This window comes from Hibiscus syriacus, unplaced genomic scaffold, assembly GCF_006381635.1.
Source record: "Hibiscus syriacus cultivar Baekdansim isolate YM2019G1 unplaced genomic scaffold, ASM638163v2 tig00111693_pilon, whole genome shotgun sequence".
Classification (NCBI taxonomy): domain Eukaryota; kingdom Viridiplantae; phylum Streptophyta; class Magnoliopsida; order Malvales; family Malvaceae; genus Hibiscus; species Hibiscus syriacus.
This window is the reverse complement of record NW_024063156.1, coordinates 322,027-603,257: the sequence shown is the minus strand read 5'-3', so window position 1 is coordinate 603,257 and position 281,231 is coordinate 322,027. Positions and strand designations below refer to the sequence as shown.

The 281,231-nt window shown below is 34.9% G+C and overlaps 31 protein-coding genes, 3 long non-coding RNA genes, 2 other non-coding genes and 11 pseudogenes across 44 annotated transcripts; 20 read left to right on the top strand and 27 right to left on the bottom strand.

The window, feature by feature from the left end:
* Positions 1-11,799: 11,799 nt before the first annotated feature.
* LOC120167713 lies at positions 11,800-14,329 on the top strand. Its single transcript, XM_039176648.1, has 4 exons — positions 11,800-12,073; positions 12,152-12,249; positions 12,510-12,607; positions 14,137-14,329. The coding sequence occupies exons 1-4, from the start codon at positions 11,893-11,895 to the stop codon at positions 14,273-14,275; spliced, it is 516 nt and encodes a 171-aa protein (XP_039032579.1). The 5' UTR covers positions 11,800-11,892; the 3' UTR covers positions 14,276-14,329.
* A 720-nt stretch (positions 14,330-15,049) lies between these two features.
* Positions 15,050-18,473, bottom strand: LOC120167768 (annotated as a pseudogene).
* An 86-nt stretch (positions 18,474-18,559) lies between these two features.
* On the top strand, positions 18,560-21,847 carry LOC120167710 (annotated as a pseudogene).
* Positions 21,848-24,252: 2,405 nt separating this feature from the next.
* On the bottom strand, positions 24,253-25,909 carry LOC120167767 (probable serine/threonine-protein kinase PBL26). Its single transcript, XM_039176681.1, has 5 exons — positions 25,786-25,909; positions 25,521-25,693; positions 25,121-25,310; positions 24,648-25,039; positions 24,253-24,573 (listed from the first exon to the last, which is right to left on the bottom strand). Exons 1-5 carry the CDS (start codon positions 25,907-25,909, stop codon positions 24,253-24,255), a joined length of 1,200 nt encoding a protein of 399 aa, XP_039032612.1.
* A 3,298-nt stretch (positions 25,910-29,207) lies between these two features.
* Positions 29,208-38,169, top strand: LOC120167718. Its single transcript, XR_005520068.1, has 3 exons — positions 29,208-29,219; positions 34,127-34,136; positions 38,046-38,169. It is a non-coding gene; the product is annotated as an uncharacterized LOC120167718 (long non-coding RNA).
* LOC120167701 lies at positions 33,576-39,631 on the bottom strand. The gene is made up of 8 exons (XM_039176638.1): positions 39,263-39,631; positions 38,597-38,920; positions 38,194-38,413; positions 37,500-37,640; positions 37,287-37,411; positions 35,838-36,042; positions 34,998-35,251; positions 33,576-33,927 (listed from the first exon to the last, which is right to left on the bottom strand). The coding sequence occupies exons 1-8, from the start codon at positions 39,370-39,372 to the stop codon at positions 33,759-33,761; spliced, it is 1,548 nt and encodes a 515-aa protein (XP_039032569.1). The 5' UTR covers positions 39,373-39,631; the 3' UTR covers positions 33,576-33,758.
* Positions 39,632-41,607: 1,976 nt separating this feature from the next.
* Positions 41,608-42,315, top strand: LOC120167717. The gene is made up of 3 exons (XR_005520067.1): positions 41,608-41,638; positions 41,778-41,840; positions 42,182-42,315. It is a non-coding gene; the product is annotated as an uncharacterized LOC120167717 (long non-coding RNA).
* A 604-nt stretch (positions 42,316-42,919) lies between these two features.
* Positions 42,920-44,860, bottom strand: LOC120167709 (protein SULFUR DEFICIENCY-INDUCED 1-like). The gene is made up of 4 exons (XM_039176643.1): positions 44,706-44,860; positions 43,759-43,971; positions 43,525-43,680; positions 42,920-43,432 (listed from the first exon to the last, which is right to left on the bottom strand). Exons 1-4 carry the CDS (start codon positions 44,808-44,810, stop codon positions 43,028-43,030), a joined length of 879 nt encoding a protein of 292 aa, XP_039032574.1. The 5' UTR covers positions 44,811-44,860; the 3' UTR covers positions 42,920-43,027.
* Positions 44,861-49,846: 4,986 nt separating this feature from the next.
* LOC120167716 lies at positions 49,847-50,461 on the bottom strand. The gene is made up of 3 exons (XR_005520066.1): positions 50,371-50,461; positions 50,208-50,282; positions 49,847-49,930 (listed from the first exon to the last, which is right to left on the bottom strand). It is a non-coding gene; the product is annotated as an uncharacterized LOC120167716 (long non-coding RNA).
* A 541-nt stretch (positions 50,462-51,002) lies between these two features.
* Positions 51,003-51,971, bottom strand: LOC120167714. The gene is made up of 3 exons (XM_039176649.1): positions 51,552-51,971; positions 51,207-51,471; positions 51,003-51,124 (listed from the first exon to the last, which is right to left on the bottom strand). Exons 1-3 carry the CDS (start codon positions 51,777-51,779, stop codon positions 51,105-51,107), a joined length of 513 nt encoding a protein of 170 aa, XP_039032580.1. The 5' UTR covers positions 51,780-51,971; the 3' UTR covers positions 51,003-51,104.
* A 1,187-nt stretch (positions 51,972-53,158) lies between these two features.
* On the top strand, positions 53,159-54,631 carry LOC120167715 (sm-like protein LSM5). The gene is made up of 4 exons (XM_039176650.1): positions 53,159-53,209; positions 53,288-53,411; positions 54,071-54,143; positions 54,382-54,631. The coding sequence occupies exons 1-4, from the start codon at positions 53,176-53,178 to the stop codon at positions 54,412-54,414; spliced, it is 264 nt and encodes an 87-aa protein (XP_039032581.1). The 5' UTR covers positions 53,159-53,175; the 3' UTR covers positions 54,415-54,631.
* A 509-nt stretch (positions 54,632-55,140) lies between these two features.
* LOC120167706 (3-ketoacyl CoA thiolase 1, peroxisomal-like) lies at positions 55,141-57,742 on the bottom strand. Its single transcript, XM_039176641.1, has 13 exons — positions 57,625-57,742; positions 57,475-57,533; positions 57,299-57,383; positions 57,086-57,212; positions 56,886-56,984; positions 56,739-56,809; positions 56,546-56,653; positions 56,382-56,459; positions 56,177-56,309; positions 55,985-56,081; positions 55,727-55,850; positions 55,521-55,629; positions 55,141-55,279 (listed from the first exon to the last, which is right to left on the bottom strand). Exons 1-13 carry the CDS (start codon positions 57,709-57,711, stop codon positions 55,149-55,151), a joined length of 1,308 nt encoding a protein of 435 aa, XP_039032572.1. The 5' UTR covers positions 57,712-57,742; the 3' UTR covers positions 55,141-55,148.
* Positions 57,743-60,166: 2,424 nt separating this feature from the next.
* On the top strand, positions 60,167-62,923 carry LOC120167705 (3-ketoacyl CoA thiolase 1, peroxisomal-like). Its single transcript, XM_039176640.1, has 13 exons — positions 60,167-60,256; positions 60,352-60,410; positions 60,508-60,592; positions 60,680-60,806; positions 60,907-61,005; positions 61,082-61,152; positions 61,239-61,346; positions 61,430-61,507; positions 61,584-61,716; positions 61,810-61,906; positions 62,038-62,161; positions 62,259-62,367; positions 62,616-62,923. The coding sequence occupies exons 1-13, from the start codon at positions 60,167-60,169 to the stop codon at positions 62,744-62,746; spliced, it is 1,311 nt and encodes a 436-aa protein (XP_039032571.1). The 3' UTR covers positions 62,747-62,923.
* Positions 62,924-65,495: 2,572 nt separating this feature from the next.
* LOC120167704 lies at positions 65,496-68,320 on the top strand (annotated as a pseudogene).
* Positions 68,321-75,906: 7,586 nt separating this feature from the next.
* Positions 75,907-79,040, top strand: LOC120167703 (probable pectate lyase 8). The gene is made up of 7 exons (XM_039176639.1): positions 75,907-76,094; positions 76,238-76,291; positions 76,424-76,495; positions 77,532-78,174; positions 78,250-78,353; positions 78,446-78,584; positions 78,681-79,040. Exons 1-7 carry the CDS (start codon positions 75,967-75,969, stop codon positions 78,900-78,902), a joined length of 1,362 nt encoding a protein of 453 aa, XP_039032570.1. The 5' UTR covers positions 75,907-75,966; the 3' UTR covers positions 78,903-79,040.
* A 367-nt stretch (positions 79,041-79,407) lies between these two features.
* Positions 79,408-81,670, bottom strand: LOC120167702 (annotated as a pseudogene).
* Positions 81,671-83,806: 2,136 nt separating this feature from the next.
* LOC120167697 (pentatricopeptide repeat-containing protein At5g48910-like) lies at positions 83,807-85,784 on the bottom strand. Its single transcript, XM_039176634.1, is given in 2 exon segments — positions 83,807-85,273; positions 85,275-85,784. Coding segments are annotated over 2 exon segments (1,932 nt in total). The 5' UTR covers positions 85,740-85,784.
* A 956-nt stretch (positions 85,785-86,740) lies between these two features.
* On the top strand, positions 86,741-87,987 carry LOC120167711 (N-terminal acetyltransferase A complex catalytic subunit NAA10-like). Its single transcript, XM_039176644.1, has 2 exons — positions 86,741-87,122; positions 87,479-87,987. Exons 1-2 carry the CDS (start codon positions 86,823-86,825, stop codon positions 87,776-87,778), a joined length of 600 nt encoding a protein of 199 aa, XP_039032575.1. The 5' UTR covers positions 86,741-86,822; the 3' UTR covers positions 87,779-87,987.
* A 1,269-nt stretch (positions 87,988-89,256) lies between these two features.
* On the bottom strand, positions 89,257-92,938 carry LOC120167700 (annotated as a pseudogene).
* A 1,109-nt stretch (positions 92,939-94,047) lies between these two features.
* On the bottom strand, positions 94,048-126,709 carry LOC120167699 (NACHT, LRR and PYD domains-containing protein 5-like). 3 transcript variants are annotated; one of them, XM_039176636.1, is made up of 18 exons: positions 126,697-126,709; positions 125,386-125,396; positions 100,998-101,091; positions 100,741-100,843; positions 100,357-100,425; positions 100,141-100,257; positions 99,965-100,038; positions 99,260-99,362; positions 98,881-98,923; positions 98,146-98,208; positions 96,474-96,703; positions 95,749-95,869; positions 95,577-95,677; positions 95,275-95,388; positions 95,025-95,195; positions 94,792-94,935; positions 94,558-94,703; positions 94,048-94,270 (listed from the first exon to the last, which is right to left on the bottom strand). In XM_039176636.1, exons 3-18 carry the CDS (start codon positions 101,059-101,061, stop codon positions 94,119-94,121), a joined length of 1,815 nt encoding a protein of 604 aa, XP_039032567.1. In that variant the 5' UTR covers positions 101,062-101,091; positions 125,386-125,396; positions 126,697-126,709; the 3' UTR covers positions 94,048-94,118. The 3 variants fall into 3 exon arrangements, with proteins under 3 accessions (XP_039032567.1, XP_039032566.1, XP_039032568.1); XM_039176635.1 differs by lacking the exons at positions 125,386-125,396; positions 126,697-126,709 and adding an exon at positions 105,534-105,537 and having other exon boundaries at positions 100,998-101,244; XM_039176637.1 differs by lacking the exons at positions 125,386-125,396; positions 126,697-126,709 and adding an exon at positions 105,534-105,537 and having other exon boundaries at positions 94,050-94,270; positions 95,577-95,656; positions 100,998-101,244.
* LOC120167712 (monothiol glutaredoxin-S10-like) lies at positions 97,144-105,264 on the top strand. 2 transcript variants are annotated; one of them, XM_039176647.1, is made up of 7 exons: positions 97,144-97,157; positions 101,001-101,006; positions 102,352-102,673; positions 102,763-102,836; positions 103,781-103,855; positions 104,650-104,676; positions 104,963-105,264. In XM_039176647.1, the coding sequence occupies exons 3-7, from the start codon at positions 102,399-102,401 to the stop codon at positions 105,037-105,039; spliced, it is 528 nt and encodes a 175-aa protein (XP_039032578.1). In that variant the 5' UTR covers positions 97,144-97,157; positions 101,001-101,006; positions 102,352-102,398; the 3' UTR covers positions 105,040-105,264. The 2 variants fall into 2 exon arrangements, with proteins under 2 accessions (XP_039032578.1, XP_039032577.1); XM_039176646.1 differs by lacking the exons at positions 97,144-97,157; positions 101,001-101,006 and having other exon boundaries at positions 102,280-102,673.
* Positions 108,975-110,460, bottom strand: LOC120167707 (probable indole-3-pyruvate monooxygenase YUCCA8). Its single transcript, XM_039176642.1, has 3 exons — positions 109,781-110,460; positions 109,318-109,689; positions 108,975-109,206 (listed from the first exon to the last, which is right to left on the bottom strand). Exons 1-3 carry the CDS (start codon positions 110,453-110,455, stop codon positions 109,021-109,023), a joined length of 1,233 nt encoding a protein of 410 aa, XP_039032573.1. The 5' UTR covers positions 110,456-110,460; the 3' UTR covers positions 108,975-109,020.
* Positions 113,369-128,550, bottom strand: LOC120167696 (annotated as a pseudogene).
* Positions 128,551-131,264: 2,714 nt separating this feature from the next.
* LOC120167766 lies at positions 131,265-136,844 on the bottom strand (annotated as a pseudogene).
* Positions 136,845-137,940: 1,096 nt separating this feature from the next.
* Positions 137,941-141,102, bottom strand: LOC120167738. Its single transcript, XM_039176664.1, has 3 exons — positions 140,522-141,102; positions 139,391-139,477; positions 137,941-139,245 (listed from the first exon to the last, which is right to left on the bottom strand). The coding sequence occupies exons 1-3, from the start codon at positions 140,855-140,857 to the stop codon at positions 138,094-138,096; spliced, it is 1,575 nt and encodes a 524-aa protein (XP_039032595.1). The 5' UTR covers positions 140,858-141,102; the 3' UTR covers positions 137,941-138,093.
* A 1,101-nt stretch (positions 141,103-142,203) lies between these two features.
* Positions 142,204-146,362, top strand: LOC120167765 (ABC transporter C family member 5-like). The gene is made up of 8 exons (XM_039176680.1): positions 142,204-142,208; positions 144,107-144,226; positions 144,284-144,393; positions 144,494-144,708; positions 145,029-145,334; positions 145,682-145,745; positions 145,881-146,120; positions 146,230-146,362. Exons 1-8 carry the CDS (start codon positions 142,204-142,206, stop codon positions 146,340-146,342), a joined length of 1,173 nt encoding a protein of 390 aa, XP_039032611.1. The 3' UTR covers positions 146,343-146,362.
* Positions 146,363-147,977: 1,615 nt separating this feature from the next.
* On the bottom strand, positions 147,978-163,193 carry LOC120167675 (nuclear transport factor 2-like). Of its 2 annotated transcripts, XM_039176619.1 has the most exons (10): positions 163,046-163,193; positions 162,837-162,971; positions 162,114-162,423; positions 160,973-161,229; positions 160,332-160,521; positions 159,845-159,978; positions 159,699-159,767; positions 158,956-159,034; positions 157,594-157,748; positions 147,978-147,990 (listed from the first exon to the last, which is right to left on the bottom strand). In XM_039176619.1, the coding sequence occupies exons 1-9, from the start codon at positions 163,073-163,075 to the stop codon at positions 157,606-157,608; spliced, it is 1,347 nt and encodes a 448-aa protein (XP_039032550.1). In that variant the 5' UTR covers positions 163,076-163,193; the 3' UTR covers positions 147,978-147,990; positions 157,594-157,605. The 2 variants fall into 2 exon arrangements, with proteins under 2 accessions (XP_039032550.1, XP_039032549.1); XM_039176618.1 differs by lacking the exon at positions 147,978-147,990 and having other exon boundaries at positions 157,299-157,748.
* Positions 148,254-152,637, top strand: LOC120167676 (NADH dehydrogenase [ubiquinone] 1 alpha subcomplex subunit 9, mitochondrial-like). The gene is made up of 12 exons (XM_039176620.1): positions 148,254-148,418; positions 148,545-148,644; positions 148,725-148,789; positions 148,918-149,003; positions 149,103-149,187; positions 149,272-149,342; positions 149,826-149,957; positions 151,253-151,368; positions 151,469-151,592; positions 151,661-151,729; positions 152,063-152,183; positions 152,319-152,637. The coding sequence occupies exons 1-12, from the start codon at positions 148,325-148,327 to the stop codon at positions 152,456-152,458; spliced, it is 1,203 nt and encodes a 400-aa protein (XP_039032551.1). The 5' UTR covers positions 148,254-148,324; the 3' UTR covers positions 152,459-152,637.
* LOC120167674 lies at positions 155,049-157,131 on the top strand (annotated as a pseudogene).
* Positions 163,194-166,393: 3,200 nt separating the features above from the next.
* Positions 166,394-181,572, top strand: LOC120167665 (annotated as a pseudogene).
* A 1,059-nt stretch (positions 181,573-182,631) lies between these two features.
* On the top strand, positions 182,632-184,055 carry LOC120167636 (60S ribosomal protein L23). Of its 2 annotated transcripts, none has more exons than XM_039176585.1 (4): positions 182,632-182,714; positions 182,797-183,081; positions 183,362-183,403; positions 183,801-184,055. In XM_039176585.1, the coding sequence occupies exons 1-4, from the start codon at positions 182,702-182,704 to the stop codon at positions 183,881-183,883; spliced, it is 423 nt and encodes a 140-aa protein (XP_039032516.1). In that variant the 5' UTR covers positions 182,632-182,701; the 3' UTR covers positions 183,884-184,055. The 2 variants fall into 2 exon arrangements, with proteins under 2 accessions (XP_039032516.1, XP_039032517.1); XM_039176586.1 differs by having other exon boundaries at positions 182,703-182,714; positions 182,801-183,081.
* On the top strand, positions 183,134-183,281 carry LOC120167794. Its single transcript, XR_005520072.1, has one exon. It is a non-coding gene; the product is annotated as a small nucleolar RNA snoR137 (small nucleolar RNA).
* Positions 184,056-188,270: 4,215 nt separating the features above from the next.
* LOC120167733 (protein PHOSPHATE STARVATION RESPONSE 1-like) lies at positions 188,271-201,995 on the top strand. Of its 3 annotated transcripts, XM_039176659.1 has the most exons (9): positions 188,271-188,687; positions 190,463-190,923; positions 191,004-191,096; positions 191,200-191,398; positions 191,488-191,568; positions 198,647-198,686; positions 200,239-200,296; positions 200,873-200,941; positions 201,473-201,995. In XM_039176659.1, exons 2-6 carry the CDS (start codon positions 190,465-190,467, stop codon positions 198,661-198,663), a joined length of 849 nt encoding a protein of 282 aa, XP_039032590.1. In that variant the 5' UTR covers positions 188,271-188,687; positions 190,463-190,464; the 3' UTR covers positions 198,664-198,686; positions 200,239-200,296; positions 200,873-200,941; positions 201,473-201,995. The 3 variants fall into 3 exon arrangements, with proteins under 3 accessions (XP_039032590.1, XP_039032589.1, XP_039032592.1); XM_039176661.1 differs by lacking the exon at positions 191,488-191,568 and having other exon boundaries at positions 188,274-188,687; XM_039176658.1 differs by lacking the exons at positions 200,239-200,296; positions 200,873-200,941; positions 201,473-201,995 and having other exon boundaries at positions 191,200-191,568; positions 198,647-198,684.
* Positions 201,996-204,070: 2,075 nt separating this feature from the next.
* Positions 204,071-208,328, bottom strand: LOC120167725 (MDIS1-interacting receptor like kinase 2-like). The gene is made up of 2 exons (XM_039176651.1): positions 204,980-208,328; positions 204,071-204,871 (listed from the first exon to the last, which is right to left on the bottom strand). Exons 1-2 carry the CDS (start codon positions 208,311-208,313, stop codon positions 204,444-204,446), a joined length of 3,762 nt encoding a protein of 1,253 aa, XP_039032582.1. The 5' UTR covers positions 208,314-208,328; the 3' UTR covers positions 204,071-204,443.
* Positions 208,329-209,915: 1,587 nt separating this feature from the next.
* Positions 209,916-213,966, bottom strand: LOC120167726 (MDIS1-interacting receptor like kinase 2-like). Its single transcript, XM_039176652.1, has 2 exons — positions 210,606-213,966; positions 209,916-210,505 (listed from the first exon to the last, which is right to left on the bottom strand). The coding sequence occupies exons 1-2, from the start codon at positions 213,907-213,909 to the stop codon at positions 210,132-210,134; spliced, it is 3,678 nt and encodes a 1,225-aa protein (XP_039032583.1). The 5' UTR covers positions 213,910-213,966; the 3' UTR covers positions 209,916-210,131.
* A 4,815-nt stretch (positions 213,967-218,781) lies between these two features.
* On the bottom strand, positions 218,782-219,371 carry LOC120167764 (the record flags this gene model as incomplete). Its single annotated transcript, XM_039176679.1, has 3 exons — positions 218,782-218,847; positions 219,013-219,095; positions 219,128-219,371. Coding segments are annotated over 3 exons (393 nt in total), but the record flags the coding sequence as incomplete, so codon positions are not given.
* A 398-nt stretch (positions 219,372-219,769) lies between these two features.
* Positions 219,770-219,855, bottom strand: TRNAM-CAU. Its single transcript is given in 2 exon segments — positions 219,770-219,805; positions 219,818-219,855. It is a non-coding gene; the product is annotated as a tRNA-Met (tRNA).
* A 2,123-nt stretch (positions 219,856-221,978) lies between these two features.
* On the bottom strand, positions 221,979-223,147 carry LOC120167763 (annotated as a pseudogene).
* Positions 223,148-223,766: 619 nt separating this feature from the next.
* LOC120167727 lies at positions 223,767-229,243 on the bottom strand (annotated as a pseudogene).
* A 6,277-nt stretch (positions 229,244-235,520) lies between these two features.
* LOC120167732 (succinate--CoA ligase [ADP-forming] subunit beta, mitochondrial-like) lies at positions 235,521-243,749 on the top strand. The gene is made up of 13 exons (XM_039176657.1): positions 235,521-235,567; positions 240,263-240,433; positions 240,726-240,836; positions 241,026-241,137; positions 241,427-241,491; positions 241,622-241,699; positions 241,831-241,905; positions 242,008-242,160; positions 242,289-242,423; positions 242,561-242,725; positions 243,082-243,204; positions 243,289-243,360; positions 243,457-243,749. The coding sequence occupies exons 2-13, from the start codon at positions 240,335-240,337 to the stop codon at positions 243,532-243,534; spliced, it is 1,266 nt and encodes a 421-aa protein (XP_039032588.1). The 5' UTR covers positions 235,521-235,567; positions 240,263-240,334; the 3' UTR covers positions 243,535-243,749.
* Positions 235,574-239,097, top strand: LOC120167730 (succinate--CoA ligase [ADP-forming] subunit beta, mitochondrial-like). Its single transcript, XM_039176656.1, has 12 exons — positions 235,574-235,720; positions 236,032-236,142; positions 236,332-236,443; positions 236,721-236,785; positions 236,917-236,994; positions 237,126-237,200; positions 237,303-237,455; positions 237,586-237,720; positions 237,857-238,021; positions 238,528-238,650; positions 238,735-238,806; positions 238,897-239,097. The coding sequence occupies exons 1-12, from the start codon at positions 235,622-235,624 to the stop codon at positions 238,972-238,974; spliced, it is 1,266 nt and encodes a 421-aa protein (XP_039032587.1). The 5' UTR covers positions 235,574-235,621; the 3' UTR covers positions 238,975-239,097.
* A 185-nt stretch (positions 243,750-243,934) lies between the features above and the next one.
* LOC120167728 (glutathione gamma-glutamylcysteinyltransferase 1-like) lies at positions 243,935-247,203 on the bottom strand. Of its 2 annotated transcripts, none has more exons than XM_039176654.1 (7): positions 246,847-247,203; positions 246,514-246,670; positions 245,833-246,071; positions 245,243-245,473; positions 244,829-245,116; positions 244,219-244,716; positions 243,935-244,137 (listed from the first exon to the last, which is right to left on the bottom strand). In XM_039176654.1, the coding sequence occupies exons 1-7, from the start codon at positions 246,925-246,927 to the stop codon at positions 244,051-244,053; spliced, it is 1,581 nt and encodes a 526-aa protein (XP_039032585.1). In that variant the 5' UTR covers positions 246,928-247,203; the 3' UTR covers positions 243,935-244,050. The 2 variants fall into 2 exon arrangements, with proteins under 2 accessions (XP_039032585.1, XP_039032584.1); XM_039176653.1 differs by having other exon boundaries at positions 244,829-245,056.
* Positions 247,204-247,881: 678 nt separating this feature from the next.
* On the bottom strand, positions 247,882-250,967 carry LOC120167734 (CRIB domain-containing protein RIC7-like). The gene is made up of 5 exons (XM_039176662.1): positions 250,684-250,967; positions 249,677-249,781; positions 249,291-249,397; positions 249,058-249,133; positions 247,882-248,473 (listed from the first exon to the last, which is right to left on the bottom strand). Exons 2-5 carry the CDS (start codon positions 249,738-249,740, stop codon positions 248,028-248,030), a joined length of 693 nt encoding a protein of 230 aa, XP_039032593.1. The 5' UTR covers positions 249,741-249,781; positions 250,684-250,967; the 3' UTR covers positions 247,882-248,027.
* A 2,860-nt stretch (positions 250,968-253,827) lies between these two features.
* LOC120167762 lies at positions 253,828-254,913 on the bottom strand. Its single transcript, XM_039176678.1, has one exon. The coding sequence runs from the start codon at positions 254,911-254,913 to the stop codon at positions 253,828-253,830; it is 1,086 nt and encodes a 361-aa protein (XP_039032609.1).
* A 1,837-nt stretch (positions 254,914-256,750) lies between these two features.
* Positions 256,751-262,139, bottom strand: LOC120167729 (casein kinase 1-like protein 9). Its single transcript, XM_039176655.1, has 15 exons — positions 261,614-262,139; positions 261,465-261,574; positions 261,325-261,365; positions 260,421-260,490; positions 259,915-260,063; positions 259,734-259,829; positions 259,462-259,532; positions 259,304-259,365; positions 259,144-259,207; positions 258,906-258,990; positions 258,337-258,463; positions 258,172-258,245; positions 258,030-258,093; positions 257,611-257,744; positions 256,751-257,129 (listed from the first exon to the last, which is right to left on the bottom strand). The coding sequence occupies exons 2-15, from the start codon at positions 261,538-261,540 to the stop codon at positions 256,866-256,868; spliced, it is 1,377 nt and encodes a 458-aa protein (XP_039032586.1). The 5' UTR covers positions 261,541-261,574; positions 261,614-262,139; the 3' UTR covers positions 256,751-256,865.
* Positions 262,140-263,791: 1,652 nt separating this feature from the next.
* Positions 263,792-269,047, bottom strand: LOC120167682 (serine/threonine-protein kinase tricornered-like). The gene is made up of 14 exons (XM_039176624.1): positions 268,740-269,047; positions 268,087-268,261; positions 267,860-267,943; positions 267,692-267,779; positions 267,442-267,601; positions 266,786-267,005; positions 266,372-266,451; positions 265,976-266,060; positions 265,499-265,630; positions 265,288-265,401; positions 265,138-265,185; positions 264,770-264,854; positions 264,349-264,405; positions 263,792-264,251 (listed from the first exon to the last, which is right to left on the bottom strand). Exons 1-14 carry the CDS (start codon positions 268,967-268,969, stop codon positions 264,109-264,111), a joined length of 1,701 nt encoding a protein of 566 aa, XP_039032555.1. The 5' UTR covers positions 268,970-269,047; the 3' UTR covers positions 263,792-264,108.
* Positions 269,048-271,795: 2,748 nt separating this feature from the next.
* Positions 271,796-279,246, top strand: LOC120167760 (dolichyl-diphosphooligosaccharide--protein glycosyltransferase subunit 2-like). Its single transcript, XM_039176677.1, has 16 exons — positions 271,796-271,864; positions 272,121-272,190; positions 273,637-273,701; positions 274,431-274,485; positions 274,709-274,806; positions 274,906-275,021; positions 275,217-275,286; positions 275,657-275,761; positions 275,883-275,972; positions 276,639-276,787; positions 276,966-277,077; positions 277,148-277,231; positions 277,500-277,580; positions 277,668-277,892; positions 278,434-278,557; positions 278,926-279,246. The coding sequence occupies exons 1-16, from the start codon at positions 271,796-271,798 to the stop codon at positions 278,985-278,987; spliced, it is 1,575 nt and encodes a 524-aa protein (XP_039032608.1). The 3' UTR covers positions 278,988-279,246.
* Positions 279,247-281,231: the final 1,985 nt, after the last annotated feature.

Genomic DNA, 281,231 nt, shown 5'->3' with positions numbered 1-281,231 from the left:
ATATACATATTAACAGAAATTTTATAAAAAAACGTAACTTAATTCTGAAAAACGGATCGAATTAGGTGATTAATCAGTGAAAAACAACTTACCAGATTTGAATTTGGCAAAACGAACCTCAAAATCGGAACATCAACAAAACCCAAAATATTAGTCTTAAATTCCAGCTCACCAACTTGATTTCTAGCTTCCAATCTTTTTCTAACGAACACATATAATTTATCGTACAAATACGACTTCCAATAATTTTCCTTTCCACAAAAAAAATAGCTTATTGGAATCTAATTAATAAATTGGAAACTCAATTTGCATAACTAAAAACTTGAAGAGCTAGTAATATTTAATTACTAACATCATGGACTAAATTGATCTTGTAAAAACTATTATGTGATAACTATAAACACTTAGAAATTAAGTGACAAAGTAAAGATCTCACCAAACTTGGATGACATACCTTATGGTTTACCCTTTTTTTCCTAGACAACACCCACGTGAATTTTCATATTGGAATCATAACCCCATTTTCCCTTTGTCTTCATATGATATTCCTTTTTGTTTTCCCTTAAATTTTGAATTTCCAAGAATCTCTTGGATCTCATTCTGTCTCTCTTAAAAAGGCAAACTGCCTTTTCTTTCTTGGTTTTAATGGGGCAGCAGTAGTAACCATAGTAGAGCCATCGTTAACTGCTCCATCTTCTTCCTCTGTAGTCTGAACCCCTCGGTTTGCTTGCTGGTAACTATGACCACCACAGAACTTAAAGCTGCTACAAATAGTAAGATCCGAAGAGCAACATCGACTAGCGAATAGTTGAAAGTGAACTTAATCGACGCTGCGACCGCTTCTTCTTCCGGTACTTCTTTACCAACAACATTTTCTCCGATGAAACCTTGAAAATAGTAAGTTTTTTTTCAGGTCGACAATACCCTTAAAGTTTTCTTCTAAGCCAATCGGAACTTACACAACTGCAGCATGATGCCGGAGCTTGGACCTAGACTGGTTGAGAACTTTCCATGGTTTAACAGAGCTCGTAGAGAACAACGAAGCATGAGAACAGGTGAAGATAAGGATAAGTTTGGGTTTGTATTTTTGTCCTCCCAAATGGTTTCCTCCATTACGTATATACACTATATAAAAGAGAGACTTTCAAAATATCTCAATTTTATGGTTCATGGAAATCTAAATAAAATAATAATATATAAAAAATAATAAAATTTTCATCTCACCCAACAATTTGTCCACATTCAACCTAATCCTGAACAAACCACGTGAATGTTATAATTAACTAAAGATTGAGGTGTTACAACCGGTTTAGAAAAATATAATAATTTTGGTCTCTTACGTTATCGATCCATTAGATTTTAATCTCTCAGCCGTTAATCTCTTAACGAGAGTGATACGTGACAATTAATTTTTTTTAAAAAAAATCCATGTGTTGTGTTCTCTTCTTCTTCTTTTTGTGTCTTCCTCTATGCCAAAGAAAAATAAATCAGTTTTATTTTCCAAGTAACCAAACAAAAAATTTCAAAATGTTTAAGAACAAGGATTCATTTGGTGGCACTGAAACATGTAGCACTCAGTGAACTACATACATTTCATTTGGACAGTGGGTATGTACATCAAACTATATTATGCTCTAACTTAATTCGATGTGCTATTCTTTACCTTTTTATGCTGATGAAAAATATTACCACCTATCCTTGTTCTTAAACATATTAGAATGTTTTGTTTGGTTACCTGGAAAATAAAACTATATTTATATATTATCTTTTTGGCATAGATGAAGACACAAAATCAAGAAGAGGAAGAAGAAGACACAACACATAGATTTTTTTAATTTTTTAATTGCTCGTAACACTTCCATTAAAGGATTAACATGAGTTAATGGATAAGAGACTAAAACTGAACGGACCAATAATGTAAAGGACCAAAATCACTCTTTTTTGAACCGGTGACCGAAATTGGTCAGTCTGAAAACATAAGGGACCCATCTGTATATTTTACCCTTATATAGTAAATTTTTATAAAAACTAACAATTAATATAACTATTTTAAGAATAAAAAAAATGATTTATATGTTCGAGTGGTTAAGGGCACAGCCCGCTCTAGTTTGAACCCTTCTGTGGACGGCTGTTTTTGTTTTTATTTATTTAAGTTTATTTTCAGGTTAATATCTGATCCTCTGAGAACGTGCAATTAGAACCAACCAGGAGCATAGCATTATGCTGCTTGAGTTTCCATGCTACATTGTCACTAAGCATTTCGATTTCTCTTATCAAACTAATAAATAATATGAATAGTCACAATTTCAATTTTATTTATCAAAATAAATTAGATTGAATCAACAAAATAATAATAGTAATTAACATTAACTTGTTATAATTTATAATCAATCCTCGTTTTTTTTGGGGTTGAATACAGGTGTATGGTGCCGCCTAGCTGCCTGTTATATCAGCTAATAACAACTCTTCAGCTTTTTTTGGGTAATTTTGTAGAAAAATTGTATCTTCCTGGTGCTTCCACATATGTTTGGCGATAAAGTCGTCAACGCGATTGACCTCCCTTGGTATGTGCTTTAGATCCACTACCCAATTTCTCCTTAACAGTTTGTCTATGTGTTGAAGAATTGTTAATTTCTTGTGTTTTATTGATCTGTTTTTGATAAGGTTGACAGCCTTTTTATTGTCTGATTCCAAAATCACGTTTCTTTCTCCCCTCATCCAAACTATTTTTAAGCCCTCATGGATACCCCACAATTATGCTTCTAGGATAGTACAAGTTCCTATTTTTGTGCCAAATCCCTAACGCCAATTTCCATTGTAATCTCTTGCGACCACTCCACACATCGCTTCTCCAGTATTCTGACGCTTGGTTCCATCTGTGTTTATTTTACAACAATTAGTATATGGTTTATGCCATCTGCATTGGGTATTATTTTTGGTTTGGGTATTAACGGAGTTTTTAATTTCCGAGTTCAATATCACCTAGGTAAGTCGACTTGCTTGTTGAATAATTGATTCTCTTTCAATCATTTCTGGGTCAAAGAGCGTCTTCTCTTCCAAATGTACCAGATTACGGAGCTGAATAAGGTAGCCCAATTCTCAATTCTTGGATTAGGTGATTGGGTTGATTCAAGGTTCTCGATGATCCATTCCTCAATATTATTACTTAGAAATTGTTCCATTTTCCGGTGATCAATCAGCTCCTCCCAAATTGACAAGGCTTTAGGGCAAAATCTCAATATATGGTTTATATGGTTTAATAGATCTATATCATCAAATTTAATAGATTTAATCTCAATTCCATGATGTTTTTTTTCTTTAAAAAATTACATTGAAAATGTATGTTATGTTTATGAATTATTATGAGTTGGGTTTTTGGTTAATATTCTTTTATCCGATTCGAATTTATAAATATTTTCACTCATCTTGAATTTGATTTGATTTTTAAAAATATAAATATATTTTCGACCTAATTCAAGGTAAATAAAAAATTATTATTATTTATTCGATAAAACAGAAAAATAATTGAATATAATATATACACTAGTTAGCAACAACGCTTGTTAAAAACACTTGTTTATGCCAATGAGTGTTGGCACAAGTGGTTGAGATTTAGGAATTTGAGCTTGTAAGGCCAAGTTCGAATCCTACCACCATCACTCTTGGTGGGTAATCTGTAAAGTTCTATGTAAATCCCAATTGAGTCTTAAGTATGCTCTGACCCTGGACTGAGGGAGCCACCCCTAACCTAAATTTTCATGTACAAGAAAAAACACTTGTTTATGACATTATGGTCTGAAAAACATTTGTTAACGACAATATCAACCACTTAAATCTTAAATAAAAAGCATTTCTTAAAAGCTTTTTTTTTAAATATTCTTTTACAATATCTTTTTCGAAACAATGCTAAACTAAATCTATACTTCACGTAGAAGCACTTTTAGATTTTGAAACGATGCTCGATCGTTTTACATTGAATGCATAAGTTATTGTGTTTATACATAACCAATTCTACTTGATACAAATAACCCATTATATCATCTATTAAAAGAGAAGGAATTTGGGGTTCACAAGAAAGTCAAGGTATTTTTATTAGGTATGGGCATGGGAACCGAACTCGACGGGTTTCGACCCGATCAGATCGGGTTATTTTTAAAAAAAATTCGGGTTCGGATTTAGGGTGAAAAATATCCAACCCGAAAAATTTTATAATTTTATCTTATATATTTAAGAATAATTATAATAATACCCCTCTATATATTACTTTTTTTAATTAAGTCACTATTTTATTGAATAAAAATAATATTTTTATTATTATTTCGGGTTGGGTTGGTCGGGTTTTTAAGTTATATATCGGGTCGGGTCAGGTGAAAGCTTGTTTTGGTCGGGTCAGGTCTCGGGTGGACCAAAAACCCGACCCATGCCCATCCCTAATTTTTATTATTAAATGTATTTGTTTTACTAAACTACATATTTAGTCACTCAACTATTTTTGCTATTTTGTTTTGGTCACCAAACTATTTTTTTTTCTAAATTCATACTTGAACTTACATTTGTTTTGGTATTGATCACCCGTTATTAAAAATAAACAATTATGCTAAAGTATCATCATAAGGTAAAACCACATCATTATCAAAAAACAAAAAATTGTCCCATCAACATTTTGTTTATTTGTTAATCGGTGACCAAAACAAAATCAAAACATAAGTTTATGTATGATTTTGAGAGGAAAAAAAGAGTTGAACGACCAAATTAGAACACTGTAGTAATAGTTCGCCCAAAAAAATAATTGAAAGACTAAATACGTAGTTTACCCAAAATTGTTTTGTTTTATTGGTTCACTATTAGTGGAACTATTCCTACCAGATGGGGGATCTCTCCAGGTTGTTCCTTAATGTATGCAACAACAATGGTGAAATGGACCAAAAGTGCAAGCATATGCAATGGTTTCTAACAATGCTGCAACTGGTAATATGACAAAACTCAAGATTTAACTAGTTTTTCCAATAAATAAACATTTTATATATATAGTTCGAGTCGAGGTAAGTTTTGACCAATAAAATCATAACGAGTTTCGTATCAGGTAAGACTCTTCTAAACCCCAAATCAGATCGTATCAAGTGAATAGGTTTTCGGATGTAATTTAAGTGGATCAAAAACTCGATCTTACACATCCCATGACCAAGATTGGATTTTTTTCCTATGCCCCAAAGGCAAAGAGACCTAGATTTAAAAGGAAGGTAAATTGTCTTGTTAGTCACTCAACTATAGTGATTTTATATTTTGATCATTAAATTAAAAGATCAATTTATTACCGAATTTAGTCCCAACACTTATATATATATATATTATCGATTTGATCATAATTCTAAAAATATATACTAAATTTAACCCTCTACATTTAAAATCATCCCTACAAACAAAACAAATATGTTTTAACCCATTTCTCCTCTTTAACTACTTTAGATCATTTTGAACCTTTTTTTTTCAGTACATTTGTAAATATTATTTAAGAAGAATATATGAATTTCGAAAAATATACTTAATTAAAATAAATAAAAATCATAAGAGTAATTTTAATTAGAACTTCACAAAACATACAGTTGAATGTCTGTAACAATAAGATTATACCCAAATAAACACTTGAACAATGATGATTTGTTGATTCTCGAAGAAGCAAACACATGAGTAGCTCAAAGCTGTAGTCTTTGAATTTCACGAGATAATTATTCCAAAGGCCAAAGGCCAAGTCTTTTGTAAGTATGAATTAACAAATATCTGTTTAACCAGCACTGTGTATCTGCCACGTGGTCTCCAAAGATGGTTAATCGGACAAAGCAGGCTTGATTGATACTATATGACAAAGTATTCCCTTAGATGTAAACGCATATAGATCATGGTGTACGAATAAAATCAATCAACTTGTCCGATTCTTAGAAACTAGAATTCTCATTTTTACTAAGAACCTTCATTGTTTTCATCGCCATTTTGATTTTAGTCCCCATATTACACTATAAGAACAAACAAGGACCTGCATTGTGTTCCCTCTTCCTTGCCATTTTTATTAATGAAGAGCAAACCATGACGTCCATAGAAGCAGAGAAAGGTGTACTGAAATTGGTCCATCCGGGAAGGCATGTCGAGACTCACAAAGAACCGGTCATTGCTTCGGAAGTGTTGAAGAGGAACCCCCGACATAGTGTTACTCGACCGGATGTGTTCGAGTATCCGTGGATCGTGGTTAGACCCGAGTCCGTGTTGAGGCTAGGGAGAGTCTTTTACATTGTTCCTAACCTTACAATTTATAAACTGATAAAACAGAAAGGATACAACGTCCAAGCTTCCTTGGAGCACAAGAAATCTCCCAAAAGTTACGTTCACCGGCAACTCCTCGAACCGGGCTCGCCAAGCAAGTCGTCTGCCGGGACGACACCGAAGCACGAAGACCATTGCCAAGAAGACTGGAAACAATTTCAAGCCAGTTGCGAAGATGAAAGTCTCGGGGCTGGTGAGAGATTCAGTGGATCTTCACAGTTTGAGTCCCTTGCTGATTTGATGGCCAAGTACCAGAACAGTTGCAAAGAGTTTAAAGAGATGTCAGTGACAGATTATGCATCTGAAACTGAATCCGTGGGTAAAATCGAGAACCGTTTTCGCAGGGTTAAGAATAGTAAAGCAGAAGCTTCAAAACAAGATCAAGCTTCATGGAATGAATGTGAGAAACAGATTACTACCAGTTTGAAACCTTGCTTAAGGAAACATGACAGTGCCAGAAAGTTGCTTCATCTGAAAGTTTCTTTCTCCTTATCTACAAATTATGAGGAAAGGAGAAGAAAAGTTGCATATTCTAGAGCTGAAATTGCAGGTCTTTTTACTTATTGAACTATGTAGTTCAATGGATTTCTCCAAGAATAAAAAAAACAAAAATAAAACCCCAAAAATCTTCAAAAATTTGTTCAAAGTAGCTTGATTTGCCCTTGATTAGGATACTTTGATAGCTATCCTTTAACATGTGTTTATTCAATGTATCCTTAGGAACTTAAGGACTCGTTACACAAAAATAGCAAAGCTGCTGAAAACTAATAGAGGTAACTCAAAGCATCACAACTCATATACAATGTGGCCAAAATCATGGCCTTAACAAGTCCAGGCATGTCATTTTAGTTACCTAATCAGTGCTTGCACATGTCCTCTCAATCACTTTAGAATCCGTTCTATAGGATTGCCTCGAGGGCGAAGTTGATCCTCTCGAAGAGCTATGTCCAAAGAAGCTTAGTTTACCGATTTTCTTCGAGAAGGAACTCATAAATTTACGAGAACTAGATTTTTCCATATCTCTCTTCATTCAAACATGTTCTTTCTCTAGATCATTTAGTCTCATCTGCATCCTAGCAAGCTCGAGTTTTAGCTCTCGGCTTTCTCGCCTCAAAGACGCGTAGTTGTCTTTCGGGGACATTGCTGCACTGAGTGCACCACTGCTGATACGCCACGATTGGTGATGCACTGGCTTGCAGTCATCATCGGGATAAGAGCAGCACAAAGCGTTTCTCAGCCTTAATTGTTCGAAATAAAGAACTCTTCAGTCATTTCAAGGTAATCGAAGACACAGCAGAGCTGAGCCACATTTGAAGATGTAATTTCAAAGATAATGCCATAACAGAACTTAGCTTCCAACTCGAATGTCTCGGCACCGCCGGGTGAATTCGGAAGCTCCACCCTTGAGATATCAGAATCCCTAAGTTCTGCGACTAACTTCCTGATTCTTCCACTCCGAAAAAACAAGCGGAAACTGCATATAACAACTACAATTATCAGCACGCGAATATTCCAAGTCCCTACATTAATCTGCACATGAAAAAAACATGCTATTTTACTTCAACAGCAACCTTAACCTAATATATTAACATATTGATGAACAAATTAGATGATAGTCCATAAACTGGGGACACAGAGGCTATGGTTTCATGTATAAACAGTACGCTGAAAGGTATATAGCTACAAGAACTAATTAGAAAATTTGTTAAAATTCCCTTATGTTCTTCATATTAATTTTCCAAATCTTCCCACCCAAGCAATGATGCTTACTTCGATAAATTTAGTCTATCCGCGACGAGCAAATCCATTTTCGGCTATACGTACTAGTACCCCCATTGGAATAACCAAGAAAAAGGTTTCAGATCTATAGAAGGCTAAGCACATTTTCGCCTAATGCTTTAGTTACAATGCTGGAATAATTAGAGAGCCTAGCCAACTATAAATCCAATTTAAGTATAAACAAAATACATGAATAAATTTCAGCAGTAAAGCACAAAATTACCTTGTGTAGAGCAAAACTCCCACCAGTTACTTGTATTGTGATATCACTTTTAACATCCCGAAAAATCCTATAATAACAGAAGCACCACTTTCAATATGCAGGAAAAAGAAATAGGAAGAGATAATAGCTGGAACATAAACAAAGTCATCGTAACCGAGGGACTGAAACACAAACAAAGCCAGTCCCCAAATAAAAGAATGATTATAAATAGCTGGAAGATAAAAGAACATAGTAATTCTTTACAGAAAAACCAGCAGAGAAAAGATTCTAAGTGGGTGATCTGGGATACACCTTTTTAAGTAATTTTCAGTTGTAAATCAAAAACTTATTTCAAAGCATCAATCAGACAAAATAAGTGAAAGAGAAATACCATGTAACATACAAAGCAACAACATAAAAGCCTGTTCTTTCAGAAAAGAAGAGACTGAAACTTGAAGCAAGCTTCAATATGAAAGAAGAAGAAGAAGAAGAAGAAGTTTCTTTGCATTAGTGAAGCAGGAGTAACAGAGTGGAAAAGTGAGGAAAATATCAAAGCTTTGAAGAAAAAAAAACATTAAACAAACCGTGAACTACTCATACAACAGCTAACAATGCTAGAATCAAACTTGTACCATTCATTACAACGCTGCCTGGAACTCTTTGCCAAAGACAGCTGATGGTGCTGCTGCTGCTTGTCCATTGACAGAGACACCGAGTAAACTCGAGATAGAGAAAATGAAAATAAAACGCTGGGAAAGAGAAGAAGAGTGCGGGGTTAATTGAGAGAGACAGAGACAGAGCCCCAGTTGTAGATGTATCTCGTTGCTCAACTTCTTTGGCCATTTTTGTCACACTGCTGATCTTCAAACCATAGATTGCTATTGTCCAAACCAAAGGGGCCTCTTTGGTGGGTCATCCTTTCACCACCATCCCTCTTAATCTCAACAATTGTTCAAATCTACTAATATTACTGTTTGCTTTGCTTTGTTCATCATTTTGGTAAAAAGCAACCCAAGTAAAAGGTCTTTTTGTTTACTAATATTTATTTTTTTGGGCCTAAAAGAGTCCAAAACCTCTCGTTAGATAACATGAACAAAGCGGAGATAAAGGCGAGAAGAAAGGAGTAATCTTCGGACATCTTTTTCTTTCCCCCTCTCTTTTGCATGCTTTTGCTTTACCTCTTTGTCGTCAAAAAGCATAAAATACGGTTAAAAATGCCATCTTTTCTGCCTTCGCGCATCTCATGTTTTAGGTTGTAAGCAATCTTTTGGATCTTAACATTTTCACTCCATCATGTTATGAAAATCCCCTTATACGTATACCCATCTTTCCTTGTACCCCATTTAAATTAAAAAAAAAGCCCTACTTGTCCTAGTACTGATAAATTTCACCAATTATCCCGAGTTGGAACAAAAAGGCCAACCACCTTCTTTGAAAGGCACTTTCACCCCAAGCAATAGTATTATATATTACATTATTGAAAACAAAATGTATAATTGTCTATGAATTAAACTGGGGTCCAAAAAGATGTCCTATCCAAATTGATTAAGAGCTATCAGCACCCTCAAATCCAAAGGATATCATTTCCCTTTTGCAAAGGGGACAAGCAGGAACAATATATTTACCCTGCTTTCATATCATATCCCTCGCCACCATCCCTTCCATCTAGGGGTGTAAACGAGCCGAGTCGAGTTCGGGTATTGCTGAGCTCGACTCGACTCGAAAACTCTGAAATGGAGCTCGACTCGACTCGAAAACTCACGAGCATAAAATTTTTAAGCTTGACTCGAAATCCTGAAATGAAACTCGTGAGCAGCTCGAAATGAAAAAAAAATTCTTAAACTTAACAAGATTGAATTCTCAAACTCAAACTCGAACCTGAACCTTAAATACATGAAAGCCTTATTGTATTTTTTTTATAAAAAATTCAACACATAAATGTTAATATTATTAATAATTTATTTTTTTTTAAAAATAAAATCTTAATATATTATATTTTCGAGCTACTCACGAGCTTTTCGAGTCGAGTATCAAGTAGTTCGTTTCGGCTCGTTAAGAATTCGAGTCGAGATCGAGTTCGAGTCGAGTCCATTCAATCCGAGTATTTATCGAGCCTTGAACGAGTCGATCTCGAGTAGCTCGCGATCTGTCTCGTCTCATTTACAACCCTACTTCCATCTTCATCATTTCACTTAATATGAATTAAACACGAATATATAAATTACATATTTTATATTTAATTGTTTTCTATCACTTAATTAATTTAAATTAAATATTATGAAGTATATTATAGGGAATAAGATGAACAAAACCCGATTCAAAAAATTAAATTGGTTAACTTGATTCATAATTTTATAAACTTTACTCGAAAAAAATTAAATTTTGGTAAATTTATAAAATAAAACAAGAATAACTTGAAATTTTTAATAATCAGTAGATTAATTTTCAATTTCGAATTAAGTATCTCAACTATGCATGATTTATGTATATCGCATATTAAAAAACAAAGAAATATATATGTATATCACACATGATTGTAGAAAATCGTTTAATTTGAAATAAAATAGTATCATATAATATTATAAATATTCACAATTAAATTTAAACAAGAACTCGAACAACTCGACTCGATTAAAAAATTTCTTTAAAATAAAGTTTAAATTATAAAATACAACTCATCAACTTAAATAATTCAAAAAAAATTAATTTAACTCATCGAGTACTCATTCATAATAAAAAAAAACCTCATAATAAAAAAAACCCTCACAATTTAATTTACTTTATTCATAATATCAAAATTTAAATTAAAAAAAATTTATCTCTTACACCAACTAATAACTACTTATAAATTACAGTCTAAAGTATATTTTTTAATAATTGGTTTTGTTTTGCTTTTCTTCTTCTTCTTCTCCATAATAATTACATTTTAAACTTGAAACTGAAATCTTTAAGTATATATGTAACTAAACCGACAAAGCATTTACCTAAAAGGGTAAGCTGTAATGAAGCAATAGACAAGGGAATGAAAGGGGAGACTTTAAAAAATGTAATTAATTTAGTGTTACGAATTAAGCTATTTTAGCGGTTAAATAGATAATTGTTATTTTTAGAGATTATAAATTCGAATATATATAGATGTTTGAGTTTCCATTATTAAATAAATAAGAAACCTTTAAAACAAATACTCAAAAGTGTATATATTTAAGTCTGGTCAAATTTTAAATTTTTATCATAATATTTTTAAATTAATATTATTTTATATGAATTTTTTACGGTGTTTAAATATAATTTTCTAAATATATTAATTGAATAATTAAATATAAAAATTTATTTATGCGTTCCCATTGTTATTCGACTTGTATTTATATTAATGTAAATAAATGTATTCGAATGTAGTACATATTATTTATTTTTAATAAAATTTGTATAATTTATAATTTATTGTTTTAATCTTGATAATTAAAACATTTTGAATATTTTTCTCATAAGATTTCTTCGGAAGCGCTAATGCCATAGTGAAGCAGAATACTCTCTCTGAAACTAATCATGGACTGAAAAATCCCTTGAAAACCCAGCTCAAACCCGACCAGACAACAATGAATCTATCGTCGTGGTTTCGCCGCAGTGTTTCAGGGAACAGTAAAAACTGCAAAAACTCAGATCAACCGCAACCCACCGAACAAGAAGAAACGGATGAATTCCTTGGAGTTACCCAACAATTAATCGATTATGTCAAGTCTTTCACTTTAGATACCTTCAAGAATTTCCCTATCCAAGGTAACTCCTCCCTCTCTCTATCGCTTTTTGAAATTCCCAAAGAAAATTGGGTTTGATTGAAGCTTTTTTGGTGATCAGATAGTGGTTCCATTGAAACCCAAACTTCTTCTAATGTCCGTATGGATCTTTCTGATTGGCAACAGCGGCATGCTGTCTTAGTACTTTCAAAAGTAAAGGTTTGTGTTTTCTTCTTTTAACCTCCTTTTTTATTAGATTCAAGCTAGTGGATTTAAATTGAGTCTGCCGTTGCATTTATCTTATCACGATGGCAGACAAAATGGATGTTATTGCAGTCATTGCGAGCATCAAGGTTATGTAATAACGGTTTCGGACAATACCTCTATAAAATTGCAGCTATTCCGATAGCGGACCACTGTTTAAATCCCTATGCCCTCGCCATTTAAAGGTTCTTCTTATTATTATTTTTATTTTGTAGGAACTCTCACAGATTAGATTCAAGCTATGCCCTCGCCATTTGAAGGAGGAAAAGTTTTGGAGGATATATTTCATGCTTGTCAAAATCCATGTGTCTGAGTAAGTTTTACAACTTTTGTTGCTTTTTTATTCTTAATAATTAGTAATTAAGAACAAGGAATCTAAGCATGTTTTGTTGATCTGTGGATTTGAATATGTGATCAACAAGGATTGTCCCCAAGAAAAAGTAATGCATTTTTTGTTTCTTATATGATAGTCATTCACTCATCAGATTTATTTACATGTTCATGAGAAACATGAGCCTTTGGTTGAAAGTTTTAACATTTGCCTACATATTGTTTGTACTGACCTTTCCTTGTGTGAAAATTAACTCTTGAAAGATACCCTCGAACTCTGTTTTGTAATACATGTTTATTGCATATTAGTATTCATGTTTTTTCTTTTCATGGCAAAGCATAACCTGCTGAAAATCAAATCACAACCAAGTTAGTTTTTGCGCTGCTATACGAACAAATTTAGAGGTAATCGGAAAAAGTTTATGATAGCTGTTTAGAGATTGAAGGTCGCTTAAGGATGCTAGCGAAGATATATAGAATGTAACACCATGATGTGGCCTTTGTTATGGCTTCAAGATGGCCTAAGGGGATACATGATTTTGTTTGCTAGAGTTGCACCCATAAGTTGTCGTAGTTATTCTCACTTGAGTTCGATTTGAAGGAGCATTCTTGCAAACAATTCATGCCTCTGATAAATAAGATAAAATGAGGGGAAATGTAATCTCTTGCTCTAAAGTTTGAATTGTTTTTAGTGTGATTTTTACTTGCTGACTGATTACTTTTCCAGCTTTGATCTTGTTTATTATAAATAAAAGTGATAAATCATGATTATCCTCCTATTGAACAAAATGTATTCTTTGTCATATATTAGTTATCATGGTTTCCATATGAAATGGACAGATCTGTCGCATGCCATTGAAAAAAATAAATACAAAAAACAAAGTCCTTGTTCGAGTCCAACCTATTTGAAATATTTTAAAGAGAGACTGCAATTGTAAGACAATCTGTGGCCAGTTGCATTCTATATCGGTTTAAGAACTTCTTATGTCTGTACTTTGCTATGTGAACAATATTTTTCAAACCACATAAGTTTTTTTGGATAAAGAATTTCTGGGAAGAAAATAAAACGGAATTAACTGTAAGTTTGTAACAATAAGGTGTAGTCTGATTAATCGGAAACTTTGTCATCTGCAAACCTGAACAAGTCAATATATTCTGTTAAAAATTGAAGAAGTGAAAAAGATGGACAATTCCTTTGATCTGTGTGTCTGTATAGGATGAAGGGGAAACGGCACTGGTTCAAACAACGAATGGAACACTTTTCTTTATTTAGGATAATATCCGTCCACAGCCCATGTTGTTTGGTCCTTTCTGACATATCACCTTTGCACTTTTAGTTTTCCCAAATTGGTCTGTGCGGTAAAGTTTCCTTTCCAAATGAGGTTGGTCTTTTTGTTGGCTACTGGTTCATTATGTAAAGATTATTAGCGTTCCATATTAATCAAAGTTATCCACTAATTCATGCAAAACCAAATGAATCCAAGCTGAAATGATATTCTTTGTGTTTATCAGATATGAGCTGCATGCCATACAACGTACTAAACTGAAAAGCCTTGCTATGACGAATGAGAAAACATCAGATACGGGTGCATATGAAGTTGAAATGGCAGAAAGAAACCAAGCGGCTAGTCTTACACCACTGACTCCATGATCCAGATTTACCATCCTGCAGGGTAACGAGCATTTATAAGTCTATTTAGCAACAGCACAGAAATGTATGCTCATTTCGAGTGGTAAAATGATCATCGTCTACTGTCATCTTGAGCAGTGAACTTGCATTTAAATGCGACTGAAGCAAAATTAATGCAGATCGGGAAGTTGAGAACAACTAAATTCACATGTTGAAGAAGTCCTATGATTCTCTCTCTACGGGGAGATGGGTGCAACCTGTTTCTTCTTCTTCTTAGGACTCTAGACTGCATCTTAAGCAATGCATTTGAATTGTAAATCAAAATAGTTGGAAGCATTTGTTCCTTGTTGGCACTTCATTAACTCATCATCATGTGGATATATATTTTCATGAACCAATTTATCAGTGTTTCATCATTGGTTTTGCCTTTCTAGTTCCTAGTCAACAAACTGTCTTAATTTATTTACAAGAGATGGAAGTATGTCTATATCTATGGTTTGAAAGCTATATATTATACAGAATATTGGGTTGAAAGTCACCAATGTATTTAAAAATCTCAATATAAAGTTGGCACCAATGTTTAAAAAGCAGGATTAAAAGTTAAATTGATCATATCTTTTGATCATAGGCTCAGGCAGTTCAACTGATTAGTTCAACTAAAAAAAAACAATGATTATATCATTCAGAATGCCAAGCATATGAGCAATCACATACAATTTCCAAGGGTAGCTTCAAGTTGAAATGCATGAGAAGGCAAAGATATGGATAATATAATATACATACGAATAACGAGAAAAAATTCAACAAGGTTTTTGTTGTAAAGATGGGATTTGAATGTTACTTAACGAAAAAACAAGATCTACAAGTAATTCACCACTTCCAATCACTACTACAACGGATATCAATCAACCAATAGAGCACCAATATCTCCATCTTCATCATCATCACCATCATCATCATCATCATCATCATCATCCTCATTTTCATCCTCATCCTCATCTTCCATGCTATCAATCTCAAAATACAACGCAGGTAGATTATTGTGAATATTTTCTTGAATAGTGCTCGATGCTAGTCCATTTTCCAGATTATCCGAAGATTCATCGATGAGGATAATAGAAGTAGAACCATTCTCTAGTTGTTCAGTCAACAGCCTCAACCTTTGGGTAATGTCTCGCTTTATAAGCTCAAACTTATGATCTGGAGTGTGTCTCTGGTTGAACCTGCCTGGAAGCTTAGGTCGAGTTTTATAGCAATCTCCACAAAGATCAAATCCCATTTTCTCTGTACAATCCTTGCATTTGTATCTATCCCCAACTATTGGACACATCTGCCAGTACAAGCAATGACTATTATACCGTAGAAATAAGTATCAGTTTAGCAATTCAAAGCAATTTAATCATTCACCGTTATGCATTAGGTTAGGTCAACATGTTGCTTGAAAAGCTCTTAACAAAAACCAACAAACACTGAATCCAGAAGCAATAGAGAGCAACTTATCCATTCCTCTAACGTCATCAATACAATTTTCAAATTTCAAAACCCAGCAACTATTGACGGGATTAACCAAGGAGTGCTAGGAAAAAGAAGAAAAGGCACTCGCCAAAGCAAAGCATGTACATATATGTATACACTAGCACTCTAAGTTTCCATTAGACTATTTACAAATGATTTTAGTTAGGTAAAAGAAATTATGAAAGGAAATAAAGGAAGACTGTTTTTAAAACTTTGTAGAATGGGCAATGTTATTTATGGTGATAAATTTCTGAAGAGGCTGAATTGGAGTAACTCCAGATCATACATATACACATGCACGCATATAAGAGACAGTTAGCAAAGTGTTACCCCACAAGCATCACAACCAACTCCAATATGAGTATGGGGATGAGGATCCACTCCTGAGGGTGACTGGACAGGTGAGAAATCTCTTTTACCAGCTTCCATTGAACCTGAAAAATTCAAACATAATAACTACTGGAGGACTCGAAGTTGATGCAGCACAATTATAGCATTATCAGTCTATCAAACTCATTTTAAGATCAATTTTACCAACATGACTGACAAAGAATTTAGTATACATTGGATATTGAATTAGTAATCACATGCTTCCATTTTAACCTTAAAATTTTGGCAATAAACAAATCAGCAGGAAAAATGGTGGAACCGAAAATATGTCAGCTAACCGAAGTGTTAACTTGATAGACCTAGAACAAGATGAGATCAGTCGAGCACTGAGACATACAAGTGGATGGTCTAACATGCATGGAAGAAGCTTGTTTGAGCTGAATAGCATCTTTTCTCAGTGCATACTCGTTGGGGAATTTAGCCTCTAAAAAGTGATCGAGTGTCAAGCAGACTTTTGGAAGACCCTTGGATGCAAACATTGACAAACTTGACACCTAAGCATCTCATCAGCAGGATACTCATGCAAGTTTGACAATAAACTGTCAAAAGAATAAAATATGTCATAAATAACAGGAAACGGAGGCTCAGTATGCTAATGTTAATAAAAAGAAATTTTAGAGGCATACCATGGCCACAGTTAAGAACAATAGGACGAAAAAGCAATTGCTTGCAAGCAGTACATAGCACATCCACAATTGAAATCTGATCATTTTCCTCCCCGGAAACACGAGACTCTATCTGCCCAACAGGTTTATTAAGTTCCTCTTTGCTGGTAGAAGAAGAGTCTGAAAAATTAGAAGACTTTGAAGGGCTTCCGAGGAGATTAATTTCCCCATCAGCCTCCGATCCACATGCATGACCACTGAATTCTGGCGAAAAGCAGTCTCTTTGCTTTTCCTCCTCTGTAGCAACAAAAGCAACAATATGTCCAAAAATATAGGCATAGTACTGCACTAGCTACAGTGAGAATATCTCAAACTATCTACAACAATTCAGACCACAATCCACCACATATAAGCGTGGCAAACATAAGCAGACGGTTTCAATGGAAAACACGAATTAGTCATATAGAACTATCGATTATGAAATCAAATGCTTTTCTTGAACATTATACCGAGAAGCAATATTTAATTTGCTAATACTTATCTTTATAAAGCACAGCCATGAAAACAAATAGGACAACACGTGAAATAGAACAAAAAAAAAACCAAGCTTACCTAGAATCCGAGCTTCCCTATTTTTGTATGTAATTGGGTACAACTTTAAGAACAAGAAGTGAAGCATTTGACAGATGCTTGGAAAATGAGCATACGGGTTTCTACAAACTGGACAACGAGACTCGTGTCGAGAATTCATTGATCTATGAACGCACCAGAAACATGATATATGACCACAATCTGTGTATTTTGAAAGGAAAAGAAAAAAACTGAATCAATCAATAAAAAGAATTAAACATTAACAAAAGCATAAAATTCATAGATCTTTCTATAAAACTAGCAAAGAAGAATCTTACGCAGAACTATTGGCTTGTAAAGAAGATCCCTGCAAATGAAAAAAAAAATAGCTTGGGTATTTTCCAAAAATCAAATGAAAAGGAAAAGATCGCAGCTTGCAAGAAACATTGAATGATTTGAAGATGATGAGGATTACTTACAAACAAACGCAACAAATGAAACCGTCTGAAATTTGCTCAGTATCGGCAGAGTGGTGTTCCATGGGACACGTTTGGAAGGAATCCATTGAACTCACTTCCAGTCCGTAATTTGGTGGGTGGGTGGGGTGGTAAAAGACCAAGTGAACTTTGCATCCTATCACCTTTTCTTTTTCATCCTCAGTAATTGACCAATTGTATTCGAGAAGGTGGTTCCACGTGATATTGTGACTTTAAATAATTATATTAAAGAAGTTAATTGAAGGATAAATGTTTAATTTTTATTTTTATTTTAAGCATTTAGAGATTCTTTTTTGGCAAGTAAGTGAAATGTTTTTAAAGTTATTATTTAAAGTGTTTAGCTGTTAATTACCGTTATTAAAACATGTCATTCAATCACAGATAATAATAATTTAAATTTATTTAATTATATTTTTTAAAATAATTAATTATCTAGAAAGACTCATAAAATTTTTAGATTATCCAAAATCTCATAAATTTTTAACTTCAAATCTCTAGATCACATATGTCATCGTTGAATCAACTACCATCACACTCTCAATGATCGATCGTCTTCTTGTCATCGTATGTTGTCACTCAAAATTATGTCGTTGCACGTCATTCCTAAATTATATCAAACAAAATCATTTTTTACCTAATCATCGTTTGTACGTTGTCATCAATGAAACTATATAGTCACTCGAATCATAACCGAGCTACTTGAACCTCCTAGTGTCGCTCGATGCATGATTTCCTAGCAAGAGCGTTCACAGTGAACTGCAGGCATGGCTGAGGTATCTAATTCTTCTCATTTGTTTCAACTTACGTTTGATTCTTTCCTTTGCTCTCTGTTAGTATTCTCTTTGCATTTCTTCACCTGTTCTTATAGTATGCCTTCCAAGGATTTTATTTTTAGTATGCTTTACAATAATTTTATTTGGTCTGGTAAATGTTACGTCAAAGATTATCTGTGAACTAACAGGTACATTGAATTGATGACAGGAGGTTCATAATGTTACCTTGAATGTGTCCGCCTTGAGCCAAGGACTTGCTCGGCAGCTTTCAACAACCTTGTTGGGGAAGGCTGCTATTGAGGGAATATGGTAAGCATTTAATTTGAAGGGGAAAGACTGTATCTTGATGTGAGATTTTTTATTGAAGTCAAATTTTCTTGAGCATGTTTATTATCATGTATTTTACATCTTAGACATAAGTTGTTAAAATGATTTTGCTTTGCAGGAAGTGTCTAAAGGCCTCATCATGCTTATGCATGTATAAATATGGACGCATAAGAAATTTATTGTCTTTATATCCCTAAGGTTATGAATTGTGGCAATGAACACATAAGCTCACTTTATTATGGTTAAATGAGTAATAGTTCTCCAAATTAAATTGAGTTAATGCATAAACAAATAGAACCTTCATCAGCTGGTAAACGTTAGATGCATGTTTTATAACCTTAGAGTTATAAACTACTTGTTTACAGGATAGAACCATATTTTTGTACTATCTTAACAAACTGAACATTCCTTTCATTATTTGTAGGAGTTTGCAGGTAGTTTTGTATTTTACCTGTTTTGCGTTATTGAGCCAGAACTTCGTCTGATTTTGACTAGTAACCTGCTGCATCTTCATTTCAATACGGGATCAGTTGGGGCGTGTTAGTGAAAATTAGTTTTATTTCTTTGAGGTTTTTCTTACAGCATGTTAGCTTGGCTGGAAACTTATTTTCAATGGTTGTCTATACTCCATCCCCCCATTTTTTTCGTTGAAGTTATTCTACTTCTCTTTGTTGCATAAAGTCATCCACCATCGGGCAGGTCGGGTGCGGATACCCCCTCCCCCATCCTCATACCCACTAATATTTTTCAATCCACCACCCACCCACCACCCATGACGGGTATAAATTTTCAAATCCACACCCGCCCACTCGCGTACATTTTCAAATCCATCCCCACACCTACTATCCACTAGCGACATACCCATCTAGACCCGCCTGACAGCAAACTAATGGGATGTTGGAGTTGGTTCCCAGACAGTTCGTGATGGGGTAGCAACGCATGCTTCAATTTGTCAGAGGAGTGGCTCTACGAATGTTATGGAGACAGATTGTAGGGAGCATGTAGTCGCAGAGCTGGATTGTTGTGTTGCTTTCGATGTTAATGCTCATAGTGCGCCTAATATGGGTTTTGAGGGGCTAAAGAACATGGAAACTGCTGCTTTTGATGTTAATGCTTATAGTACGGCTAATTTGTGTTTGGATGGGTAGCATGGGATAAAGAACATGGAAAGTGGGATTATGAGTTTAATCAAAGAGTCGAATATTTCTCTAATTAAAGACCAGATTAAAGACTAAATATCCTTAATATTTGGTTAAATTATATGTTATATATTATACAATATTAAAATTTATAAATTAGTCTCTAAAATTACACCTAAATTCATAATGGTCCAAAATTTAATAGATATTTAGCTGGGCGGGCGGATGCGGGGCGGGTAATGTCTTAAACCCATTACCCACCCACCACCCACGACGGGTATCACTTTATAAATCCACACCCGCCCACTACCCGCTAAAATTATACCCATCCCCGCTCCAATTGGAGCGGATGCGGTACGGAATCCACGAAACTGTATCCGTTTGTCATCCCTAATTGTATGAGGTTCGCAGATGCATTTCTTGATACGAATTTTCTGACTTAGGTCCAGTCATTTTTGTTTGCTTGGTAGGCACACAGGAGTTTTTGTTTATGGTAATGAATACTATTTTGGTGGAGGAATCCAACATGCTCCTGTTGGGACAACACCATATGGAAGACCGATTAGAGTGATTGAATTAGGAATCACGCATGTACCTAAAGATGTGTTTGAGTTATTTGCAGGAGATTAGTCCTCGTTACACTGCTGAGACCTACAGTTTGCTCACCCACAATTGCAACGACTTCAGCAATGAGGTTGCCCAATTTCTAGTTGGTTCAGGCATTCCAGACTATATCTTGCTGCTTCCAAATGAAGTTATGAGCAGTCCCATGGGTGCACTTTTAAGTAAGTTATTATCTGTCCTCAAAATATTCTGTTTGGATCGGGTAATCACTTTTACTTCGCTTATTAAAAACATCAAATTGGTAACATGGTAGAAAATATGTAACTTGAAAATATTGAACATGGCGGAAATTGGAAACCTGGTAGTTTGAAGTCTTTGAACTTCGAAGGGGAACAAATTGAATTGTTTCTGGAATTAGAATTGTTAAATGTTTTACCTTTTGAATCATTATTTCTGGAATCATATTTGTTTAGTTGCTACTTTTTTGAAGTTATGAAGAATGCACAACGTCCATGCCCGCTCCGAAATATGAATTTCTTTATGTTGTTTGTTTTATTGATTGTTTCCGTCATGAGATTTTATTTGTGCACATCCATGTATCAAAATTTTATGTTGTTAATATATGTGTGCTCACCTTCAAAATTATTTTTGGATCCTTCACTACACACGTGATTGCGTAAAATTTTCCTTTCATTCCTTTTGAACTATGAAACTTTATTTGAATATGTGGTGCTAATATGGCAAGTTTTTTTTATTATTATTATAAAAATACAGTGCCTATGATACAGAATTTGGAGACAACATTGAGAGCTGGTGCTGTTCCTCAAGTTCCCCAATTCACCCCTTCTGTATCTGCTCAACCATCTCAGTCCACCACTGTCAATGTGAACAGGCCCTCCAATATTACACATCAAAAAGAGGTTGACAATAAGGTGAAAGACAGGGAACAACCAAAATCTGAGGAAATCAAGACATCGCCTTCTAATCCAGCTGGAGCGCACGGAAAATCTCAAACTGGTGGAACTGCAGCAGACCCTCTCGGAGATACTGGAGCCAAGATCCAAGAGGAAATAACCCGCGAATTTGCTGCTATCATGGCGACCGGAACATTGCGAGCTAGTGAGGCAGCAGCATTGGCAACTAGGAAAGTGATGCAGAAATACGGGCACTTGAATGTTGCAATGCCACAGAGTTAGAAGCAGGAAAGAAGAAACAAAGTGTTTTTCTTGCAGGTCCAGCATCTACCTTGGAAATTTCATTTAAAAAATGGTTCGAGTTTTTCCAAAGTTATATTGAATGGTTGGAATATGATTTGTGAAGGTCGTAGGGTCATTGAGGGTTGCTTTCATGCTCTGCATTGTAATTGTAATTGCATTGCAAGTCCATCGGACTTGTTTGGAATAATCAAAATATATTATAGATTTAATTGATTCGGGGATTGTTTTCCTTTTATCAAAATATGGTATTTGAAAAAAAAAAAATCAGTGAATTATGTCAAATTTGGAATTATTTAACGAAATACCGTACAGCTGACTGGCACGTGGAAAATATGACCGACAGTTGTATGCAACTTTACTAAAACTGACCGACCGTTGTATGCAACTTTTCTTTGGTTTATTTAAGAGTCTATTTGTTTGTTTGGGTGTAATTGGTTTTTCGGAAAATGAATTATTGGAATTTGAATTATTGGAATTTGAATTCTGGAAAATGAATTATATTTCTGGAAAACGTTTTCAGAAAATGTTTTACGTAAAATGAATTACATTTTTTTGAAAAACTTCTGAAAAACGTTTTATGATGTTTGGAAGATGTTTTTTAAAGCTTTTTACCACTAGTTGAAGAGTTTTTTAAAAATTATTTATTACAAATATTAAATATAATAAATAATATTATTTATCATAAGATTTAATATTATTATTTTAAAATATTAAAATAATTTATTTATTATTAAATATTATTTTTATAATTTTATTAATAAAAATATTAATATTGGTATATTTTAGTGAAATAAAATATTATAAATTATATTAATTATTTATTAAAGTATATTATATTTTAAAAATATTAATTAGTATATTTTAAATATCTTTATTAAATATTATTAAAATATATAATATTATTCATTATTAAATATATAAAATTTTATATATATTATTAAAATAAAATATATATCTTATATTATTATAATATAATTGATTATTTATATAATATTAAAAATATAATATTATTATTATAAATATTAATAAATAAATAATATTTTGATGAAAATGATATTAAAATATTTTATTAATATTAAATTCATAAAATAAAATTATTTTGAGTATTTATTCTTTGAAGTGAAAAGTTCGAAAAATGACTTACGGAAAATGAATTCGTAAGTCATTTTTCAGAAAACACAAAGGAAATTTTGTTATTAGGAAAATGAATTACGTTCCGGAAAACCAATTACGAGAAACAAACACTGAAAAATATTTTTCGAAAAACGAATTACGTGAAACAAACACGGGAATTCGAGAAAAACCAATTCCGTAATTCTAATAACGACAAACAAACAGACCCATAATGACTTTATCAAAAATGGAGACAATTTCTCCTTTACTTACATTTAATAAATTTAAATTTAGCAAATTTAGTGTAATTATTTTGCTAAATTTTATCATATTTTGGTAAATTTCATGAATTGAAATCATCCATATTTGTTCAAATATAAATGATATATGAATTAATTCTAGGGTATGGAATATTTAAAAAAAATGACTTGTCACGTGAAATACAGTTATTAAACTTGAAAACAAATAGAAGTAACATTAAAAAATCTAAAAAATATATAATTTTATATTTAGAATAAGTAAATAACATTAAGCAATTAGTAGAATATAAAAGTGATATGGGAAATATTGAATAACCTATTTCCATGAAATTTTCTCAGTAGCAAATTAAATAACAAAAAAGTACCAAAATGTTAATTACTTTTTAGTAAAATAAACATAATATTTTTTTAGGGTCAAAAAATTTGAATTTACCCCAACATATCAGGTGCTCGGTAAAATCCACATCATCCAAGTTAAAGGTAAAATCTTAATACAATTATAAAAATTGTCCCTAAAACTTGCTTTTATAAAATATATATGGACTAAATCAGTAGAATTACAATAGTAAAGATTCAAACTTCAAGTTGAAAACAATATATGCTCAATAGACCATTTCTCAATAACCCTAATATATATATATTTAATACAAGTGGTTATAAAAAAAGTTATTATGATTTTTAAATATATAAAATAATTTTGAAAAATATATTTAAAAATTGTCTTTATTTATTTTCTTTTGGTGAATAAATCATTGTCTTATTTTAATATAATTGTTACACCAAGGATCAATGCTAGATGGGTGAAACTTTTAACGGAGAGACTATTATGCTCTTTTAGGAATGTACAGGGACAGATTTATCATATTTTCCATTCGAAGGATCAAAATCGAATTTTAGAAATAGTACAGGGACTGTTGTGGTACTTTTTACCACATTTGTGTGCATAAGTTACATAAACAAACAAATATCTTACAACAATATATGCACTCCTCGAGCTCGAGCGTGTGTACTGCCAATGTTGCGCGAAATTAACCCCATTCAATGGCTTCCGCCACCGCTCGTTGCCGTTCTTCCCTGCTAAATTCATCGTCATAACTTTCACCGTCGGATTCCACAGAAGCCGAACAGGAAGCAGCCGAGTCTGTTTTTGTGTTTTCATCTGGATCATTTGCAAGGCAACTCAGAGCGCCAACCACATCTCTAATCAAGGGGCGTACCTCGGCTTCCTCTTGTAAGCACATGGCCGCCACTGCCACGGCTTGCCGCAAACCTAGTACGGGGAAATTGCCACTGAGAAGGGTATCGACGAGTTCCGGGAACCTACTTGGGTCCTTGAACATTGGTTGAGCCTGGAAATGGTTAAAAGATTAGAACAGAATAAAAAGAAGACATTGATTGTGTATTGGAAACTAAGTGAGCTTACCCATATTACTAGATTCTGTTCTTTGTTCGGTCTCGTGGTGTCGATGGCTCTCCTTCCAGTGATCAACTCCAACAAAACGACTCCGAAACTATAAAGATCGGATTTCACCGTTAATTGTCCTGTTCTTTGATACTCTGGGGCACAATATCCATATGTTCCCATGACCCTGGAAGATACATGTGTATTGTCCCCTAGAGGTCCAACTTTTGCTAACCCGAAATCGGACAGTTTGGCATTGAGATCTTCATCCAGCAAGATGTTCGAGGACTTCAAATCGCGGTAGATGACCGGAGGATTCGCCTGATCGTGCAAATATTCAAGGCCTTTAGCGGCATCTACCGCTATTTTCATTCTGGCATACCAGTCCAATGGCTTCTGGCCTGGGCTAATATCTATAAGTTCGGAAGATAAACAATTCATTAACAAATGCATACCCTTCCTTTGAATTCAAAGAAGAAAGAAACAAAGTATACCGAGAAGATGATCCTCAACAGATCCCAATGCCATGTACTCGTAAACCAAAAGCCTCTGGTCGCCATCGGAGCAATATCCGATGAGCTTGACCAGGTTGGGATGGTGCAACAGGCTCAGCATCAAAACCTCAACAAGAAATTCCCTGTTTCCTTGCAATCCATTTCTGTCAAGCTGCTTTACAGCTACAACCTAAAATGAAGTAAACACGAAGTGAGTTTCTCGATCGATTGCAATGGGTGTTATTGTGGCCATTACAAAGGTTGTGCAATAACTATTTCAGACAGCACCTTTATTATTATATAACGGCCGCTATTCCGATAGTATACTGTTATTTAAATCCTTGAATTATGAATGAAAGAATCAAAAGAGTTCCATTGAAGAACTAACTATGCAATATACCTGGCCAGTTCGATCAAGCTTTCCTTTGTAAACTCGACCGAATCCGCCTTCCCCGATCAAACATTCTTGTCTAAAGTTCCGGGTCGCCGTTGCCAATTGCCGGAAGGTGAAAGTTTCGGCTGCAATGTTGCCATGGCCAGTAGTTTCTGAAAGCTTCGGTTTAGGAATATACTCTGTTGAAAAGAAAGATCATTCATTCAATATTGCATGCATTTTCAAAGGAAAAAAAATGGGATATTACGAAGATCAGAGAAATTGACATTACCAGGGGGAAGGAAAGCTTGAACTGGAGAAGAATAATTATCACAAATCTGACCATTTCTGCAGGAACTATTTTGCCTTTTAGCTGCCTTATTTTCTGAGGAAGTAAAACATGGAAGACAACCCATTTTTGTTTGGATTTTGAATCAGAAAACTCCTTTTTTTTATGTGTTCTATGAATCCCAAAATTTGGTGAGACAAACCCAAGGATGTGCTGGAATTTAATCACAAACGCATCAATAACCACTTCGATTAATGTTATAACATCTTAGCTCCTAAAAAGATAATTAAAAAACTTAACCTTCCTAACTAAAAAAGAGAAACAAAATCTAACCTAGACTAGCAACATTAATTATGAAGAAATCCCAGAACAACCAACTACTGTTATCTTGTTGGTTAGAAATGATACGGATAAATTAAAGGTTTGTGTTCTTCATGCATTTACAAGTCAAAATGCTCATTGTTTTTCTCTCTTGCCTTTGGTTCCACTGTCGGAGGGTTTTGATTTATGTTTTACAGTTCTCCTGCGAAATTCCCTTTTGAAGAAGAAGGTGAAACCAGAATATATATATATATATATATATATATATATCTTCTTTAGGATGACAATATGATTGCAGTAGAGGAGGAGTTGTATTGGGGGTTGATCTTTAAGAATTTCTTCGGTCGTTAATTAATTATAACGAATAAATTAAAATTGATGTTTTTATTTAATACATTTTCACATCATTAATTAATATTTAATTAATAATTTAAACAACTTTTTGTTTAAAAAAAATTCTACCATTTATTTTAAATAAATTCAAAATAAAATAATAAAACTCTTCTATAAATTCTAACATAAAATTATTTAAAGTATAGATATAGATACACGATGAAATTATTTAATATCATATGATGATATTAAACTCTAATAATATATTAAATCATAAAATTTATTTTATCAATTCATAATATCTATTTTTATGTAGAATAAAGTACATAAAATAGTCCCCTAACGTAAGACGTTGTTTTGTTGAGTCATCAATTATTAAAATTTATAAAATTATTTTCGACTATAAGATATTTTTTTAAAATAATCTAGAGTGATTACAATGTAATATTTATTCATATTTTTTTTTCAATCATTAACAATATATACATACCTTAAAATCATAATTACTCGAATTTAAAACTTCAAAAAATATAATATTTTTATAACTATAGAAATTAAACTAAAATTTTGGAAGGATAACAAAATGACCATCCAGCTCAGTTGGTAGAGCACTAGGTTCTTAACCTTGAGGTCGTGGGATCGAGTCTCATGGAGAGAATTTCATAATTTGGAAGCCTCCTACGAAAGCTGCTCTCAACCTAGTGTTGGGAACAGCCTATTATCTTACCTCCCCCTTATCCCATTACATATGGGATCAAGGGACAACAAAAAAAAAAAAAACAAAAGAAAGCATAGGATGGGGTAATATCAAATTCAACATGAAAATGATAAGGAAATAATGAAGAAAGCATAGGATGGGGTAATATCAAATTCAAATTCAAAGGAATGGAAGCACCATGCACCCTTTTGTCCTTCCTCGCCGTTGTGAAAAAAAAATAAATTTCCCTAGACATTCACTATATTATTTTCTTAACTAAATTATTTTTATTAAAATGAAGACGTCGTGCACTCTTAAGGTTTTTTTTATTTGTATGAAGATATATACAATCGTGAGGTATTCTTTATTTGTCTTAAAATATCATGTAGTCGTAGAGTCTTTATATTTAAATTGAAGACGTATGAAACACCTGTCGTCTTTAATTTAAGAAATTATCATTTTAATTAACAAGAAGTAATAAGTTAATTTTTTAAAATGATGTAATAATTAATAAAATTAGTATAATAGTCTATTTAATTTGATTTTAATTTTAAGAACATCTCCAAGTTTTTTTTCTTTCATTTTTCTTCTTCCCATTTCACTCAATATTTCTCTCTAATTAAAACTCAAAAATCGATAAGAAAATCATCGTATCGATTGTCACTTCTCATTGACGATCATTAGATACAGTGATTGTTGATCTAAAAAATTTCACATTCCTCGTGACATTGGCCTCCTAAATTCATCACGACGTTCATTGCACTAAAAAATATCTAAAACTTAATAAATATAGCTAGAATATTTCAGTAATTTTTTCCGATCTTTTACCTCCGCCTCGAAATAGGTTATTCCCCTTGTCAACAACAACCTTTCCACCGTCAGGATCATGGAACAACCCGTTGAAGCTCCACCTATTGAACTTGGACAAATCCAGAGCACATCAATTGTTGCTTCTTCTGGTGTCTTAAATTACACCATAGCCCTATTGCTTTGCCATCTAAACCAGCAAAACCAAGTAAACAACTGGAGTTCTCTCTTCTATTTTCAGCTCAATATTTCCATTCCTTCCTAAAATGGCTTACACCACCTTGTTTGTTCCTTCATTTTAGCTAACCTTTTAAGGGATCATTTGCTGCTTCTATAGGTTAAAAATTACGATATAAATACGATGGCTTTCGCCAAGGTTTGGAGACTACTTATTTTTAATATGTAGCAGAGTTTAAAGGGTTTGTCTTTACAGCTTCCAATGTTGGACATTGCTGGAAAAAAAAAATACAGTTTGAAAACAGATTTTGAGCTGATTTTTTTCCACCTAATTAGCAAGCTTTTTCAAGGTACGCCAACAATGAATTTAAGCATGGATAGGGGCATAATTTTATATTAGGATACAAACTTAAAACGTTATACATTATTTTAGGGGTATGAAATTGGATAATCAATAGAAAATATCTAAACTATAGAGGAATTTGAAATTTTCAGCGGATGTGACCGCACCCGAACAGCTCTCTCGATTTATCCATGACTTCAAGGTTGATATTTCCTGGTTTGGATTTAAAGCTTGAAAGGGATGGACATAGAAGAACAATGGAGTTGTAGCTGTTGATTTTTTGCAGCTGTTTGTGTCCAAATCAACTTGGGAACAAAGCTCATTTGATTCTAAGATTAATTCTTTAGCAAATAAAAAAAAAATTAGCTGACCCTTATTCCCATATGTAATGGGGTAAGGGGAGGTAAGATAGTAGGCTGCCCCAACACCAGGTTGAGAGAAACTTCCGTGAGAGACCTCCGAATTATGAATTGCCCACCGTAGGACTCGATCCCACGACCCCAAGGTTAAGAGTCTTGTGCTCTACCAACTGAGCTGGACAGACAATTTCTCGTTAATTAAAATGGTCATTTTATTGTTTTTCATGATCGAGAAGCATAATTAAAAGTAAGGTATAGTCTGGTGACTATTTGGGTAATTTCCCTAAATTAAATTAATTATTTTTTACCAAATGTTTCAAGTGTTTTTTTTTCTTTTTTTACCCAACTGCTGCCATAGTCTCACTTTAGCTTTAGGTTATAAATACGTTAAAACATTTTTGTCAAAAATAATATTTATAGAAATTACACGTTCGGTATCCAAACTATTAAATTTGTTTCATTTTAGTCACCAATTATTTTTAAAAAAAAATTAATAGAGCTGCTTACGTAACATTTTTTATCTTTTCCAATGATAATGTAATATTATTTTTTATGTTGAATAAAAAAACATATAAGATTTCTTAAAAATTAAAACACATATCTAAAAAGGGGAAAACAAATAAAAATAATTAAACAAAGTAATGCTCATGACAATGACAACAATGTAGCATGCCCTTCTCACAGTAACAATGGCGGAACTGAACAGTACTCATAAAGATATACGAACCAAATAAACATTAACCCTTTCCGTACGACTCAGTAATCTTCAAACTTTGGATTACCTATTGGAAATAGGGTATGGACCGCTTGGAACTTCGTGAGCTTCAAATCCAAACTGTCTACGTGAAGAAGAAGTGGTGTGGGGTTTGGGAGTTTGCCTGACTTTCATGGTTGAAGAAGTGGATTTTGAGGACGATGGGTTTGTGGGGTTTATAGTAGGGTTAAGTATGAGCAGAAATAGGAAGAAAAGGGTGAGGGTGATGAGGAGAAAGTGGGTTTTTGCATGGGATTTTGATGGTGGTGCTGCCATGTACTCATCAAGTAAGAGCCCACCAGGGTTCAATATCCATGAACCAGCAAGGAGGATGGGAGAGAAACCCAGATCTACACAAATCACAGAAAGAAGCTTCTCCGAAAGTGAATGGAAAATCAAGTTTTTAAATTCTAGACGAATATGATAACATATTCAAGCTTCTTTGTTAAGAGATTAATTATATAGAGATTTCTGGATGATTATTTTTCAAGGTTGGAATTATCCACCCCAGCTTTAGATGAAAATTATTATAAACTCAAGTCCACCAATTACTTAAAAGTTAATTAATAGTGATTTGAGAGCTAAGGCCAATGATAAGAGCTTTTAAAGATATATATATATATATAATTGGAAAAAAAATGAGATTGTTAGATATCTTATAGTTGAGGTTTGATTATATTTGAAATTGAGAAGAATCATATCAAACAAGATGACGAAAATAGTGACGATGACGATCTTGTTGAAGAGAGATTAATACGAAAAAATCTCACTCAAAATACTATCACTGTCTTATGAAACTCATTCAAGAAGAACTTATCGGTGATAGTCTTTAAATTTTAATATTATATATCAGTAAATATCTCCTAAAATCTTAAAAGAGAGTGATGGCAAAGGTGTTCAAAGCAGTGCTTTGTCTGGAATAACAACCAAAGTATGATTAGTAATTTTGGGAATCCCTAAGAAAAAAAGTGAAAAAAGAGCAGACCAGCCATGGGAATTGGGAAAGCAAAGCAAAGGGCATTAAGCATTGATGATGCATCAAAATTACGTTGTTAATTTACTTTTTTTGTTTTCCCAATGGAATTGAAAGGAGAGAGTAGTAATTTTAGACACCAAAAACCGACTCACCATATATAATATATTTGCTTTTGGTTAAGAGTGTAGGTAGAAAAGAAAGGAACTATTTACGTCACCATAACCAAGGGGGATGCCATTGCCATGCAACAAGTCAATGACGTCCAGTTTGCTAGGTGCCAATTAATCAGGGATGATTTCAACGTCTTACAAGTAAATTATTAAATATAAAACTCGTTCTTTAGGTCTTAACATAAAGTTATGCGTAGATAAAGCAAGTAATATGACAGTTAGCAGCAGATCCAATGACATCTGTTGTGGCCAAAAATGTCAACAAATTGGGCTCACCTTATTCATTATCACTGCTATTATTTATCAGTGCATTAAGAGAGAATTTGAACAACATATGAAGGTCATTCAAGTATTAAATAATGGAGATCTGTAGCAACTTTTCGTGGCAATTATTGACCAAACTAATAACCAAGGAAAGAGAAGAAGAAGAAGAATACATCAAAAATGGGGTCAAGATGTGATTGAGCATTATTGACATATATTGAGGCAAAATTATCACCTTTATTTTATGTTTGATGCAGGCTTGAATTTTATGGCAATTAAAACAATCTGCACGTCCTACCTAAGAGTGTTAGCTTTTTAAGGGAAAAAACAAGGAGATTCCATCCACTTCTTGCAAGCAATCTCAGTCTCAAACAGCAATCCTGGCCAATTTCATATTAAGAAAAGGGTTTTCACCACAATTCCTCGTGAGAGAGTTTCAACACCCAGTCTTTTGTATTTCCAGAACTGTCTCTCTTAATCAGTTTGGACAGTGATGCTTCATCCACCACATTTAGGCAAAGCCCTTTTTCTGACCATTTTGTCAAACCTCAAACCATTGATAAGAAAACGTTGCATGGATAAGTGCGAATCTGCAACGAAGAGGAGAGAAAAACCCCAGAACAGAAGTGTGTTCCTCTTTCATAGAGCAAGTAGAACTCATCGCCCTAAGCTCACTAACCCTAGTTTTTCTCAGTAACAGATCATGAATTGATTTATGTATAATAACAAGTTTCCCAGCAATAGAGATTTATCATGTAAAGATAGTAGGGCAGAGAGAGAGAGAGATTATCTTCTGTAATGTACCTTTTAACTTTAGTCAATCATTTCAAAAGTAGAAGTCACTGTACCAGTCACTTTCACATGCCTGTGTTCCCACCAATTTTCCTTCAGAAACATAAAGAAAAATTCAACACACATGTAGAATCAGACTCAATCAATCAAGATTCAAGAAACAATAATGTGATTAAAGATGTTAATATAATTAAACTATATTTCTTTTCAACTTGTATCTTCACCAAAATCACTTATCAAAGTGGTTAACACATCCATAGGTTCTCAAACTCGGTCCGTTTATTTGGGGTAAAATATTTTACGGAAAACACTTTCTATGTTTTCCAGTGTTCGACTGTGTGAAAGAAAATGAGTCAATGTAAATTATTTTACGATCAAAGGAAAAAAAAAGGCGTGTTTTACGTTAAAATGACTTGCACTCTAATTTTCGGTAAGTCATTTTACAATTCTCTCTGTGCTTTCTTGCATTTAGAAAAACATCATCCTGCCCTATCTCTCTCCCCGCTAGTGGTCTCATCAAAATTTTCTTTGATCAGCGACACAACAGGTAAGATTTCACTCTTGATTCATTAGCTTTCTTTATTTTTTTTCTCTTTCGCACCAGTGGAATAAACCCCATTCACACCTCTCATTCATGACCTGAATTCAGTAGGAAGAAAAAAAGAGAAAGCTTTCATTTTTCTTCTTCATTTCTATAGATCAGAGGTAAGAAAAACTTGTAAATATTTCAATTTTTAACAAGAATCAGAGTAAGTTCTAATAATTTTTACTCGATCTTTTATTGGCTACTTTATTCATGTGAAACAAACATGAATCAAAGAAGAGAAGATGATTGAGATGGGATTTTTTAGATCTAATTCGATCGACGTTACATATATATATATATTGTTCAATTAACAACTTTGTCAAACAGAAAGTTTATTGAGATGCATGTAATTTTAACTTTATTATAATTTGGTTTAAAGAGTGTTAACGAATGAAATTGAACTTCATTTTATTGTTTTCAATTCTGTTGGTTTTGTTATGTTTATTAGTTTCATCGAAATTGTTATGAATATGTTAGATATTAAACAATTTACTTTCACAGTAATATAATCATACATATATTTACAGTACTTTGGAGAACTCCATTTGTAATCTGAATTACATAAGAGATTTTAAAGTGAAAGGAACCTAATGAAGTTAAAATAGTTCTATATACGAGAATGAACAGAATAACTTAAGGGAAAAAAACCATCTTGAGTATGAAACCGGATGTACATGGTAGCCATTGCACACTCATTATTTTGAGAAAAATATTAAATTTAATTTAATTTATTAATAAGAATATAAAAAATAAGAAAATTTGCATACCCATACATTTTTAGAATAGGGTATTAAAATTTTGAAACCCCATTTTTTAATTTTTAGATCCGTCACTAGTATGAAATGAAACTATAATTGTATAAGTTGTATATATATATAAGCATTTTCTTAAAGGAATATATTGTTATTGTTTTATCGAAAATAATTTTCGAAAAATTTGTCAAACGGAATTTTTTTTACAGAAAATCATCCAAACACCAAAAAATGATTTCTGAAAACTATTTTCCAAAAATCATTTTCCGGAATATGTTTTTATGTGAAACAAAGAGACCCTCAAATTCAAGCACAACTCACATAACATGCACACGGCAAGTCGGGGGTGGTTTCTACCCACAAGCCACGCGAACATAAGAAAAGGGCAAACTCCACAATAGATGGAAATGAAACCATCTGGTTAAAATCACACATCAATAGATGTGTTATTACCATAGAACTAAATCAGCTTCTCCAAATTTATTGACCAAAACATTTAGAGAAGCATCAGGATGCACCAATGCCAGAAAATTAACTTTCCAATTTAACAATGCACAGATCACATTCCTCTAGACTGCTACAACATGCAAAAATGAATATAAAAGAAATTTGTAATCAACAAAAAGATAAGGTATCATTTACATCTCATTTCCATTTGAGGGACTGCCTAATTCCTGTATAGATGAGTCCCAATGACCTCCCAATCAAGCAGACTAGAAAAAATGAGATGGCATTGCTAACTTTGTCGATGACTACTCTAACCATGGGCAGGCTAATGTCAGAGAACTCAAGGAACAGACTGAAATAGTACCTCCTGTAATAAGCATAGAGACTGTTCAGTTAAACCAATATCCAAGTTTATAAACATTATGAATCAAAAAATATATTAAACCTGTTCATGGTATTCGTTGGCTATAAATGAAAAAAATCTTTATGTGCATATTTAACCAATCATCACTACTATATTTACATATTAATTAAATATTCATGTAAAAAAATTGGAAAAACCGTAGTTTTTTTATCGTGCTTCTTCTTTCACTAAAATCCCTACCTTAACTTAAGAAAGAACTACTGTTTTGTGAATATTTGGTAAGAGTGGAATAGACCTCAGGTGTTGCAATTCCCTGATTTGTCAGTTTACAATTTTACAGGGAGTCACAAGGTTTCAATGTTAGCATAGATAGAACAGATCAAACTAAGGAAGCTATTGGTCTATTACAAGTACAAAACCTAACTCTGCTCCCCAGGAAGTTCAGACTTTTCTTTGGGCTAAGGCTTTAAAATAAAATCCATATATAGAAATACAGATGACCACGCCGATACCAAAGTAGCAAGATAAATTTCTATATTCATGACTCAATGACAGTATACTTTCATCAAGGCAACAGCCTTTTCCACCATCTAAAAACAATTGTTATTTCATGCCAACCTACTGCAGTTGTCCTTATCAATCACCATCATGAAACTTTCTCAAACAGAATTCCCTAAGGCCAAGTATTAATAATGAATAATGAAATCACCACTTCTGAAAAAAAAAAATTTATCCACACCATGAATCCACTCCACCAAAGCATGTTTGGTGTCACAGTTTCTATAATTTCACACACTATCTGAGATGATAAAGGCTCTTCAAGCATGAAACCAGTGCGGCAGAGCTAATTTTTAAGTGCTCTGGGACAATTATATAGGAGGGGCATATCCAAGCCACATAAATTGAAAAAGACAATAATATGAGTTACAAGTGCCATGACATATCTTTGTTTCCAAGTATCTAACCAATTTCAATGTTAATCCAAGATAATATAAATCCACTAAAATTCTGTTAATAACAGTGGATGCAAGCAACGAAAATTATTTATAGGTGAAAGGTTGTGGAAAACATACCACCCTGTCAGGGCTCTTAATTCCTTGGTGCGTTTTACAGACATTGAGAAATGACTTATCACAACATACTGCAATGAAGTAGGTGCACTTTCATATTTTCTTAACATAAGCTTCTTCCACCAACTATATGTTTCAGCAGAATCACTACTTTTTTCCTCAATGAGTTGGCTCTTAAGTGTGTAGAGGTCAAAGCGATCCTCATACATTGATACAATAGCCTCCAGATTTTGATACAACCACTGGTTTAAAGCTACCTGTTAATATGCACATGCTTTAAAATCCTGATGAAATATATCCATACCAAACATATCCGTACGATTTCACTCCATAACCATAGACATTAATGACATGCACTCAAATCACACGAAAGCTTAATGAAATTCTTAGTCTTTCAAATATGAGAAACAATTCCCTCCACACCACATCACTGATCTGAAATAAGAGCAGAAAATAAACACTATTGAAGTGTTCCAAATTTAGAAATATGCCATGCTAGCTTTATAATTAGAACATGATATACATATTCGTTGACAAAAAAAGAAACAGTTCTACAAACATGTATCTATGAGGAGCTTGAAATAACATGCAAAGGAGGTAAGAACAAGAAAGAAAAGATAAAAGGCCTTGATAATTTCTGCCATAAGCAATCACATAGGCCTGCTTAGTGCATGCACTAAATCAGCATACCTAATATGCTCAATCAGTCCATCCATCAAACCTCACAACAGAACCTCATTATTTTACTTGCACAAAAGCAGAAGTGGAAAACATGTTCATGAAAATAAGGAGTTGAAGGCCAACAGGTGCTACCACTAAACTCACTAAGAAAAACAACTGTACCTCATTACGTAACTTTTGGAGTGCACGAGTAGATAAGCTACAGATGGCTAAACCCAGATCATTCACTTCATCGGACAAATTGCCATCAACAGAAATAAGCTCCAAATAAGTGCTCGCTATCCCATCTGCTAAAGTAATCACCAGATCTTCCAATATGGAATCCCCATATAAAGTAAACAAGCTTTGGTCATAACAACATCCTTTCCTGCAAAATAGATAAATTAACAAATAAATTTCCCAACAAATATATTAGATATATTATGAGAATAGAATCAGATTTTAATAAAAGGAAAAACATATGTCGAAGCCTACATATATTGCACCCAAAAGAAAGTTATCCTTCGACATAACTTTTAGCAGAAAGCATTTATGATTACAACAACCATCAGACATAGATAACTTTTTGTTGCTGGCAGAATTATTTTGTCAACTGCCAAGTGGTGACGATACCTGACAATTATAGGTTCTTCAATAATCCTACTTCAGACAACCATCGGTGCAAGTTACCTCCACTCAGAACCTTATCTGGAAACAACTAATAGTACGTAAACCAAGTAAGACGAAATTAACAGCTGTATGATTAGGGTCTCTAGTCTGTACCATATCTGCCAGCCAATCTCACATTAGTCAACCAGTGGATGGGTCAAGGGAATATGGTCTACTTGTTAGCATCATATTTTATTAAGAGTTTAAATTTCTGAATTAGTCATGAAACAAAAGTAATCATTCTTTGGGAAAGAAAGATAAGAGTAAACTGGATATCAAAGGGTAAAACAACTACACGGTCAGTTCCCACAAAATATATGCATAATTTTCCAAGACAATTAAATATCTTCTACTTCACAAAGTCTATGAGTTTGGGGGACAAAAAACTTTGGAAAGTTCAAATGTCTTTGTGTTCCAGCTGTTTCTCTCAATACATGGCATAAAGGGAAATTAAGGCCACTTAGCTCGCATATCTTACAAACATCCAGGCTCATTTTCTCTGAACCAACTCAAAAGCCACTTGATTCATGAACTTTGAAAAAAACCACAGCTTAAAGAGATTCCTTGTTGATATGAGGTCTTAAACCAAAAGTGGGTGTCATGAAGCCAGCAGCAAGAGAATATTATACAACTTCAAGAATGATTTAAAAGGAAGTTGTGCACATACATCTGTTAGTACATATAAATCTTTCCATTACTCTCCATCAATAGATTAGCAGAATTGATGTCTAGAAATATTTCTAAAATTTGTTTCTAAAGAGAAAGAAACACAAGATAATGAATGCAACAAGTGATAAGATTAGTGGCTTTGAAATTTTATAAAGTACACTAAAAGCAACTGTTAGAAATTCATATTATAAAAAGTTCGAGTAATCTATAAAGATATAAAACATATAGAGAGAATAATCTTAGATCATACTGTAATGAACACAATAAGACAGAGACGGTGGCAATTCATTTTACCTTAGAGAACCAAATCTAAGAAAGTACAACAATTCTGCATACAGATTTTTCTTCCCCGACTTTGCAATATTTTGTAAAACTGTGTTGTCTCCATTTAACTTCTCAGTAATCAGAGAAACAAGTTCCTGCCAGAAGAGGGAAAGAAAAGGATACTTCATTCAAACAAGCTAAAAACAAAGAAACCATACAGTTATCATAAGATTTTTGAAGTACCATATTATTGGTTTCAAGCCCAAGTTCCTTTTTTATCCAAGCAAAGGATATGGGCTTACAGGAATTTTGAATCATTCTGGAAAAGGCTATCAACCAATCATCCATATTTACGGTATCAGAAGTCCCAGCATTCTTTTTCACCTGAAGAAAGGCATGAAACATTTCTATTTGATATGATAAAAAAATATTATTGAAGTTCCACACTTCATGGGTTTCCTTATTGTGAACCCAGAATATGATCAAAGAGATGATCCTTTATTAACATATGTTGGCATCTTTGAATTTGGAAACTTAACTTTTCAGATCAACACTAATTCATTTCTCACACAGACATGAACCTACTTCATGGTCTGTGGATTCAATAAACGACCAAATAACACATTCATTATCACTTTCTCAGGGATCTAAATATAGGAGCTTGTATATTCTCAAGGTTACACATTTGTTTTTCATAAATTAAAACTCAGAAAAAGAGAGGTGTCATCAGTTTTTGGTAGTATTTTGTCCCATGCATTATTTTCCATTTAACAGGTCCCCTACCCACAGCGGTATATGAATGATGCAAAGCAAGAATGATTTCACAGATTTCAACTTAAGCGTGCAATTTCTTTGGACAGAATGAACTTACATGAACTAAATTCAGCATAAGGAAATAATCAAAACAACTACAAAGGAACCGATATACAGTACCTACCTCTTCCTCAAGTTGCTGAAGAGAAGTCCAAAGCAATCTTATCTTCGAACCTTCAGATAAAGCATATAAGCTTAAGGGTCGCTTTGCACATTGTTTCTCGTCAAGGACGGCATTTTTGAAACTATTCTCATGTTCAATAATGTCTAGAGAATCCAAAAGTTTTCCTCTTACAATATCCCAGGCAGGCCTCAAATTTTCTTGGTTACTGTTTGTCTTGGAACTGCATTTATAAAGTAAATATCCCTGGTAAATGAGAGAAACAAGGTAACACATTCCAAAGCATTGAAATTAAGTGCTAAATAAAAAAGAAATACAGGCAGCCCTGACAAGTGTTACTATTTCGTGAACCATACGTAAGGAAAAGATTCATAGGAATAATAATATTTGACGCGCTTACCCTTACCTACCAGAAGAGGTTGAACCATGGGGAAAGGCATCACTGTCAGCTATGTTCTTTTGATATGTGGAACCGGACTTTTGAACAGGAATTACTCCAGCCATATATGTAAGAAGTATACCAGTCATCAGCAGTAATTGATCACCAACAGTTACCAATTCAGAGGCTGTTATACCATCAAAGTCCACTAAAGACCACAAGCAAGTAGATCTCACGGGAGTTTCCACGAAGCAGGGACTCACTTTCAAATTTGGTAAAAATGGATTATAAACCTTCCTTTTTCTCCAGTTTGAAAGCCATAACACTTTACAACTCCCATGGTAAAACCTGCTACAAATAAAGCAAAAAATATGAGGTTATTATCCCAATAATTTTCGCAATTTCTACAGACTACAGCAAACATAAAATTATACACGGAATGTTACACACATTTGCAGCTGAAAACTTAGGATTGTTCGTACAGGTGTGTTAGCTAAAAAGATGCAATTATATGACCTACCAGTTTGACGACGGAGACTCTTTCCAAATTCGGAAACACCACGAATCTTTAAAAACAAATAAGAAATCACATGATAATGAAGGAAAAAGAAGCTCACTACAATGCGAAACCCCAATAGTTGTTCAAGAAAAACATGAAACCCCCCAAGATATCATAAGATTGAGTTGACTAACCTCGGCGGCGTCCTGAAATTGGAATTCCGATTCAAAAATCCTCTCTGCATGAGAAAACTTGGGTGCAAATGTAGCTTGAAGCATGACGACGAAGCCACGTATTCCGTCATTTGATTCAAAGAAAAAACCGATGTTCCCACCGATGCAATCGACACCTTTCCTCTAGCATTTACCGGAGAAATCCTGCACACGCAAAGGGATGATCTTACAAGGGCATTGAAGTGAGAGCAATGAGGCGGTTAGGGTTAGGGAGTTGAAACAAAATAAGAAGTGGGTGAGGATGTTTTGGCTCGTGTATTTTGATTGGAGAAAGGGGAAACGAAGGAGGGGGTTTTGAAAGAACGAGGGAAAAACAAAAACAAAATATAATGATAGAAAGATTGGAAATGTGCGAACCTTGTTGTTTCCGTCTCACTCCTCCCATCTTTACTTCATTTTGCCTACTTATGTCAACTTATACATGGACTTGATTTGCCATTAACATGTTGTATGCTTTAGAAGCCCAATAAAAGCCCAGGTGCAGGAAAACAATTCAATCAGATCAGTTTAAATTTTTCAAATTTAATGTCCATCAAGTCTTATATATATGAGCTTAAAGTATTTTCATTGAATAATCCATGTAATAATTTTATTTGTGAAATTTATATGGGATTTTGGGAAAGAGCTTAAAGTGTGCATATTTGTTTATTAATGAACTATTTTGAGTGTTTTTTCTTTTCAATTTAGTGATATTTTTGTTATTTTTTTCGGAAAGTTTTTATATATATAAAAAATCAGTTAATTTTATTGAAATGATAAATATTATAATGAATATTTACAATCATAATCATACTAACGCATAATTTAAAATTTTCCCTATAACCATTGATACAAAAAGTTAACCACGTAAGATCATACAAGAAGAATATTAAAAACCTAACAACAAATTCGAACAAAAGAAAATATGAATATATTTGATTGCATTGGAAAACGAATTAAAAAATGGGGTTAAGTTATTGAATACTAATGAAAAATAGTAATCAGAGTTGAACAATGTGAAAACTATCCACTAGCGAAAATCGCGTATCTAAATCCAATTCGAATGTCCAAAGTAGGAAAGATTGACATGATAACAAATAAGTATGATATGATAAGTATGATAACAAATTGACATGATAACATTAATGACCAAATCAAAAATATTTGTCTAGTTATCTAAATAGAAATACATTAATAGTTGGATAACTAGTAGGTTAGTTTACCCTAATGAAAAACAAATATAGAAAAGGGTAAACCTAGTATTAGTCCCCCTAATATTCTTACGATTAGTTTTTGCCACTCAACTATTTCTTTTTTCAAAATTATACTTGAAGTTATATTTTGGATCTTGTTTCGGTCAACCTGACCCGACCCGACACTAAAAATATATACCCTCCACCAGACTCGAAACCAACCTGATTTTTGTGATAAAATCCGAACCCGATCCGACCCTACCCGAAATAATAAAAAATTATTTTATTCAATAAAAATAGTGATTTAATTGGAAAAAAATAATATATAGAGGGGTAATATTATAATTATCCCTAAATATAATGTAAAATTATATATTTTCTGGGTCTGGTATTTTTCACCTTGAACCCGATCTGACCCGAACATCACCTTTAAAAAGATCAACCCGACTGGACCCAAACCCAATTTTAAAAAAAACCTACGCAATCAGTCAGGTCGGATCGGGTCGAGTCGAGACCCGACGGTACGAGTCTCATGCCCATTATTACACTCCCCTTTACCACTAAGGCCCTCAATGGGTTTCATATTGTACAATTTACTACTATAGCAAATGATTAACGTCTTTGGTCTGCATGCCTAATTACTGTAGAAGAATAGACATGTTTGCTTATTTATTGAAAGAGTGAAATCTCAGCTGATCATTTCAAAGGTGCATTTGGTGCTTGCTTGATATTTACTGTTTCTTCACATCCTGTGCTGCTGCATCTGTTGTGAAATAAGGTTACATCGGTTCTTTCTTGGGTTAACATCATTACACTTTGCAGCTTACTGTGTGGTTGCCGTTGAATCTGTTGGGCGGCAAGTGCCGATTGCCTTTGTTGAGAGAATTAAGGAGGATTTTACCAAGAGGTATGGAGGAGGAAAAGCTGCGGCTGCTCCTGCAAACAGCCTGAGCAAGTAGTTTGGGTATTTTTTTTCTTTTACCATTAAATAGAATGTCTTTATTGTTGTTAAGTACATTAATGCCATGTTTTTAGTACTGTTGATATAGGCCAAAACTGAAGGAGCATATGCAGTACTGCATTGATCATCCAGAGGAGATTAGTAAGACTGCCAAAGTGAAAGCTTAAGTTTCAGAAGTCAAAGGAGTTATGGAAACATTGAAAAGTAATCCTTGTTATCTTTTTCCATATGTGCATATAGCATGGAGTGCAATGTGAGGGTTTTAGGTGGGAAGGAGTCCAGCTTTTCAAATTTAGCGTTGCCATCCTTTTCTGTGTTTTTCATTCATAAACTAATTTTTCAGGGTCTGGACCGTGGTGAGAAAATTGAGCTTTTGGTGGGTAAAACTGAAAACCTTCGCTCTCAGGTCAGCAAGTGTATATCATATTGATCTACTTTTAAAATATGGGCAATGTGCTTCAGTATTGCACCACAGGTAGATCATAATCAGGCATTATTTGAGCTTGTTAGGGAACTGGTTGGTAAAATAATGCTAACCTCGGACAGGACCTGCATATATGTTACAATTTTGTTCAGCATAGTTGGCATCACAAGTTAGCTCCAATGTTTTCTAAAGCTGCACTTCAACTTGAAAACCTTAAACATAATTTTCCTACTGTTGGTTCAAAATTGCAGGGAGTGTATTTTGGATTTTTACTAGTTTACATATCATATAAAGTGGGTACTTCTTGTTTGGATGTTTTATAGGCACAAGATTTCAGGCAGCAGGGAACCTAGATGAGGAGAAAGATGTGGTTACAGAACATGAAATTAAAGCTGATAGTTCTGGGAATTCTGATCGCCTTGATTCTTATGTGCTGTCCGTTTGTCATGGCTTCAAATGTTAATGATTGCTTGATGATTCATGGACCGATTGGTAGCTGTCACAAGTAACGTCGATACTCTAGTTATAGTTATAGTTTCCCTTAATTGCATGCCCTTTTTCTGCTGTAGCTACATAGGGAGACCGTGTGCATATTTGTGTAGGTTCTTTGATAGCTCCAAGTATATTGATGTGTGGAAATTCGAACCAGGGAAATTGAGTTTCGAAAACTATAAATATATAGATATCAAGTAAAGTACTTTCAGATGATCTTATTTGGGACATTAAGTGGTTTTAGAATCTTAATGGCTAAATGGTTTGCTGTGTGTTACGTTTGTGCTATAGATTAACATGTTCCCCTTTTGATTTTTGTGCTTTAGAACTTCCCATATGTAGAGTTTAATTAGAAGGCACTCAATTAGGTTCTGGAAACAACTATCATGAACTTGACAAAAACACTTGTTTTGTTGAATTTTAACTAATGGTTCTATCTATCTATTGACCTAGAATCTCTAGTAAATCGATGAACAATTACGAAACAATTTGATCGAATAACTAGATAACTGGATTATTATAGCACAATTATGTTGATACAAAAATGTAACACAACTTCCACACTATTTACAGCATACTCATCCCTACATGTATATAAACGAGACTGACACCAATACAATTGTATACAGCAAAACCCCAATAACTTTTTTTTAATGCAAATCTTATTATTTTTCAAATTAACAAGCCAATTGATCTCTAAATGAGGAGATCTCTTCAAAAATGGGCAGCCTCTTTGATCTAACCGGGGCCCATTCGTTCATCAACTGCTCAATTCCATTGAAGAAATCATGATCATCAAGTCCCATAATATCAGATAATTCCAAAGGTGGCTGAACGGCTTTAACTTCCATTAACAACTCCATAGCTCTATTCCTGGCTTTAATGTCATCCGAACCCGGAATTTTACCTTGCAATACATCTCCAAGGACTGAATCCGCATCATCAAACCTGCCTTGCTTGATAAGGCAAAGACCCAAGTTGCAGGCCTTGTTGGCATCCGGATCGATCATCTGAGCCTTTCTGTAAACCACCTCTGCGGTCATGTAGTTTGGTTTCTGCATGTAAGCCCACCCCAAATTTCCCTGCCATGCAAATGTGGAGTCATTATTCACCAAAACCACAGTACTAATAATTGCCAATGACCTATATTGTCAAGCAAAAATGAAAATGATACCAGTAATCTTGAGGTTTCTTGCTTAACGGAGACTTGAAACTTCTTCCCATGGGAACGAGCAGTCTTGGTCGGTTTTCCATTGAAGATCTCTCCCTGGTATATTAATCTTAGCTTTCGTTTTATTAAGTCGATCTGCTCGTCTACTTTTCCACATTTCTGCAATTTCAATTATGGGAAACCAGTTAAAATGTAGTTGCAGGGCAAACCATGCATTGAGAATTCATGGAATCATACCTTGTACAAGTCAATGAGAACATTGTCAAGTGACTCCTGTGCTTGTTTAGAGCAACGTGACCTGAAAGACTTGATAGCCTCAATGGCTTCTTCACTTCTGTTGAGTTGCTTCATCACCACGGCCATGTCTTTTAGTGCACTGTCTAATCTGTCACCCGCATTTATCGCTTTCCAAAATAAGACTATTGCTGCTTCTGGATTCTTTTCTACTAGCTGCCAGAGTCAACCCAAAATTTTGAATTATGAACTTCCAACCTCTCGAGATATATACAACAGAAAAACAATGTTATAAAAACCGGACCAGTGTTCTTATCCAGTTCGATGAGATTAGTCTCTACTTAGACCGTTAAATAAATAGACGAGAAGAAAAACCTGGATCAATGGTCGAATCATATCAAAACAAGAACTAGGAAATGGTGACTAATTAGTTTCAATGCACGACGTTTTTCATGCTTTGATAGCTGATCATGTCATTAGTCCCACTGTTAGTGATTTTTTTTATCAAGTAATTAATTAACTGATGTTTTTGGCTCAGCATTAGATTTGTAGATCTGCAGCCAGTGTAGAGATCTTGAAGAAAAACGAAAACAAGGAAGAGAAACAAAGTCAACTGCTCATCGAGTTGATGCTATTAACTTGTTGATTATAGAAGGAAAATTCTGGTGATCGCCTGTGCATGCACGGAACTAGAATGCAGATGTTTGTTTCATTGGATTTCTGGGTTTTGCCATCAATCTTCCTATTATAATAGACTTTCCTAACCATATTTTTTTCCCGGAAAAGTAGAAGGAAAATAATCAAGGCAGGTAGGTTTAGTACGACTTGTTTCCTTCAACAACTAATTGATTCATGTTTGTTTATGCAGAAAAGAAAGAAAAAAAGGTAGTAACAGAGCAGAAGAAGCAAGAGAGTTAATCAAAGAAAGCTAAGAAAGTGGAGAGAGAGACCTGAGCATGTTTAGCTTTAACATAAGGAGAATCTCCCTGAGGGACTTTATGAAGAACATGATAAAGATCATCTCTGTTTGAGCTGGAGCTGCTCTTCTTCATCATTTTGATTCTCAATTATTATCAGTTCATCCCCTTTGGTATCTTTTCTCTTATACATGATGCAATGAAGACTTTCAAAACAAGAAATTGAAATCCAAAAGATCTCATGTATCCAGACGCCTTTGCGTCTTTGTTCTCAGTTCATCCACACGCATACTGACTGCCACATCTTCCCTTTGCTTCTTCACGGGGGCCGCCCATTTAACTATTATATATAAATCAATGGTAAACTACACGTTTAGTACTTAATTATGATTTTTGTTCCATTTTTATCATCCGTTTATTATTATTTTTCAAAAATATGTGTAGTTATTAGAACTCAGAACCTTAAAAGAGAACAATACTACTTTAACCAAACGAGTTTAGTCAATGAATTCTTCCTTCTTTTCTAAAACATACAATCACATAACAAAGATATATCGGTATAACATAATCAATATCAAAGCAAAAAAAAAATTATCATGCATAACCTCAAACTTAATTTAGGATTAGATGCTATATTAAATTACAAGCTTGAAGAATCTAAATTTGATTCTCATACACATTAAGGTGGCGTTTGGTTGGTTGGAATCCCTTGAAATTGGAGGGAATCACTTGAAATTAGAGGGAATTGGAATCCAATTCCACCACTTTCCCATTTTGGTTCAAATTTTTCAAAGGAATTGGAATCCCTCATGGCTTCAACTTTCCATCAAATGAGTGAAAGTGAGTTACATCCAAGAATTGATGGAATTCAATTCCCTTGTTGGAAGGAATTGAAATTTAACCATACTACATTCATCAATCTTTTGGTAACTTATTCATATATTGAATAAAAATATTTTTTTATTATTTCAGGTCGGGTCGAGTTCGGGTTTATGGTGAAAAATACCCGACCCGAAAATATATATAATTTTACCTTATATATTTAGGAATAATTACAATAATACTCCTCTATATATATATTTTTCAATTAAGTCACTGTTTTTATTGAATAAAAATAATTTTTTTATTATTTCGGGTCGGGTCGGGTCGGATTTCTAATTCATATATTCGGGTTGGGTTTTTTAAGTGTGATATTCGGGTGGAGTCGGGTCGAGGTTTTTTAAGTGTGATATTCGGGTCGAGTTCGGGTTTAGGGTAAAAAATCAGACCGACCCCAACAAAAATATAATTTTTACCTTATATATTTAGGAATAATTACAATAATACCCCTCTATATATAATTTTTTTTCAATTAAGTCAATGTTTTTATTGAATAAAAATAATTTTTTTATTATTTTGTGTCATTTCGGGTCGGGTTTCTAATTCATATATTAAATAAAAATAGTTTTTAGTATATTTTTTTTGTAACTAATTAACATACTCCAATTGGAATGTATCGAAATATTGATCTATCTTTTGGTAACTTATTAACATATTTTGATTGCGATGATTTTAACTTATGATGTTTATTAGCATGATTTTTATAATTTATTGAAATTAATAATCAATCAATAAAATGAAAAATTAATATTTTTTATTTTTTTATAATATATTACAACATGTAAGTTGTAAAACAAACTAAAATAAAGCAAAAAAACAAGAAGGGCAATTCTGTCATTTTACATTACTGAAATCAAATTTATCTGACATGTATGCGAACCAAACAGAATATGTAATTGGATTCCAATTCATTTTTGCCAACCAAACAGAATATGAAATTGGATTCCAATTTCTGACATATTCTAATTTCATTCACAGATTCTAATTCCCTCATAAACATTCCAGCGAACCAAACGCCACCTTAAGAATTTAGATAGTGAATTTCTCTCACTTGTTCGTGAAAGCCTTTATCAATGGTAAAGAGAGTTTTTGGAGAAGATAAGGAAATGGCTCTCCTACACTTCTTCACTCTGGTTTCCAAGCTAAAATTAAGGAAAATTGTGTTTTATAATTTGGTCATTAAACTTTTAATTTCACGTGTTAATTTTTAAATTTAATCCCAAATCAAATAATCTTATAATTCAAGTAACTTAATCAGATCAAACAAATTCTAAAATAATTACAATAATTATTTTAATCCTCAAAACAATATTTTGATCTGATAGTTAAAAAATCATAATTTAAGGAATCGAGAATGTTACAAAATCTTCTCCATCTTATTTGTATTTAATTTTCCCTTCGCAAAAAAAAAAAAAAAAAAATATGAGGAGTTATTTCCCAGTTTGTTCCCAAGTACTAATCATCCTTCACCACAAAAGATTTCAATTCAGAGAAAAACTTGGGGATATATGAATAATATAAGCAGAATCCTTTGAATCTGCGTTGCTTGAAACAATAATATAATGGACAATGGATGAGGCCATATTTTCTGACTTTGTTCATTACTGCCGTTTTGTTTTGTTTTCTTTGGGTGCAGCATTTTTGTTTGTATTGACTGAAGACAAGTATCTACATCACCAATGAACCTCCTGCAAAAATATATTATTATGCCAATTCGGTTAGCTTCTTAGTTGGATGTTTGCTGATGAAATCTTGCAATTGTTAAAAACAAAGAAAACTTCTAGGATGATATGCATGGACGGAGCCAGGATCCCAACTCGAGAGGGGTAAAATATAACTTTCTTAGAAACTAGAGGATAATTTATAATTATCCCATATATATATATGGTATCAAGAGGTTTTATTGCCTTCAAGGCTAAAAGCTAAATACACTTTAACCACAACTTTCATGGTAACCTTTTTTACAGGTAACAGCTATGACTTGGGCAAGGAGATGAGAGAGTTCCAAGGAATAAAGAAATCATATATAAACATGATTAGGGTAAAACTTCCATTATAGCTAGAGGTGTTCATTTTTCGATTTTAACCGAATTAATCGATCGAACCGAATTAGTTCGGTTAATTCGGTCGACCACCTAATTAGTTCGGTCGACCACCTATTTAGTTCGGTCGGAGAATGGTTAATAAATTTTTTAGAATTCGGTTCGAAATCGGTTAATTAACCAAAATTTAAATTTAAATATATTATATATAATATATGGGTTCAGCCCAAACCATTTAAAACCCAATTAATAATTTAAGATCTAATAACTTTTAAATCTAAATCATTATTAATTAATTAAGAAATTACATATAAAATTTTTATTTTATAATTATATATTATTTAAATTAATTGTAAAAAAAATTGAATTAAAAAATATTCAATTTTTATATAAATTATGAAACTTTAAAAAAAAAATCGGTTAATTCGAAAATTAACCGAAATTTATTCGGTTCGGTTAACGATTAAAAAAAGTTCAGTTAATTCGATTAATGGTAATTCGAGTCGACCACCGTTTTAACCGAATGAACGCCCTAATTACAGCACAAATCATAAACCCATCATCCTCATGGCCTTGGCTAAAAAAGATTTCTCTCATTCATATAATGCAGACACAAGCACAATACCACTGCTTAATAATGCTGCTGCAGATTTTAACCCACAATCTCATACGCTCCTACTTCCATAATCTCCCACTGGCCAAGGCAAGCATCTAAAAGTTAATGGGGAAAAAACCAACACAAGCTCCATGCGTCCTTGATTAAGCTTTAGTAGCCACCGCCCCTTGAGCGACCACCACCCATCCTTCCACGTCCACGGCTATTGCCTCTACCACCACCACCTCTACATCTTTCATAGCCACCACCTGTTGGAATAAAAACAGCCAAACAAATATTGACAAGTCAGGCAATTAGAGACTCGTTGTAATGGATTCTATTCTGGAATTTGAACTTACATCAGTAAGATTTTAGCTACTTTAATAGATGTATAACTGGCATGGCTCATAACTAGCTTATAAGAAACAAAAGCTGCCGGTCCAAATTAAAACATTATTATTGGTATGATCGTTGTGTTTCCGTTGAACTCTACTTCATCACAACTAGAATTTTAAACTAGACAATTTTTTGTTCGAGCTACTCTCAAAACTATTCTATACATTCTTTGTATTGTACATCAGTAAGATTTTAGCTACTTTAATAGATGTATAACTGGCATGGCTCAAACTAGCTTATAAGAAACAAAAGCTGCGGTCCAAATTAAAACATTATTATTGGTATGATCGTTGTGTTTCCGTTGAACTCTACTTCATCACAACTAGAATTTTAAACTAGACAATTTTTTGTTCGAGCTACTCTCAAAACTATTCTATACATTCTTTGTATTGTCAAGATTGGCTTAGGTGTCGATTGATAAGTACCGATGAGGAGCGAGGAAACTGGAGGCAGAAGTCCACAATTTTAAGACAAAGGACGTTCATCCATGAACCGTTTCTTGTTTAGCAAGTATGAAGTGAGATTTTAACAATGGTTACTTTCAAAGATACAAAAACATAAAACTTTCCAAACTGATAAAATACCACTCCAACAAGTTGTCAGTACACTTACCACGATAACCCCAACTTCTTCCTTGTTAGTGTATGTAAATGCATGGCATATAAGTTCACTGATGTGCATGATGGTTGTGCAGCTGAGGTTTTATTCACTGCAGCTGATCAGTTGAAGTAGTTAATTTGTTGTGCAGTTAGTTACTTCATCTGTTATAGCTATAGTACTAGCTATAAATAATCTCCTTGAGAGTTGTAATACACATGCTTGAAAATAATGAATTTCAGAAGTTTTGTTTCTCTCATTTGTTTTCTCTGTTTACATAGATTAGACATCTATTGCTAATCTTTACATTCCTCGCCCAACACCTCTGCCCCAGTTCGAGTATCCACTGTTATCTATAAGACACAAGTGAAGTATGAAATATGGTCCAACAAAAATGTAGATTTATACTTCATAAATGTAAAAGAAAATTTTCAATAATTACCATGATATATATTCAAAATCCATATACTATACCTTGATAATTTCCATAGTTTGAGTATCCACCCCTGCCCCAACTCCGTCCTCTCCCTCTGCCTCTACCCCTACCTCGTCCATATGAATCTATATATGAAATGCAGGAAATGAGATGAGCTCAAAAGGAACAAAGTTAGGAAACAGTTGCAGATTACTAGTTCCTGAAAACACCTTCATTAACAGCATTATATGGGACGAGAGCTTGTTTGGCCGGTTGCTTCTGCTGATAATGATATTGTGGCTTGGGTTGTTCAGCATAATGTGGAGCTTGATATCTGGAGTGATACATTTCAAGTCATACCAGCAAAGAGTTATTTCAATCAAACGAGCAACATAACAATAATTACTGTATCAGCGGCAGTTAAAACATTTAAGAACTGGCATCTAGCGTATGTATCAAACCCTAGAGCTAAGCATAAATAAAAACCCAAAGCTTCCATATTTATACTTCCCTGAAAAAGTAATGACTGGCTACTAACCAGCATCTCATCAATTTACTTTCCCATTGTTGAAAAAAGAAAACCGAGCAAAATACAAGATAGATTAGCTTACCCGACAGAGTTTTTGTTTAGCTCTTTGGTTGACAAGGTGATAGATATCATTGAGACCTGGCAAGTCATCTCCACACTGCACAAAACAAGATACTAAATACTCATGTATGAGTAACAAACCTAACAAGTCATAAAAGGGGGGGTGTAAGTAGTCAGAGACTTACGGAATAAGGCCCTCTTCAATAGGTTCCCACACATCAGTTATGCTCACTGAGCTAATCGCGGTATCTTGATGCAATCGACCAACCTTTATTTGTGTTGTTTAGAAAACTAAAATTCCAACTAATAATTATTAAAATTAATTATACTTGTTAGGTTGTTCATTAATGTCTGAAAAAAAAAGAACTGCCTGCTTCATACAATTCACATTTGAAATTCTGAAAGAGAGAAGAAAAACAAAATCATTTCAGTAGGATTTTGGATAATTCATTTAGTCACTTATATTTATCCTACATGAAAAATAAATTCACTAATAATTAATTCTTGAAAATGACTTTTTATATAATAGTTTATCTTTAAAAAAGTATAGACCGAAAGAGGGTGTGTGAAGACAGTCGTCCGTTGAAAAATTTAAATTCTTATATATTTTAGATAATTTATTTATTATGTTTTATTAAAAATCTGCTTTAGTCCCTTGAAATTTTATAAATTTACTGTCTTTTAAAATTATATAAAATTATGCATATGTTAGTGTTAAATAAAATCCAGGGAGAGTTATTGGAAATTGGTTGAAGTCAGATTGAACATGTATGTATGCCAATAATCCTCAGAACTAATATTGATCCATTTAAAGAAGCAAGAAACAACAATTAATTAGTGAATCAATCCAATCTACACCACTGGAGTATTTTCTTTTTTACATTCCAACCCAGAAATTATCTGCTTCAACCTTCGATCATCAGAGCTCCAACACCACAACTGTATCCACAACAACATACATATAGAATCAATATAAGCTGAAGATCAGAGGAATACACATACACACATATATTAGTCTTACATTCAGAGTCTGTAGTTATCCAATTTCCTCTCCTGCTAGAACATCGATTTAGGCCGTTCATCGGAGTTGAATTCATCGATACTATGTTGCAGCTTCGATCGTTTCTCGACGAAGAAGTCATCGACATCCCAGAAAAGGCTGAGGAAGTAGTGGTACAGCTATCAACATCCCATCTAAAGCTTATCTTAGGAGACTCGTAGCTAAATTGATCATCATTTGCTGCTACTACACCTTTCGGTGCTTCACGGTTCCTGAATTGTAAAACCTGTGAGCGGTTTCAACTTCTTTAAGTCCATGCAGTTCTTAGTTAAACAAGCGAATAATTCGAATTCAAACTTCTCGTACCTTTCTGCCGATGAACTTCCCACTTAATTTCTCCGATTTCGTAGCAGCAGCCCATCTCAGCAGCTCCTTCATTCTAGACATGGTTTTGGTTTTATCCCCCTTAAGCCTCTCTTTCTTTTCATCGGTGTTACATCGATCGTTTTTTCCAGCAGACGACGACAATGCACGAGTACCCGAATCCGACATCGGACTAACTACGAACCCTCTAGCGATATCTTCTTTCTTCATCGATTGAGCCCAATGCTGCTGTTTTCCTCTATGAAATCACCTAACTCTACTCAAATAGATAGTACTATAGAAGCAGGCCCTTGCAACATCTCTATTGCAAGGCAATGTAAATTGCTTAAACTGAAACTTCTTCCTTTTCGATCTTCTATGCTTTGAAGCAAAAAAACTATGTTTTTAGATTCATCTTCTTGATCTGCAAGCAATTGAAACAAAATATTGAACTCATTTCAGACAACATACATTATAGTTGACAAGAGTTTCTTTGTTACCACTAGTGTTTTGTCCTCCTTGTTCATGAGTAACAATAAAGAGCCACTTAAGGATCTGCTATATACATATATATAAATATATTCCACAAATGAGGGGGTGTAAGCTTTAGGAAAATGGTGATATATGATTTTGAATGGCAAATGACTCACCTGCATTTGTGTTTGCTTGATATTTTATTGGAGGAGAAATGATAATTAAATAGTATTGGAAAAATGAGTGAAGTCTTTTAACTTTTTTTCAGCAAATCTTGGTCAAAATGGACAGCTCCGAGAGATCTATATTTGCTGTCAGTGTGCTTAAGATTCCTTCTCTAAAAAAATGAGGAACTTGTGGAGATGAAGACAAAGAAATCTGGGAAGGTTGAGTGTTGAGGAAGATGACGATGAGACAGACAAGCGAGCAGTGAGTGGGGAAGGGTTGGCTTGAGATCCATAGTAACATGGCGATTATTATATATAAAACAAATGCTCATATGATGGTTTTATGGAGATTTAGTGTTAATTTAAGAACCGGAATGTGCTTGCCCTGGTGGCTTGTCCCTTCGCCATACAATTGTACATCCGTAGTTGGTTGATGCGGGGTGGTCCTGGTTGCCTCGTCCTGACGTTATATAGAAGATCAGACTCTCTGATTATTTGGGATGGAAGGGTTAGGTTAAAGAGTAGTTTAAGTTTACTGAAGCGAAACATGTCATGTCAGACCAATGTATTTCCTCATAAATTGCATTAACTTATCTTAAATATTTCATTGTTTCCTCCTAAACTGCATTGATTTATACTAAAGATTTCATTTTCAGTCATATTTCAATTCAATTCCTACTAAGTTTCATGCCAATAGGACCTTCTAATATGTCTATTAGAATTGATAATATATCAATGGGATCTCAACATCCATCCATGCATAACAAAATGAGGAAAGCCCGAGATAATAAGGGTAAAGGAATGTGTATTTAATCATTGAATCAAGACGGCCCAGAACGACTTGACTGGTGCTGGGTCGGAAGGTTTGAAGTCTGTTGGGCTGACCGAACATGTTTGATCTAATGAAGTCTTTTCACTGCCATACTTTGGTCGTAAAGAAGAAACATTGAAGTTTTCTTAGTTTCAGTGGAATTCTGTTAAAAGCAATGGCAAACAATCCCTCGCAGCTTCTTCCGTCAGGTGATATCCTTTTCTCCTTCACTTCCCGGAGAAAACCAGACAAAATAACTATTTGGGAGTGTGTGTTTTTTCTTGCAGAGTTGATAGACAGGTGCATAGGGTCCAAAATATGGGTGATAATGAAAGGGGACAAGGAGCTCGTGGGTACTCTAAGAGGCTTCGATGTCTACGTCAATATGGTACTCGAAGATGTCACTGAATAGTAAACTCCTTTCCCCTTTTCTTTGAATATCTAGATTTAGTTATATCAGCTCAAACTTTCCCTGCAGTGTTCTATTTTGTTCTGTGTTTTAGGGTTTTATGCTTCGGTCGCTAGTAAATAGGGCTACGAATTTGATGAGAAAGATACAAAGTTTTCTGGGTAGTAGTTACGTTTTTTTTTTGCATTCAACAAATGCCAATTTTTGGAGCCTTTATCTCCCCCGTTGAAGTTTTTCAAAGTCTCTAACTTTAAGTTAAGGATTTTCAGCAATCATTTTCATTACTGTTGATGTTGCATTAGTTCGAAGCCTCGTTACTAAAGAGTAAAGGGAAAAGTTGAGAACCAGTTGTCCATATGGAGAAAATAATGTGGTTGGAAATCCACTCAGTTTGCCAGCTGCACTGCTATTGGCAACCCCAATCGAACATCATTGCCCGATTTCACGATATTTCGCATTTTGTTCACTAGGTGGTGATAGTTATTTCTTTCGAGAGGACAATATATTTGATTTGTTTTTCTCGCATCGATTCAAAAACAATAGTGCTATACAAGAACATGTATATATGCATGTCTGCCCCATGCTGGATGTTTGCCCCCTTGAGTAGAACATCCCTTATAGCTCGTGCTGATATTGTTTGCTTCTTTTTCCCATATTACTGTGAGATGACTGCTGAAGGAAGACGGATCACAAAGCTTGATCAAATTTTGCTTAATGGAAACAACATTGCCATCGTAAGATTAAATGTCCCCCCCCCCCCAAATTTAGTTAATGCATTTCTTGTTAGAAGTTTAAACTGTAATTTACTTAGGGTTGATATATTTTTGAGTTATTAATTCATGGATTGAAACAAATTTATGCTAGATATAACGAAAGGGTAGCAATTTGGGAAATGAGAAACCAATGTCCAGACATTGTAACAGACACCGGTATCAAATTTCTTATACTATTTCTTTTTTTCGTGCAATGCAGCTGGTCCCGGGAGGCTCACCTGATCTGGAATGAGGTGTCACCTTCTCCTTGTTTCTTTTAATGATATTAGTTCCGGACCATATCCTCTGTTTTAATGAGAAATCTGGCACAGAAAGAAAGCTCTTATTATTTAACTTGATCCACTGTAAGATACTTGAAATTTGGTAGGACTGATTGCCTCAGTTACTGTAATGGTTATTGATTGATTATGGTTATCATAAAATTTCAAATGCTTGTAGTTCTAATGTCAGTTTTTATGCAACATCATTGTAAACATATATGATGCATCTTAATGCATTCACTTTGAAAGTTAGCATTGATTATGCCAATCGCTTTTTCCCTGAGAAGGCTAATATTTGCTTCGACTGATTTGGCGTTAAAGAGTAGCCGGGGTTGCATTAATGTGAACTAGTTCATCTTGAAATCTATCATTCTTGAAAGCTTAAATGGGTTGCTTGAAACAACCTGGTTTTCCTCAAGCATGTATCTCAAAGCTTCTGCATTCTTAGGGATAAACTTGGAAACTAAGAAGAAAGAATATATATATATATATATGTGTGCGTGCGCGTATGTATATATAAATTCCAATCATCACTCATGAGGTTTTGCAAATAATGTTATTTTGATTCCCACGCAGACAACTTTGACAACTCAATTATTGTAACTTGGGAATATGAAAAGTTATACACCTAATACAAATAATAAGATACCAACAAACAAATTCATCGAGCATCCTTTGATAGGAAGCTCCACCATTGCAGAGTTCATCAATAGTCTCCCCTTTCAAAGACAGCTGCTGCACCCATTCCGGTGCCTATGCACATGGAGATCACTCCGAAGCGACAGTCCTTCCTACGACGCTTCATCTCGTATAATAGCGTACTAACACAGCGAGCCCCTAATACACAAAAACAATATATATCGAAAATTAATACCAGACCATCCTAGGATCAAAGCATATCCTCTGAGTTAGAATATGTAATGTAGCATCTTTTTAGACAGTAAAGCAAATTGGCAGAATATCTAACATGCACAAAATGGTACATGTTTGTGTCCTGAATTGTTTGCGCTTCTCATTATTTATCATAGGTTCAGTTTTTTACATGCTACAAATTGTCAAATTTCTGTAGGATAAGTACCTGTACAGCCCAAAGGATGCCCGAGAGCCATTGCACCTCCATTAACGTTGACCTTTTCACGATCAAGCCCCAATTTCTTACAAGAGTATACGAACTGAGATGCAAATGCCTGTGGAAAAAGAATACATAAAGTATGCTTAGAAAAGAAAGTAAAATTAAAATAACGTTCTTCGTGGACATAAGATCAACTTAAAAGAACCCACTACCTCATTGACCTCAAACAAGTCAATATCACCAATCTTAAGACCTGCAGACTTGACTGCAACTGGTATAGCTACGGCAGGACCGATGCCCATCACAGCAGGATCCACACCAACAGCAGCAAAGCTTCTACAAAATGGAGCATAAGAAAACAATGCGAGGAACTTGAGCTTTTAAGCCAACAAAAGAGTAGAAAAAAGAACTGATCATCTTGTGCGGCAAATGTAGACGAGCCAAGCTCAACTTGTAGCAGTTTTGATTACCTGAAAACACCAAGGATTGGAAGTCCTTTCTTGATAGCCAAACTTCGCTTCATAAGGAGGACTGCTCCTGCACCATCACTCACCTGGCTAGCATTTCCTGTGAAAAAATTGAGACACAAATTTTCATTCAGATCACAGAGTGTTCTTGTCAGAGTTAAAACTTTCACAAATTTGATTCGTATATATATATACCAGCAGTTGTGGTTCCATTATTCTTAAATGCAGGCTTCAATTTGGCTAGACCTGCCATGTTTGTATCAGGGCGGATACCATCGTCCTCTGAAATTACGACTGGCTTCTCTTCTCCAGTTTTAGGATTCACAATCTTCGCATATTAACAATGTAAGTTAATAAAATATCATAAAAATTATAAACCAGAATAATTCACCGAAATTACCTTTGTGGCAACAGGGATAATCTCTTCTTTGAATTTACCAGATGCTGTTGCAGCAGCAGCCCGCCTATGTGATTCAACCTACGATTACATCTACCTTTCAGTCTAAAAAAGATAAAGTTTACATCAGTAGGTAAAGGAAAATTGAAAGAAAAAAAAGAACTCACAGCGGCTTGGTCTTGCTCTTGCCGTGTGATACCATAGCGTTGTGCAACATTTTCGGAAGTAACGCCCATAGGAAGAAGACAATCCCGGGCTTGGGCAAAGCTATCCGTCTGTAAAAATAAATGCAGTTGCATATTAAGCTGATAAAGTAAAACACATCCTAAAAGGTGAAAACAAACTGAGAGTTCGACATGCCTTTGGGTTAACTTTCTCTAACCCAGCAGCTAAACCATCTGTTGTCATGCTCTCCAATCCAGCACCAATGCCTACATTTGAAAACCAACAAGGTTAATACTATATCCAAGGTGAAGATACCCGAATAAATCTTTCAATGATACTCACCAATATCATAAAATCCTGCTTTTATGGAAGCAGCAACATCGGCAACTGCCTGTAGGCCTGATGAGCATTGCCTGTTGACAGTTCTAATAGGCACCGTATCTGGTTGAAACAGGTAACTACATTAGCAATATTTATATACGAAAGGCTTTGCTAACAAATGAAATTCTGTAGATAGTTAAAATCTCAGAAAAAGACTATACCAGGGAAACCGGCATAAAATGCTGCCATTCTACACTCGGTTGCTCTGAGTGAACCGGGTGCCAACACTGAACCGACAATTATATCCCCCACTTCACTTGGGTTCACCTTTGTTCTATCAATCAAAGCCTGCATGCAAAATTAACTTCAGATAGGAAGCAAAAGGAATCTGATTTTAGAGACAACTGAAGTTGAAAAGTAAGAGCATTTTAAACCTTCAACACAGGGGCAAGCAAATCATCTGCAGGTGTATCCTTGAATCCTCCGCGCTTTGACTTACAAATTGGAGTGCGGCATGCCCTGTGTGACAACAATATTCCCTAGATCAAAGAACATGTAAAATATAGATTATTTGAATTGTAAATGGTTGAAACATCCCGAAATGACTTACGCCACAATCACAATATCATCCCCAAAAGCAGTGCTGTTCCCCGCCGAACAAATTGAAGGCTGATCAAATGAAAAGAAATCCACTTTTAGAGAACAGAAAGAGCAAAATAAAAGGAACAAAATCAAAGAATAAAAGAAAGATTAAACTAACAAAGAGAGTAGCAGATGATTGACGGGATTGTATAGAGGGACTTAAGTGATCAAGCAAAACTTTTTGCCTGTTGATTGCCTTCTCCATTTTGAATCAAAAATCTTTCTTTTTCTCTCAAAAATCAAATCTTTTTAACTGGGTTGTTGCTTCTATGATGGAAATGCAGAAATGGGTGAAACATATATATACAGTGCTAATTACTTAACTACCACAGCTGCGTTTTTGGCTTGCTTGGGGCAGTTGAGTCAACCTTTCAGGCAGCGATTATGATATATTGTATATTATAAAAGAATCTCCACGTTTTTTTATCAGTTGGACGGAGGGCGGCGGCTATTGGCTAAAGATATATTTTAATTTTAATTTCATTGGGAAATATGGATCCAGGACAGCCACCAACAACTTTGCCTTTGTTTTTGGGTGATTGCAGGGACCAAAATGAAAGATAAATAAAATTAATGAGATCAAAATAGAAGAATAAGCAGAACTAGAAAACCCCAAGTCCTCTGATTTATAAACTAAAAAACCAAGAGGATTAGAGGGAAAACAGAGGGAAAATGACAGAGAAAGAAATAATAATAATGGGTCGAAAATTCATTAATTGAGAAGGTTAAGATAGTGGTATAATTACTCTAAAATCATTTAGGGTAAAGGACACAAATAGTCCAACGACTATAAGATGTTGTTTTGTTGAGTTCTACGATTATTAAAAGTTACAAAATCATCCTTTGATTATAAGATGTTGCTTTGTTGAATATCCAATCATTAAAAGCTACAAGATGATCAATCGATTTTTCATATGTTCTACATTCGTCCTTTTCCGTTCAAAAATTGATGGATGTTTGAGCTAGACATTAACATGTTGACTAGTATATGATAAAATTTGATCTTATATCCGTTTGAGTTGTATTTTGTGGACTGACTCAACCTTTATATTATGTCGTTAAGTTAGTGCTTAAAACATTATGTCGTCGAGCCAGTATTTGAAAATAACAGTGGTGTCAATAGATATCATTAAAATATAATTTTATCATATCCTAATCAACATGTTAACATCTAACTTAGCAATTGCAAAATTTTTAATAGTAAAATGATGAGTTTAGAACATATAAATAGTCGGTTGGCTATTTTATAACTTTTAATAGTCAGGAGATTTAACAAAACAACATAAATTATTTTATAATTTTTAATAATTAATGAACCATTTTATAAATTTTAATAGCCAAAATATTCAATAATATAACGCACTATATACCATTTGTATACTTACCCAATTATTTATCTCATTTATAATCAGTCAACAACTAACTACACAGTCACCAATGTATTATTGTCATCCATTCTCATTAATTAGTTCATATAATTGTTTATATATGTTGTCAATTTCATTTTTTTCCCTGAATTAACAAATTTTTTCTTGTAATATTTAAGGATATTCATGTGAATTGGGTTATTGTGTTTATATATCCGTCATCTTATGCGATAAGATCGATATCAAAACATTCATATTTCAGTCCTTTTTTTAAGTTTGGTTTTCCAAAATATATACTCAAATTGATGAAATTTAAAGAAAAAATTCACTAGTTTTAGGGCTTTTGGAGCTTTTTTATATTTGAGGTTTTTGAGGTGTTTATTCGAAAATTCGAACGATATGAAGTATTATTTCAAGAAGATAAACAACATACCTTAAAGCTAGCCACCGGAAAAACATATCAGGAGATCAGAATATTAGCACGTTGAACCTTTAAATGGTTTTATGTTGATTTTGAGAGGGTTTTGTGGAAAACAAACTATGAGAAGAAAGATGAGCAAAATGTGAACATTTTGATACCATTTTTACGATGAAAGACGACCGGCGAAAGGATACGATTGGCGACAACAATTCCTGAAAAAATTCAGTGCCAAAAATTAATCTCTTTTAAAATTTAATGACAAAATCAATACACTTCTAAAGTTCAATACCTAAAATGACATTGTTTTGGAAATCAATACTTACGTCAAAATGAAATTATTATATCCATGCCATCACAGTGATAGAAAGATACGTTCATGTTATTGTACCATTAAAATTTAAAAGATTGGTGGCACAATTGAAGTCAAAACAAAAGTTTAATATTACAATTGAAAAAATTAAAAGTTCAATGATATATACGAAATACCATCTATAGTTGAGTGGTACCTGGTGTAGTTTGCCCATAAAATAAAACATAAAATTAGAAGCACCAGAAGGTGATGATAGCACCCCCCTCCGTCCAAAATCCAAATGATAGAAAAAAAACGTGGAGATATTTTTTTATATATAATTCTGATTAGGAAATTTCGAGTTAAATTCCGTCCAATTTATTAGTTGTTGGATGACATGCGATTTGTGATAGCTGCCTGAAAAGTTGACCCAACTGCCCCAAGCAGACCAAAAACGCAGCTATGGTGGTTGTTATTAGCACTATATATATGTTTTAACCCTTCTGCATTTCCATCGTAGAAGCAACAAACCCAGTGAAAAAGATTTGATTTTTGAGAGAAAAAGAGAGTTTTTTGATAGAAAATGGAGAAGGCAATCAACAGGCAAAAAGTTTTGCTTGGTCACTTAAGTCCCTCCTCACAATCCCAACAATCATCTGCTGCTACTCTCTTTGTTAGTTTTTTTTTATCTTTCTTTTATTCTTGGATTTTTTCCTTTTATTTTGCTCTTTCTGTTCTCTAAATGTGGGTTTGTTTTCATTTGATCAGTCTTCAGTTTGTTCGGCGGGGAACAGCACTGCTTTTGGGGATGATATTGTGATTGTGGCGTAAGTCATTTGGGGATTTTTCAAGCATTTACAATTCAGATAATCTGTATTTTACATGTTTTTTAATCTTTTAATAAGGGAACTTGCTGTCACACATGGCATGCCGCACTCCAATTTGCAAGTCAAAGCGTGGAGGCTTTAAGGATACACCTGCAGATGATTTGCTTGCCCCTGTGTTGAAGGTTTAAATATGCTCTTGCTTTTCAAGTTCAGTTGTCTTTGAAATCAGATTCCTTTTGCTTCCTATCTTAAGTTTATTTTGCATGAAGGCTTTGATTGATGGAACAAAGGTGAACCCAAGTAAAGTGGGGGATATAGTTGTCGGTTCAGTGTTGGCACCTGGTTCACTCAGAGCAACCGAGTGTAGAATGGCAGCATTCTATGCCGGTTTCCCTGGTACAGTCTTTTCTGAGATTTTAACTATCTACTGAATTTCATTCGTTAACTATGCGTTTCGTATATAAATGTTGCTATTGTAGTTACCTGTTTCAACCAGATACGGTGCCTATTAGAACTGTCAATAGGCAATGCTCATCAGGCCTACAAGCAGTTGCCGATGTTGCTGCTTCCATAAAAGCAGGATTTTATGATATTGGTGAGTATCATTGAAAGATTTATTCGGGTGTCTTCACCTTGGATATAGTATTAACCTTGTTGGTTTTCAAATGTAGGCATTGGTGCTGGATTGGAGAGCATGACAACAGATGGTTTAGCTGCTGGGTTAGAGAAAGTTAACCCAAAGGCATGTCAAACTCTCTGTTTGTGTTCACTTTTTAGGATATGTTTTACATTATCAGCTTAATATGCAACTGCATTTATTTTTTACAGACGGATAGCTTTGCCCAAGCCCGGGATTGTCTTCTTCCTATGGGCGTTACTTACGAAAACGTTGCACAACGCTATGGTATCACGCGGCAAGAGCAAGACCAAGCCGCTGTTAGTTCTTTCTTTTTCAATTTGCCTTTACCTACTGATGTAAATTTTATCTTTTTTAGACTGAAAGGTAGACGTAATCGTAGGTTGAATCACATAGGCGGGATGCTGCTGCAACAGCATCTGGTAAATTCAAAGAAGAGATTATCCCTGTTGCCACAAAGGTAATTTCGGGTAGTGAATTATTATGGTTTATAATTTTTATGATATTTTATTAACTTACATTGTTAATATGCGAAGATTGTGAATCCTAAAACTGGAGAAGAGAAGCCAGTCGTAATTTCAGAGGACGATGGTATCCGCCCTGATACAAACATGGCAGGTCTAGCCAAATTGAAGCCTGCATTTAAGAAGGATGGAACCACAACTGCTGGTACATATATACGAATCAAATTTGTGAAAGTTTTAACTCTGACAAGAACACTCTGTGATCTGAATGAAAATTTGTGTCTCAATTTTTTCACAGGAAATGCTAGCCAGGTGAGTGACGGTGCAGGAGCAGTCCTCCTTATGAAGCGAAGTTTGGCTATGGAGAAAGGACTTCCAATCCTTGGTGTTTTCAGGTAATCAAAACTGCTACAAGTTGAGCTTGGGTCATCTATATTTTCTTCACGAGATAGTTCTTTTTTTCTACTCTTACGTTGGCTTAAGAGCTCATGTTCCTCACATTGCTTTCTTATGCTCCTTTTTGTAGAAGCTTTGCTGCTGTTGGTGTGGATCCTGCTGTGATGGGCATCGGTCCTGCCGTTCCTATACCAGTTGCTGTCAAGTCTGCAGGTCTTAAGATTGATGACATTGACTTGTTTGAGGTCAATGAGGTAGTGGGTTCTTTTTAGTTGATCTTATGTCCCGATGAATGCAATTTGAATTTTACTTTCCTTTCTAAGTATACTATATGTATATCTTTTTCCACAGGCATTTGCATCTCAGTTCGTATACTCTTGTAAGAAACTGGGGCTTGATCGTGGAAAGGTCAACGTCAATGGAGGTGCAATGGCCCTCGGGCATCCTTTGGGTTGTACAGGTACTTATCCTACCGAAAGTTGACAATTTGTAGCAAGTAAAGAACTGTGCCCATGATAGATGATAAGATGTGCAAACAAATCAGGACACAAACATGCACCACATAGTGTATGTTTGATATTCTGCCAATTTGCTTTACTGTCTAGAAAGATAGTATATATTTTATGTTCTAACTTTTGCAGAGGATAAGCTTTGATCTTTAGGATGGTCTGGAATTAGTTTTTGATATCTATTGTTTTTGTGTATCAGGGGCTCGCTGTGTTAGTACTCTATTGTACGAGATGAAGCGTCGGGGGAAGGATTGTCAATTCGGAGTGATCTCAATGTGCATAGGCACTGGAATGGGAACGGCAGCTGTCTTTGAAAGGGGAGACTACTGATGAACTCGGCAATGGTGGAGCTGTCTATCAAAGGATACTCCATGTATGTGTTTGTGGGTATCTTATTATTATTTGTATTAGGTCAATTTAGGTGTATGATTTTTCATATTCCCATGATCCAGTACTTGTGAGTTGTCAAAGCTGTATGCGTGAAAATCAAAATAACATTATCTGCAAAACCTCAAGAGTGGTGATTGGAATTTATATATATTCTTTTTGCTTATTTTCCATAGTTTATCCCTAAGAATGCTGAGATCCATGCTCGAGGAAAACCAGATTGTTTGAAGCTTTCAAGAATCAAATATTCCAAGATGATGTAGTTCACATCAATGCAACGCTGCCTATTCTTAACTCTTTAACGCTGAATCCGTGAAAGCAAATATTATACGAGTTCGTCTCTGCTCAGTACTCGGTAGCCTGTCACCTGTGAAACAGGTACATGCAAACTGTTGCATGCCTTATCAGGGAAAAAGCGATTGACAATAATCGATAGCTTTCAAAGTGAATGTTCTAAGATCCATCATATATGTTAACGATGATGTTGCATAAAAACTGACATTACAATTAAGATCCATCGTAAACGCAACGCGACTGATAACGCGGCTGCAACCGCAATTTAAATTCATGTGCATATCAACTACCAAGATTGTTTGAGGTTTGTTTTGTGGTTTTAGATAAATTTGAGATTTATCTTTTTTTTTATTAATACGGGGTAAATACAAGGTAATATACATTCAAAGATAACTTTCAACCATTTGACATTGAACGTTCAACCCCTGACATTCATGGTGCTCGAACTCGGGACCTCAAGGAATAACAACAATTTCTTTATCACCGAGGTCGCTTGATTCATGTCAACTATGACTTTTTTTTAACGGTAGTTTTGGCATAGACACTTAAAAGTGTAACGTTGAAAACGTTAGACACTTTGAGAAAAAAATTCTTTAATGAATTGAGGAAAATAACTTGTTTAAGCCTTTTAATTTCCATGAATTACCTTCTAGTCCTTAGGTTTAATATGCATGCCAATTCAATACCTAAATTTGATAAAATGAATGTTTTAATGATTGATTTTCTAATTTATATTCCTATTGATTAAGTCTTTGTTCGACAGTTAGATGTGACACCTGTTGCCCTGATTTATGATCAAATTAAAATTGATGTGTTATAATCATTGATATTATAGTCTATGTTTGATTAATTCTACGAGTACCATGTGAGTCTATACATGTCACTTTACGGTTTAAATTACATATAATATCAAAATGTTCATGACATTTGATCAAATAGTCGTTTTGATATCTTTTTAGAGTATTTTGATCCCAAATATTTTATTTTAAGATAAAATATTTCCTAATTGAATATAACATGTAAATTAATTAACTATCAACCCTCATTACTTACATAACAAGTGTACGTGTCTAATATAATGGCCTTACAAAATAAGTCTCATATCAATAAATAAACGAGATTAATGTAATAAGGGTAAACTACACCATTTATCATTGAACTTTATTCTCTCCTATTTCACTCATCATACTTTTAATTTTTTCAATTTACTCACTAATGTTTTTGTTACTTTGAATTATTTTACTATTTTTTGGTATGATGTGACATTTATTATTATTATCTAACATAAAAATAATTTAAAATATAAAATTAAAACCAAATGATGGTCGTTCACTTTTCGTCGTCATTGGACGCCATCGTTGCGACCATAGATAGGGGTCGTGCGGTCTCATATTTTATCAATTGTTTTGTCTCGACCCCTGAATTAGAATCTGACCTTTATTTTGTTGGATCATGTTCCAAATTCGATTAAAAGTTAGGAAACCGAAATGTCGACGACCATATATGATGGTCGTTTGGTCCCAGATTTCATGGGTCGCTTCACCTTGACCCTTTGATCCCGAATTTGACCTCCATTTTGTCGGAACGTGCTCTGAAGTTCATGAATTGAAGATCGAAAGTGAAAAAACTAAAATGTTTCAGTCGATATTCACGAGTTTTGAGATATTTTTCGGTGAAATAACCACCAGATTCGGACTCAGCGTGTCAAAGCAATTCTGTCAATACAATTTGGGATCAAATGACTACTGGTCCTGAAGATCGACGATGGTCGACGGTGACGAGAAGGAATGATGATATCTTTTTAAATTTAATAATAATAAAATATTATTTTATTATTTATTTAATTTTTTATATTTAATAATAATAATAATAATAAAATGACACATCATAGAATAAAAAATAATTTATAGTGATAAAAAAGGAGTAATTCGAAAGTTTAGTACCAAATTAAAAAAATGAAAGTATACTTAATAAAATAAAAGAGAGTAAAATTGAGATGAATGCTGTAGTTTACGCTTTTAATAATTATTTTTTTTATATTAGGTTTAAAATGATCTGAATCGCTGCCTAAAAAGTCGGTCCAACTGCCCCAAACAGAACAAAAGAGCAGCAATGATGATTAAGTTTTTAGCACTATATATGTTTGATCCATTTTTAACCTGAGTTAAGTTGGTAGATCACAAAGTTTTTAATTTTTAGGTTATGGAATCGAATTTTACGGAGGGTATTTCATAATTTAGAAGTTACAGAAATTACTCTCAACCTAATGTTGGAGGTAACCTTCCTTTACCATATATATATATATATATATATATATATGAAAAAGGGACAGCCATTTTTATGTTTGATCCATTTCTGCATTTCCATTATAGAAGCAACAGCCCAGTGAAAAATACTTGACTTTTGAGAGAAAAAGGAAGATTTTTTTTATATATAGATAAGATGGAGAAGGCAATCAACAGGAAAAAAGTTCTGCTTGATCACTTAAGTCCCTCTTCACAATCACCATATGCTGCTACTCTCTTTGTTAGTTTTTTAATCTTTCTTTTCTTGGATTTTGTTCCTTTTATTTTTACTCTTTCTTTTTTTTTAAAAGTGGATTTGTTTTCATTTGATCAGCCTTCAATTTGTTCGGCGGGGAACAGCGCTGCTTTTGGGGATGATATTGTTATTGTGGCGTAATTATTTCGGGAATTTTCAACCATTTACAAGTCAAATAATATATATTTCATATGTTCTTTGATCTATTGATAAGGAAAATTGTTGTAACACAGGGCATGCCGCACTCCAATTTGCAAGTCAAAGCGTGGAGGCTTTAAGGATACACCTGCAGATGATTTGCTTGCCCCTGTGTTGAAGGTTAAATGCTTTGCTTTTGGCTTTCAAGTTCAGTTTTCTCTGAAATCAGATTACTTTTGCTTCCCATCTTTAGTTAATTTTGCATGCAGGCTTTGATTGATAGAACAAAGGTGAATCCAAGTGAAGTGGGGGATATAGTTGTCGGTACAGTGTTGGCACGCGGTGCACTCAGAGCAACACAGTGTAGGATGGCAGCATTCTATGCTGGTTTCCCTGGTACGATTATTCTTTCACAATTTGTTATTTCTTACTCTTTTTTCTGAGATTTTAACTTTATGTTTTCAACTTTCTACTGAATTTCAATCGTTAAACATGCGTTTCGTATATAATTGTTGTTAATATAGTTACCTGTTTCAACTAGATACGGTGCCTATTAGAACTGTCAACAGACAATGCTCATCGGGCCTACAAGCAGTTGCCGATGTCGCTGCTTACATAAAAGCAGGATTTTATGATATTGGTTAGTATCTTTGAAAGATTTATTGGGATATCTTCAACTTGGATATAGTATTAACCTTGTTGGTTTTCAAATGTAGGCATTGGTGCTGGATTGGAAAGCATGACAACAGATGGTTTAGCTGCTGGGTTAGAGAAAGTTAACCCAATGGCATGTCAAACACTCTGTTTGTTTTCACTTTTTAGGATATGTTTTACATTATCAGCTTAATATGCAACTGCATTTACTTTTACAGACGGATAGCTTTGCCCAAGCCCGGGATTGTCTTCTTCCTATGGGCATTACTTCCGAAAACGTTGCACAACGCTATGGTATCACACGGCAAGAGCAAGACCATGCCGCTGTGAGTTCTTTCTTTTTCAGTTTGCCTTTACCTAAGGATGTAAACTTTACATTTCTTACTCTGAACCACCGATGTAATCATAGGTTGAATCACATAGGCGGGCTGCTGCTGCAACCGCATCTGGTAAATTCAAAGAAGAAATTATCCCTGTAGCAACAAAGGTAATTTCAGGTAGTGAATTATTCAGGTTTTAAATTTTTATGATATTTTATTAACTAACGTTGTTAATATGCACAGATTGTGAATCCTAAAACTGGAGAAGAGAAGCCAGTTGTAATTTCAGAGGATGATGGTATCCGCCCTGATACAAACATGGCAGGTCTAGCCAAATTGAAGCCTGCATTTAAGAAGGATGGAACCACAACTGCTGGTATATATATACAAATCAAATTTGTGAATAGTTTTTCCTCTAACCAGAACAGTGTGTGATCTAAATGAAAATTTTGTGTCGCAATTTTTTTTAGGAAATGCTAGCCAGGTGAGTGATGGTGCAGGAGCAGTCCTCCTTATGAAGCGAAGTTTGGCTATGCAGAAAGGACTTCCAATCCTTGGTGTTTTCAGGTAATCAAAACTGCTAGAAGTTGAGCTTGACTCATCTATATTTGCTGCACGATATATTCAGTTCTTTTTCTACACTTATGTTGGTTTAAAAGCTCGAGTTCCTTACGTTGTTCTCTTATCCTCCATTTTGTAGAAGCTTTGCTGCTGTTGGTGTGGATCCGGCTGTGATGGGCATTGGTCCTGCCGTGGCTATACCAGTTACAGTCAAGTCTGCAGGTCTCAAGATTGATGATATCGACTTGTTTGAGGTTAATGAGGTAGTGGGTTTCTTTAGTTGATCTTATGTTGACGATAAATACCATTTGAATTTTACTTCCTTTTCTAAGTATACTACATGTATATGTTTTTTTGCACAGGCATTTGCATCTCAGTTTGTATACTCTTGTAAGAAACTGGGGCTTGATCGTGAAAAGGTCAACGTTAATGGAGGTGCAATGGCCCTCGGGCATCCTTTGGGTTGTACAGGTACTTATCCTACAGAAATTTGACAATCCATAGTAAGTGAATAACTGAACCTATGAGAGATAATGAGAAGTGCAAACAATTCAGAACAAAAACATACATGCACCAATTTGCTTTACTGTCTAAAAAGCTACTATATTACATGTTCCAACTTTTGCAGAGGATACGCTTTGATCTTTAGGATGGTCCGGTATTAATTTTCAATATCTATGTTATTGTGTATCAGGGGCTCGGTGTGTTAGTACGCTATTGTACGAGATGAAGCGTCGTGGGAAGGACTGTTGCTTCGGAGTGATCTCGATGTGCATAGGCACTGGAATGGGTGCAGCGGCTGTCTTTGAAAGGGGAGACTATTGATGAACTCTGCAATGGTCGAGCTTTCTAAAACTAACGAACTGTCTATGAAAGGATGCTCCATGCATGTGTTTGTTGGTATCATATTATTTGTATTAGGTGTATGATTTTTCATATTTCCAATATCAGATAGTTGTGGGTTGTCAAAACTGTATGCGTCAAAATCAAAATAATATTATTTGCAATACCTCAAGAGTCAACAATTACAACCAGAGAGAGGATATCATAAAACTAAGAAATCCCCCAATCAATATATAATTTCATATTCACCCTGTCATTCTTATGTGATATACAATTTTTTTGGTAAATAAAGAGTCTAGCTAGCTAGTAATACTTAAAAACTGCTTCCTAATTCAACCTCCAGGAGGATCGAACGTATAGCCTCTGGTGGTGCATGGAATCCTCGCCCGCTGAAGTGTCTTTCTGGAACATCTTTGCCATATTGTCTGCAACCCAATTCACTCCTCGTTTAACCAGTGAGGAAGATACTGTCCAATCCTTGTTTATTCTCTCGAATATGCTCAATGATTGTCGGTGCTATTGTCCCGTGTGTTATTTGGGATAGAATCCAGAAAACTTCTCTATTGTCTATCTCGACTATGACCTTCCTTTTCCCCGTGTTCCATGCAAGAGACCGTCCTTCATACACTCCCCAGAGTTCGGCCTCCATTGCTGAACATATACCCACTGCCTTGGAGAATCCGATTATCCTTCTGCCCTTGTCATCTCTGATCACTCCTCCGCATGATGCGTTTCCATCTCGAGGGTCCCTTGCCCAGTCCGGGTTTACCTTAATCCAATGATCCGGAGGAGCCTCCCACCGAAGCTCTCTTTGCGGTGCCTCCAGGTGACTTTCTTTGGCTCTAATGCTCTTCATTTGTAGCCTTTTGCCTTGTTCATAGATTGTGCTTCTTTCTGATCTCTCTGGATCGAAAACACACATGTTCCTATGCTTCCATAATGTCCATTGTAGGGCTCCAAATAGTATGTCCCATTCCTTGTCTTCGATCGCAAAGTAGCTTGGGGATTCCAGATTTTCCATTAACCAATCTTCCCTATTCACAAACAGGAATTCTGATAGCTTGTCTGGTCGAATAAGCATCTTCCATATTGAGACTGTTGCTGTGCATGTACGAAATAGGTGGTCGATCGTTTCTTCGCTTGATTGACAGACTCCACACTTAGGATTTGTGTCCATATGTCTGCGGATTCTCTCGAAGTTTGTTAATAATTTTCCGTTTGTCATTAACCGCAAGATGATTTTGATTCTTTACAGTCCACTGTATCGATGAATGGCCTTCCAAAGTTTATTCGGTGTTTCAGCTGTATTCCCCACTCTTATCTCGTATGCTGATATAACTGTGAAGCTTCTTTTTGGGTTTCATTTCCAGCCTGGTTTATCTCTGTGTTGCGTCTGTCTAGGGGCCATTGTTGCCATTAATCTGTAGGATATATCCTGGTTTATCTTTGATAGGAAACCTATCTAAAGTGACCATCCAGATAATGATTGAGTGTTTTAATTTATAAACTAGTCTGCCAATTTTTATTGGACTTTGGTGAGCCTTTTATTTTGGATCTTGTGTGTTGTGCGTGAGTAGGTAGGCAGAAGACAATTATAAGCAAAGAAAAAAGGTGAGATGACACCGAGAGAAAAAGGACAACTCTTCTCAGCATTTTGTTTTTATTACTTAAAAATTTTGGGTCAAAAAGTTATGAGGATTAGGTATTCGAGCATCATATAATGTTTGTTTTTATTCTAAAATTTGTTGTGTAAAATATTTATAATTACATTATTTAAAATACATAGGTATAACACGAACCAAACGATTTTGGTGGTAAATCAATTGTCATTATTTTTTGAGGTCCCGAATTTAAGCACGAGAAATATTAAGAGTATGAGCGTTCAATATCAATGGTTGAGAGTTATCTTTTTATATATATTATCTTGTATCGACCCCGTATTAATAAAAAAAGAAGAAAGAGAGAGAGAAGCACACACATTATGAAAAAAAACTTGAAAGTTTGTATAACTCGAGTTCGGACTACAATAAATAATTTGCTTGAAGGCTACATTGAAGAATTGTGCTCACTGTTTAGCCGGAGAGAATAAAACAATTTCTTTTAAAAGTCATTATCACTCGAAGAAATCAAATTTTTTAGAGTTAGTTCATTCTAATGATTGTGCTTCAATAAAATTAAAGTCACATGTATTGTTCTTTATTTTGTGACTTTCATCGATGATTATTCAAGAAAATTTTAGATTTACATTTTTGAAGTTAAAAGATCAAGTTTTTGACATGTTCAAACAATTTCAAGCCTCTAAGCCCTTGTTTGTTTTCAGTGTTCCACCTTTTCAAACCTCTTATGTCTGCATCGCGTAGATCACGCGCAGACATTAAGCTTCGCAGACCGTTTGTTTTTTAGAAGACAGAAGCTCTTATAACGTCTGCATGAGCTCTTCTTGGTGCAGACATTGTTTTATGTCTTCAAAGGTCTTCAAACCTCTTCAAGAATAATTATAAAATATAGTTTTTTATTAAAATAATTTTAAATAATTTAATAAGGTTATTTATTTTAAAATAATTTATTTTAAAATAATTTATTATAAAATAATTTATTTTAAAATAAATTATTATAAAATATGGATTGATTTATTTTAAAATAAATTATTTTAAATAATTTATTAGTATGAATTGATTTATTTTAAATAATTTATTAGTATGGATTGATTTATTTTAAAATATGGATTGATTTATTTTAAATAATTTATCAGTATGGATTAATTTATTTTAAAATATAGATTGATTTATTTTAAATAATTTATTAGTATGGATTGATTTATTTTAAATAATTTATTAGTATGGATTGATTTATTTTAAAATATGGATTGATTTATTTTAAATAATTTATTATTGTAGTTGTATGGATTATTTAAATTTCAGTATTGTAAAACTAAAATTATTTAAATCTCAGTATTGCAAAACTCTTTTAAGTTTAAAAAATCAGTTTATTTATATTTCAGTTCATTTTAGCAGTCTGCAGACGTTAAAAAACAAACAGTCTTCTTCTTGCAGATTGCAGACTTTTGGTCCACCTCTTCTGCTGTAGATCCTTGCAGATGTGATTCGCAGACTACATACTTTTTACCTCTGCAAAAACAAACACCACCTAAAACATCCGAGAATTATAATTGTGATGTTTTCACAAAAATAAATCGTTAAACGTATGTAACATTTTAACTACAAATTTTGGACTAAACCACTTCATAACATTCACTCAAGGCAAACCTTATATGATGTCAAAAGTCTAAAACGTAAACTTACACGAACTTCAATTATTATTGAACCAACCGTGGATGACTTATTTTCAAGTGGTTTAGGGTTGGGTTTAAAAAGCACTTGGTGTAAGCCCAATAGACCTGCTTTGTTCACTATGCCTCTTGGACTAAGCCCGTTTACTTTGCTTCATTCTTAATTTGATCCCTCTAATTTTATTTTTCTTCCATTTTGGCCCCTTCAATAAAAAGATGACTAAAATCAGTTGTCGAAGACTTTTCCAAACTCAGTTGCAGTTGTTGATAACTTTGATAATTATTGTAGGTTTTACTTTACATCCTTAAATAATTTGATAAGATATGCATTTAGTTAAAAAAATATTTGTTTCTATTATTAGTATGGTCATTAACACATTTGCTTGTTTCATTTATAAAAACACATGCAGTGTAAAATTTCTTCGGTATGTTATGGTCATGGGGGAGAAAGAGAAAAATAAAACAAATGTTGGGCCAATCATGTAGCATAAGCAATGAGAGAGTAATAGTACACGTGTTTGCATATAAGCCGCTTGGTTACAGTAAGGGACTAAATTAGCTGGCAATGATAGGTAGAGAAGAGAAAGGTTAGCCTACAGCACATCTGCACATGGCGGATTACCCCCCAACTCTTCTATATCTATATATTGTTTTATCCCACCCTAAAGTGGGATTGTATCATGAAAGACGGATTAATATACGACTAAACTTAATTATGTCAGCTATGAAAGAACGATGGGATGCCGAAATACTCGATCATTTAACACGTTTATTTTTTATAAATATAATATTTAAATTTAAAATTATAAGAGATAATAATAATTTTTTAAATTATTGAAACAGTTTGATTTGTGTTTAAATTTTAAATCTTAAATTTAAACCTACAACTATACATTCATAAAATAAAATATTGTTAGATATTTAAATTTAAATAAAAATTGAAATTTAAAGTGGAATTCAAAGTGTTAATAATTCAAAATTTTAAAACATGATCCATTTTGTGATTTTGAATTGTATTTAAACTATCAATAAATATTTTAAATAATATATTTGATAAAGTATATAAATGTACATTGACTATAAAATATTATTTTATTGAGTCTCTATATTATTAAAACTTATCAAAACAATCTCTCGACTATAAAACACTACTTTGTCGAGTTATTCGATTATTAAAAATTATAAAATAGTAACATGACTGTTCATATGTTCTAAACTCGTCATTTTTCTGATAAAAAATCTACGGCAATCTGAGCTGGACGTTAACTTACTCACTGTGAAGAACTATTTGAGCTGTATTTTGTGCCAATAAATATCATTAGAATATGATTTTATCATATCTCAATCAATATGTTAACATTCAACTTAGTCGATCATTAATTTTTTAACCCAGAAAAACGAGTTTAAAACATATGAATAGTCGAGTGATTATTTTGTAACTTTTAATAGTCGAGAGACACAATAAATCAACATCTAATAGTTAGAAAACCATTTTATAATTTTAAAAATAAAAAATCAATAAAATAATATCTTATAATCGACAACTTCTTGTGTGCTTTAGCCTTTATAATTTTACGAGCGATATCGGTAAAAATCTTTATCTGAAAATCATAGAAAAAAGATTTCTCGATACAATTTCGTCAAGACATCTGTAGCTACATACGCATTTAACTCTCGAAACCATATATAATAATAAAATATTTTGATTAAGAATTTTTTTAATTGATATTAAATTATAAATATATTTATATAAAAATAGAGAATAACGCAGGTGTACTATGGCTTGATTTTTGGCCTACCTAAAATTTTGAAGCAGCAAAATTAGAGGCAATGCAAGATATGCATGCATAGATCCCACCGCAAACCTTTGCTAACGACTGGCTACGTGCTGGGATGAAATGTTACCTGTGCATTTGTTTTATTATTTCATTTTACACACTACATAATAGAGGGACCCAACTGTCACCCCTATTGTGTCGGTTGATTGATTTAATCCATAATCTTATATATATAAAGTTTGGGGAAACATAATTCTTCAAATGATAAGTATACTTGACAGATTTATTAATGTGGAATATTTTTTTTCTTTCGTTGGCATCAATTATTGTAAGTAGGCTATTATTATTATTATTATTATTATTTCTTAATTACCAATTACCGTGAGTGAATGTGATGGGTGATCTGTTTAGGCAATTTATATATATTGAAAGGGGTATTTCAGCATGTTAAAAACCAAGCAGAGGTTTAATCATTTTTGCATGGTTTGGACTGAAACACTGCATCACATGGGGTGGTGCATCATATCTAACGTTTTATGTGTTTCTTACATTATTATTAATCTCATTACATATTATTAATCTTAGCCGTTTATTTTCACTCATCAAAACTGCTTAATCTGTGTAAAATTAAAAAAATTACAGTGTAATTAAATCTTATCCCTTATCCCATATATATATAGTGGAGAAACCCATTTACCATCGCTCAATTGCCAATTCCAAGAGGATTATGATTGTTGGTAATGAATGATGCAATTATCTAATTTAGTGGTTTTCACCATAACCTTGACTTATTATTGAGTGTTCCTCTTTTATCTCTAAAAAAACATGGACAAAGTGGAACCCTTTGGTTGGGAGATTACGAACCACTTGGGTAATCTCTGCCTAAATGCATCTTGAAAACAACCTAATCACTAAGAAATGTCTTTGTCCAAAATTGGCTCAACCAAGGGTTGTTTCATCTTCAATTCACTTTCTTTCTTACCAAACACATCCAACAAAAAGGTTGCTGTAATTCAATGTTTTGAATGTCAAAATAAAACATGTGGGAAATCATGTCTTCCCCATAATGCAACCTTTATCGCTCATTTATTGTGGAAAACCAACATTTTGATAAGTGGGTTTCAAAATCTTGGATATGAAGTGCCAAGTGTGAACTCCTTTATTTTCAGTGTGCAACAAACTCTAAAGGAGAGAACATGATGGCAAGCTTCCCACCATTTGTTTAAGAACTAACTAGCAATGCAAAAGTCAAAAACATGGTTGGGCTTCATTTATTTAACATTCTCACCAAAAATACCATTAATTGCATTTCAAAGCATAATTTAGTTTATTCATAACGTATGTATTAGAAGTTCTAACATTGATTAAGGAATTTAATATAGGGATAGTAATGGGTGAGGTTTTCGATCGACCTTGACTTGACTCGAGAAGCATCTCACTCCACCTAAATTAAAATATGACTCCTAAATAATTCTTAATAAATATTTTTTTTATTTGCACATACTTATCTTATTGATTTTAGAAATTAAAAACTTAATGTTGAATTAAAATTAAAATTAAAATTACGATACTTTCTTGAAAGGCTGGCTCATGCAAGTTATGGACAGATAGATGTGCCTCCCACTCAGTTTTTGCATTATCTTAATTTTATAAATTCTTTGATACATTAAAAAAACTGGATTCTATATTCTTTTAGATTATTAAATATTTTATTTCACAGCCCTAATGGAAATACACGTCTCCTACATAAAGAATCATAGAAGTCCAGAAAAGTTATGATGTTACTTTAAATGAAAATTGTTCCGACAAAAATAAAACAAAATTTGATGTGTCTATTTTTCTTCATCATAAATTAAAGAACGTTACTTTGGTAATTTAGTATTTAGTTAACTATGATAAATTATGAAGACATGATTTAAAATGTGACATTATTTACGTGATATTTATCTACCCTAAAATTCATATACGTACCTGTTATATTTAGGGTAAATTTAGTATTTAGTTACTCAACTATCATTTTTATTATACTTTGGTTATTCAATTATTATTTTGGTTATATTTAACATTAAATTTTGATTTCGTTTTAATCACCATTCACCCATTGTAAAAAATGAACAGAACTATTGGCCTGGTAATTTTTATTATTTTTTCAATTATGATGTGAAATTACCTTATGGTGACATGTCAACATCACTGTTGATCTTTTAATGGTGGGTCATCAAAACACAATTATAATGTAACTTTAAATATGTTTTTTTAAAAATAGTTGAGTGACTAAGACGGAACCAATGTGATAATTTGGTGACTAAATATGTAGTTTATCCTTATATTTACTTATCTTATCCCGTCGACCACGTGGTCTTGAGGTTTCGGCCTTAAAGCGAGTACAGTACACCACCGTCTACTGCGAGTACGTAATGGATACCTTCTCATCCAATCAAAATTGAACAAGATGACGTGGACCAAAGGGGAGCTGCCAAACTACCAGAGGTGAAATGGAAATGCCACGTCGACTCGTGCTGGAGTTAAATTTACCCTCAGTTAGTGGCGGTTAAAAATATTTAAACGTGGTTAAATTAATTGAAAATCTGGTAAATTTGACTTAACCAAGATTTAACGGTGTTTCTGTCTCTTTCCCTATAAAAAGAGATTGCGCCATTCGAGTTTCTCAATTGACTCCACATTTCATTTTCCTCCCTTTTCCATTTCTTCCAAACAGTAGAATTTGAAAGCGTTCGGCATCGTATGATATTGAGAAAGAGAGAATCAGCAATGGGGATTTCTCAGAGATTCTTCTCCTTGTTTACATTGCTACTCATTATATTGTTCGTTTGTGTCAGTGCCTCAGCCCAGAAAACAGAGCTGAATTCGAGGTACTTTTTCCACTTTCCCGGGAAACAATCAGCTCACCATAAGTTCTCCCTCTTTCGTTTAACTTTCCCAGAAAGCACTTTCAGTGTTAAATACATGCATGGTGCCACTAGTTTTTGATCAATCCTTTCGTTTGTCATGGCAGGCTTGCTGAGGGAAACAAATTACAGGATTTAAAGAACTCATCAATGGCAGACAAGTGAGTAAACTATTTCAGCTAATTCCTTTCAACAACACCCTTTGAAAGTTCATCGCATTATATGGATTTCTTTTTCAGTTATCAGTTTGTTTTTTTTTTCTCCAGATTTAAAGTGTTGCCTATATTTTTCAGGTTGGATGATGGGAACCGGAGAAATAAGCATGCAGTGGAGAATCCAGAGGAAATTGCTTCAATGGTTGATATGTGAGTCTCCATCCTTTCTACAATAGATCGGATCAGCTGAACTTTAATTTAGTTCTACATAATTATCAAATTCATATTCTTTTTTCAGTTCACATAATTAATAGTGATCGGCCTAATAGTTAGTTGTTTGAAAAAAAAGAAAAGAGAATTGATTCCACAGGAACAGTTCCCGAATTGAAGCCCCCACATGCCGAAATCTCTAGTTTCTGACAAAGACTCCTTTTCTCCTGTCCGTCTGCTCTGGTTATTTTTCTTACTAGGCTAGTCAATATGTCCTTTCACGTAACAGGTATAAAATCTCGAGATAATTCATATAATTATTTAACGATGTTAGTATTCGAATTCTAAATCTTTTATCTAGCTAAAGCTAGCTAGGACATGCAGTAAAAGGTATAAAATCTCTTCCAATAGAATATTTCTACTTTACGATTCTTGAGGAATCCATTGCCATGTTATAAAATTTTCTGTCTCTGGGCCTACTTTCATCTTCTTTTTTAACTTGTTAGCCAGCTGAAGCACATGCTCATGTCCCGAGATCCGAGCATCTCGTTCTTGATATATTATTCCTTCCTTGGTCCAAGTATAATTCCAACAGCACTGAGCGTTACATTCAATTTCCCATTGTTTTTCATGACTTTTATATATCTCTTTGTCCTTCATCCCCCATCTTTTTTGATGCTCTGCAATGAACGACAATGGCAGGCGAGTAGATTTAACTCAGCTGAGTTAAAACTATTTGTTCCCTCTTTTCCACCCTGTCAAAGGAGGCAGGCAACGAGCCCACAAATCATAGATCTGCATCTGCCTTTTCAATGCATGCAGAAGAAAACAAATTGGCTATATTACAAAAAATTAGTTGTATTCACCGACACAAGGATCGTACATTTTTTTTATATTTTGATTTTCTTTTATCACACCGACCCAAATAAGGATCTCTCTTGAATTATTAATTCCCATCACCAAAATCTGATTTGAATGAGGTAATATTGTATATATGATGATTATGTAATCATGGGGTTGTTTTTGATGTTTTCAGGAGCATAAGAAATAGTACAGATAGGAGAAACTTGGGATATTTCTCGTGTGGAACAGGGAATCCGATTGATGACTGTTGGCGGTGTGACCGTCTATGGTACCATAGGCGAAGACGCCTTGCAAACTGTGGCATCGGGTTTGGACGCAATGCCATCGGTGGTCGTGATGGAAGGTACTATGTTGTGACTGACTCTGGTGATGACGATCCTGTGAACCCAAAACCAGGGACCCTACGTCATGCTGTTATCCAAGACAGGCCTCTTTGGATCGTCTTCAAGCGTGACATGGTGATCACATTAAAGCAGGAGCTGATAATGAACAGTTTTAAGACGATCGATGCTCGCGGTGTCAACGTACATATCGCATACGGTGCATGCATCACCATCCAGTTTGTCACCAACATTATCATCCATGGACTCCACATTCATGACTGCAAGCCCACAGGGAACGCCATGGTTCGAAGCTCCCCGTCTCATTATGGATGGAGAACCATGGCGGACGGGGATGGTATTTCGATTTTCGGCGCGAGCCATATCTGGATCGACCACAACTCGCTGTCTAATTGTGCTGATGGACTTATCGATGCAATAATGGGATCCACAGCAATTACAATCTCGAACAACTACTTCACCCATCACAATGAGGTCAGAATCAGATGGATAATAGATTTATGCTTTTAGAAAGACTTGAACTGATTCATTCAAGTTATGTGATTGCAGGTTATGCTGTTGGGACATAGTGACTCTTACATGAGAGACAAGCAGATGCAAGTCACCATTGCTTATAACCACTTCGGCGAGGGTCTTATCCAGCGAATGCCGAGGTAAGAACATTCTTAAAAACTCATCCTACTGTAATCTCTACTTTCCTTTCATCGTAAAACCAACTAAATTCATCTTCACCGATATCTTGCAGGTGTCGACACGGGTATTTCCATGTAGTGAACAATGACTATACACATTGGGAAATGTATGCTATCGGCGGAAGCGCTGATCCCACCATTAATAGCCAAGGCAACCGTTTCCTTGCCCCTAATAACCCCTTTGCCAAGGAGGTATATTACATTAATCAAAACCAACAAAAAATTTCCCCACATTTTAGAAGTGGTAAAATCATGACGAGATATTTTGTTAAATTTGGTATGGTTTAGGTTACAAAGAGAGAAGGCGGATGGAATGGTGAATGGAAACAATGGAATTGGAGGTCGGAAGGAGATCTGTTGTTAAACGGAGCATATTTCACTCCATCAGGTGTCGGAGCAGCCGCTAGCTATGCCAGGGCCTCGAGCTTAGGTGCCAAATCGTCTACCTTGGTCGGCATCATTACTTCGAATGCAGGCGCCCTTGCCTGCCGCAATGGCCGCATGTGTTAACTCTGTCACCCCGACCGAAAATCCAAGCAAAAGGAGATGAAAACCTACTTATTTTTCTTCAGATATACATATAAGTATGTTGTTCCATGTAGCAAGTAGTGTACAACATTTCACTTGTCATAACATGCCATTGATCGACCTCGGCCTCTTTTAAGGTGCGGTAGTGTTGCTCATTTCCTGTTGCTTCTCTTTGTAATTATGTACTTCATTTTACCAGTTTAATGTTTCAAATTGCTGCTTACTTTAAAAGATATTGGACTATGCATAAGCATTCAAAAACGAATACAGATGTAATCGACTCAAAGCCGAGCCTGTCGGTTCATGCAATCACGTATGCCATGCACTGCATTTCTCATCTGTTTCGAAGTTGTAAACTAAAAGAAGAATCCACAGTGGGCCTTTAAGGGATCAAATATAACCTTTAAATCATCAATCAATCACTACCACTTCCTACTAGACAAGCAGATATCAATAACAGTAAGGCAAATACTTAGACAAACAAAGCTCAAAATGGGGTGCCAGCTCCACTCCTTGTTTCTGTAGGGCTATACAGAGCTGATCTGTTCCTTGGTCTCTTCCAGCTGCTTCACAACCTCATCCATGGAGGGTCTCACCGAAGCTACGGGAGCACAGCATCCCATTGCAAGCTTTAGTGCCTGAACTAATCCGTCATCCATTGGACTCCAGATACCTTTCAACACTTCTATGTCGAAAACCTCCATTGTCGTCTCTTCCAAAACTGCTGCTTTCACTATCGAAGGCAAATCCCCTGCATCGTGGCCTCTCCCATTTTTCCCGGGCTTCTTGCCTATCAAAATCTCCAATAACAGTATCCCAAATGCATAAACATCTGTTCTGGTGTTGCATTTCTTCATACTTTGAAGTTCTGGTGCCTTGTAACCTTCTGTCTTTGCGATAGCCACGATTTCTTCAGCTACAGCTGGGATCATTAGCCTGTCAAGTCCATAATCAGTTAGCCTGGCCACAAAGAAGTCGTCTACCAGCACGTTTTTGGACCGAACATTCCCATGTGTTATCGGAGTCTCGGGAAACTGTATGAAGATGTGCTAGTCCTTTGGCTATTCCCAATGCAATCTTGTGCTGCCGAGCCCAGTTCAGAACTGGCTTTCCTGCTCTAGACTCTGCATTTAGTCACAAACATACAATTAAGAATTCGATGAAATTCACAATCAATGACCATTAATTAACATTCAGAAAAGATTCAACATACTTACCAATGAATTCATCTAGTGACAACACAATTTAGTTCAACGTTTTTACGGATAAAGTTGATATCAGTATCAAACGACATAAATATCTTTTGAAACCTTAAGGAAAGTTCAGCATATGCATACCATGTAAGAAGTCATGTAGGCTTCGATTCGGAAAATAGTCATAAATAAGAAGCTTCTCCCCTCTCTTCCCCTGATAGAATGCTCTCAGTGGAACCAAATTCTCATGTCTAACCTTCCCCAGCTGCCTTATAACCGGCAGACACGAAGTCCGGTCCTTGCAACTGCCTTCCCTCACCAACCTCAATGCTATATTTCCACCATCAGCAAGCTTTGCCTTATAAACAGTCCCATAGTTTGTCTTCTCCATGACTTGACCAGTTGCATTTAGTACATCCTCTAGCGTCAAATGCTCACCGCCTAGGAATAAAATTAGCTTGCTCTCACCGGTAACTCCCCCGACACCAGCACTGCTTTCGTCTTCCTCACCTGCCTCAAGTTCCTCTTCACTATCCCCTCCACTGCTCTTCTTCCTGTTTTGCATATAGCCAATGAACAATGATGCCAGGACTACTACTCCGGTCATTAGACCAATCACGATACCGGCAATCGCACCTGGACTCAGTTGTGACCTGCCACTGCAACTATTTAAAGGCAACCCACATAGCCCTGGATTGTTCCCTTCAAAAGTTTCCTGGCCAAACTTTCTTTCACCAAAATCAGGCAACATTCCAGTGAAGTTATTGTGAGAAAGGTTTAATTTTTCAAGGTTTAAAGTGGCTAAACTCTGTGGAATTTGACCTGAAAGCATGTTAGTTGAAAGATCAAGCTCTTTAAGGGCTTGAAACCTATTTATAAACTCTGGGAAATCCCCTAAAAACTTGTTGTTACTAAAATCAAGGGTTTGGAGATTCATACAAGTGGAATTGGTAATGCAGGTCCAGGGAGAGACCCGGATAGTGAATTGCCATGAATCTTAAGAGAAACAAGTCTATCACACAAGTTCCAGATTGAGGGAGCTAAAACCCCAGTGAGCAAGTTGTCACTGAAATCAACATCAGATAATGAAGTGCTGTAACCAAGCTCAAGAGGGATGGTCCCACTCAGTGAGTTAATGTTAAGGTAAAGACTTTGAAGCAAAGAGAACTCCCCAAGCTACCTAGGTAAAGAACCAGTAAGGTTAGCAGAGGGCAGCTGAAGTGAAACAAGGAGTAAAGACGGGTCCTTGGAAAGAGAGAGGTTGGTCCATTGTGGAGAAGAAAGGTCACTGCAAAAAAGAGGAGTGCCATTGGGGAAGACCCATTTAAGCCCTCTCCACTGACAAAAAGGAACCGAAGTGTTCCATGAAGATAAGAGTAAATTGTCAGTGTTACCTTGCAATGAAGCTTTGATCTTGCCCAAGAGAAGCACATCTGGTGAAGAAGGAGAAGAAGAAGCTGATGAATTATTGTGTGCTGAAAATACTCCTGTGGTCAAGAGAAAGGAGAAGAAAATGGAAAGAGAGTAAAGTCTGAACAAATACATGAAAGTACCAGAGAGAGAGAAAGAAGGAAGGTGCAAAGTTTAATGTTGTCACTTCTCAATGAGGAGAAGAAGGGTTTTCTTTTTGTGAAAGTTGACAGAGTATTTGAATATGAATAAACGGTCATGATTCAACACCCCAACTACATACAAATTCAAACTTGCAGTCACAGTCACCATTAAAATACTTTTTCCCCCCTACTTAATCGCAAGTCCGCAAACCATAAAAATGTTGAGCAAAGATTGCATTAACAAAATGAAAACGACCATACATTAGAGTTGTAAAGGCGCATGTACACCTGAAACTGAGAAACAAAAATTACAGTTATCTACAGTTCTAAATCACACACATTGAGTTTGCTTTGTATGTTTATACTTCTTTTTAGTCTTCATGGCACTCTCAACTTTGGAAATTTTTCCTCATTATATATATATATATATATATAGTAATCTTCATTTTGCACTCTTTTAAGAAAGAACACACCAACGACAATAAATTATCTCGTAGGATGAGGAACTAGATTAAAAAAAAATTAAGAGTTTAAATGTTAACGTTTGTGAATGGAGTAAATTGAATTGAGAATGTCACCCTATCATAGACTTTTATAAAATTCAATTCAAAATAATCTATCAATAAATCAGATATGAATAGTTAAAAAAAATTGACACCACTAAGTCGTGTCTTTTTCCTTCTTCTTTCCAGATGTAGTTTCCATGGCAGGTCAAATTGTTTACTTGTTGCTGTTTTCTTGAGTCAAAGGACATGAATGAATGATGGAAAAGGCCCAACTTTTTTTTATGTATATTTAGTGAGCCTTTAAATGATTGCTTGTGGGACGCAGCAAAAGCATGGCCTTTAGATAATTTTGTTTTGAACATGATCTTATAGTGAATTAATTTTTTATTAGTATGAATAACTATAATATAATATATGTTCAAAAACTTAAATTAATTGACATTCAACATTTATATTCTTATATATATATATATATATGATACTCAAATTTAAAACTTTAAAGAATAATAATAATTATTTAACTATTTTTTGTCTTAATCTAATAGAATATATATATATAATAATAATAATGATGATGATGATCTTGATCCTTTTTGCAGCCTAAATAAATGCATGAGAAACCGGAAAGAAGAAAACTTTTCAGAATTTACTCTAAAAGTCGAGAATAAGGTGTAAATTCTAGACAATATCTATATATATAAAGATTTCTTTCTTTTTGTAAGTAATGGGACCTCCAATAATGTCTTTTTAGAAATAAAATCCAACAAAAGAAAGGAAAAGGAGTTTTTTTTGGTTAAATGGTGTTAACCATGCAGAAATATGCAGAACCTTGAAGCATTTCACTATTCAATTTCACGCCAGCCCCTTCAAAAAATCATTGATTTTATTGATCATTATTTTCAGCTACCATCAATGTTTTCTTTTGTCTATATATATATATATAATCTTTGACCTTTGCAGTCTCTTGTAATATCAATGTTTTTGTATTTGTTGCATCTCCTATGTTGTTTTGAAATTTGTAAACGCATGCTATGTCATGAATTGTTGCATTTGGGTCTAGTTTGTGGAGGATGAATATTCAGGCAATTCGTTGTACTGGGTTGTGACTCGTTTTATTTATTATTTGAATCATTTTATTTTGGTCGATGTTCTCTTTATTTATTATTTGGGTTGGCTCAATTTATCTTGGTGTCGAGTTTTGTTGGGTCGTAGAGGACTCGTTCTGTTTGGTGTTACGGTGGATTGGATAGTTTGAAGTTAATACAATATATATGGCTATGGGAGGTCCTCATATAGCCTTCATATACCGTAGCTCTTTATCTATTACGAATTGTGTACAAATCTTTCTCTAATCGGTAAGACATTATCCGCTTTTAATGCGAGAAGACGGTCTCAGAAGTAGTGGAATTAAGAAGTTGATAATAAAAAGGCAACAAGGTTTGCAGTCCCGAAAACATGATTCATCAAATGTAACAAAAAATGTTGTTGGATTTTTACTATGTTATTCATATTTCTTCAAAATTTTGAATCAAAATCATAGATACAGGGATGACTAATTATTTGATGCCAAAAGATACATACCACTAAACAAGTTATTGGATACTTGAGCAACATAAATAGGGATGGAGGGATTGTTACCAGTAGTCCTTGCAAGAACATAAACCATTCGCAAAATGGTGAAAACGCTTCCGATCCCTGACAATTATTACGCGTTTGTAGATCTCTGAGATTAGTTTTATCGAAGAGTGACAATCCTCGCATACACGGAGGTTCTTGACTATCCGGAGTGGTGTTCCAGGGCTTGTGTTGATTAAGCCGAACGCAATTGCAATCCTTTCACTGTGATAGTATAGCGTGCTTTCTTTTTCTTCCTCGATGTTGAGCAGAGCTCGTGAGGTATCCGGTTTATACCCTACCAACCTCATTTGCTTAGCTATTTCCTGTAGCATTGAATGAATCTCTTTAGCTCTGGGGTGGGACTCATCTTCCACAAGAAACTGATGAACGACTCCATCGAGCTCAATCCAACTGCACCCAGGGTCTTTTCTTACATCCATCTCCTTCATTTTTAACCTCACCCTTGCAACCGACTCCCAATCTCTAGAAGCAGCATATATATTCGACAATGACACGTAAGCTCCACTATCACGAGGAGCTATATTCATCAAAATCTGAGCCGCACGGTCACCCATCTCAATGTTTCCATGCATCTTGCAGGCACCTAACAAGGCCTTCCATATCACATCGTCTGGCTTTATTGGCATGTTTGATATGAACTCTTCAGCCTCTTTAAGTAGCCCAGAACGGCCTAATAGATCAACCATACACCCATAGTGCTCAAGCCTAGGTTCAAAATCAACTCCATTAACAATATGATTGAAAAACAAACGCCCCTCTTCCACTAACCCTGCATGGCTACATGCACTCAAGATGCCAATGTAGACAACATCACTAGGAGTTACCCCCTCACATTTCATCCTCGAAAAATAATCAAGAGCCTCCTTTGCTCTACCATGGATAGCGAGACCCCCGATTATTGCACTCCAGGTAATTGTATTCGGTTTATTTATCTTGTTAAAGACCTGAATTGCCTTCTCAATGCTCCCACACTTGGCATACATATCGACCAATGCAGAGCCAAGTGCATCGTCGATCACGATCTCATTCCTCTCAGCATACAAATGCACCCATTTCCCCAACTCGAGTGCCCCGATTCTTGAAATCGCAGGAAGAACACTCACCAAAGTCACATAATTAGGTCTCACTTCCCCAATTTGCATCAAACGAAACATCTCAATTGCTTCTATAAAGTACCCATTTTGGGCGTACCCAGAGATCATCACATTCCATGAAATCACACTCCTTCTAGACATTTTATCAAACAATTCCCTAGCAGCCGCTAAATCACCAACTCTTACAAACCCATCAATCATCACATTCCATAAAACAATATTACCTTCTATTCTCCTCTTATCCTTCACCAATTTGCAACCATTTTCAAACTCGGCCATCATTTTGTTAAGCAAAAACTGGGCTTTTTTCATGGCTCCACACATAATATACATTCTTACAAGATTGCTGGCAACAAACTCATCTTTTTTCAAACCCAAATTTGACTGCTAACCCACGAACCTGTTCCCCCTCTAGAAGCTTCCCAGTTCTAGCACAGGCCTTTAAAATTGAAGGAAAAGTAAATTTATTGGGCAAAACGGTCCCGTCAGTGAGCATTTCAGTAAACAAAAGCAACGCTTCTAACGGCTCATTCGTTTCATCGTTTTCATCGGATTCTGTTAGAGCTCTGATGATGGTGTTCCAAGAAAAACAGTTAGGCTCGCTCATTTGAAGGAAAACCTTGCGAGCGTAATCGATGTCGCGGTGAGCGGAAAGGGAGCAGAATTTGAGGATTTCGGCTGCGGCTAAAGGGTCGTGGATTTGGCCTGTTTTGAGGAAGAGGGAGTGGACTTGTTGGAGTTCTTTCATTGTTTTGCATCTTGTGATTTGCGGGAAGAGTGATGATGGGTGGGTTGGGGAGGCGGCGCTAGAGTTGAAGATGATCGTTGGGTTCATCCAGGCGGTTCACGGGAGGAGGCTTCTGAAGGTGTGGATGGCATTTCCTTTTGGGTGGTGGAGGGAGGGCCTTCCAAGTATATGGCGGGTTTCGGCTAATACGGTTGTGAGTGTCCGGAGAACCAATGAAAGTGCCACGTGTCGTTTCTTAAAAATTAAAATAAAACAAAGAGATATAATTATGGGTAAACTAAACGTTTAGTATCTTAACTATTACTTTTATTTCGGTTTGGTACCTAAACTTTATTTATTTTTAAATAATATACAACCTTTAGTTTAGGTTTCATTTTGGTACCATAAAGTTAAAAACTTAACAGTGATGTTAACGTGTTATAATAAGATAATGTCACATCATTATTGACAAAAATAAAAGAAAATATCACATCAGTTGTTCTATTAACTTTTTAACGACGAATATCAAATTGAAACATAAACTAAACGTTAGGTATAATTAAAAAAAGTAAAGTTTAGATGTCAAAATGAAACAAAAATAATAGTTTAAGTACTAAACATATAATTCACACTATAATTATTGGCTAAACATACATATAAAAACTTGAGGTTCGGGTTCAGGCAAAGCATATGTAGGGGTATGAACGTTAAAAGGTTGAGAGTTTTTAAATAGATACAACATTGTATTCATACCAATTTATCAAAAAATTTAAAAACTTACTTTTTTATTAATATAAGATAAATTCAAAGTAATATATGTTCAAAGATAACTTTAAACCATTTGATATTGAACGTTTACTCCATTGACATTCATCGAAGCTAAGACTTAAAAAAAATAACAATAATTTTTTTTACCAATAATGTGGTTTGGTTCAGGAAAAAAATTAATTAAGTAAAATTAATTTTTTGCACAAACGACATATATTCTCCGTACTGTTAAACCAAAATATTTGGATACAGGCCACAAACATGTTAAACTTTTGTTGTCACAGGCGCTAGTATTCTGGGCCACGTTTTTCACCTCCACAAACCAAGACCATGCCCGTATCTAAGAAACCCCGAAGATCATAAAAATCGAAATCCCTAATTCCCAAATTAGCCAAAGAAGAAACCCCAGCGTAAGAGTAAACAATGGTGTGCATACGCAAGGCGACCATGGACGACCTACTGGCGATGCAGGCTTGCAACTTGCTTTGCCTTCCCGAGAATTACCAGATGAAGTACTATTTCTACCACATCCTCTCTTGGCCTCAGCTCCTTTACGTCGCCGAGGACTACAACGGCCGCATCGTCGGTTACGTCCTCGCCAAGATGGAGGATGAAACCAACGAGTGCCACGGCCACATCACCTCTCTCGCCGTCCTCCGCACCCACCGCAAGCTTGGCCTCGCCACTAAGCTCATGACCGCTGCGCAAGCTGCTATGGAACAGGTCTTTCCATTTATTTTTATTTTTCTTTTCATTTTTCAATTTTAGTCATTCTTCTGCTCATCTATGGACGGTGGTACTGGATAATTAGTTAGTTATTGGTTTTTGCTTGATTACATTTTGGAAGCGAAAAGCAAAGAATATTTTAGTAGAAGTAGAAGTAGAAGTTAAAATTCCTATCTTTGTTTGACGGAATACTGAATGGTTTTGCTTTCATTGGAGAATGCTTATGTTAGAGTTGCTTTTACTTTTATTGATTCTATATATTTAGTAAGTCTTGAACAGTTTAACTGCAAAATCAATCGACAAGGAAGAAAGAACATTTGTATTCTTCAATACTAATATGCGAAGTGATGCAGGTGTTTGGAGGAGAGTATGTCTCGCTCCATGTGAGAAAGAGTAACAGGGCAGCATTTAATCTGTATACTCAGACGTTGGGTTATAAGATACATGATGTGGAGGCGAAATATTATGCAGATGGGGAGGATGCATATGACATGCGGAAGCAATTGAAAGGTAAGAGTAGTCATCATCACGGCCATCATAATCACCACCACCAACACCATCATGGTGGTGGATGTTGTTCGGGTAATGCGAGGAGCGTAGAAACAGTTCATATGAGAGGAGATTCTAAATCAGAATCAAAAGCTAGCACATAATCTGATTCAAAAGTTGGATGATTACCTGGAGGTAAATTTAAGTATCCGGAGAACTATAACTGGCATTGGCTTATTTTCTCTAGGCTACCATTTTTTGCTCATCGTATTTTCAGTTCATTAAAATAATAATCTGATTGGAGATTTCGAAACTATGTTGGCTTCCTACATGAGATTTGGTATAATTCCAGCTAAACACAATGTTTTCTTTACTTAATGTTTTCTTTACTCTCTCTTTTGCATTGCGTTTTTGTTCCAATTCTGGTAATGTGTCTTCTTTATGTCACTTTCTGCACTCATGGTTTATGATACGTTGACGTCTCAGCTTCCTGCAATCCCTTTGTAATCTATGCTTGTTCAGATCCTTTTTCTAGCAGTTTCCTTTCCATGTTTTCCCTTGCTCATGCAAGATATTAACTTCCCATCATCATGGCCCGAATGAAGTGTTAGTTGGCAATCTGTTATTGTGGATATTTAGTTGGCAATATGCCAATCCTGTTGATTTTATGGTATGGGAGGCTCTTGCAAGTATTGAATATTTAGAGTTCCTAATTCCTATTCCATTAGTATCTTGCAATAATCAACAGTTACAATTGAGGATCTTGGCAGGCGATTGTTTTCTTGAAATTGAAGTGACACGTTATTCACAAGGAATTGTTGCTTGGTCGAAGTAAATAAGTTCTCGACATTTTGATAGAGAGTTCACTACTGGGTACATTGTATTTCTCAAGTCTTATCCTAATTTCTAATGATCGAAGAAACAATGGTATCTCGTTCTTCCACTGAAGTCTAATTTCATGCCATGACTACCACTACTAACATGATTATTTGGATAATAAGACTTCTTGGGGTATCTTGGGGTATCTTGGAGTGACACATAATGTGTCAATTTCTTTGTTTTGTGACAATCTAGCTGAGCGTACAAAACATATAGAAACAGATTGTCATTTTATTTAGAAACTCGTACGGTCCAAAACTATCGCCATACTACCTATTTATTCACAAAATCAGTTAGCTGATATATAAATAAAATATATAATAATCAATTAGTTATCGCCAGTCTTATAGCATATGTAATATTTACATGTCACCTATGTTATAATAACTAAGTAACTTTTTTTAAAATTTAAAAAAAAAGGGAAGTTTATCTGAGACAGACAACAAAACTTGAAGAATAGGCAAAGAAACCTATCTGGTGTGAGCCACAGCCAAGCAGAATTGTCAACTTGCCATGCAAAGCTACTCTAAATATTTAGCCAATGTTGTATGTTAATGTTTATGGATTCAAAAGGAGGACACAAAGCCAAAACTCCCACCATTATTCTGATAACAGAACCACCTTGCAGTTCAACAGAGTGTGTGAATGGCTGCAACTTGTTAAGATTTTTGCGTTATTGTATCAAATCACCTTCATCATATCATTCAAAACAAAGAGTTAGACTATGTGGTGTAAGTGAAACTTTTTAACTCAAGTGCTAATAAAACATCTTCGATCTTCATTCCGATTCACATCGGCTCATAATGCCTGTCAAAATGTCAGCAGAGAATACTTGGTTTAAATTCGTGATATTTTCCTATATATATACGGGTGAACAAAACTCTATTTCACGTTAAAAATTTCAATTCGACTTGATTTGATTTAAAAAGAATTTTAATTTGAGTCGAGTTATAAAATAGAATTTGAATGACTCAATTTTTATTATTATTAGTGATTGATTTTCAAGTTTGAGTTAAGTCATTCAACTCTGCATGATATATGTGTATTGTATTACATATGAAAAAATATGCATGTATATCGTATATGATTTTCAAATAGTACCATAATATTATAAATATTTACCATTAAATTTAAACATAAACTCGAATTTCATAAACTTAACTTAAAAAAATTGTAAATAAAGTTTGGGTTTTAAAATAGGACTCGTCAACTCGAGTAACTAATTTTTTTTAACTCGACTCAACGCAAATCAAAAACCTTCGCGTAATGATATGAAACTAGAAAGTAACGGATCTACCTGATGAGTGATTTTCAATACTCTCACATCCCATTCTTGTACTTGACTGGGCCATTGCTCGACTCTGTCAGAGGTGTAATTCATTAATCAGTATGTGTCTCGATCAAATTAATAGATATGGCATACTAAACATCACCTGTGAATGGGGAATTTGCATCTGGCGAAGACCAATATATTGCTGGTAAGGGTCAGCAACATTTGGGGGCCCTTTTTGGTTTATGTTTTGCATGCCAAGCGGGTTCAGCATGGGGTCTGACTGATTGCCTGATTGGGGTTTTGATGGATCAGGAGCTGGAATTTGTGGTCGCATATGAAAGGCTGGCATAGGAAACCTTGGACCCAAATGTGCTGCAGCTGCTGGTGTTGGTAATGCCGTGCCGGCCAACACATTGGTATATGGCATCATTGGCCTAACTATTCCCATATCCATCCCCATGCCCATTCCAATTCCCATTGGTGGAATGTACTGCTGAGCACCAGGATACATCATTGGGACCATGCCACAACCCATGGACATAATCTGCAGAAAATTAAGACTCTCATAAATAGTGCACAGGATCGTTATGCACATTATTGCTTGATAAACAAATGCCACAAGTTTTTTTTCCAGAGATTTTCTTTTATTCTCTCAACTCATTTGAGTTATTAAGCGTACAAGCACATCGAGGGACACTGACAATACTGCAAACCAATCACTGATGCAGAAATGCTGCAAAAATCAGTAATGTTAGCTTGTAGAACTCAAGAAAGTAGAAGATCGAGGAAAAAGCTATCTAGTGTTGATTGATGATTAAGGGTTTTCTAGTGCTGTAGTATTAACCCACGATCCTCTCGAGTGACAAAAACATGTATTAAAAGCTACTATATTGTCTGGGATTAAGAACAAACCGTTTTGGCAATATTATGTGATCCAAAAATATTTTTGTGGGTACATAGGTATTATTCACATAAAATTTTTGTATACGGGTGGGTGCAGGGTAAGCATAATCAGTAAAATAAGCAACTAACAGAAATAATTTGAATTTTGGTGCACAAGGTGGATCCGCCGCCGAGTAAAGACATACCTGAATTTGCAACTGAAGTGACTTCAAGTACTCAATTGCTTCATCCAGCATTGAAGCTTTATCTGACTGAGATTCAGAAATATACAATATGTTAATAAAAGCAGAGAGAGAAATATCCAAATTAAATCAGTAATAACAAGTCCTCAATAGTTATTGACCTTGTTGCAGCGAGGTATGAGTTCTTGCAAAGCCCTCATCTTTTCATTTATGCGATCTCTGCGTCTCTGCACACATATAACATGTAATTATACCCGGAAGAAGAATAAGAACAAATTCATCAACGCAACTATAGTAAACGTCAATAATAAGATACTGACCCTCTCGGAGAGGTTATGGACCTCCGCAGCACGGGACCTTTTTGTAGATGTGGATCCACGATTTTGATTCTTTGTGTCTTCGGATTCAAACTCAGCATCCTTTGGCAACAATAAAATCTCGGAATAACGATTATTGAATTTTTATACAAATAAAAGATATGTAACGAAAATAATTATATATATTGAAGTATGTCTTTTTCTCCTAATCATCTTACTCTTTTCCCTCTGTATCAGTAGTCTAATCATAATTAACTTTCAATTAACCATCTACATAAAAAAAATAAAGATTTATCTTTAGAGTAATAATAAAATAGAAAATATAAAAAATTAATAAAACCAACTGACATCAATTAGGTGTAACTGTAAGTGTATAACGCTCCATCCATAAAATATTCATATTTCAAAACCCCTAACTTTTAAATTTTAAAACCCACACTCTGTTACTCCCACTTGTCACTGCCAACCTCCTTCCTCCTCCAATCATTAAAGTCGTGTCGACCTCTCAATTATGTCGTACACGTGGCATTTGTCAAATCGATGAACATTACACGTTCCCAAATAATGCACGTGGCAAGTGTCCAGTGGTGGTGACAAAGAGCGACGGGTGCTCATGTTAAATGGCGTGTTACCCAAGACGCACGTTAGCCGAGACAAATAAGATAACAAAAATGGGTTTAGAATAACCTTGCTGTGACATTCGCTGTAGTCCAGCTCCCTTCCTTTACGCTTCCGGTCCTCAGCCTTGGCTGTATTTTGAGCAGCCGGTTCAGCGCTACCACTAGATCGGCCAGGTGATGATGCCACAGTGAACTCGAACGTGCCTAAACTGTCTTTGTTGGCACCCAAGCTGACGTCAGCTGATTGCTTGCGTGGTACTCCAGCGGTGCTCTTGTTTGCGTGTGCATTGTTGTTGTTGTTCCCGCCAGATGTCGCCGCCTCAGTGTAGCTCGGCCTAGCCTGATAGGCTCCCGATTCAGAAGCCATAGCTGGTGTATGGCTCGAATCAAGGACCGTCGATTCTCTCATCACACTCTTCAATTTCGACGGTCTAGATTGCTCCGTCCTCGCCGATATATGCCTTGAGAAGTGAGCGAAGTTGTGGATCCTAGCCGAATTTAACCATTCCTTCTAGCCGGCGGTATTGGAGGCTTAGGAGTTGATTCCGAAGCCGAAGCTGGAACCGAAACTTGAGAAACTCTTCCGACTATAGGAGGAGCGGATGTTGTGACAGTAGAGCTAACGCAAGGGGTGACGGCGGCGACGAGGGAAGAGGAGGAAGGATAGAGGAGATCACCGCTGAAATCGTGCTCGAAGTTAGCGTCGCTGATAGGATAGCGAAGCCATGAAGAGAGTTCATCTTCTTGCATGAAGAGATGATCGGTAACCGAGTGGTGTTGTTCCCGATGATGAAGCTTTTGAAATGATGATCGGATCACTCCTGGAGCTGAACGGTCGGCGTCGGGAAATTTGAACGGCGGTGATTTCTTGAGAGTTTGTTGATTTAGGGACTGCATAACGACGTGTCCGTTTTGCCACAACAGCTCCGTAAGTTCATCCTCACGTCTGTTTTGAAATTCGTCAATTTATCAATTCACGATTTCGATAATATATGAAGAAACTAAAAGAGGTTACCTGGAATGCTTTTCCATAGGAGTTAAACTAGAAGATGAAAGGATTGAGTAATCGCCCTCCATTTCAAAATCAGGAACGCAGTGATTCATGTTCATCCTATATAAAACAACCACCAAATCTAATAAATCAAAGATATATATGGAAAAATTAAAAATTAAAAAAAAAAACTCACCTGATTCAACTATTTAAGCAAAGTAAATTAGAGATTTTTTTTGGTTCTGTGGAAAGTAATTGGAAAGGGAGAAAGGCAGAAAAGGCGGTGTTATCTTGGTTGATGTGCGCACTTCAGCCGCAGTACATGCTTCCGCTGCCGCTGGTTATGAAATTGATGCTGAAAAAACTCGATACAAAAAGGACAATACAATTGAAAAAAGAAAATCTAAATCCATGTGTCGCCTTCAGCTAACTCTCTACTCTCTTTTTTTTGTATTATATATCTCACGTAGCAACTTTTTAAAAACGAAAATTTTATTTTATTTTATTTTGAGAAGATTTTGGTGTGAGGTTTAGTTTTTTTAGACAATAAAAAGATATGGTGTTCTCTTATACTTCTCGTTTTTTTCTGACAGAATGCAAACCCGACGCTTTCTTTCTTGTTATACAGATTGAATTATAATAATGTTTCTAATTTACATATGTTTTTTAACAAAATGCTTCACATACCATTAAGCTGGCTCACCACTTCACTCTTCGGTTATCGTTATTAATCTTTGTCTTCTTCATCTATTCCCAACACCATGGCCGCCTTCTCACATTTTGAACATAAGATTGTTTATGAATTCTGGGTTTTTGTTTTTCAACCCAAAACTTGAATGAGTTTTTTTTTCTTCTTTCATTTTTATGGCCATTAACATGGGAAATGTGGCTCCAAAAAAGGAATTAACAATCAAAATGAGATTTTGAGGATTCAATTGATATAATATTAGAATATTATAGAGTAGAATTAAGATTAAATTAAAATAAAGAATAATACTTGAGAGTTAAATTTGTTACTATGTCAATTTTCTTAACACATTATTAACAGTACTTAACACTTCAATGTGTTACGTTTTTGTTCTTTAATAAAAACAAATCCATGTTTTTTTTAGAATTTAAATTTGTAAAATTATAATTTATACAATTAAATACGACATAAAACTAAAATATAATTATACAGAGCCGGTCTTAATGAATTTAAATTTATTGTAATTATACAATGTAATTAATGTAAAAATATGGAATTCAAAGAGATCATATAAGAAATAATACTCTATGAACATCCTCAAAGTGTCATTGAATTGGTGGTTCCAGCAGAGAAAACACTATAAGGAAGCAGCTACGGATCATCGTCGTAAGGTACGTTCAAGGCTACCGATGATGGAAGAATCAATATCGGCCTTCCGTTATGTTGAAATTCAGCAAGCATGGCATCATGAGAGGGCCTATAGTCCCAAAGATTACCAGTCAAGTCCACTTTCTCTAGATGACCTACACAACAACAGACCTATTCTTTATTTGACATCTAAAACTCTTTCATTCATGTAATGTGAAAAAGATCTGAATGTCATTAGGAAAAATATGTTTAACTTTTCGGATTCCGAGCCCCGTCAGATGCTAGTCTCTGCATCATCTAAAATTTGAGATCTAACATGTATGGTTGCAACTCGGTGAGTGTGCACATGCAAGCAACATGTTGCGTACGCAAAAAAAGAAACGATATTACCTGGTAATGCTGACACTATACGGGAAATCGATGATAAAAATTGTTCAAGTACCTTTGGAGATTTTCAGTGCAGAGCATATTAACGGCAAGGATTCTTCAGGCATAAGATTATATGCCGCATTGACTGCAACCAGTTTAGGAGCATGAACAATAAGCTTTGACAAAAACTTTGCAGTTTCAATCCCACCGCGATTTTTGCTGCATAGCAAAGGCATAAACATGCTAGCTGATTTATTGTCAGGCGGCATTTGAAAAACAGAAAACAAACTGAAGCATAGATATAAACCTTATGTTAATTTCAACAAGCTTCACGTTCTCCGTTATTATATCTTCTAGTTTCTGAAATCCTGATGGACCAAGTCCTATACCTTCGAGATTCAGTATTTGGATAGATGTACCCCAAAACTTCCCCAAAGCTTCTGCTACTTGGCTGGATTGCATAAATTAGAAGCTCAATCCTTCAAGTAAGAAAGATAGACAATAAAGGGTAACTTCTATGCCAGCATAGTCCAGACATACCTGCCAAGCACATTATGAGCAAGAGAGAGATAATTCAATGGTTTTGCTAAGGTCGATAAGGCATCCAGAAGTTGAGCCAGTCCATCACAGGAAAGCTCACAATTCTCCAGATTCAAATCAGTCAAGGGAGAGCAGCTTTTAGATGCTTCGGCAAAATAAGGGATTAAACTTCTGCAAAATTTGAATACAGGCGGTAAGATATCATATCCAAGGTTTTTTTATAATATTGCAAGACATATACTTTTCTGACCTGACGCCATCATCCTCCATTGGGTTGTCACTAAGATCCAAAATCTCCAAGCTCGGCATTTGAACCAGGGCATATCTTAGATTACCAGCATCATCTTTCTGTAGATTACTACCCCTAAAAAGAAATTTCTATCTTTATGGTGCAAGAAATACATTTTCAAGGTTATAGAGGATTCCTACAACACGGCAAAGCATAAGCTGACATGGTCTGTCAGTCAACAACCTCAAAACCCTCGCTGGTCAATTTAGTACCAGTAGTCATGACTTAATGAATGATACCTTACAAGAAGAATAATTACATACCCAAGATTGAGGATGCGTAATGACTGCAAAGATTTGGTCACTCCTGATCTCCAGTTGAAATTAGAAAGCCATCCAGCTATCTGTGGGATAAAGGATAAATGTTAAAGTTGGCTAACCGAAGATATTTTGATAAATGTTGAAAGAAAATTTTAAACCAAGTGCATCGCTCTACATTGTTTCCTGAAAGGTCAAGGCTTGTTAGACTGGATGAAGCATCCAGTATAGTACTGAAAATTCTTCTGGCAAAAATACAATCCAGGTGGTTGTCACGTAGCTTCAATGACCGCAAGGACCTATGAACAAAACAAATCATATGCATGCATATGTGTGCAACAGGATTAATCATTGGATAAAGAATGTGGCAACCAACTTTAGACATGACACGTCTAAATAAATAAAGAAAACTTGCATAACATGACTCATCAGCCTAAATCAATGCAAAAACTTGCAATATTTCAAAAAATGCATGTCACGTCTTATGACAGAAACATGGGCTCAAGTACTTGAAGAAATCATATGCAAACATTCCATCTTTATGTTGAATACCATAAAATTTGTCCATTTTCATTAAAGTGCAAATATGTCATATATTGGCCATATAAAAGTTCCCCCCCCCCCTTCAATGACAGATTCCCACGTTACATCAGCAGATGCAGTGGTGCTCACAGATTGCCAAATTTCTATCACTAGTACTATTATTCTTAATTTAAGTACCAGGAAGTGACAATGCATGCAACCTTAATGGAGTGGCATTTTGAGGAGAAACTTCTCTTAACTTAGTTCCTTTAATGTTTGTCAGGCAAATTCATGAGTGTCATTGCCAAACACCTAACCAATCAACAAGATAAATAAACTCAAAATTCACCAAGAGTGAAGCATAAATGAAAACAGATATACCTTCCCGATAATAGAAACGATGCAAGGCTATGAGCTAGAGAAACTGGATCCATTTCATGAAAGCTTGAAGAGCTAATGGAGAAGTGCTGTATTTGGTGAGTTTCTGCACCACTCATGTACAAGGAACCACAAATTGCATCCATAAAGCTGGAAGTGATCTTGCAGTGTACAAATTCAAGTGATGTCAATGTTCTAGAATTCTGATTGAGAAGTTTGCATAATCCATCAACCTGCAAAAGTAGGAAGTGATATCAATTAAACAATCCAAAGTGAGGAGACACTTGATACATAAGCATACTGATTTCTATAAAATTCTTAAAACGCTATTCAAAAATGAAGATTTGACAATATTGAAGACACGAAATAGCATGTTCATGATTATGAAAATAGATTAAATACTTTAAACTATTGGATAAAGAAAAGCAATTAAGAGGAAAAAAGACGTTCGATGAAGAATTTCCCAGTGCAGTATAATTAAATCAGACTGCATGACACATTGAACAACAAGTCTTGGAGGTTATTATATTTGCCTCAATGACACTATTCCAGAAATGATACTGACTTCAATAGATATCGATTACCGATAACATTTGAAGTTATGATTCATATCTAATTTCATCTTTAAATATATGCAGATTACATTACAATCAACTCATTCTTTTCTATCTTTAATTTTCTTGAAAACTCCATTTCTTCTTGGTTAACCTACAAAGGATAGTAACTTCAATCACATGCCCAAAAAATATTCAATCCAATGAAAATCAAAGGTCAACATTCCAATATCAACATCTTGAATTGATTCCAAGTTTCAGATTCAGCCGTGTAGTAGTAGACAGTAGTCTCATTCGTTTAGGAGTCTTTTATGATAAGAGAGATAGCAATCTTTGTAATCTCTATCTCTAGATAGATTTTTATCTTAAGCAGAAAAGTCGTATTAGAAGTCAGCTACTCAGTTTATTTAAACTATTGTAATATCCTTATTTAATAATCAGAATTGTCTTGCATTAACTCTTTTATTCTCTCCTCCTTCGATTTATTCTTCTTAGATTGTAACACAAAGACCCAAAACAGATAGCCCCCTTTGCTTATTTAGTATAAGATTTGAAGCATGATGATTAGAATTAATATCATATGCCCTAGTAAAGCTTGTGTATCAATTCAATCATTACACAAATCAACATATTGAATTGACTGAAAGACCCAAAACAGATAGTCCTCTGCTTATTAATATAATATTTGGGAGCATGAAGATTAGAAGAACTATCAAATGCCCTCGTAAAGCTTGTGTTAAAGCTCAATCATTACACAAAAGAACACATGATGGGTTGTTGATGTAGACAAACAGCAGAATATCAAGAAAATAAAATGACAATTCCAAGAAGATCTGCGATTAGGGAGTTTATTTGAATATTGGACTAATGGACAATTCCAAGGATCTTTCAATTAATGAGGAACAATTTCATAAAAACTTCAGCAGCTGTAATACATTCACTTATACAGCCCGACTAATCCTGATTAAAGCAACCATCCATAATCAATAGTACTGTTAATTCACTTTTCATTGATAATGCTCTCATGGCCATTAACATTCAAGAAAATGAGTATTGGTTTAGTCAATAACTTAATTACCAACTATTTACTGACATTCATGCACAAAACAAATTAGACTTACATGTTCCATGGATCTGATGCACCGTACTACCACACTTTGCAAGTTGGAGTTCCTCAAAAGTCGCTGCAACAATATTCCATCAGCTAGTAAACATTACCGTGCTAGGATCTATGAGTATATTGTTGAAAGAAAAAGAAATGACTACTAGAGTTAGAAAAACAGAGAGAAAACTTCTAACGTATGAAACCGTACACATTACTACTCTCTTTCTCTTTCAGATACAGACATTAATGCATACAAACACTTGTTAAATAGTGTTAGATATCAGAAAACAATGAGAAAGAAGAGTAAAGGAATTATATTGCATTTCACGTGTTTACACTCAAGGTCACTATTCCTTATATATTGCAATAGTCACTACATACTCATGACTAACAGAACATAAACAACCCTAACAAATCTTGACAGCTCACTAACAAACCTTTGGCTTTGCACACATCTCACGCAACCATTATTTGCTGACTCATATTATAACAAAGAGAGATTATATGGTTAATATAACTTAATACAATTATTTATTGTAAAAGCAGTCCCTAACACAAAGTTTCAATGTTACCAGCTTACTGAATGTTTACCAAACTGTAATTTTGTAAGAAGCTTTACACCTCCCATTAGTATAGGTGAAAGCCAAACACATAACATTTGTCAAACAGAGAGAAAACTAGCGGTATTCTTCACTTATCCAGAGAGAGAAAGAGAGAGAGATAGCATAACTTTATTAAATTACAAACTTACACAAGATTCTAGAACACAGTGCACATTTTGAAGTCTCAAACGTCTGCGCAAATAAAATTAGACAAAAGAAAAAAAAAATTGCAAGAGTCATGATATTGGAAATGAAAAAGAAATTGAACCAAAATTAGCATTTTATTTTGGTTGGAGAAGGGAGCAGTGGATAAAATAGGTAATCTAAAAAAATAGTTTGCATGAATGATACACAGGAAAACAAAGAGCGAACAAAATGTAGGATGAAACACACATATTAGTTAAATCAGGATGTGCTAAGGTAAAAAAGATTGTTCAACTCATAAACGTAATTTAATTGCATTCCCCCTTGCCAAAAGGAACATGAGCATGTACTCTACCCATATTCAGATGTTGCATTAGAGGTTACCTAACATAACACCCAAATTGCTGGCAATGGTAAGACAATTTCAAGTAATCTGAAGTTAAGTTACTCATATCGTCCGCATAACCAATATGTTGCAGTATACTCTCTGCAGCCACACACAAAAGAAAAGAGAAAGAGATAAGGGGAACAACAATCTTTTACAATATGGGTAAGATAATTCAAAGGGTAAAGGAGGAACCAAAAAATAGAAAAGTCTCAACTAAGTTAAAAAGAAAAAAAATACTTGCTCCATTTATGGTGATAAAGACAAGTAACAAAGACAAATTTGAAGGGGGGGGGGGGGAGCTCATGGATTAAGTTAGTTTCAAGAATATGTAATGAACTAAGTTGAGATGCACAACCTAATTATAAACTTTCCAACAGATTTTCTTAGCACTGTTATTAAGTTGATATGTATCAACATTGCCACTCATACCATGTTCAAGGCACACATATTCAAGCATCTCAACACTATAAACAAAATTCTTGCTCTTTATATGGCTATTTCATCACTTATCCCTTCTTTCTTAAGGTGACTAGCTGGCAAAGCAAACCGGTAAAATCTACCATCAAAAAGAAAATGTTTTACATGTAAGCTAACATGTATGTAAAGAGACTAGCAAGCGGAAGAAAAGCATATACAAATCCATATGAATTCACCAGAACCTTCAAAATCATGTAGATTACAGAAGCTAAGTATTGAATTACCTAATATTTGTATCTCGCCAAGGCATCCACTAAATGATGGGAGCAAAGCTACCTCTGCTGCTTCATCTAGGCAACTGTATTTCAGTTTAATAATGATAAAAAGGATAGATCATAAACAGAATTAAAAAATAGGCCACTAAATAATAAGAATTGGGTTGTTAATTAGAACAACATACTCCTGCACATGATATTCCCAGTAAATTTGCTGCCAATCAAGTGGTTGGACACGCTCCACGTGATCAGGCCAACGGGACTTAAACAATGCCTTCCATGCTGTATCGAAATTCCCATTTCTGTAAGAACCTACCATTATACAGTTATCTCACGGTTGTACTCTTATGTTCTGTATAAAGCAAAAAACAAGGGATGTAGAAATATTAAATCTAACATACCTTCCACGTTTTTTCCCTATTTTTAAGTCACCACTAGAAAGATCATAGTCATCATAGTTCTTAAATGGCCTGCTCAAAGAAAGTAAATACCTTTCGAGAGTAATTAAGCATGAAGAAGCGACTAAACAAAAGTTAAACAAGCATAGTCTTTGAAGAAAAAAGATTATTGCAACCTTAAGTAAAATCTTTCAAAATCATGCTCATTTCTTAGAATATTCAGGCAATAGATCTAGTAAAAAAATTCTCTGAAAGCTTTCCCTTCCTAAGTAAAAAATATCACATTTAGTTCACCCATAACCATTTCAAACTTCAGCTGGAGCCAAGGATAACCAGAATTGTTCAGCTAGAACAGTTATACATTTGAAAAACATAAATTTAACTAACATTTCACTTTGCAACTTCTGCAAGGCCAAAGGAGGTAGACATTCTACTAAAGAATTGAACAATTCAGGAGGAAGTTCATAGACATGCGGCAAAAGATCATCCCCTGCAAACAACCAGACCAGTGATTAACTTCAACAACTGGGAACTGGAAACATCAAATTAAAAGGGAAAAGACGTCATCACTCAGCAACTTGGCATTTCTCATATAATGTAAACAGTATGCACTACAAAAGGGAGAAAAAAAAGGGGAAATTTACCACGAAGAAAATCTCTTTTAACAGCGTCAATGCTCAGAGACACCAAAGAGGGAACATCCACCATCCTCCACTCTTTATACGTTAAAAACAAAAACAAAAGAAAACTACAGAAGTGGCCCGAGCAAGAAAGTTGAGTTGCTTTAACACACAAAACATTCAGTTCCGGAGCTCTGAGCGAATCAATCGCATCGTATGTTTCAAAGGGTGAAGAAATTTTGATAGGGTTCTCTTCTTGTATGTTTCGGACCTTTTTGTTTTCTGGTCAAACCCTGATTAATGATAGTCATTAGGCCCAATGTTTCATGCTGTAAGGCACCATATCGATCTGTGTGGATAGAAACTCAACAAAACATATATTGAATAAAGGGTAAATAACACATTTAGTCATTAAATTGTTATCGTGTTTCTAATTTAGTTTGATGAAATTATGGTTGATATATAATTTTTTAAAAAATTATATTGATTTAATTTAATATAAACATAAAATTAGTTAAATGATTTTGATAAAAGATATTCTGGAGGAATTATGCAAATATTCCAGGAGTCTAGTATCCAAAAAACACAAATTTACTTCTTGAAAAATGTTCATAATAATAATAATGTTGAATTGTTGGGAATTTACTAACCTTGGTGTTGCCAAGACAAGCTGCTCTGTAATATATTTTTAAAAAATATTAAATTAATTTAAAATTATATATTTTTAAGAAAATCACTCCCTTTCATCTTATTTTTCTCTTGGTTGGTGCATAACTGCTGTCTTCATTTATAATTTCATAAAAAAAAATGAAAGACAAAATAGGCCAGTCGAAAGCATCATCATCATAAGACTAACAACGGGTTGATTCACTAAACCTGCATCAAGAAAAGTATTTAACAGTGGAAAGCATGCTATAAACAAAGTCAGGTCAATATGCTCATACTATGAAATCGATCAGTACCGTAATGTACTTTCGAGGCTACCGAAAGAATCAATACAAGCTTTCCATTTTGTTGAAATTCAGTAAGCATGGCATCATGAGAGAGCTGACGAACCCAAAGGTTCCCCTCAAGTCCATTTCCTCTAGAGGTTACCTTTTTATCATCTATATTTCTTATTTGAAAAGGATTGAGTTTAGGATTGATGCAATTTAGCCAAGTGGCAGAAGCTTTGGGGAAGTTTTGGGATTCAAGTACTGAATCCCAATTATTTTAAAAGGCTTAACTTTAGTTATATCTTTAACCAGCATTTGCCTGAAAAGAGGCCAACTCTCTCTGCTTTTTCATTAGCAAGCAAACAACAAAACCCAGCCCACTGCATATCCGATAAAGAACAAACTGAAACAATAAGCAAAGAACACATTTTTTTTTTCTTTAATCGAATATCGCTGCTGAAAATTGGAGACAAGACAAAGAAGAAATTCAATGGCCGTTGCATCCCATCTGGCGAAACTGAACTTTGTTCCTCTAAACCGTCCTGGGTCTTTCTCTCAGCTTCCACGCAACAAATTTCTTCATATTCAAAGAAAAAAAGCCTCGGCATCGATCAGCTGGAGCTTGCTCGACAATGGCTCAAGGAAGCAAAGCAAACCCATTTCGATTCGAGGCATGGCTTCCTCTTCTGGTTCCGACCTGGAGGAGAGTGTTAAGAAGACCGTGGCTGATAACCCAGTTGTTGTTTACTCCAAGAGTTGGTGCCCGTGGGTGCAAATCTCATAATTCTCCAAATTTTCATGTTTTTTTTAAATACTAAAAGTATTTTTTGTGATTTGTTACACCAATTTTTAAGGTATTCTTCCGAGGTGAAATCTTTGTTCAAGAAACTTGGTGTGCAGCCTTCGGTTATTGAATTGGATGAATTGGGTTAGTGTTTTCTTCCAACTTTAATTGTTCATTATTGCCTAATGTTTTAGTCATTATTTGCCGTTTTAATTATTATGGTTCATATTGATTTTCCCCCTTATAGTTTAATTGGTGATGATAAACAGTCGTTTTGAGTTATTGCTGAATTTTTGCATATAGTTTGGATTGAAATATGTTGTCTTGATGGTGTTGATTCAATGAAAATGGTTGAATGATTGACTTGTTTCGAACCTTGTAATTGGTGCCGTCTTGCTTCTGCCTAGTGAACTCTTACTATTAGCAGAGAGCCGGAGACTCCATTTCTGATTTTTGGCCCTGTTTGAGTTGATTGTTTCGTAGCCTCTATCGTGATATCAAATACAATGAGGTCCCAATCTTTCAAGTTTAAAAAATATCAACTACAAAATTTTTGTATGCAAACAAGTAAGAAAATGGAGATTTGAGGGAGGTTAGTTCACCCTTTAGGTGAAGTAAAATTGAAATTTAAGGGCAACTTGTGGATATTCAGTAGCTTCTGAGCAAAAACCCTTCGAAATAGTGGCAGCCTAGGATCCATAGCATTTTTTGGCGTTTTATGATAACCTCGAAAAATTTAATCAATTGATCATTGTAATACTTGTTTAAGTTCTAGTACTTTGAAATCACAACAATTAAATCTGTCCCATGCTAATATAAATTACCATATATCACCAATCGCTATATGCTGTCTTCTAACTGGAAAAATGGTATGGTCAAGCAGGAAATAAGTTCAAAACATTTTCTTGTCAAGAGCATAAGAGAATCCGGGTTGTTTTTAATGCTATCTTTCTCCAAAATAGAAGTCGAGTATGGGATTTCATTTATAGATGCCGAGTATGAAATGTCATAACTCAAATTGGGCCTTGCAGTCTTTTCATCTTAATATTATTATCCTTGCATATATTAAAGAGTGTTATCTTTTTCAGGTGCCCAAGGATCTCAGCTGCAGGATGTACTGGGACAGCTTACTGGGCAACGTACCGTCCCTAATGTTTTTATTGGTAAGTTTTTTGTTTTTCCAGTATTAGCAATTACCTAAAAGATTTGGAAATAAAATGACAGCAAAATAGTCTGAATGGCTTAATGGTTCATTGCTTTTATCTTTGGTATTTTACTGTCTTTATGAATAATGACATATAACTCTGTGATATTTGATTTGTGTTTACAATCAGAAGATAAATTGACTATAATCTAACTAGAAAAGCAATATGAACAGTTGGTACCTAATTGCATTGGACTTGCAAGCTTTCTCGTTCAAATACTGGGAACTTGCATAAGAAGTGCAGAATTAATGTTCATCTTCTTCTCTTTTCCTTCATTTTTTTTCTTCGCCTTCCCCCTTAAACAAAAATGAAAAGAACATACTTTTAAGTTCTAACCTACACCTCTCCTTGTGAGGAGATGACTGCCTCTAGTTTTATGTTGATTTGGCGATTTTACTCGGAGAAGCATAATATCATATTATTGCTCCTTAGCTCTAATGGCAGTTCAAAGTTTTCAATGAATATGGCAGAGGTAAAAAACATGACACTTAGCTTACATGTTGATGGCGTATTTCATTTTTAAAAGTTATATACATATGAAAAGAACAGCCTTTTTATGATTGTGATGCTCAAATGAATATGATACTTACACCATACAACTATAACTTAAATTATAATTTGACAAATAGTGCAGTTCCTTTTATGCCTTATTTTGCCTTCTATCTGTTTTCTATTTTGTCTGCCTAAAATATTCTTACTTCTTAGTTATAATAATGATAACTAACACTCTAATTTCTATCTGCTTCGTGCAGGGGGTAAACATGTCGGTGGTTGTACAGGTATTAATGCATTTCCATCTCTTGAACAATTCTTTCATTAAGATGAGACTTACCTGCCTCTTTCACTAACCTCGAAATGGATTATTAACTGCTAAAACGAATCTGCATAATTGAGTTTCTCAAATAACACAACATTCTGGAAAACTATCCGGATTTTGTAATTCTTTCATCTTGTACTTCTCCATACATCGATTCATTGGGTTTTGACTGCTAGTAATTCCCTATCACTTGCAGAATCCAAGTGAGTACACTTTAATTGTTATTCTCTGTTTGTATTCGGATGCAGATACTTTCGAACTATACCAAAATGGAGAACTGGAATCTTTGCTGTCAGACGCTAATGCTAAAAGTAAGGAAAAATAGTTCATTTGGCTTGACATAACTTTGGATCCTATTGAAAGGCACTCCGGTTCTTGCCTCCGTAAACAGAAATGTTTCATTGGATTACATTTATTTATGTTTCTATATCTCTCCATTCCAATTGTATGTTGAAACCATGAAAGTACTGCATGTAAACCTTGTTTTGTAATATGAAACCTGTAGGATGTAGCAATTCATGAGCTTCTGGAAAAAGAAATGAATGTGATGATGATGTATTCTATTTTCTTTTCTTTTTTAAGAATATGTAGGGTTGCATTCTAATGGCTTTAGAAATTCAAATGAATGAAATATGTTCCAAAACTGCTTTCGAATGCTGGTCTACAAAAACAGGGGATTGATATATATGTATAACATTTTCACTCCAAAATTTCTGTGTTTGTTATAGCTATAGACGTGGATTCTCTACTCCACACCACAATAAAGCTCCTATATATCATTTCCGTCCTGTTACCACTCATGTGAGTCCCGAGATCCACTTGATCTCTACTATATTAGTCCGTAATCTCATTCATATAATATATTTATAGGTATCAATTAAATAAGTGTCTTTTGAATTATCATTACCGGATTGATATTATCCAACCATTACTATTTTAAAAAATAATAAGTCATTGTCACGATCTTTTAATTGATAAATTAAAATATAATTTTAACACGAGTTTAAAATAATTCGGAGATTAAAGTTGTTAATAATATTCAAATATAAACAACGATGTAGGACGAGTGAAGATGATGTAAGATGGATGAAAATGAGATGAGTGCAAGATCATATTCACTCATGTCCCATCACTAACGTTGGATTTAAGTTTTGTCAAGGGTTATGATCAAGTTTTCCGAGTTCATTGAAGAGATCGAGTTGATTGATTTACCTATGATCAGAAAGCAATTTACTTGGTTTCTTGATCTCGAATAGTTGGGTGTTGCTCTTTGCTAAAGTGATGTAGGCTTTGTCTAGCCTTGTATTGTTCTCTAAATCGATTGTTTTGTAAAGAGTTCCCGTTCCCAACATGTATATGGAATCTATGAACAGTTTAGCCATCACATCTGAATTTGTAGCTTCTCTCCACTTTTGTTTTTGTCTGAAACTTTTGAAATTCTCCTGCTTGATACATCTCAATCAAGCTAGAAACACAACATATTATGATGTCTCGATAAGCCTGTCAAGTCAGTTTCTAATTGGAACATATCTAGCTAGACAGGCTGCATTAAAAGGTCTGAGTTCCACTATCATTGTACCCAGAAAACTGTATTTACATTTGGAGTAACTCATCATGGAAGTAAAATTTTTGCCTGTTTTTTGTCCTTATCTCATTCCCCTGGATGTAGGATAAAAACGGGTGGGCTATTTGACAACTTGGCTTTTTCAATCTTGGTCCGTTTGTTCCCTAGTTTTTTCAATCCGACATTAATCATAAAACACTAGTTCTCGTTGTGTTTTCTCGTAAGCCGATCATATAATTTCCCGGATTATCGGTTTTTGATCTTTCGAACTCAACCGAGCTGGAGGCTCTCGTCGTGATCGCAGTCACCTTTCACTAGAATGTATGCTGAGAAATCAGTATAGGAAAGAGTTGCCTGTTAAGATCACACTAGTACAAGAATTGTTCAACTGGGAAGGCACATATGAGCAAATCCTGTAGTACTTTTCCCTGTAAGAAACATTTGAATTTAACTCCAAATCCATTCAATTATTAGAAAAAACAGGTCAAGCTGTAAAGGTATTGAATCATATACTAGATTCTATACAAACTCTTATTTCTCCCTTGTAAACTGCATGTTCTATGCTATGTCCATTGCTCGGTTTAGGTCCACGCCGCCGGAGTCTGTAGTGGACAAGATGAAGATTATTGGGGTCCGTTGTAAAGTGATTTTGGAAGCCGTCCCATGTGGTTATTTTTCACTTTCGTCAGCAGTTATGTCCAAATGATAAGGAACCAGAAACATGCAATTACCATGGTTATCAGTGATGTTTCAGATTACACAGGTTTGAAAAAACATGCAGATAAAACCAAGTAAAATGACAGATGTTAACTTAATGATCATTATTATTATTTTTGTGGGCTTGTATTTCTTGGACCTATTGATCCCTCGAGTTGCTCCTTTCAAACTCTCTTTTTTCCCCCTCAAAGGTAACTTTACTCTCTGCTAATTATGCAGCCATTGATAGGCTGCAATAAGTGCAGTAAATTGAGTTTCAGACTTGTCATTTCTCATTCAAGAAAACTGATTACTGGTGTTGGAGGCCAAAGGCATCCAAGTTGGATATTTTTTTTCTGGTGATGGAATCATGTGGATTTTGATTAAGCTCTGTGCCTTGTCATAAGCTTTGTTGTATGAGAATGCTTAATGTTATATGATTTTTTTCATGTATTTGAAGAATCATATGCAATACTTATATTCGAATGAAAATTTCTGATAGGAGATGAGCTTGGCATTTGGCAAAACGATGAGTTTTTAATTTTGGTCCCCATGGACGTGTAGTAGAACAGAAGAGCGTCTTTGAGCCTTTTTTTCTAAGGTTTCTGTGAAGTTAATACATTGGAACAGCTCATTAGGACAACACAAAGTATGCTTTACAGAACAGAAGTAACTGATGATTTAGGGCATATGCAAAGCTTTGAAGGCTCTCCTTTATCCATGTGCAAGGGCATCCCACATTTTTAAGCCTTACTTTATTTCAACAAGTTGGTCAATCTTAAAAATATATATATATTCAAGGGAATAGTGAGTGTATACCCCATCTTGGAGCCCGGCTATCCACAAAGAGAAACTAAGAAGAAAAACGAGAAGGTGATGGTGGATGGTGGTGGGTGTGGTGCGAGATAAGTTCCATGATGCCTTATGGTCAAGGGTCCTACACAACTTCCCCAACTCAAAACATTGAAATCAAGTGGGTACCCTTTGATTTTTTGATGCCTTATTTGTAGGTATATGACATGTATCAATTAGTTTGTGAAAAAATAAACTCATGGACAAGGACTCAAGTCGCAAATCTCCAAGAAAATATATTGTTGCAAGTGTATGAATTTTTCAGCTTCCTCAAGTTATAGTGCTGATGTATGAATTATTCAACCCTTATTCTTATAAGGCACACATCTTATAAGAAAATATTTCGGATTAAATCAAAAAAAATTATATTAATATTTAAACTTATAAAAAAACTATCGCAAAAATAAATATTTGAATTAGATATCATAATATTTTCTTTTATAAAATAAGTTATTCCACAACTATTTTGTTACATTCGTTCAAAAACAACTTTTAACCAATAATAACATGACATGTGATATGTTTTTTAATTACCTTATAATTTCTTTGAAAAAATATAAAATTAAAATCAATAAAAATTTTACAAACCTTGTTCTTACCATTTATTGTTATCCTTAATATTCTCATCCAACTCATCCCTTACTCGTATAAACTTAGTAATCTCAATGATTAAGGAATTATTGTTATTCGTTGAGATCTTAGGTTCGAACATCGTGTTTATAGAGATATAAACGTTCATTGTAAAATATTTAAAAATATTTATACATATACTACATTATATTATCTCAAATTTATTATTAAAAAAAACCTCATCCCCTACCTGCCGTTAGTTACCCCCATGAAGCATACGAAGGCGGCCACCAAAATCGTAAGGGTAACCACTAAAATAAAACATTAAACACAAAGTTTGACAAAAATATTACATATTTTAAGTGTATATATATATAATTTAATCGCTTATTTTATAATAAAACCTAGAATATTAGCAATTTAGATTAAGAAAGAATGAAAGAAAAGTGTCATGATCCTCCGAGTTTACAAAATGCCCAAAGAAAATCAAAAATTGAGCCACTGGAGAGGGCTGTGTCAGCCTCTTTTGGGAGTGTATATAGTACTTTTTACATAAAAAGATCAAAAGAAGAAAGGTAATTTCCAATCTGCTGATCAAATCATCTTTGATTTTCTTCTAGAAATTTAAAACTGTGAAATGCATCGTCTATGGCAAGCAACAGTCCTCTTCGTCTGCTGCTTAGTTTCCTTTTTCCAGACCATCCCAATATCTTTAGCAATCCTCATGGCGTCGGAGGAAACACCAGACAGCCCTCTCCTCGTGAACCCAATTGCATACACTCCACCATTATTGGACAAGAATTCACCTTCCTGTTCATCATAAATACCACAACATTACTTGTTTTGCATTTCCACAACTAAAACCAGAAACAAAGGACGGAGTCAGATACCAGTTCAAGAGTAGTGTGAACATTTTCTCACCTGCAGCCAAGAACGAACATTGCTGCGGTATCCGGTGGCCAGCACGACGCAATCGATGTCGAGCTTTTCGCCATTGACGAGCTCAACATGTTCATGTGAGAAACGCTTGATTCCAGGAACAACATTAATGTCACCTGATATGATCTTCTGCAATGTACCAATGTCCAGTACAGGCGTTTTCCCTTTAGTGTTCTTGAGTTCTAATGGACCCATGGATGGCCTTTTCAGTCCGTATTTATCAATGTTTCCGAATACCGACCACGCTAAAATCAACAGCAGCTTGTCAACGAGCCAAATGGGTAGCCATTTCAACATCAGATGAGCTAATTCGAACGTCGATTTCCCAAAAAATTCTCTTGGCAATACATGGACCTGTTGAAATGAAAATAGAAAACCTTAGGATCGTATCTCTCTTTAAGCAGTCAGTATATGGTATCGTATGTTTAATGTTTCGATGACTTACCGGGCTGCGAACCACCATTGAAGGCGAAGCATCGTGGTTGCAAAGATCAAGAGAGACTTCCATGCCTGAGTTGCCGCAGCCGACGACGAGCACTTTCTTGCTCTGGAATTTTTCCCCGGACTTGTAATCACAAGCATGGATAATTTCACCGCCAAAATCAGCCAATCCTTCAATATCAGGCACCACAGGCTCCGCATTTTCACCTGTAGCCACCACTAGCCAACGGCATATGTACTCAAACTCGGTCTTGTTCGAGCCACTCGTGACGACGGCCTTGACCCTCCAGAAACCACTGGTGTCGTCGTACCTAGCCGATTGCACGCACTCGTTGAACTTGGGGTTGATATCGAAATGCTTGGCGTACGACTCAAGGTACTCAATGAACTGCCTCTTCGTAGGGTACTCGGGGAAATCCTCAGGGAAAGGCATTTTGGGGAGTTGGCAGAATTGTTTTGGAAGATGAAGCTTTAGCCTATCGTAGGTGCGTTTTTGCCACAACGATGCGATGCATTCGGCTCTTTCGAGGACCACGAAGGGCACACCTTGTTCCCTAAGACAAGCGGCAGTGGCTAGCCCCGATGGTCCGGCACCGACTATGACTGGACCATTGACCAAAGTCCATTTATGTTGAAAGAAACCTTGGTCTTGATCGACAAGGCGAAACAAATTCTCCATTGCAATACAAAGTTATTGAGAAGAGAGAATTCAAATTAGTAGTTTGTTTGAAGGGAAGAAGGGATAGATCGAGTCCTTAAATAAGGGAGGGTGGCATGAAAACACCATGTGATAGCTCCCAAGGCTCAATTCCAAATCATTAGCCAATGCCAACCTTTTGTTAATTTATGCATTTTCTTAATACATCTTATATAATATATTATACTTTTGCTTTAAAATAATTGTTTAAGAATTACTATTTTTCAATAGGTTTATATAATATATATAAATTGATCATCGTCAAACCAAATGATAATCAAATAAATTTTCAAGTATAATATTATCTTAATTGAGTCTTATTTAAGAATTCATGAACCCATTAAATGACTTTAAAGGTTAAAGAAAGTGTTTTTTTTCCTTGAGATCCTAAGTTCGAATAACTATGTTTGTCGGGACTTATTAGATTATAGAACTTTTACAATAATAGTTAGTTTAGATATATTTTCAATTTTGAGAGATTATTTGATTACAATTTTTCTAAATAAAGACTTAATTGAGATAATATTTCACTTGAGTGTTTACTTAATTATAACCTAATTCGAGAGATCAATTTACTATATAAACTTTTACATTATATTTAAGGCTTAATATATAAAATAAACTTTTTGTAAGAATCTTAGTGGCCTTGGTGGTAAAGGAATCGTTGTTATCCCTTGAGGTCCTGAGTTCGAGCACCAGGAATGCCAAAGGTACGAGCGTTCTAGGTCAAAAGGTTGAGAATTATCTCTTGAACAAATACTACCTTTTACTTACCCTAGATTATTTTTCCAGTGATTATTTTCTCATTTTTTGTTGTTAATTTCATACATCTGTTTTACTCCTCCAACGAATCTTAAAAAGTATAAACCTAAAAGATTTACTTGAAGTTAACAAATATTGTTTCCTTTTGATTTAAATCTTATTTGATATATTAAGAAAAAATAAGTGTTGAATTATAGCACACCAAATTTATATTATAAAATCGTTTAATATATTATTAAAAGCATGTACCGAATAAAATACTTTCATTGAATTGATTTAGTATAGATTGTTAGATGAGTTGACTCCACCGATTGAACTAAAAGTTCTTTTTTTAATTAAAAAGTTCAATTTATCGTTGGAGGATTAAAATGTTTTTTAAGTTGATAAATTTAAAATCGAGATATAAAATTATTGATAAGAATAAATTTGATTCATCGATGGTGAACAATCTATCTCTTTTAATTTGAACGGAGAGTCGTAAATTGTATGAGAAGAGTCGTTAGTATACTTGTCAAGTGATCGAGAATTGAGAGTTTTATGAAGAAGAAGAAGAAGAAGAAGAAGACGAAGAAGAAAATCTCTTCTTACATATAGTTGAGGGGGACATATATTGGTTCTATGATGATGTTATATATAAGATTATTATGGTTATTCGTAAGTTGACATGCTTAATAGATATAAATTTATCAGTAATTTTTTTTGGTCTTATTCACACATTGTAACTGATTTGAATGATTGTCGAGGACTTGGCGCGTGACGAAAAGTTGAGGATTGGCAAATTGGTATTTATAAATGATAATGTATGCAATTAAAAGATAATTTTAACTAATTTGTAGCAGCACATGTGACATATGCATGCATTCTAACTCCTTGATTAGGAAATTTCGATGCCCAACTACTTGCTCTTTAATCTTTATATATATATATATATGCCCAAACATATATCCTTCTTCAATAATAGTTTTCATCAATCATTTTGTTACTTTGCATAATGTTTTTTCAATTTATTTATGGAGTGTTGTTAGAAAGTTCAATATTCTAATTTCATCATATGTAATCATTCCTTTTAAATTTAAAATATGATTTAAAACATATTCAATTGAAAGAGATACTTAAAATAAATAAGGTCTAAAGGGTTCAAAATAGAATTTCATAGACTTAGGAGACCTTATTGTATAGACAAGTTCAGACGCTTGCCATGGAGCCCAGTTGCGCCAGTTTTATGGGCTCAATGCCCATATCGGATGAGACAATTGCCTCTCGACTTGACCCACAATCCAAACCTAATTTGATCCGACTTAATTTCATATTTGGTCTAACACCTGATCCATATCTTCGACATGATCTGTATACCCGATCCAACTTGAATGTGTATTTGATATAACATGATTCGACTCGTACTCATCTGACTCATAGACCTTTGATTGTTAATCTTGACTATTGACTGTTAAATCTGACTTTGACCCATTAATTTTAAAAACTATTTGATTTACAGTACTCATCAAATTACTAGAACTACGGTGATTTATATTTTCGTAATTTAATATAATTTTAAAAAAAAATCAAAACGAAAATGCAAGAATAAATAAATGATCAAATAAATTTACCGTAATCATAATCATATATTATATTTAAGTCTAACACAGATTTCATATAAAATTAAGGGATTATCAGTGTAATTGACCGTATTTTTTTAATCCTAATATCTATTTTTTTCCACATAATCATTTGAAATTGCCTACTTTTCTAATAATGTAACACGACACTGATATTTTGCTGTCACAACAAAAAAAATATTAAAAAAAAGATTGCAAAGTATAAAATAATCTGTAAAACTACAGAGAATTATAAAAGACAAATATTTAAAATTCTGTAGAAACTATAGAAATTAAAACCGTTAGAAATAGATATGAATGTAGAAAAATAGAAGTTTAGGTAATGAATAGATAAGTTGAAGGGCTAAAATTTGAGTAATCCCCAAAATTAATAATTAAATGCCGTTCAAGACGATGGGCAAAAAAAATACAATCTAAAATTTACAGCCAAAAAAGAGAAAAAAAGAGAGTTAACAGGAAGATGAAAGGAAAAAAAAAACCAACCTCAATAATTAATCTTTTTCAACTATATATGGTGTATCTCTCTAAACTGGATTTCTTTTTACATAAAAAAACTGGGTACCCACCACCGACTACAATGACACCCTAATTTCCAACTAAAACAGAAAACCCTGCCTTCTTATGGCAGAAGAATAAACCAATAAAAAAGAAAACCCGCACCGACCAGACAAATCTGTGCCCCAACTCAACAATGTCGGCTTTTACAATCTGAATGTTGAAAACAATAATAAACCAATGGAACGATTCACAGAAGAAAACCGATGTGTGTGTGTATATATATATATGGAGGGAGGGGGGTAAATGAATTGAATTTACAACTGTTGAATTGGCAATGGTGTTTGCAAGCCTCCATTGCAGACCTCGGCTCGAAAAAGGAGACGGAACGTTGAAGCTTCCGCTGCCTTACTCGTGTAAAAATTGGAAGGCTGGATTCTCAACAAGTTCCTCTGCTGGTTTGACTTCCAAGAAGTCTTTCTCTTGGAGGGAATTGGAGAGGTCATCAACAGAGAAGGGGATGCTGTATTAAGAAGGGTGAATTAGTTTGTTTCTCTATTGCTTTTTACATTCCTAAGAACAAAGCTGTAATTAATATCATTACTATTGCGATCTTTTCTATCAACTAGGGTCCTAATAGTCTAGTTAGACTGTAACTATTGACCTCTTCCTCGATCAACATTCTCAATGACAAAACCCGCCTGAATGGGATTTTTAATTGAGACAGAGCACAAATCTACTTCCCTAGGTGCATATGGTAAGTAACTTACCTGGAATTGTCATCCAATAAAAAGGAACTGCTAGCGGCATCGTTGGAATCCTCTGTCATCAGTACCCTCATGCTGGAAATAACCTGTAAATGTGTGCAGGTTGCCAATAAATCGCATCTGATTTCTGAACTTCCTGTACAACCATGTAGAAAGATCATATGCCATACAAACTTACATTTGGAGCAACACTTCGAGTGTTGTAGTTGTCATCCCAGTACAGAGTGCATATTCTGTATAACTGCTGTACACTAAGAATCTGACCAGACCAAAAGTTAATGTCAGATAGTATCGGCAAATAGGTTAGAATAGGGGATAGAGAGAGGGCTTACAGGGCAGAGATCATTTGTAATTTCATCATACGAAATTCTGTACTTCTGATGTATAACCTGTTATCAGGTTTTAATAAAATTCAGCATAAATCATATTCACTGCTATTAAAATCCTAGTGTAATAAATATCTGGGTAATGATTGACAAAAATATCAGGAAACAATATTCTGAACAAAGAACCACTACTAAAACAGGTACAAATCAGTATAACAATGATTTCACTGGTCAAGGGAACAAATTTGAAATTTCAATAGATTTACAAGCATGATCCAAAGATGGTTAAAGAACCACCATGTGCAAGCAAACAAATGCTCGTCAAATTGATAGAAGTTAGACTAACCTAAAAACACAGCATCAAAAGGAAAAAGAAAAGCTACTGGTAAATCCTGTCCCTAAATATGTGCTACACTACCCAAACTGGCTTTTCTTATTATATGGAAAGTCAACAATATTCTGAAAGAATATAAACAGGTAAATCAGTATACAATGATTCACTGGTCAAGGGAACAAATTTCAATAGATTTCAAGCTGATCCAAAGGTTAAAGAACCACCGTGCAAGCAAACAAATCGTCAAATATAGAAGTTAACCTACACAGCATCAAAGGAAAAAGAAAAGCTACTGGTAAATCCTGTCCCTAAATATGTGCTACACTACCCAAACTGGCTTTTCTTATTATATGGAAAGTCAAGTTTTTTAACGGTCCTATTTACATCATTTAGTTCCATATTGATTTCCACTGAATGAGGCATTTGGAAACCACTATTAATCACTATCATCTTGTTACCTAAAACTGTGCACTGTCAAATATAATAGAATAGGACTCGGTATGCAAAATAATCATTATCAAAATTTTCAGTGGTAAAATATCTACAGTCAAGGACTCGAGACCAGATAACTTGGCAAGTCAACACTTCTTACTTCAAATACCGAAAATTTTCAACAAGGAAAACCAATAATATTATCTATATTGCCAAAGAATGCCTCAAACATACCAAGAATCCTACAGCCTGCCTTATGTGCTTAAGTTCATCCCATGATGTTCCCGCATACTGCAGTACAAGTGAAGGAAAAGCATCAGCACAGTTATGGGCCTAAAGCAAGTAAATTGTCAGGCAAACTTATGTAGCAGACAACAACTCCCTATATAAACATGGATGAAAATTACAACAAAAGAAGTTACCTCTTCTTTCTCTTGGCAGCACCAGAGCTCTAACTCAGCTAACCCAGACTTCACGTATTCTCCATTGCTAAATGTACAACACTCACGACGTAGAAGAAGGCTGGAAATGATAAAAATAAAAATGCCAATATAACCAAACCATTTGAATCAAAAGCAAAAAGAACAATAAACAAAACATACCTATTAAACAATTGTACATTAATGTATGAAAATGTTTGAGCAAAGATCTTCTGGATAAGAACAGAAGGCACCTGAAAACCAAGTAACTGTAAAAACCTCTATGCATGTAACCGGAAATCAAGATCGACAGAGGCAACCAAAGTTTATGAAGGCAAGTTAGAATGAAAAAAAATTAGGCCCCTTACAAAATTTTCTTTCAAAGTGCTTAGGAGGGTGTTGAGGCTATCAATAATGCTCTGCCAGTGAGTTGAAGGAGAATCTTTGCCAAAGGACCGCCCAGATCGTAGTGCACTTCCCTTAGATGTTCTTGGAGCCTAGAATTCAGCATGAAAAATTATAAACACAAAGGGATCGATATTAAGATAAGTATAGCTGCAAGATACATATTCAAAATTGTTAAACAGACTAACTGAATCACAAGATACCTGGATGCATAGAGAAAGCAAAGATGATAACTCTTTCTTCAAGTTGTCTCTAATGATTCCATAGATCTTTTCCACATATGCTGCAAGTTGCTGCTTAAAAAGTAAAGCAGGATATTTGGCCTCAACTTGTTGAACTACTAGTGCTGCAGTAGCAGCAAGGTTGTTGGAAGAAGTAGACGAGCGGAAACCCTGGGTTAAGAGAGAAATGAATGTGAAAATAGTCTTATACTTTCTTAAAAATGATATACTCGGTGAGGAAAATACAAATTTCAAATACCATTGTCATCCTTCCAAACAGAGAGGTTGCAGCAGTTGGCTTCCGACTTGGAGTTGCACCACTTGAACCAGCAGCTTTAAGACTTTTTTGGAGCAAGAACAATAACGCTGATGTGTTGGACAACCAATAAGCCATATGACCATTGTTTTCTTCATTCTACAAAAAAAATAGTTTTATTCTTCACTCACGAATCATGCATTTATGCTTGCTCTACTATAGCAAACAGGAAGTACAAAAAAGATGCCCAGATAGCACAATTCAGAAACAGAAGTGTGGTCTTCTAAAGCAACTATTTTACAGTTATTAAAGCATGGCAATCTAATAAAAGGGAAGAAAAAAATGCAGCAAAAACTTCATTCAGAAAATGAGATTATTTGACGAATTAATGAGAATTAGACAATGTTAAAATGTTGAATGATATAAGAAAATGAAGCAGATGACACTGCCTGAAATTACTCCAGCAACAAGAAGGAATTATACAATCAATTACCTCAATTGCAGAACCAATCATCTGAATAAGACGATCAAACACATTGGTCCTTTCAGCTTCAAAAGATTTCCAGTGGAGAAGACATTTGTATATGGTAAATGCAGCAACAGGCTTTCCTTGACTGAACCCAATATCTTTAGAAACGCAATTGATCAGTGCATCAACGTTCTCCTGTTGAGAGAATGGCAGAAAAATAGTTTGACATACTGCAAAAAAGAAAAGGGTTGAAGATGCAAAAAATAAATTGTAGGTTCACATACGTGTTGACGTTCAAAATTGGATCTTCGCGATTTGCCATCAGTTTCGGCACCAACCTTCTTCACTGGAGTCACACTCGGCGGTTCCTGCAGTAACAGCTCTTGTCAATGGTCACACAAAAGAATCTTGACAAGTATGATAAGAAGTAATAAAATCAGATACATAGAATACATTGGATTTGTTCGATTCATCCATAAGGTGCCCATTTTCCAAATTCTGAAAATTTTCAAAGCAAAAGAATAAGAGCAAACATCAACATAATGACAAATGAAACATGATAATAAAAAATAATGCCATAGTTTACCGGGAAGACTGAATTGTGGGAAGCTGTGAAATCTTCTTAACAGGTGAATTTAACAGGTTTGCTGCCTCAAAACTTGGTTTTCAGATTCAATGTCCGAAATCTTTTCTTCAAGACTGCTAACAAAGAAACAATGATAACCGGGAAAAAGACAAAAGGGGGGAAGAAATGAATAAACACAGCTTCAGCGGTATGCACACAAATGAGCTCTATCCCAGATTCAGGTAGTTAACCATAAGAATTTAGCTCAAAATCTTTTCTCAATAAAGGCACAAACTAACCTGTGCATAACAGTCTTCAACTGAACCATTTTTGATTCTGCGTCCAAAGCTTGTTTCAATCTTTCTTCACTTATCTTGTTCGTCTCTTCAAACTTTTTCTCAGTTTCATCAATTTTCTTTTCCAACGAACTCACCATTTCCTGTTAGATAATCAGCAAATGAGAAACATAATCATGAGATACGTATTCTCTTAAAGAACAACCCCAAGTTACCATTATATCATTATATGTTCACTATATCTTTATGCAAATACAGATATTAGACAGCCTCCTCACCTTCAGTTTTTCATTCTCATTTGTAAGCTTCTCGAGCATCACAGGGTCCACCACAGTAACCTCCTGATTTATAGGGACTATCTCAGCTGCCTTTTTGGCAGCATCACGTTCCTTAGCAAGCAATTCTTTGGTTTCTTTAAACTGAAGTTGCATGTCTTGCAAAGAAGACTGTAATTTTGCATTTTCTTGTGTTTTAGCCTCTTCCATGTCAACCTGCAGAGTTAGACAAGAAATTATAAATGATGAGAAGAAAATACCAAAACTAATTTCAATTAATATTTAAAACTAAATTTAAATTGAATAAATTCTTAATATGAAATCCCATCCAAAAGTAGCTGGAAATACAGCCAGGTACATAAGAGCCCCTTGCAATAAATGCATATATAAAAATTTATTTATCTGATGAAGCTAATGCAAGACGGGAAGTAAATACAACTAACAGCCTCATTACCTACAATATTTAAAGCATGAGATGGCTGTAACAAAATTAATGCCCTTTCTCCATAACATAGCACATTAAATAAAAAACACAATGTTTTGATAGAAACCAAGCACACAATGCCTCAGTTCTGTCTATCCTTTCCTCTAATGGATTAGCTATGTTTTACCAGATACAACATAAACAGAGAAAACGCCACATGCACACAACAAAACAAAAGAAAGAAACTAGCTTCAGTTCATTTATTGTCATTCTTACCCTCATTCGTTTCTCCAGCTGTAGTCTCCATGTCAGTTCCTCAACTTGCTTTTCCAGTTTGTTCTTTGCAGCTTGCAAAGCTCCAGTTTCCCTAGCAGCCTGCAAAGAAAATAACAAAAAACAGAGTGATGCATAAATAAATAAATGTCAAAGATGGTAGGACTATAGATACTTGGTTTTAGATAAGATTTATCCAGAGCATGGGAATCGTGAATAGGCTTTTACCTTACATGAAAAAATTAAAATAAAAAAGAACCCTTAAAATTATATCTTAGCAAAGCTGCAACTTATTAGTGCTCTGATTCCAATTTTAAGCAAAGAAGGGGACCACAAAAGACAATTGTGCCAACTGCCAACCATTTTCAAAGTTCTAAAAGATGGTAGACAACAATTTATGATAAAAAGTTTGATGGGAAAACAAAATATACCATCTTAAGCTTCCGCAGTTCATTGCGAGCAAGTTTTCCTCTCCATGCACATTGTGTAACAATTGCTGCTTTCTTCAACTTCAGATAATGCAACCGGGCCAAGTACTTGCGACAATGGCTCTGTTACATGCAATAAAAGTCATTCCAAGTTTTTGATTTTAAAAAACTATGAAACAAAGAGAGGTTCAGGAAGTGAAACCAAAACTGGAAAGGTAAAACAATTTTCAAAACATCAACACAGATGCAATATGATAAATGAGCATTTTCAAATACTTGACCTACCTGAATTATAATTGCTGCTCTGGTCTGCCTTCTGAAGCGTAGCTCATTGCGAGCAGTCATCCCCCTCATACCTGTTTGAACGGAAACGGCAGAAGAAAACAATTCTTTATAAGCTTTCCTGGCAAGATGCATACGTAAATCTCTCTGGATCCTCAAACTGGCTGCTTCTCTTCTCATGCCATCATAAACTTTGCGAGCAAGTTGTCCTGAAATCAGCATGGACAAAAACTATCAACAGATGCACAAATATAAAATGCCTCGATACATAGTAAATTTAGTTAATTTACAACTGCCACAGTCCACACCCAGAAATGCATTAACGGGAATAAATACCTCTGCAGATAGATTGAATCTGCAATGCAGATCGGCGAAGCATAATGAAACTTCTGCGAGCTAAATACGAACGAATTTTCCTCTGGATAATACTAGCAGATCTTCCTAAGACTTCAGTCCTACGGGTATCTAGTTCAGCCATCTGACCAGCCCTGAGAAAAACCTTCGTCTTACCAATCTGCCAAAAATAAAATGGCATCAGTATAATCTAACCCAAAACCCAACCATACAGAAGCATAAAACATGTGAGTAAACAATCATGAAACAAGTGAATGCATATACAATTTGTTCAAAAGCAATGAATGAACTCCCATCTGGAGGATGCCTGTACTCTTTCTACATGAATGTGCTACACCTACATGATGCTCACACCCTCAAGCATTGAAACACTAGTAAACTTAGACAATATTGAGCACTTAATACTTATAACACCAAGTGTGTGGCTTGAAAACCAACGAGTTAGATCTGCACATGAAAGTTTTTTCTCTTTGCTAACAGTTGCTAGCTTCCAGGAAATTTTCAAGTGTACTAGGGTTCCGGTTTCCAGAGTTGTTTCCTAGCAAACCCAAACTTGAGCAGTTTACCAAAACAAGTTAACATCTACAGTCCACACCAAATATATTTTTTGACAGACGAGTTAAGTTGAATCTCCTTGTTTTTTGAGTGCGCATAAGACAAAGGCCAAACATAAATACTCAAATATCTTCCTGTTGCATATCTGTCGGCTAGCATTTTGTGACATCTTGATGTCACGGGATTTTGCTTAAGTATCCAAAAACAAAACCAACCAACCTGGTACAAATGACAAGGAAACTCAACTTACTAAGAAACCTTTTGAAAGTCCATCAGACATTTACCTGATAGCCTTGGAGTCCGACCTTCTCTAGAAGCTTTTTGCTTGACCGAAGTTGTTGCAGGACATTCTTATTCTCAAATATTGATGGCTTAAGAAGATTATTGGGCTTTACACAGCGTATGTAATGTGGCTCGGTAGAACTGAGGGTTTCAAGTAATGATTGTAATTGTTGCTGTGTAATACAGAAAAAGAGCATTTGTAGTTCATTAGACGGGGGAAAAGGTAATAATATGCATATAAGAAACATAAACACCGGCACACCTTAAATCGAGAACCTATTGATGAGAATTTTGACGATTTGGAAGACTCCTCAGCTAAAGGTGGAAATAAACCAGAAACAAAGGAGCATTTTGAAGCACTCAAAAGGGCCTGATGTTCAGCTACAACATAATCTTTGTTCTTGTCCAGGAACAACTCGGTTTGATAAGTGACCTGAAAAAGAACATTAAGAAAAAACCATTCAGCAAACTTCTTGGTTTTGTTCCATGACATGAATTTATTACAAAGTGGAAACCAAACATACATCACCAGCATAATGGCAAATTGTGAAGTCACTGCGAGACAATTTGGGCTTGCTAAGCCGCTTATGGTTTTTAAACGTCTGATACAGCTTCTGAGCAAATGTTTCATGTGTTGATCTAGGAAACATGCTTTTAAAATTTAAAAGAGGAACATACAAGAGAGGAAAAACTTCATCAACATCACACAAGCAATTAGATATAATTCATAAACAATATTTGAGTAGTTGATAGAAACTTAAGTCAAATTTTGAAAAGTCAAAAAATAAGTTAATGCAAGCTACATCTTACCAAGCCTCATCTAGAAGAGCAATTATGCCACCTGGTTTCTGGAAAACAAGAACAGGGAAAATGAATAACGTACAACAAACAAAATAACCACCAAATAACTGTTTGAACCATGTGATAAACGAAAGCCCACCCACATCTAGACATATGATTGGTAAGAATGTTCAAAACACCAAAATAAAAATAAAAAGAGAAAAATAAAATATTTCTTTGTGACCAGAGGAAAGGAAAAGAGAGAAAAATGCGAGAGCACAGAAACACATGAAAGGATTAATTCTTATGAATAAAGGTAGTTTCTCAAGTACAGTGATAATAGGGATTACAGGCACATGAGTACTCAAAGAAGATTCATCAGAAATTGCCAAAGTCAGTACAGTGATAATTGATAAATCAACACCAATATCAAATAAGGATGATACTAATGCAAGATTCAAAAAATGTTTGGATAAAAAGAGGACATTATTGTCACATGGAACTTCAAATGTTTCTATGATTGAAGTAGCAATCAACTGAACCATTACTCTTCCATCATTTTCAAGCGGCCTGCTTGAAGCAGGCATTACTTTCTACATTGCTTGCACATGAAACTCATCTAACACTGAACTAATATCATTTTGTCTAGTTATAAGTGACTCGTTTTGTTTTGTTCCAGACTATAGCTGGTGGCTAAGCTTATTTATAACTATTTCAACATCTGACACTTGATCCATCACAGGTATCTATCGACTACTTATTGTTCTTCCCCAAATTTCGTCTCTCATTTTCAAGCTGAGCATTTTACACCAAGATCCTCAACAAACAGGTTTTTTCCCGTTTTATAAATTTTTCAACTAGAATAAAGCATCAAGATTGCCTTTAGTACATTATTTAAGCGACATCCAACATGAAGAATAGAAAAGTTTTTGGCACTTTGGCTTAGCAAACATCAAGGTAATTTCATTTTTCAAGGAGATGGCCAAAAGTTACTGGAAATAACCACAACATTAGAGTATTCATCATTAACATCCATCCTAAACATGTATGCAACTAGAAATGAAATCACCAGACAAAAATGTAAGGGAACTATAAAATAGTAACAAGCATGGGTGTACAGTTCAAGAAGATGTGCCTTAACACTAATTTATTTTAATAGAGATTTATAGCTAATTACACAAAACCAACTCTAGAGATCTTCACAGATATCCAATTATACAGAGATTTGTTTTTATGAGTGTGAATATTGAAGGAGCAGATAATACAATACTAAAACCAATCTGTAACACACAAGCCAAAATCATAGGAGAGGTAGATTCAACAGACCTTTTCAATGAGGTCCAGAACATCCTGATTATCAACAAATTCAATGTAGCTCCAATTAATTTCTTCTTTTGTATACTCTTCTTGCTCCATTTTGAAGACGTGCTGAGCCAGAATATTTTAGAGGTATCACAAACTATAGAACTAGAAACAGGAAAATGTTAAGCATGAAGTCGATGTCTTTCATAAACAAACCTGGTTGAAATGCTGCTGCAATTTCTCATTTGTCAAGTTAATGCAGAATTGCTCAAAACTGCAAAGAAAGTGATACATCAAACATCAGACAAACAGAAGGCAATAGTAAGCACCTAAAAGGTAACAGTCACTAATTTTAATCATGATTAACTTTATATATTATTATAGATTCCAAAGTAAGAAGCACAATGAGAACTGTCATTCCGTGAACTCTCCATGATATGCACCATCACTGCCAAACTACAACATAAAATATCAGTCTCTTCTCTCTTGATGACAGCAGCAGTGACAATGCCAACATGATATACAATCCAGATATTAGTATACATGTCTTATTATGACTGATACAGCCTTGATGCAAATATTACACTTCAACATTTAAATGAATTCCAAACCCATAAACAATGTTCAATGCAACAGATGCTTTGAGAAACTAGGAACATTGGGACAAATATATGGCATAACCAATTATATATGCCCAAACAAACTAATTAATTCAGAAAGAAAAATAATTGGTAACAAGATATATTTTAGCATGACAGATGGGAAATTGTAATGTTGAATTAAAGGGTGACAACAGCATATAGCTAAGCAATTATTAACAGGGAAAGTAAACTGCATTCATACTAGTAAAGCCAACGAATGCCCTATATCCTAAAGCTCTAAAGAAAACTCTCTTGACCACTACAAAGAAAACGAAACTCTGTTGCCAAAAACCATCAGATCCATCAATAGATATTTGTTTGTCGATAGTTAATACAAAGAGTGACTGCATATCAAGACAACGCTACATGAAACCAGAAGAGAGAAATGTGCATAACATCCAAATGCACCACCTTTACCGCGCCTTAACAAATGGGAATAGGTATCGCAAAACACTACTTTTAGTGTCAAATAATGATTGTCAAAAGTATCAACTGTGGCTTGTGAGACGAATTCCATTTCTATTCATTGGTTTCAGAAAACCAACTTTAGTCAACTATTGAAACAACAGGCATACCAGTTAAGCACCTGTTAGTCTTGAAACTCTCAAATCCATAAATATCCAGCACCCCAATTAGGCACTTCGAGTCTGGATCTTGACCAATTGAACTATTGATCTTATTCACGATCCTGCGGAATTAAAAAAACATCGTCAGGAATAACTGTCCAAGACAGAACAAAAACAAATAACAACCAAATTCAACTCTGAAGTGTTTCTACTCATACAGAAGAAGGGAAACATACCAGTCGAACAACCTTGAGTACACAATTTTAGCCAAAGCATCTCTACTAAGAGCAGCAGATGCTGGATCCAGCCATTTTGTAATGGTTTCATCACGAGTTACAATAACGCGCTTACACAAAGAATCTTCTAGTAACTTCTCATCGCACCTAAATAAAACTGGGGATTAAACATGCTCTCTTTCTTCTCTTACAACGGCGTATAAAAATGAAAAAATATCAAAAAAAATGTCTTTCAGCCTATATTAGTGCAAATCCGTAAATTGTACACTTACATGAAAAGCTCAGCAGCAGTCCTCAGATGGAATCTAGATTTTTCATCTTTGGGTACTGATGAGTCCACTTCCTTCCCTTTAGCAAATTCAATGTTCCCAAGATGGAGAATTGCTGCCACAACCCGGAATATTGCATCCTGACAAATGGCAGAAGCAACAACCAATATGACAAATTTTAGAAAACATTATGCGTAAGGATCATCTAGCAGGATAATGTTTCATTAACATACCTGCTCATCAGAACTTATTCCAACAATATCCATCGCCTTCCTTGTAGCAATATATTCCTTATAATCATCAACTCCATCCAACTCATAGCAATTAGATTGGTTCAGATAGTGAAACGTGCTTGGGTTTCCTAATTTGTACTGCTCAATGTCCTGAAAAGTAAAAGCGAATGAAAAGCAGGACAGAATGACACAAACATTCAGATGTATGAGAATTAACAATCTGAAGCATTAAAATCTCATGTATGAAAATTTGTTTTCTTTTTCAGAAGATATGAAACGCTACTCACAAACTGCACATCTATTCATAAGTGAACAAAGTCGTTGGTCCAAGATTTTCCTACTCTCTTATAATCAATTAAATTGAACAAACAGCTAAAAAGGGGGTTTCAAGAACCCCCCCCTTCCTCTCTCATATTGGATCCTCTATACCGCTACAATATCAAGCAATGAGAGACTGTTGAGACAACTGAGATCGCAGGGAATCAAATACAAAATCATTAGACATCAAACGTGGAAAATAATAGATACAATACACCAACAAAACTTTGAATCCGAGTTATTTATTTAGAACTAGGAACTACACTCTGTGCACAGATAGTAGAGATTAAATTTATTATTTTTAATTCATGTCAACAAATGCATCAAAAGGAAACTATAAATCTCATAATCTTGCTATTTTAGAGACTTCTAATTACCTAATTCACCCAACAGCATGTAATGCCAGTAGTCAATTCTCATCCTATCCAATCTATCTTTTCATTGATTAATGTGAAAGATACACAAGTACACAACTTAAGGTAATCCATAAATTTTAAAGAATGCTTATTAAGGGAATGAATACAAGAACATATTGTATCAATACTTTATAAGAAACTTGATTAAGCAATCAAAAGCCACACACCTCTTGTGGTGCCGCACAAAGCATGTAGAAACAGTGATAATTTCTCTCTGGGTCAGACACTTGACAAACACGTGATCTTTCTAGCAAATAAGTTCTGATTGCAGCTCCTGAAATCCTTCCTCTCTGGTCAAATTGAATCTCCACAAACTTACCGAAACGACTACATCCAAATAATGCAAATAATGATTAAAAAACAATGATTTTGATGTAGAACCTACAGGAAATGCAGCATGTGAAACTTGATAATAAATATTAATACCTTGAGTTATTGTTCCTGACAGTCTTTGCGTTACCAAATGCTTCTAAAACAGGGTTGGACTGCAGATTAGCAAAAAGGAAAAACATGGTTACTAGGATGATACATTCAAACTATCAAAATTAGACTTAATGTCACAAAGATCTAAATACATTGCAACATTTACCTCTAGAACTTGCTGCTCAACTGATCTTCCTTCAGCAGCAGCTCTACCCCCCATGTAAGCAAGATACCGCATAAGCAATTTTGTACTTTCTGTTTTTCCAGCCCCGCTTTCACCACTAACTAAAATCGACTGGCTTATTCCGTCATTAATCATTAGTCTGCATTAACAGAGAAATTTTCATTGTCAAAAAACGAGTTATCCTATAAAATGAACTTCTAGTTAGAACAGCAAGGTACCTGTAGGCAGCATCAGCTACAGCAAAGGGATGTGGACTCAACTCACCAAATGCTGCCCCTTTGTATTGAGCCATCATATGGCTATCATAAAGATGAGGTAGTTTTCTGAATGGGTTTACAGCAATCAATATATTTCCCGTATACGTCTGGAAGCACCATTCAGGACAATTACCTCCTTTTGTCAGTAAATTTTCAAATATGATGCAACCAAAAGATTTCACCCACATTCATAGAGATACAATACATCACAAAATGCAAAACATACATCCAACATGCAGAAATCAATGTATTCCAGTATATGCCAGAAGGCACCACTTCAGAATTGTGTCCTTTTATCAGTAATTTCAAAAACATGATGAAAGATAAAGATGTCACCGACGTTCAACAATGCAATATGCCACAAAGAAAGCAAATACATCAATTCTGCCAAAGAAAAATGACAAGACCAAAAAAAACGCACACAGAAAGAAAATGATCATTTGCTTTAAATCTTACATATATTTCATTCATATCATATCTTGATCTTAAATTCTGAAGGACTCCCGGTTCATGCAAGTAAGCCAGCTTTGTCATATCATCAACTCCACAAGGTGGCGCCTCAGCATCTTTAGGATAGATATTTGAAGCCTTGACAACAACCTGTTGCAAAAGCATAGCAAAGTAAAATTAAACAACAAGCTCATCCAAGCATTCTATCTTCTCGATGGATTTCCATCATATTATACTAGACTGCTTGACATGTAAAAGGGGGAGGGGAAAATTTTTTAAGCCATGTGAATGTGATTGTGACAATCAAACCGCAATTTATAAACCAGCATTCACCAAAATGAAAGTAACTGAGATTCAAATGTACAGAAAATAATCCATTTAGATTTTACAGAATCAACTCACCATCTTCTCTGAAGTGCACAGAACTTTAATATCTTCACCATTAACATCCACGATTTCACCATCTATCCAAGCAATGTCAGAATCCTCCACCCAAACAAGAGATCCAACCACGAGACTGGATGTGGCGGCCTACAAAAGCCAAAACTGCCCATAACTTGCCAATTAAATAGAAATTATCCCTTATAGACACCTTTTAGTAAAGATTCATCATTCAAGCATTCAGGAAAAACCACATAGATAAGTACTCACTTTGCATTCTCAAAATGACTTTTCATAGGAACTATACAAATAGTGCAGAAAACATGTAAAAAGTTCACTAGTACAAGGAGGCTGTTAGGTCACCATTCCAACTTCAATACAAATACCATTAAAAAAGGTTTAGATCGAAGGGACATATACACTATTTCTTGTTTGAAAACCACTTAAATGGAAATGAAGGGATTTTCGCAGTTACATGGCCCATCTAATACCCGACAACTTTTTAAAACTCTTTCAAATTGGGGATTTATTTAGGGAAAAGCTTATTGGATGTATGGTTGAATTTGAGCCTCACTAAAGATATGGAGTCAATAAAAACACTAAATATACAAATTGGAAAGCATAAGCACATTCCAATTTAATGAAATCAAAATCATATAAACAAAAAACCATCATACTTTCCACACTCAAAGCTAGTTACTTCCATTGGCATAAACCTCCAGGCAAATCACACCCCTAACATTGAAGGCCATACTCAACCAGCTATCAACACAAACTAATAAGACCAAACTCGAAACTAAACCATACTAAGAACAAAATGTACTGCCTCAAGTTCTAGTCAATGGCAATATTGTCCTTAACTGAAATTTATCGCCAACAATATTCAACTACCATAGCAAATCAAGACAAGTAAAACCCCAAAACACGGATCTAACTCATCTAAGTAGCCACGAAGATTAATGGACCAAAGCAGAATAATATCTAGCTTCAGCTCAAGTTCAGATCAGTCAACCACAAGTCCACAAAATTTCCAAAAGATCTCTTCAAATCAAGGCCGTCCAAAGGTAGAAATCAGAAATAATAACACAAGAAATGAAATGCAATAAGAAAAAGGCCAAAGATATGATAAATAGATTACCATTTTGTATCCTTTAACCGAGACTGATCGGGTCAGAAACTTGTGTTGCTTCTCGATCTATTCCCAAGGCGTTGAAAAATAATCATTCAATACAATACTCAACCGAGAAAACTATTGGAAATGGTCTACTGTTCTAAACGATTTACAATACAAAATAATTCCAAACCAAAAGAAGAAGAAGAAGCGTAAGTCTCTTGGACAAAGATTTTTTAATATATTTCCTTGAAGAAGAGATTAAACCTCCCGTTTGCTCTGATAATGAAAGCAACTTCTTCTTTTCCTCTCCTTTTCTTCCTCTTCCCAGTCTTAACTCTTAAGTTTATTTATTTATTTATTTATTTTCGGTTTGATTTAGTAATTTGTTTTTGTTAATTGAATTAAGGAAATATAAGCGTTTTATGCCAAGTGAGATGAAATTCCGAAAAGCCCTAGATTTGGGGATGTAATTACGATGGGAGGTCAAATTGATGCTGTCCGGTTCTTGCAAAATCGAAATGGGAGGGCGGTAATCGGTTCTTAATGTGTAATGATTGTCTCGTCGGTTGGGATTTGGAATACGTGCGGTTCCATTCTTGCCATGTTTCGTGGGACCCAAACAATTTGAAGAGATGCCTTCCCATTTTAAAATTAGGTTAGGTGGCATGATCAAATTATCTATAAACAATTAGGAATTTTACCCCAACTCTGCAATACCGTGCATAAAAATGCATCTATTCTTTCCCCTCTAATTGATAATTATCTACAAACAATTCGGGAAAAAATCTAATTCAATAACTCAAAACAAAAATAAAATATTATTATTAACGATAAATGATAATAATTGTTCATATTAAGGGGCTGTTTGTTTACCTCTTAATAAAATCATTCAGCGTTAAATGTTGAATCGTTCAGTATTCAGCGTTAAATGTTGAAGCGTTCAGCATTCAGCGCGTTTGCTTCACACCTCTGAATGATTCAGCAAAACAGTGTTGAATGATTCAGCACAAAAGTACATTCTGAATGATTCAGAGTCAGTAAACAAACAGCATGTCATATTCAGAGCTAATTCATTCAGAGCCTATGAATCATTCAGCACTTAATCATTCTGAAGTAAACAAACAGCCCCTAACATAATAACAAAACGTAATGACACGTTAGTTATTAATTTTATCACAATTTTAAAAAACAAATATATTATAAGAACAACCACGAATTAATTTATCTAAATGATTAAATGAATTATTATTGTGACTATAAGTCACGGGTTTGAATACTAGTAATTGTAAGGATGATTGAGTGTTCAATGTTAAATAATTGAAAGTTATTAAAATAGATACTATTTTATAATCACCTTTAGTTTAATCAATACTATATAGAGAAACTTTATTTTAATTAAGGTCTAATGGTTAATTCTTACTCCACCTTCACATTATTAATATTTATATCTTTTAAAATAATTTAAGTAATCATAAAATAATATATATTTATAGTTTTTTTTAACTTATTAATAACGTGCATACGCATTATAAACATAACCTACATTATGGGTTTTCATATTTGTTGAAGCTACCAACGGCGGAAATAGGATTTGAGTGTAAAAGATGGCATTGAATTATAGTTTTGATGCAGATAGATAAAAGGCAAATTCAAAAGAGAAAATAATCTCATTGACTAAAAATGTCTTATAATATAATATTTTAATCAATTTTTTTTGGATTTGCCAAAATGACCAACTAAATCGCAATGCGATCGATAATTCGCAACGCGATCTCCGGTATCGCAAATCAATTTACAGATTCGCAACGCGAACTTCGACTATCGCATTGCGATTTACATATTCGCATTGCGATAATCCAAGTTCGCGTTACGATTTATTTCAAATTGATTAAAATCGTATATTATAAGACATTTTTTATCAATGAGGTTATTTTCTCAACTCAAAACAATAGAACGATGGTCCCTCCAATTCTCTTGTGTCCCGGTCACTGTATAATAATAATTTATTGTTCAAAAGGTTAAATTTATACAATGGGTCATATTTTCAAAATATATGTAAGAAGACGGCATATGGATCCCTGTCAAATTTATTTCCAATTAATAAATGTTAACAACTTAAATTAGAATACCATATCGCATATATATTACAATTAATTGTGTGAATGGAAATTGGAAAGAATTAAAGAAACGACAAGGCCACAAAAAATGTGATTTATATATAGGTTATGAATTTAAATATATTAATTTGTCGAATTAACCGACTGGTTTTGATAGTTAAAGGGAGTATTGTTATACTCAAAGATATTGAATTTGAACAGTTATGCTTGCATGGTGTGTTGTCAATATATTAATTTAATTTACACACGAACAAAACGATCTCAATAGTTAAAGAACTTATTATTATATCTTGAGGTCTCAGGTTTAAACACTATGTATATAGGGGTATGAACGTTCATTATCAAAAGGTTGAGAGTTTTTTAACACATATTACCTTATATAATTATATTCACTACAAATTTATCAAAAAAATAATTTATCGAATTCATCAAGTAATTTTCGGTAATTAGAAAAATGTTATTATTGTTAGAAGTATTAAGTTTAAATAGTAGTATCTACAAAACGACAACGTGTATTGCTAATAATTAAAACAAAAAATTCGAGGAGACAATACCATGTAATTATCGGACTACTATTAATTTTTTAACAATAATGTTTGTCTACATTATTTTTTTGGGTTATAGATGTAAGCACTGTGTTAACAGTGGGAAAATCTCCTTCTCATGGAAGCCCGATCGGAGTTGAGATTTCCTTGAACTTCGCTATAGGTGGCTGGTGGATAACCGAAAGCCCCAAGCTCGTTTCTCGCCCAAGGTTAGCCATTTTGTCTGCAAGTCTATTTACTTCACCAGGGATGTAACTAATCGTGATGTTCCATTGTCGGTTGACGTAATGTCAGATTCGTCGGATGACAGTAGGTTCGTAGGTCTAGCCGGCGGAGTTAAGACATCGCATGGCATCAAGGTTATCCGTTTCCACCTTCAGCTGGCGCACGTCACTATCCCAGGCCACTTGGAGGCGATCAAAAATCTCCCAAAGCTCAGCCTGAAGCACGGAGCAGCAGCTGATGTTTACCTATATTTTACATGTTAGGGTGTATTTGGCTTTGGAATGTGAGATTTTCATACGAATGAAATTCACATTTCTCCGTTTGGTTGGTCGGAAATGTTATTCTCGGTAATCTTATATTACCAATATTAGATTTTTTAGGGTATATTAAATGTTATTACCTCTCTTTCTTTAGGTATTATTGGATTACCGGTATTTTGGACTAAAATGCCCTTAAATTTTTTCTTTCAAAAATATCATTATTTTGTCATTGAATAATAAAAATTATACGAATGTTAAATTACAAATTTATCCTTAAACTATTTTAGATTTATAAAAAAAACTATAATTAAAATTTTATATAAAATTCATGAGTTAAAATAAAATTTTATCCTTTCATTAAACCTTTTTATATTTTAAATTTTGTAAAAAATATTATATAAATTTTATGAATTTAATTTTTTTAAAGAAAATATATAAATATTTTATAAATTGCTAAAAAAACAAATATATAATAAGGACAATTTGGTCAAATATATATTTCAATGATCTTTTTTTTTCTTTAACCAAACACGGTAATCTTACATTCCTGCTACACCAACCAAACACAAAATACAATATTTTCAGTAATCTTATTCCCTGTCAATCTTTTATTCTCACTGATAATCTTACATTTTATGAACCAAATGCACATTTATGGTAATGATTGATGAACACGTCGTCATTAGCTTGGACTTGCATTTTTATTATTATATAATAATGATGATGCTTGATATATTTTTATTTTATGCTCTTGTTTTTTAACATACATGTTTACGTAGAGTTATTTTTTTAAATATTGTTTTTAAGCAATTATAATCTTATTTTTGAGTGATAAAATAAAAATAAGCATAAATTATATAAAATATTATTAAATATTAAATATTGTATTATTTATATATACTAGCACTGAATTTTAATTTATATTTCAATTATATTATTAGATTGTTAAATCTTTAACATTACGATGATTTTGATGATGTCTATCGATATAGACACCATATCAAAATAATATAATTTCGATATGTATATTTTAATACTCAAAATAAATCAAAACTACATCATTTTATCATATACAAATGAAAATTAGATTACTCTTCATAAGGAGCAAACCTAGACCTATTGTAATAAAAAGCTTACGCTTGGTCATTAAATCAACATAGGGTTTAGAAATAACTATAATAAAAATAATATATATTTTAAAAATACAATTGAGACGTACGAACTAATTGATTTCGGTGGCAAATGAATTGCTACTATTTTTTAAAGTATTAGATTCGAACACCACGAATACTATGAGAGTTATCTTTAAATAGATATTACATTGTATTTATCCCATATTAATAAAAAATACAATTGAGATTAATTTTAAAATTTTAAAATATTAAACTCCAAATTTCTCATTATAATTTATTAGAAATAAAATTAAAAAGATTTGAGAGTAACCTTTTATTTAAATTATTACTTTTTATGATGGAGACTTTGAGGGAGGTTTTTCTCCATTTGGCGGTGTTTACTTTCATGCCATTTCATGGGCATTTATGACATTTTCAATATTTTATTTATTTCCAACTATTTTAGGTTAATCAAGTAATTGTAAACTAATTGCTTAATTAGAAGCGAGATAGATAAGCCACGGAAAATTCGTGGGCAACAAAACCTAAAGAAACAAAAAGTGTTACAGCTGGCAAGAGGAATGAGCTAGAAGAAAGCCCAATCGCAGTTCGCCAGGTGGAAACCGCAACGCTTACACGTCCATTTTTTTAATGGGTAAAGTACACAAATGGTCCCCCAATTATAAGATACTACTTTTTTTATTCTTCTAACTATTAAAAGTTATAAAATTATCCTGTGACAATAGGAGTTGTTTTGTTGAGTATATCGACTATTAAAAGTTACAAAATGATAACCCGACTATTCATTATGTTCCACACTCAGACTATTAAAATTTACAAAATTAATGATCATCTGAGTTTGACGTTGACATGCTGATTGAGATATACTAATCGTTTAAGATTATGAGATCAAATTTTATCGTATCTCAGTTAGTATGTTAACGTCAAACTTAGACTGTCTTTAATTTTTTAACGTAAAAGAACGAGCTTAGAACATAATGAATAGTCAATTAACTATTTTATAACTTTTAATAGTCGAGTGATTTAACAAAGTAACTCCTTACAGTTAAGGGATCATTTTGTAACTTTTAATAATTGTGTGACTTAACCAAATAAAATACTATAGTCAGAAACTATTTTTGTACTTTATTATTTTTTAATTGTCTTCTCTTCAAACTCCATCATTGGAATTATTCCAAAACTCGTGTATGTCCACGCGCCCGAAGATCAAGCCATTAATTGCTGTTAAGGAGGGCTGGACAGTGTTATCATCTCTATTTATTTGAATTTTTATTACTCCATATTTTTTTCCTATATTAAAGGTTTAACGTAACTATATCTAAAGTTAATTTCAATTGTTTCAATAATTTTTTTATTAAAAAATAAATGTTTAACATTTTTAACATTATACTTTTATATACATGTCGTTAAATTCGATTGTTAATTGACATGTGTTAAACTTATCAAAATTTAAAAAATTTATTTATTTTTTTGAATTTTTATATGCATAACATGTGTCACTTAATGATTGAATTTAATAGTGTTAACGACATAAAAACTTAAAAGTGTAACATTGAATTCAACGTTACACATTTATTTTTAACGAAAAATTCTTTAGGCACTTGAAGTTAACTTTAGATATAGTTTTGATACTTATTTTTATATTAAGTCAATATTAAATAAACACATAAATTTAGAAGATAAATTTAATTATATGTTAAATCATATAAAATAAGAAAAATAATAAAATTATTCTAATAAAAATAATTAATAGATTTGACATATTTATTTTAATATATTTAAAATAATAAGATAAATAAGGAAAAATAAAAAATATAAATATTATCTTTTATTTATTTTTAATAGGATATTTTAACTTGATAATTTTAAAAATTAAAATAGATAAATTTAATGAGACAGAGGATGTACATAACATTGTATCTCCATCTCAGTTTTAAAAATTGTTTATTAAGTTATATCAAAATTATTATTAAACTTATCAAATATTATAACGCGATTGATATATGTTACAAAATAATGATAAATTTAAAGAATAATTTACAATAATTATTTTAAAATCATTTAAAAAATTAACAATCGTTTTATATTTTTTGAAATTCCAATTATTAATTTTATATTGTGTTGATTTTTATAAAATAAAATAAAATATATTTATATAACTTTATATTATTATATCATCAAAAATTAATGCTGTGTGTAAAAATATGAAAATAAAATTTGAATTAAAGTTTAAAATTCAATTTAAAAACACAGTTGTGAGAAGCTCACTTTCAAACGCGTCAAGTCACCTCCATGGACGTGGAAAAAGAGTTTTGGTTTCCTTTAATGTGAGAGCTCAAACGACGGCTGCGGTAAACATGATTGATAATCGGTGCAACAGTAGCCGTCGGATTTATGCTACAGGTAAAAAGGCATTTGCCAATGTCACCGCCGTAATAGACGGAGACAGATTATTGCTCACATCGCGACTGCTACTTTTCTTATCGCCACATGAAAACTGGATATTTTGATTTGCACAGAGTTGAAAATAAATAACTAATAAAATTTGTATTAAAAGTTTTAAATTGAATAATTAACTATTAGGATGGTCAAATATGTAATTTTATTTAAAATAGCATACCAATGATAGCTCGGGACGTGCATTTTCGAATATTCAAAAATTTGAATAATTAGAATTATAATCTGATATAAAAGAATTGGATATCTATTTTTTTCGTTTGGATATTCAAATATTTGGTATTTTAACATAAAATTTAATTTGATAAAAAATTTACATTTAAATTTTATGTTTTGTGATTTTAAGCAATATCTTTTATACTTCTACTATATTCTATATATATTTAATTATTCATACATAATATAATAAACAAATTAAACATCTTAATTTTAACATCTACTATATATTATATATATTTAATTATTCATACATAACATAATAAACAAATTAAACATCTTAATTCAGATGTAGCACCAAAAACAATACCCCCATGGTGGCACTCACCTACCCAGTCACCACTGGATCGAATGAGCGGCCTACAGTCGTCCTCCGCCTCCCATGAACAGTCCATGCGGTCTCCCGGGTTTCCCTGGATATATCTCGTTTACATAAGCTTTCTTTACAAACAATCCGGAGAAAATGATCCCCCATGCTCCACACCCTCCATGGAGTTGCGTCGCCTCCAACGGATCGTCGTACTTTAACTTCTCGGCCAGCTTGTTGCATCCGATGAGAACCCAGGATAAAATGAATCCACAAATGATAGCTGGCCACGGATCGACGACGGAACAACCGCCAGTGATCTCAGCGAAACTGCCGAACAAACCGTTGCAAACGTCGGAGACGTTCCAATGACCAGTGAGCAAACGTTTACCGAAGAGTGTTGTTAGAGCGGACGAACATCCTACAATTGTCGTCGTTACGGCGGTTCTTCCGATGGTGCTCCATTGTCCATAGAAAGAACCGGTTCGGCCGTAAGTTTTGAAGACGGTGATGAATGAACCTGGATTGAAACCGTACCAGCCAAACCATAACAAAAATGTTCCTAGTACGACCAATGTGCCACTATGTCCACGTAAAGACACAGGCTTGCCATCACTGTCGAATCGACCCATGCGAGGACCTTCAATCCAGGCACTCCATAAGCCAGCAATGCCGCCGACCATGTGAACAACTCCGGAACCGGAAAAATGGAGCACCCCGAATCCAAATAAAAGGTTATCTTCTAGAACAGCACTCGCCTAACCATCGGCAGACCAGAACCAATGACACACTATGGGGTAAACCAAACCAGTCAAAAAGGAAGAATATACGAAATAAGCAACAAACTGAGTCCTCTCTGCAATAGAACCACTGGTGACCCCAGCAGCCGCGATGGCAAAAGACCATTGATACAAGAAGAAACTATAGTCTCCGGAGGGTGAAGGGAAATCTTTTAGCCCAAAAAGGTGTTTCCCGATGAATCCATTGGAAGGAGAACCATAGGCCAAAGCAAAGCCGAAGAGGTAATACGACAAACCACCGTTGGCAGCATCGAGGACATTGGTAAGCATGATGTTCATGGTGTTCTTGGCACGTACAGAACAGACACAAAGCATGGCAAAACCGATCTGCATGGAGAACACAAGATATGCTGAGAAAAGAAGGTAGGTGTTATCAATGGCATACGTTGCGCGCGGCAACCAACATGTTCGAAACAGCATCTATGCATTTAGCAGCAACGGTGACATTGGCAGCAGTGCCGAGAAGAGGACGAAGATGGGCAGCAGAGCAGGTAAAACTAGTCATATTGGATAGTGGAAATGAGAAATGAGAGAATGCAAAAGAGATTTAACTTGATGTAGGAGTTTAGATTCCAAGTTTTTAAGGTTTTAGGTATTACTCTCCCCATTCCTTCAGACTAAGAGATTTAGAGACAAAAATAACAAAATTTTGTTAGTTTCCTAACATGGAGGAAGTTTGATAATAACATCGAATTTTAAATTTTTACACACTTTTCAAGCTTCACAAAAATGTGAACTTTTCATCGGAAGAGAGAAAAATAATTTGAATATTAAATTTTATATAGATATGTCACCTTAGACTAATAATTTTAGGATAAAATACACAAATGATCATATGATTATAAGATATTATTTTGTTGAATTCCTCAACTATTAAAAGTTATAAAATGGTCATCGATTAATGCAAGTTGATTTGTTGAGTTATTTGACGATAAAAAATTAAAAAATAATCACTCGATTAGTATGTTCCATACTTGTCTTTTTATGTTAAAAAAATTAATGACAGTTTGAGTCGGACATTAACATGTTGACTGAAATATGATCAAATCTAATCTTATAATCTTAAACGACTATCATATCTCATTTAGTATGTTAATGTCCAATTTAGATGACTAATAATTTTTTAACGTAAAAAGACAAGTTTGAAACATAATGAATAATAGAATGATCATTTTATAACTTTTAATTATCATGAGACTCAACCAAACAATATCCTATAGTCGAGAAACCATTTCTGTACTGTATCCGTAATTTTATTATCAGAAAAATTCATACTCTTAGCTCAAAAAAACAGGACTTATGCTTAATAGATAAAGCAGTGAATGCAATTTTGGTTGTTCATCTCAAGTAGACATCTAAATTTCTTAATTGTCCGACATGATTTTACGTTAGAAATACAAACCTAAAAATTTATATTACAAATTTATGTTAGGAATACAAACTTAAAAAATTATATTAAAAATTTAAAATCACAAAATTTCAGTTATAAAATTAGATCATCAAGAGAAAATACTATCTAAACCTTATAGATCTGAATTCTGAAACTTCAGACACCGTTCATGATTTTGTTTTACATTTCTGTACAATCACTTGCTGTTCGTTTTTGTACAATTGCACACCATCAAAGCCTTCTATTATAATACAGTCACTATATCAATCCTATAAAGCAACAACCTATCTCTAATTTCTCTCTTCTATTTTGTAGTCCGTGGCACGAGGACCAGGTCTACTTCTCTAGAATGCACAAGGCTATGCTAATCAGTTATGCACGATCCCAAGACTTTTCGAATGTCGGTATCAAAGAAAATCATACCAGTATCATAAGACATATGATTGGCAGAAAGTGAAGTAAGTTCTGCAAGAGACTCTTCGGGAAAGGATTGGTCATCGAAAAGGAAGCTCTCCAGCTCGTCGAAAACTGATTTATCTCCTTCATTTACCTCCTTGGATGCTTCTTTCTCGTTTGTGGAGGTTTGAAGCTGTGAACAATCAACAGAAGGTTGTTGGTTGCATTCACTGGTGTTGTTGACCCAGTTCAAGTCATAATCGGAGACAACAAGATTTGTTGCCGGTTGATTTTGATTCTGAAGGTGACTGGCATCTTGGTTCAGGCTTGACTGAGGAACAGGCTGACCGAATGCCGAGGATCGGGAGGGTGCTGAACTGTTAATAACGCTGTCCATACCAGGATGTGAAGAGCTCTGGTGAGTATGTGCCCCTAAAGTTGAACCAGAACAAAGATTTGGCCAGCAAATGGGGTTTGAATTCCTTTCATTTGATACTGTAAAAAAAGAGGGATTCTGTTGATGCCGTGAAGCAATACCAGAAGTAATGTTTTCTGATGGAACATCTGCAGTGCGGTTCATTGTTGACACAACTTCCATCCTTTTAGACATTGCTTTGGAAGAGACAAATTGGGGACCCAGGTTGCTAATCCTGGTACCTCGATCCCTTCGAATTACAGTATTATGCACCTCATGTAACTGATGTGAGACTGGATGTGGATGCATTCTCCTCCTATTTAAAACATGTTGGCTACCCACACCAGGGTTATATGGAACCCTATATCTGGTAGATGAACAAGCACGAATTAATGATGGCTGTTGGATGTGAGTTTGAGGTATCCGATTCCAAGCAGCTTGAGTTGAAATTAGCCTTGAAACTTGATTTTGCAGTGTGAACTGTGTATTGTCACATGGAGCTTGGTTAAGTCGGGGCATTGCCATAGAGTGAAAAGCGACAGGAGCTTTTGTAACTGCTATGGGAAATTTCCAGACATGCCTGGAAGTCTTCCGCAAATTCTTCCACTTCTCCTCTTTATCAGTGGCATGACAATGATCAGAGTTACAGGTACCCGAACCCCAATAACTACATGGTGCTTTCGAGTCGCAAACAAAGCAATGACACTGCAATTTCAAAAGGGCATTCATTGTATTCATTAGAAATGTGCACGCTAAACTCAAGAGCATCAGGCTCTGAAACAGTGCAGCATTCAACCATCAGAAATTAATAAAATTTCAAGTCACTTTTCAAAAAAATTAAGATATTTACCAATTCACAATATTGTTCATGTGAGGTTGAACTGAAAGGGAACCTAGCACAATCATGCCGTGGATGGGGGTAATCTCTGCATGCAATCTGCAACCATACCAAAGAGAAATGAGAGAGCTATCACAAATGGAGTGCTTACGAGGCGGGAGATAACAGTCTTCAATGCATAAAGCAAAAGGTAACAGAGTACGTCAAACATTAATAATATTAAGCATGTTACATAAATGCACCCTAAGATCACCTCATCTCCCAGATGACCCATGATAGAAAATTTCTGAGCCTTTTGTCTACTTTCAATCTTTTGAGATTTCAGCAGCAAGATAGGACCATTTTGTCCACACTGCTACAACAAAATTATCAAACAGATAATATCATTCTGTTAAGATCAGATGAGAACAAAGGTAGGTCTTTTTGGTTCTCAAACCGGTCATTTCCCCTCCAGCAACTCAACCCTGTAACATTCACATTCAGGAAAAACGACCAAACTTCACGTCTTGTTTCCCCCCCCCCATAGATTCCCATAGATTAGTGATCTAGCTCATTTTTAACAGCACCAGATGATAACGTTTTTCAAAGGCCTCACTTCTGCATTCCGGTTGGCATATACAGCACAACACACTGATTAACCCATAAAGGTGTTTTAGCATGTTGAAACTTGAAAGAGTAAATAAATGCATAGCAAATCTCCACACAACATGAACATGCAAAGTTGCTAGAGCTAGAACACAAACTAAAAAAATCAAGAACAGCAACAAAAATACCAAAAAATCAAGAACTATAACAACAACAACAAAAATTAATCAATTTAACATGCAATGCTACCAGGAAATTTAAATAACAATTTTAAAAAGCAAACCAACCCTAAACTCAACACCAAGTCACCAAACAAAGCCTTCCTTCTTACTGAAAACACATATAGATATCAGCATCGTTAAATCTACAAATAAGTAGGAGAATCAATAATTTTGGTTTATTCATCCCTTGGAAGAAAACAATCACAAATTTAATTAGTAACGGCAGGAACAAACATATAAACCACTTGTCTAATTTCAGCAACGAAACATTGAAAAAGAATAGTCAGCGTAATCAGGCAGAAGCACAATCAAAACATAATAAAGAGATAGGCTTTACCTGCCCTTTTTGCCCGACAATAAGACACTCATCGGAATCTTCTTGGAGATCAGTAACATCGGACAATGCCTTATCTGGGTCACCTTCCAAAACGACACAATCACCATCGTCCTCAACAGCAACCTTCCTGGCCACTGAATTCGGTGATTCTGATTTCTTGGTGGGGTTGACTTCCCCGACCACCATCACGTCATCGGGATCGTCGAACACCTTATCAATGACTTCCAGAACTTCCGATAACCAGTTGTAATCGACGCCCTTCGGCTCCTCCCAAGTTAACGTCGCCTCATCATCGTCAGAGCTTAAGTCAAAACTAATAGGAGACGCCTCCATCATAAAAAAAGGAGAAATTTTAGGGTCTTATTTTGTCAAAAGAAATAAAGTAAGAACAGCCTTCTTCTATTCACGGGAATCGCTGGACTTCTTGCAATCTGAATAAACAAGCAAGACAGGTGAAACCAAAAGTCAAAGAAGAGCTTGAAAACATGAAGAATTCAGAATGGTTTGGGATTCATTAAAAGAACACCTGGGGTACTGTTCTTGCCTTTAAGGGTGAAAATTTGGGCGAAATTGAAATTGAAGCAGGGACGAAATGAACTGAAAAGTTTAGGAAATTGGACATGGCTTTATATTGGATACCCTAAAGCGAAAAAAGAAAATAAAGTTAGGGGTATAGTTGAGATTTCAATGCTACAACGTTCATATGACGACCGACAACAACAACCACATCCTGTCCGTCAGTTATAGATACCATCGCGCGATATAATGTCTCACTTCACTTTGTCTTTTGGTCTTGAGTTTATTTTTATTTTTTGTTTTTTATACTCTCTTACGATATATAATTTCATAATCTTACATGTACTAAAAGTTTTGAGTTTAAATATGGAAAAAATTAAAAATTAATTAAAATTTTAAAAACTAAAAGTTATTTATTTTTTTCTGAATAAAAAGTGACATCGAAAGCTTCATCTTTAAAAACTATATCTAAACTCTCATTTTAACCCTTGATTTTTTTTATTATCAAAAGTGACCTTGAAAGCTTCATTCTATTATTATTATTATTATTATTATTATTATTATTATTATTATTATTATTATTATTTTCTTGATTACATTAAAATATGTAATATATTTATCAATTAATGAGTGACACATAAAAAATCAAATTAGAAATAAGTTATAGTTTAAAGTTCAAATTACAATTTAATCTTTAATTTATAATTTATTTCCAATTTGATATCCACATATTACTCAATAATTAATCGAATCAATTGCTTTTTTTAAAACTCTTCAATAAAATGGATTAAAAGTGATGATAAGTTAAAACTTTATAAATTATTTTTAATAACAAGATTAAGAGCCAAAATGAAAATTTGAATGAAATTCATGGATTAATTTCATGTTTAAATCTAAAATTTATATCAAATAGATGGATGGATGGATAGGCCATGAACTATTTTGGGCAACTGTAGAGTTTGGCGGTGGACCCAAATATTAAAATTATGGTTTAGGAAAGGGACAAATATTCTCATCTAATAAAATTTATTTTTTTAATAATATAAGATAATTATAACATAATTTGTTTAGAATTTTTAATTTATTAATATCAAATAGATGGATGGATGGGCCATGAAGTAGGTTGAACAGTTATTTTTTTTAGCCGATTTTATTTCTCATATGTAATGGGGTAAGGGGAAGGTAGGATAGTAGGTTACCCCCAACATCAGATTAAGAGCAGCTTTCGTGAAAGACCTCCATCTGGAATCAGCATCGCCAAATCCCTTACAAAATAAAGATAAAAAAGTATGATATTAGCATTGGCTTATTTATACTTTTAATTAAGTATATATGCTAATCTTAGTGTACTGGTTGAAATTATTCCTTAGAACCTAACTTTATTTTCCATCTATGTTTTGCCAAGACAAGTGGTGGGTTTTTGTCAGTCGAAGGATACTTTCATTAGCATGATTGTTACTGCAACGTTAGAAAATTATCAATTAGAATATTGACTCAACATTAACTCATTACTACACGATTAATTATCAACAATAAATTCATGTAAATATATTTAACTAAAGGGTAAATTATAGAGTTCGTCACTTTTGTCTCATTTTTATAAACGTATGGTCATTCGATTAAAAAAATATAATTTGTAGTCACTTTCATTTTGTTTTAATTAAGATGTGGTCACTGAAACGTTTAATTTTGTTAGTTTCATGATGTGGCATGTTAGTAAAAAGTTTAATTTTTTACTTTAATCCTTGAACTTTAGATAAAATAATAATTAGAGCTCATTTTATAAATTCAAAATAATTTAAGGACTATAGACACTCATTTTCGTCCGATTTTTTTATTATATATATATATATATAGTTTGCAAATGATTTTTGAAATATATATAATATATATAGCTTTGAAAACACTTTTTTGAAAATGTATATATTATATAGTTTTTAAAAACATTTTGAAAACTATAAAATATATAGTTTTTAAAAACATTTTGAAAATATATAATATATGGTTTTTAAAACATTTTGAAAACATATATATATATATATAGTTTTTAAAACATTTTGAAAATATATATATAATATAGTTTTAAAAACATTTTTTGAGAACATATATAATATATAGTTTTAAAACATTTTTGAAAACTATATAATATATAACGTTGAAAACATTTTTAAAATATATATAATATATAGTTTAAAAATATTTTTGAAATATATATTATATAGTTTATATCATTAGTATTATTTTTTTATTTATTCATTTTATTTTATTAACTTTATTTTATTTTTATTTTTGGTTCCAGGGTCCAATAAGTCCAACTTCAGGTCCAGCAAGGGTGTGGGTCGTCCAACCGGGTAGGCAAGCCTGACTCGGTAAACCCACCCGGATTAGGGTTTCAACATTTGTCACAGCGCCGCAAGCATGACAACCAATGGATCAGATCAACTGATCCAACGACCCACAACAGATCAGGGGACTAGGGTTTGAAAAACCCTAAGATATCATTTGAGCAAACGGATCTGAATCGTTGGATCTGATCCAATCCAACGACCAGAAGCATCACGCGTCGCCGGTCAAACATGCAACAAGATCGGAACAAACACGTTCCATAACGTCTAACAGAACGCAAATCTCAACAAGATCAGGAACAACCCCGAGATAATCGATACTACACTTGCCTAGGGTATCGATACTACACAATGTGTATCAGTACCCATTCATGTGGCATCGATACTACATGAAGCAGTATCGGTACTTCTTTGCATTTTTGCTCAAATCCGAATTTAATGGATTTTGAATTATTTTTGAAACCTTTTGAAAACTTTGAATAAATTCAATTAAGTCCAAAAACATTTTGCCTTCATTTGTTATATCGAAACATAGTTTTACACATTTTGAGTTGAAAAAAGTTCTGCCCAGACCACTACATTGTTTTTATTAATCTACGTTAGACCCTTCCGATTTTTGTTGATGAATTCAATATACACTTCACAATTTCAAAAACTATTGTTGTGTAGTTTATCTGGAAACACATGTTTCTTCTGATGAACTGACACATATTGCTGGTTGCAGAAATACTACATGGCTTCATCGAGAGAACTGGTCCGCATTGCAGAAATCTCCAGTTATTGATATGTTTGGTGAATCAATTGCTGGAGCGGCCACGATTAGAGGTTTTGGGCAAGAGAAAAGGTTCATGAAGAGAAATCTTTATCTTCCTGATTATTTTGCCCGCCCATTCTTTTGCAGTCTTGCTGCTATTGAGTGGCTCTGCACGAGGAAGGAATTACTTTCGACCTTTGTATTTGCTTTTTGCATGATCTTGCTCGTGAGTTTTCCACAAGGAAATATTGCTCCGAGTAAGTTAATCTTTTGCATTATTATTGATTTATCTGCTTGTTTGCAAGACATTCGAGTTATTGCATATGACCTTAACTGATAAGTCTTGCTTCTAAACAGGTATGGCTGGCCTTGCTGTGACATATGGCCTTAACTTAAATGCACGATTACCACGGTGGATACTTAGTTTTTGCAAGCTCGAGAATAAAATAATTTCTATAGAGAGGATTTATCAGTACAGCCAAATTCCAAGTGAAGCTCCTTCTGTTATTGAAAACTCCCACCCTCCGTCTATGTGGCCGGAACATGGAGCAATTGAATTGCATGATTTAAAGGTATCATCTAGTTGTTTTTCCCCCACACCATGTTCGTGCACTACTTTATTTTTCCATAAAACATCAGAGACTCACATATACCATACTGTTTCTACGTTAAGATCTTTCACATTACTAGTAATATCATGTGGAAAATGTGCAACGTATGAGAAGTTTATAGCATCCGAATGGACTTACCTGGAAGATTTTGATTCTGTTTATCATTTTCTTCAACCCCCCCCCCCCAAAAAAAACGATTTTATGTTTTAATGATGTCAGAGAAAAAGGATGGAACCGCATGCTGACATTTCCTTTTCTTTTATATATTCCATCTTTCAAAGGTTCGCTATGCTGAAAATCTTCCTGTTGTGCTTCATGGAGTAACCTGTGCATTTCCTGGTGGCAAAAAGATAGGAATTGTTGGGCGTACTGGAAGTGGTAAATCTACTTTGATCCAATCATTATTCCGATTGATTGAGCCAGCTGGTGGGAGAATCATTATAGACAACATTGACATTTCCACAATTGAGCTCCATGACCTACGTAGACGTCTTGGTATCATACCCCAAGATCCTACATTATTTGAAGGAACTATTAGAGACAATCTTGATCCTCTCGAAGAGCATTCGGATCATGAAATTTGGGAGGTACAAATTTCATTTGCACCGTGCTCTCTCCCCCTAATAATACAAGTATAGAGAGTTATGGAAATCCATGAATTTCACATAAGTTCCGTGTTTATTCCATCAGCATAAAGTACACATTCATGATGTTTCTTACCTCCTAAGAAATTAAAACTATCTAGAAAATTCAAATAATTCTCGAGTTTGTTGTTCTTTTATTGAGGATTTCAGGTTCTTTAGTAAGATTATCAGTTCCTTGGAAGAGTTGTTACCGATAACTTATACTATGAGTTTTACCATGCTAATGATATGTTAAGTCTTGAAATGAGATCATGTTTGAACGACAAGCGCTGGATTTTTCTTCTCCACAGGCTCTTGATAAGTCTCAGCTCGGAGATATTGTGCGTGAGAAAGACCAAAAGCATGATGCACCAGGTTTGCACCGTCCCTCTTAGGCATCATTACATCTGAACTGGAAAAGAAAAATTCATAGAGAAAGAAGAGGTAGAAAAGCCCTTTGAAGTTGAATGTGGTTGATAGGTCCTTTTTCCTTTGATGTAAAATGTGCAGTTTTAGAAAATGGAGATAACTGGAGTGTGGGGCAGCGGCAACTTGTTTCCCTCGGCAGAGCTTTGCTCAAACAGGCAAGAATACTCGTGCTTGACGAAGCAACAGCATCAGTTGATACTGCCACCGATAATCTCATACAGAAGATCATCCGAACAGAGTTCATGAACTGCACAGTTGGCACTATTGCACATCGTATTCCAACCATAATCGACGGTGATTTTGTTTTGGTGTTAAGTGATGGTACGTAAACATGTGTCTTCAAAATTTCATTTTTAAATTCGGAATGCTTCACTATTATTTTCATTGAAAGTCTTGACATTTTCCAAATAAATCGGAAACTTATTTGCAGGTCGAGTTGCAGAGTTTGACACTCCGGCACATCTCTTGGAGGATAAATCATCAATGTTTCTGAAGTTAGTAACCGAGTATTCCTCTAGATCAAGCGGCATACCGGATTTCTAAAACAGATTACAAGCCCAAAATTCTTCCAGTCGGGCATTGGGAGCTAAGGGACCAAGAGTGAACCAGCTGCCACTGCTTCTTTCTTGCAGCACTCGGCTAACACAACAACGAAGGGCAACGGCAAATGTACTGACCGAGCCATTTAACCAAAACCTCAAGTAATTTCAACTTCAAGGTAACTTTCGAGTAAATTCACCCCTAATTGGATTTGGAAAGTTCATTCACAGTTATAGCAACCTGACATAACTTGTAACTGAAAATAAGCTCGACGGGTAGAGTCTATGGAAGGAAAAAAAAGAATAAGAACAATGGTGGGGTTCATATTTGTTGAAGATGTGCAATAACATAGTGGGTCAGAGAAAATGTTAGTATGTAGTTAGGAGAAACTTGTGGAGTTTGTAGTTAGATCCCACTCTTTCTACTGCCAAAATGGTAAGTTGTAGACAGGGTTGGGCTAGGACATTGGAGGCTCTGTGTAAATTCTTAAAAAGAGACCCTTAAATTCTTATAAAGAGGCCCTTAGTAAAAATTGTAAAGCTTGAATGCAGTATATATAGGGAGATTGGTGATATTACTAACACAAATTCTAACGGTGTGGATAGGGAGATCATGAAGATGAATTCATTTCTCGTAAAGTGGAGTTAGACTAAAAAAAAAAGAAATTTTTATTGTAATAAATCTAATTTTTTTTAGGCCCTTGCTATTATGAGGCCCTGTTCGATCGTACAAGTTGCGCTCTCTCTAGCCCCGCCTCTGGCTGAAGAACATAAATTTTGTTTCTTCTCTTTAATTTCAACTTCTGTTTTGCTTCTTCCTTGCTAATGAAGATTTCTTTGATGCCAGCAACTTGGATTTCATTCATTAACATTAAATTTGGCTTCTCTTTATGAACAATTACCATTAACTTTATATCTTATTCAATAATGATCATTTGATGGTAATTATTTGTAAATTTCTTTCTTTCTGTCAATTCTTTAACTCATTATCCTCCCATCAATACTTTATTCTCAAAATTCTTTCTTTAACAAGTAACATTATATTTATCAAAAATAAAAAAATTACACTATAAATGTATTATATTATTTTAAATTATATTTAATTTATTAAATAACATTACAAAATTTACACATGTAGAAAATATTATATGGATAGAGATAATTATTTAAATTAGAACCAATTAGTATTATTATATTATAAATAATTACATTTAAATATGAAAAAAACTTGAATAAATATATCAAATTCGACTTAATTTTCATAAACTCAACTCGATATAAAAAAATTAATAAGATTTGAATAATAAAATGATACTTATAAACTCGACCGATTCAAATTTTCAACTTAAAACGATTGAATATTCCTATATCAAATGTAGGTGCTAAATTATACATTAACCAATTCAAGAATGATCAGATCAAACAAGTAACGAGTACATATATCCTATACCTTGGGCTTAAATGTGTTTAGTGTAAATTATACAAATAATCACTAAATTATATTAAATGATCATTTTGGTTATTAAAGTTTTAGAAATTATAAAATAATTATTAAATTTATCGAACTATTACAAGTTACTACATATTATAAAATAGTGATAAATTTTGATAAGAATAAGGATCATTTTATAATAATTTGATAAGTTTAATAACTATTTTATAATATTTTGATGCATTTTAATGAATTTTTTGTAACTTTTTGGGAAGTTTAATGACAATTTTGTAATTTGTTAAAATTAAGTGACCAAAAAGATCATTTCAGTATAGTTTATCAATCATCTGTGTACTTTACCCATGTGTTTAAGGCTAAACCCTAAAACATGGCCCGACATATCCAGTCTACCGAAAGTGATGAACCCAAAGCTCAAATCCAATCCAATATGGAAATAAAATTAGACCCAAAATCCAAATCTCCAGTCTTCAACTCAAAACAACACTAACCACCTCCCTTCTCTTTCTCTCCCTCAGGAGCTAAGCTGAGAAAAGATGCAGGCGATTACGAGACGATTGGGGCAGCACTCTATGAGGCCAACACCTTCAATTTCTTCTATAAAGTCTATTTACCCTCTCTCCGATCTCTGTAACATTTTCATTCCCTCTTTTTAATTTCTCGATTTATTTTTTTCTTCTATTCTAATGGCTGTTTAGCATTACATCGAATTGATGGGTTTTTTTTAATAATATTTTTATTATTGATTTTTGTCAGATTATGGAGGTGACCGTCCGCGATACGGATCAACGCTGGCTTCCCACAACGGCGTTGGCCACCTCGTTCGCAAGGGCACCGGTGGCCGATCATCCGTCAGGTCATTTCTTGGGATTTTAAATTTTTTTAGTTGAAAGTTTTCTGTTTGAGTGCCGGAAATGATTTTGCCTTCTCTTGCAGTGGCATTGTAGCTACTGTTTTTGGAGCTACTGGATTCCTTGGCCGTTATCTTGTGCAACAGCTTGGTAATTTAAACTTGGTGTTTTAATTACTATTACTGAGTGCTTCTTTTGTTTGTTTGTTTTTACTTTTGAATCTCACTTGAAGGTTTATTTACAATATCTACACTGATTTTTTTTTCTTTTTGTCTTAGCTAAAATGGGATCTCAGGTGTTAGTTCCGTTCCGAGGTTCCGAGGATAACCCTCGTCATCTCAAATTGATGGGAGATTTGGGACAGGTACCATATGACATTGCCTTTCATTTTTATTGAAATTCATATTCAATTGCATATTGTGCGGTTTTATTATAATTATAATTTGATATTTCTCATGCCCAGATTGTGCCAATGAAATACGATCCAAGGGATGAAAATTCAATCAAGGCTGTGATGGCAAAGGCTAATGTTGTTATCAATCTCATTGGTAATCATTGTCTCTCTTCTGATTGTACCAATGAAAGTAATTTAAATCTTGGATTTATATGATTGGTATTGCTTATATTGACAGGAAGAGAGTATGAGACAAGAAACTATAGCTTTGAGGAAGTGAACCATTTCATGGCAGAACAACTGGCAGTGGTATGTTGAAACTTTCATTCACATTGAAATTAGAACCCTTAATCTCTTGACAATGTTATTAGAATGATTTTAGGCCTATTATTGTGCATGGGTTAAATGTTATCCTCAGTCCTTTTTTGGACGAAGGTGTGCGGGGTGTAGGGGTTGGAGTAGAAGAAAATGTATCATGTACAAAGTTTGAGGAAAGGGAAGCTGAAGTATGCATGCTACTTGGGTCTCTATCGTACAAATCTTTAAATTTGGATGTAAACAGCTAGTTGTTTAATTGCATTTATTTTTTCTGTCATTTGTGCTGTTATTCATAACGGAATTATTTGTGATGCATATTTATCAAGTTTTTAACTTGAGGAACAGTTTATAGTTTGTGAATTGTGACTATATGGCTCATATCATCTTGTGCTATCAATCATGTTCTACATTTAACTAAGCTTATTTTTTGTGGAGTTTGAAGCAGTTAATGTATCAATTTCCCCTTGATTTCAGATTGCCAAAGAACATGGTGGTATCATGAGATTTATTCAAGTTTCTTGCTTAGGGTCTTCTCTGTCATCTCCATCAAGATTTCTAAGAGCTAAGGCTGCTGGAGAAGAAGCTATTTTGAAAGAACTTCCTGAGGTAATTAATCTTTAGTTTCTACAACGTGAGATTGCAATGATGGTGCCGTGAATTTTTTATAATATTAAGCAAAGTGAGCATGTGTATCAATAATGATGCAACGGTGTCATCTAATAGAATATACAGTTATACACTATATGCAAAAATGGGAGATAAAAAAACTGTTGCATATAAAGAAAATTAGGTTGGAAGGAGATAAAAAAAGGGCATGGTTTTTGTGAAATGAGAGAATTAATTTTGACACAGATTTATAGGAGTGTTTAACTCTCTCTGTTTTTGCCATGGCTGCTCTTTCTTTTCTCACTTCTGGGACTTCTCTAAGTTATTCACTATTTTGTTCCTAGGTGACATGATGCGCTAAATGCGTTTTTGCGGCTTTCGACTTTATTGTGGTTGTTTTTAGGCGCATCCATATGCTGTTTAGTCAGACAACAATATCATTTTGTAGTCTATGTTGCTCTGACTCTTCATTTTTCATGAAATACCTCTAAGGATCCTCCAAACATATAGAAAAAATTGGAAAAATCTAGCCATACCCTTGTTGGATACATACACCTGAATCCGAGTAACATTGTTTGTATTATTATTGTTTCTACATTTGAGAACTTTTGATCACAGTTGTGTTTCAAGCGTTCGGTGTCAGAATAGAGGTAAAAAAATGGAGTCGATGACTTGACTCCTGTTCCTTTAGGTTATAGCTACAATTTTCAACAGCTTTTCTCATTTCACAATCTGGTTCTATATTTTGTTGTAATGCTATGCTATGGTTTACTTGAAGTTTTCCTGTCATCCTAAGCAAAAGTAGATTTTAAGTTCATTCATTTGCTATAAGCTTTGTTTGGAGTAAATTGTTAATTTTCACTCTTACCAATGTGTAATACCAAACTTTTGGTACTACTTAGCTGAAATTGTTGTGCTGAAATTCTTATAAAAAAAAAAAAGCTGAAATTGTTGTGTATTTATTATTGCACAAAATTTGTTGAATTTCGCATTATGCAAACTTAGTTTAGAACTTGGTATGAAATTTCAACTCTAGGAAATCGTGAGACTACTGCATAACTCGGGTTGTGCAATCATAACAAGAATCTGAATAGTACCGAACCCAAGTGCATGATAAAATTACAAAGGCACTTCTTTCCTGGATAAGTTTGAGGGAAGGTGAAAATAGTAAAAGGGTTATACCGAATTGAGAAGTTTTACTTGGTATTAAAATTTGGCCTTCCATAGGCTTCCACATTTTTTATGTTATCTATGGTTCCAACATCAACAATTTTATCATATTATTCCTTCTACAGGCTACTGTCATGAAACCTGCTGTAATGATTGGTACTGAGGATCGGATTATGAATCAGTGGGCACGCTTTGCAAAGAAATATAGCTTTCTTCCACTCATCGGCGATGGATCTTCCAAGTAAATTTGGATTATAACCTGAACCTTTTAATTGATTTTTGGTGGTTTCGTTTCTTCTGGAAGCTTTGTAAATCGGTTGCTAACAATAGTTCCTTTACAGAATCCAACCTGTTTATGTTAATGATGTCGCTTCTGCAATCGTTGCGGCCCTGAAAGATGACGGAACCAGCATGGGAAAAGTCTATGAGTTGGGTGGACCAGATATCTATACTATGCATGAACTGGTAATTAGTTTCCCTCTTGATATTGAAACAATGCTTCTTGGTGTAGCTGATCATAGAATACCCTGCAGGCTGAGCTTATGTATGATATGATCCGTGAATGGCCACGCTATGTAAATGTTCCTTTACCCATTGCAAAGGTAAAATTTTAACCCTTGTATTTGGACAAGTGCTACAAGCGATGTTTTAGCTGTTCTAAGTGCATCTTTTTATTCTGTTGTCTGATTGTCGGTATTTGACTCTATGCATGGTGAAATTTAGTTGTGCTAGCAGTAAAGATATCTTTAAAATATCAATGGAAGGCATGTTGTGCCTTCCATTCCTTAATCACGACTCTAATTAACACATAGTAGATCATTGTGCTTCTGGATTCATACTCATCTTTCTGTTCCTAGCTCATGGTCACATTGATATTGCTTATTACCGTTTAATATTGAGTTATAGATTAACAGCTCATCATTTGATGGTTTCAGGCACTTGCCATGCCTAGAGAGGTATTAGTCAAGAAAGTGCCATTTCCTTTACCAACTCCTGAGATCTTCAATCTGGATCAAATACTTGCATTTGCTAACGATACCGTTGTATCAGAAAATGGTCAGTTGAAATAGTTACAGGCTATGCCTATAATGTCATTTTTCTGTACAATTTTTAATGGCAATGCGAGTAAGTATTCCTTGTTACAAGATGCGTTCATCTCATTTACCCCTTGTTTTGTGGTGGGTTTTGCAGCTTTAGCTTTCACGGATTTGGGTGTTGTGCCCCATAAGGTGAAGGGTTACCCGGTTGAGTTTCTTATCCAATACCGTAAGGGCGGTCCACAATTTGGTTCTACAGTCAGTGAAAAAGTTAATCCAGATTCCTATCCTTAATTTTATTGGGATCTCGTTTACGATGTGTTTTTCCTTTTCCCCCCGATTGTCCTAACATGGAGAAATTGTGGTATGTGGCTTCCTTAAAAGACAAAAATTGAAGTTTCCATTTTTTTTAAACAAAAAAGGTGATTTTGCTGAGTAGCAAGATGTAATAAAAGTTGAGATACTTGGTTGAATAATTAGGGGAAGGAAAGACCCACTAGTAGTTTCAGGGGATGATATATTAATCTCATCTAAAATCCAAGGTGTGGTCATAAAAGAAACACAAACCAAGTTTAAGGCAAAGTCTTTCCCAACTACCAAGCACAACTTTCCCTACCTGCTGTGCCGTGTGGTGATTTGTCTTTGCCGCTATGTATTTGAGTTTGAATTCATGAATTTAAATATTTTTTTATTAGTACGATGTGATTAGAAGTTTAAAAGATTCTTAATCATTTAATGATGAATGTTTAAATACTTTTATAAAGGATAATAATCATATCTTTAACTACTAAGATCACTTGGTTCGTGTTCAAATATATTATTTTTAAAATTAAATATTAATGAGAAGAAAAATATTGAACTAATTTTAATAATGCAACCCCTCAAATGAACTTGCAAATCAGTTAAATCATTTTCATAAAAAACAGAATGTTTCTGTTAAAAGGTTTATACAATGTACAGTTTTATGTCGAGGATTTAGTCTTGGATGAAGCATATGTTCCAATTTGTTTCACCATGTAGACGTTTTATAATTGATAATGTATACCTTACCTCCGTAATTATTCAAATTTAAAATTTTTAAAAAAAATAATAATTTATTTTACCACTAAGATCGTTTATTATTTTAATTTTATGATTTCAATTATTTTATATGATACGAGTTATATGAAAATTTTCACTTTATTTTATATGGGGGAGATGAATTATTAATAAAGTATGGCAGCCACTTGGACATCGCCACGTGCTCAAGGATGTTGCTTGATGCTACGTGGCCAGCTGCCCGTACAAAGAGTTGAATGAGTTGAGAAAATAGTAATAAAAATGAGATAAATTAGCATGATTCTTTATTTTTAAAATATAATATCTAAACTTATACGCTCATAAAAATTATTATGTTCGAAATTAAAATCATTAAAAAAATCTTTCACCATTGGATCACACATAATCCCTTAACTATCAATTATCATATCCCACTTCCAAAATAAATGTTTCATTAATTACAAATAAAGCTCTCAACAGATCATGATCTTAATAAATATAAAAAATTCTGTATTGCATCAAATTCAGCAATTTTGGTTATGTTAGTTTCTAGAGTAATTATTTTTTGCTTAAGAGAATTAATTGTGTGTGTGTGTGGGCTTTGGACTGATTAGCCATGTGAGTTTACCCTAAAATTTAATTTAAACCGCTAATTCCCTCCACCTCGATGCTAATAATGTAATTCCGGGAATGAACCTCATTCCCAATTTTCCACGTCATCAGATGGTCCCACGTGGCAAGATCCCAGCGGCTACCGACAACAGAGACAACCCTTTGGGTCGACGCTGTTACCTCGACTCACGTTTTTCGCTTTTCCAACGCAAATGGAATTTCAACTCCATCGTATGGTCTCACGTGACTAGCGACAACCCTTGGACGCACGCAGCTAATTTGCGCCGCGCGTTCTATGTAATCCCTTCTCCCTCCAGGAGTGGACTGACTACTCGCTCAATTTGTTTTCCCATAAAAAAGGCTAAGTTACATATTTAATCACCTTTCTATTTCAATAATTCCGTTTTGATCATTTAATTTTTTTTTTTAAAGCCATATTTAACATTACGTTTTAGTACACGAACCAAACGAACACAGTGGTTAAAAGAATGGTTGTTATTTCTAAAAATCTCTGATTTGAGCCCATCATCTGTAGGGATGTCTGAACGTTTATTGTCAAATAATTGAGAATATTTCGAACAAATAATAATTTATAATCAATATAGACTAATAAAAAATATTATAATTTTAATCAATTACTGTTAAAAACTTAACAATGATAATGATGTATCACCATGATATAATTTCACATTATCATTGAAAAAATATTTACCATAATATAATTTAGTGATTAAAATAAAAAAATAATAATAATTGAGTAGCTAAATACATAGTTTACGGTAAAATAAAAACCCCAGTGAGTCATTTTTATTTATTTATTTTTTGTTGAAGTGAGCCATTTCTTCTTTAAATCCAAATTTTCTCTTCAAAATTTGCAGTTAGCCTCGTCGGTGAAATTCAGTCAAAAGATCCGCAACCATATCATGGAATCCTCTCCCTCTCACTACCTCCTCATTTGCTGATAATTCCCTCTCCACTATAAACTCTAAACCTCATTTTGCTTTTCCTTTTTGTTATAGAATTTTAGAATTTACTCACTTGAAAAAGTTCTGATCTTTCTTTTAATTCCTTTTCTCTTTTGGGATCAGTGGTCCAAGCTCAAGTCTTACTGTAGCTTTCCTTTTAAGCTGATGATTTGAAATTTAGGGTTTTCAAATTTACTACTTTTTCCAAGTTACAAAGCTGGCTTTTTTTTGTCTGGTATTCGGGGGGGGGGGGGATCTGTTGATCAGCTGAAGATTGAACTCTGATGAGACGCCGTCCGGGGGCGTTGGCTCCTTTCGAAACAATGGAGAAAGGTTTCCCTAAAAATCAAAAAACCCGGCTCTGTTTCTTAGCTTCTTTATCAGCTTTCTTTTGGATTTTGCTTTTGTACTTCCATTTTGTAGTTCTAGGAAGGAGCAATACAGTCCAGGACTCAGTTCCATCTCCACCTATCAAATTAGAGTCTCCTCTCATCAATGTCGAGTTTCTCCCTGCTCGGGTGACCTATGCCCGTAAAGAGAAGGAGAAACCACCACCGGTGAAACCCGTTAAGAATACGGCTACTGAAACGGTGGTCGCTTACCCTTTTATGAGAGCTTTAAGAACGGTGGAAAACAAGAGTGATCCGTGTGGGGGGAAGGTATATTTATGTGCATAATCTTCCTCCCAGGTTCAATGAGGATATGCTTAAGGAGTGCAAGAGTTTGAGCCTTTGGACTAACATGTGTAAGTTTACTAGTAATGAAGGGCTCGGTCCACCACTCGAGAATGTGGAAGGGGTGTTCGAGAACATCGGGTGGTATGCGACGAATCATTTTGCGGTGGATGTAATATTCAATAATCGAATGAAGCAGTATGAGTGCTTGACCAATGATTCATCCATTGCAGGTGCGATATTTGTGCCCTTTTATGCAGGGTTCGATATTGCAAGGTATCTTTGGGGATATAATATCTCGAGGCGGGACGCTGCTTCCCTCTATTTGGTTGATTGGCTGATGAGGAGGCCCGAGCGGGGTATAATGGGAGGGAAGGATCATTTCCTGGTGGCTGGGAGGATTACATGGGATTTCAGGAGATTGAGTGAGGAGGAATCTGATTGGGGTAATAAGCTTCTGTTTTTACCTGCTGCAAAGAATATGTCGATGCTGGTGGTTGAATCTAGCCCCTGGAATGCAAATGATTTTGGCATTCCATATCCAACGTACTTCCATCCTGCCAAGGATGAGGAAGTTTCTATATGGCAAGATAGGATGAGGAAATTGGAGAGAAAGTGGCTTTTCTCTTTTGCAGGTGCACCTCGCCCAGGTAACCTGAAGTCAATAAGAGGGCAGATTATTGATCAGTGCAGGAAGTCGAAAGTGTGCAAGTTGTTGGAATGTGATTTTGGGGAGAGCAAGTGTCATTCACCGAGCAGTATAATGCAGATGTTCCAGAGCTCTCTGTTCTGCTTACAACCTCAAGGAGATTCATACACTCAGCGATCTGCCTTTGACTCGATGTTGGCTGGTTGTATTCCCGTCTTCTTCCATCCCGGCTCGGCATACACACAGTACACTTGGCACCTTCCAAAAAATTATACTACATATTCATTGTTCATCCCAGAGGATGATATTCGTAAACGGAATGTTAGCATTGAGGAGAGACTTAGTCAAATTTCTCCTGAGCAAGTGAAGATCATGAGAGAGGCAGTTATAAATCTCATCCCAAGGTTGATATATGCAGATCCTCGCTCTAAGTTGGAGACCCTTCTAGATGCTTTCGATGTTACTGTACAGGCAGTGATCAATAAAGTAACCAAGTTGAGGAAGAACATTATCGAAGGTCTGACAGCATATGATAACTTCGTGGAAGAAAACAGTTGGAAGTATGACTTGTTAGATGAAGGACAGCGAGAGGTTGGAGCTCATGAATGGGATCCCTTCTTCTCAAAACCGAAGGAGCAGCAGAAAGATCAATCTGCTGAAGCTGCGAAATTTTTTTGGAAGAACGAGCAGAGAGATCAATCATAAATCGAAGTTGATGGAGCAGTATATGACTTGTGCTAGAGTTTTAATGCAGTATCCCAATGGCAAAATCAAGAGTTCCTTGTTAGTGCCGTGTGCATCAACTATAGATATTGCCCACCAGGCACATCAGGCTCTTAGCCTTGTTTTAAAACCATAACATTTATACATAATCTCTCCACCAAACACAGTTCTTACACAGTTTTCTTCTATTGTACTATCTATTTTCTTATTGATTCTTTTTAATGTATCTTAGCTAAAATTGCCTGTTTGATGTGCCTCTCTTGTTAAATTCATACAAGAAATGATAACTAATGATCAGTGTTTTTTGCTTTTATGGTCTTTGAACCATTTCACCGAGTTATTTTTAATGTATTAGGCACTTACTAGTTCATTCATCATAGTAGTACTATGATGATCACTATTATGAGGAATTCAGTTAAAATTGCTTCCATCTCATAACCATAAAATCATTCATCATCGAATTGCCTCGCTACTTATAATAAAACAGCTCATAAATACTTAAAACACAAAATTTCTCCACTTGCATTGCGTAACCCCAAAAAAAAACACTTCAAGGGAGAAACATGAATGAACCATCTACCAAACAAAATTAAAAATTGTAACCCAACACTCCTTTTAACTGAAATAACACAGACAAAAAATAGATGCATATTTTTCTGAAGTTCCACTGAGAGCAGCTGCCAACCCCTCAATCACCCATTAAGACTCAAAAACACCCTCATGTGCCACGAGTAGAGAAGTTCAGCAACTACCATTCGGTCTGTTTACTAGGATTCTGTCTTATCTAGAACCTCGCTGATAGAAACCATTGCTTCTAAGTCTGTAGTCACCTGATTCTTGGTCGTTTCCCCTACCCAAACTTCGAGAACCAATGCGACCTCTTGAGGATTCTGGGGGATAACTGCCCCTGCCTCTTCCCCTTCCTGATCAATTTTAATGGCAGAGTCATGTCAACACAAGCCTTGGACAAGGTTTTCAAAGAATACTTACTAGTTATGCCATTTTAAATCGGAGAGTAACATATAAATGTAAATCAAGTGTACCACTATACACCTGGAAAAGTTCAAGTGAATTAAGTGTATACAACATTATCTACAACATAAGTGGAACAGTTTGATATGTCCATATACAAAAACTGCCTAGCACGCCTAACAGTGGGCAAATCATGCAATTTAAGGACTAGAACACTAAAGCTTGATGCAAACGTGTAAACTGAAATTAGCTTTTAGCAACTTAAAGAAGTTGGTAAACGGTGCTATCATAGATGATGTGAATTTTCCAATTATAGTGTTTGAAGGAGGGAAGCTTGATCGAGCAGAGATTTTCTTTCTAGCAAGGTGCAGGCTTGCTTCATGGTTTCTAGCTAAGGAAACTCATATTACTATTTCCAAGGATGATCTTATTGCTGACCCTTCCTTAGTGGATTCCTACTCGTCCCATTCTAATCGGATTTCAACCATGTTTCCTTGGTCCCCTCCTCCAAAAGGTTTTATTAAACTTAATGTGGATGCGACTACTTCGAGTGATTGGAAGAGGAGTGGTTTAGGTGGTATTTTGAAAGACATGTCTGGTTCGATTCTTGGCTCCTTCAAAGAGCCTGCTGGTCCGGGGCCCCCAACTTTAATGGAATTGAAGGCTATCCTAAAGGGTTTAGATTTTTATGAATCTATTTGTCATAGGTTTAAAGATAGATTGATTATTGAGAGTGATAGTAAGGTGGCAGTTGGCTGGGTTAAGGATGTGGTCTCTTGTCCTGCTGTTTATGTTCAAATTGTTAAAGACATTATTCAAAAGCTTAGTGTTTATGAAGGTTTTATTAGTTGGGTTAGTAGGACAGCCAATATAGAGGTGGATGTCCTAGCTAAGGCTGGTATTGGTTGAATTATGTTCTGTTAAGGGCTGTTTCTTTCTGGTTTTGTATCTCTCGAGGGAGATTAGTTTGTATTACTTTGTTATATTTGAGGTTAATGAAATCCTAGGACACACTTTTCCTCGTGCGGATTAAGGAGCTATTTTTAAGTTCCGTTAATCACAAGGGGGTTTTATTGAGGCCTACTATTCCTATAAAAAAAATAAAAGAAAATTCTGGCATGCATAAAACATAACAGGAGGGTGTATAAAGGCACATACTTCCTCCTCGAGTACTGCTGCTATTTGGTCTGCGTTCCTCTATGTAGACTTGCCTTCCTGCAAACTGTATAGGAGATGCCTATAGAAGAACAAAAATCGGCCAGTATTGGGGTCAAATATATATATAAAGAAGCCAAAGAAAACTATAAAGGGTTTCGGGGTTAGCTATAAAAATATCATTCTTCAAAGTTCCACCAGGTGCTTCTACTGTATACATGAATCTAAAGAATTCTTCATGCAATGTAAAGTTTAAAGTTTAACAGTTGATGGTCCTATGTGTCAATTGTTGGTTTTAAAGAATGGACAGCATGTTGTTTTCCTTCACCCTCCCCCTCTCAAAACACCCTCCTTCCTGCAGTTCACTCAAGAAGCGTTTTCAAAACTATGCCACTCATCTCCACCTCACCCATCATAAGCAACAATAAAAAAAAAAGAATCATACATATATAGATGCACCCAAATGGATATAACAATACAAACAACTACAAGGGTGTCATATTTCAATATAAAAAAGGGCGCCATATTAAAATTGTTCAAATCTTTTTCCATGTAAATTCAACATTACAGAAACACAAGAAGCCAAACAAGTTGTTAGAATACATGTTTCAACAAGGAGTCATTAGCAAGGAAAGTGAGAAAGAGTTCAGCTTTTAATAGTAAAGTGAACTCAACTCAAATTAAAAGCTAATAGCTAACATCCAACAAAGTTATTTGACAGAAAGAACACAAACAAGAAGTTATACCTTGATTGCATTGTGAACAGCAAGGATGTCTTCAAACTCAACAAAAGCATAGCAAACACCAACAACATCCTGCATGCAGCTAACACTAATTTAGTTTCCTCAAGGTTATATGCTAATGATCAAAAATGGAAAGGAAAAGATATTACCTTGCGGACCCGGAGAAACACGCCGTCAGGCTTGATTTTTCCAAAATTCCTAAACTCCTGCTCAATTTCAGCGGCAGTAACAGTAGAAGGCAAGTTTCTCACATACACAGATTTATATTCACCAGTATGTTTACCTAAAAGGAGAAACCTCAATAATCGGATTATAACTCCAAGTACAGTAAGCATTTATATAAATACCCTCATCTCTACACATATAGGAAAGATTTTTGAAAATGGAAATACAAAATCATTCAGAATCAAAAACCTTAATTTCTCTCCGTAAAAGCAATATTTTTATGTCGGGGGCTCAGGGCTCACATTAAATACCCAGACAATCCATTTGAGAAATGTCCTTTTTCAGAAAACAAAGAAAAGGCTAAAGAAGGGCAATTTATAAACTCGAAAGCACACTAAAGAACCAAAATCTATGGCATTGCAAGCACTGATAAAAGGAACCACATACCAATGTAGGTATAGCTAGACTAACCTTCTTCAGAGATTAAGCCTTCCTCCACTGTTGTCTCTGCTGCAGGTTCAGGCACATCTGACCAAGCAGGACGTGACTGCTGGCTTGTAGACTCTGGTGTATGGTCCCAATCTGAGATGCTCGGGGGGATCTTGTTATAAGAATGTTGAAGTTGAACAGATGAAGCAGATTGCTGCTTCGGAACACTCACCTAGAGCATTTGTAACAAACAAATAGTGTTAGTCAACCAAAGTTATTTAACTTTCAACAAGGTAAACAGTAAACACCATTTATCAGTGTATGTCGGTAACAGATAGAAACAGAGTTTGTTAGGGAGAATTCCTATCACACTTCACTCTCATTAGATAACTCGTGGAAAGTACCCATAATTTTATTCTCACTCACATGTAAGGCTCTGTCTCCTTGAGTAATTAATCCTTTATATATTTAGGGTTTTACATGCATAGACTTGCTTCAGTAGTGTATGTCCCAGTGTTATGAATGCCACAGCGATACTGATTGGTTGCATTAAAGATAAATAAATATAGGCTTGTTTAAATAGAAGAATAGCTTATTGAAAAAGTGAATAGTAGGCAGTGAGGGGGAAACCTGAACGCACGCTAAACAGAATGTTGCAGAAAAATCAATATAGGAGCACTTACAATAGAAGCATAAGTTCTCCTTGGAGGCTCCTCAACAGGTTCATCGAAAGGTATAGCTGGGGGTTCCTGCACAGTGTCCACCACACTGTGATGCAAAACAAGAGTTTCCTCTGCAGGAGCTTCCCCCACTGCAACTTTATCTTCAACATCTTCTTGCTCCGGTTGCTCTGGGAGGCTATATTTGTCAACTGGGAAATCTTCTATATGAACCGAGTTGACATACTTACTGACCTCTTCCTCCAAAACGAAGTCGGAAACTGCTATATCCAACAAGTTAAAGAAAAGCTAAGAAATTTTTTTTTGATAGGAATAGGAGGTCTCGTTAGGAACCTCCCTCATAGTTGACTCAGGATGGCAACTAATTGAGGGAGGAAAAGAGCACCTCAGTATATTAATAAAACCAGGATTACATAAGATACGCCTAACAATCTGACCCTGAATAACACAGGATAGACATAACACTCTATCCCTCGAAAATAAAACATGACCTTAATACAAATAGCGATGGGAAACAAAAACCCATCCGCCTAACCCAACATCAGCTAGTTCGTGAAGTTCAACATTAAGCCTACAACACTAAACCGATCCCCTGCTTAGCTAACTTGTCGGCCTCCATATTACAACTCCTAGAAACCCATCTAAGAACGACGCCCTTGGCAGTAGCAAGAACTCTAATTTCCTCCACCAATTGACTGAAAATAATGAACACCAAAGATATGCTAGAAGGTGTTTGGGGGGGGGGGGCTTCTAAACTAATAAGTTTCAAGTAAAAACTTAACATGCTGAAATTTATTAACCAAAAAGAAAAGAAAAAAGTGTCCAAGGTTTCAATCCCTCAAATAATAAAACTATAAGAATTAAGAAATAAACTTTGAGGTACTATTTTCTTCCTTCCAATGTTCGTTAACATACTTCTTAGTATGTGAACGAATACGAAGGGAGTTTTTAATGAGACCTCCAACTTCTATCAAAAAAAAAAAGATTCAAATTTTGTATAAGATATAAAATTAGTCATTGAACTACCAAGTATAGTACATTCCCAAGAAAATGTCATTGTTTAAGTTGGGGGGACACAGTCCAAAGCCCCAATCCTAGTTATCTGCATTCAGATCAAAGTTAGGAAAAACCTTGCCCACTGTACCTGGTGGCTCTGCAACAGGGCTTGATACATTTAGTTTAGAATCAAGCTTGTCTTCTTGTAAAGTTGAAGATGGATGTTGATAAACCATTCCATCGTCAATAAACTGGAAGATATCATTAAGAACAAAGTAACCCTTATCTTGGGGAGCCAGGAAAAAGGTTTGTACAAATTTCCTTCTGCCATTGAAATCCTTGATTTTAACAGAACCAGAGACCATCACCAGAACTCCTCCATTCCATGAATCAAGAGAATTAATTGTTTTGATCTCAATTGCAGTAAAGTTTAGTGACATGGCCAGAGAGTGAATTTGCTGCAAAATAAAAATACAATATGAGTTTATCCAAATAAGAAAGAAATCTAAAACATATTAAATGCATAAGAATTTCCAAAACACAAATTTGCAAGAGAACTTGCAATAATCCATCCATTAGTTAATAATTACTCAAAGGCATTTGTTTGTAACATCTAAATCGAAGATAATATAGAGAGTCCATCTCTTAAAATGATAAGTTGGCTTTTTTGGAACAAAATCCTATTTCTCCCTAACTTGGGTTATACTTGCTCAATTATAGGTAGTTTTCATAAAGACATCAACTTGAAGGTAGATACAACCAAAGAAATATAACAAAAACAAAATTTAGTAAACTGAAAAAGAAAATTGTATCATGTTCAAGCAAATTCATTCAAAAATACAACAAACAAACAAAAATAAGAATAAAGTACCAGCATTGAAGAAGCAGATTTAGAGGAATCTCCATCAACCCGAATCATGCTACTGGCATCCGAGTAAAACTGATGAACTATATCAGGTTGTTGTCGTAGCACCTGATAGTATTGTCCCACAAAGTATGAGCCAACCTGAAATTTTAAAATAAAATCAGTAGATCAAACAAAAAGAATAAACCCTACAAATCTATACACAAAAACAAAACCTGAACGGGTCCTGGGTAGGAAGTAGCCATTACGATGAGTGAGATGAACTCAAACCAAAAAAAGAATGAGAAAAAGGAAGATCTAATCTAATCCCAGCAAGGAAAAAAAAAGTACGAATCGATAGCTATTGGAATAGGGATCGATCTTAAAAATGTCTGAAACCCTAGGTATTGAAAAGACAAGGGTTTTAACTTTCAATGCCGGACGGAAATGTATGGGTTATTTGGTTTAAGAAATGTAAGATTCTTATAAGAATAAAATTTATATTTTCATGTTTGATTGATTGAAAATTTTATTTTTTGTAATGTTTTATTGTCGATAGTAAATTTTTTGGGTATATTATCGGGAATATCATTATCTCCATTTCCTTAGATATTATTGGATTACCTGGATTTTGGATTAAAATGACCTTAAATTTTTTTTCTTCTAAAAATATCATTATTATGTCATTATTTTAGATTTATAAAAAATTCTATAATTAAAATTTTATATGAAGTTCAGAGATTAAAATAAAATTTTACTTTTTCATTAAACTTTTTTATATTTTTAATTTTTTTAAAAAAATATATAAATTTTATGAATTTAAATTTTTTTAAAAAAATATATAAATATTTTCCAACTTGTTAAAAAAATATAAATATATAATAAGGATAATTTGATTAAATATACATTTCAATAATCTTTTATTCTTTTAACCAAACACGGTAATCTTATATTCTTGCTAAACCAACAAAACACAAAATATAATATTCCCAATAATCATATTCTTTGATAATATTTTATTTTCATTAATAATCTTACATTTCGTTAACAAAACGCACCCTAAAATATTTTATCTACTTAAATGGGAGTTAAGCTGAAATTGGAGCCAAGAGATAAAAGAGTCCACGCAAATTCGCTTTGAAGAATCTCATCAAAGAAATATACAGAGTGATGTTTGCTTAGATCTGACTTGGGGATGGGAATCACAGATGTCTCTTATCGCTGGGGTCTTATTCAATCCAACGATGAAAAATATAACACCGTGTCAATTTAAGCTCCAATGTTTTGTCCCCCACTACCTTTCATTTGTGGGTCGAATCGAATTTCCCGATCCAGATTTGATTTAATCAATATTACGAGTAAATAACATATATAGGCTTAATACATAATTTGGCTCCTAAAATATGATTCAGTTCTCATTTTAGTCTTTAATTTTTGGGTAAACTACAAGTTTAGTACCTAAGACATAATTTGGCTCCTAAAATATGATTTCTCATTTTAGTCTTTAATTTTTGGGTAAACTACAATTTTAGTACCTAAATTATTACATTTGTTATGTTTTGATATCTAAACTTTATTTGTTTTCAAAATCATACCTAATATTTAGTTTTAGTTTCATTTTGGTACCCACCGTTAAAAAAATTAATAGAACTACTAGACATGTCATTTTTTTTATTTTTTTCAATGATGATGTTGCATAATCTTATAGTAACATGTCAACATTATTGTTAAATCTCTAATGACGAGATACCAAAATGAATCCTAAATTAAACATTAGGTATAGGTTTGAAAAAAATATAATTTAGATATCAAAACGAAGTAAAAGTAATAATTTAAATACTAAATATGTATTTTACCTATTTTTTACCATAGTGGTTTTAAGGTTCTATGTCATTAAAAATATCAACATATTAATAATCGACACGAATCAAGTGACCTCCGTGGTAAAAAAATTGTTGTTATTTCTTAAGGATTCAGGTTCGAGCACCATAGATACCAGAGGTTTACCTTAGATTAATAAAAAAAACATATTAATGATCGACATATAGAGGGGTTAAAGTGAAAATAAATTAAAATTTAAGGGTTAAACTAAAAACAATTTTTTGACTTACATAACAAATTCAAAATTCTTCGAACTTTGACTATCGTGCTCATCATGTTCTGATTTACTGAATTAATTTTTATAAAAATATCATTAGATACTTTTTAAAAGATTCTCAAAAATTATAAAATCAAATTTTAATTTTAAGATACATATAATCTGATATCTAAATTTATCTATTAAATCATATAAAAAAACATCACTATGACTTATGTCCTTAAATGAATAGCTCTAAAAATCAAATTAATAGATTTTTAAATAAATATAGGATAAATACAATACAATAATTATTTAAATATTTTCAATCATTTAATAATAAACACTCATACCCTTAGGGTGTGTTTGGTTGGGTGAACGTGAGATTCTCATGGAAATTGAATCCACATTCTCCCGTTTGGTTGGCCGAGAATATCATTCCCGGTAATCTTACATTACCAATAGTAGATTTTTTTGGGTATATTACCGGGAATGTCATTACCTCACTTTCCTTAGGTATTGTTAGATTACCGACGTTTTAGACTAAAATGCCCTTAATTTTTTCTTTCATTCAAAAATATTTTTATTCTGTCATTGAATAATAAAAATTCTACGAAGGTTAAATTACAAATTTATCCTTAAACTATTTTAGATTTATAAAAAAATATATAATTAAAATTTTATATGAAGTTCAGGAGTTAAAATAAGGATTTACCATTTCATTAAACCTTTTTATATTTTCAATTTTGTAAAAATATATATATATATAAATTTTATGAATTTAAATTTTTTAAAGAAAAATATATAAATATTTTCCAACTTGTTAAATAAACAAATATACATTCTAATAATCTTTTATTCCTTTAACCAAACACGGTAATATTACATCCATGTTAAACCAACCAAACACAAAATACAACATTCTAAGTAATTATATTCCCTGATAATCTTTTATTCCCACTGGTAATCTTATATTCCGTGAACCAAACACACCCTTAGTATTTATAGTGTTAAAACCCAAGACTTAAAAGAATATCAACGAATCTCATAACCGTTGAAGTCGCTTGGTTTGCATTAAATATCTAATTTGGATAGAAGTTTGATTACAATATACTTGAATTTACCACAAACTAAATGATTATCAATCAAAAAAAAATATAGTCATTAAATTGTTAAAAATCGAGTTAAAAAAGATATTTAGGCACTTACATAAAAAATATAAATAATTATTAATTTTTATCATCTAACTAAAAAATATTCCAGATTTATAATTGATATAATTTACATTATATGAAATAATGAATTATTTTTTCTGGAACAAAAAATCACAATTAGTAGCCGAGACACCAGCCGGGCCTCGATGAACAAGGCTAAATTCCATGCACCTGGCACTAGTAGCAGCCATTAGCCAGGCACCCATGGGCCCAAAGCCATCCAAAACAATCCAACGGACCAAATTCATCTCCACTTCCACGTAAACCCAAACAACAACCGCCAGGCGCATACGATTTCCGTTGCCCTAACTCTTCCTCCTCTCTGTTTCGCTCTTTTTATTGCAAAGGAAAAAAGAAAGTGAAACTGCGAAGGACTTTCTAGAAAGATTATTGTTTTCTCTGTCGAAAAGCACTTGAAATCGTTAAATCCAGAAATCTCCGGAAACGACTACGTCTTCTCCTTCCTCCGGTATTTTTTCTCCTGCCATTTATTTTCTGCGTCACTTTCTCTAATTTTCGTGGTTTGGTTTTGACGAAAACGTTCAAGGTTAAGTGAGGGTTTTGTATCGATGTTTTAGGTTTTTAGTTTGAATTGCTTTACTTTCTTCTTCTAAGTCGACTTCCCCTTTTACTAATCATTTTTCCCCCTTGCTCCTAACTATTGTTAGCTAGGAATCAGATTAATTTTACTTAATAGATGGCCATTGTTATTTTATTAGATTAATTTTACTTAATATATGATAATTGTTATTTTATTTCACACTTTTGTTTTTCATTATTCTGAACAAAAGCTAAATAGATAGGGATTTCTGGGAGTGAAAATGTGGCGTTAAGGTATTTTTTGTTAGCGGTTTTGTAATGGCATTAGATTTGCGCTTATCTACTAGAATTTTAATGGAGAAAAGTCGTTGCATTTTCGGTTGGATATTATTATCTTCTCGTAAAATAAAATAATGATCTAATGACTGTAAAATGTCCTTTACATTGAACGTTCTGCAGTGGAATGGGAGATAATGAAGCAGTAGTTACCAATTCACCGGCAATTATGGATTATACATCTGCCGCTTATAATTCTACTGGTTCTGGTGCTTACCCCTCTGAAGCTACTGGAGACCTATCTGCTTCTGGAGCACCAGCAGATGGATATTACTCTGCATCTGGTGGTAACGCAAATTCAGCTGGTCAAGAGGGTGAAATCAGTGCAACGTACTACAGTAAGCCTGCTGGTGTATCAACTGATGAGAATGTTGCTGATGTTGGAAATATAGCAGCAGATGCATCTAAAGCTGGTGGTCATAGTTCTTTAAATGGGAATGTTGTCCATGATGCCGGAAATGCCACAACAGTTGAGAATGGAAACGATTTTAATAATGTGGGTGGATTTTCTGCTGCACCCGAGTCTGTGGATGGTTCTGGTATGTTTACCCTTCATGCTTGTTATATGAATTTATTATGCACAAGGTACTTCTTGATTTACATTTGTGTTGAAGGTTGCATTATGTAATATTATCTGCATACTTGCTTGATTATTCAATGCTTAGTCTTTTACAACATGAGAGTTTTGAAAAAGAATCGATGTTCAGAGAATAAACTTCAGTTGCCTGGATAATTCTAAACTAAATAAAACTCTCTTATCTTCCTTAATATATATGCTCATATCATCTGGTAAAAAAATAGTTGGGCTTATTAAATGATTTATTGTTGCATTTTTATCTTCCTATCATTTTTTTAAATCTGAAACTGATACTTGCTATAATTTATGGTATTTTACCACCAAAATAACCTGTCCGATATCATTCTGCCTTGAAGCTTTTTTGTAATAAATATGATGTGGGTAGCAATTCATTTGGACATGTACACTTAGTTTCAACTATAAGTATCCTTTGTCCTTATTCAACAATGTATCTCTCCTTTTCGTTATTTAATATAAATCTAGCAAATGTGAAACTCATTTTTATTATTATTTTTTTATTTTTATGTTTGACTTCTAGAACAACCTTTGTCTGGTGAAGAGGATCGGTTGTGGAGTATTTTGAGAGCTAATTCATTGGATTTTAATGCTTGGACTGCATTAGTTGAGGAGACAGAGAAGGTTGCCGAGGTATGTGGGTATGAATATGTGTTGGAGACAGGCAGTGGGCTTTTACCTGTTGGAACTTGGAAATTTTGTTAGCTAGTTGTCTGTTTCCTAGCTAATGTCTAATATTTGTTTTTCTTCTGTATATGGTATGGGCGGCAGGGATTTAAATAGCGGTATGCGACCGCGATAGCGCCCGCGATATAGCGGTAGCGGTGCCCTCCGAAAATGCTATTATTTGACTGCGACACCCGCAATAGCGCCCGCGATATAGCGGTGGCGGTGCCCTTCGAAAACGCCACCGCGACTGTGATTTGAATCCCTGATGGGCGGTTGGAGACCATATTATAATATTGTGGTACCTTTGTAATGGAGAAGGAGCCTCCATACATTAAATGGATAACGTTGGGGAGGGACTGGGGGCCACCTTACTAATTTTGTAAAAATGACGAGAGCCGCGTTTAATTGTGTCAAGAATTTTCTTTAGTGGATTGGAAACCGAGATTGCCATCTATTGTACAGTTATTTTGTATTGTCTTCCCTTGTTCTTGTTTGCTTCTAATAATCTCCCAATTGGTTCATGACCTCCTCTTTCTTTTTATTTTCCACTTAAGTTTGTGTATTTTCTTTTCTAATCGATGTTTAATCTATGCATTTTATGCAGAACAATATATCAAAGATTCGAAAAGTTTATGATGCTTTCTTGGCTGAGTTCCCTTTGTGTTATGGTTATTGGAAAAAGTTTGCGGATCATGAAGCACAAATTGGCTCCATGGACAAAGTTGTGGAGGTTTATGAAAGAGCAGTTCAGGGGGTGACTTATTCTGTGGACATCTGGGTGCTATATTGTTCATTCGCCATAGAAACATATGGAGATCCGGACACCGTTCGAAGGTATTAAGAGTTGGTCTACCCCATCATTGTTCCTGGTCTGCATTAGGAGCTCATTGATTGTGTGATTTTGTTAGCTATGAGGATCTTTTGGTTTGGTGACTTTCTAACATAATTTCAGTATGACAACAGCAACTCCTTGCATTTATGGCGCAAAGGTTTGATTGGGAATGCACTTAAGAAATGCTTTTTTCCCTGATGTTTATCCCCTTGATTTTGAGGTTGCTACCTATGGTAGTTAAAGCCATTTAAGGGTGTGGACTATCTTCATGAGTTCCCTACTTCCTATTTCCCCTCTTCTATTTGAAGCCCATGTCATATTCATGTAGTTATCAATGAAACATTACTTTAACCTTTACACTTTGAGGTGCATCCATATGCAAAATGCTGCTGGGAAGATCTCATTCAGTTAAGGGCTAGATGGCCTCTATCAGTGCTTCGTTTCAACATAATTTGAATTTTCCAGGAAGGTAAATGCAGCGTTTGGATGTGTCTAGAGTGAATTGTTCCTTGCTTCAAAATCAGTCCCATGTCTTCTGTTTGTAGACGTGTCTGCATTGCCTGATTGTTTTTCTTATATTTGTAATACTGATTCTGTTGCATGGTGTTTCAGGCTCTTTGAACGTGGATTAGCATATGTTGGAACTGATTATCTATCTTTCCCTCTGTGGGATAAATATATTGAATATGAATACATGCACCAGGAGTGGAGTCGCATTGCTGCAATTTACACTAGAATATTAGAAAACCCTAATCAACAGCTAGATAGGTATTTCAACAGGTAAGATCTTATTGTGTCTCATCATATCTGATTCTTTATGGACATCAGATTACTATCTTGCCACATGTATCTGATTTTATCTAATGAGATCATTGGGCAAATGTGAGCATAATGTTACCAACATGATTCCATTTGGTTGTTACCCTTTCTTTTTTTTTTGATAGGAATAAAAGGCCTCAATAAAACCCCCTTGGTGATTAACGGAACTTAAAAATAGTTCCTTAATCCACACAAGGAGGAAAGGAGTGCCCTAGGATTCATTAAACTCAAATATAACAAAGTAATACAAACCAATCTCCCTCAAGAGATACAAAACCAGAAAGAAACAGCCCTTAACAGAGCATAATTCAACCAATACCCGCCTTAGCTAGGACATCCGCCTCTATATTGGCTGTCCTACTAACCCAACTAATAAAACCTTCAAAAACACTAAGCTTTTGAATAATGTCTTTAACTATTTGAACATAAACAACAGGACAAGAGACCACATCCTTAATCCAGCCAACTGCCACCTGATTATCACTCTCAATAATAAATCTATCTTTAAACCTATGACGAATAGATTCAAAAAAATCTAAACCCTTTAGGATAGCCTTCAATTCCATTAAAGTTGGGGGCCCCGGACCAGCAGGCTCTTTGAAGGAGCCAAGAATCGAACCAGACATGTCTTTCAAAATACCACCTAAGCCACTCCTCTTCCAATCACTCGAGGTAGCCGCATCCACATTAAGTTTAATAAAACCTTTTGGAGGAGGGGACCAAGGAAACACGGTTGAAACCCGATTAGAATGGGACGAGTAGGAATCCACTATGGACGGGTCAGCAATAATATCATCCTTGGAAATAGTAATATGAGTTTCCTTAGCTAGAAACCATGAAGCAAGCCTGCACCTAGCTAGAAAGAAAATCTCTGCTCGATCAAGCTTCCCTCCTTCAAACACTACAAAATTCCTGGTCTTCCAAATTGTCCATAGAACAGCTCCAGGTATAAATGGCCAGATAAGAGAGTTGGTCTTCAAGTCATTCCAAGCCAATAGGAATCTTTTAGCATCTGCATGAAAAACCGACTGAAAATTCCAATAGCCCAAGAATTTCATCCAAATTGGCCAAACAACCGAACAGGAAAAAAATAAATGCGATGAAGACTCTTCTTCAAGATTACAGAAAGAACACAAAGTATCATTTATGCCCAGAACACCTCTCTTAACCAGAGCTGTCTTGACCGCCAACTTCTTTAAGATAACTTGCCAAAGAAAAGTCTCTACTCTTGGAGGCAACAGACCCCTCCAAACATTAGACTTCCAAAATTTAGCTTCCTCTGAATCGGGAGAACCCGAATAAGATAGATTGACACATGATTTCACAGTGAAAACCCCTTCCCCATTCCCCTTCTTCTTTAACATTGCTAAGTGCACAAAGGAAAAAGCTAAGAGTAACATTAATTCATGCTTGTTGGTTGCAGTTAATGATCAAATTTCCAGTAACTTGTTTATTTCCTGATGCTAATTGTATTACAGTTTTAGAGAGCTGGCTGCAAGTCAACCTTTGTCAGAATTAAGAACCATGGAGGAAGCTGCAGCTCATGCATCAGATGTAGTTTCAGATGCTGATGGACAAGTAAATGGAGTAGTTCATTCTGATGCTGCTGAACAAACTCCGAAGCATGTAAGTGGGGGCTCAACAAATGCAGGAGAGTTTGAGAAGTATGTCGCCATTAGAGAAGAGCTATATAAGAAAGCTAAAGAGTTCAATTCTAAGATCCTTGGTTTTGAAACAGCTATTAGGAGGCCTTACTTTCATGTGCGGCCCCTCAATGTTCCCGAGCTTGAAAATTGGCATAACTACCTGGACTTCATGGAAAGTGAGGGTGACATAAATAAGGTATTTTAGTTTGTTTTCTCCGTATTCAATTTAGCTATGGTTTGTAGCCTTCAGTTGCACTGTTATATATTGATTTACAGTTAAGTAACATGTGCTGCATCATTTTCTTTACTGTGGCTAAAACGTTGGGTGAAGCAACTTTTTAAAATGGGAAATGTACTGAGACTAGAGCCAGGGCCTTCAATTTGGTTTATTTGAGGCTAAGTACTTCACACCCTCATTTGTTAGTGGACATTTTAGGTTTGTAATGTATAATGTATCGAATAGTTTATTCAGTTTATAATTTTTAAAGTTCCAATGTTATGCTTGCAGGTGTGTTCTTGTCTTCCTAACCATTTATCTGTCGGGCAAGGAGGCTCCCATCATATTTGAGGGGCCTCTTTGTTCCTACAATGGAGTATTTCTTATGCATTTCTCCTTGTGCTTTGTATCTTCCCTTGTCTGATGTCTTGGTGCACCAGTATATCTTTCTCATCTTTTATTTTATCATTTCAATATTAGGTGGTGAAATTATATGAAAGGTGCCTGATACCTTGTGCTAGTTATCCGGAGTACTGGATACGATATGTTTTATGTATGGAAGCCAGTGGAAGTATGGATCTTGCTGATAACGCACTTGCGCGAGCTACACAAGTCTTTGTGAAGGTATGAAGTGACAATTTAGGTGGTTTGGAAATGCTGCTGAATTTTATGTCCCTTCCATAAGGGCTCTTCAAGTGTCATTTCCAGTATGTAAACCTTTTCAGATTCAAGTTTCAGTTCCACTACTAAAACCTTTTTGACTTTGACTTCTGTCATTTAAATATTTTTTTTGATAGGAATAGGAGATCTCATTAAAAACCTCCCTCTTAGTGGACCTTACCCGTAAGGTAAGACCCAACTAGCGGAAGGAGGAAAAGAAGACCTCAATTTATTAATGAAAGCCAAGTTACATAAGACTTAAAAACACTATTACATACAACATAAGACCTCACACACTCCTCTAGCTTCTAAGCTCAGAAACAGACACCAATTGAAACAAACAAAATAATCACCCGATCCCCTCTTTTGCTAGCTTGTCAGCATCACAAATACAAGACCTTGGAATCCACCTGACAATAAAATTTCTAAAAGAAACAATAGATACAATTTCTTTAACAAAATTTGAAAGGGAAAGATGAACCAAAGCTTGATCTTTGATCCAATCCACGACAAGCTTGCAATCACATTCAATAATGAGTCTGCCCTTGAACAACCATTTTGAAGAAACAAAGATATCAATGCCTCTTTTTACAGCTTTCAATTTTGCTAAGTAGGGATGAGAAGGACCAACATTTTCTGAAAAAGTGATAAGTGTAACCCGATTCCAATCCCTGAGGAGACCCCCTATTCCAACAACTCCCAACTCTACTAAAAGCCCTATCCACATTCAATTTAAAAAAATCTACTGGAGGAGGAATCCACCAGCACCCCGATCTGAGTAGTTCCTTAGAAGCAGAGATACTATCTGCCAAGGAAGGATCACCAATTAAAGAATCCACCTTAATATAGGAAATAGGATATTTTGCTAGAAACCATCTTGCTAGCCTTAAGCGAACAGTGAAAAACTGTGAAAGCTTGTCTAGTTTACCATTATCAAAGATAATTTCATTTCTGATTCTCCAAATTGACCATAGCACTACACTCGGAATAAACTTCCAAATAACTGAAGAAGGCCTCAAATCAGACCAAGAACTAAGGAAGGAGGGTCAAATGGAAAAGCTAGACTTATACCCCAATAAAAAATTAATTTATTCCACATCTCCCACGAAACTTGATAGAACAAAAAAAGATGCTGGACTGATTCATCACATAGGTTGCACAAAGGCCAGTTAGTGTTCTCCCCTATAGTAACCCCCCTTTTCATCAACTCCATTCTAACAGCAACTTTTTTATGAGATAGCTGCCAAAGGAAAGTCTCCACTCTATGAGGGACTAATCCCAGCCAAACACAGTTTCTCCACTGAAATGTATCCTCATAAACAGTCTGTAGAGATTTCCTGCACTCTTTGACAGAAAACAGCCCGTCCCCCAAGCCATCCCACAGCAGGCAATCCTCCAAAGATTCAATCAATTTAATGTCTTTAAGGCTGTTCAATAACTCAACCAACTGCAACACTTCGCAATCACATAGATTCCTCCTCGTTATAATATTCCACTCCCATCCATTCAAGTCAAAACTACCAAAATCAGCCACATTGCCACATTTGTTAGTAGAAAGTGCAAAAATCCTAGGAAAGAGAATTTTTAATGGACAATCTCCAAGCCAAGTATCCTTCCAAAAAGACAGATTTTCCATTCCCTATTTGTATTTTTGCATGAGATCTAAGGCACCCTCCAATGAAATCATTCTTTGAGAAGTTATTGACAATTCCCCTCCGAATCCACGAGTCTTTCTGAGATAGGGCCTTAGTGATATTCAAAGAATGACAACTCACACTATGTTTACTACAAAAGAATTTCTTCCATATCGAATCTTTCTCATTTGCAAACTTCCATACCCACTTCCCCAACAACGCTCGATTGGTACGATTCAAATCAACAACTCCTAAACCTCCACCACTCAACGGCTTACAAATCTTTTTCCAACTAACCCAATGCATTCTCTTCTTCTAGCCCCCTCCACCCTAAAGAAAATTCGACATCAAAGAATTTAACTGTTGAGAAATAGTAGATGGCATCTTGAAAATAGATAGGTACAAAATGGGTAAAGATGAAAGTACCGACTTTATAAGCACCAATCTGCCAGCCATGGATAAAGATGAAGCTTTCCACCCCGCCAATTTTCTACTAAAATTCTCTATGACCGGCTCCCACAACTTCTCTGAATTCTTTTTTGCACCCAAAAGGAGGCCTAAATAAACTGTCGGGAAAGAGCCAATAAAACAACCAATATCCCTCGCCCATTCTTCAAGTAAGTCATTCTCCATATTAATACCATAAAGTTTACTTTTGGCTAAATTGAGCTGGGGGCCCGTCATTAGGCTAAAAATCCTCAAAACTCTTCTAACATTCTTGATCTGGGTAATAGAGGCTCGACAGAATATAATTAAATCGTCCGCAAACTGCAGGTGTGATAAATTAAAGGAATTTTGATCATTGCCAAACGAAAACCCTTGAAACAGACCCAAATCCATTGCTTTTGTAAGCATCTTGTGAAGCAATTCGCCAACAACATTGAACAGAATAGGAGAGAGGCTACATCCTTGCCTTAATCCTTTATCAATAAGAAATTCTTCTGTAGGGGACCCATTGACTAGGACCGATATAGAAGCTGTGGAAATACATTGTGTTGTCCAAGAACACCACCTATCACCAAAACCCATCTCTTTCAATAATCTTATAACAATCTGCCATTCCACTGTGTCATACGCTCTGCTGAAGTCTACTTTAAAGACAACCCCTTTAAGCCCTTGTTTCCCCGGAATAAATGCAAACTGATTAGGACTGATAATATCTTTGACACAAGAAATAAGTCTCTTTGAAAGCACTTTTGATAGAATTTTATATAGGATGCCCACTAGACTAATGGGTCTCTAGTCTTCTATACTCTCCGGATTACCTTTATGTGGAATCAAGGTAATAAAAGCGTGGTTAACCCGTGTACCCACTCCTTTCCTTCAAAGAAATCTGAAAAAAAACTCCATAATCTGCTCCTTCAAATGATTTCAATATTTCTTATAAAAACCCATGGTAAAACCATCCGGACCGGGAGCTTTAGCACTATCTGAAGAAGAAATTGCATTCCACACTTCTTGCTTTGTAAATTCCTCCTCCAGATAAGCCCTTTGAACTGCTGATATTTTCATAAAATCAAAATCTAGACCCTCAACCTCAAAAGCTGCTTTTGTGTTGTATGCAGTCCTGAAAAACTCATAAACACTGTTTTTTATCTTAACTGGATCCGAAATTACCACCCCTTCAATTTTCAGAGAATGAATGGTATTGACACTATTTCTTTTCATAGTAGTAAGGTGAAAAAACCTCGTATTTTTGTCTCCGCTTTTGATCCATCTATTTCTTGAATTCTGCCACCAAATGCTTTCCTCGATCCTTAACAATCTCCACAGCTCATTTTTGAATTCAATCAACTGATCCCATTCCCCCTTAGACATCATTCCACCTTGTGACTTTAAATCCAATTCGTTTATTTTCACTTCAAGCAGCGAAATAGAGTCTGCCAGCCCTAAATGACTGCTGCCAGGCCAATTTCTGATCTTCTTCTTCACATTTTGTAACAACATGAAAATCCCCCCTCTATTCCTCTTCTTCTTCTCATCAACCACAACCTTCAACCAAATCATCAAACCCTTTCTCCTCTAACAAAAAATTATAGAGCCTAAAGGGTTTGGGGCCCCAATTGTGACTAACATCCTCCAACAAGACCGGATTATGATCTGAAATTGATTTTGGTAAAAGGCATTGTGAAATCCTAGGAAAGCTGTTAAAAGAGGCATTGATATCTTTGTTTCTTCAGAATGGTTGTTCAAGGGTAGACTCAATATTGAATGTGATTGCAAGCTGGTCGTGGATTGGATCAAAGATCAAGCTTTGGTTCCTCTTTCCCTTTCAAATTTTGTTAAGGAAATTGTATCTATTGTTTCTTTTAGAAATTTTATTGTCAGGTGGATTCCAAGGTCTTGTAATTGTGAGGCTGACAAGCTAGCAAAAGAGGGGATCGAGTGATTTTTTTGTCTGTTTCAGTTGGTATCTGTTTCTGAGCCTAGAAGTCAGAGGAGTGTGTGAGGTCTTATGTTGTATGTAAAAGTGTTTTTAAGTCTTATGTAACTTGGCTTTCATTAATAAATTGAGGTACTCTTTTCCTCCTTCCGCTAGTTGGGCCTTACCTTACGGATAAGGTCCACTAAGAGGGAGGTTTTTAATGAGACCTCCTATTCCTATCAAAAAAAAAAATCCTAGGAAAGCTGTTCAAAAATCAGCCACAAATTAGAAATCGATCTAGTCTAACCCATGTTGACAACTCTCTGTTACTGCACCAGGTGAAAGTTCCTCCTGACATAGGCAGATCCATAAGGTTAGCTTGTTGTATAAATGATCTAAGAGTTTCAATAGCATGCCAATTTTGTGATCTCCCTTGCTTTTCTTCCGGAACAAGATACACATTGAAATCACCCCCAATACAAACTGGCAAATTCGTCAAATTAACATAACTCAGCAGCTCCCCAAAGAATTCCTCCTTTTCAGCTTCAATAACAGGTCCACAGATATTAATGAAGACAAACTCCTTTTGGCCATTCAAAAATTTCCCCACTAATGCGATAAACCTACTATGAACATGCTGGTTAGTGACATTGAAAACGTTTTCATTCCACATACTAATCAATCCACCCTTAGACCCCTGTACAGGGGAAACCACCACTCCCTTCAGCAAATTTCCTCCAATCCTCCTTATGATCGACGCATGACACTGATCAAGTTTAGATTCTTGAATAAAAATCATAACAGGTTTTAACTTCTTAACATGCCTTGCCACTACTAAAGATTTTTCCCTCCTCCCTAAACCTCTAATGTTCCAAGTAAGGATACTAAATTTCTGCATATACTGACTTCAAAACCAAACACCAAAAATATACCCTGCAAACCAGCATATCACCCTTCCCTTCCTACCTCCAAACCATTTTCAAGACTCACAATTTTATCAATAAAAGCCTTCTTCCCTTCCTTGAAAGAAATACCTAACATCTGACACACTTCCCATGTGGCCATTGCTTTCTCTACTAGCTTCGAAAAATGAGATGAAGAAGCAGTAGAAATATTAACCGTTTCCAAAGCTTCACTGATTAAAACTCTTCTCTTCCTTCTTTTATTAAATCGTGACCCTGAAGCAGTGTAAGAAGCTGTTGCCAGACTCTCTGAATGATTACTGCCAATTAATGGGACGTTCGGTGTCTTCTAAACATCTGTTGAACAATTGGTATCCTCTTCCTGTCCATTTCCCCTATATTCTGAAAAACTCTGCTGAAAATATATGCTTTCATTTGCCTTCTGTCCTTGGTTCGGATTAACCTCTGAACAAAATAATTCTGTTTCGTTATTTGCATCTAACCAAATTCGTCTATTTCTTGACCTTCTATAGACTCTAGCATATCGACCTCTTTCTCTCCTACCACCGGGTGCACTTCTAATTGACAGACTAGCATAATTTGAATGTCCCATTCTCCAACTTTTAGAGCTCTTCATAAATCCTACATTATTGTCCTCCTGCATGAAACTTCCTTCTGCTATCTTACCACGAGCAGAAATTTCCTCACCCTGGCCTTCCTCATTATCCTCTTCTAGAATATTGCAACTATCATCCTCCATTAATTCATAAAGAGAGTGGAACTTGTTTTGTTTATCCAGTCCATCCCACTTAATTTTAACAGCAGGCCCAGCAGGAATTAGTTTAGAGACTGGTGAAGATGATTCCCCATCAGATTGGGCTGGATGTAACTGATCCACTTCCTTTCGCAGCCCAAGCCCTGCATAATCTCTATAGGACTTAGACTCAAATAATTGGTAATAACTTTCAAATTGAAAGAACTCAAATGTTAAAATTAAATAGTCGAATTAAGACTATTAATGTCATAATGGAGCATTATGGTTTCCGGATTTTGGGGTATATCTTTTAACCTAAACAATTGTACATTTTGTTTTAACTGGTCCTGTGTAAGGAATTCTTAAATTTTTGTCATGACAAATTATTTCTTAACAAATTTCCCTTTGTTCTCCCCTTCATTCATTCACTTTCTACTTCCTTGCCCTGTGAGAAAATTGAAAATGAGTGCGTTGACTTTATTTTTTAAAAAAAGTTTTCATGATTTAGGGAAACTGTTTTGAGCTTATGAATTAGTTTTTTCTATAATGCATAGTTGTTCAATACTTCTTTATATTTATATGGAACTTTTAGCTTCGATGTCTTTAAGTGTGAGAATTCTGTTGGAGATTTAAATGGTGACATCATGCTAGTTGCAACCACTTCCATTTTGTTATATTTACTCATGTTTTCTGTTGCAATGTTTAACAGAGGCAACCAGAGATCCATCTTTTTACTGCCCGATTCAAGGAGCAGAATGGGGATATAGTAGGTGCTCGAGCTGCATATCAACTTGTTCACAGTGAAATTTCACCTGGTTTTCTTGAAGCAATTATTAAGCATGCAAATATGGAACGCCGTCTGGTAAGGTTATGCTGGCCTGCTTATGTGATTTTATTTGCGTTTAATGTTGTTACTTGTTTCAAATGGGTTGTTTGTCTTGATTCTATAGGGGAAACTCGAAGATGCCTTCTCTTTATATGAACAAGCCATTGCCATTGAAAAAAGCAAAAGAGCATTCTCAAACTCTACCGATACTGTATGCACAGTTCTCTAGATTTTCATATTTGGTAGGTGGCCCTGCTTGTGATGCCTAATTTCATTATTCTGGTATGTTTTGTGTGAGATGATTTTTTTTTTAAATTCCGGACTCGATGTCAATAATATTTGATTATTTTTTAAAAATGACTGAAATTTTATATATATTTGTTTACTTCTAGATTTAAACATTTACTTCATGATATTACACTACTATTAGTGCTATTTATATTTGCATATCGGTTTCTAGTTTCAAATACCTTTAATTTCAACCTAACAAGCAATATATTATTGGCTTGGTAAAGATTTTTGTCTGTTTATGGTTTTGTTTTATTTTCATTAGTTCCAAATGTTTATTGTCATTACCACTTCACTCATGACCAAATATCTTTCTTATTCCCTTTGGTTCTCTTTGCAGGTTTCTGGAAATGCAGAGAAGGCTAGGGAAATTCTAATTGGAGCAATTGACCAAGTCCAACTGTCTAAACCATTCCTTGAGGTTTTTTCTGTCCCTCACACACACACACCCCTCATTACATAATTTCCGAACATTTTCCTCTCTGATTTCTGATTTTGCTTCTTTTTTTTTTGTTTACATGTAGGCCTTAATATATTTTGAAACAATTCTGCCACCACCAAAGAAAATTGATTATTTAGAATCATCAGTTGACAAGTTTATAACTTCGAACTCAGATGGCAGTGCTGCAGACAGGGAAGATATGTCTAGCATATTTTTGGAGGTAATGATTTTGTTAGAATACTGGTACAGTACAAGCATTGTATCAGCCATAAGTGGTCTTTACAGGCCTGGCTGGTACTTACCCGTACTGGCCCATACTTGATTTTTTTAAATCCTTATTTAATTATTTTAGGGTTTAAACAATTCATAATGCATCGTCTCTTGGGCTAATTTTATTTGTTCGCAATTTTTTATTCAAAACAAAATGTTCACTAAATTAGGTTATTGAACCTGGTTAATAATAATTTATTATATTGTTTAATATTTATGTTTTATTTATTTGATGTTCAACAATTTAGGGTATTAGATTGTAAGCGCTGTCTGAAAATTTCTGTTAATGTTTTGATTGTTTAAATCAGTGGTCACGTGCTAAATATTGTAGAATACTTTTACTGGTAGCTAACCCTTAGAAAATAATTGTGCAGTTCTTGAGTCTCTTTGGAGAAGCACAATCTATTAAAAAGGCAGAAGATCGACATGCTAAGCTCTTTTTACCAAATAGACCAATGTCAAATATAAGGAAGTGTCATGCCGAGGATTTTATGTCTTCCGATAAGACAAAACTAGCAAGGTCTTACTCTGGTGACCCTTCACCTGGCCAGCCTTTGATGAGTGCCTATCCAAATGCACAAAACCAATGGCCAACTGGTTATGGTGCACAAACTCAAACTTGGCCTCCCACTACACAGGCACAAACATGGACTCCTGGCTACGGCCATCAGGTATATTGCAGTTTTTAATATATCTTTTAATTGTATATCAGGACATGCTTCTCTTATTTTCTTTACTTATTCTAGCCTATGATTATGCAACCCCCCCCCCCCACCCAAAAAAAAAACCAAAAGAAAAGTAATAATAATAAAATAAAATAAAAAATGTTAGCATCGATATTTTATATAGTTGTTTGGATTAGACTGCTATTTTGTGAAGGGAAAACTAGCTGAAATGTTGGCATGCAATTTATGGCTGCCAATAATTCCTTGTTGAGTATCAATGGTTTGATGTGGTTTCATATTATGCTTCTCTGACAGTTTTTATGAATTTTTTACTGTAGTCTACTTATGGTAGTTTTGGTAGCAATTATGCTACTCCACAAGTGCCCGCGACAGCTCCCCAGAGTGCCGCATATGGTGCTTATCCAACTGCATATCCTGTTCAGGTATACTGTTTTCTATCAACAATCACGTCCAATTTGTTTTATAGGAGTGCAATTTTAAAAGACTAGTACCATCCCAATGCATCAAGCTCATGCCACTAACTTTTGAAAGCCGGACCTCGCTTTCTTTAGCATTGAACAGTAACATTGATATGCAAGCTTCTGTCAATAATTACAAAATTTTGAAAGTTTCTGTAGTGTGTGCTTAAAAAATTGAAGCAATATTTTTGGCATATATTTCATGTAGTGCATATTTTTCTTCCCATTCAGCATTCAAGTTGGAATCTCTGTAATTTTTTGCAGGCCTTTCCTCAACAAAGTTACGGTCAACCAACCGCAGCCTCAATGTTAACCCCAGCCCAGCAACCTGCTGCAGCGGTTCCTCAAACGACCTATTATGGAACTTACAGCTGAGGATGCAGTAAATCTGATTATCTGATTTCTTTTCCCCTAACTTGAGACTGCTTAGTAGTTAGCCAGGGTGGATATTTTTGAGGTTCAAGAAGGGTTTGGTTGATGTTTTTGAATAGACGTCTGTTTTATTCTAAGTGGTACGTTGTGCTTTAGGTGTTGTAGCGTCTTTTTTTAAAAAAATTTATGGAACTTACACGTGATTCCTGTAGTTATGATTTTTAATGGACATACCAACAAAAAAAAATAGATAGGGTACATTACAAATTTCATCACTCAAATTTATCCTCCTATTTTAGTGTTAATTTAATCAATGAAATTTTGAGTTCTTATTTTGATCATTTTGTTTTTAAGTAATTTAGAGTGATTATAAAATATTATTTATTTATAATTTTTTCAATCAGTTGACAACGTTTATACCTTTTATAGAAGTAGTTGTTCGAACTCAAATTCAGGATTATTATAAGGAATAATATTGTTTTATTACTGAAGACGATTGATTCTAGATCATTTTATTATTAAAATAGTTCACGATGTCATGGCATAATTAATCACATTATTTTAAAATATACTGTGAATTCGGTGTTTATCTAATTAAAAAATATCTTAAACATCATAAATACAATGTTACGACTTACGTATATCTGAAAATTATATTCAATATTTAGTCCGCGAGTCTCCAAAACATATTTTCACGAATTATCTAGTGTAGAAGTGCCCAACAACTTTCCCAATGTGAAAGAAATGGCCAACGTTTGCTCGTCATTGGCTCTAATGTAATGAAAGTATTGCTGATCCAGTACCAGCATTTGCTGTTATCCTAACTCTGCATAATCGGAGGTGGTTTTGAATCATTCTGCCAAGACCATCTCTGACCTTTTTATGTGGAGTGATATTAAGAAACATTCTCTCTTTTTTGTTGTTTCAAAAATAAAATGTTGCGTTTCAGTTCAAGAATAATTGAAACCGGGAGAGGCAATTGTGTGCTATGTAGAAAACCAATCCAAACTTCTCAGATTTCAGGGATATGGACCTGATGTACTCAGTAAGAGAAAGATGAAGAAAATTGGGGAAAGATTTTAAGAGGAAAAAGAAAGAACAGAGAAGAAATTGTGAAGGGAGTTACCCTTTCATCATCCAATGGGCTCAACTCACTAGTCCAGGAGCCCATTTAATTGTTTAGGTCCACAACACAATCAAAACCCTAGGTTGGGTAGCTTCTATTTAAATCTAGATGCAATCCTTGCCCTCAAGAAATCAGGCAAGCGGAGGAGCAGAGAAAGGCGGACCAAAATGTCGAAGCGAGGTAAAATTTTTCCTCACTTTCCATCTCACCTAACAAAATCCTCAGCCATCTCACCCACTCTTTTTGTTGTTATTTTCAATAGGAAGGGGAGGTAGCGCAGGGAACAAGTTCAGGATGTCGCTGGGTTTACCGGTGGCGGCTACGGTCAACTGCGCTGACAACACGGGAGCCAAGAACCTCTACATCATTTCAGTCAAAGGAATCAAAGGACGTCTTAACAGACTCCCATCGGCTTGCGTCGGTGACATGGTCATGGCCACGGTCAAAAAGGGAAAGCCCGATTTGAGGAAGAAGGTGTTACCGGCCGTCATCGTCCGACAACGCAAGCCTTGGCGGAGAAAGGACGGTGTCTACATGTACTTCGAAGGTCCGAAATCCAAATAGTTATTTTGCTTTCCCGTCTTTTTTTATTTATCTTTGTTGCTTCTTTTAATAATGGAGTACCTGGTTTTGATCTTCCTGGTTACTCTTAATGGGAAGCATAGAGTGATCTGAAACAGCCAGTTTTAAACAGCATGATGCTGTTGTTTATCTTTTGCATCGTGTTACCTGTCTGCTGGTAAATTTTGTTTGGTTATTACTATATTGAAATATTGGCTGTATTTTCTGTTTTTAAACTTAGTTTGGGTTTATCCAACTGTTTGCAGATAATGCTGGTGTTATTGTCAACCCCAAGGGTGAAATGAAAGGTAAATCAACCCATTTTCATTCAATTTTGAGTACTATTTTTCAAATGTAGTTTTCTTTTTGCTTATTCCTGTTTTTCTTCGGTTCACTTGATCAAGTACACATGCCTGGTTTATCTAAATTCTGGGGAAGTGAACACGCCTTTGTGATCATTCACTGATGTAGTAAAAAAGAAATTTGTATGCTTTCAAGTTAGAGCCTGAGAAATCTGGATTATCTTTTTTCTAGGAATCTGTTTTGCCATGACTGGAAAGGTCATGTTTTTGTGAGATTGGTTCTATCAATGCCTTTTCCTATTGACTTGCACTTGAGTTGAAGAAAGTGAGATATTGTTACCTTGTTGGATGGATTTGATGAATGAAACTCGTTTTGGGTTCCATTTATTCTATGTTTTTTCAGGATCTGCTATCACTGGACCCATAGGAAAGGAGTGCGCTGACCTGTGGCCTAGAATTGCAAGTGCTGCCAATGCTATTGTATGAAAGATTTTCATGGTTTTGTTTGCAACTGTAGCTTTGATGTTATCTTTCAATTACTTCCCATACATGTTTTGAGAGGTTTTGATCAGACAATGGTACATGTAGTTGACTAAAACTTATTTCTAATTTACTTTTATGGATTGTATTACAATTTACAACAGTTTTTCCTTTGCTCTTTTTAAGCTTGAGTAAAACTAAACAATTTCGGTATGATGATATCGAACATCAGAGAATCCTCGGTAGTTTTTTTTTTTTTGATAAACCAATCTTCATTGTCAGAACAAACCTGACAAGATTGCTGGGATAATGTGTTGGAAAAAAAGAATTTTCTACATAGTATGTCTCAAGAATTATTTACCGGGTTAGGATGAATGATACAGTGCGATGTCTTTGCAATGGGGAAGATGCATGGAGCACTATGCGTCTTCAGTTTGGTCGTCTTTGTGGAAGAGCATGAAAATGCAGAGCAAAGGAAAAATGATTGGCCATGATGAAAAGATGCACTGTGGTCCATGTGTTCTCATAACTTGTTTAAATTTTTAGATTAAACCCTTATGTATTCTCATTTTAACGTGCGTTTTGGTTATGGTGAATTTGTTTAGGACACCATGCTCTTTCGTTACTCTCCTACCTTTCATAGTTTTTCTTAACTCGGCAACCACACCTTTAATACAAGCTAATTAATGTACTTATCATGCCAACAACCGAACTTGCATCAGTTTTAATCACCTCAGCATGACTCTGCTGACCTTGTTCTAATGTTGCCAAATCTACTGAGAAACCTTTTGCTCCAAAAAACTACCCTATTGGATTACATTTCACATGAATAACAATATAATACTAATTTTCGTTTGTTTCGTTATCAATGTAGTTATCAGATGAAACTGGTCTAAAATATTTTCAGGAACTTTGTGAGCCTTTCACGGGATCAAGTGTTAGCTTTTGACACATAAGTCATTGCTTTTCAATTCGGCACTAGAAAAGCAGAATTGTGCAGACAAGGCATTAACTTTTCAATCGCATCTCCCCCACAATCTTTCTTTGTAACATCCCAAACTACGAGTTAATGACTAAATTGTAAATTTTCAGAATTTAGTGATTAAAGTGAAAAAGTTGAATAGTTTAATTACTTATTTAAAAATAATTTCTAAAGGGTTATTGGTAATTATTGAAAGAGTCAAAGGGTAAATAGGTCATTGAACAAGGAAAATAATTAAATAATAATTAGTAGGTATTATAATAACCATGTGGAGCATGTGTTGAGGAGATAAGTTTCCAGACTTATCCTCTCCATCTTCTTCTCTTCTCCAACGTGAGGCATACAAGCAAATGTGAGTTTCTTAATTAGATGATTATTTGTTCAATTAAAGGTTGAGTTTTGATCCTTATATGATAATTAAGCTTAAGGAAAGCTTAAGTTATCTTAAAATCAAAAGATGAAGAAGTTATGAAGGATTAAAGATAAGAAATGGATAAGTGAAATTTTGAATAAGGATATATAAATGAATTTATAAGTTGAATTTGACTTGTCATCGGTGTGAATAAGAAGTTATAAGTGTTAAATTAAAGTTTGGATTACATGGAAAAGTTAGTAAGATTCTTGGTTTTAAGAAATAGGATGAGATATGAGAGATAATAAGATGTTGAGATGATAGAAGTTAATTAAAATGGTTGTAGATGAGTTTAGTGGTATGAAAAGAATTTTATACGAGGAAATTTAGTAAAGAGTTGATGAATTTTCGGGTGAAAAAGTCTGTTCTATGCAGGGTGCAGCGGCACACTATGAGTGGATACCGATGCACTAAGACAAATTTTGAAGGTGCATCGATACATTAAGGAGTGCATCAATGCATGGGAATTTCGAAAGTTATTTTGGGTACCGATGTACCCATAGTGCATCGATACACCCTTAAAAGAAAAATGAATTTTTGATTCATTAAACTAGCTTAAGTTACTAACATCAAATTATAAGGTTTATGCTTCTGATAGTAGTCTCAGAAATTATGTTAATGTAGATATTGAGCCTAAACAAGACCAAAGGTTTTTGCGTTGCATAAATATGTAGATAGATTTAATAAGTGAAGTTTTAGTGTAGGTAACTTTGCATATAATCTCAGCATAGAATGACACTGCAACTGACCTGAAAAAGTAGAAGAAAAATGTCATGTTATTCCCAATTTCAACTTCACTGAACTATGGGGCCAAATTTGAAGTCCTGTGGATGTTTTAGTATCAAGAGGGTATCATCTAACAGCCTAACAAAATGCATTTCTGATTCGTCAGCACTGACAGCTAGACTAGTATTATTATTGAAGTGAAACGGGGAAGCGGTAGAGAAGATAGGCATGGGAAGAAAACATATGGAAACAAGGGTAAATTGATATTTTATCGTTAAATTATTTTAGATTTATAAAAAGACCTATAATTAGTAATTTATCTAAAATTCAAGGGTTAAAATAAAAGTTAAACATTTTTACTAACATGTCATGTTATCAAACTCACGGCAAATAACATCTTAGTGATCAAATCTTAATAAAATAATAACGTAAATAACCAAAACTTATGTTTTTTGAATCCAGTGACCATAAGTTTATAAAACTCAAATGAAAGTGATCAAATTTGTAGTTTACCCTAATTTATAATATATTTAATAGTAATAAATGACTTTATAAGTACTCAAACATGAAATAACTGAATAATATGAAAATATAATATATATATATATAAACAAATATTATAATTGATTAATAAATGAATATGTTTTATTTATATTTTAAATCACATTTAATGCAAAAATTAAAATAAAAGTGGACTTAATATGTTATAATTGAAATATATCATTTTACATATTTTAAATTAATAAATTGTATTCATTATTATAATTTTATTGAACTTAAATGTACCATGTCTTATATTTTAAAACATTATAACGCCAATCAGGTTTTAATCTTATTTAACAACTTTAAAATAGACTAATTCAATAAAATTAAGTTTCCCTAAAATTTTCTTCAAATATATAATGAATAAATAAGAAAATATACATGTATTTAATTTATTCGGTGCTATTAGAGTGGGATTCACTTTTTAGGAAATATGAGTCGAAGCAATAACAAGAATATTTCTAGTGGAACATCTTTTACAATCCTTAGAGAGATAGTTCACTAATAGACCGAGGGATAAGTAATTCATCTCATTCACATCCAGATCATGAATGTTTGGAATCCATATTATACAAGGAGACAAAATTCTTACTCTAACCAGGATATAAACAAGTCAATGCATAAGTTAAAATGCTTATTACGATAAACCCTTAACTATCATGAAAATTCTAAGTCAACGAAGCTTCGTTATATTTCAATTATAATATATTAAAATCATTTTTATTTTTTCATTAGAATGATTTAAAAAATAAATAAAATATATTGACATATTAATCAGTTATAATATTTGTGTATATATATAATATTAATGTATTATTCAATTATTCCATGTTGGAGTTCTTATTAGGTCATTTTCTTTTTTTATTGTCATTAACTATATATGTTATATCGTGATAGGTTTGTCATTCGAATGGTGCATTCCAATGGCTGGTGCATTTGCTTTCTCTTTCCAGATCTTAGGTTTAAACCCTACCAATAACAGTTATTGATTCAATTTATTTTATATTCATTTAATTGGTGACACGTGGCACCAATTGATTAGATATAAAATTTATTAAATTAAATAAGAATATTAAGAAAAAATTTCAAATACATAGTGACACATGTCACCATCAGATTAAGGATTAAATTTATTTGAATTAATTAAAAATTATGACCAAATTAATAGAATGTGTAAGTAATGAGGCCTAAATGTGTAATTATAAAAATTTTATTAACTGCCTCATCTTCTCGGTTAATATTTAACGACATGTGACTTGATTGACAAGATTTAAATAGTTAGGTGACTTGATTGACAAAATTAAAAAATCATTGGTTAAAGTAAAAGGAGTAAATAGTTAGATGATTAATAATATAATTTACCCTAAAAACTAATATTTTATAAATATTATATTTTAATTTAATTACTTTTGAAATTTTAAACTAATTTATAATTTAACGTTTATCACTTCATAATTTAGTATTCTAAATTAATTTAATAATAATTATAGTTAATAATACTCATACACGCTCGACGAACATTATAAAATTTGTTTTCTTTTAATCATTTATAACATGAATATATTATATACAGACAACTACTTAAATTCATTGCGTTTAAAAAATAACGCTTTCTGAATTATTTAAAAGTTAAAATGACTTTCTTTTTATTTAATTTTCAATTTAAAACAAAAAGAGAGAGGAAGAAATTGTGGAGGGCCCCACATTTCTGTCACTGAGAACGACCACTTCCCTAATCATAAGAACAATATTAATGCCCACGTGCCATCTTTCCACCCCATCCATCACGATCCTCCACGTAGATAGTCATGTGGCCCCACAGCCAATTCCTGTCTCTTTTCAACTATTCCGCGGCTTCTTCAGTGAAGTTGAGTTACACGCGCCACGAAAGGCTCGTGAGTGTTTCCACTGTTATATTTCTTATTAGCTTCTGAGGTAGAAGGGTCCAATAGAGGAGGCAAAATCGCACTTCGTCACCGTTCTCTTCCTTGTTTGGCCTACGCCGGTGACGGTACTTTGAAACAACACCCGCTTATAGATTCCTGATTAATTTCCTCCACAATCCATCTTTCTTGCTGTCACCCAAATTTTGGATTCGATTCTGTTTGGTGAATATCGATCCCATGAGGTTTCTATCAGGGTTTTAGGTAAGAATCGATTTACCCGTTTGCTTGTTTTGCTCAATTTCGCACTTTTTGTGGTAACAGTTCTGATTTTTTTAATGAAGTTTCTGTTAATTTGGATGCTTGTTGAAGATGTTTAAGGTTGTAATTGAACTGGGTTGTCTCTGTTTTGTGGGCATACTGAGTCATTCTTTTGATGCTTTGCATGTTGGGATTTATGTTTACTTTTTTTTTGGGTGCGAAATTCACGCTTTCAATAAATTTCTTTGGGTTTTTATGTTTTATTTTTGTTGCTTATCATCTTTCTTTCTTTTTTCGTGTGTGGAATTTCGTATATGATGATTATATGCAAAAATTTTAGGTTTTTCTTTTTCTTTTTTGTGTGGAAAATCTAGTATTTTGATATAAATTGAATGGTCCCTGAAATATGAATTTGTTGGTTTCGTTTAGTTAATTATGGGTATTTAATGCTTACTTGTACATATATATATATATATATATATTTTTTTTTTTTGAAATGGACTTGAAATATAAAGAGGCTGATGGGATTGATGGACTATTGTAGATAAGGGGGGCTGTATAACTTGTATTCTTGAAATGCCATTTATATTGACATATTATGAGATTTTTGGAACTTCAAAGCTAAATCTGAAGCATGTTGAAGGTTAGAGATAGCCAATTTGGATAATAGTGCATGTTGGAAATGAAGTTAGTTTGAACCTTCTTGGTGATGGAGGAAATCGTCAATCGCATCTCATTCATAGTTAAGGACTTTCTGTGTAACAGTCTTGTGCAGTTTTCATATACATTATGTCATCACAGTATCTGGAACATGTTATTTATATATATATATTCTCACTGTAATTGGCTTCAAGGGTGGAAAAGCCTGTAACTTTCACTAAACAAGAAACTTACAAGTTAATAGACCGATGCTTGGTTCCTCTTGTTTACCCGCTCTTTTAGTTTTCTGGTATGCAAACTTAATTCTGTTCTAACATGTCTTCCTTTACATTTTGAGATTATATTATTTGTTTAGACCATGCATTTCTTGAAATTGTTATTCTTTACAAGCAAGGGAAAGAATACTTGAAGAGTAGATAATAGAGAAATTAAGGGAAAGGGAGAGGAAATAGGATGGAAAGATAGAGGGAATAGGAGAGTGGAACAGTGAGAAATTAGGGACTAGAAATCTTAACACTTGAAGTCAAATGTCAATTCATGATATGCCAATAACTAAAAGTTACTAGAAATTGAAATACCACATTTAATCTTAAGTGCCCTAATAGTTTCCTAAATACTAAAACTTACATTGAGAAAGTAAAATACATGTAAGAAATTTCTAGGCTATTTAGCTGTATAACAAGCATGATCTTGTTCTGCGTCAATTTCTTTTTAATGGTTTATTGAACTTAAGTCATTTGTTGGGAATTCCCGAGTTAGAATCCATTTAAGGCTTTAAGCACATTGTAATATCGTTGAACATAATCTCTGACAATGCATGTAAGCAAGCACTTGTTTCTTCTTACTTCCATGTTCATCTTTAATTTGGTACCAGTATTTCCTAGGAGATTTCTGACGTTGATGTTTCTCCATGTACACCAATAGCTTTTTATTTATTAGATGATATTCAGTAATGTGAAAAGTTACGGTCTCGCTTTGTGGGCTTTTGCGTGCTGTAACAACTAACAAGGATGCTTTCTATAGGTCCTTGATTTGTTTGAAACAGTGTGAACTCTGTCAATTAAGCTAATATCCATTGACCATACAATTGACACCATCTTTTTTAATTTTGATCACAGTTATGGAGGCACGACCTGCTTTATCCATTCAGAGATCAGGTGCAAGTCAGCTTATTAACAATGGGGTATCTGGAGGACTGTCATCATCTTTACCCATCCTTTCAACACATCTGGAAGAGACATATGAAAAGTTCCCCGATACTCAACAGGCACATGCAGAAAGGGAACTCATGACTAGGTCTTTGTTCCACACAACTCGTCTTCCCACCAGTAATGGGGTGGTTGGTCACATATTTTCATCATCGTCTGGAGTTTCAAGTGATATTCATTACACATCTGCATTACCAAATGAAAAGCATTCAAGAAATTCTCCTTTCATTTCTGAATCGCCACCTAATACTGCAGCATTGCCATTAGCACAATCGTTAAATTCACTGTTGCCTCAATCTACAATACCTAGTCAATGCAACAAAGAAAATAGTGGTTCTTGGTGTACAGATACTGATTTTCTTGATTTTCCTGTAAGCATCTCTGTGCTGAGCAGTCAATTAGAAAGCAGTCAATGAGATCTGATGACTTTGGCAAACAAAATGGTTGGCAGGAACGGGCAGACCAGCTTATCACTGGTGATGATGCATTGGCCTCCAATTGGAATGAGCTTCTTGCTGACAACGTTACAAATTTGGAACCAAAGGTGTGGATGCTTTCATGCCATGGAAGATAAAGCTTACCTAGATGAAGTTGAGACCTTTTTGCATTGTTTATCTTTGACTTATACTTCCTTCTTGTTGCTTCAGACGACATATCAGGTGGAAAAACCATGCACAACCGGACCTGCACAGAATCAGCAACTTCCTTCTCCATCTGTAGAAAGTCAAAGTGTTGTAAACCCCTCTTCATCAGTAAATAATTCCCCGGCAAAATCACGAATGCGGTGGACACCAGAACTTCATGAAGCCTTTGTTGAAGCTGTCAACCAATTGGGAGGCAGTGAAAGTGTGTTACATTCATTTCTCATGAAACTTATTACAAAAGTCATTAGGGTTATGTTATGTTTTGATTTGTTTGGTATTTTCAACTTACAGGCAGGGATTTAAATAGCGTTTTCGGTCGCGTCGCGTTTATCGCGGTTGCGGACATAATGGATGCCATCGCGGTTACTGCAGGTGTCGCGGTCGTGAATTATTTTAAATTTCGCACAACTTATCATAAGACATAATAATTATAATTATAATTATAATTATAAGGAGTTATTTTTAATGATTTTTAGAATATTTTCTAAGCTAAAATGACATATATTTTTTTTTGATAAGATTAGAAGGCCTCATTAAAAACCTCCTTCATGATTAATGGATCTTGAGAGCTCCTTAATCATTGGAAGGAGGAAAAGAGCGCCTTAGATTTCATTAAAGAAAATAAGATTACAACCTCGATAACTCTCCTCGAAATAACCCTTACAACATTACAAAAACCCCACCCGAACAGGAATCAACAGCTAAACTGAAACAGCAAACAACATAAAAATTAGCCTATTCCAGCCTTTGCTAAAGCATCGGCGTCCATATTAGCTGACCTAGCAACCCAATTTATAACCCCCCCAAAGCTCTAAGATTGTCAACAATGTCCCTAACAACGAACGCATAAACACCTGGGCATGAATTAACATTGTTAATCCAGTCTACTGCAACTCTGCTATCACTCTCAACAATCAGCCTATCTTTGACCCTCCCTTGAGCAGAAGCATATAATAAAATACCCCTCTGAATAGCTTTAAGTTCAATCAAAGTCGGAGGTCCCGGACCAGCTGGCTCATGAAAAGATCCTAGGACTGAACCTGAATGATCCCTCCAAATACCTCCAATACCCGATTTCTTCCAGTCACTACTAACGGCTGCGTCCACATTCAATTTTAAAAAACCTGAAGGGGGAGGTCCCCAAGGAAGTGAGGAAGACTTCATAGAGCAGTAGGGCGAGTAGGAATCTGCTAATGAAGGATCCATAATCAAGGAATCCTTATGAATAGAACCGTCCTTGTGCTTAGCTAGAAACCAAGAAGCCAATCTAACCCGTGATAAGAAAAATAACTCTAACTGATCAAGTTTTCCTTTTTCAAAGACAATAAAATTCCTGGCCTTCCAAATGGTCCAAATGATAGCCCCAGGAATGAAAGCCCAAATAGAAGAATTTGAATTCAACTCATCCCAAGCGGTGAGAAAGGTTTTTGCATCAGCAGGAAGCACAGAACTAAATCTCCAAAAATTATAAAACTTGTACCACAAAGCCCATGCAACCGAACATGTAAAGAATAAGTGCATGGAAGTTTCCTCAACCAACTTACAAAGAGGGCACAAATCATCTTCGATACCTTGAACCCCTCTTTTGATCAGTTCGGATTTAACAGCTAGCTTGCCAAGCACAACCTGCCACATTAAAGATTCAACTCTAGGGGGTACCAAACCTCTCCAAATAATGTTATTCCAGAAGCAACCATCGTCTGATCCAAGAGCACACCTTTTAATACAAGAACTGACTGAAAAAACACCATCCCCATTGCCTTTCCAAATTAAAACATCACTAGAATCTTTAGACAAAGAATAGGGAGATATAAAGCTCATCAAGTTACACCATTGTTCAACCTCCCAATCATTTAAATTTCTTCTAATTTGAACATCCCAAACCCAGCCAGAAGGATAGAATTCCCCAAACTCACAAAGTTTACCTGATCTATTAGAAGAAACCGAAAACAATCTAGGAAAAAGAAACTGAAGCGGATAATCTGCAGCCCAATTATCTTGCCAAAAACGAATAAGCTTACCATTTCCAACATAAAAACTACACAAACTTCGAAACTTAGAGCCAAAGGAGTCTTGTTTATAATAATTGTTAACCACCGATCTCCAAAGCCACGAAGATTGAGTAGGAACCTTGCTATCAAACAGTAACCTTGAAGAATCAATGTTGTATTTGCTACAGATAAAATTCCTCCAAACAGAGTGTCTCTCATTTGCAAATCTCCAACACCATTTCCCTAGCAATGCTCTATTCATACTAGTCAGATTCCGGACTCCCAGACCACCCTCGTTCTTAGGTTTACATACATCATCCCATTTAACCCAGTGAATCTTCTTCGAACCATTTCCCCCTCCCCCTCCCCATAAAAAATTAGACATGATCGAATTTAGAGTCTTAAGGATTGAAACTGGAATCTTGAACATAGACAAGAAATATGTAGGCAGTGAGGACAGAACCGATTTGATCAAAACCAGTCTCCCTGCTAATGAAAGTGTAGCAGCCTTCCAACCCGCTAATTTAGTATGAAAATTCTGCACCACTGGTTCCCAAATAGCCGATGCATTCTTAGTTGCCCCTAATGGGAGACCTAGGTAATTAGAGGGGAAACTCCCCACCGAACAACCAATAGAGGCTGCCCAGGTCTGAACCTCCTCTTGGGATATATTAATCCCAAACAAACTGCTTTTCTTTAGATTTAGTTGCAGCCCTGACATAACCTCAAAAACTCTGAGTACCCTCTTCACATTCATTATCTGTGTTTTCGAAGCTCCACAGAAGATAATTAAATCATCAGCAAACTGTAAATGTGTGAGCTTGAAAGACCCTTCCTCCTTACCAACTGTCAAACCAGAAAATAGTCCTTCAGAAACAGCCCTCAGTATTAATAAATTCAACAACTCCCCTACTAGATTGAATAACAAAGGTGAAAGTGAACACCCCTGTCTTAGTCCCTTGGCCATCGAAAATTCCTCGGTTGGAGACCCATTGACTAACACTGAAATGGAGGCCGTAGAGACACATTTCCTGATCCAACTAATCCAAGTCGAACCAAATCCCATCTTTTCCATCACCTTGAATAAGATAGGCCAATCAACCGTGTCATAAGCCTTTTTGAAATCTACTTTAAAAACACAACCCTTCAGCCCTTTCTTCCTCCAATAATCAATGCCCTCGTTAGCAATGAGAGAGCAATCCAAAATTTGCCGACCGGGTATAAAAGCAAATTGTGATTGACTGATGATCTCTCCCATACAGCTTCTAATCCTCCTTGACAGACACTTGGAAAGAATCTTGTATACACCTCCTACTAGACTGATCGGTCTATAATCATCTAAACTTCCAATATTAGAACCCTTAGGAATAAGGGTAATAAAGGTGTGGTTAATACCATGTTCCCAATTTTTCCCCCTGTGGAATCTGTGAAAAAATTGCATGATGTTACCTTTAAGTTCAGACCAAAACTTCTTAAAAAATCCCAAGTTCAATCCGTCTGGCCCCGGAGCCTTATTACTATCACAAGACTTTAAAGTCTCCCAAACCTCTTCCTCCGAAAATGCCTTCTCCAAAAAAATGTTTTGATCCATGGAAATTCTAGGAAACGTCAACCCAATGTCTTCCACATCCAAAGTAGACCGATTATTGAAAATATTAAAAAAGTGCTCTTTAACAGTGGCCTTAATTACTGCTGGATCATGAGTAATATTCCCCTCAATTAACAAGGCATTCAACGCATTCCGTTTTCTTCTCACTGAGGCGCAAGTATGGAAGAATCTAGTGTTTCGGTCCCCATCGTTAATCCACTTCTTTCTGGAATTTTGAAACCAAATTTGTTCCTCAATTCTCAGAAATTTCCACAACTCTGATCTACAATTACGTAACTCCTCGATTTTCCTTTGAACCGAACTGTCCTGCACCATCTGAACGTCCTCCTCTAACTTGTGAATTCTCCTTTCCAAATCTGAGATAGAGGCTCCCAGAAATTGATTTTTCTGCCCTGTCCAATTCTTAATGGCAACCTTAGACTTCTTCAAAACACTTAGGATTCCAGCTTTTCTCCCATCCTTCTTGCAATCTGCTATAGTGTGACAGACCATTTCCTCAAAACCTTCTTCCTCCATCAAATAATTATATAGTCTGAAAGGTTTTTTCCCCCAATCAACTCCGCCATCTTGTAAAAGAATAGCATTATGGTCGGAAATAGACTTAGGAATAAGTGACTGAATTACCTCGGGAAAACCATCCAAGAATTGTCCGTCCACCAAAAACCTGTCCAACCTAACAAAAGTCGGATCATCTTGGTTATTGCACCAAGTGAACCTTCCCCCATTCATAGGCAGATTAATTAGGCCTGTTGACTGAATAAACTGAGTGAAAATCCTCATTGAAAGTATGTTCTGAGCTCTGCCCACCTTCTCATCCTCACACAAGTAGACATTAAAGTCTCCTCCAACACAAACCGGTAGCTCCTGTCCAGTAATGAACACGCTCAGTTCTTCAAAAAAACTTTCTTTTTCTACATCCACCGAGGGTCCATAAACATTAATGAGAATACTTCTGAACTGATTAAACCTGAACTTCCCTATAACCGCAATGAATCTTCTGTTAATACTGTGATTTTCCATTTCAAACACATTATCATCCCAACAAAATAATAACCCCCCTGTAGAACCAGTAGCTGGAGATTCAATAACCCCCTGAAAAATATTCAATCCCTTCCTTCTCAAAAAAGACCTATGGATGTTCTCTGTTTTAGTTTCTTGTAACCAAAGAAAAGAAGGATGATAGTTGGAGACTAATCTTTGAACTGCTCTTTGTTTCTCTCTTTTTCCCAACCCCCTGACATTCCATGAAATTATAGCTAGTTTATCCTTCATAAAAACTGATGAATAATCTAGTTTCCCCAAAATGGCAACTTAGTTTGCCTCCTTCAAACCTTTCTCTAGCTCAATGATTTTATCCAAGAAAGCTTCCTTCCCCTGTGTAAAGGAAACCCCCAGAATCTGACTAACTTGCCATGTAGCTACTGCTTCATCCAAGATTTCCGAGAAACCTGAAGAAGATGCTGTATAAATATTGACATGTTCCAAAGCTTCTCTAACCAGAATTCTTTTTGCCCTTCTCTTATAAGGGTCAGAATTGTAGATAGACAAATGTTTTCCCTCAACACCACCTTCGGACTTTCCAACCAAACTCCTGGCCCCAGCTTTATCCACTGAATTTGGAACCTCACTGCCCCGTAAATTAGACTCTGATGTTGTAGTAATCTGGAGAACCGTCGTATGGTCCTGTTCATTAGCCTTCTTTAGGCCTATCACATCCTCTGTAGCATTATTTTCTTTTTGATCATTCCCGTACCAGTAATTCCTTTCCTTACATCTTCTGTAGACTCTTCTAAAGCTAGCCATTTCCCTCCTCTGAAGAGGCTCACTTTTTGTAGAAAGGGAACTTCTGCGCACCCCCCTCGTTCTGCCCCTTGATAAGCTCTTTGATAATTCTGAACTAGGAGCTGTCAGCTTAGAGTTAGTGTTATTAACCTCCCGATCCGCACTGCCGGGCGAACCTGGAATAGAGCTGAACCCCTTACATTGTTTTCTAACACAGCTTGCTTCTGCAGTTCCCCTATTCTGGACCAATTTACCAAATTTATTAATTGTATACACTGGCCCAAAAGGAATTATTTTAGAAGCCTCCAAACCACCCAGTTCAAAGTCCTCAGATTGGGCTTCTGGCCCATCAGCCGAACTTTTTGAAAGTCTAATACCCAGACCTGCAAAGTCACCTCTGATATTCCCAAGGTTCTGACCATCTGACACTCCTTCATTAATATTTTTCCCATGTTTAGTAAGTCTTGGAAGATGTTGTTTTTCACCATCAGTACCTTCTGAACCAAATGCCATGCCCTTTTCAATCCACAAGTCAACCTTTTGTCTGAACGTCTCAGCTGATTTGACTGAGCTTTCCTCATAATCTGACTTCCCTCTATAATCGCCTTCCTCAGACCCTGTCTCACTAAACTGTTTCCCAAATGTTCCGGTCGTCGGAGAACATTTAAAAAAATGATCTGAATCTTCACTAGCTGATGCAACTTTGATGGAGACTCTATACGATCTACCATAGGAGCCGAGAGTAATATTATCGGGAACATCAAAAGGACTAGCAACTCTCATAAGAATTCTAGCAGACGTGAGATCATCCCTGTTCTTTGTGGACTCATGAATTTCTACGTTATTCCCCCATCTCCCAGCAACTTGTACCAAAAAAGTTTCATCCCAGCATAACAGAGGCACCCCAGATAACTCGAGCTGGCAGAAAGCCATTGGCACTCCTTCTTCATTCAGTAAAGGGGCCACCCTGTCAAACCAGAAGCCTATAACACCTCTCTTCTTTGTCCATGCCTCCGACATCTCCTCTTGAGATTTGAATATGATAGCACAGGAGTTACGGGCATAACCCCAACCAGCAATCTGAACTTCATAACCGTTATTGAGGAAAAACTCATAAACTGACTTAAAATCAAGAGAGAGCTTAATAATCCCCGTTAAAGATCTTCTGACCCAACTCCGACCCTCAGTTGGGATATACATTTCCAATACATTCTTCTTGGTTTTCTCCCTATGGCTCCCTTCAGAACATTTCTCCCTATGCTCCAATGCATTCACCCTCGTAACCTCAGTAAGTAAAGCATCTCTGTACGTTCTATCATCTCTAACATTCCTACCGGATAAATCTACCTCTTTCAGCTTAAGAGGTCCTGCTGTGGACAAATCTGGAACCAACTTACCTGGACTCTCTTTTGCCACAATCCTTGGACGAGCATCATTGTATTTAGCAACTCCAACAGAAATCCTTCTCCCGTCTATCAGTGAACCATTTAACATCTCGATTGCCCTCTTCAAACTAGATTCCCTCTCAAACTGAACAAAAGCGAAAGTGGAAAATCTGTATTTTGGATTTTTGGTTTCTTTCGGGATGAAAACTCTCTCCACAGTCCCATGGGACGAAAAGATATCCCTCAGCTCCCTCCGAGAAACTCTCCTACTAAGATTATCGACAAAAGCCTTCCAGACCTCGTCGGAAACTATTTTCCCTTTTAACTTTTCTCTCTCTACTTTTCTCTCTCCCATTGTTTTTCTCTTCTTGGTAGGAGTAGTTTTGGAGCTGAATAATACAAGCAACTTTTGAAATGTCACTTCTTAAAATGACATATATATACATATATATATATATATATAATATAATTTAACTATATAGAAGACTTTAAAACTCTGATAATAAGACAAGATAACTAATTTATGATAACATTGTGAACACATTATTATTTAAATTACTAAAATTAGGATATAACTGAATAAAAATTGGCCCAAAATATTTTGTTTTAAGCCTGCCTAAAATATTAAATGTGTGCACAAAGGCTTGGGTTAGATTACCCTTTAACCGATCTCTTCACTGCAGAAATACAGAACAGCTAGATACAGACCAGAGCTATCAGAAGGTATATGTTAATCTGCCTTTACATTTCTTCCTTTTCCTTAGGTGTGTTACTTCGCTGCAAGCATGCATCTATTGCCTTTGTTTCTTTATTGGAACATGTATATATTTTAAAAGGGCGGTTCATTCCTTGATATTTGTTCAATGTTTTCTCTTAGTGACTTATTGGGGTTGAGGTGGATAGTTTGGAGCTACACAGTCCATCTTGTCCTCATCAATGAAGTAGATATCATTTTTAAAAAATAGTTAATTGATTCAAGAATCTTTAGCTGTCCAGTGAAGATTTATTTATTTATTTGATAGAAATAGGGCCTCATTAAAAAAAAACCTTCATAACCATTAAGCTCCTAAAAACTCAATGATCATAGGAAGGAGGAAAAGAGTGCCCAAAGATTTATTACTAGAGTAAGAGATACAACTAATTCAGAACATAAAATACAATAGAAAACCCCTTTAAACCAACCCCAAAGACAACCACCAAATACAAACAAAACACAAAACCTTGTCCTAGTCCAGTGAAGATTTATGATGCATATCTACCTTGCACTCAACAAATCTCCCATCCCATACTGATATATTGAATGTTATAGCAGTGTAAGTGAATGGATGGATGAATGGGATGGTGAGGCTTGATAGATGTATAGCCCATGTTTTCCTCATTAATGAAGTGGAGATAATTTCTTCTCCATTTGGTTAAGCCAGTTCCAGGATCTCTTCTGTCTGCTGAAATATGTTATCTGCATTTGCGCTCTCTTTGCACTCGATTTATTCATGAAACTGGTTATCTTTTTAATTGACATGGACACTTTTAAGTTTGGCAGATCAACCCTGTAGGACTTCTTCCTTTCCTCTTATCTGAAGAAGTAGGAATCTATCTAGACTTTAATGACAAGAATCGGAGGAAAGATGCATAGTTTTGAATAAATATGAATAGAACAAGCAACAGATTTTTTCTGTCATATTTAGATTGTCACTTCCCCTCATTAAGCTAGCTAGTGGTAGCGCAAGTGTCAGAAAGGAAAAAAATGGATGAATGCATTCATGGATGAAATTAGTGATCCACCTTGTACATCTGATAACATTGCATACAAGGAATGTGACCTATCTGATAGAGAGACTTCTTTGGTAGCTTAGTCAGAAAGAGACCAAACACAAGTAATTTCATCATGGTTATGTTGCCTGGTCATTTGCAGAACTTCATTACCTTATTGTTCACTGTATCAGAGAAAGACATAGAATAGATTAATTGACTCAACTCCCACAGGTGTAGCATTGAACCAAGAGAAATTATAGATTTGTTCGTGTATCCCTTGGGATCCATATACATTTATATAGACAAATTATTTACAAAATTACAAGTATAGCATTTTGTATGAAGCACATCTCCATATCAGATCTATTACTTATTTCTCAAAAGATACTTTGTCATTTCAGTTACTTTGGTTATTGGATCATAAAAGATTTGACTCATTATGCATATTGGATCCTCAAAAATTCAGTGTGTGATTGGGGGGTGATGCTGTATATTTAGCTGAAATATTGACTCTTGCTTTCAGGATCCTCGGAGAAAAAATTGACTTCTATGGAAGAAATCTCGTCTCTGGACCTGAAAACGTAAGTAATTTCTAATGTTTTACCAATGATTTCTATTAAAATTGTATGTATTTATTAGTTATTTGTTTTTTCTAGCTTAATGAATTGCATCGGTGACATTGTTTGAGCATCTGCTTTTATACTTCGCTTGCTTTAATAAAGTATGAGTAGCATACTTGGTAATTATTTGGACCTTTTTTGCTACAAATAAGTTGGATGCTGCCATACCTAGCTGGGAAATATCACCTTTTAACGACATGGTTAGTGATCGAGGCAAGGGCCTGGAACCATGAAATGATGGTTGATTCATCTTGTTAGTTCATACTTTAGTTCCCTTAAATTGTCGTATGCTTCAAAAACAAAAAATGTTTGCCATGAATTTTCCTTGGTAAATTCTATTTGATAGGGAGATGAAGCTGCAAATTTAACAGTTTTCCCATTTTATTGCATTTTGCCAAGATTTGAATATAGAAAATTCTGAATGTAATCATTAAGAAGCATATCATATAATCAAGGTCTAATGAAGTGTCAGTTAGTTGATTCGTTTAGTTTGCCGTTCCTCATATTAAGTGCATTTCTCATTCTGAACTGGAACAGGGGAATGGGGATCACTGAAGCTTTGCGGTTACAGATGGAAGTCCACAAGCGGTGCACGAGCAGCTTGAGGTATGAATTTGTGTCGGGAAGGATTTGGGGACTTAAAAGCAACATACTTTGTAATTAAAGAAAATTGAATTAAATAAATCCACCTTTAAATTTGCCTTGGAGGAAATAGAGAACGAAAAATCTTTCTCCATTTTAGAGAAGTAGAATTATGTTTCTAGTGTGCACTCATTCAGATTCATTGGTTTTGGATTTTGAACCTGGAAAAAGTGATTTTATTTCCATTAGATTTTTGGGGAAGTTGTGGGGGGGGGGGGAGGTGATCTGCTGGATATTCGAACATGGAGGGATATGAATAAATGATGCCTATTGGATTAAGGGTCTTGCTATTGCCTCCTAGTTATCATATGTGATGTGGCTGTTGCATTGCTTAATTGGTGGACTGATTTATTAGGTAATCCATCATGCCTTGTGGAGGTGTGCACCATTATAATCAAAGTTCTGAATGAACCCTTCACTCATTGATGTTCCAATTTTTTCTAAGGGGTCTATTGGTGTAGCCGTCATTTCTTTTGTTTCTCCTTTTCTATACAGATTCAAAGAAATTTGCAGTTGCGAATTGAAGAACAAGGGAGGTACCTCCAAACGATGTTTGAGAAGCAAAAGTCAGGTTTAGACAAGCTGAAGGTATCATCTTCTAATCCAGAGAATCCACCTGCTTCTTCAGATGCTACTGATGAATCTCCTACAAAAAGTGAACGGGAATCCTCCCAGAGGGATCATGTAAATTCCAGAACAGGCACTGTTAATGCCAAGTCCATGTCGGAGAGAATTCCACACGAAATTTGTGGACAGCATAAAGCACCTGAAACTGGTGATCTAGAGAAAGCTAAAACCCGTGTTTCTGAGTTGAGTTCACAACCCTCAAAGCGCCCACGAATTGAAGAATAAGTTATAACAGCTTTGGACTGAGTACCGTAATTAGTTCATGGATGAACTCAGCAGTAGAATAGGCCAAGTTGAGATAAGGTTAGGGCTTTTGAAGTTTTAAGGTCCTCTTCCCTCTTGTTATTGTGAACAATTCGCTTAAGCACTCCTGCCTTTAGCTGGAAAAAAAGAGAGCTTACAAACTAATTTGATTATCCTGTCGCCAACTTCCTCAAGTGAAAATGCAGGTGCATTATAAACACAGGTTGCATTAGTTAAGACAGTAAAGGAGCAACCAATTTTTTAGGGAATTTAGTTCTCATAAACTTTGTGGAAAGATGTGAATAAAATTCCCATTCCGAGATTTGTACATGGCTTCAATTTACTGTTGTCCGTATGGATCATGTTTACTAGTATTTCCTTCCAAGTAAAGGAAAAATTATAACCATTGCGCTGTGTAAGTGTGCGTGTAGATAAATATTATAAATGACAATGACCCTTTGTTTGACATTTATAGTGTATATAACTCTTGTAATCATTCTAACCTATTAAAAAAGTGTATATAATTATGGAACTCATTAAGTGGCTTCTCTAGTAAAAGAGAATGCTATATTTTCTAAAAAATTCAGGTTTAGGAAGTTATGTTGATAGAAAATATTTTTCTATTTCAATTTCGAACTTTGAGGGTTGATATCTATATATATAGATGGATAAAATGTATGTATTAAATCTAAAAGTAGCAAACTGTTACAAATTAACAAACACAACCTTGTCAATCAAAAAGAAAAAACTAGAACCCCTGCCCTATATACAACTGTGGATGAACGTTTGATTTCACTATATCCTTACCAAAATCCTCACATGTACAACCTCCCTAATAGATTTAAGAATCTCATCCTCATTCTTAATTAAATTTCTAAAACACCTCCTATTTCGTTTTTCCCAAATAAAATGTGTACAATCATTCTAAGTAACCCTCGAAAGTAGAGTAAAAGGTTTTTTACCTCTCCTCTGACTCGTAGCTCATCTTAGCTCCCAACACTAGTTCCACATATTACGCTAAATACCACATCAAGGTAGGATCGCTTTCCATACACCACACGAAGAGGGATAAGCAAAAATAAGCGGTCCCTCGACTCCGCGTCAACACCGCACAACACGCATTTAACATCCACATCAACCCCATCCTTCTTAGAGTATCTTTTGTTGTCAACCAATCCAACATAACCTTCCACGATAACATGTCGAGGCACATGGAGTGGAAATCACAACAGCTTGTGCAAACCTTCTCCTTCCTCTCGTCTCTTACCAAATCTTACGTGCATGGAGTACTCAAATCCCATACGTTGCAAATGTTTTTCCTTGTGGCCAGAGCTTCCTTTGTAATGATTTCCCTTTTTTTAAAAAAAAAGGAAACTAATTTCCATTTGCTAGTTTATTTACACTCCTTACTGTTCTTACTATTTTTCAAGACAGTAGCTACGGCAGGAGAAAATTGAATTTATTTTCATGAAAACACGTATCGTGAATGAATGCTTGGTCTTTGGGCATGCTTTTCCCTTATATCTCTCTGTTATATGTGAAGTATGGTTTGCCTTCTCCTCGATACTCAATCAGTTCCCCATACTCGAGAAACTTACCAGGATCGCCTGTCCTTGAGGTTTGAGCGTGAGGGAGAACCAAATCAACTAAGCTCAGTTAATGTCTTTGTGAGTACTGAGTACTGTTGACCCCTCTCAAGGAACCATCCATCATTACATCATACACGGTTATTGTGAGTGTTAATTATCCTGTTGAGAAAGTGAGTTGTTATGTATCAGGTGATGATGCTTCCATGCTTCTTTTTATCACACTATCCAAAACTGCTGAGTTTGCAAACGGGTATAGATCAACATTTTAGGATTAGATGGACTTCAAGGTCCTGTAACAGGCAGGCACTGTATGGCTACGATCCACCCATCTCCAAGAAGCGGCTGAAGATTACATGACATTTGACTGCTTCCCTTCATGGTGTTGCTGTTGCTGGTGGTCTTCCGCACACCAAGAAGAAGAAAATAACGGGAAAGAACTATGTGAAAAAAGGGTCTGCACCAGTCTTCGGTATCGGATATGGTGAGGGTAGTGGCTGGGGTTTCTGATACGATTAACGATTTACTGTTCATGGGGTCCGATGTCGGGAAGCTATTTTTGACATTCCGGGTCATTCTTCACCTTTATCCTTCCCGCAAAGGTTTGATGGGAAGGCAAAACATGACTCCAACAATTGTTGTCTTGTGGTATGTACTTCTTGCATCAATTTTCTCACTGGGCTGAGTTTGGATTGATCCATTCTTGCCTAAGCAAACAGGTACAGTCCTCAAACAATGTGTAGCTGTAGGTGGAGTGCCTAATCATATGCCTTTCCGGTCCGTTACACCGCAAACATCGAAACTTTTTGATGGTTTATCTATCCAGAAAGTATATATAGTATATGAGATTTTGTTGGTGAAGCAAAAAAAGGTGTCATTGATCGCTTCTGGCAAGTAATGTAAGATCAGAAACAATTGCCCGCTTCTTTAATACATTTTACAACGTGATACCGATACCATTTGAAGTCGAAACTTCGAATCGTAAGTCTAACTTCCTATGATACTGGGATTCAATTGGCTCTTTGCTCTTCCAAATCCAAATTGAAACTTGCTGGTCTGTTCCGTACCGTTATACTCTTTAGGCTAGCAAGCATGCTCATGGTTATCGTTCCCAACGGTTCATTGAGGCAGGCCTGTGTTCCCACCGACAGTTCTTGCGCTACAAAATGCATGGGAGGTCGGGACTCCGGAGTGGCACGTGCACAGGCTAAGCCCACCATCACTGCAAACACGACATCAGTAACCATATGTCCGGTGGGAGGTGGAAGTCGTTGGTCTAACACATCCATTAGAAACAATTTTTTGTTGTTTGATGACAATGGCCTTGATAGTGAACTCAAAAGCTCCCCTGGGTGCTTTCCCAGCATAAGTTCTAAGGTTACCACTCCAAAGCTATAAATGTCACATTTTTCAGTGATTCGGGCTGCGAGTGCGAGCTCTGCATAAAACAAAGTTCGTTCCCCATTAAACAAAAGGGAAGAGTCATGGAAACTGTAACTGCTAAAACATTATCATGCAAAATGAATTAATTAAACAGTTAACCAACCAGGTGCAATGTAGCCATAAGAGCCAACAACTGCGGTAAAGTTGGATGAATTTGGATTCATCAATCTTGCAACACCGAAATCCGAGAGCTTTGGTGTAAATTCTGAGTCGAGCAAAACGTTATTCAAAGATATGTCTCTGTGTATAATCGGCGGAGAGCAGTGATGATGCAAGTAAGCGACTGCATGAGCCAGTCCCTGCACGATTTTCAACCTCGTCGGCCATCCCAGAGCCTCCTCACCGCCCTCTGCTCCATATAACACACTTCTCAAACTGCCCCTCTCCATATATTTGTAAACCAGATACATAAGCTCCCGACTAGAAAAGAATCCGTACAACTTGACTATATTTAGATGCCGAACTTTTATCATCATCCGAACCTCATTCTCGAACATCCGACTGGTAACTTGAATGTCCTGAGAGTCAGAGAAATTGAGTTTTTTTACCGCAACCACCTGACCTGTACGTAATTGCGCTTTATAAACACGTCCGGATCCTCCTATGCCGATGCAGTGTTCGTCATCGAAATTCTCTGTTGCTTGTACTACATCACTGAATGTAAATGCTGCATTTCTTTCCCATACAGTTGATGTTACAGAAGTGTCCCGCCTGATACCAAATCTAGTCTCCTCGTTGAGCACTCGGCTATGCTGATAACGTATAAGAACTACAACGACGATTAGCCCCACAAAGAATACGCTTGCAAATGAAACAATGGTGGCTATAAGAACCCTACTGCTGTGATTTCTAGACCTACTGGAAGTTGATTTGCAATGAGTTACTTCTTTAAAATCTCCACACATACCTGAATTTCTCACAAAAGCTCCTACCGGAGCATTTCGGAACACACCATCACGTGGAATGGGACCAGCAAGCTTATTGTAGGAGAAATCGAATGAAATAAGATATATCATCTTCGACATTGAAGTAGGAATTCCACCCGAGAGATCGTTATGTGAAACGTTGAGTTTCTCCAATAATAGAAGCCTATCAAGGTCTTCAGGGATTGCTCCTGACAGTGAATTGCTGCTGATATCCAAAAGAGAGAAACGATATAAGTTACCCAACTCGGGTGGTATTTCGCCAGATAAGTTATTGTGGCTCAAATTCAGGCTCGATAACTCGTTGCAATTCTCGATAACTTTTGGTATTTTTCCTATCAGTTTGTTCTCTGACAAATCGAGGACTTGTAGACGCGGTAAATTGCCTATACTCTGAGGTATGCCACCTGTGAGATGGTTCTGCCTCAGATTAAGGTTGAACAACAAGCTCAAATTTCCCAATTCCAAAGGAATATCCCCATTCAAGTCATTATATCCCAGGTCTAAAACTCGCAACTGAGTCAACTTCCCAAGCTCAGCAGGAATTCTACCAGAAATTTTATTTCCATCCATTTCTAGATTGGTTAGATATTGACATTCTCCCCACTCCGGTGAGATTTCACCGGTGAATTGGTTGTCACTAAGAGAAATATAGTCGAGCTCAGGATGAACTCCAAATGCATTGGTGATGTTCCCCGTAAATCCGTTCCCTTCAAACCGGACTCTTCTTAACATCGTACAGTTCCTCAAGCAAGCCGGCAACGACCCGGTGAAGGTGTTTCCATTTACTGTGAAGTTTAGAAGAGCAAAACCACTGCACAATTCAGGAGGCAATTCCCCGAAAAACCTGTTGTTGGATAAGCTCACATAATTCAACACAGGACTGTTCTTCCCGAAATCCCGAGGAATGGTACCCGAGAAATTATTGGTGAACACCGAGAATGCTTCTAAGTTGACGAGGTTGGAAATAGTGTCGGGTAATTCTCCGTGCAAGGAGTTTGTGTTGACATCAAAAGACTGCAGGGATGTCATGTTTCCAATCTCTGGTGGAATTGTGCCAATGAGATTATTGTAGAAAAGCTGTAAGGCTTCAAGGTTGGAAAGAGTCCATATCGTCGGAGGAATTGGACCCGAAAGATGATTCTCGGAAAGGTCTAAAACATTCAGGGACTTCAAGTTTCCGATCTCCGATGGAATTGAACCGGAGAGTTGGTTGTTATAGAGAAAGAGGACTTGGAGCTTTGTTAATAGACCGATTTCTGGTGGAATCTTCCCAGAGAAAAGATTGTTTTGAAGTTGCAAACTGATCAAGTTGGTCCAATTAGAAACCAGAGATGATTGGATCTTACCGGAGAACAAATTCTCAGATAAACCCAACTCGGTTAATTCTGTGAGTTGTGACAAGGACAAGGGCAACTCCCCACTTAGTAGGTTACCAGCTAAGTACAGAAAGGTGAGGTTAGTACAAGAACCAAGCACGGATGGGACGGTGGAATTTAAGCCAATGGAATGAAGATCAAGTCTTTTGAGCTTTATCAATTGGCCTAATGAAGATGGAATCTCCCCTTCAAACATGTTTTCGAACAGCTCAATGGTTTCAAGCTCAGGCAGGGTTCCTATACTTGCAGGAATTGAACCATTTAACATATTGGTAGCTAGTTGAAGATGAACAAGTTTGGTAAGCTTAGAAATATTGGAAGATAATGGCCCTTCAAAGGCATTACCAGTGAGATTGAGCGACGCAAGCTCGGTGAGATTGGTGAAAAGTGATTCTGGTATTGGACCAGTCAACCTATTCAATGACAAATCCAGGAAACTAAGATTATGGAAGTTCAGTATAAAGCTAGGGAATTCCAATTCAAATTCATTGTAAGCTAAGCTGAGGTGTGTCAACAACGGCATGGGCAAGAAACGAGACCAGCCCGAAGAAACAAAGTAGTTAAATCCGAGGTCGAGATGTCTTATATTTTGGAGATTGCTAACTTCAGGAGGAATTGTTCCACTAAGATTGTTGTTGAATAAACTCAGATATCGAAGCTCCCTCAAACGACCAATCTCCACCGGTATCTCGCCTTGAAAAGAATTGTTGCTGAAATCCAACACAACCAGCTTGGACAGAGTACCAATTGAAGACGGTATTCGGCCATCCATGGTGTTGTTTCCAAGGTCGAAGCGCGTGAGATTGGCGAATGGGGTGAAGTTGAACTGATAAATGGAACCAGACATGTCTGAATTGGAGAGGTTGATTTGCGAGACAGTTGAAGTGGCATGATCGCAGGTAATGGAAGTCCAGTTGCAGAGATTGTTGAGATTGGACAAGGACCATGAATCGAGAGAAGGTGGCACAATAGACAAAGTGTTCTTCCATTGGACGAGTGCTTCGGCTTGAGTTCTTGATGAACAGGTGGTCTTCAATGGAAGTAAAGAAAGCAAAATAACATGAAAGAGAAGCATGGAAGAAGAAGAAGAAGAGGAAGAAAGGTATTGAGGATTTAAGTCTTTCTGCTTCTTCATTGTCGACCTCCAAGGCTCCAACCATTCAGTCTTTCTATTTGAATATAAAAAGTTGAACAAATCCATATTATTAAACGCGGATTGGATTTTTCCACATCATATCAGACGCAGTTGACTTGTTTTTCTTCTCTGAATTAGGTGGGAAACTACCCAGAAATTCAACGAAGGAGGATCAAAATTAACCAACTGATTGGCATATTTTTATGAATAACTGATTGGCTTATTGTATAATTTGCTTATTCTATCTCAAGATGAAATCCAAGCAGCAATGAAATGGGATGAACATGCAATTAAAACAAGGGTCTAGTCACTCAACTATCATTTTGTTTCTATTTTAGACATCCAACTATTTTTTTTTCAAAATTATACCCAACGTTACGTTTTGGGCATCCACTATTAAAAATTAACGATGATGTTGACGTATCACCAAAGGTAATGCCATGTCATTATTGGAAAAAATATCACATCAATAGTCTGTTTATTTTTCAACAACTAATGACCAAAACAGAACTAAAACATAATATTAAGTATGATTTTGAAGAAACAAAGTTAGAGTGATCAAAACAAAATTAAAGTGATAGTTGACTGACTAAATACATAATTTACCCTTGAAACAATCAAATGGAAAAATAAAGAATTCAGAACTTGGGAAGAAAAATAAAAAGGACTAGGTTTTGGGAGTCAACGGAAAAATCTTATTTCTCATTCAAAGTAGATTACAACAACCACATATGTTTCTTAGTGACTAGCTCAATATTTATACACTTGACGTAAATGTTGGGATTCAAACTTACATAAAGTAAGATAATACTATATGTATTTTGAACCACTCGATTAATTAATGAATATTTAATACATTAATAAATTTATTTTAGGCATAATGCCAAAAGTAATCTCCAACGTTTATTAAAATTATAATTTTGGCTTCTATTCTTTTTTTGGAGTATTTTGGCCCCCATCGTTTTACTTTGGCCGAAAAAACTCCCTCTACAGATGAAAACTATTAGTTAACACACGATTAATAATGTTTCAATATAGGAGCTTTTTTAAACTAAAATGATATGTTGAGGGCTAAAATGCTCCAGAAAAAAAGTATAAGGTACAAAGTGATTATTCTGTCAAATGTTCGGGTCTTTTTGTCCTAAAATAAAATGTTTGAGACCAAAATACTTTTAAAAATTAGAATAAGAGGCAAAATGATGATTTTAATAAAAGTTTGGAACTAAATTTGAAATTATGCATTTGTTTTAATACTTTCTTTGCTTTCTTCACCCTAATTTCTGCAAGCAACTGCTCAACCCATCACGTGTAATGGGGACTGCAAGCTCATTGTAGGAGAAATCAAATGAAATAAAATACGTCGAAGTAGGGATTCCGCTCGACAAATCGTCATATGAAACGTTGGGTTTTTCCAATAACGAAGGTCTTTTGGTATTTTCATTATGTGTTTGTTCTTTGACAAATCAAGGTATTGTAGATTCCATAACTTGCATGTACTCTAAAATACGTCACCTGTTAAAATTCATATTCATCTGTTTCAGCGTTTCACAACTAGAAAAGCAATAGTTTATGAACAAAGAATGTTGAATTCTGCACCTTGCAACTTGGTAATTGGTAGGTTGAAAGCATGGATATGAAGCAAAGCCAGTGGACCATACAGATACAAATGGGGGTACAAATGGACAATACAATACATACATTCTGTAACAAAATAAGAACATGATACAAGGAACAAAAATATCTGCTTTTGTAACAAAAATGCAAGGAAAAACTGGTAAAAAAAAAGACCATTCCTTTGTCTCCCCAGATGAAACCTGGCTATTGTTTCTTCTTTGTTCCATCTCCCAAATCTAATAGCTGCCTGATGGTTACTTTCCCCAATGGCTCGTCTAACCAAGCCTGTGTTTTTGTAGACAATTCTTGTGCCACGGAACGCATCGTCGGTCGTGACTCCGGCATCGACCGTGTGCATGCTAAACCTATTGCGAAAACCGCTGCAACTTCCTCTGCTATATGGTAACTAGGAAGTGGAAGCCGTTGGTCTAGCAAATCCTTGAGAAGCAAATCTTCATTGTCTGATGACAAGGAATTCAAGAACTCCCCTGGGTGCTTCCCCATCATAATCTCCAATGCCACCACTCCGAAGCTGTAAACATCGCATTTACTTGTGACCCGCATTGTGAGTGCAAGCTCTGGAAGACCAAGAACATTGATTGAACAATGTCAACAATCACATTTCAGCTGAAAACTAGAAAGAAAAATGAAAAGATGCAAAGTAAATGGTATGCTAACCTGGTGCCATGTACCCATAAGAGCCGGCAACCGTGGTCCAGTTCGATGAGTTGGGATTCAACAACCTTGCGGTTCCGAAATCTGAGAGTCTTGGCTCATATTCTTCTTCGAGCAGAATGTTGTTCAACGAAATGTCTCGGTGTATGATCGGAGAAGAGCAATCGTGATGCAAGTAAGCAACTGCATGGGCCAATCCTTGCACAATTTTCACCCTTGTATCCCATCCTAGCTCCACTCCCTTTTGTGCTCCATACAATACACTTCCCAAACTACCTCTTTTCACATACTCATACACTAAGTATATGCCGCTTCCTCTAGCACAATATCCGTGCAATTTTATGATATTCCGGTGCCTAACTTCGGTTAACATTTGAATCTCATTCTCGAAACTCTTGTAATTCGTCATTTGAATATCGGCAGAGTCCGAAAAATTGAGCTTTTTAACCGCAACTACTTGACCTGAGGGCAATTCTGCTCTGTAAACACTTCCGAATCCCCCTTTTCCAATGCAGTACATATCATTGAACCCCTCGGTGGCTATTTCAATGTCACCAAATGTAAATTTTCCTTCTCTTTCCCAAATGGTAGACTTGGAAAACTCAGTCCTTTTACTGACTTTAATCTCTTCGTCAACCATTCTGTTTTGCTGGCGGCGATGTACAAACACTACAGCAGCAATCAATGCTAGAAGAAGTATGCCACTGATGGGAACAAGGATAGCTATAAGAAGAACCCTCCTGTTGTTGGAACTTTTGTTTATGGAACTTAAGCTGCAAGGTGCTAATCCATCAATATCTCCACACAAGCCTGAGTTTCCAACAAAAGCATTTGGAGAAGCGTTTCGGAATACCCCGACACTCGGAACTGGTCCTGTTAACTCATTGTACGAGAAATCATACGAATGGAGACTGACCATGGAAGACAATGAAGTAGGGATCCTTCCTGAGAGATCATTGTGTGAAACGTTTAGGTTCTCCAATTGTTCAAGCTTCCTGAAATCTTGAGGGATTAAGCCTGAGAGGGAATTGCTGCTGAGATCCAGCAAAATCTGCAATGTAGATAAGCTGCCAAGCTCACTTGGTATTTCACCAGATAAACTGTTGTGACTCAAGTTCAAGCTCAGCAGTTTCTCGCAGTTCTCAAGTTCAACCGGTATTTCACCAACCAATTGGTTTCCCGATAGATCAAGGAACTCTAGCCTCGCCAAGTTGCCAACAATCCGAGGGATGTTACCGGTGAGTCGGTTCTGCCTCAAATTAAGGTTGAACAACAAGCTCAGATTTCCCAGTTCCAAAGGAATATTTCCAGTCAAGTCATTGGCCCCGAGGTCTAAAACTCGCAACTGAGTCAACTTCCCGAGCTCGGCAGGGATTCTACCCGAAATCCTGTTTCTGTCCATTTCTAGACTGGTGAGATTTTGACATTCTCCCCACTCTTGCGAGATTTCACCAGTGAACTGATTGTCACTAAGAGAAATATAGTCCAGCTCCGCATGAACTCCAAATGCATTGGAGATGTTACCCGTAAATCGGTTCCCATCAAGCCGGACTCTTCTTAACATCGTACAGTTCCTCAAGCAAGCCGGTAACGACCCGGTGAAGGTGTTTCCATTTACTGTGAAGTTTCGAAGAGCAAAACCACTGCACAATTCAGGAGGTAATTCCCCGAAAAAGCTGTTGTTGGATAAGCTCACATAATCCAACACAGGACTGTTCTTCCCGAAATCCGGAGGAATAGTACCCGAGAAATTATTGGTGAACACCGAGAATGCTTCTAAGTTGACGAGGTTGGAAATAGTGTCGGGTAGTTCTCCGTGCAAGGAGTTTGTATTGACATCAAAAGACTGCAGGGATGTCATGTTTCCAATCTCTGGTGGAATTGTGCCACTGAGATTATTGTAGAAAAGCTGTAATGCTTCAAGGTTGGAAAGAGTCCATATCGTCGGAGGAATTGGACCCGAAAGATGATTCCCGGAAAGGTCTAAAATATTCAGGGACTTCAAGTTTCCGATCTCCGATGGAATTGAACCGGAGAGTTGGTTGTTATAGAGAAAGAGGACTTGGAGCTTTGTTAATAGACCGATTTCTGGTGGAATCTTCCCGGTTAAATTATTGTTTTGAAGTTGCAAACTGACCAAGTTGGTCCAATTAGAAACTAGAGATGATTGGATCTTACCGGAGAACAAATTATCAGATAAACCCAACTCGGTTAGTTCTGTGAGCTGTGACAAGGACAAGGGCAACTCCCCACTGAGTCGGTTCCCAGCTAAGGCCAAAAAGGTGAGGTTAGTACATGAACCAAGCTCGGATGGGACGGTGGAATTTAAGCCAATGGAATGAAGATCAAATCTTTTGAGATTTCTCAATTGGCCTAAAGAAGATGGAATCTCCCCTTTAAAAATATTTTCAAACAGCTCAATGGTTTCAAGCTCAGGCAAGGTTCCTATACTCTCAGGAATCGAACCATTTAACATATTAGTAGCTAGATGAAGATGAACCAGTTTTGAAAGCTTAGAAATATTGGAAGACAATGGCCCCTCAAAGGCATTACCAGTGAGATTGAGCGACACAAGCTCGGTGAGATTGGTGAAAAGTGATTCTGGTATCGGACCAGTCAACTTATTCAATGACAAATCTAGGAAACTAAGATTATGGAAGTTAAGTATAAAGCTAGGGAATTCCAGTTCAAGTTCATTGTAAGCTAAGCTGAGGTGTGTCAACGATGGCATGGACAAGAAACCAGACCAATCCGAAGAAACAAAGTAGTTAAATCCGAGGTCGAGATGTCTTACATTTTGGAGATTGCTAACTTCAGGAGGAATTGTTCCACTGAGATTGTTGTTGAATAAACTCAGATATCGAAGCTCCGTTAACCGACCGATCTCCACCGGTATCTCGCCTTGAAAAGAATTGTTGCTCAAATCCAACACAACCAGCTTCGACAGAGTACCTATCGAAGACGGTATCGGACCATCCATGGTGTTGTTTTTGATGTCGAAACGCGTGAGATTGACGAACGGGGTGAAGTTGAACTGAGAAATGGACCCAGACACGTCTGAATTTGAGAGATCAATTTGTGAGACAGTTGAAGTTCCATCATCGCAGGTAATGGAAGTCCAGTTGCAGAGGTTGTTCAAATTGGACAACGACCATGAATCGAGCGAAGGTGGCGAAGAGGACAAAGTGTTCTTCCATCGGACAAGTGCCTCCGCTTGTGTTCTTGCAGAACATGTGGTCTCCAATGGCAGTAAAGAAAGCAAAACAACGTGAATGAAAACAAGACAGGGATTTGGAAAACCCAACATTTTTACTTTGCTAAAGAATTTACAGGTTTAAAGATGTTTTCCCCCCTTTTCAGAACATGATGAACATTAAAATTAGTTGGTGAGTGGATGCATGTGATTTAAATAGGAAGCAGTCCGAGTTTGACTTTGGAAAATGCTTGGAAGTTGCTATTTTGCCAACCAATATAAGCGTGTAGGCCGCAGCATTTCAAAGGTTGGAAAATTGGCTTGGTTGACTTTCTATCTTTGATTATGAAAGTTCGGTTCATAACATTTCTATTTTAATTAGGTATATGTCACATGGTTTTAGTGGAACGCTATAGTTTACAATGGATAATTTATTAATATAAATAGTTTAAAATAAAAAATTTATAAATGGTAAAAAAAAATATTTCCCCCCTAATGATCTTTAATACAAACATTTATGTTTTTTGGTTTGTGCGTTACCGCAAATAAAAGAATAAAACATATTATTTATTATATTATATTAAAAAAAATTAAGCTATAAACTTAAAACTCGTCAAAGCGTGGAGTTTATTTTGTTGAACATTGAACTGAAGTATCATGTTCATTCGGATTGACCAAAATGTTATTAAAATAAATTTCAATGGCACTTGATTTTGCAATCCTTCAACATTCATTTTATTATTTGGACTTTTGGAAATGATAGCCCAATATTTCCTAGCATTTACTTTTTAAATTATTAATTATTAATTCTATTTAAATTTTGGGTAACGTACACAAATAGTCTCTCGATTATTGGGTGATATTTTTTTAAGTCATTCGACTATTAAAAGTTAAAAAATTGTCATTCTATTATAGTGCTGCTTTGTTGAGTCACCTGACTATTAAAAGTTATAAAATAGTCAACCGACTATTTAGTGTGTTCCAAACGCGTCCTTTTCCGTTAAAAAATTGACAACAATCTCAGTTAGATGTTAACATGTTGATTAAGAAATGATCGTTTTTTTAGATTATGTGATCAAAATTTATCATATCTCAGTCATTTAGGTTAACATTCAGCTCAGATCGTCGTCACTTTTTTAATGGAAAATGACGAGTTTTGAATATATTAAATAGTCGGTAATTATTTTGTAACTGTTAATAGTTGGAATCTCAACAAAGCAACACCCTATAATCGAAGAATCATTTTATAACTTTTAATAGTTGAGGGACTCAACAAGGCATCACCCAGGTGACCATTTGTATATTTTACCCTTAATTTTTAATATTTACTTATTGAATCAATTTAATCAATATTTTTAAGTTCATTTTATTTTTCTAAAAAAAAGTCATATTGTTTTTTTTAACCAATATTGATTAAATGTTAAACTTTTAATAGTTTTGAAGTAACCGCACACGTAATAATTCACATTATTTTATGCTAACATAGAATTATTTATTTATATGTTACATTAACAAATAATTTAAAATTACAAAAAAAAAAAAGAAAATTATATATATGTGTGTGTGTGTGTGAATGTACATGGATTGTTTTGTGAGGATTTATGTCAATAACTTTAAAATTTTAACATTTTAATCCATAAAAAAATTAAAAGTAACGATTAATAATTGAACATCTTTAGTTTTCTCTAATTGTACGGAGAAAGACTAAAAGATTAGTTGTGATGTTAATACATAATATTTTAGAAAAATGAATATATGTGATGGGACTGCTCAACTTTTGACTTTTAGTTCAATTGATTTGATCAATAAAATTGTGATTTAATATTAAATTAATATAAAAGCAAATCTTCATTACAAGTTGGTCATTGAGCTTGTAGAACACTTGGTTGACACGTATGTCTTCTTTCTAAAGATCTCATACCAAGAAAAATGCAACTGTTCTAACGGATTGCTTCAAGACAAGTTTAGTAACACTGGATTCGTTCTTATATTATTTATTAATGAATCGGGTTAGTAACTGACATAAGATTTTATATTAGAGATAAAATTTTAAAATTTTAAAAAATAAATTTTAAAAAAATTAAAAAACAAAAACAGATTATCAATAACAAAAATTTAAAATATAGAAAATTTTGAAAATTTGTCTTTACCAACGCTTTCAACTTTGTGGACCTTATATATATGAACAAATTTTTTTATGACAAAACACAAAATCTGATGTGAATATTTTTTATAATATATTATATATTTAGAGTCTTTTTAATTTATTAATGATGTATATATATTGTAAATACAGTTATTTGAATTTAAAATCTTTAAAAACAAATTAATATTTTATTATTATTATTATTAAGATCACTTAATAAATTCAATTAATTATTATTTTTTTATAGAGAAAATAACCTCAGTGACCAAAAATCCTAGATAATATACGATTTTGACCAACTTTTTTTAGATTTGCGAAAATGACCAACAAAATCGAAATACGATATCTAATTCGCATTGCGATCTCCACTATCGCAAATTCACGTTGCATTTCGCATTGCGATAGTTGAAAATCGCGTTGCGTTTTTCCATTTCGCGTTGCGATAGTTGAAAATCGCGTTGCGATTTTCCATTTCGCGTTGCGATAGTTGAAATTCGCGTTGCGATTTTCCATTTCGCGTTGCGATAGTTGAAAATCGCGTTGCACCTTAAAACAATACAATGTGGGATTGAGCATTACCAACACTTGTTTCCAATACAATGTGATTATTCAGGGAACAATTAACAATCATGCACCTTAAAACAACTGAATCAGCAACCAATTACATTAGTATTATACGATTAAATATGTCATAATTAAAAGTCAATCTACAATCAATCGCGATTATTGCAATTTTAAGCAAAACATTCAAAAATAATATCACTATTTAAGGCTCAATCCCACATAGTATTGGGAACAAGTGTTGGTAATGCTCAAATCCCACATAGTATTGGAAACACTATTGGGAATGGTATTTAAGGCTTGGCTTTCCCACTTCCTTGTTGAGTGATAGAGAACAAGGGGGACTCTCGCGCGCCGCTGCCGCCGTCCGTCTCGTCTCGTCTCGTCTCGTGGTCGTGGTCGTGGTCGTGGTCGTGGTCATACGTGTCTTCGACACGTCCGCGCGGATACTATCTTTTTAGAGAAAATTCTTAAGAAACAAAATCTTTTTTTTAACTATCGCAACGAATTTGGAAAATCGCAACGACAATTGTAGACTATCGCAACGCGAAATGGAAAACCGCAACGCGAATTAGAGATCGCATTGCGATTTTGTTGGTCATTTTCGCAAATCCAAAAAAAGTTGGTCAAAATTATATATTATCTGGGATTTTTGGTCACTGAGGTTATTTTCTCTTTTTTATAAGAAGATGAATACTAGTTCATAACTTAATATAAATTTAGACTAACATAATATATTCTAAATTTACATAAGTGAACTGAACAAGTGTCTTGAGGTATTGGATTCAAGGAGCTTTGATTGCAAGGTATATTTATATTATCCATACTTAAAAAAATTAAACTATAGGTCTAATTAAACCTGAGATATAATTTCACTCCCATAGTTATATATAAAAAAACTAAATATATAATTTGAATATTTTCCTACAATATTAAAACTAGTCACTTTAGATTATATAATGATCATATATGGACAAGGTTAAAAATCTAACCAAAAGATTCAAATAAAAAATAGATACGAACAAATCTAATTGCACCGACAAATGAACCACAAAAGGAGATTCACTATTAAAAGACCATTGACAAATGCTAGGGTACAACATATATATATATATATATATATAGTATTAACATGAAATAAATTAATTATAAAAAGTTCTGAGCATCTGTGTTTTCATAGTACCATATTTGGACCACCTCAAATTGCATGTCCATCTGATCTCCATTTTTCAATATATAAAGGCAAATGTATTGGTTAGCATAACTCCTTAGTAAAATAATAATACTAATAATAATAATTTAGTCTAACTTTGAAAACATTCCTTAATACTTACTTTCCATATTACAACCATGAAATTAGGGTTAGCTTGTGAATGTAACTTACATTAGAATCAACAATAAGCACTTTGGCTTTTATTTAAAAAAATGATTTTTTTCTAATAATAATTTTAACTGTGTTTTTAGACACCAAAAAATACTTTTCTATAATAACAATAATAATTTTCATTACGTTTTTAAATTAATTTTTTAAAAAATAAAAGGCGAACAAACTTAAAAACTAGTCTAAATTATATAATTCAAACACAGAATTTTAAAAATTTAGATGAAATAGAGAAGGTAGGTGAAATAATTTGAGAATACGAAGATTTTTTTATAATAATAATAATAATAATAATTTAATTTAAAATATAAAAATAAAGAGCCGAGTAATTGAATAATCAAGTATCTATTAATTGAATTTCAATTCAACCCTGACCCATAAACCTATGAAAATTAGAGAGTAGGTATCAAACTTTAATATTTTTTTTAGAAAATAGATCTTATAGTTTATAATACGATCAATGAATTAATATATCAAATATCGTGATTCGAGTATTTTTTAAGTATCCTCAAATAGACATAAGAAATGTTAAAGAAAATCAAAATCAACTATTAATACAGTGGATAGGTAAGTGGAAACAAAATGAAAGTGAAAGCTGTGAATATTCAAAGAAAAAAATTGAGAGATATTGATAGAAGGGGGCCATGGCATCCCCATGAAGCATGGTTTGAATTGACTAAAGAAGCTTGAGTAATATTAAGTGAATAAAAAACATAGAAACTGGAGGCATGGTCAAAGGCTTTAAGTAAGTGGGGTATCCAAATTCAAGTGTGAATGTCAAGCACATGTTGAAGAGTTCAACGATTGCTGTTTTATAATTTGAAATATATATATATATATCCCTTGGGAAAACCCAAATTTAAGGGAATCTGATTCTTCTGTACCACAAACAATCACATCATTTACGTCCACTTGCACCAGGATATCTCTTTACACCCTCCGTATTGAAATGGCTGATCACCAGCTTTTTATCCAAAGATATCACTTTTAAAGGGTAAAATAATCCCTCAATTTTGATATAAGGCTCAGGGATTCTTCGATCAATCACATGACGTACAAATAAAAAGGAAGAATTAAGGCAACATGTGATTAGAAATAAAGGAAGCACATTTATGTATAATAAGATTACTAAATAAACAACACTCCTTGCTACAGGTGATGCCGAATACTTGTTGATCTCTTCAACTGTCAATGCACCCAAAATCAGCCTATCTTCGTCCGAATCGAACCCGGCTAGATGCTTCTCTCCGGTGTATACGCTTCGAAAGTGCTGCTCTTTTTCGCCGGTGTAGTCTCCCTCGAAGACAACCAGTTGGAAAGGCTGGCATCAACTGATACTTCTTGTTCCAAGCTGAGATTCTCCTTTTGCAGCTTCAGTGGTGTTGACCCTTTGGATTTCACAGCTTTCCATTGATCTAGATTTTCAACCGGCTTCAAAACTGGATGAACATCACCATCCCTACCCCCTTCGAATCGAATCAATGGGATTCAAATTTCCCTCGGTGACACTCCCATGGCCATGAATGCGCCTATCGTTTGAGTCTACGGCTCCATCATTGAAACCAACATAATTTTCGTTACCGTATTAATCGTCGCCTAGATCACTTTCTTCATATTCCAATTCGTCCGCGTCGTCTTCATCGTAGCTTTCTCTACAATTACGATACCGATGATTAGGATGGTAAGAAGTTGAGAGATAGACTCAAAGGAATTCTAAGACTCCCATACATATACATCTTGATTTCCTTAATTTTATGTTGAAGTCTTTTAAATCATATCATGAATTAATTAATCAGAAATCTTTTCATAATTAATAAATAGATTTCAAAGAAAAAGAAATTAGTTTATCAAACTCTGATTGTTTATAACGAGAAAAATTTAACAATTGGGGTGAGAGAGGCTCGAACTCTCGACCTCAGGATAACTCAACAAGCTATGAGACCTACGCGCTAGCCAACTGCGCCACCACCCCATTTATTCTATATATTTTATAAAAGATAATAAGTGATATCTAGCATTTTTGTATGCATCTTAGAAAGTTATATCAAGCAAATTTAAAATGAAACTTTACGATTACGACTTTTTTTATCATTTGCAGATAACATAAGTTGTAAATTTATGTTGATTATGTTATTTCGAGTTGTACCAGAAAGAAAAGAGTGCATGGAGTTTGATGACAAAATATTACCTAACAAAGGATGAATAATTAGAGAAAATATTTTTGTGGAAATCTTCTTCTGATTCTGCCTTTAGCTCGAGAAGCTCTGAACAAAGATGCGTAATTCCCTAAAATCAAATGTTCACCTAAATATTCAAAAATTAAAATTATGTTTTTACTGTAGAGATTTAAATATCGATCCGATAATAGAATAGCAGTCACCATATAGAAGTAGCACGCCGTCCTTAATTGCTATAGTGGAAAATAGTGGTATAAAGTGGAATCGCACCAATAACGATGAATCGTGGTCACAATTTAAGAGGTAGGAGTAACAACGGATCGCTATTCCGTTATTGTTCCGCTACGATAATTTTTTTGAAAAAAAATCCCTTGCTGCAATTAAAATTAGTATGTTTTATAATAAGTAGTACAAATTAAAAAAATTATGACCGCAGTAATAGCAATAACATCTGTTATATCCGAATCATGATAAACATAATCAAAAATGTGGCTACAACTGCAATTTAAATATATGGTTATTACCTTTCCGGTCATGGACTGGAGCTCGTTTTGATCGTCGAGGTCGCTGGAGAGGGAGGACATGCCAGAACTGGTTTCGGAATCAGCAGCATCCTCAATCGCCTGCTGGTTTTGATCTCGGAAGCGGGTTCTGGTGGTAGAGGTTGAAGAAGATTCCATGGAAATTGATTTACCGTCAAACGAAACGCGATTTCAATGCAAAATGGCTTGAAGAAGATAAAAGCCGTCTCAAAGAGTGTAGAAGTGAGCTGCTTGGAGTTTTGTGAGTGGTTTTGTGCCCATTGCCGCCGAGAACGCGGAAGAATCAGCTTCGGTTCCTTCACCGCTTTAAGCTTCCTATTTGAGTAATTTTTTTCTGTTCTGTTTTCTTCTTTGTTTTTGGCGCCAAGGATACAACACAAGTTAAACTATTATTTAAACGCTAAACGCAAATCTAGTCCGTCGTTTTCAACAAGACGTTATAATCAGCTTCGTTACTGCCTATATAACTTTAGTATTGTCCTCTTTAAATATCACTTTAAAATATAGAGGTGAATATTTTCGGTTTAGATCATAATTTTAATAAAATTGTATCATTCTATTTACTTAATTATTTTTTTTAACTTATTCATGCTAGTCACTAAATTTCTTTTATCGTATTGTTTTTTTAATCATTGAAAACTTTTAGTTTAACCATTGAACTATATAGATTTATTTTTATTAATTATTAAATTGTTATTTATTTAATGATGTAATGGTCAAATTAGGATCATGTCAAGAATTTAGAGGTCAAACTAAAATCTAAATACTTTTACTGATGTGTTATGTCAACAAACGGGGAGTTAACTGTGGTAAAAAAAACGAAAGTGATCAGAATGTAACTTTTTCAAAACCGATTATCAGAATAAGACAAACCGAAAACATAAAGGATCACCAGCATAGTTTACCCTATATAAAACCAAGTCATTTTTCCCAATTTCAACACATAATTCGGTTAAACTGAAATAGGTCAATTTTGATAAAGAAAAAACAGTTTGATTTGTTTTTCTAAAACTAAATGAGTTTGGTTTAAAAAATCAATCCAAAACAAACAAATGTTCATCCCTACTAAGATGCATCTGCCCATGCTCAGTTCAAACTAGGAAAACATACCTTAAGAATGCTCAAGCCATCCAGAAAATGAAAAACAATACCAGTTTGTAATACGGATATCAACGATTCACGGGTGGATCGTATACGTTTGAATAACGATGATCAACAGGTACCCGGCCGTATTCTGCCCGCGAGCCATCCGTAGTATAGCCTAGCAATTTTCGGTTTGATTGCCATTAACAAGTCGTAGCAAGAAGATGCAAGCAAGGGAAATTGAAGGGATTACTTCGACAATTTTAGTAGAATTGCTAGGGAGGCATGCCAGGCACACAAAAATCAACATAGATATAATCCAATTAAGAACTCCCACAAGCAATGTATGTAGTTCATAAAACCGAAAAACAAGCAATAGGGAGAGAACAAGAAACAAAAACTTTACAAAAAAAATCGGCTAGCTGCTCTTCTTTATCTCGAAGGTGTATTTGAGTTCCATGTGACATCTTCGGTCATCATCTTCGAACTGCATGGGAGCACATAAAATTAGGTACAATCATTATCGCAAAGCATGAATAGAAGAGAATGCAATACTAGTACTACACTTTCGGATGCTTTAATCAAATACTAACTATTTCATACTTGACTGAGAAGAAAAAGTTGCTACAAGTTTTGTATATCCCATATATTAAAACCTTCGGAATATATATATATATATGTCGATGTTGCACAAATTCAACTAACTTCGTAACTGACAATCAGTATGAAAGAAACATGATATGAAAGGAAATCTGTTGCTAAACATTGTAACATAGTCTTGCTTGATACATGCAGTTGATCATTAATTTTGGGGTGCAGGCATGCATGCATCCTTCCATTCATTCATGCATACCTTAAGATTTGCCGAGTAAATTCCCCTTGCCAGCACCCCGGACGGTGTGGTCTCTTCATCCAAAATGTGCTCATACGGTTCTCGCTGAGGAGCAAAAGTACCCAGCATTCCTTTGTTTTGGTCAACTGACAGAAAAACATAAATTAAAACAACTATGAATAGAAAAGCATGATTGATTACAGTTTTAATGCTTCGGTGGAGGGAAAACACTTGCAGACTATACGGTGCACCCACTAATGCAAAATCCTGGGTCAAATTTATGTCATGCAGACATATATATACACACACATTGTCGGCAGCGATTACCATGTTAGCAACATAATTCATGCAGCTTCAATGGAAACAGAAAAAGCGGAAGTTCTTTTACCTCTAAGTCCTGCCTTCTACACGGTGTTGGAGTAGGTTAAGCCGGAAACAATGTTGTGCAGAACACCGAATGTTAAATTGATATCGAGATCATTCCTTGAGAGTAAACAGGACAAGGCCTTCACGATTCGAACCCAACGGCAATGGATGAGAAACTTCCTCAAGGTCATTAGAAGTAATTCCTATGAAGTGGAATTTGACTTCAGGTTACATTTGGCCTAGCAAATCAGAAGAAAAAAACATTATACATAAAACTAACTCAATACTCATATGTGGCCGAGGCTGATTTTTTAAAAAAAAGTAATTTTCTATACAAATTTAATCACTCATCTATTAGTGCATTTTTCGTTTTGGTTTTTTAACTATTTTTTTCAAAATTATATTTAACATTATATTTTAGTTCCGTTTTGATTATATATCATTAAAAAATAAACAAAACTACTGATGTGATAAATTTTTAATAATGATATAATATTATCTTACAGTGACACATCAATATCACCGTTTATTTTTATAATCAAAACTTAACCTTAGATATAATTTTGAAAAGAAAATAATTACGTGACTAAAACAGAACCACGAGAATGAGTAGATGACTAAATACATAGTTTATCTTAAAAAAAGTAAAATTATAATAAGAAGTTGTATAAATTATTGCTTGATATACAATAAAAATATAACTTTATTATTAGTATTTAAATGGTGTTAAATATATTTTAAATAAATTTAAAAAAATAATGGAAACAAGATCTAACAGAAGATTTTAAAACTTTCACTAAAATAGTAGAAGATAATTTGTCCTATAATATTTTCCCCAGAATCAGGGCTACAATGGAATTATAACTCTATTAAATCAGGGAGGAAAAAACATTTTTATCATATTGCAATTTGAATTATATTTATATATGAACATAGAACACATAATTTTCAGGACAAAATGTGTAGAAACATGTAATGATTTACAGAGTATTGGCAGGAAGAGGTGATTTATGTTATCTGAATGGCTCCACAGGCGCCGAGTCTTCCAGAACAGCAGCAGCCTCGAAGCATTGAGCTGCTTCGTGTAGCGACGACCGAGTGTCTTCATCCTTGTGAATCAGAGCAAGATTATACCATGCCGACGGATTCATTCTGTCAACTCGGAGAGCATTCATCAGCAAGCTTTTCGCAGCCGCATTGGATTGGCCACCAACTTGTCTCGTCACGATGGCTGCGGATATCAAGCTCGGGGCATGATTGGGGTCCATGTCCAAAGCATTCCAGTAATCCTTCAAAGCTTCTTTCAATAAGCCTTTTCTCTCGTAAAGTAAACCTGCAAAATAAGATGTTTTATTCAACTTGGTAGCAGACCCTTAACTCTTCTAGGAAGAAGCTTTTTACCTTGATCAAAAATCGGAAGAAAAACATAAAAAAGGATTGCTTTATCAAATGAGAATATTGCCGATACATCGACAGCATCGCCCGTTGGATGCATTTATTAAAGCACATTACGAATATAAGAATTACCGTATAAAGACAATACCATAAACCAAAGGAATAATGAACTTACCAGTGGCATGATTTCTAACAGCAGAGTAGGAATTGATGGCCTTGGATTTTGAAAGGCAAATCTCAGCATCTCGAAACTGTGACAAACTTATGTAGAGATAGGCTAGATCATGCCATATCTCCAGTTCAAAACTTCTCAAAGAACCATCCTGTAAACAATTATTGAAACGTACAAGGTTATACAAAAAAATGATACTCGAAGAAACAGCATTATACACTTCGATTGCAATTTGTTTTTTGTTTGAAGGATATAAAGAGCTTTTGTTAAGTTGTAACGGATGTAATAACTTTTGAAGCTGGCAACAATAGTTTCCGTCATCCAGGCTATTTAACACACTAACATTCTAACTTATCTACCTATCTAATTCAAAAACTGATGCGTCGACTGAAGTCAACTTAGTAGGAGAACCACTTCAGGTTCCTCGAAAAAGATAGACATCATAAAATTACAGGTCAATATGAAGAACTAAGCAACAGACCTTATGAAGCCTTTTGCCAGAACCAAAGCTTTTACTCTGCACTTGAACAACAGCAAGAATCTGACTATATGTCTCAATAGCGCTCTTGAACTGTCCCTGAGCGATGTGAAGCTTAGCTTTGGCACGCAATAATTCCCCCTGATCCCATTTTCCGGTTTGATCCAAGGCAGCACTGAGAACGGTTTCACCATCCACAAAACATTTTTGAGCTGAAAGTATGCGAGCCAACAACAACCACCCCTTGATGTTCGAACCACCTTCTAGTTTTAGCAAAAACTTTGCATAATAAAGTGCAGCTTCCAACTTTCTCTGCTCAGCGTTTTCTAGGCTGAGATAATAAAGAATATTAGGGTCTTTCATACTGGTAATTTTCCAAGCACTTTCCAAGGCCTGACGGGCTTCAGACTGTCTGGAAACCCTCTCCGAATCGGATAAGGCTGATTTTGAATGTGTCGATTGAGCCACACCCAATAAAAGGTTACAAGCACCTTCCAACTCACTGCACTCATCATCCAGGCTTTCAAGGGCCCTACGAGCAAAATCAATCCCTTCTTCTGCAAGATTAGATTTCTCTCCACAAATTCTTGATGCCATTAACAATGCTGGAACACAGTGTGGATCCTCACTACTATGCAACAACTTCCGTAGTAGATTCAAAGCAGTGGAATCTTCACCTGCTCCGTAATAACAGAGAGCTAGAAATTTATATCTTTCTTTGCGATTAATAACCCCTGGAAGCAGTTCTTTTAATTGGTTAGCCAAAGCTCTCAAATCCCCACATATGGAGAGAGCAAATGACAGATGATCCAGAATTGACGGATCCCACTCAATTCTGTGCAACGAAACTTTTTTTAATAGTATCATTAACAGGAGTACAGCTTCTTCTATGTTATTCCTAGGGACAAACGAACTGTCCATTTGGCTGCGGAGGTTTGGGGGGCTTGCATCACCTCCACAATACAGAAGAAAAATGGCAAACTGTTTTTGAATCCTCGCAGTAGTTTCTGCATCAAGATTCCACTGATGGGAGAGAGCCCGCCGGTAGGACAAGATTGCTTCATGCGGGGAATCACCAAATTTCCATAATTCTGGAAGCAGCTCGACTGCCTTGATTAGAGTGTCCTGCAGTTTACAGTCAGAACCAAAGTTTTCAGGCAAGCCTTCTGGTAAAGAAGATTCAACTATGTCCAGAATGATGGTGCAACTTTGAGCAGCTTCTGCAAGAATGATCAGAAATATACATTAGCCACGCAGTGATGATTGAATTGCCATTTGCCAGAGAAATAGTATCATGCAGATGAGAAACAGTAAGGACATCTGATAACAACCAATTCCAAGAAAACAAACTTGACAAGCTACATCCAAACAGAAAAGAAGCTAGAACATATATACTCATGATAATGCTAGTATCTATAAATTACTGAGAAATTAACTATTGATAGACTATTTTACCAATTATGAATGAAAGCGTAATATTTATAAAATAGCAAGAGGCAGGGTAAAGGGAAAAAAAGCAATAGATCTTATCGGAAACTACTAGCTTGATATACTGATTCATGAAATTCCATCATTACAAGCAACACAACCAAAGCATTCTCTTATAAATGATAAAAAATCAGTCCCACTAATTCATCATAGTAGAAATAAGCTATGTTGCTAGGACACTTCATATCTCATTAAATACCCGTGCATGACACTCGTGTCCAACACTTGGATACGGGGATATGACCTTCAAGTATCCTCCAAATATAAAGAAAAACTTGGAAAACTCTAGCCATGCCAGTGTCCGACACTTGGGGAATAAGTTGGAGTATTAAAAAAGTCAGGTCAACAACAGCACTCTCAAGTGTAGCTTTCTTCATCCATACAATTAAAGAGTTAATATAAGATCAATCTACTACTACATAAAAATTACCTCTAAACCTCTGGAGATGTTGCAATGATTTTGCTTTTAGAAAGATTGCTTCTAGTAGTAAACTAACAGCATGGATGGACATTGGTGGAGAAGCATAGTCATTAGATCGTCTCTTACGTCGATCAACTCTTTTAGAAAGGGTGAGTTTCATTTTGGGAGTTATTCCCTCGATATCTATTCCTTCAAACACATGTAGTGCAGCTTCTATATTTCCTTTCTGATATTCTATTCTTCCTAGCAATGCTCTAGCTTCCTGCAAATTGCAGATACCTTATCCAGATAGAAACCAAATAAAAGTGATCAAAGAATTACTGCAACTAAGTTCCATACAATAGATAAATTTGGGGGGAGGGGGAATGGCAAAGGTAGGAATGAGTACACTACTAGAAAATAAAAGACAACACATAACTGCAAATTTCAGACACATATATCATGATCACTTTCACACGGGCAGTGTTGACAAGAGCAGGGATAAGTGAGCAGCCATAGGTGAAAGGTACCATAAAAAGGTAAAAAAACATGATCCGTTAATGCAAGAAGCAACACTATGGCATTGATACTATTTGTCTAAAAGAAGAAATGACCTCGATTAAATAAGTTCCGGCTTTACTCAGAAAAACATGACCAAGTAGAATCTGCACAATTTTCGGAGTTTATATTGTCAAAGAGAAAAAGATACGGGACTTAAGGTTAAAATAATAACTTCAATCCTAAACCATAGCAGGGTATGCAATAGCATCTCTATATTGACATAGTTTTACCAAACTTGATTGAATCAGGGTCTGAAGCTGTGAGCAAAGCAGATTAACCGGATGGCATAGAAATATACTTGCAAAGTTCTGTTTAAATCCCTAAAACAACACTTAATTACTAGTGCAGGTAAAAATATATACAAATAAATGAGAAGATGGCTTGAATACGCATAAAATATACCTAAAACCAGATCTCAGAAGTGGTGAGTTAAAATTTTGATAGACATTTAGGAAAACCATTATGCTACTATTAATTTTCACTACAAAAATACAGACGAACTTGCATTGGTAGTGGCAAATATAACCACTCCAGATCAGGGATTTAAATAGTGGTCTGCTATCGGAATAGCGGCCGTTATATAGCGGTAACGGTGCTGTCCGAAGCTGCTTTTGCACGACCATGATACCCGCAATGATCGCAATAGAATCCACTATATCCGCAATCGCGATAAATGCAACGCAACCGAAAATGCGACTGCAACCGCAATTTAAATCCCCGATCCAGATATCAACTTGAGAGCTGGAAATAATGAAGCATACCTCATAATTAAGTGAACTACTTTCACGCAGGGACAATTCAGCTTCTTCTATATTCCTAGTATCTGGCTTTTTCTCAGCAGCATCAACTTTAGAAGAAAAAACAGTGAGTGAATAATCATTAGCAGCAAGGGATTCTGATGAAGGTATCATTTTTCTACTTCTCTTGATTGCACTCAGGTATATCAATACTTAGTTATCTGCCCCAAATCCATTTTAAGTCCAGCTCTTCTCGGATGCTTAATCCTTATTTTACTCGTCATCATACTGTTTCACCACTCTCCAATGTCTTCAGAGTGCAAGAACAACAGTAACTTCATCAGAATTATAATAGTAGATCCAAAGGATACATAAATCAGAACTAGTATATACACAATAAGTTGATCAATACAATCATACTCGTACGTACACAGTAAAGTTCAAACTTTACCAGTAAAATAAATTACAAGAATCAAAATTCAATGCTTCCAAGGTATCTAGAAAGTAGAAACTAAGAGTGAAATCAAATTCCTAAAGCAAGATATATAAAATAATAAATTAATTTTCATTTCTTTTGTGCTATGAAACAAGCTTAAAACCAAAAATCCCACAATTGGGGGGGGGGGGGGAACTATTGATCAATACCAAAAACCGACCAAATTTTCACCAACCCCACTTCGAAAATTCTCACCAAATATCTAATGAAAAGTCCTAAATTGTAAACTATAATGAAAACAAAGAAGTAAATTTACCAAAAAAGAAAAAGAAAGTCTTTCTCAATCCAAGTAATTAACAATCCAAAAACTCCATAGATGACAGTGAAAGCAAGAGGAAAAGAAAGCTATCAACCTTTGGTTTTTCCAAACAGGAGAAAGGCAAATAGAGCACATGACATCAACAGCAACACCATCAATCTGTTTTTTTTTTCAAGATTGCCACTCTGAATTCAAACAAGGACCTCCTTTAATAAAAGATCAAGACTAAATTTTAAAATTGATGGATCAAGTAAGAATCTGAACCCGTGCAACCAAGAATCTTTTATTTCCTTTATTTTTTGGTTTAAAAGAGGAAAAAAAGCAAAAAAAAAAAATAACAAAGGATAGGATGTGAATTGGATCGTGGGCGAGAAGATTTAGAGATTATAAAACAAAAGTATATGCAATAAAAAAGGGAAATAAATGATGATGTTAATAAAAAAAGGAAATAAATGATGTTAAAAAATGAAATAAATATGGTAGGTTAAATATGGTCAGAAAATAGGGTTTGCGGGGTCCAACAATAAAGGATTTTCTTAAACGACTGTTTAGCCCAATTATGCGCCACGTGAGATGCTTTTCAATGTTTTTAAGTATATACTGTTCTATTCGATTTAAATTTTAAATTTTTAAATAATTTATTATTTTTATTGGCTTAATACAAAAATAAGTATTTAAATTATGTTTCGAAAAACTTTTTAGTATCTAAATAATTTTTTTCGCTAAAAGCATATGCATAACGTTTTCATCGAAGCACTTTTACGTGCATGGATCGTAACAATTGTTAAATTTGACCGTTAAGTGACACCAGTTGGTGTACCATGGTGTATGCTTTTCGCTGACGATATTGTCCTAGTTGCTGAAACAAAATCTGAGTTGAATAGTAGACTGACTATCTGGAAGACTGCTTTGGAAGAAAAAGGTCTAAGGATCAATATTGAAAAGACAGTGTATTTGTGTTCAAACTTCAGTGGGGACCAAAACGATGAAGATGTAGAAGTATGCATAGAAGGATATGTTCTTCCCTCAAATGATTGTTTCAAGTACCTAGGGTCTATGATATATAAAGATGGGGGTGTACATGATGACGTTACACATCGTATAAAGGTGTGATTGCTAAAGTGGAGGGCATCTACTGGAGTTTTGTAACACCCCCAACCCGTATCCGACCCGGATACGAGTCCGAAGTGTCACATTGACTTTTAAAACCTTGACTCTTAAGAAAAATCCCGGGAAATTTAAAACTTTATTTAAAACAAAATACAGACTTTATCAGAGTGCTCGTACTTAATGACTTATTACATGCCAACACTTTATACATAACCAAAAACATACTTTGTCAAATATTTCTGATCTGATCTTTTGGTAAGGAAAACTGACCTGTCTTGCTCCGCAACACTCCTTACTCTTCTCGAAACCTACGTGTGAAACAATCACACGCTAAGTCGAAGACTTAGTGAGGTATAACAACTTATAATGCACTTTAAAACCTATATTGATACATGTATGTTCTGTTCTATCATGTTACAGCAACTTCATGCATTTTTCATATCGTATAAAATCATATCAGATTAATTGCAGTAAATACATGCATACACATAATTCATCATTAACAGTTTATCATATAATCACATACTATTTCAATCAAACACCATACACACAACATCATATCATTTCTATAGCATTTATCATACCACTAACTTATATTTGTTCATATTTCTGGATTAGCCCATGTACATATGTGAGAACTATCGATATGTGAGTCTATAGAGGTTGTGCACTATGCTGTCACCACAGCTCGTATAAATGCACCGAAGTGCCCCGTAGAATTGCACCGAAGTGCCCGTAGAATTGCACCGTAGTGCCCGTAGAATTGCACCGTAGTGCCCGTAGAATTATGTCCATAAGGACCACGTAGAATTCCTTAAGAATCATATACATATACTATGGATCAAGTATGTGTCTTTCAAGACTTCACACAGGTTCCAAAGGATATACATATGTCCTAAAGAACCGAATAAACCCTCGACTCTTGGCATGCCAACTATACCCCTAGCTCTCATGACACATAACATGGGCGTTATCATTTATTTCATTTCAAATATACACATAAACTTGCAATTCACTTTCACATATCACGTATCACATAGCTTCTTTTCATATGATCACATAGTCACGTAGTTCACTTACCCGTAGATCATTTCCATATAATTCACATGTCACATATGTCATGTTTTCATATAATTTCTATCATTTCTCACCCAATCAACTGTATTCATGTAAACATACTTATCATATCTTGTTCACATAAGATCATTTAACATCCATAACATATTATGTAACATTATAATAGAAATACCTATAAGTCATATCACTTAGAGCACATATATACTTATAGTCACATTGCTTATATCTTGATCTTATGCCTTCTCTTAGACCTATATATATATATTCCCATGTTCAGGTAATCCACCATTTCATCACATAATTATGTATTCATATAACTCATTTCATTTCATTTCATATCTATATATATATATATCCTCAAGATTTATCCTAATATAAATCATATAGCACTCTTATAATTCATATTCACATTCATCTATGTCATACTTATAAACACATCCCACTTCTATTATTTCTTTCTGTATAATCTAATTTGTTTACTTAATTCAATTTCATATAACTTGTATAATCTTCTCATATAACTTCCCAAATTTCTATCATTCAACCTATGTGTTATAGCTTTATTTAAACCTATGAATCTTTCCCATCTAGCTTATCTTATACGTTCATCTTATCATTTATGTTCAAATCCCCTAGTTAGTGTACTATTTTCACTTCATCCTATAGATCAATATTATCCAGCTTATTTCACTTATCATATAATAATATAATTATATTTTACTATGATCACATAGTTTATATCTCATACTTTGCTTTCTCATGTTCACCTATATCATATCATATGGCTCATAACATTACATTCAAAAGCATGTCAACACATATATTCATGCATACATACAATTCATGTCATTCATATACGTATAATCATATATTCATACATTCTAACATAGGAAATAGACTTGTCGCAAGTCTTGTTTCCATTTAGCACCATAAACTAACTAATATGCACTCACCTGGCCTCACTAGCCAATTCCAATCTCTTATCTTTCCCTTGATCGATCTTACTTGCCAAACGTTCCGGAATTGCTTTATGCGTAGAATCTACATAAATGTACATTTCGAGACCATCATTAGATACCTACACCTTGTAATTGGATACTAGCAACTTCAACTAACTTATTAAACCCCATATTCCCAATTTTCCTTTAGGGGGAATCGGTTCCCCCCTATGGGGTATCGATTCCCTCCATACCTTCTGGAATTCTGTCGTTTGAAGGGGTATCGGTTCCCCTTGAATGGGTACCGATTCCCCTTGCCCAGAAATCATATTTTCAACCCGAAATTACTTCATTTTCACTCAAACACTTCATATATCATCTCCTTTAATATTCCTAACTTTCATACACATACTTAAACTCATTTCTACTCCATAATCCCTTCTTTAAACTCAAAATTCTATTTTCCATATAAGATTCAAAAATCATACCCAATTTTCAATGTGTTCAAAATCAAATTCTATCACTCCAAATCTCTTAATTTAACTATTGACAAGTCAAATTTAACTTCAAATTCTACTTGTCAATTCCTTTCCAAAATTTCATATAAAAACTCCAAATCTTTAATCTCTCTTAATCCCTCCATCCTTTGTTTTTAAGATGATTTAAGCTTTCCTTAAGCTTAGTTATCATCTACTAATCAAAACCCAACCTTAAAATCAACAACTCATTTACAAACAAAGAAACTTACCTTTGCTTGGGCTCTTCACGTTGAAGAAGAAAGAAGAGAGTCAAGAGTTATCTGGAAACTCTTGTTTCTTCACATGGATATTATAATACCCAATATCTATTATTTAATTATTACCTTTGCTCAATGACCCTTTTACCCTTTTAGTTCTCATTCACTTAATTATTCATCCTACCCAACACTTTAATTAATTCCTTCACTTTTCGATTAATTTAATTTGATCACTGACATATTAAAATCTTACACTTTAATCACTAACCTGGTATGGAGGATGTTACAAGTTTTGTGTGACAAGAAGGTGTCTCTAAAACTAAAGGGAATATTTTATAGAATGGCAATAAGATCAGCGTTGTTGTATGGATCATAATGTTGGGCAACTAAGAAGGATCACGTAAGGAGGATAGAGGTCGCAGAAAAGAGAATGTTTCGATGGACATACGGTAGGACTCTGTGGGATATGACAACAAACTCTGCTATTAGGATGTCCTTGGGGGTGGTGTCTGTTTCCGAAAAATTGAGGGAGGGAAGACTACGGTGGTTTGGGCATGTCCTTAGGCGACTACCGTCGGATGCGGTCAGGAGGGTATAGTCGATTACAGTCGACAGTGTCAGAAGGAGAGTACGACCAAGGAAGAAGTGGGAAGACTGTTTGAGATCTGATTTGATGGATTTAGCCCTTTCCGAGGACATGACCTCTAATAGGAAAGTATAGAGACTTAAGACTAGGGTAGTCGAGTAGTGTGGGTCACATCTTTAGGGTGTATCATCTCTGTCTTCTTTTAATGCCTTTGTAGTAATTTCCATGACTTCTACTTTTTATACGTTCATGTTATTGGTATTTATGAAGGCTTAGAACTGGGGCTTGCTACCGTTGACTTATGTGTACCATTCTCTTCACTTTTAAATTTAGCCGGGTCTTACGTTTCTGTCTATATGCAGAGATTTTTTCGCAGGGATTACTTCCCATTACAGACGCGCAGGTGATATTAATGACTGCATATGAATACTGTTCAACTATGTATTTATGTATTTTATTTATACATGCATTGCATTTTATCTATATTTTTAATTTTCTGACTGCCGGAGGTCTTCCACGGAAGCTACTCTCAACCTGGCGTTAGGGGCAGCCTACTACCCTACCTCACCCTTACCCCATTGCATATGATAATTGGGTTTTTTTGTTGTTGTTGTTGACCGTTAAGTGACACGTGTTACATTATATTATTTTAGAAATTTATTTAAAAATATATTATTAACAAAAATCCAACATATCATGCCCTTCTTCCCCTTTCCACCTTCTCCCTTTACCCTTCCATAGTCATTGGTTAGCCAGTCATGACCGTCATCGCCACCGGCTTCAACCTCCGATCAAACCCCCGTTGACTTTTCGTCGCAAAGTATCATCGTTTGTCATAGAGAAACGTTCAAAGGTTTGTCGGATTTTAAGTCATCGTTGTTGTTTTTCGTCGATTCCGACTGATCCCGACGTCCATAAGTCACACTGCCACTATCATTCGAACAACCATGCAATTCCAATCAAAACCCAAGTATTTGGTGATGGTGGCCAGAGATGATTGGCGACGGTTGGTAATGGTGATTGAAATGAGATATTTTAAGTTTTTAGAGTTCTTTTTATAATCTCACCGAAAGTTTGAGTTTTTTTAATAAATAAATTAAGTTTATTTTTTATTTTTAAAAAAATGTTTTTATTAGTAAAAATTTTAAATAAAATTTAAAGTATAATGGCAGACCCAAAACTATTATTTCTTATAATTACTTAAACTATTAACTTTCAAAGGTTCACAAAACTCTTATTAACATACAAAAGGCCTCGAAACTCATCAAATTGAGTCTAAACTTGGCCCGATGAAATGTGAAGCTTAAATGACTTATCCATCAATAACCTAAGTTGCAAATTATAATTAAGATCAACGTCCCAATTTATTTCTTCGACCAAGAAAATTGCACCACAAACGGAATCCAAACCAAAAATTCAAATAATTTACATATTTTTTTATATCTCATACTACTTTATTTCATATGTTGCATGAATACACTAATAATGAATATATAAATTTATGTATATATTTTTTATAAATGAAAAACAAACAAACTATAGTCGATGTATTTTTCAAAAAGAAAAAAAAAAGTTGAAATATGAATTTCAATTAATGGAGTTTCATCTCTTGATGACCTTCTCATAATAATAAAAACCGTGCTTTTCAATATTTTATGCAAGTAGCGGTCTTTTATTATTTTAGTTGAATTTACTCGATAGCCAAATTGTTTATCTTTGTTATCAAGTATTCCCTTAGTTTAAGAGATTTAGAGACGCTAGGAACAAATCTCTTAATCACTAAGGCCGTTTGGTTCGTGCTTAAAAATTAAATATATTTCATTCTCAAATTAATGAGAGTTAAAAATTAAATAATTGAACCCATCAAGTGGTCTTACTGATAAAAAAGAATGTTATTCTCCTTAGAAGTTATGAGTTTGAGCAACTGTGTTTGCAGGGTGTGCGTGTTATCAATCGTTTATGATAAATTAATAATGTAACCATATTTTAACTTTTCAAATATATATGTAAAAATGAGAATTCAATAAAGTATTACTGACTTTACCTATGAATAAAAGATATTTTTTCCGTTCCTTTTCAGAAATATCTAAAAGTAAAGGAGTCAGTTTGTAAATAAAACAACTAAAGGAAGAAAATAAAAATTCTTAGGGTGGCGACTGGCGAGGCATCTCACTTTCTGAATTCTGACCCGGCTTCCTTTTTCCATCTCCCGGCAAAAATCTCTTTTCCTCTTTCTCATTGATTCTTTTAGGTTTTTCTGCGATCTTCCTTAGTCCTTTGTTTGATCGTTAAAACAATTTCCAAAATGAGAGGATTAGTGAACAAGGTCGTCTCACGTTCTCTCTCATTCGCCGGCCAGTGGCAGCAACAGCAGCTCCGCCGTCTCAACATCCATGAATATCAGGTTTATTTACTTATCACGTCTTTCGTTTATGTATTTGATTCATTGCGTTCATAGTTTTTATTATTTTTGAGGAAATGTTACGGAAATTGTGGTTTCCAAAATAGTTATTAGATTTATTATGATCTAAAGTTTATACTGGTTTTCATGCTTATGAAACAAATTTTATGTAGTTGACGAATTCTTTTGTGTGGAAATTGAACTTCGAATTTACTGCTTTTTAATGGGTTTTATGGATCTGTGTCTTTCTGGAAAATACAAATGTCATGTAAGCGTCTTGCTGATAGATGTGGTTTTGGTAATCTGAAAATCAGGGGGCTGAGTTGATGAGCAAGTACGGAATTAACGTGCCAAAAGGAGTTGATGTTTCTTCTCTGGACGAGGTTAAAGAAGCTATCAAGACAACATTCCCCAATCAGAATGAGGTAAATTATTCAATTTATGCGCTGAAGTTACTTGTTGTTTAATAGCATGCTAGTTGATTTTGTTAAGAACAGAAGAATTAATGGCGTGTGTTTTTTACTGAGAAATTTAATTTTGAGAAACTATTTTATGACATTTTGATATAAAATGACTGTATAATTCAAGTATTGTTAACTTGGATTATAATGCAGGTGGTTGTTAAAAGTCAAATTTTGGCAGGTGGAAGAGGCTTGGGAACGTTCCTAAACGGTTTTAAGGGTGGAGTTCACATCGTCAAGACTGACCAGGTTGAAGATACAGCGGGTAATCTAAAGTTTTTTCTATTATCTTTACAGTAAAGCAGTCTATTACACAGTAAATACATTTATTATGAGTATTCTTCATTTTTTAATTTATCTTTGCTGAAGATGATATTTTAAGTTATGCATGTTTTTTTTACTACTTCATTTATTGTCAACATCTCTCTTATTCATCGCGAAGCTTGCATGCTATTTAGCATTTAGTGATTTTTCTTTTACACCTCACCTAAGCGAAGACATTTCTTTATTTTTTCTATAATAATAATTTTTTTTGCATGCAGGGAAGATGCTTGGGCAGATACTTGTTACCAAACAAACTGGCCCCCAAGGCAAAGTTGTTAGCAAGGTTAACCGCCTGTAATTTTTTTAATGTGAAACTTGCATTTTAATTAGTCCATGCAGTCAGTCTCAGTTATGCTGTGGGTATTGCATCTGGTAATTGCTTGTATCGTCAATAACTTCATTTTCCTTTTACAGGTTTACCTCTGTGAAAAGTTGTCACTTGTGAATGAGATGTACTTTGCTATCACTCTGGATCGTAATACTGCTGGTCCAGTATGTTCCCAAACTGAATCTGTCATCTTTGTACCTGCTGGAAGCAATATTCTTTGTTCCCCTATTAATTAATTTTGTAGGAAGTCAAATGTGATGTGCTTATTTGCACTATTGTATATTTTGTTTCTCAGCTTATAATTGCCTGTAGCAAGGGAGGAACCAGCATTGAAGACCTTGCAGAGAAATACCCTGACATGATTATTAAGGTTAATATAATTGTTTTTGATGTTTTGGCATAACCAATAAGGTAATCTCTCCATCCACAGTGATCATGGTTATGCAACTGACTCGTGAGTTATTTCTGATAGGTACCTATTGATGTTTTCAAAGGAATTACGGATGAAGATGCTGCCAAGGTTGTGGATGGTTTGGCTCCAAAGGTTGCTGATAGAAACGATTCTATTGAACAAGTGAAGAAGCTATATAAGCTTTTCTGTGAATCTGATTGCACATTGTTGGAAGTGAGTATAGTTTTCTTTCTTTGTTTGGCTACATTTTACTCTGACTATCTCATGTGTTACCAGTCATCTTATATGGATTTCTGTTTATCTTGCATTCATCTTTGTCTGAACCGTTTATTGTTGTCAACAGATCAATCCTCTTGCTGAGACTTCCAACAACCTATTAGTAGCTGCTGATGCTAAGTTAAACTTTGATGATAATGCTGCATTTCGTCAAAAGCAGATATTTTCTCTTCATGATCCATCACAAGAGGATCCTCGCGAAGTATGTAACAGTCTTCTCTTTTATCATGTTTATCAAATGGTTATTCTTGGTTGTCTTCCAGAAACAGTATCAGCAGTTGCATGATTATCCAATGTTTGTACACATGGCCCTGATTCTGCATTTTTGCCTATTACAGGTTGCAGCTGCCAAAGCTGATCTGAATTACATTGGCTTAGATGGAGAAATCGGTTGCATGGTGAATGGTGCAGGGTTAGCAATGGCTACAATGGATATAATTAAGTTGCATGGGGGAACTCCTGCTAATTTTCTCGATGTAGGTGGAAATGCTTCTGAAGGCCAGGTAATGTTCTTTACTTTTAATTAAATACTTTCACAGTGGACTTTTGTAGTATATGTTTTTTTTTTCTTGGTTCAAGCCTGCTTAAATCTCTTTAATCTTACTAATGTTTATGAGCTATATTACTCTGACTTGAGGTGAATGTAGCATGTGTCCAACACAATCATGTCCAACATTTTTTAGCAAATGATTTTCTTCATATTTGGAGTTTTGAACCTCCTGGATCATACCCTCATCCAATGATATGTTTCAGACACGTTGAAAATGAAAAGTCGGTAGGTATCGCTTTGTGGATCATACTTCTGGGCATGACTATATGTTGTTTCTGCTACTGTTCTTGCATTTCTGGCATCCCAGTCGTGATGTAGGGTTATAAGATTATGGAAATTTTGGTTTCAGACAGTTGATGTATCTTGATGATACAATAACTGTAGAGTATTTGTTCGTTTACTTGTCCAAAAAAGAGTAGAATATGTTTTTGCTGTTAATTGTTAGATAATGTGGAGCAGGTGGTTGAGGCATTTAAGATTTTGACTTCTGATGAGAAAGTGAAAGCAATTTTGGTTAACATATTTGGAGGAATAATGAAATGTGATGTGATTGCAAGTGGGATCGTCAATGCTGCCAAAAATGTGAGGGTTGCATAAAATGCGACGTTTTCGATGTTTACAATCCTTGTAGAAAAGACATTGACATTTTTTGGGCATGTGTGATAGGTTGCCCTAAAAGTTCCCGTGGTGGTCCGTCTTGAAGGTACCAATGTTGAGCAAGGGAAGAGAATATTGAAGGTAAATTAGATGTACTTAAATTTCTTACGATATCTTGGTGATTATTAATGTCATTTTTGATTTCCTTGTTGATTGGCAATGGTGCTGCAGGAAAGTGGAATGACACTTATAACGGCAGAGGATTTGGATGATGCTGCCGAAAAAGCAGTTAAAGCAGCGAGCAAATAAATTTTAAGATATGTGTTTCTTGCTCTTGTTTCTCAACGTCTTTCACAACATTGCTGAGTTTTTATAAGTTAAGCCCATTGAATCTTGTTAATGATAAACAATATATTAACAATATTTTGCTTATCGAGAGTTAAGCTTACAATTCAAAGTCCGAAATAAAACCCATTTTCTTCTTGATCTTACATGTCATCTTCATCCACTCCTCAGTCATCGACCGCCTTTTTCTTTGATTTTAAGTTGATTTCATGTGTTTTCGAAATTGATTGAACTTAAAATAACCCTATTGTAGGGTATTATGGCTCCGCAATCACGTTATGAAATGATTATAAGATTTCGCTACTTTGTTGCGAGCCTTTGTATGTTCCGGTTAATGTAATTGAGACCATGAGACACTGGGATTTGATTTTTTAAACGACTGTCATTGGCGACTACAACAAATTTATCAAAACTATAACTGTTGTTGACGACATTACTTCTCATTCTCCATTAGACATTCTATATTGCTATCCTCATCTAAACCATGCACAAAAACATTCACAATGTCCTCAATAATCATGGTTTCCTCAAAACTAGTTTCATCGTATTTCAATCTCAAGGCATAAATGACTCTCATCCGACGCGTCCATTGAAAAAAAAGTCAACCTTGACACAAATAAAAGAATAATGAAAATCCCAAACCTTGAATAAACTCCAAAAGAAATCCACCACACAATCAAAATGACGACACAAACTCTAAATTAAATTAGAAATTGATAAAATTTGAAGCTTGTAGATGTAGAGAATATACAAGAAAGGTTCGAATAAAAACGAGTAAAATAAACTTTGAGAAGAGGGACAGAACTAAACAAATTTGAAGACCTATAAAGTTTTTATTGTAACTCAAAATAAACAAACAAAGTTGTTGATAATTACACATAATTTTAGAAAAATTGTTGGTAACTGTGAACGATATTTATGATTTTAAAATAGATTTGATTATTGTGTGATAGTCAAAATAGATATTAAGTGAAGACCTATTTCACTAAATAATGATCTAATATATTAAAATTTTATTTCTTCATTATTTATCTAAATAAAGCTTTATTTAATAATATTTTTTAAAATAATATCTCATTTAATTAATTATTCATATTAAAATTCACTCAATTTTCCTTTTTTATAATTAGAGAAATCAATTTAAAATTTAGGGTTAAAATAAACCTCTAACTCAAGATCCCCTCGTCTAACACTCTGACCGGCTCTCTTTTTTCCCATTCCCCGCAAATCTCTCTCTCACCGTCTACTCTAGGGTTTGCTGCAGATCTCCCTTAGTCCTTTGTTTGATCGTTAATCTTTCCTCTTGAGGAAACAAATTACTAAAATGAGAGGGTTACTAAACAAACTCGTCTCCCGTTCTCTCTCCGTCGCCGGCCAGTGGCAGCAACAGCAGCTCCGCCGTCTCAACATCCACGAATATCAGGTTTATTTACTTATCATTTGTTTCGTTTATGTATTTTGTTCCTTGTGTTTATAGTTTTTATTATTTCTGAGAAAATTTAAATCGGAAACTGTGGTTTAGTTATGATCTAAAGTTTACACTGATTTTGATGCTTATGAAATGAATTTTATGTAGTTGACGATTTTTTTATGGAATTTGATCTTCGAGTTTACTGCCATAATAGTTTTTTTTTGGATCTATGCGTCTTTCTGGAAATATAAATGTCATATAAGATTCTTGGTGACAAACGCGATTTTGGTAATCTGAAAACCAGGGGGCTGAGTTGATGAGCAAATACGGTATTAACGTGCCAAAAGGAGTTGCCGTTTCTTCTCTTGACGAAGTTAAAGAAGTTGTCAAGACAACATTCCCCGATCAAAATGAGGTAACTTATTCAATTTATGCGCAGAAGTTGTTTGTTGTTTAATAGCCTGCTTGTTGATTTTGTTAAGAACAGTGGAATTATTGGCCTGTGTTTTTCATTGGGAAATTTGGTTTTGAGAAACCATTTTATGAAATTTTGATAAAAAATGACTGTATACTAGAAGTATTGTTAACCTGGATTATAATGCAGGTGGTGGTTAAAAGTCAAATTTTGGCAGGTGGAAGAGGCTTGGGAACGTTCCTAAACGGTTTTAAGGGTGGAGTTCACATCGTCAAGACAGACCAGGTTGAAGATACAGCGGGTAATCTAAAGTTTTTTTTTTATTATCTATACAGTAAAGCTGTCTATTACACAGTAAATACATTTATTATGAGTATTCTTCTCGATTTTTTAATTTATCTTTGCTGAAGATGATATTTCAAGATATACATGTTTTTTTACTACTTGTTCATTTATTGTCAGCATCTCTCTTATTCATTGCGAAGCTTGCATGCTATTTAGCATTTAGTGATTTTTCTTTTACATTTATCCTCACCTAAGCGAAGACATTTCTTTATTTTTTCTATAATAATATTATTTTTTGCATGCAGGGAAGATGCTTGGGCAGATACTTGTTACCAAACAAACTGGCCCCCAAGGCAAAGTTGTTAGCAAGGTTAACCGCCTGTAATTTTTTAATGTGAAACTTGCATTTTAATTAGTCCATGCAGTCAGTCTCAGTTATGCTGTGGGTATTCAATTTGGTAATTGCTTGAATCGCCAATAACTTCATTTTCCTTTTACAGGTTTATCTGTGTGAAAAGTTGTCACTTGTGAATGAGATGTACTTTGCTATCACTCTGGGTCGTAATACTGCTGGTCCAGTATGTTCCCAAACTGAATCTGTCATCTTTTTACCTGCTGGAAGCAATATTCTTTGTTCCCCTATTAATTGTTTTTGTAGGAAGTCAAATGTGATGTGCTTATTTGCACTATTGTATATTTTGTTTCTCAGCTTATAATTGCCTGTAGCAAGGGAGGAACCAGCATTGAAGACCTTGCAGAGAAATACCCTGACATGATTATTAAGGTTAATATAATTGTTTTTGATGTTTTGGCATAACCAATAAGGTAATCTCTCCATCCACAGTGATCATGGTTATGCAACTGACTCATGAGTTATTTCTGATAGGTACCTATTGATGTTTTCAAAGGAATTACGGATGAAGATGCTGCCAAGGTTGTGGATGGTTTGGCTCCAAGGGTTGCTGATAGAAATGATTCTATTGAACAAGTGAAGAAGCTATATAAGCTTTTCTGTGAATCTGATTGCACATTGTTGGAAGTGAGTATGGTTTTCTCTTTGTTTGGCTACATTTTACTCTGGCTATCTCATGTGTTACCAGTCATCTTATATGGATTTCTGTTTATCTTGCGTTCATCTTTTTCTGAACCGTTTATTGTTGTCAACAGATCAATCCTCTTGCTGAGACTTCTAGCAACCAATTAGTAGCTGCTGATGCGAAGTTAAACTTTGATGATAATGCTGCATTTCGTCAAAAGCAGATATTTTCTCTTCGTGATCCCTCACAAGAGGATCCTCGAGAAGTATGTAATAGTCTTCTCTTTTATCATGTTTTATCAAATGGTTATTCTTGGTTGTCTTCCAGAAACATCATCAGCAGTTGCATGATTATCTAATGTTTGTACACATGGCTCTGATTCTGCATTTTTGCCTATTACAGGTTGCAGCTGCCAAAGCTGATCTGAATTACATTGGCTTAGATGGAGAAATCGGTTGCATGGTGAATGGTGCAGGGTTAGCAATGGCTACAATGGATATAATTAAGTTGCATGGGGGAACTCCTGCTAATTTTCTCGATGTAGGTGGAAATGCTTCTGAAGGTCAGGTAATGATGTTCTTGACTTTTAATTAAATACTTTCACGGTTAATTTATGTAGTATTTGTTTGTTTTTTGGTTCAAGTCTGCTTACTCTCTGGGTCTGGTAGATTGACAGTTCATTAATCTTTTACCCTCATCCAACAAAGATCATACTTCTGGACATGGCTGTATGTTATTTCTGCTGCTGTTCTTGCATTTCTGGCGTCACTTTTCATGCTGTAGGGTTGTAGCTTTATGTTCAATTTAGTTTCAGACAGTTGATGCTACGTTGGTGCTACAATAACTGTAGAGTATTTGTTCGTTTACTTGTCCAAAAAAGTAGAATGTGTTTTTGCTTTTAATTGTTAGATAATGTGGAACAGGTGGTTGAGGCGTTTAAGATTTTGACTTCTGATGAGAAAGTGAAAGCAATTTTGGTGAACATATTTGGGGGAATAATGAAATGTGATGTGATTGCAAGTGGGATCGTCAATGCTGCCAAAAATGTGAGAGTTGCATTAAATTTAATATTTTCGATTTCCACAATCCTTCTAGAAAAGACATTGACAATTTCTGGTCATGTGTAATAGGTTGCCCTAAAAGTACCCGTGGTGGTCCGTCTTGAAGGTACCAATGTTGAGCAAGGGAAGAGAATTTTGAAGGTAAATGGGAAATTAGATGTACTTAAACTTATTACTATATCTCGGTAATTGTTAATGCCATTTTGGTTTTCTTATTGATTGCCCATGGTGCTGCAGGAAAGTGGAATGACACTTATAACAGCCGAAGATTTGGATGATGCCGCAGAAAAAGCAGTTACAGCAGCCAGCAAATAAGATACTTTAAGATATGTGTTTGTTATCGTCTTTCACAACATTGATGATTTTTCTATAATTTAAGCCTATTGAATCTTGTTCATGGTAAACCAAAGGATGGAGGAGTAATCATTGGCCCCACGAAAATCGTTCGTGGTATTTTGCTTCTTGACGGTTAAGCTTACAATTCAAAGTCTGAAATAAAGCCCATTTGGCTTACATGTCACTTACACCGACACTTCGATACCTTTTTCTTCGATTTAAATTTTATTTCGTGTGTTGGCAAATTTGATTCAAGTTATAATAATCAATGGGCAAGTTGAGAAAAAAAAAATTAAGCTCTTGGAAATTATTTTTTTGTCTTAACAACGTTAAACATTTAAATTTTAAATCAAAAAGTCTAGAAACAATTTTCACTGTATTTTTTTTTTAAATAATACTAAATTAACCCTTAATTAAGACTACAAAGTGCACTTACAATGATTATAAAAAAACGAATGGGCTAAAGCTATTGGAAAGCAATGGAGGTGTAATATGCTAACATAAAGGTTCACCTAGATCCTCATCTACCTTATTCTCCTGGCATTTCTTCAGTAGATACATCTGCCGTCGTAGGTGCAATACCTGCCATTCCAATATAATATGGCAACTACTCAGATTTCTTTGAAAGAATGAACAAATATAGACCAATGTTACGTTGTTTACCTCTTCCTGGAGCAAAATGGGAAGATTCTCAGTCGATACAAGAGATGACATTTCGCTCAAAAGCTTCTCATCTTTGATACCGTACCATGTTTCAGGAGGCAGGGCCAGCAAGAGGGCTGTGACGGCTGGGTAAATCCAACTGCACCTAGTCGGGCTAGAGCCACAACAGTTCAGTTTATTCGGGCATGAAGGGACCAGCACGTCAACGCCCTGCTCAGAGATACCATTTACAACTGTCCCAGACACCAATGTAATAGGCTTGTCACCGTTAGCCTTCAAGCTTGTAATACATGTTTCACGACAGCAATACCTCTCTGGGGAACCAAACTTCCCAGCCAAAAGTTCTGCGCCTTGGCAACAAACTGTCGCGGCAATGTTGGGCAGATTATTTCCGTGACTTACAGCTGGTGCATTTCTGCAGCATAAAGTCACTGATGATAAAAATTCTACAACATGTTCAAAAAGACCAGTTTCCTGCACTTGTTTCAACACAGCTTCCTGGAAGGGCAAAACAAATTGTAGTGTAAAACTTTACAAAGAATTATAGCAAACATCATCGAATTACTAAAAGGAAAAGGAAACAAAAACGACAAATGGAGTTTTACAGCACCTTTAGAGAAAGCCTTCCTTTCTCCTCTAGGCTAAGGTTTTGATCACCATCTTCTCTTCTCCTAACTTCTCCAATCCACTTGATGAACTCCTCAAATTTTGATGGAAGTGATGAGAAAACAACTGAGATAACCTTTTTCACATCTTTCACATCATCCGACTTCACAAGATTAGGAACATCATCCATTAAATACTTTGCAACTTTGACCCAACTTTCATGCTTACAGCTCTGCGTAAAGAACAGACAATCCATCATCAGAAAAGGGATAGCAACTATGCTAAACATCAGCTCAAATATACTAAATCATTGAGAGCAAACCTAAGCCATGACCAAAAGCAACAATATAAGACTAGGCATGCTTCAAAACAAAGCAATATAAAAAAAATATCAGAGAGAAATTCACTCCAGTACTACCACACAAATAGTACCAAGCACATGGATCAGCCATCCAGAAGAGACACACTTGTACCAAATAAAACTGTAAACATGTTGCCCTGTTGCTTCATCAACATTTTCCATGGCTTCCCAAAGAAGTTTCAGAGGAACCCAATGAGGAGGATACTTAAAACAAGCAACATCTAAAATCAGGGCCATGTCCCTTCCAGCATGATAACCACCAATAGGAGAAAAATGACCAGTGCCCGTCTGCAAAAAATATAGCCAATGCTACCACTTAGCAGATGTAACAAGATGCAACTCCACTTGGATTTTAATACTGACACTAAGTTAATAAATAGCATGGTCAAAAGCATGGCACATTACATCAAAATGGAAGACTTAAAACACATCAATAAATGATTAACCAAAGACATGCCACAAGATTCAAATTATTTACATTGACAATTGCAATTATATACAAAATGCTAAAAGAATGATTACGTCAGCTGATCTCAAACAAAGATGAAATTTGTCTCCCCATATCATTTTTAATATTGCTTCACGACACACGGTGTCATATAATAACATACCTAGTATAAATTATAAACTATAAAATTGAATCTCACCTGTTTAAAAATTGACATGTGATACGATGAAATTATATGACACTCATCAGAAGTGGAACATCTCACAACAAATTTACGGAAGTCATCCAAGGTGCTTTTATTTGTGCGGAAAGCTTCAACTTTTGCTCCAGCGCAATGAGCCAAACACACAAGCTCGCCAAATGATATTCCTTTCTCTTTAACCTTTTCCAAAAGCTCACAACAATCAAGCATAGATTCATCAAACCACCTCCAAGGTCCTACAAAAAGAAACTTATAACTGCTCAGGTGTATACTTTTAGATGACAGAAAATGCATTCTGCTACTCATGTATCAAACTTGCAAGTATGACACAGATCAATGACACACTACTCCCATTACAGGAGACAGGGTTGAGACTATTCAAAAGATTAGAAAAATATAGACGTGAATATGGGCCAAATATGTATAACACCAACTGACATAAAAACTTAAACGTTACTATTCGAGCACTTATAAGTTACAAAATCATTTGCATAACTAAATTTAGAGAATTTGAAATTCCTAGAATTCCATGGAAAATGGCATTGCCCTGCTCTCTAGATTGCAAACACATTCACTTATTGATGATAAACAATAATTTGATTATTGAAAAAATATAAAAAACTTCTTTTTAGTGCAGAAACAATCTGAAAAAGATGTCCACTTAGTTCTAGAAGTTACCCTTCCATTTTCTGCCAGGGTCAATAGCAAGGGCATTCAAGACCATTGAAAGACTGGCTAGTCCACAGTAAGCTGGCTCTGATTGTGTTTGAAAGTAAGATATCAACCTATAAAACCCTTCCATCGTCCCGTTTTGAATAGCTTCGATGAAAAGTTGCTGCAGTTCCAATACATTGCAACAACTGAAAATATTAAAATAAAATCACTAAAAACACAAATGCATCATACAAGTTCCGCCGATTCCTCAACTGGAAATCACAATCAAAGACAAATTTGCAAATGATTAAAAAAACCTAAATAACTGATAGGTAAAAGTGGAGAAGCAATGGTTACCTTTCCATCGAAGGAAGCGAATTCGACGGCGGGTGGAGAAGGAAGAACTCGTTTATACAAACCAGCCATCGTCATCTTCATTTTGCTTAGATTTTTCTCGATTTATACTAATTATATTCACCCTCTTCTTTGCAGTGATTTCCCCCGGAAAGGAAACTGAAGATCTCGCGCAACCAAAGCTCAATCAAAGTTTCTGACCTTAGAACTCGGTGACTTCAAAGCATCGTCCAATACACCGTTACGCCTGTCTTCGACAAGGAGACACGAACAAAGCGACGAACACAAGAAAGAAGGAAAAAATATTACGGAGATGCAACAATAACGCCGTCACGCGTCCCCCCGCCTAAACTTACCAGTTTCCACATAAGTCAAGTAAGCAGCTCTGGCTGTTGCCTTTTTTGTTTTTACAGCTAAGTCAACGGTTATCGAGCTTAATTCAACGGGTTAATGCTAGTGTTAATTTGATTAATTTCGTAGAGGGCCTTGGCTTATTTATACGGCTTGGGCTTTTCCGAATATATATATATATATATATATAGCTAAAGCATATTTGATTGCATGTATTAACATAGTTAAATGATATAGATTAAATATAAATACGTAACATAAAAATTACATGTATTGTGTCATAACATACCTATTCCCAACTGCCGAAATTCAATGCTAAAAATTAGTGAAAAGTTGAGGTTAAAGGGTAATCCAAAACAGTGTGTTGACGAGAAATTAAACCAAATTGTAAAAGCACTGGCAGCTGCTCGAGAGTATTGAATCAATGCAACGAGCCAAACATTCCTAATGATGTAATTATTTCTCTGTTGTGTTTTGTCCATTAATCAGATCACAAGCTACGTAATTACAGTTGATGCAGACATGAACAATCCATTATTATCCATCCAAAAGAAGAAAATCGATTCATAATATAGCCATGATATATCTAATTGACAGCCCATTTTCATCCATTGAAAGCTGAATCAGTTCCAAGTTTCAACAGTTAATTCCAATGGAGCTTTTGTTTTTGTTTTTGTCATAAAAGGTTAGGTTTTCCTCGATGTGGGAAAAAGACAAGTACTTGGTTTTCTACTAAAGCAAAAGATAGTCTCCGTCTAGCTAGTAGCTATCAGTGTTTTACATTATACAACCAAAACCAATGGTCACCAACGTTAAACAAAAAAAATTTCCCCTCAGAATTCCCCTTCAAAACCCGAACCATTTAGTCGTTCCTCTCGGATCCCAACTACCGACCCGGAATCGGATCCGTTATCCAAGTCCCGGGTCCTGGACCGCCTGGAGGATCCTTCAGCACTGTCTTTGGATTTCTTTCGTCGACTACTTTTCTTCTGGTTGTCTTCTTCATTTGGATCCTTTGGTTCCTTCGGCTCCTTGTGTTCTTTGGGTTCCTTTGGTTTTTTCTTAGGCTTTGTGGCGTTTTCAGAAGCTTCCTTTGAAGAAGAAGAAGTGGTCTTGGAACTCTTCTTTGGATGCTTAGGTTTATCTGATTTTTCCTTCCCTGTAGACTCTCCTGTTGAATCATTTCTAGTTGAAGAATCTGAACTGCGCTTTGATGATTTTGGCACTTCTGCCATGTCTGTTGCTGATGAACTCCTCGGACCTTCTACGTTAATCCCATCTGCAAAACCAATACTAATCAAATGGGGTATAAATCATCGTAGCATTCTGCTAACTATTCGTAAACTGTTTATTTATATTCTTTTATTAAATTAAATAAATAATTATAAACAAAATTTTTATGAAACAAACGAACACGAACAAATGTATGTACGGTTCATTTATGTTCACAAACAAACTCATTTATAAGTTCGTTTATCGACTCGTTTGCGTGGTTTTCATTTTATTTTCTTTTATATTTTAAACATTGATGAAGATAGGGGCTAAATTAAACATAAGATGAATTTTAGAGTTCAAATCGTAAAGTTTAAGGATTAGTGACATAATTTCGACATTCTTAAATATATAAACGAATATGTTACGAACATATAAACGAACATGTTCGTGAAAGTTAAACGAATCGAACACGAACACATTAAGAAGACAAACAAACAAACATGATAATAAAATTTAAAAAAAAAAACACGAAATGAACATAAACACAATCTTATTTATTCAAACTAGGTTGATTTACACTGCTACTGATCAACATAAATGGAAGTGGATTCCATAAAAATGTTGAAGTCTTAATTTGGAATGCGGTACCTTGAGAGACGGATTTGCGAGGATCTTCCTCCCGAGCATCTCCATTATTGGCAGGTGATGATTTAAACTCATTCATCTGCATTATAAAAATGAAAGCCAGAATTCACTCCCAATATGAATCATGGCTTTCTTTTACTTGGGGCAATGTTAATTTTTGTCATCATATGTAAAAAAATAATACGAAAAGAAGTCTCCACAATCGTAGTAATAATGCAGTAGGTCTTTGGATTTACCCAGCTGGGTGCAGATTTTGCTGCTGATGGACCATCCCATCCTATGTGAGCCACATGCTTTACATCTGTTGGCAAACCAATCTGCATTTCAGGCTCTTTTTCATTTTCTGAAGAAAAAAGTTCACACATTTTGGCATTGTTATTAGAAATTCAGTTCCAAAAATCTCCATTAAAAAGTTATTTTAATTCTTTTTTTTAAGTATTTTGGCCTATCATATTTTATTTTAAGATAAAAAGACTCATAATATTTAGCCCTTATGTTTTGGAGTATTTTGGCCCCAAAATGAATCGTTGGGAGTTAAATTACTCTAAAACTTTTAACCACTTACATCATTAACGGTTATTTTACTAAAATTTAAATACAAACAAGAGATGGAATGGCATACCAAATATTTCAGAAATGTATCTAAGGCCTTTTAAAAGACCCTTCATCTTATTGTTGGATGCCATCTTGAAAGGCTTTGATCCAAAACTAAAACAGCCTCCTTAGCCTGGAAGATGAAAGAAGAAGAGAACTTTTTGTGATGCAAAAACAGAAGAAAATGAATTGCATCACCTCATGGCTGCAACATACAAAAAGGAGATCAACCCCTTCCCCCTCCTCTTCAAGAAACAGAAATCAATTGGACTGTTTTTGGATTAAAAAAAAAAACATTGGACTGTTTTTGACAAAGGTGTGATTAGGGTGGTGACAAGATAAGAGTCAGGAAAGGCAAACTTGCAGAAGTTCCGTTAATTTAATGGTAGTGCATCATTTCACAGTTAATTCAAAGTCGATAATTTAGGTATGCATTGCAACAAATGAGAAGACGTAATAACTTTTGTGTTTTTTATTATGAAAAATCTAATTTTAGGAAGGTTTTAACAAACTCTCTTATTTAGTATCAACGTATATTATTATTGCTTTATTTGTTTTTGAGTTTTTTTTAGGATATAGAGGGTATGTTTAATGCAGATGCATTTAATTCTTGCTATTCTATCAGTTAACTTAACTGAAAATCATTGGGTTTCTTTTTTTTTTTTGGATAAATAAAAGAATATTATTACCCAAAAGGGAGCAGTAAACTGTGTATATTACAGACATCAAAACAGATACAGATACAGTGAAGGCAACAAAACAGTTTCAGACTTCAAAACAACCAAAGTGGAGCATGAACAACCAACATAAAAGGTTAGTTAATACCCCATTGGATACAAAGAGAGATATTAACTCTATCTACTCTATTGATTAACCTATCTCGTAATTGAATTCTAACAAATTCCTTAATGGCTTTAAGGATTTCATCAACAGTTCTTGAGCTTCTACGGAATAGCCTTTTGTTTCTTTCTTCCCAAAGAGAATAAATAAACGCAGTCCATGCAAGCTTTAGAATATTTATTAGGAGGGAGTTACCTGTCCAGGAACCACATGCCCAGGACATATGATGATCCCAGGACAATGAAGATCTCCGTAAGCCTGTGAGTAGTAAGATTTCCTTCCGTAGAGAGTATGCTAGTGGGCAGTCCATGAACAAGTGATCTCTTGTTTCCTGTGCTTCTTTACATAAAACACATAAACCATCAGTAGCAATACCCATATGTTGTAATATAGCTTTAGTAGGAAGTCTGTCCAAAATAGCCATCCAAGCGATCATGCTGTGTTTAGGAATATGGAGGGGAAACCAAATCAGATTACTCCAGTGGACTTTGTCTCTCTTAACCCTAGTCTCGTCCCAAATTGCACGAACTGATGTAGCTCCGGTTGAGAAAACAACGTTGGCTTCATTCCGTAGTTTTAGTAATTTCCTGAAGGTCCAGCTGGTATTAGTACCGCTATCAATGTGCCAGAAGTCTTTATCGTTGAGGACGTAGTTGTGTAGCCAAGCAACCCACAATGAGCCTTCACCTGCTAGGATACTGCGAATAAGCTGGATCATACACGCCTTATTCCACGTTTTCAAATCCTTTAAACCAAGTCCTCCTTCAAGTTTCGATTGGCATATCATTCCCCAGCTTACTCGAGCGCCGGTAGCCACTTTATCTGAACCTTTCTAGAAGAAGCGAGAACAGAGTTGCTCAATCTTTTTAATAATAAATTGAGGTAGAAAAAGTTGTCTGCACCAATAGTTTGCAACACTGAACAAGACCGCTCTTATAAGTTCAAGTCTACCTGCATAAGACAAGAGTTTACTTGACCAGTGGTAAAGCCTGGACTTGATATTATCAATGAGAACGACACAGTCCTTTTCAGAGAGTTTCCTAGTGACCAAAGGGACACCTAGGTATCTCACAGGAAGGTAACCTTGCTTGAACCACGTAGTTATGTTAATGAACTCTAGGATATTAGAAGGAATACCAATTGCATAGAATTCGCATTTGGCTGCATTTAACTTTAGGCCAGACATTTCATAGAATTTGTCTAAAACAATAGTGACTCCGACAACCGAATCCAAATTTCCTTTGCAGAAGATTAGAAGATCATCCACAAACATTAAGTGAGTGAGCCCTATCTTCTTACATTTAGGATGGTAGCCAAACATACCTCTCGCAGTAGCCAAATTGAGAATTTTAGACAACACATTCATTGCAAGGACGAATAAGAAAGGGGATAGTGGGCCACCTTGCCTTATACCTCTTTCACACTTAAAATATCCAGTCAGGCTTCCATTGAAGGAGATGGAGTATTTTGCATTTGAGAAACAAGCTTCAATCCAGTCGATGAAGGTTTTTGGAAGCTGTATAGCATTTAGAACTGAGGAGATGAAGCCCCAGTGCAGAGTGTCAAAGGCCTTTTGAAGGTCAATCTTCAAAGAACATCTGGGGGAAATTGATTTCCTTCCATAGCCTTTCACCATTTTCTGTGCAAGGAGAGTATTGTCTACGATACTTCTACCTTTTACAAAGGCAGTTTGATTTGGAGTAATCATCCCTGGAAGTAAATTGGTCAGTCTTTTTACTAATATCTTAGTAATTGTCTTATAAACAACAGAGCAGCATGAAATTGTTCGGAAGTCTTTGACCTTGCTTGGATTAGGCACTTTAGGCACCAAGGCGATTGTGGTAGCATTGAAAGCTGGGAGCAAGTATGTTTGTTGGAAGAAGTATTTTATTGCGTCTACCATATCGTCTCCAACCACATCCCATGATTTTTTGAAAAAATAAGGTGTGAATCCATCCGGGCCAGGGGCTTTGTCGTTACCTTGATTGAAAACGGCTTCTTTAATCTCCTCTTTTGATACTTCCTTAATTAGATCCGCTGAAGCTTCAGGGGGCAATGTAAATTGCAGCAGGCTTTTAAGTAGAGTGGGGTTGCTCTTGGATACATTAGGATCTGAAGTACCCAGAAGTTTGGTGAAGAATGTAGTCACCTCAGAGGCCATCAAGTCAAAGGATTCAAGTCTTCTTCCTTGCTCGTCAACAAGCACCCTGATTGTGTCGTGCTTGTGTTTGACTGCCACGGCCGAGTGAAAAAATTTAGAGCATTTGTCTCCTTCCTTTATCCATTGAGTTTTGGCCTTTTGCTTTAAGAACATAAGCTCAGCCTCTTCTAGAGATGTTAACTCTTTTTGTAAGATAAGCTCATTCTCGCAGTTGTTTTCACCTCTGAGAGTAGAAAGTTGATGATGTTCCAGCTCCATCCGCTTATTCTTAACTCGAATTGTTATGTCACTGTAGCATTCCTTGTTGAGTTTCCTTAAGCAGGATTTGAGGCGTTTGAGTTTGTGAAAGAGAACATGCATTGGGTTGCCCTGTAAAGTTGATTGCCAGGACTGTCGTACCACTTCCAAATAATTGGGATGATGAGCCCAAAAATTAAAGAATTTGAATGGCTTCGGTTTATCTGCCGGAATTTCTTTGTTGAGGCAAACTAAGGCCATACAATGATCAGAGGGACCCGGGGCAAGGAATTCAAAAAATGAATTTGGAAAATTTTTCACCCATGTAGGGTTGATAAGAACCCTATCAAGTTTCCTCGCAAGGAAAGAGGCTTGTTGTTTGTTGCTCCAAGTGAACAGAGGATAAAAAAAAAGGTGATCCTGTAGTGCTAAGTCTTGAGTGCACTCTTTGAAGTCTTTCATTTCAGGAGAGAAGATAGGGCCCAGGAGATCATGCTCTGAACTTTCATTAAGGTGCAATATAATATTGTAATCTCCTCCCAAAATCCAAGATAAATGGCCATAGCTCCTATCAAGTTCTCGAAGATGACACCATAGATGTTTTCGAGCAGTTCCATCATTGCTACCGTAGACTGCTGTTATAATAAGAGGATTGCCTTGGTAGGATCCTTTGACAGAAACGCATTGTGCAGAAATGTCACAGATTGATAGGTCCAAATCTTTTTTCCAGAGAAACCAAATCCTCCCATTAGTAGCAAAATCATAATTGGTACAAACATTCCATTCTACAAATTTTGTTTCAAATATACTCACTGTCTTCTCTGCTTTAACACGTGTTTCCAGTAGGCAAAGGACATCGACTTTATGTTGGTAAGCCCGTTGAAGAACTTTGTCATGTTTTAGAGGACTATTCAGTCCTCGTACATTCCAAAAGCTGATATTCATTGAGCATGAAAGCTTGGAGCACCCCCATATCCAGCTACTGTTGAACTCCTTGCTTTTTCTAGGTGTTGTTTCTTTTTATTTTTGAGATCATTGAGCAGAGCTGAAACACCTAATGAAGCAGTACGAATTTTTCTAGTTTGATCCTCTGTGACAGAAGAGTGTTCGTCTATGGAATTGAGGATGTCGAATTTGTTTTTTGATCCAGCTAAGACAGATTTTGAGTTGTCTTTAACTGGTCTGCCTTTCTCTCGATTTTTGGTGGTGGAAGAGTTGTTGCCTGTAACATCTAGAGCAGTAGGTTCATTCGTAATAGCTGAAACTTTAAGGTCTGGAAAGTGAATATCTTGAATACCTTCATGTTTAGGATCTGCTACTGGATCTGATGCTTTTTGAACTACGTCCGTGTGAATTTCCTCAACAATAGGAGTTGTTACGTTAAGCACTGGAGCATTTTGCACCATTGTAGTATGTTCGATTGGATCTTGTAGAGCTTCATTTTGACATGATGTTGAGGTCTCGAGTGCTCTCTTTTTAATCCAAACTTGAGTCTTGACTGGAGCTGCATTAGAGAAGCAGTTTTTCTCTGAGTGCCCAAAAACTTTACAATTTTTGCATCTGAGAGGTAGCCATGGCACTTCAACAGAAATAGATGTCGATCTCCCATCTTTGAGAATAACGTTGACGAATTTGGGGATTTCATCAGTAATCCCAATTTCGACACAGATTCTAGCATATTCCAGTCTTGTTTTTGAAGCAGTAATCGAGTCTAAGGAGATAGGATTCCCGATTGCACTGGCAAGATAACTAAGTCCAGTTATGGTATAAAGTTCCAGAGGCACGTTGAAGAGTTTTACCCAAACTGGGATTTTTGACAGATCGAAATTAAGCCTAGTGAGGTTCGGTTCCCATTTTCTAAGTATCATTGGCTTATTTAGGATGTGCCAAGGACCATTATCTAAGACCCAATTTCTAGCAGTTTCATTGTTGAAGGAAAAGATAAAGGTATTTCTTCCTGCCTTACTAACCTGGACACGGGAGCCTTGAATGGCGCTTGTCCAAAGAGTGTTTGTGATCCTTTGCATTGTGACAAGGTTTGGAACAGACCCGAGGAATTGACCCACCAGTGAGAGCTCTCATTCGGAGATTCCATCATCAAGGACTTCAGGCGGTGGGTTTACTGTTGGAATCCCTTCTGGGTAGGACGGTGAGAAAAAATCCAGTTCTTGTCCATTTGAGCATCCAAAGAGTTTCCTCCACTCCATCAGGGGAACGAAACCGATGGTTGGTTGAGGAAAGAAAATAAAAGAGCAAAGAAACAGATGGGACTTGCAGGGAAGGACGATCGATTCACCGGTGACGCTGAAGAAATTTCAGAATCTATCGTGCGCCCAGAGAATATTTTATCGTGCGCCGCCATCAGTTTAACCTTTTTGGAAGTTAAACTCTAATTGGGTTTCTTTTGCATCTATGGTATGGTTTATATATTAAATTCTAAGATAAGGAGTGCCTTGAACATCTCTTGTGACTAAATCTAGGATAGTAATTAGCGGTGGAGGATTCAAAAATATTTTTTTAGGATGAGCACATATATATATATATTAATAATAGAATGTTTTTATATAAGATAGACACAAATAAAATTTGAAGGTAGATATCAATAGTAAAATGAACAATTAATATAAAGAAATTCATATTGCAGAACGTGTCGTTGGCACATAATCAAGCAGAGTAATACCAATCGATTTTGAGAACCCTAATTTAGTTAGATGGTTCGCAACTCTGTTAACTTCACGTGGAATCCATTAGACGTGTGTTGTCCATCCTCGTTGTCGTAAGCATCGAATTATGATTAATCATAAATTACAGACACGATTACTAAAATAATTATTAAAATAATTATCATTCAAGAGTTATCATAATAATAAGAGTATACAAAATTATAGATATGATTATAATATAAATTTTGATTTTTTTGTGTTCTTATTTGAAATGAATACTAACCATAAATTTATTATTGTGATTTAATTTTAAGAGAAGTGAAAGGTTTCTAGATTAAATTTGTAGTGCTTTATGTATGTTTTCATGGAACTGGATATTTGATTACTGTTTAGGAAACTAAAAAAGATGGAACTAGAAATTTTAGGTACAATTATTGCTGGCGACAGTTGTGAGTGATGGGAGATTTTAAACGATTTTATAGATCAAATTGATATTTATTTAAAGTTTAAGGATTAAATTAATATTTTATTTAAAATTCAGGAGTTCAATTCAAAATTAATATTCTTTATTAACGTACTATGTCATTAAATTGATGAGAAATAACCAATCAATAATAAAAATAAGACAAATAAAAACTAAAAGTGACCCTATCTTATTTATTACTATGTTTTAGTACATGAGTTACTAGCCTCCGTTGTTTTGGATGGAATAAAGATGGGCAAAAAAGTTGAATAAATACCGTTTAATTTAAATAGTGAGATGGTGTGAGACGCGAGTCGGAGGTCAATCTGAATTAATCAAAATAAAACCTTAAGAACCGGGAGGCGACCAAAAGAAAGAATGTTTTGCTGAAAATGATTGCCATTGTAATGGAATAAGCTGTAATAGTGGCTTTGTTCATGTGATGTAGGCTCTTGTTGATGCACCTGATATGGTGAGAAAGCCAAATAAACTTTAAAATACCAACTCTCACGTCTCACCCATATCAATATCGATGCTATGGAAAACGCTGATTAGTGTTAATTTCTTTAACTTTTTAAAGAAAAAGGGTAATTTTTCTCTCTCTCTAAAATTCAACTTGCATATGACATAATATTCTGATAGACGAGTTCAATTTTTTGTCGTGTCTAAAACACTTACAATGGCCACAAATTCTTGGAAGGAAAAAGAACGATGGAAAGATGTTTGACAATACGATGAGTGAAGTTGCATGAACTGTTGTAATGGCATTGAACCTTGGGTGATATCCCCTTATACACAGTTGAGATAGCAAGTTTGTAAAAACATCGGCTTAAGATTGATATGGGACTCTCCGTCATTTCCTAATTGAGAGAAGTTCAAAGCTTCGAAGAGGGTGATCATCACGGCTTCCTCTAACAGAGGTGGCACGACTAGATGGTTTAGCCTCGAGGGTATGTTGGATTCTTTGTGTGGTAGACACACGACCACTACTTGATGGTATTCGGTTTTGTGGAACGTCATTGGGTTCGCCGGATGAACTAGGCCTGTTTGTTGCTATAGCTCTTCTTGAAATGCTACCATGCCGAGAAGAACTGCGTCTTTTACCTGTATCAGGGTGCTGGGAATTGCCAACCAACAAACAATCAGAATGTGGAAACATGAGAGATATGAACAGAGTTAAAAGAAAAAAACTAAATAGACAACGCATCAGTCTCATTACTATGCCAACTAAAATGTATTTGCTTAAAAAAATTAAGCTAATGAATAAATAAGGGATCGATGTTCATTATACGTCTATTGATCACAATGCAATGAAATTTGGAATGATTTTGATACGACTCCATAAATCACCTAATTCTAATACAGAGTTTAGCTGTTAAACGAAATATAATAGAAACAGAAGGATATGAAATTGGAACTTGAAATCAAAAATCAGGAAGGAAAAAAAAGTGGGTCTAAAGGTTTGCCATAACATTACTAGAAAAGAATTTGGTGGCTAATAAGCTTTACAGATGGTAAGAATTCTTTTCTAGAAAAGGTTTTCACACAAGACTGAAACTCTATAAAATAAAAATATTTGACAGAAAATTAAAGCTCACCGCATGCTTGGACAAAGTTACATCCTCAGCAGTTTTGTTTCTATAATGATCAGGACGAGGACTAGTACTCGAAACATTTCTTTTGGAAAACGCTTCAGTTGCACCAGTGAGTCTATCCCGAACCTCTCTTCCCACTGAATGTCGATGTCAAGGGGAATAACCCATAAGCGAGTTCAAAAATATAAAGCAAAGTGGTTATTATTAGTATAACATCATATCATACTTAGTAAAGGCAATAAAAGAATCTAAAAGACAAACAAAATTTGTCCTTCATCCACATTGTATAATTTTATTTTATAAACTCATACGAGCATCTTCCGAACCATATAGTTGAGTATCAAATATTTAAGTTCCATGAATAAGGCTTGGTGATAGTCTAGTATCTAATGAGAAATCAATCTATATTAAAGAAAGCAGACCTGAGATTCTTTCTGGTCTTTCAATGGATGGTCCTGCAGCTAAACCTGCCCTTCCACTGGCATGCTGAGAAACAGATGGAAAAGCTGTAAATATTTCAAAGGTGGAAGCAATCAAGAGCCTAGAAGTTTATAAAGCACTTACCCTGCTTCTGGAACTACCGCCAGCCTGTGGATATTTCAACACAGTCCAGTCAAAGACATAGTCAAACTGATAACCTGCAACACTGTGAATTTCAGAACCAAGAAAAAATTATAATAAACTAATCATTATTAAGGAAGCCACGATCAAAAAAACTTACTAACTAACCTTCTCTTATAAACAAGTCTCGGAAAAGCCTTTTCAAGTATGAATAATCTGGTTTATCTTCAAACCGCAAAGATCGACAGTATTGAAAATATGAAACAAATTCCGGTGGATATGACTTACAGAGCACCTACACATATGCCTTTGTTACTAAACAAGGAAACAAGAATAATAACCATAAGATGGGTTAACACTAAATTTTGGGATTAAATACCAAACCTTTGTCAAATTTATACAGCAAACTTCCATTTGCCAGGTAAGCTAAAATAAATTTCACTATAGCAAACATTATAGAACTAAATAGGAAATCTTATCCTTTCAAAATCATTCGTGGAAATAACAATTATGGTTCCAGTGTACCATCCAAGAATTCAAATTGCTTTATAAAGTTTATACCATTCATCAGACATTCCACAAAAGTAGGAAAAAAAGGAATACAAAGAACAGACCAGGTCTGTATAGATGAAGAGGCCTTATGCAAGCACGAAAGATCCAGATATCAGTGAGATTAGTAACTCAAAAAGTTTCATAAAGGGAACAAATTATTCGTTGGATGGCATAAGTGATCAGACCTCTATAGGAGTTGAAACCTTCTTTTCACTAATCTTATCATATTTTTGCTTTTTCGTGCCAGCTTTTAGCCCCTGCCAGGGGAGGCTGAAGCAAAGAAATAGTGCCAATTGAATCAAAAATCAATGTGAAGAAAACTAAGAATGAAGATTCAGTAACAACATTATCTGAAATGAAAAGAAGAAGAAGAAGAAGAAGAAGAAGAAGAAAGATGACAATGTTAAGACTATATACACCAACCTTCCTCTTAGGAAATACATAAGCATATAACCAAGGGATTCCAAATCATCTCTTCGGCTTTGCTCTGCCAGAAACATTGAAGAATGTAAGTTAGTAAAAGAAAGAAGTAAACTTGCATCCATAGTTTATGGCTTGCTGTTACTAGTTGAAAATGACTCACCGATACCAAGGTGAGTGTTCACACTCGCATAACGAGCTGTGCCTGTGAGGTTCTTGTTTTCCCTGCAGCAAAGAACTAGATCAGTTGTTTTATCCATAAAATCTTGAGATCTTCAAATTTAAAAATCTATATTATGAAATCAACAGAGAAATAATCACCTGTATGGGATATGCTTACGAGTCTGAAGATCCCTATACTTCTTTGCAAGGCCGTAGTCAATGATATATACCTGTAGAAACAAAATTAAAAAGGAAAAATTATACCAGAATATTTCAAGCTTTTGATGTGTAACAAAGTCTTATTGCCAATAATGGAAAATATTTTTATCATAACTAGAAATTAAAAAAATAAAGCTAGTTGTGCTAGCAGTTTAATCGGTATGCATGTTTTATTTGCCGTTAACATACAAGAAAAACACAATAACTAGTACCTGATTTGCCTTGCGTCCAAGGCCCATCAAGAAGTTGTCAGGCTTTATATCACGGTGAAGAAAACCCCTCGAATGCATATATTCTACTCTATTAATCTGGAGGGGAAAAGGTTAAAAAAAGGTAAATTAAATAATAAAAAACCTGCAAACTAATTATTTAACAGAAAAGTCATATATTTACCAATTGATCAGCAAGCATCAACACAGTTTTTAATGATACTTTCCTACTGCAGTAGTTGAACAAATCTTCCAAACTGGGTCCAAGAAGGTCAATTACCATGACATTGTAATCCGCCTCAACTCCAAACCACTTGAAGTGGGGAATACCCGCTGTACCAAGATGAACCCAAACCAATTTATTTAAAGATAAAATGAACAAACGTTTAAAGATTAAGTAGATAGTGCATGATTATGGAAAGGGATTTGCTATTGCCTTTCAAAACCAGAAGCTACCAAGACTAATACTAAACTGAATGAAGAGTGAAGATCGATTTAAATGTAATATGAGAAGGAAATAAATGGCTTCCATCACATCAGAGAATGCACGTTTTTCTCTCAGGTTGTTTTCTTGTATAGTGACAGTGCAGTGGAAAAGGCTAACCCACAGAAGACTATAGTCAAATTATAATGTCATACCAAACAATTTTCCACACATACAGACGGAGAGCAAGGCAGAGAAAGACTTACTTCCTCCTTGAAGAAGCATATACAATTTTGACTCGTAATGAAGTTGTGGATGCCTGGTCTTCAAAGATTCCTGAATTGGGAAAGGGGGGAGGGTTCAAGGTCATTGCACTTGAAGTTGAAAAAAATATAAATTTCACCAAATAAAATATTGTTCTCAGCTGCTTGTTGTCCATGAACCATGATTAGGAATTAATTCACAACCTTCAAATTCACACCGAAAATCATGTATTCTCACATGAAATGAGTAACACCACATATTGGTTTCAAGGAAAAAAGAGAGAGAGCCGTGCAGGTTGGAATTTGGAACAAAGTTGATAGATTGTCTTCCAAAATTACACTTAAGCAATGATAATTTTAAACACCTTTTCTCTCAGAAGCATGGTTTCATTTACTCATTCCTATGAAAACATTCTTCTTCTTCAAAATGGAAATTGAATGAACAGAGCTGGATACAGAAAACAAATTTCTTCTCGTCAAACAAATGACGAAAAGCATCTGCAAACTAAAATGCATTTGCAAACCAACTTTTATTTTTTTTTCGAGAAAAAAAAAGTTACTAAGAGAGCCTATTTCTTATCATGTTATTACTCAATGTCTATGATACAATGTAGTTAAAATCCAAAGGTTAACAACAGTAAATAAATAGATATATAAGCAAGAATAACTGCCAACATTCTTTCTTTTACTTTTTTTGGCATTTTATTTCTTTGATGCAAACATTGTAAATGTTGAGACTCAATAACAGTCCACCGGAAGCAAGTATATTACAAAATGAAGAATGCTTTATTTAATTCAAAGACCAAACATTCATCATTAGCAGTTGATAAACAAAGTTACAAATAAGTCCACCAGAAGAGCAACAAAGAGACTATCAAAAAACCATACTCAATGATATATAACATACCAGTTTGACAGCAACTTCATCTCCAGTTTGCACATTTACCCCTTCAAAAACAAAAGGAAAAAAAGTCAGAAAAAGGAGAGATACGATATAGACAAAGAAACAGGAAGCATTTTCCGTTAAAGGGATTGGGATTATTATACCTAAATAAAGCTCTCCAAAAGAGCCACTCCCAATTTTTCTTCCAAGCTTGAACTTGCCACCAATTACACGATCCATCTCAAGCCACAAATATAAAAGCTTCTCAATTTAACAATAGCGGAAGCCCCCCCCCCCAAAAAAAAAAGCTTAATCTAAGCTGTTTTCACCTGATTTTTGTCAAATTCAGAGTCTATTCCCCCCAAACCAACATCCTCAAAGTTTGGGGGATTTAACAAATTGATAACAAACCTCCAACAGATCAACTGAAGATGAAAAAAATCCTTAATCTTCTTCAATAATTAGCAGGGATAAAATCGTCAAGATAAAAAACTGAGGCTTCAACTAAAAGAACAATAAGACGAAAAATGAAATCAAATTCGAAAGATGTGGCTAAGAAAAACCGGAGATTTCAATCTAAGCCCAGGAAAGGGAAGAAAAAAAAAGAAAGACGCTTTTGTTATAATGATTATCAGAAAGACCCCAGTTTCGTCAAGTACATACCAGGCATAGCTTGAGAATGAAATCCCCAAATTTTGCAAAGGAAACCCTAATTTGGGAAGAAAAAGAAAGCTACATTGCCATGAGAAGATGAATCAACATGCAAAACCAAACATCCATATATGTAATCAAATAAAAGAAGACGGCTGGAAAAGAGGCCGAAAACAAAGAAAGAATCGAATTAAATAAGAAAAATTGATCTTTTTTTCTTCTTTGGGATAAAAATAAAAGAAGAAAAAAAATAGTAAAGGGATAGTTTTCAGCAGCTGTTTGTTAACGAGGAAAGACGATTGAAAGACCGCGAAACGGAGAGAATTTAGGAGAAAAAGATAGGAAGGGAGAAACGGAAGCTTTATTATATATTTGTTTTTTTATAATATTTAAAAAGTGAAAATGAAAAAGACCTGAGAACACGTTTGTCTGAATTATTTTCAAATCAATGTGGGTGATTATTATAATTTTAGTTTAATGTAATTATATATTAAATTTTAATTTAATTTTTATATTTGAAAATAAATAATTAAAACTATTTTTATCAAATTAATACAATTATTTATATTGATAGAGAATAAATTTAGAACGATGTCACGAAATTTATTACACTAATCGGTAAAAATTGAACAGTCATAATGTATTGAATATAGCACGAAATTCATGTATAAAGTTTGTGTATAGCTTTCCTATTTATATGAGATTAATAGTTGTGTCTAGGTTATTAAAGTCATAGACTTTATTTATAATTTGACGCTTGAATTATACCCTTATTTTTTATTTTGATCTCATTTTAATTATTATTTTTATATTATTTCATCTAAAATTGAAAATGTAAAATAAGATAGTATAATATTTCATATTTTTATTATTAAAATTAGGATAAAGTTAAAAATAATAAAATGAATATAATTTAAAGATCAAACCTTATATTAAACTATCAAATTTGTATTAATTATTAGTTAGTTTATCGATTCATTCGTTGGGTTATTTGATTTATTTCAAAAATTATAATTATAATATACAATGCTTCATCTCTTCTGTTGTGCCTCTCTTCATACTTAAATGGTTCAGTGCGAGTGGAGCTCCTTTTTCGTGCATTTTATCGGACACATTTCACAGTCCGACCAATAAAACACTTTTTATTTTGTCACGAGCTGCGAGAATAGGATCGAAATGTGTTCGCCAATATCTATTAAAGAAATTGTGTGGAGTGTTGAGTTTGTTTAAATCACCTAATTTAGCATGATTTTTGAAAAGTAATAAAAGACTATCGTATTAATCTTGGTAAAAAGAGAAATGACGTCTTATCAGAGAATATTCCGAAAGATCATGTCAAAGCAGATGATCTAGACAAGTTCAACACCCTGCACAAAACCTCTTTAATAGATATTGATGCACACGTCCTAGTCCCACTCTCGCGGCCCCTGACATTTTCTTTGGCCTAGAATCACCTAGCAGTTATGTGGCGAAGTTGTACATGTATTCACTGCTGGTTCTAGGGGTGGGGGAAGTTTGGGAGCAAACACATCTGTTCAAGAAGTTCTAGCGGGTGGCTGCACCTCAAGGCTATCAGATGACATCAACGGTTACAAACTTTGATTTTTGTAAAAAAATTCCATGGAAAATTTGGTAGAGTTTCTCCCTATTCAGACCATCTCAAGGCATGCAAAACTCGTTAAACATGAAGAAATAATAGAAAATAATAGAGAGCAGAGTCGGTATCTATCTCGGTGCTAAACTGTTAACATTTTGCAAAGTAAAGCTGTATACATGATGGTATGATATGACTTAGTAACTTTGTATAACATTTCTGCAGCCTTTGACACTAAAAGAATAAACAGAAGAAAATATTTTGCCCCTACTAGTATCAGTAAATACTCCTTACTCTTTTTTTTTTTATTTTCCCTTTTCAATTCTCCTGTTTGTTTTGACCTTTATTTAACTGGAAAAAAATTACTTTGATCAGCAGTAGCTTTCCTTGGTATTTAACCTTAAAGGTGAATCAAACCTGAAGTTTCAGTACACAGAGCTTTAGCCACCAACATTTCCAAATGCAAGAGATGGCATGGAAAATTTCCGGTTGAGTATCAGAATGCGGTTGGTTAGTCACCCAAACCCACTTGTCCTTCTAACAGTTCAAACAGATGGGGCGAGTTACTGGGACCCGTACTGCTTTTCAACGGCTTCCAGTTCAGGAGGCAAGAGATTTAAAAAGCTACCTTGAACAGGCGGATCACTAGGTGTCTCTGAAGTCTCTGCCTCACCATCTATGTGAGTATCAGATAGAAAACTTGAATCTGTTAAAGATAGTGGCAATAAGGTATATGTCTGCGGATGTCGAAATATCCACCAAAACATATGAAGTATAAATATAGGGGGAAAAAGTATAAGTACCAAAAAGTGTCTTAACCGATGGTTTACTTGATTTGGTGTTCTTCTTCTTCAACTCAGCTAAAAATAGAAATAAACTGTCAGCTTGTAAAGGTGATTTCCAAAATCAAAATACTGAAACTCGTAAAAATCTTGTGTCACAAAAACATGGAGGTATTATGTAATATCAGCGCAAATTCCGAGTAAGGATAAATACTAAGCGCAAATTACTAAAACAACCATGTTCCAGATACAGCAGAATAGATATATAAAGTTGAGATGTGGTGTTCAGGCCAGCTTATAATAATAATAATAATAATAAATAATAATATGCTTAAGCATATCTTGAAATATTCGTCAGCTAGGCATTGTTACCCATGATTCTGGAACAAGTACATGGCTGTCTATATACATAATTCCATGTAAGGCGGAGAAAGAAGAATACCCATTCCAGGCACTTCAAAATCATTGGCAATTTCAAAGTTTTTGTATGTGTATCCCATGAAATTTACGTCCTTGGACGAAAGCATCTGAAACATAGAAGGATGATCAAGAAAAACAGTAATGTATGTCATGAAAAATTCATCATAAAAAGGCCTCTTTGGCTTATTAGCAGACAAACAGTACATACATGCAAAAACCATCCTGACATAAGCATAATAACAACAAGAAGAAGAAAAAGCAGTATTCACCAATAGAACTCTACAGTAGAGAGCCAAAGAAAAGAATCACAGCTTTATCATCTGCTAACAGGAAACTCAAATGCTATAGGTAGATTACTTTGATACAATACAAATGATACTGAAAGCTTACTTTCCTCCATGGACCAGATTTTGATGGCCTAGAACACATTTCTTCGGACTGCACAATGAAATACAAGCAAATAGAAAACTAACGTCATAATACAATAAAGTTGCAGCATGATTAGCAGTACTGAATTCGAAAATCAAGGGATAACAGTACCTCGTCAAACTTTTCAAAATTTTGAGTATCTAGCTCATCATTAACCTCGGGAATAAAAGCAGCATCAATTTCATATATTCTATCCCAGTCCACGCCTTGAAACCATGGATGTTCCTAGAGAAGTAAAAAAGAAGCAAGATAGCCTTCTTTTTCTGGAAACAAGTGTAAGGAACATATCCAAGAATCTAGAATAGAGCACTGCAAACAACACCTTAATTTCACCTGCCCCATTTGATCCTAGCCTGTGATTAACATCACACAAGAGTTTGCTAATTAGATCTGTTGCCTCTGCAGATAATTTTGCCTCTTCAGGAAACTTCAAATGAGTTCTCCAGTTCACTATCTATGCCAGTAATATAAAATGTGATATTGTTAGACAAATGGAACTTCTTAAATTCCTCCTTTTTCTACTTCGCTTCAATCATTTTATTGTACTATATTAGCTGTTACACGTCTAAAAAGGAATTATATCAGAATTTGCTTTTCCAAATAAAAATTCATAAAACAAGAAAAAATATATAAAAAACATATATATATATATATATATTGATGGACTCTGACAATTTCTTTTCCCATTCCAGCCTCGGCATAATCAGGAACAATGAACAGAGATAATATGAGATAGATCCAGACAAAAGCATCTAATGAGAAGAAAAAAAAAATCAATTGTCAATATTTGTCAGGTTACCTTCCTACACGTTGACATCGAATCATCTGAATAAAAAGGTGGATATCCCACAAGCATTTCAAACATAATGGCACCAAGTGACCACCTATTCAAAATAATAATCAGTCACAATAACCTATAATACTGTCTAAATGCGAGAAATTAATAAATTATAGACGTCATCAGAGGACAGTGTCACTTTAATTCATAATGTGTCATTGAGATATTAAAGCTAATCTTTCAAAATGAAGTCAGCATTCTATATAAAATAATTAAAAATGAAAAATCCTCTAACCTGCAACTAGACATAGCCAATTCTTTTCTAAATTACCACGTTACAGTTTAAATTACAATGTCAGACAAACAAAGGTATTAATATCTGCACAAGATTTCTTTTCAAAATACATAAATACTGACCAATCACAATCCATTCCATAACCTTTCTTCAAGAGGACTTCAGGAGCAATATAGTCGGGAGTTCCGACAGTAGAATAAGCCTGCAAAATGCAAGCATTTGACAAGAAAAAATGAATAATCAAACAGTCACTGCTGAGTGCTTCAAATAACTCAGAAACATTACTTTAAGAAGCATACACAAACACATACAAACAGAAATAATTATATATACATATATCATGATATAAAAGCGATGCAGGGTCCAATATGTTTCATTTAGTGATTCCATGATTGAAAAGATGCCCAGCGAGTCCATCGTCAATTCACCCAACAAGGGCAACATAGCTCAAAGCCACCGAATTTTGAATTTAACGACTAATTGAATGAGATATTGTGGGATAAAGGGACAGTTGAGACATAATGACTGAGACTCACAAGCGTTTTACGGTTCTTTTGCCAATGTTCTAGTTTCTCTTGCTGCGTTCTCTTTGAAACTGATGAGCGTTCACCATTTCCCCCAACCTCGTTAGTATTGCCTCCTACAGTAAAATCATTTTCTTGGATGGTACTGCAATCTAAGGGTTTACATAGTCCGAAATCTGACAATCTCAAGTGTCCATATCTATCCAGTAGCAAATTGTCAGGCTTGATATCCCTACGACATTCAGCACTCAAAAGGTTAACCCTACGTAAGAAAAAAATGAAGAAAAAACTCCTTCACAGTTTATTTTATTTGTATACTAACCTGTGAATATAATTGTGTTTGTGGATAGATTCAATAGCCAAAACTGTCTCTGCAACATAAAATCTAGCTTCATCTTCAGTCAGATATCCTTTCTCATAAGTAAGGTCAGGTAGATATTCCATTACGAGATAAAGGTAGCCATCATCTTGGAAAGAATAGTAGAGTTTGACAATACAATTGCTGTCAACTTCAGCAAGAAGGTTCCTTTCAGCTTTCACATGCTCAACCTAAAATAAGAAAGAAAACATCCAAAAAGGTAATATAGTAGAAAACCTCAAGAATACCACATCGTAAGAAAAAAATGAAGAAAAAACTCCTTCACAGTTTATTTTATTTGTATACTAACCTGTGAATATAATTGTGTTTGTGGATAGATTCAATAGCCAAAACTGTCTCTGCAACATAAAATCTAGCTTCATCTTCAGTCAAGATATCCTTTCTCATAAGTAAGGTCATCATATCTCCGCCAGGTAGATATTCCATTACGAGATAAAGGTAGCCATCATCTTGGAAAGAATAGTAGAGTTTGACAATACTCATAAGTAAGGTCATCATATCTCCGCCAGGTAGATATTCCATTACGAGATAAAGGTAGCCATCATCTTGGAAAGAATAGTAGAGTTTGACAATACAATTGCTGTCAACTTCAGCAAGAAGGTTCCTTTCAGCTTTCACATGCTCAACCTAAAATAAGAAAGAAAACATCCAAAAAGGTAATATAGTAGAAAACCTCAAGAATACCACATGGCAGAATGAATGAATACCTGGCCTCTTCGAAGCATTTCCGATTTCTTAAGCTTCTTCATAGCAAATACTTGGCCTGTTGTCTTTTCCCTACACACTCTAACCTGCACCATAAACACAAGTTTAAGTAACTCAAAAAAATTTGGAGGAAATTAAGTAACCTATGGTATAGAACCATAGGTACTACCCCGCACAAGGGCAAAACAGAACAAGATATATGACAGGTGGCATTTGTATACAAGTATACCTCTCCAAAGGCACCCTTGCCAATCATGGTTAGTAATTCAAAGTCCTCAACACCGAATTTAAGCCTTTGACGACGCATGTATTCAGTTTCTTTTTTCTCCAGGTACTTACGTAAGTTATTTTGATCTTCCTCAGAGAGGTCAGCTTCCGCCAGTTTCTCTTCCAGGATTATTCGTCTATCAAAAATCGAATTATTAGAAAATGGATCTGCAAAATGAGATAGTAATCTATACACTAGAGCTTAACATACATGGTAATAAAATGCCCAATGTCAAAGTTTCATTGAAAGAAATCAATTGCAAATTGATATATTTCATAAACCATCTCTACCGTGCTTCTTTTGACTCTTAGTTATCACTTATCATGTCTTTAGAACAATTCAGTGCATCGATTACTACGTCTTGGCTCTTGGCATACACATTATCTTTTTCATACTTTCTTTTAAAAGTCATGAGATAATTCCTCAATTTGCGATAACTTTGAATAACTATTTAAAAATCACACAGCCAAAAGTTGGATTGAATATTAGTGTTTCAGATATATCTGATGATATCATCAGTCCTCGATGTAATTAACAGCTTATATTGAGAAATGAAAGATAGTTGAGCAAGTTAAGCATAATATTAGGAAGGTAAAGGGGCGAGGAAGCCATACCGCTCCCTTCTTTCTTGCAGGTTCCTCATTTGTTCCTTATAATGATTCTCAATGTACTGCTTCGCAGCGGCGACCTTTTGTCTGGTGATATTGGAGAGATCTTCGTCGTCCACATTGGCTTCGTCATTCCCTCCGTTTCCAGCGTTGGACGTCTCCTCATTCCTCTGCCCAGCCCTCAACTTATCCTTCGGTTGTAGCTTTGAAAGCCAACCCTTCTTCGCTGAATCCATTTTCTCTCATCAAAATCAAATCTCACGCAAACAAACATTCCCTCGCATTCTGCATGTCAACAACATATAAATATTAAAAAAAAGTAAAAAACTGATCATCGAATTTCGAAAAAGTACCAATCAAGCAATCAAATTCGCGCTGCAGCGTAGTTTACGTGTGACAATACGATCCGCGAAAAACTCTCCCGGCTATTTCGCTGCGCTTTCTTTGTTTCAATAATTATTATGATTATTATTGCTTTTCAAAATAAAATTGGAATGTGAAAAGGAAAAAGAAAAAAATTTCTGAGAGGCGAAAAATTGTTTGGTTTTCTTGTCTCGCGCGTTATTCTCTTCTGTTGTTTTCTGATCGCATACTTTTCGCTCGCATTTGTATGCGTCTTACGCCCCCACTTTTCCTTCCGTTTATATTTAGCGGCGGATCTTTTTAAAGTGTGGAATATGAAATGTACAAGTAAGCAGTAACACCAAATTTTTATATAAGATGAATATAAATAAAAAAGAAAATTTTAAAGTAGATATAATTAATAAAATAGATAAAAAATTAAAAAATTAAATATTTGAGTGGGAGCATGCCCATCTTTATATAAGGGTAGATCCATCACTATTTTAAATTATTAAAAAAATATTAGACACACTATTTAACACTCGTAGTTAAACTTGAAATTTTAAGTTAGGTCAAATAATGTCTAATTCGATTCGATAAGTTTGGAATAATTCTTTAATTTTATATATACATATATATATATATATATATATATATTTAAGATGTTCTTTGTCTTATTTTTAAGATTGATTATGTATTGTTAAACTTTTTTTCAAAAATGATTACAATATGTTAGTTTGATTTATTTAAGGATTGTTACTTTAGTTGTAATATGTATTTTAGAATTCATTGAATTATTTTTCAGTGAGTTTTTTTTTAAATTGCATGTAAAATTATTAAATATATGATTATAGTAAAATTAATCAAATAAGACTACCAGCTAACTGTCAGTGTATCGTAAACGATATTACACACTAAAGCTACAAACTAAGCTACTAACGATTCACATATAGCATAAACTTAACTAAATGACAATAGGTTGGTCACCCATAAGTATTGATATGAGAACATTTGTGTTTGGGATAAAGTAATTAATTAGTAGACCGAGTCAAGAGAATGAAACGGATTTTTATTTATTCAATATTTGATTACTTTATTTATTTTTGGTATTTAATTCGATGTAATTTTTTATTTTCAAAAATTCAAATCAAATAATTTGTTTGAATAATAAATTACATATATATGTGTACGTTTAATTTATTTAATCACACTTAATAAATATTTAATCCAAATACAAAATTAAATATTTTAAATAACATAATTCAATTTAATTAATTGTATGTGTTAATTTTGACCGTGATAATCTTTTTATTTGGGGTCTGTTCTGACACAAGCCTCATTTTCATTTGCACCTTACGGTTCTTACCCTACTGAAAATCCAAATTGTTGAGTTCGGGGTTAAATGTCCGGAGGACAAACTCCGTGAATCTAACTCAACACTTGGACAATAGGGTAATTTCATGTTTTTATTCCAACTGCTCGCTCTATTTCCATTGCACTTTGCAAGTACTCACCCCAAACTCACTCGATCACTTTGCACACAGCAAAGACTGTGAAGACTTCAAACGGACAATACAATGCCGACGAATTCACATTCCGTAGGTTTTCTGTTTTTCTTGATCTGAAAATCCAGGTTTTCCCATATTAAGTAATTTCTAATTTTCAGATCCTATTAAACAGTTTTAATCTTTGCGTCAATGAATCTCAGTTTTTGAGGCTGTTGACCGAGTGGATGTTGGATTCTAATTGCAGGACATGGCCAGAAGTCTAGTTGGATTTATGGTTCGATTACTCTTTCTATCAATCTGTGAAGCGGCTTCGGTTTTTCAGCCGATCTCCGATTCTCATCGATCTGCCGCTCTTCAGTCCTGACAGTGGATCCTTCAAGAGGTTTTCTTGATCCCTTGTTTATTTTTTTGATCACATTTATCCATTTGATGGTTAAGAAATGAAATTAGGAGATAATGGGGAATAAATACCTTTGAAACTCAAACTTAGTTATGTTTATTTTTTCCCTCCGTTTTCAGTGATGAGGAATTTGATATTCTAGTTATTGTTTCTTTTATTGGAAATAAATAGAGGTATTTTAGAATTAGGCTTTAGGAATGCCTATATTATTTGATGTAATTGATCTCACCAGTTTAGAAGAGACGTACGAAGCACTAAGAACATTCGACGTTCTTGGAATTTAAAAGAAGCCTAATGTAACCGCCACAGCTTGCCGTTTAATTTCGGAAGCTGTTGGGTCATCATCATCAACCCCAAATGATATTTTCTATGCTTTGAAAGCAAATAGCATAGCGAAATGCAAGATAAAAGATAAAGCTTTTCAGGTGTTTAATAGACTTTACCAATTTGGCACTAACTTGTCATTGAAAATATTTGAATTCTTTTTTAATCCTGGATCTTAAATTGTGTTTTTATTCATTTTCAAAAGGGCATTACAACAAGACTTAATGCTGCTGTTAATGGCGCAAATTCATTGCTTGACTTCTACTATTCAGTAGGAGGTTTGGTGATTATCAAGGTAATAAATGAGTACATGACGCTGTTTATTATGATAACGCAATTTAATAAATCTTATGTGTTCTCTATCGAATATATGCATGCACTAAATTTTCTTTGTTTACTATTTTAATCAAGAGACCTTTTTTTATCCAGCTTCTATAGCTTTTTAGTTGTTTCTATTCCCCCCTTACATTCTAATACATTGCTCGTCAATGCTGGATCAGAGTTCCAAAGCTGACGTTCATCCTGCTAATGCTGATGGAATTTTCAAATCGGTCAAGGTTTGTTATTATTACTATATTTAGTTTGTGGTGAGATTAAGATATAGTGCTCACACTCTCCGTATCTATCCAGGCAGACTAAGTCCTACCATTTTGGGGGACTAGTTGATGGTATGGAGAGATTTTGTTTGTGGAGGACTCATACTTGAACTGCCTCTAACGTCTAATCTTATTTTTATATTAGCTTTTCACTTCAGCCAACTTCTAACATATGTTTTTCATGAATGGTTGATTTTATTTTACAAAATGTTTTCAGGCTTTTAGCCAGAGTGATGGTAGGTGGCGCTATAGTTCAAATAACCCTGAATCCAGTGCATTTGCTGCTGGTAAAGATTTTTCTAGATTCTAAAATTTGTTTTTTGAGACAACTTCCTTTGGTGTCCTATTGTGTGCTCCTTAAGGAACCCTTCCCAAATGCTCCAACCTTTTCAATTAATACCAACACTTTTAGGATCATACCAAAATTTCTATGCACATATCGTTAGATAATTTGGTCCATGTTTTTCTCAGCCATGTGTCTTTCTAATACCAAAATATCTAGCGACCAAAAAATTGGTGTAGAGTTAAAAATTTTGATTTTGGGGCTTACATTTTCTGGTAAACCTGTAAACATTTTGGTGTGATATAAAAATATGGGTATTCGAATAAATATCCTGGTAAATTGTTTTAAATTTTGTTAGATAAGTACATCGTTTGGTAAAAGTGATATAAATTATGGGTCTTGTTTACATATTTTGGCAAAACATTAAAACCTTTGGTCTATACATATTTTGGTAAACCATTATGAATTTAGGTGTATCCATAAAATTTAGATATCTGAGTACATATTTTGGTGTAGCGTTAGACATTTGATATATGTTGACATATTTTTGCATTTTGGTGTAGCTTTAGGAACTTTGGATAACAGTTAACAATGTTGAATGAATAATAAATGTTGTAGAGCAAAATAATTTGGTATTAGTATTAGTTATTAGTTATTTTTGGTACTGTAGAAAATTGAGGAAAGTATTTTGTACAGTGATCAATTGGATTCACTGTGTTTTTCCATTTATTAGAATAAAACTGTAAGTCTGCTTACATAGACTAATTTACAGAGAGTTCTAATACAAGTACAATTACTTTAAACAAAACCCTATCCTATCTAAGAGATAAGAGATAAGATAGAGAGTTATTTAAACTACTTAAGAGATAAGAGTTAGATTTTCTCCTAAACTGTGAACAGATAATATCTACAATAATTTAAATCTTTAATCCTTATCATCTACAACCAACAGGTACTAGTTAGAAACATTGACCGACTGTTAACTAGCATTGACCGACGGCTGATCGGCATTGACTGTATACTCATATTTTTAACAAATACCAAAATTATTATACACAAAGACACCTTACGAAACACCAAAATTATTATACATATATATTTAGGTGTAGTTTTAGAAACTTTGGTAAAGCTTTATAAGTTCTGTACTGCCGTAGAAACTGTGAAATGAGTACCAAAAACTTTGTAACGCTTTACCAAATTATTAATCAATTAACCAATTTTTCTACTTTATTTATTGATTAATGAAGGAGTGTTTGGGAAGCGTTCCTTAAGGAGCATTCCCTAGAATTTTCCCAATGTCCTGCACAACCACCATTTAGCATTTTTGTTTTTTTCTGAAAGGCAATATCTTCATAGATGTTGTTTACCTTTTTTTTTTTTTTTTTCCATTTATCAATTGTTCAATTCAGTTTTGAGATAGTTATTTTCAAGGCATGTCATATTTTTGCAGGAATTGCTCTTGAAACACTTGCAGGAGTTGTTTCGTTAGCATTTTCTGAACTTGACCAATCATTGGTAAGTAGTAAATGTTGCTTGCTTTGATTTGGTGCAGTTTCGACCAATTTATGTTTCTGAATTGTTAATCAGCTCAAAATGTATGATAAGATGTTCCCTTGTTAAACTTCATGTATTTTTTTTTTGTGAACTGCTTGGGTTCAGCTATATAGGTTTTACAGTTTCTGAATTGGTTACCTTTTACCCTTAATACATGTGTAATATCTAGCTTATAGATGTGGTGGATCTTAATCAATGTTTCTTTAAGGCAATATAAGGATTATTGCCAGATATTCAATTATTTTTGTGTTATCATTAAATTTTCTTGTTGAAAAAAAAGAGTGGACTGTGGGTTATCCCTCTGGTGATGATGAGGGCTTTGTGAACTCTTGTAAGGAAAAATGGATTTTCCTTCTTGTAAGCATCGAACTACCTTTTTCTGTAGCTATGAGTACTTCCTTAAAACTCGCTAGGCTGTCTGGTTAAATTCCATAAACCATATTAAGCTGAAGAGGGTTGTTTTAAATTCGCGAATAACACAAGACTCATCCAGCGAGCTTAAAATAATCTGCATTTCTATTAATGATTAGATGTTTTTCATTTCATTACTTCAATTAGTCATATGATGGTGTCTTTTGATATTGAATTTTATCTGCTCAAATGAGCAAGTTTTGCTTTTATTATTTTTGTTGCTTATCTTCCATTGTTAGTTTGCGCGTTCCATTTTATACGTTGGGTTATTGTTGGCAGATCAGTACTCTCAATAATGATATAAGCAAGCTTTTTGACAGTATTGAGAAACATGGTATGTATAGTTTCTCCGGGGTTTTTTCAATTTCTTTTATGTTATTTTTTATGGGTTCGACTTTTCTTCAATTTTCTCTTACTTCCATTAATCATTTATCAATAAAAAAAGAATAGTTTAACCAATTTCTTAATTAATTTTTTTCATCCTTTTATTCTCTTTTTTTTAGACGGTGAGGCTATTTACTTTGATGATAAACTTGTTGATGGACATGACTATTAAGGTACCTTAGCAACCACCTCGTCTGTTGTTAGAGGACTTGCAGCATTTGCAGCAGTGAGTGATGGGAGTGTTATTCTCCGTTGGGAAAGTTCACTCATCGTGCACTTTTAGCCTATTATCCCTTCTTCTCTTCTCTTCTCTTCTCCTCTTTTCCTTTTTTGGGCAGTGTGTTGTAATCCTTCTGGTTTATTTCTGCAGCTTCCAGGAAACAAGATACTTGGATTGGCTAACTTTTTCCTTGGTATTGGAGTTCCTGGTGATGCCAAAGATTTACTCAACCAAATAGATTCCTTAACTTGTCTGGAAAGCAACAGGCAAGATCTTCCTTTGTCACTTTTAATGTATCTGTATTTATTTAATATAAATTTTGATAATGATATTAGATTTCGTAGACCTTAAATGCAAAATTTCAGTAGCTGTTTACGATGGTGTGTTATGGCAACCTTTTTCTTTGGTTTTTGTAATGAAGCTCTGGAGAATAGATCTTAAATTTCACACATGCCATGCAGGGTTTCCATCCCACTGATCCTATCACTTCCAGCTACAGTGCTTTCGTTGACCAAAAAGGACTCAATCCAGGTTTGTCCTAAGTTAAAATCCTTGACATGGATACTTAAGTTCTAAAGTGGCAGAAGCCTACCTCCCAAAGATTGATGGTATTAGTATTAGTGGCATTCTATTTTGCTTTTCTGTTCTACCGTAGTTTTTGCATCCCGAGTGCTTTATATGATGTAGTGTGTGCTGAACACTGTGGGGATTGTTTGAAAAACATTTTATTAAAAAAGGATATTTTTTTCACATGATTCATTTTGTGGTGCAATGACTTGCATTTCACTCCTTTATTCATTTGCATACATAAGCCTTTTTGTACCGAATTTGGATTCATTTAATCTTAGTTTGTAGGGTTTCATTATTCCTGATTTTTAACTCTTCTCTTTGAGTATAACAGGTTAAAGTTAACACTGTGCTTGGTTCAAATGCACCACCTCTTACTGTGAAGCTTGTGGGAGCTTTTACTTCTGGTTCAAAGGAAGCATCTCTAGTTGAAAACCAGGTTTGTTCTTTTATGAAGCCTTTTCCATTTTGTTGGACGTAATTTCTGCTGTATACCTGCTATACATTTGCATTTCTTTTGTTTTATTCGATTCAGTGTCTAACAAATACTATAAATATAGGAACTTGTGTTTGATGCTGGAACTAGGCTACATAACTTGAACAACTTGACAAAGAGTATAGATGTTGGAAGTTATACATTTGTTTTTGAGGTATTGTTGGTTTAATCAGATTCTTAGATTTATAGTTTAAGCTTTGTGAAGAGGAGTGGTTTAGGTGGTGTTCTTAAAGACGTATCTGGTTCGATCCTAGCATCTTTCAAAGAGTCTGCTGGTCCAGGGCCTCCTACATTGATGTAATTGAAAGCTATCCTAAAGGGTCTGGTTTTCTTTGAATCTCTATTCGACAGAGATATAAGGAACGTTTGATTATCGAGAGTGATAGTAGGGTGGCTGTCGACTGGGTTAAGGACGCTGTTCTATGTCCTGATGTTTATGTTCATATTGTTAAAGATATTATTCAAAAACTCAGAGATTGTGAAGGCGTCATTAGATGGGTTAATAGGACTGCCAACCTAGAGGCAGATGCCCTAGCTAAGGCCAGTATTGGTTAATCCTCATGTTATTTTTAAAAGGTTGTTTCCTTTTGGTTTTTTTATCTCCTTAAGGGAGTTAGGTGTTGTATTCGTATGTTGATATTGTTGTTAATGAAATCCTAGGGCACTCTTTTCCTCCCTCCGCTGATTAAGGAACTATTTCTCAAGTTCCTTAAATCATGAAGGGGTTTTTTAATGAGGCCTAATATTCTTATAAAAAAAAATAAGTTTAAGCTTTGTGTGCATCTGTGTTTCCCTTACATGTGAAATTGAATTTTTGTAGATTGTGCTTCATAAACCTGAGGATGAAAAGGTTTATGTCACGGAAGGCCCAAAGAAAGTACCAATATTTGTCTCAGGACTTATCAAAATTGAAAACGCAGAAGTTGCTATACTTGACAGTGATCTTGGGAGGATAGAAACACAGAAAAAGTATGTTATCTGTCTCTTTTGCTTATTTTTTTGTACTACTAATTGATGATGATTGGCTTGGGTACTGATGCAATAACACGTGATGGCTCTTTTATAAGTTAGCCTCTAGTCTGTTTGATTTTCTTTTCAAATGATCCCTGACGCTACTTTTTTCATGGTCTTACACCATATATTATAGGCTAGATGTAGCTGGACAATGTGCTGTGTCATTATCAGCAAACCATCTCCAAAAGCTACGTGTATCCTTTAAGTTGACAACTCCTCATGGACTTGCTTTTAAGCCACATCAGTTTCATGTCTTCATTTTTTAATCAATGGTATTCTTTTCAATAGTTCATTAATAAGTTTGGTGGTTTGCAGGCATTACTCAAGTTGAGACATGAAAGCAAGGTTGAACACATCTTTGTGGTTGGAAACTCTGGAGAGCAGTTTGAAATAGTTCTAGTTAAGTCATTTCTTTCGTGGTTGAATAACATTTTGGTGTATATGACAGATTAAATTATTATTAGTATCTGGAACAATTAAAGATTTCTTTATTTCACTGAGAAACAACACATCTGTTGCCTTGCATTACTATCATAGAATATTCTTCAACTAGCTAAGCTTATGCTACACCTATTTAAAATTTGACACTATAGTATTCAGATGAAATATATTCTGTTTATGTTATATATATATATTAATATTAATCTTAACTTGGCTTGTCTTGTAGAATTTTCTTGGGGTGGTTGAGAAATTCTTCTCTCTCTCAGGCAGATATGACATTGAGCTCACTGTTGGTGACGTTGTTATGGTAAGTGCTGCTTTTGCTTTATAAAATTCTCAATTTTTATGATTCTTCAAGTATGTTATAATTATATCTTTTGCCCTTTTTTCTCAGGAGAACTCTTTATTACGAGCTATTGGGCATATTGGGTTAGATGTACCAGAACCACCTGAGAAGGCACCCCGCCCTCCTCCACAACCTGTTGATCCCTACTCAAGATATGGGCCCAAAGAAGAGATAACACACATCTTCAGGGCTCCCGAAAAGCGTCCTAAGAAGGAGCTTTCTTTTGCTTTCCTGGGTCTTAGCTTCTTGCCATTACTTGGATTATCGATTGGGTTTAGTCTTGCATGCTCTACTTTTATATTTTCATTCAATCAGCAGAATGTAACTTACAAGTGTTTGACATTTTCTTGGGTTTTGATTAGAAACTCAAACCGGTGTTACCCTAAATTTGTTTGAAGTTTTAATTCTGGGTTTGAATCAACTCATGAATTTTTGTGAATGGGTCACGTTGCATGCATCTTTCTTATGGTTGCTTGGGGGAGATGTGATCAAGTTGTTTAATACTACTTGATATGATTTAGAAACAAGGATTTGTGTTGGAAAATCGTGAAGTCTTTAATAAGGTTTTGGGGTTATTGAGGTCCTTTGTTTATGTCTGCTTTTGGTTTTATTAGCATCTTCGGAGATTGTTAGGTGATATCTCAATAGGTTGAGTCAGGTGTTTCAATTTAGGTCTTGCTGTTAAGGGGTAGAGGGTTACCATTTTGAAGGCATAATTATTTGGTATGATTATAGTTAATGCTTGTGTAAGTAATTTACTTCAATGATGTGCTAATGCTATTACTTTTGGACTTTTTGATGGTTACTTGGATAGCTATCACGGTTGGGGGTGAATTTGAAGAACTTTCCTAGTACCGATACTGTAGCTGCCACATTTGCCATTTTCTTCCACGTTGGCATCGGAGCAGTTCTGATACTCTGTGTTTTTCTGGTTGAAGGTTAGTTCTTCTGATTATTAAACATTTAAACAATCTGAGCAAAGTCAATTGTCATTTATTTATTATTTATTTTGTATTTCAGGAAATATAAGTTAATTTTTGTTTTCATAACGAATGAAAAACGTTAAAGAAAATATGTTCAGTTATAAAATTTGAAAATGTTTTTGTAGAGAACGAAAATGAATTAAAAATAAAATAAATATTTTCAATATCAACATCATCCTACATTTTTATTTTATTCTGGTCCTAATCTGAATATTGACGAGGTTAAAATTGAAAGAAAACAAAAAGTAAAGGGTTACAAACTACTAACATTAATCGAAAGGGTTAACTACAAAGATAGTAAGCTCAAAATTCTGGTAATTCAGGTAATTCCACCTGTCTCGTGAAAAGATTATACCAAAACTCCATGTTAGCATCGGAAGCGTAGTCATTCACCCCTTCCAATGCTGCTAAAGGAGGAGAGCTCGTGAAATACTGATGCGTTTGTGGGTCCCGAGCAAAACCCACTTCAAAATCGGCGGCCATGCCGGAATTATCAGCCGATAACACTTCCGACCAGAAGTTCTCGTCGATCGCGGAGGCACCATCTCCGTTGGTTTCGGTGTTGGTGGTGGTACCGCTGCTGCTGTTTCTGTTGTTGTCGTTCTCGGTTTTCGTTAGTGTTGAAGACTCGCTGGTGGATCGTTGTGGGCTATCCGCAGTCACGGGCTGTTGTGCTTTTTTGATGTCTTTGGAGGAATCAAGGAGGAGTTGTTGTCGGTTAGTGCCATGGTTGTGTTTCAGCCTCTTCTTCAAGTGGGTGTGCCATACGTTTTTTATTTCATTGTCTGTTCGTCCCCGTAACCTCGCCGCAATCGCCGACCATCTGAAACAAATTAGCATCTTCAAGTATGTACGTAAAATTCTATGTTCAAATGAACTTATAAACCTAAATTTAAAATTTTCACGAATTATTATCCCAAAACCACCACCTCGTGGAAATGACTCTTGTTCTTTAGTGTACAGGTGCAATAAAGGTGGTGATTTTGTCTGGTATTACTTCATTTTTTTATTGTTTTTTAAAATTTTAAAAGTGGGGGTAATAAAGAAAGTGGACAATCATCGAGGAATCTTCTCAGTCCCACATAAAAATGACCAAATTGGGAATTAAAATATGGTGATGAAACCAATGATACTTATTAAAAAGTAAAGGGTAAACTACGTATTTAGTACCCAACTATCATTTTAGTTTTGTTTTGGTCACCTAACTTGCTATTGTTTTAAAATTATAACTAATGTTACCAGTCATTAAAATTAATATCGATGTTGATATGTCACCAAAAAGATAATAACATTTCATCATTAAAAAAATAAAAATAAATGTCATATCAATAATTATGTTAATTTTAAAGAAAAGAGTTTGATGACTAAAACAGAATCAAAGTAATGGTTGAGTGAAAAATACGTAGTTTATCCAAAAATAGAACTTGAATCTGAGATGGAAATGGATACTTACTTGTTACCAAGCATTTCATGTAGGCTGATAATGGTGTCCTCTTCTTCCCTGGTGAAATTCCCTCGTTTAATATCTGGCCAAAAGGATTACCAGCTTGTTTGGGGAGAGCTCGCCAGTTTCCATGGCCGTGAAGTTGGATGTAGTTGATGAGAAGCCCGTCTTCTTCGGGTGTCCAAGGACCTTTCTTCAATCCCATTTTCTCACAACATGGAGCTCTCACCATTCTTCTTTCTCTCTCTCCCTCTTCGGCTAAGCTTTGCTTTGAAGATGATCAGAGGATTGAATTTAAGCTGAAAGAAAGGGTATTTATAGGGCTGCGAAAATATTACCGCATCATGTGAGTTGACACAAGTACACCCGAAAACCAAAAGTTGGGCTGTACAGTAAGTCCAAAAAGTACTACTACAAAATCAATATAAAATTTTACCACTTGATTTACTTTACTGCCATATGCATTTTTTAAAAAGAAACATTATCACATTAACCCTAAACCCTATAAATTAACAAATTGTTTTCTATTTTATATATTATGTATTTTATCTTTTTTTTGTTTGAGTCTTTTTAATTTTAAATAAGATTCTTTATCGTTGTGACATGATTTTTTTATCCACCTTTCCTTGATATTTATTTATGTATTAAAATATAGAAGTATTATAGGTCAAGTCGAGTTAAATTAAATTTTTAGATCATTTAAATTTGATTTCAAGAAAGACATATCGAACTCACATTTTGATATGATTTTTCATGATAAAACATACACTCGGTCCGGATTGACTTAAATGTGTATATATATATAATAATTTTTATTAGATAAAATAAAGATTTAACTTAAAAAATAAAATAGAAAGATATTATTGTAATTATCTCTAAAAATAATGAATAATTATAATATTATATTGAGTTTGGTAAAAAAAAAATCGTCCTAATTGAAACTCGACCTTATCCTTCAAAAAAAATAACCTAACCTGATATAAACTTAAATTTTCAAAATAAAAAACCGATTTAATTCAATCAAATTAAATCAAATCATAACCTATCAAATTCGAACAAAATACTTATCTAATCAAAAACCTATTTTCCTTGGGCAGGTCAAATTGTCAAAATAATTCATGATTAATAATTTAAAACTGGAAAAATAGTATTATAAAGATATTTGCCTATTTCAATTTTTTGCAT

What these genes read in the sequence shown, in the direction of transcription:
- LOC120167699 (XM_039176636.1), bottom strand. Translation starts at nt 101,061, where the DNA reads ATGGTGGATGTTCCCTCTTTGGTGTCTCTGAGCATTGACGCTGTTAAA. An exon ending in CTTGTTGAAATTAACATAAG is followed by an intron (nt 94,704 to 94,791) that starts GTTTATATCTAT and finishes TTTGCTATGCAG; the next exon opens with CAAAAATCGCGGTGGGATTG. An exon ending in TGCACTGAAAATCTCCAAAG is followed by an intron (nt 94,271 to 94,557) that starts GTACTTGAACAA and finishes GTTGTTGTGTAG; the next exon opens with GTCATCTAGAGAAAGTGGAC.
- LOC120167762 (XM_039176678.1), bottom strand. Translation starts at nt 254,913, where the DNA reads ATGCAAAGGATCACAAACACTCTTTGGACAAGCGCCATTCAAGGCTCC.
- LOC120167676 (XM_039176620.1), top strand. Translation starts at nt 148,325, where the DNA reads ATGCAGGCGATTACGAGACGATTGGGGCAGCACTCTATGAGGCCAACA. An exon ending in TGATGGGAGATTTGGGACAG is followed by an intron (nt 149,004 to 149,102) that starts GTACCATATGAC and finishes TCTCATGCCCAG; the next exon opens with ATTGTGCCAATGAAATACGA. An exon ending in ATCGGCGATGGATCTTCCAA is followed by an intron (nt 151,369 to 151,468) that starts GTAAATTTGGAT and finishes GTTCCTTTACAG; the next exon opens with AATCCAACCTGTTTATGTTA.
- LOC120167714 (XM_039176649.1), bottom strand. Translation starts at nt 51,779, where the DNA reads ATGAAGAAAGAAGATATCGCTAGAGGGTTCGTAGTTAGTCCGATGTCG. An exon ending in GGAAGTTCATCGGCAGAAAG is followed by an intron (nt 51,472 to 51,551) that starts GTACGAGAAGTT and finishes AACCGCTCACAG; the next exon opens with GTTTTACAATTCAGGAACCG. An exon ending in GATAACTACAGACTCTGAAT is followed by an intron (nt 51,125 to 51,206) that starts GTAAGACTAATA and finishes TTGTGGATACAG; the next exon opens with TTGTGGTGTTGGAGCTCTGA.
- LOC120167703 (XM_039176639.1), top strand. Translation starts at nt 75,967, where the DNA reads ATGATATTGAGAAAGAGAGAATCAGCAATGGGGATTTCTCAGAGATTC. An exon ending in AAAACAGAGCTGAATTCGAG is followed by an intron (nt 76,095 to 76,237) that starts GTACTTTTTCCA and finishes TTGTCATGGCAG; the next exon opens with GCTTGCTGAGGGAAACAAAT. An exon ending in ACTTCACCCATCACAATGAG is followed by an intron (nt 78,175 to 78,249) that starts GTCAGAATCAGA and finishes ATGTGATTGCAG; the next exon opens with GTTATGCTGTTGGGACATAG.
- LOC120167636 (XM_039176585.1), top strand. An exon ending in TGTCTACATGTACTTCGAAG is followed by an intron (nt 183,082 to 183,361) that starts GTCCGAAATCCA and finishes AACTGTTTGCAG; the next exon opens with ATAATGCTGGTGTTATTGTC. An exon ending in CCCCAAGGGTGAAATGAAAG is followed by an intron (nt 183,404 to 183,800) that starts GTAAATCAACCC and finishes ATGTTTTTTCAG; the next exon opens with GATCTGCTATCACTGGACCC.
- LOC120167675 (XM_039176619.1), bottom strand. Translation starts at nt 163,075, where the DNA reads ATGGCTACTTCCTACCCAGGACCCGTTCAG. An exon ending in AATCTGCTTCTTCAATGCTG is followed by an intron (nt 162,424 to 162,836) that starts GTACTTTATTCT and finishes TTTATTTTGCAG; the next exon opens with CAAATTCACTCTCTGGCCAT. An exon ending in GGAGAACTTATGCTTCTATT is followed by an intron (nt 160,522 to 160,972) that starts GTAAGTGCTCCT and finishes CAAATGCTCTAG; the next exon opens with GTGAGTGTTCCGAAGCAGCA.
- LOC120167712 (XM_039176647.1), top strand. Translation starts at nt 102,399, where the DNA reads ATGGCCGTTGCATCCCATCTGGCGAAACTGAACTTTGTTCCTCTAAAC. An exon ending in TACTCCAAGAGTTGGTGCCC is followed by an intron (nt 102,674 to 102,762) that starts GTGGGTGCAAAT and finishes CCAATTTTTAAG; the next exon opens with GTATTCTTCCGAGGTGAAAT. An exon ending in CGTCCCTAATGTTTTTATTG is followed by an intron (nt 103,856 to 104,649) that starts GTAAGTTTTTTG and finishes TGCTTCGTGCAG; the next exon opens with GGGGTAAACATGTCGGTGGT.
- LOC120167701 (XM_039176638.1), bottom strand. Translation starts at nt 39,372, where the DNA reads ATGACGGAATACGTGGCTTCGTCGTCATGCTTCAAGCTACATTTGCAC. An exon ending in GGTTCAACCTCTTCTGGTAG is followed by an intron (nt 38,414 to 38,596) that starts GTAAGGGTAAGC and finishes TTATAAATGCAG; the next exon opens with TTCCAAGACAAACAGTAACC. An exon ending in TTAAGAGCCCTGACAGGGTG is followed by an intron (nt 33,928 to 34,997) that starts GTATGTTTTCCA and finishes TGCTTATTACAG; the next exon opens with GAGGTACTATTTCAGTCTGT.
- LOC120167711 (XM_039176644.1), top strand. Translation starts at nt 86,823, where the DNA reads ATGGTGTGCATACGCAAGGCGACCATGGACGACCTACTGGCGATGCAG. An exon ending in CGCAAGCTGCTATGGAACAG is followed by an intron (nt 87,123 to 87,478) that starts GTCTTTCCATTT and finishes GAAGTGATGCAG; the next exon opens with GTGTTTGGAGGAGAGTATGT.
- LOC120167682 (XM_039176624.1), bottom strand. Translation starts at nt 268,969, where the DNA reads ATGGATTCAGCGAAGAAGGGTTGGCTTTCAAAGCTACAACCGAAGGAT. An exon ending in ATTTTGAAAAGTTTGACGAG is followed by an intron (nt 265,186 to 265,287) that starts GTACTGTTATCC and finishes TTCATTGTGCAG; the next exon opens with TCCGAAGAAATGTGTTCTAG. An exon ending in TTTTGAAGTGCCTGGAATGG is followed by an intron (nt 264,406 to 264,769) that starts GTATTCTTCTTT and finishes TTCTATTTTTAG; the next exon opens with CTGAGTTGAAGAAGAAGAAC.
- LOC120167709 (XM_039176643.1), bottom strand. Translation starts at nt 44,810, where the DNA reads ATGATGAAGAAGAGCAGCTCCAGCTCAAACAGAGATGATCTTTATCAT. An exon ending in TTAAAGCTAAACATGCTCAG is followed by an intron (nt 43,972 to 44,705) that starts GTCTCTCTCTCC and finishes TGACTCTGGCAG; the next exon opens with CTAGTAGAAAAGAATCCAGA. An exon ending in AAGAAACCTCAAGATTACTG is followed by an intron (nt 43,433 to 43,524) that starts GTATCATTTTCA and finishes TTTGCATGGCAG; the next exon opens with GGAAATTTGGGGTGGGCTTA.
- LOC120167734 (XM_039176662.1), bottom strand. Translation starts at nt 249,740, where the DNA reads ATGGCATCCAACAATAAGATGAAGGGTCTTTTAAAAGGCCTTAGATAC. An exon ending in ATACATTTCTGAAATATTTG is followed by an intron (nt 249,398 to 249,676) that starts GTATGCCATTCC and finishes TTTTTTCTTCAG; the next exon opens with AAAATGAAAAAGAGCCTGAA. An exon ending in TCGCAAATCCGTCTCTCAAG is followed by an intron (nt 248,474 to 249,057) that starts GTACCGCATTCC and finishes TTGGTTTTGCAG; the next exon opens with ATGGGATTAACGTAGAAGGT.
- LOC120167738 (XM_039176664.1), bottom strand. Translation starts at nt 140,857, where the DNA reads ATGATGGAGGCGTCTCCTATTAGTTTTGACTTAAGCTCTGACGATGAT. An exon ending in TTGTCGGGCAAAAAGGGCAG is followed by an intron (nt 139,478 to 140,521) that starts GTAAAGCCTATC and finishes GTATGGTTGCAG; the next exon opens with ATTGCATGCAGAGATTACCC. An exon ending in ATGAACAATATTGTGAATTG is followed by an intron (nt 139,246 to 139,390) that starts GTAAATATCTTA and finishes TTGAAATTGCAG; the next exon opens with TGTCATTGCTTTGTTTGCGA.
- LOC120167707 (XM_039176642.1), bottom strand. Translation starts at nt 110,455, where the DNA reads ATGGAGAATTTGTTTCGCCTTGTCGATCAAGACCAAGGTTTCTTTCAA. An exon ending in CAATGGTGGTTCGCAGCCCG is followed by an intron (nt 109,690 to 109,780) that starts GTAAGTCATCGA and finishes TCATTTCAACAG; the next exon opens with GTCCATGTATTGCCAAGAGA. An exon ending in ATGTTCGTTCTTGGCTGCAG is followed by an intron (nt 109,207 to 109,317) that starts GTGAGAAAATGT and finishes TATGATGAACAG; the next exon opens with GAAGGTGAATTCTTGTCCAA.
- LOC120167767 (XM_039176681.1), bottom strand. Translation starts at nt 25,909, where the DNA reads ATGGGTTGTCTTCCATGTTTTACTTCCTCAGAAAATAAGGCAGCTAAA. An exon ending in TCAAGCTTTCCTTCCCCCTG is followed by an intron (nt 25,694 to 25,785) that starts GTAATGTCAATT and finishes TCTTTTCAACAG; the next exon opens with AGTATATTCCTAAACCGAAG. An exon ending in AACAGAATCTAGTAATATGG is followed by an intron (nt 24,574 to 24,647) that starts GTAAGCTCACTT and finishes AACCATTTCCAG; the next exon opens with GCTCAACCAATGTTCAAGGA.
- LOC120167760 (XM_039176677.1), top strand. Translation starts at nt 271,796, where the DNA reads ATGCTGGATCAGAGTTCCAAAGCTGACGTTCATCCTGCTAATGCTGAT. An exon ending in GAATTTTCAAATCGGTCAAG is followed by an intron (nt 271,865 to 272,120) that starts GTTTGTTATTAT and finishes AAATGTTTTCAG; the next exon opens with GCTTTTAGCCAGAGTGATGG. An exon ending in TACTTGGATTATCGATTGGG is followed by an intron (nt 277,893 to 278,433) that starts TTTAGTCTTGCA and finishes TTACTTGGATAG; the next exon opens with CTATCACGGTTGGGGGTGAA.
- LOC120167729 (XM_039176655.1), bottom strand. Translation starts at nt 261,540, where the DNA reads ATGGATCGTGTAATTGGTGGCAAGTTCAAGCTTGGAAGAAAAATTGGG. An exon ending in CGTAAGCATATCCCATACAG is followed by an intron (nt 259,366 to 259,461) that starts GTGATTATTTCT and finishes TCTTTGCTGCAG; the next exon opens with GGAAAACAAGAACCTCACAG. An exon ending in AGACTTGTTTATAAGAGAAG is followed by an intron (nt 258,246 to 258,336) that starts GTTAGTTAGTAA and finishes ACAGTGTTGCAG; the next exon opens with GTTATCAGTTTGACTATGTC.
- LOC120167713 (XM_039176648.1), top strand. Translation starts at nt 11,893, where the DNA reads ATGAATCTATCGTCGTGGTTTCGCCGCAGTGTTTCAGGGAACAGTAAA. An exon ending in TAGTACTTTCAAAAGTAAAG is followed by an intron (nt 12,250 to 12,509) that starts GTTTGTGTTTTC and finishes TTTATTTTGTAG; the next exon opens with GAACTCTCACAGATTAGATT. An exon ending in GTCAAAATCCATGTGTCTGA is followed by an intron (nt 12,608 to 14,136) that starts GTAAGTTTTACA and finishes TGTGTTTATCAG; the next exon opens with ATATGAGCTGCATGCCATAC.
- LOC120167715 (XM_039176650.1), top strand. Translation starts at nt 53,176, where the DNA reads ATGGCAAACAATCCCTCGCAGCTTCTTCCGTCAG. An exon ending in CTCGCAGCTTCTTCCGTCAG is followed by an intron (nt 53,210 to 53,287) that starts GTGATATCCTTT and finishes TTTTTCTTGCAG; the next exon opens with AGTTGATAGACAGGTGCATA. An exon ending in ATGGAAACAACATTGCCATC is followed by an intron (nt 54,144 to 54,381) that starts GTAAGATTAAAT and finishes CGTGCAATGCAG; the next exon opens with CTGGTCCCGGGAGGCTCACC.
- LOC120167726 (XM_039176652.1), bottom strand. Translation starts at nt 213,909, where the DNA reads ATGTTGGGTTTTCCAAATCCCTGTCTTGTTTTCATTCACGTTGTTTTG. An exon ending in TTATGGGTACATGGCACCAG is followed by an intron (nt 210,506 to 210,605) that starts GTTAGCATACCA and finishes TTGGTCTTCCAG; the next exon opens with AGCTTGCACTCACAATGCGG.
- LOC120167706 (XM_039176641.1), bottom strand. Translation starts at nt 57,711, where the DNA reads ATGGAGAAGGCAATCAACAGGCAAAAAGTTTTGCTTGATCACTTAAGT. An exon ending in CCAATCCTTGGTGTTTTCAG is followed by an intron (nt 55,851 to 55,984) that starts GTAATCAAAACT and finishes TCCATTTTGTAG; the next exon opens with AAGCTTTGCTGCTGTTGGTG. An exon ending in GCATCCTTTGGGCTGTACAG is followed by an intron (nt 55,280 to 55,520) that starts GTACTTATCCTA and finishes TTTGTGTATTAG; the next exon opens with GGGCTCGCTGTGTTAGTACG.
- LOC120167725 (XM_039176651.1), bottom strand. Translation starts at nt 208,313, where the DNA reads ATGAAGAAGCAGAAAGACTTAAATCCTCAATACCTTTCTTCCTCTTCT. An exon ending in TTATGGCTACATTGCACCTG is followed by an intron (nt 204,872 to 204,979) that starts GTTGGTTAACTG and finishes TGTTTTATGCAG; the next exon opens with AGCTCGCACTCGCAGCCCGA.
- LOC120167730 (XM_039176656.1), top strand. Translation starts at nt 235,622, where the DNA reads ATGAGAGGATTAGTGAACAAGGTCGTCTCACGTTCTCTCTCATTCGCC. An exon ending in CATTCCCCAATCAGAATGAG is followed by an intron (nt 236,143 to 236,331) that starts GTAAATTATTCA and finishes ATTATAATGCAG; the next exon opens with GTGGTTGTTAAAAGTCAAAT. An exon ending in TCGTCAATGCTGCCAAAAAT is followed by an intron (nt 238,651 to 238,734) that starts GTGAGGGTTGCA and finishes CATGTGTGATAG; the next exon opens with GTTGCCCTAAAAGTTCCCGT.
- LOC120167733 (XM_039176658.1), top strand. Translation starts at nt 190,465, where the DNA reads ATGGAGGCACGACCTGCTTTATCCATTCAGAGATCAGGTGCAAGTCAG. An exon ending in CTGATTTTCTTGATTTTCCT is followed by an intron (nt 190,924 to 191,003) that starts GTAAGCATCTCT and finishes AATGGTTGGCAG; the next exon opens with GAACGGGCAGACCAGCTTAT. An exon ending in TTACAAATTTGGAACCAAAG is followed by an intron (nt 191,097 to 191,199) that starts GTGTGGATGCTT and finishes TTGTTGCTTCAG; the next exon opens with ACGACATATCAGGTGGAAAA.
- LOC120167705 (XM_039176640.1), top strand. Translation starts at nt 60,167, where the DNA reads ATGGAGAAGGCAATCAACAGGCAAAAAGTTTTGCTTGGTCACTTAAGT. An exon ending in TGCTTGCCCCTGTGTTGAAG is followed by an intron (nt 60,593 to 60,679) that starts GTTTAAATATGC and finishes TTTTGCATGAAG; the next exon opens with GCTTTGATTGATGGAACAAA. An exon ending in GCATCCTTTGGGTTGTACAG is followed by an intron (nt 62,368 to 62,615) that starts GTACTTATCCTA and finishes TTTGTGTATCAG; the next exon opens with GGGCTCGCTGTGTTAGTACT.
- LOC120167728 (XM_039176654.1), bottom strand. Translation starts at nt 246,927, where the DNA reads ATGAAGATGACGATGGCTGGTTTGTATAAACGAGTTCTTCCTTCTCCA. An exon ending in CCCTGGCAGAAAATGGAAGG is followed by an intron (nt 246,072 to 246,513) that starts GTAACTTCTAGA and finishes TTCTTTTTGTAG; the next exon opens with GACCTTGGAGGTGGTTTGAT. An exon ending in CCATTTTGCTCCAGGAAGAG is followed by an intron (nt 244,138 to 244,218) that starts GTAAACAACGTA and finishes TTGGAATGGCAG; the next exon opens with GTATTGCACCTACGACGGCA.
- LOC120167765 (XM_039176680.1), top strand. An exon ending in ACAAGGAAATATTGCTCCGA is followed by an intron (nt 144,394 to 144,493) that starts GTAAGTTAATCT and finishes GCTTCTAAACAG; the next exon opens with GTATGGCTGGCCTTGCTGTG. An exon ending in CCAAAAGCATGATGCACCAG is followed by an intron (nt 145,746 to 145,880) that starts GTTTGCACCGTC and finishes TAAAATGTGCAG; the next exon opens with TTTTAGAAAATGGAGATAAC.
- LOC120167732 (XM_039176657.1), top strand. Translation starts at nt 240,335, where the DNA reads ATGAGAGGGTTACTAAACAAACTCGTCTCCCGTTCTCTCTCCGTCGCC. An exon ending in CATTCCCCGATCAAAATGAG is followed by an intron (nt 240,837 to 241,025) that starts GTAACTTATTCA and finishes ATTATAATGCAG; the next exon opens with GTGGTGGTTAAAAGTCAAAT. An exon ending in AAGGCAAAGTTGTTAGCAAG is followed by an intron (nt 241,492 to 241,621) that starts GTTAACCGCCTG and finishes TTCCTTTTACAG; the next exon opens with GTTTATCTGTGTGAAAAGTT.